Source organism: Erinaceus europaeus, chromosome 4 (assembly GCF_950295315.1).
Source record: "Erinaceus europaeus chromosome 4, mEriEur2.1, whole genome shotgun sequence".
NCBI lineage: Eukaryota > Metazoa > Chordata > Mammalia > Eulipotyphla > Erinaceidae > Erinaceus > Erinaceus europaeus.
In genome coordinates, this window is record NC_080165.1 from 123,997,235 (window position 1) to 124,257,647 (window position 260,413).

The 260,413-nt window shown below is 37.1% G+C and overlaps 1 protein-coding gene and 1 pseudogene across 1 annotated transcript; both read left to right on the forward strand.

The window, feature by feature from the left end:
* The first annotated feature begins 24,870 nt into the window (after positions 1-24,870).
* THEMIS (thymocyte selection associated) lies at positions 24,871-208,014 on the forward strand. Its single transcript, XM_007524998.2, has 6 exons — positions 24,871-24,961; positions 74,231-74,389; positions 113,556-114,014; positions 134,203-135,251; positions 207,627-207,780; positions 207,959-208,014. The coding sequence occupies exons 1-6, from the start codon at positions 24,871-24,873 to the stop codon at positions 208,012-208,014; spliced, it is 1,968 nt and encodes a 655-aa protein (XP_007525060.2).
* A 33,615-nt stretch (positions 208,015-241,629) lies between these two features.
* Positions 241,630-241,711, forward strand: LOC132538381 (small nucleolar RNA U3; annotated as a pseudogene).
* The last annotated feature ends 18,702 nt before the right edge of the window (positions 241,712-260,413 follow it).

The following is a 260,413-nucleotide window of genomic DNA, read 5'->3' on the forward strand; positions in this document are numbered from 1 at the left end:
TGAATACACATTTCAGTCATTAAAATGAAACATATAAAAATTTTCACAGATTAACTCATGTACAAACTATTGTATTTTACTGTCAAGTATAAACCATTAATCCCCCAAGAAAGAAATTAAAAAAAGAAATTGTTATAGATTGAACTTTATATAAGAATGAAGAAGAAATCATAATTAAATATATCTACCAAGTTTTTAATTTATGAGATAAGATGTAAAATGAAGTTTGTTTCTTGAATCCCTTCTATTTTAGGTGTCAAAGTTGGGGACAAAAATTATGTCCCGTATTCACCCCACTGGAATGCTTTTGGGAATGATATAGATAAGACTGCCCGAGATTACCAGAGAGGGAGCTACAAAGAAGCAAACAGATCTTAAATGTTTTTATAGTGGTCTATTTGGGGTATTCCTTTCTAATAGTCCAGGAGCCAAGATTATGACTTCTCCTTATCATCATATCTAACTGCTGGGATGATAGACATTATCTGGTTATCATGTTTATTTCTGGATATCATTTTGTTTCTATTTTGTTGCTTTTGCTTCACTTCAGCTCTAAGTATCTACCCCAAATCCAATTTCTCTTTGCTCTGTTAGTTGTTTATTTAGATGAGGTATCCTTGTACAGTCATTGACTAAGCCACCTGAGTATATTCCTGTGGTTAGAGTTTGGATTTAATCTTTTGTCTGAGACTTCTTATTTTAGAATTATTGCTAGTTGAAAAGATAATTTTGGCATATTCTTCAAATCCAATTCAAAAACTAAGCAACTAATTTTTTTATTTCCCTCTCTCTTTTATTTTATGATAGACACCTTGAAAAGGCCAGGCAACACTCAACACGACCTGGTAATCTCTTTAGATCACCAAGTACTTAGATACATTTTCCAACTTTCCCTCACCTCAGATGATAAATCGCTCAATTTTTTGTCACTGTATGAAAGATCATCAGCACCTTTCTTTTGCCATCTAGTAATATTTTATTAATCCTCCCACAAGCTTTCACAGAAGCATTTTTGAGATCACTTAAGATTCTGCTACAATTTTCCCCAGGTCCTTTCAACATTCCTAATAGTCTCTTTCAGGCTCTTTTTGTTTCTGTTTGTTCCTAAACCATAGGCACTTAGTTTTTCTTTTAATTATGGTGCCCACTTTTAGGCAGATACTTTTATTATAACTATCCTTTGCTGCATGACAACTTAGGAGTCAAATTGAAAATGATAAGTATATTATCTCTTGTTTTTTTAAAAGTCTGGAAGTTGGGTAAGGAGTTGACTGTGTACTTCTGGCTTCTAGTCTCCTGCTGTCAGAATCAGGGAATGACTGAATCAGGAGTAGTTTAAGGTTGCACTTCTCTCTCCCTATAGTCTTAACATTTCTCCTTTATTTTATCTATGGTGCTGAGTGGACTTTTAATACTTATGTTCTGAAAAGTTAAGGGAGTCAACAGTTAAGTTTGTAGATTAATTGCCTTTTTAAAAAATATTTATTTATTCCCTTTTGTTGCCCTTGCTGTTTTATTGTTGTAGTTATTATTGTTGTTATTGATGTCCTTGTTGGATAGGGCAGAGAGAGATGGAGAGAGGAGGGGAAGACAGAAAGGGGGAGAGAAAGATAGACACCTGCAGACAGGCTTCACCGCTTTTGAGGCGACTTCCCCGAACCGGCATCCTTATGCCGGTCCTTGCGCTTGGTGCCACGTGTGCTTTACCCGCTGTGCTACCTGACTCCGGAAGATTAATTGCCCTCAACCGTGTAGTCTTAGAATTTATATAGCAGGGTATCTGTCACATCCAATTGATTTCAAATGAGTCATGAACACTAAACTAATAAAAAGGGAGATAAATGATGGTTCTTCTTTTCAAGAAAAAGGGGAGAAGAGTTCTATTTTGCATAACTTAAAAAAGTTTTTCCTGCGGAGCCGGGCTATAGCACAGTGGGTTAAACGCAGGTGGCGTCATGCAAAGCACAAGGACCGGTGAAAAGCACAAGGACAGGTGAAAGGATCCCGGTTTGAACCCTGGCTCCCCACCTGCAGGGGAGTCACTTCACCAGTGGTGAAGCAGATCTGCAGGTATCTTTCTCTCACCGTCTTCCCCCTCCTCTCTCCATTTCTCTCTGTTCTATCCAACAACAACGACAACAATAATAACTACAACAGTAAAACAACAAGGGTAATGAAAAGGAATAAATAAATAAAATAAATATTTTTTAAAAAAGTTTTTCCTGGGGTGGAGCCAAGATGGCAACTTTGGAGCACCAGCTACTGTAAGCTGGATAGGGAAGGATACTGGGCTGTCTGTAAGAGGGTGAACACAGGCTGGTCAGAGTGACAGCAAAATACAGTCAGGTAACTCTCTCTTGGGCTGACAAATGGTGGTCAGGAGGACAAAGGAAAATCCTTTGATTATTTCTGAGCTCACTGCTCCCCACCCCCCCAGTACCTGCCCCCAGGGGCAGCTCAGCTGCTCCCAGCATGCTCCTCCCTGAGCTATTTTCTTTACCAAGATTCCTGGCTCACCAGAAGTGTCATTTCAATCCTCTTCTTTTAACTTCTCTCTTTTTTTAAGTGGCTGGAGCTCTATTTGAGTGACAAAATACCTGACCAATCAGAGCCTCATCCATACCTGGGAAAGACTACCCAGAGGGTTTTTTTTTTTTGGATACTTCTCACAATTGGCTGTCTTTTCTCAGGCTGCCTGTAAGCCAATCAAACGAGTCTAAGTTGCATACTGACTGTTAGGGGTTTTCTACTTTATTTTATTTTATTTTGTTTCTACTATTATTATGTACACGTGTCACTTTTCCATCCACCTTCTTCAGGTTGACCAAAATTAACCATTGTTTTTTTTTATTGCTAGGTGACTGGGTGTCCTATCCATTGTGAGAGGAACTTGCTTCTCTCTACCTCTTCTCTCCAGTCTCCTTTCTCCCTCCTCCTAGCTAATTAAAAAAAAAAAAAAAAAACTCTTTCCTTTCACTGCTCTTCCTTTTTTTTTTCTTTCTTTCTTTCTTCATTTTGTTAATTCTTTTCTTCCTTCCTCCTTCTTTTGTTTTCTGAATTCACTGATATTTGCTTGTGAATTATTTTGGGGAAGAAATATGACTCTGAGTGGACTCTATGTGTGTGTGTCTTCTCTACTTCCCTTTCTCCCCTTTATATCCCTAGAATTTAGAGTAGATAGTAGATTTGCATAATTGTCTATCCTTGCTTTCCCTTTTTTCCTTTCTCTTTCTTTTCCTTTTGGATTTGGTTGCTAATTTTTCTTGGACTGGAGGTGTTGTTTGGCTAACTGGTATTGGTTGAACTGCATCAATCCTTGCTTCAGTTACTATTGCTGTAATTTCTGAGGTTGGTGACTGAACTTGTTATAAAGGTCTTTAGTATAGCATGGCTTGTACTCAAAACACAACAACTGAAGAATGACAGAACAGAATAATAAAAACCACATCAATAAAAAAAAAAGGTTAAATAAAGAGCAAATAAAACTGATACCAAAATGAATCTGGACAGGAGCCCAGAAGAAACTCCAAATCAGTGAGATAACCATAGATAAGAAAAGTATGCAAACAATAATAAAACTAATAATCACAGAAATGAAGACAATCACAGAGGAAAGGGCTATCAGAATTAGGGAAACAACAGAGGAGAACCTCAAAGAAAATACAAGATACCTCGAGGTAAATAGAGAAATGAAAGCTGAAATAGCTGAAAGGCCAACTAGCAGAACAAGCTAATACTATAACTAAACTGAAGAAAGAAGCTGAGGGAAGGGAAAGCAGAGTAACAGAAACAGAAAACACAATCAGCCAGTTAGGGGATGAGCTAGAGAAAACTAAGAAAGAGGTAAAAGAGCTCAAAAAGAGATTGAGAGACACTGGAGACAACAACAGAGACATATGGGATAACCTCAAAAGAAGTAACATTCGTATAATTGGCCTATCAGAGGAAGAAAGAGAGGAAGGGGAAGTAAATATTCTAGAATAAATAATGATTATGGGCCCCATATGACAACAAATCAATGGGGTTTACAATCAACAATATTTTTCCCCTTTCCCCATATTTGGAGGCTGCTCTCTTCCCTGAATCAGCTTTCTGGTCCTTTTTCTAGCCATGACATCATCTCTCCAGACAATAACTTGGATCCACCTGCCTATCAGATGTCAGACTCAGGGGGAAAAAAACAAAAGAAAAAAGAAGAAAAAAAAAACTGGTATAGCCATGGGCCCTTTGGATTATAATTAAAATATGCCTACTAGCTATCTACAAAATGGAGGACCCCCCAACTCTTCATAGGCGCTATTCCAGCCTTTAGGTTCATGATTGTCAACAATTTGTTTGACTTTATATGTTAACTCTCTTTTTAGCCACCAGGTTCCAGATGCTGGCATGATGCCCACCAGACTTCCTTGGACAGACAACCCCACCAATGTGTCCTGGAGCTCCGATTCCTCAAAACCCCATCCCACTAGGGAAAGAAAGAGGCAGGCTGGGAGTATAGATCAACCTGTCAAAGCCCATGTTCAGTGGGGAAGCAATTATAGAAGCTAGACCTTCAACTTTCTGCATCCCATAATGACCTTGGGCCCATACGCCCAGACAGTTAAAGAATAGGAAAGCTATCAAGGAAGGGGATGGGATACGGAGTTCTGGTGTTGGAAATTGTGTCCAGTTGTACCCCTCTTATCCTATGGTTTTGTCAGTGTTTCCTTTTTATAAATAAAATTTAAAAAAGAAAGGAAGGAAGAAAGAAAGAAAGGAAGGAAGGAAGGAAGGAAGGAAGGAGGAAAGGAAGAAAGAAAAGAAAAGAAAGTGAAAGCAGGGATGTAGAAGTGAATAAAAGCAGGTTGTATGGTAGCAAAGCAGGTTAAGGGCACAAGGATCATGGCATAAGGATCCTGGTTTGAGCCCCTGGCTCCCCACCTGCAAGGGGTCGCTTCACAAGCGGTGAAGCAGGTCTGCAGGTATCTGTCTTTCTCTCCCCCTCTCTGTCCTCCCCTCCTCTCTCCATTTCTCTCTGCCCTATCCAACAATGACATCAATAACAACAATAATAGCCATAGCAACCATAAAACAACAAGGACTACAAAAGGGGGAAAAAGACTCCAGGAGCAGTGGATTCATGGTGCAGGCACCAAGCCCCAGTAATTTCCCTGGAAGCAAAAAATAAGTGACTAAAAATGGGCAAAAAAGAACATATATACATATATATTAGAAAACAAACAGGCAAACAAGCACCAGTACATACAGGGATGGTAAGTCCCTTGCTATTCAGGAGTACAGTTTGAGAAAATTATTTAGTGATAAAACATAGATATTATAAAATCAATTATTTTTAACCATTTTAATTGCTCAGATTTCAACATTGTGCTTTAAGTACTTACACAGTGTCATATAATCATTACCTTCAACAGAGATTTTTTCTTTTTAAAATTCTTACTCTTTTTTTAAAAAAAATTTTATTAGTGATTTAATAATGACTGACAAAATTATGGTATAAGAGGGGTACAATTCCATACAATTCCCACCACCAGAGTTTCATATCCCTCCCCTCCATTGGAAGTTTCCCTATTCTTTATCCCTCTGGGAGTATGGACCAAAGATCTTTATATGGAGCAGAAGGTGGGAGGTTTGGCTTCTGTAATGGCTTCTCCACTGGACATAGGCATTGGCAAGTCGATTCAGCTTCCCAGCCTGTTTCTACAAAGATCAGGTTCCAGAAGGCCTGAGCTATGTTCAGTGACAAAAGAGAGAACAAAGCTTCTAAAGAGGAACTGTGCTGTGGCTAGAGAGATGACTCAGAAGGTCAAGGGTAGGACTAGAGTGTCAGTGGCCTTGGGTTAAATCCTCAGCACCCAATATACTTGTATGGTGCTCTGGTTCTATCTCTTTGCCACAAAAAATAAATAAATATTAAAAAAAAAAAAAGAGGAGGAGCTACATTAAGATAGAATAGACATCTGGTGATGACACCTAATCTTAGTGCAGACTGGAAAGGGCTTACAGCTGTGTGTACACATTGCTGACTTCCTACTTTAGCAACCACAAGGAATGGTCCTGAACCTTAGAGAAAAATATTTGAGAACTGAGGAGGGAACAGGGGTGCAAACAAGCTCGACAACCCCTGTGTTGTGAAAAAAGCACTGTTCAGACTGCTCCCGAGACCACAGTAGTGAATATTGTGAGCTGATAGTATTTCCCAGTTTGCTCTAGGCACAAAGATTGGCCTATGTTATGCAAAATAAAGTTTTGTTTCTAAGTGGCCTCACGTGAGAAAAACAAGGACTTTTCTCTGATAAGGATATAGGTGATGAAGTGACCCATCAGAAAACCCAAGTAAATATGATCATATTTCACTGTCATGTTTTAAGAATTCATTCTACTCTTAGAAGTATGGATATTCATTTTTCAAAGCTAGAAAAGAGTTAACTTTGAATATAGTTTTCAATTTAATATATTCCTAGCATCTGTGTTTGTACACTGGAGCAGAGGTTATTTCATTTCTGACTCCCAGTTACTCAGGCATTAGAACAGATAAAGAAAGTGACAAACCCATTTTCATTCTTATATTATTATAGCTCTTTGCTGTCAGGAAAGCCAAGTTGTTTTGCTTCCTTTCTGCAAGAAATTGTCAGTTGATAGGCAAAACTTCAAGAATAATTAAAGAAATGGGATACGCACACTCCTTGGGGAAAATCAATCTTTTGCAAATGTATTTAAATGAATTCAGTATTCTCTCTTTTTAATAGTGCTGATCTGGGTAAAACATTTATTTTAGATTTTATCATGATACCCGGAAAACCACGATGCCTTTTAAAAATAAGTTACAGTGTAAAAGTCAGAGAAAGGTGATTGAAAAGTAAAAACGTTCATGAACATTCAATGTGCACCTCCCACTGTTTTATGTACTCTTAAAATGTGCCAGATAAGTCTGAGAACACTTCCAGTAACCTGAGACACTCTTGAGGTGTCCCTGTAAATGTTTAATGCGCCCCTATCTCTTATTCAGCGTACTAGCGGGAGAGAGATTTGTTTTTGGCAGAGGTTAACATTGGCAAATGTCACGGGTTAATTCAGCAGGTGCTATTGCATCTGTGTAAATTAGGGAATTTGGCACCTGTCCAGAAATACTGGCTATTCTTTTCAAGAAGCCAGACCTTGACATATGGATCAGGGCATAAATGAATGGCGATTTATCCATTCATATCACCTCCTCCACACAAAAACTGAAAGACTCTTTTAAGCAACATAAATATTTCAGCTTTGAGAATTCTCACGGTGTATACTTTGTGTTTGCAATTAGAAATGAGAGGGCAGAGCTGTTTGGAGAACTGACATTGTAATAGCTGCAGTATCATTAACAGGCTCATCATACAGTGGTGCACTATGGGTGTTGTGTATATGTAGTGCAATGTCTCTTTTCACTCTTATAGAATACACTGTGAGGGGGCCGGGCAGTAGCACAGCGGGTTAAGTGCACATGGCACGAAGCACAAGGGCCTTGCCGGTTCGAGCCCTCAGCTCTCCTGCAGGGGTCACCTCACAAGTGGTGAAGCAGGTTTGCAAGTGTCTTTCTTTCCCCCATACCATGTCTTCTCCTCCTTTCTACATTTCTCTCTGTCCTATCCTACAAAAATTACAGCAATAACAACAACAATAATAACAGCAACAATGATATACAACAAGGGCAACAAAAGGGGAAAAAATATCCTCCAGGAGCAGTGGATTCATAGTGCAGTCACTGAGCCCAGCAATAACCCTGGAGGCAAAAAAAGGAAAAAAAAAAACCCACCTCACTTTAGAATACACTGTGAGAGATACAACTACTATTTTTCTTTTATTTCTCTTTTTCTTTTTCTTTTCCTTTTTCCTTTTCTTTTTTAAGATGAGAAAGCCCAGACCTGGGGAGTTTAAGTTACTTGCTTAGGGTTTTGTAAAGTTCATGGAACTGGAACTATATGATTTCATGTGCAAGGACTGTAATGATCTCACCACATAGAAGAAGTTTGGGGGAAGAAGGAGCAAAGCGTGTTTTATGAGTCAGCTACTGATCAGCCTCATTTAATATGTAATCACTTGGCATAATTAAGCAATGAGTAAAATATAGAAGGAGTTCAATTTGCATAGCTGATTTTAGTTGATCTCAAGGCAGAGAGTAAACTAAAGTAAAAGTTGCTCAAAACCAGAAGTCATAAGATTTGATCTCAGTACCCCTATCTATAACTAACCAGCTGAGTAAACATGGGAGGGCTACTCAGACTCTTTGATGACACACAGAGAAAACAGAAATGAAAGATGAAGAGAGAACACTTTGAGTTCCAGGTGACTTGTTAATTTGCAGTTCCTGTTTTTACCTGATCCCCAGCTACACGTCTACCTTTAAACAATTCAGAATCCTTACAGTAATTTTTACTCTTCAGATTAATATAACTGGAATTAATTGCTGTTACTTTCAGTTAACACAGCAGGAAATACTGAGTTAAATCCAAACTGGGTTTAACCACTTCAAGATTTAAGGGCTCCATGCCCTTTGCATACAAAGCAGGTTCACAAATAGAACATTCAGAAGAGTTACATTTTGTAATCACACTTACAAGGTTTACATGTACATTGGTCATCTTTGGTAGTGGGTAGAGCGAAAAGTCTTTTATGGCTCCCATCTTTCTTGTAGGAAAGGAGAAAAACTGCTTTGATGTCTTTCAGTAGATAGTAACCATTAGCTTCAAACTCTGTAATTAAACATATAACTATTTATTGGGTAGCAACTTTTGCATGAAAATTCTGAGAACCATAGTATATGTATATATATGGAGAGAGAGAAAGAGAGAGTAGTTTCTTGTTATAGGTAATCAATTACAAAGACTTAGTCTAGATAAGAATTTCTCTAAAAACTATTGCAATTGCCTGCAGAGACAAAATAATAATCCCCTTTCTATAATACACAAATACCATTCATAGGCCATATGTGGAGTATCATGTATCATTCATATCATGAAAATTTTAAACGTATTTTAATGGTGACAGCCTGTTCTCTCAAGTTTTTAACACCAATTTGAGGTTAATTATTAGATACACTTAAGCACTAAGGTCTAAGAAAATAGCTTTTAAAAAGCATGAATTTTTAAGGTGACTCTAGTTGTGCTTGTCTTTTCTTTTACTTGTTTTATTTAAAATTGATTTACAATCATATGAAATCTTGAGGGCAGTTTTACACCTCTGGATATGTAAATGTCTATACCACTATCAATGTTCCAGTTAGCCATGTATGATTCTTAAAAAACAACATTGAATCTTACAATGAGGACTGGACCAGTGTAATAGTTATGTTTTGCTCAGGCATCAATGAGATGAGCTGATTCACATTAACTTCTGCAGAATGGCCAAGTATGCTAGAAATTTGTTTTGATATTTAGGCTAACTAGACAGATGGGAAACACAGAAAAGCTAGGATATATAATGTGAATAATACATGAATATGTATACAGGTATGTCTTTAAAAAAAACCCAGCAATAAAGGTCATGTATATGGAATCCCCTACTTCTCACCCTTTACCCTCTAACTGTATAGTGGTTGGGCTTCTCTCAGACATCAATAAGATAAGCTGACTCATGTTACCTCATGCAGAAAAGGGAAATATATTAGAAATATCTTGTAGGTAGGCAGGCTAGCTATAAAATGAGAAACACAGGAGAGTCATGATACATAATATGAATCATTTTTTGAAACCAGCAGTAAAGGCATGTATATACCTCTTACCCTTCACCCTCAAATTAGCAGGAGTCAGTTGCTGAAAACGAGGTGGGGGTTGGGGAGGAATGGGAGTGGCAGGTAGTAGGTATTAGCAGAGGAGAGCTGATGAAATAATCATGCAGATACATCTAATAAACATCTTGTTTTCCTCTAAACACAGAAATAAAGAAACCACACAAAAACAAACAAGCAAAATCAGTGGAACTAGAAGAACTGATGTAGTGTTTCCTCACTCTATCTTTCTAATAAATTTACTCTTCAAATCAATGGGGTTTACAGTCAACAATATTTATACACCTTTCCTAGATTTGGGAGCTACTCTCTTCCCTGATCCAGCTTTCTAGCCCTTTTTTCAGCCATGACATCATCTCCCCAGACAATAACTTGGGTTCACCTGCATATCAGATGTCAGGCTCTGGCAAAAACCAATAAAGTCACTGTCCCCTTGGAATATACCTAAAATAGACCTACTAGCTATTTCCAAAATGAAGACTCCAAAATCTTCATTTGCAATATTCTTGCCTTTAGGTTCATGATTAGTCAACAATTTGGGGGGAGTAGCACAGTGGGTTAAGCACAGGTGGTACAAAGCACAAGCACCTGTGTAAGGATCCTGGTTGGAGCCCCTGGCTCCCCACCTGCAGGGGAGTGGCTTCACAGTTGGTGAAGCAGGTCTTACACTACCATGATGCCAACCAGACTTCCCTGGGCAGACAACCCCCACCAATGAGTCCTGGAGCTCTGCTTCCCCAGAGCTCCTCCTCACCAGAGAAAGGGAGAGGCAGGCTGGGAGTATGGATCGACCTGCCAATGGCCATGTTTAGCGGGGAAGCAATCACAGAAGCCAGACCTTCTACCTTCTACAACCCACAATGACCCTGGGTCAATACTCCCAGAAGGTTAGAGAATAGGAAAGCTATCAGGGTATGGAATGGGATATGGAGTTCTGGTGGTGGGAATTGTGTGGAATTGTACCCCTCTTATCCTGTGGTCTTATCAGTGTTTCCATTTTATAAATAAAATTTAAATAAATAAATAAACTTCTATAAGAAAGAAAAGACAATTTACTCTTTATAATCTGTACTCTGTCTAGATATTCTTATTGCAATTTCATGGAAATAACTGAACCACACAGTTAAATATCAACAGTATCTCCTGGAACCCAAGGAAATATGGAATCATTACATCTTTAAAACATAGAAACCAGGAAGATCATGTCTCAGAAAAAGAAACTTGTGGTGGGGGCCAGGTGGGGGCTGGGTGGTGGCACACCTGCTTGAGTGCACATGTTACAATGCCCAAGGATCCGGGTTCAAGCCCCTGGTCCCCAAAGGGGAAAGCCTTGCGAGTGGTGAAGCAGTGCTGCAGGTGTCTCTATGATTCTTCCTTTCTATCACCCCCTTCCCTCTTGATTTCTGGCTGTTTCTATTCAAAGAAGGGAAGAAAGGAAGGAAGGAAGGAAGGAAGGAAGGAAGGAAGGAAGGAAGGAAGGAAGGAAGGAAGGAAGAGAAAAAAAGAAAGAAAAGGAGGAAGGGAAGAAGGAAGAAAACTTAAAGAGAAATAAACTTGTGGCTAGTTCTTGAAGTTTCTATTTTAATTGAATCCTGATTCCCAATTTGTTCAAATCTTAAAACATCTGAGAAAGAGAATCTCATTAGCCTAATTTGTCTTGGGTGTTGGCAAATCCTTAATCAAATGTGATCTACAAGTGATCATGTAAGAGAAATATGACTGACAGAGGCCTCAGTACTGATTATGCAAAGAAAAAGGTAATTGTAACAAGTGGCGGCTAGACAAAGAGATCAAAAGGTATTTTACTTCTTTCTCCCACTGTGCTGGTGGGTAGTGAAACTGGAGAAATGCATGTGACTGAAATCAGGTCACTACAGCTTTTGTAGACCTAATTTGCCTCTCACAGTCCTATCAATTCAGTATACGTTGTCTTTTTAATAGATTCTCTCATATTGTTTGAGTAGCTCTTATGTGTGTTGATTGCAACTTAAGGACTAATGGTACATGCGTTGGTACCGGAAGTGGCACTGGGTGATAGTCTCACATTGTAATTGGGGAACTGACACTTTTCTGCTCTCTTGACTCTGATTTCAAGAACACTTCTGAGATAGCTTTGATGAGAATACTACAGCCATCTCACTTTGCCTTCTATAGTTTGTGAGTTTTATAATTTTTTTTATTTCAAATAACCCAGAATTTTGTATTTGCCAAACTTTGCTTTCTTATATATAATATTATTTTTTGTCATTGTTTACTTTTGTCTATGTCTATTCTCTGGATTCTATGAACTTGATTTCAAAACCGTTGATCCTGCAGAATCAAACTCTTTAATTCTTCTCTTGATCTGGGAGTCTCATCTTATTATCAATAAACTTCAGACTAGCTATTCTGACCTGTCCATCAATTTAACAGCCTCAGTCTTGTATGGGCCTCTGAGCAGTCTGAAAGAACTATGTGGTAGCATGGTATTTAAGTTCATTGGCTAAAAGCAATAGGAATTGATTCTGGCTTAAGTAAAAAGGAAATTTATTTCGAGCATATCGAAGAGCGTTCACTGACTCTACTAGAAGGTAGAGGTCTCAGATTTAGAGAGGAAGAGAGACAGAGAGACACATGCAGCCCTGCTTCACTAATCCACTGCAGGTGGGGACTGGAGGCTCGAACCTGGGTCCTTGTGCTTTGTAATGTGTGCACTCAACCAGGTGTGCCACCATCCGGCCCCTGTAAAACATTTCTTAACACAGTGCTTGAAATTACAGAAGCACATGCAGTTGAGATGTACACAGATGGTTCTCTCAAGGAATTTATAAATTGGATACAGATAAAAACATAGGAAAGGCCATATAATAAGATATTCCAGCTATTAGGGCTTCAGTGATGAGTGTAGGAGACATTTTTCCTACCTAATAACTTTTTGTTTTTCTCTGAGGAATCTTTTTTTTTTTGTTTTTTTTTCCTTTGTTTTAAAGAGCCTGAGCCTTGCACATGTGTTCTTTCACTACTCCCAGGACCAAATTCTAAATTCAGATATGTATATTTAGAGAGACATAGATAGAGAAAACCTGGGAGAGACACCACAGTTTCCTGAGGTACAGTAGTATTTCCGTGTAGTACCTGGGCTTGAACCTATCTTGTAAACTTTTCCAGACCCAGAACTTATTATACTTGACACCTAGATGTTCTATGTTCAGTGTCAGAATGTACATGTGACTTAATGTGGTCAATGAGAACATTATATGTATGTCTGGCCACTGAGGTTGTTCGGGGTAAACACACAATACAGTGAGACAGAACCTCTTGTTGGCAAACAACACTAGACTATCAGCTCCATGAAAGAAGACAACACAACTATTTAAGTCCTAACTTAGTACCTGGAACATGATAGGAGTAAGAGAGAGAGAGAGAGAGGAAGAAATTTACTAAATTACTGGATTAATGGCTTTCCTGGAGGAGAGGAGAATAATTTATGTTACTTAGATTACAGTATTCTTGGCAGAATAATTATTAATTTTGGACTTTCAATTTTTTTCCAGTTATATATATTCCAGCACATATAGATTTATTTTATTTAGTAATAATTCATTTTAGAACATAGAACTAGGTCATAGTGCAGATTAAGAAATTTGAGTTTCCTAAAAGTAGATTTGAATTTCCAGGGAGAACTTCTTAAATCAGTTCTGGGCATAAGACATTCCTGACTCAAGTTGTGGTGGTTGTCAACTATAATACCAGATGACTTTTTTTTTTTTCTACAACATGAGTAAAACCGTAGGGAATCATACTGAGTGAAATAATAAGCTAGGAAGAGAAGAACAAATATTAGGTGACTAAATTCACAGATGCGACCTGAGTAACAATGCAAAGGAAAATACAGGGTGAAAATTTAAGAGATGACGTCTACGCAGCTCTGGGTACTCAGGGACGAAGGTGGAGGAGGGGGACTGAAGGGAAACTGGTGTCCTCTGGTGAACTAAGATGACCATTTGGTGGAGCATGAGGTGAATGGGGAAATGTGGAACTGCAACAACCCTGTAAATCAACAGTTCCTTTAAAAAATGATTTGTTACACTGCTCTGTAGGAATACGAATGGGTGCAGCCCCTCTAGAATAGGAAGGGGGAGTCCTTAAACAAATGAAAATGGAATTACCATATGAGTCAGCAATATCACTTTGCCCTCACTATAAAGTAGGAATGGTAAGGACTGTCCCACTCTCCAAAAGGAGGCTGGGACATCCTACACTGACACTGGCGAAAGACTGGTTCTGAAATGAGTGCAGCCTAGATGTTCCCAGCTGTGACCACAGACTTCGAGCTCAGACTGAGAGGGATTTGGAGGTTATACACGCTCCTGTGCTAAGTATGAACATATGTATTCATTATATAAATTGTATTCATATATTTTCTTCAAGTTAGGGAGCTACTCTCTGCTCTAATCCAACTTTCTAGCCCTGTTCTAAACTCTGACTGTATCTTCCCAGGCAGTATTTTTAGCTCACCGCCATGTTATCTATCAAGTTTAGGGGGAAAAAAATCACTAAAGTGGGAGTCAGGTGGTAGCACAGCAGGTTAAGCAGAGGTGGCGAAGAGCAAGGACCAGCATAAGGATCCTGGTTTGAGCCCCCGGTTTGAGCCCCCGGCTCCCCAACAACAGGAGAGTCGCTTCACAGGTGGTGAAGCAGGTCTGCAGGTGTCTTTCCCTCCCAGTAGTTTCTGTCTTCCCCTCCTCTCTCCATTTTTCTTTGTCCTATCTAACAACAATGACATAAATAGCAATAATAACTACAACAACAACAAAAAAGGGCAACACAAGGGAAAATAAATTAAAATAAAGAAGGAAAAATCACTAAAGTCAGAGACATCTAGGAATATACCTAAAATAGACTAAGACTAAGAAGCTTCTTACCACCCTAAACTCTGTACTCACACCTACTCTATTCCTAATTTCTGATTCCTATTTATGAATCATTTTGTCCTGTCTCATAACATACTGCCTTTCAGACATCAAGTTGCAGATGATACTATGATTCCACCCTGAGTTTCTTGGACAGACAACTTCACTAATGTGTCCTAGAATTTCACTTCTCCAGAACCTTACCCCACTAAAGAAAGACAGAGACAGGCTGGGGGATATGAATTGGCCTGCCAATGACCCTGTCCAGCAGAAAAGCAATTACAAAAGTCAGAACACCTTCTGTACCCCCCAAAAGAACTTTGGTCTGTATTCCAAGAGGGGGAGAAATATTAGGGGAAGATTACTAGAGGACTCTGAAACCCAATTCTATGAGGACCAGAGAGAGAAGAGAATAAAAGTAAAGACATTTGGAAGTATTAATAGGGATAAGTGTGACTTAAAAAGGAAGAGAAGGCAGGACCATAGAAAAAGTGGGCAAAATATAGATAGATAGATAGATAGATAGATAGATAGATAGGGAAATAATAGTCAACTCTTATCTGTGACCTTGAACTACTGCCATTTTCAATGGTAGTGGGAATGGTGGGAAACTGTACCAGATATTTAAAAAAATTGTAAATCATTTATCAAGTTAAAAAAATAGGACTAAATTGTTTCTTAAAAGCTCAAGAATTTTATTGCAGTGTGATATAAATAGCATCCTTGATTTTTTTGACAGATATAGAAAATATGTCAAAAAGAGAGTAAATAAAACTGTTGAAGTGGCTATATTCCTTTCTATATGCACATTTCAGTTAAATTTTAAAATAATGCAATATAAACACCAGGTGATAATTTTAGAGTAATATAACAAAACTACGACCTTTGGAAAGAGAAACTGAAATATCTCTTATAGTAAAGGAGTTTTACTTCTGATTGATAACCCTAGGAAAGGGGTTAAATTCTACAACAAGGGGGCCAGGCAGTGGCGCAGCTTGTTGAATGCTCACATCACAGTGCTCAAAGATGTAGATTCAAGTCCCTGGTTCTCACCTGCAAGGGGAAAGCTTCATGACTGGTGTCTCTTTTTCTCTCTCCCACTTTACCTCCTTCTTCCCTCTCAATTTCTCTCTGTCTCTATCCAATAATAAAGAAATAAAATACTAAAAAAAATTCTACAGAAAGGGAAAATACCAGAGCAAAAAATACATGATGATATCAGCATCCCTGTCATTCCTCTTTGTGAGACTCACATTTTAAAATATGCTCTAGTTTTATAGTTTCTAGTAATAGAAAGAGACCTAAGCAAAGAATCATTTTGAGCATCCACAAAGGGGAATAGGTTTATCTACATAACAGCCTATTCACCTTTAACACACACACACACACACACACACACACACACACACACACACACACACACACACACACACACACACATTTTAATAGGCTGGGCCCACCCTCATACAGATGTTAGGCTCAGGCAAAAACTAGTAAAGTCATGGGCCCCTTAAAATATACCTAAAATAAGACCTACTAGCTTTTTCCAAAACAGAGACTTCAAATCTTTATCTGCAATATACTTGCCTTTAGGGCATGATTAGTCAGTGATTTGTTCTGCTTTGTATCTTAACTCATTTTCAGCCACCAGGTTCCAGATAATACCATGATGCCAACCAGACTTTACTGGGCAGAAAACCCCACCATGTGTCTTGGAGCCCTGCCTCCCCAGATCCCTGCCCCACTAGGGAAAGAGGTTTTAAATTAGGAATCCTTTTAATGTTATTCCCAAGTGGACTGTGATAAGGTACACAGCTTGTTTCATGGTATATTTGTTATTTTCTTTCTATGTTATTAAAATAATTATAACAACGTTCTGTAGATTAAGATAGCACATAATCACATCTATCAGAGGAAATGGAAGGCATTATGATAAGGGAACTAAAAAGAAAAAGAGTGTCATTTGTAACACTGAGAATAATTTTAATAGTTATATCATGATTTTGTCCATCAAACACTAAATTCTCCTTTAAAAAATATGATGCATTGATTTTACATTGAGATCATTTTTGCCCCCAATTCTATTTTTGTGATATAGCTGAGGCAACTGTATAATAAGATCTAATGCAGATAGAGCTCTTGAATATGAGCAATTAGCACATTCCATTTTCTCAGTTACAGTGATTGGTTAGAAATGGTCATGTTATAGAATATGACTAAGTCAGAGATTATCCTGGCATTGTTCCTGTTATGAGAAGGTGGTTTCTTTTCAATACATTTTACCAATGACAATGTAAGTATTGCTTTGCCATGAATTCCCACAGCTGTATTATCTCTGGACATGAATCCATGCAAAAGAAAGAACTTGATCCACTTATGATATCTTATGATTACCCAGAACCATTTTATCCTGTAGTTAGAACTGCTTCTTAAACTCATCAGTGACTGGAAATCATAAGTTTTACATAGCAAAGACTCATTTTTTTTTTTTACTAAAAATAATGAGAAAGTTTATGTATTTATTTATTTACTTTGGAGAGAGGCAGAGAGAAATTGAGAAGAAGGAGGGAGACATATAGGGAGAGAGAGAGAGAAACCTGTAGAAGTGTTTTACAGCTTCCTACCTGCAGGTGGGGACCAGAGGACTGAACCAGGATCCTTGCACATTGTCATGTGCTTGTGTTACCACTTAACTCCAATAACAAGAATGTTTAAAAAATTAAAAATGTAGATGACCAGTAAAATTAATATGACTAATATCTAGTCTTCATTAAAATGAATATTGTGTTCAGATAATAAAATATTGGTTTAAATCCCTGCTTTGTAGTTCATCTAGTGAACCTTCTTTAAGGTTCAACTACATCTGTCATTTGTAGACAAGTACCTACAAAGAGAATAGCAAAGAAATGGAAATTTTATTTAAATTATTTTTAGCTTTTATTTTTCTTTTATTTCCAACAATATTTTTTTAAAGCAGAAATTGTTTGTAACAATGACTCTTACTACAAGCCCATCATTGTCTTTGAGATGAGTTAATTGGCAGGTCTGTCTTTGTTTAATAAAAGCACTGAGGAACAAGTTTAGGATTTAAGCATAGGTTATTCTCAACAATAATTTTTAGAGCCTTTTGATTTACTGGAACAAAATTAAAGGCATCTTTTTAAGAAAAATGCCTTTAGACATTACTGAAATTTACCTGAAAACAAAAAAAAATTCCAATAATTATTTACTCCTTTTCTTAAAAGAAAGGACCAAATGTCACACACAGGCTTACAAAGGAATTCATTTTGACCACAGGTCATGTGGAGCACACTACTTTGGGTTCTTGTCACTTTCTTTCTTTTCCTTTTTTATTTTAATTTATTTATTATTAGGGGATTAATTTTGTATAGTCAACAGTAAATACAATAGTTTGTACATGCATAACATTTCCCAGTTTTCCACATAACAATACAATCCCCACTAGTTTCTCTTCTGCCATCCTGTTCCAGGACCTGAACCCCTCAGACCTACCCCAGAGTCTTTTACTTTGGTGCAATACATGAACTCCAATCCAAGTTCAGCTTAGTGTTTTCTCTTCTGATTTTGTTTTTCAACTTCTGCCAGTGAGTGAGATCATCCCACATTCATCCTTCTGTTTCTGACTTATGTCACTTAACATAATTTATTCAAGCTTCATCCAAGATGAGCTGAAAACAGTGAAATCACCGTAAAAAATGGTGATTTCACTTTCTGTTTATTTGTTGTAATAGGTTACAGATAATAGAAATTAAATTATAAATTACAGGATTGACAAAATAACTCACTTGGATAGTGCACTACTTTACCATGTGTACAACCCAGATTGAGCCCCATGACATTGGAAGAAGCTTTGGGAAATTAATATTTCTCTCTCTCTCTCTCTCCTTCTTTATCTTTTCTATATAAAAACTTATCCAGAGCAGTGAAGCCCCAGTGATGACAATAAACCAGCCAACCAACAAACCAACCAACCAAACAACCAACCAACCAACCAACCAACCAACCAACCAAACTGATTGCTGTGATCTGGGCGCTAGAGCAATAGAAAGACTAAGCAGTGGGTAGACTCTCAAGCATGAAATTTTGAGTTTGATCTCCGGTATCACACGTGCCAAATTGATATTAAGATTCTCCCTCTCTCATAAATAAATAAATAAATGAATCTTTAAAAAAAATAAACTATTCAAGACAGAATTCTCATAAGGAGAATAGCCTGGATAATTCATACTTTAGAAAAATCACTCAAGCCTTATGTGAGAGAGGAAGTTTTAAAGTCTGATGGCATAGGGAAATAGCTCAGTTGGTAGAGGTCAGTACTTGCATATCTGGGGTTCCTGGTTTGATCCCTGGTATCACATTTTTCTGAGTAGTGCTGATTTCTTTCTCTCTTTTTTTTTGTGTGAGAGTCTCTATCTCATATAACTTTATTTTTAAAAAGCATCAGGGCTATAACTTAAATGGTAGGGTTCTAGGATTCTATATATCTAAGGCTCTCATTTGATCCTCAGTTCCACATATACTGGAATGATGTTCTGGATTTCCCTTTGTTCTTTCATTTCTTTCTCTTTCTTTCTTTTCTTTTCTTTCTTTCTTTCTTTCTTTCTTTCTTTCTTTCTTTCTTTCTTTCTTTTTCTTTCTCTCTCTCCCTTGATTTCTTCTGTGAAATTCTATCTCAAATATTTAAAATAAATATTTTTAAACAAAGATTTAATAAAATTTGATCATTTAACAACTTTTTCTTTTAAATATTTTATTTATTTATTGGATAGAGAAGGAGAGAAATTGATAGGGAAGGTGAGATAGAGAGGGAGAAGAAGACAGGGAGACACCTGTAGCCCTGGAGCTTCTCTTCTGTAGGTGAAGACTGGGAACTTTAAACCAGGTCCTTCCACTTGGCAACATGCTATGCTCTACCAGGTCTGCCACTACCTGCCTCCTACACATTTTTCTTTAAGGTTTCCAGAAGATGGTCATGGTTTTCATTACAGAAACACAGTAAGCTTGAGGAGAGTTAGACAATGTAAGTAGAAATGTTTTAGCAACTGACTTGGCTTGCTCTAGCAATTTTGCTTCATTATAAATATAAGCAGAGGAAGACAACACTAAGGTTCAGAAGTCTGATAGGAAAGTTGGATGAAGGGGTTGCTATTTACAGAAATGGAGAATATAAGAGGGGAAAAAAAGGTGCAATGTTTGGAATAGGGGAATAAGAAGTATGGAAGTGAGAAAAGCTGTAGGAATTAAACATTCAGTTTGAACTGTTGAACTGAATGTCTGAAAAATAACCAAGAAGTGTTAGCTATATCGGTCTAGCTCTCAGAAAAAAGTTCAAACCAGTGAAACAAACTAAGATATCATGACCATATAGGTACAGGACAGAAGTCAGAATGAGTAGCCCTTTTACTTACATTCTTTCAGAGATCAATATTTTTCTACAAATAAATTGCAAATATTTTATAAATATCAGTTAATGTAACATACACATATTATTTCTCTATATTTTAAAAGCATAAAAAGATAATTCACCAAGAAAAACACATTTTTTATTGTTCCTGAAAAATTTGAAAAGTCAACATTATTGTACTTATATTCTTTCCTGATAAGGACTGATTGTAGATTAATAGATCAACAATCTGCACTCCATGGTGCCCTTTACCCCACAAAGCTTTGCTTAACTGAAAGCCAAGACTCAGTGTTTTATGCTACTTCCCCCTCCCTCCTTTGATCAGAGCATGCTGAGATATGACTGTTGGTGGTGATCAAACCTGAGTTCACTCACATGCAAGTCCTATGTGTTACTGCTGTGATCTTTGCCCTGTCTTATTCTATGTGTTATAGATCACATTTCAGATAGAAGTTTGTATTTGACTACTCAAAACAAATACTTTATGTGAGAGCACAACGCTATCTGAAAGGCAGAGAAGAAACATGTTGTAACTTTGTGCCTAGAAGAGGCACACAGAACAATAGAATGAAAAATTTGGAAAGTCAGTTTTATACTTTTGGGGAAATAGAGTGTATTATAAAAAAAGGAAAAGAAAAAGACTATGACTATGAAGTCAATACATGAAATAAATAAAACATGAACATATATAATAAAGAAAAGAAAACATTACCTGTGTGAGGGATGATTTCTTGGAAGATACCAACAATTTCCACTGCCTCTTGTATTGATATGATGGCCAAGACATATTAAAACTATCTAAAATCAAGGAAAAAAATTATTGAAGGTTGCTAGGGAAATGAAGACGCTGGCACTATGTAGAGTCATAGTCAGGTTTCTAATCATAAATCCTAGAGGCAAAAAGGGAGAGAAATGACATATTCACAGTATTAAAGGAGAAAAATATCAGCCATGAATCCTGCCAAATTATCTTTCAAGTCTGAAGGAGAAACTAAAGTTTTCCCAAACATACTGAAACTAAAGCACTTCACTAGCAACAATCCTGCCTTGTAAGAATTACTGAAAGGAGTTCTACATGAATAGAAGCAAAGGAACTACAACTCTAAATGAGTTGATTAATGCTAAAATAGAGCAAACAACAGCAAAAGAAGAACCCAAATATATAGGGAAATGGGGGACAAAACAGAGCAATATGATCAATGTTTGTCAACCAATGCCAACTATCAAAGACCTAGATGTTATTTCAGAAATTCTAAAATCCCAATCTCTGCCTCACCTGTGATGAAACTTGAAAAATAGCTTGGATGGGCAAAGTCAGGAAGAGAGGAAGGAATCACCTCTACATGACCTCACATGTAGGTGGAACTTGGGACATAACATTGGAAAGGAAGAGCACAGGGTGAATCAAACAATGTACCAGAACAAGGGACTCTAGGTCTCTGGGGAAGGATCGGAAGATGATAGCTTGGGGGTGGGGAGGGGGTGTTGGGGTCCTAATTAGGCCTAGCATGTGGAACTAGAAAATTGTATTCATATATAGACAAACAACTATGCTGTAAACCACTTACCACCCCCATCCCATAAATTAGGGGAAAAAAAACAGAAAGACTGCTAAAAAAATCTATTTGAGTTGTTGGTGTTCATTTGAAGTTAAGGACTTTCAAAGTAGCCAAGGGAAAATAGAATGTGTTTTCTAACATTGAGGAACAAATGGCATGAGTTTTTTTTTTCCCTTAGATTAAGCTACAAAAGGAAATAACAAATAAAATGGTGGATTATGTGTGTAATATTAAAAGGTATATTTGCATTAACATGCACATTAACTTCTATATTTAAGAAAGGACAAAAGTAATCTTAAACTTTGGCTAGCTTCTAATAACAGGTATGTTGTAAACTGATTAAATAATACAAATAGCCATATTTCAATTTATCTACATATAGTCTTTGATTGACTAAAAAGGAACAAATCTTTTCAGCAGTGAAATAAACTGAAAAGGACTTTGACAGTTATTTCAAAGGGAAAAAAAAAACATGTATTGTCTTGGAACTAGTTGGTATGTTGGGAAAAACACAACTTTTAAAGTTAGTAACAAGAAATCAGTATATTTTACACAGATCTAAATGAACTACTAAGAAAATAATTTTAATAACCTGTAGTATAAACATTTTTTCCTTAAATCTGCAGATAGTTTTTTCCCTTTATTTACTTATTGGATCTGGGTCGTGCACATTTTAATATCACCACTCCACTTATCACTTTTCATTTAGATGGTGGAAGACCACAATGCCAGAGCTTTGCTTGTTTTTATGGCATTGCACATGTGTCCTTGAGGTTTGAACCTAGGTCATGTACATGACAAGGCAAGCAACTTATGCAGTGAGCTCTCTTTGTAGCTCAAAACTCCTTCCTTCCTTCCTTCCTTCCTTCCTTCCTTCCTTCCTTCCTTCCTTCCTTCCTTCCTTCCTTCCTTTACTCTGTCCCTCCTTCATGCCTTCTCTTTCTTTTCCTTCTTCCTTCCTTCCTTCCTTCCTTCCTTCCTTCCTTTCTTTCTTTCTTTCTTTCTTTCTTTCTTTCTTCCTTTCTTCCTTTCTTTTAAATATTTATTTGTTCCCTTTTGTTGTCCTTGTTGTTTTATGGTTGTTGTCATTGATGTCATCGTTGTTGGATAGGATAACTAGAAATGGAAGAGGAGGGGAAGACAGAGAGGGGGAGAGAAATACAGACACCGACACCTGCAGTCCTGTTCCACGGGTTGCAGATGAGGAGCTGGTCCTTGCACTTTGTGCAAAGTGCGCTTAACTCCCAACTCTCTTTCTTTCTTTCTTTCTTTCTTTCTTTCTTTCTTTCTTTCTTTCTTTCTTTCTTTCTTTCTCTTTCTTTCCTTCCTTCCTCCCTTCCTCCTTTCCTCCTTCCCTCCCTCCTTCCTTCCTTCTCTCCCTCCCTCCCCCCTCCCTCCCTCTCTCTCTCTCTTTCTTTCTTTCTTTCTTTCTTTCTTTCTTTCTTTCTTTCTTTCTTTCTTTCTTTCTTTCTTTCTTTCTCTCAGATAGTGACAGAGAGAATGAAAGAGAACATAGCCCCAAAGCCTTTTAATGAAGTATGGGCTGTACTCAAATATGGGTTGCACACATGGCAAAGCAACACACTTATCCATGAAGTTATATAACTGGCCCTCAAGACATTATTTGCTGTCTTCTGGTTGGCCATGTGAGAGGGACCTGAGAGAATAAGGCAACATGCAGTAAAACTTAGAGAAAATTAATTAAAATAAACAAGTTAAAGGAAGTCGCTGAGAGAAGAGACTATAGACCATCTGCCTTGAAAAAAGAACCATCTGCCTTGAAAATGAGGCAGAGAGGTCAAGTTGACAAGGAGGAAATCCACTGTCCACTGTTAGGCTAAGAACTCACTGGTTATATATTTTCCAATGATACTGGGATCTGTTGGATAAATAGAAGCAAAAGTTTATTGCTTTCAGGGTGGCACCTTTATGAAGTCTTCCTGTTTTATTTATTCAGTTACTATGTCAGGAGCCTTGTCTATTGATATTCTTATTTGGAATAATTAGCAGTTAGAAGCTTGTCCTTACACTTGCAAATGTCTTACTCTCTTTCTAATGTCTGTTTTTCCCCCTAACTTTGTGACTATCTTATCAGTCTGTCAAAAAGCCATATTTATGATTTTATGCCATAGCAGTACCGATTTTTTTCTTTTACATAAAGTTGACTGATATATTAACTTAGTAGACTGCATGGCAAACGCTAGAAGAAGTAGATTGCATCTTTCTGTAAGTGAAACTAACGTCAAATTTTCTCTTTTACACAATCAGAATATGGAAACTTCAAGTATTCTTGTAAAATTTATTATAATGCCAGCTTTCTCCTAAATTTGGATCACAGGATCAGAACTGTAGTACTTGAGTCTTGGAAAAAAATCACATAACTTCTATTTTTCTGCTCCATTTCATCTGTGAGACAAAAGAGGAACAGCAAAAACAAGACACAATTTACCTAAAACAGATTTAAAACCAGGAAACCCAGGTTTCTTCATGAAGAACTACATACTTCCACCACAGAGAGATTAGAAAATCCAAACTAATTTACCATATCACTTTCTTGGGCTGCCCTACCATCCTTTGAGAATCAGCAAACTTTTAATGTGAAAGAATAAAAAGCTTCTGATCGTCTCTTCAGACTATCAGATTTCTAAAAAGAGCTGACAGAGCATTTTCTTAACCAAATTTAATTTAAAAGCATCAGAAACTATGCAAATAAGATACTATGACATATTTTGGAAATAAACCAAAGAAACAAAGGCACATTAACATGGTGCCATTAAAAGATCAGACTTTAGTCCTGTGCTCCTCTTTTTTTTTTTTTTCTGGGTTAAAAAACCACAAGCAACTCTTGACACAAAGCAGTCTTGCCCTGTTGTTAAGGCACACCTGTACTGGTAACAGTCACAGTTAGCTCCTTGGCTAGCTTGCTTATTTTTTTTTTTCTTTCTTCAAACATGCTTCAGCTCACCCCCATTCTGCTCTACTTCAGTGTCAGAAGGAAATAAAGCCACAATGAGAGCAAAAAGAGCTATGACACCTCTCTCCCCTGCCTCCCCCCCACCCCCACTGCCTTTACCACAGAGATCTACTCCACCCCAGTTGGGCTCCAGTGTGATTTTCCTGCCTGCTTGAGGTGAGCAATGATGATCAAGGACAACAACTGCACACGAGGCAGACCCAGAAGCTCTGAGCATATCTAACTACCTTCTGAAAGTTTGTATAGAAATTGCCAGAACAATGGCATTGTCTTTGGAAGAATATATTCACTCCCTTGACCTTAGGACTCTCCCTCGAGTTCTAGAAATTCAATCAGGCATCTATTTTGAAGGTAAGTACACTGCTATGTCTTGGCTGGCAAAAATATGTCGACAAGGTATATATTCTGAGGGAGATGGAGGAAGTATTTTTTAAAATACTTTTTAAAATATTTATTTCCTTTTTGTTGCTCTTGTTTTTATTGTTGTTGTAGTTATTATTGCTGTTGATGGCGTCGCTGTTGGATAGGACAGAGAGAAATGGAGAGCAGAGGGGAAGACAGAGAGGGGGAAAGAAAGAGAGACACCTGTAGACCTGCTTCACCGCCTGTGAAGCGACTTCCCTGCAGGTGGGGAGCCAAGCCGGGGGATTGAACCCGGATCCTTATGCCAGTTCTTGTGCTTTGTGCCATGTGAGCTTAATCCGCTGCGCTACTGACCGACTCCCGGAGGAAGTATTTTTGATAGAACTGTATGAGTTCTGTTAAAGGTAAGGTAATCATAGGGAAGAGAAATTAACTGCAGAATAATCAAGATCCAACAGTGTAGTAGAAAGAAAAAAACTAGACAAGATTCTAGAGTGGATAGGGACAAGAAATGTAATGAAACTATTTGTATCTTGGGTTGTTTGTAAGCCTCCAAATAATTCAACATGAATAGTTTAATCAAAAGAATTTTTAAAAATTATTAGTCACACTTAGTTTCTAGAGTATAAAGATAAAGCCTAGTTACTCTGTCATGAAAGCTCAACACTTTGGAAGAAGAATTCACTAAAGTTAGTTTCACACTCATCGTGGCCCTGTTCTGGAATCACACCTGATTGACAACAGACAGATAAAGCTACTCTGTCTGTGTTAGTAGGTGTTTTAACTTAAGTGTTGCTTATGTTAGCATTTATCTCACTCTGCAGTGACTTAATTGAAAAAAAAAAAAAGAGGTATAGAACATAGTGTCTACTAAACACAAGTTTTAAGAATCTATTGAAAAGTCAGAAATCAACTAAGATTATTAAATCACAAGATAAATATATTTGTCTAGAGATGTATATTTCTGAGTCACAAGAATGGTAAGATTGAAACAGTGGAATTAGGTCTAGACAAGCCAAGAATATAAATTAAAGAAATGTTGGTAGGCAAATCTTACCCTTCTATGGACAAAATAATGTAGATATTGGATTGAAACAAAGCAAGGATGAACAAATATCAGTTCCAGTTTGTTTTTTTCTTTCTCTCTCTCTTACATATATATATCATCTACAAGTGATGAATTCGCACAGGATACCAGTTTACTATAGTTTTGTTAATTCATCTGTAAACTAACTGTTTTGAGCCAAACAACATTTTTTCATGTATACTATATTGTGCTATTTCTCTCTGTTCCTAAGCCAACCCCAAGTCATATTTTGTCTCATGATTTTTGCTTTTGAGGCTTTGCATTAATATAAGACATATTTCTACATATGATGGTCACAAATACATTTTTTTACATTGTTTTATGTCAAACTTAAGAGTTCGTTATTACACTATTAACTTTTAATTTATTTGTAGAACACTTTGATATGGGGTACACAGGGATAAAATCTCTATTTTTTTTCATATTATAAATTCATCTTTCAGGATCATTATGCTAGTTATCTTCCCCCACTTTTTGTTGTTGCTGCTTTTGAATTCTATTATATGCTAACATCTGTATTGGTCTGGTCTCTGAAATATATCTTGTATTTCAATCATCTACTTTTTCCAAATTGTGTCATAATCATATTATTATTAATACATTGGTTCTGAACTGTGTTGATATATATTTACATGATTTACATGTAGACACATTCATGACTTTTATTCCATTTTTCCTGTTGATGTAGACATCTTGGATCTTTCAAATATGTTTTAAAGATTGAGCACTTAGGAAATTGAAATGAAATTTCTTTTGCATTATATTAATTTTATTGATTAACTCTGGAAGAAATGACGTTTTCATATCATCTTACAAAATTGTACAGACTGTCTGACTTCAAACCATCTTTCATTACTCTATCGCTGTGTTGTATTTCCATCAAGAAAAAAATGAATTATTTAATGAATTTTCATATAGTAAACACATTAATTTAATCATTATCTAACAAGTCAGAAGTCAGGAAGTTAGGTATTTTAGATGTCTCATCTTGTGCCCTTTCTCAGTTACCATCTGCTAGTCTCCCCAAATACAATCATTATGATTTTTACAAACTAATGAACTTTATATAAAAGAAAAATTATATTCATTAGTTTCTGGTCCGCACATACATACATAGATGTGCCAACCAGATACTTTGTAAAATTGATCTATGTTATCCTATATATTTTCAGTGTGCATTATATCCCACTGAATGAATATACTATGATCTATTCACTTATTATTATTTTTTATTGGGGGATTAATGTTTTACACTCGAAAGTAAATACAATAGTTTGTACATGCATTAAATTTCCCAGTATCTATTCACTTATTATACTGTTCTGGACATTTGACTTATTCCCAGTTTGAAGTTGTTACAAGTGGACTGTCAGGAACATTCTAGTATATGCATGATCACATGCGTATAAAATTAGTTAAATGCAGACATTAATGAAATTGGCATGTTATAAGATCAATGTAAGTTAGCCATGGTTAAGTAATGAAAAATGCACTTCTTAAGTAACTATACCAATTTGCATTATCACCAGAGTTTTTATGAGAGTTTCAATTAATTCGTTTCCTTGGCAACAATTGATATTACCAACATTATAGATTTAGGTCTGGTGAGAATTTAATGGTAGCTACAGTTTTAGTTTATAGTCCTTTAGGGACTAATGAGATTGAGTAGCTTTCAGATGTTTGTTGGATATTTGGAGATACCGTTTCATGAGGAGAGTGTTCATTTACCTCATTCATTTTTCTATTCTATATATTTTTAAAATTTGTTTAAATTTAGTCCCTTTTGTTGCCCTTGTTGTTCTATTGTTGTAGTTATTATTGTTGATGTCATCACTGTTGGATAGGACAGAAAGAAATGGAGAGAGGAGGGGAAGACAGAGAGGGGGAGAGAAAAATAGACACCTGCAGTCCTGCTTCACCGCTTATGACTCCCCTGCAGGTAGGGAGCCAGGGCTCCAACCTGGATCCTTATGCCAGTCCTTGCGCTTTGCACCACGTACGCTTAACCGGCTGCGCTACGACTGGACTCCCAATTCTTATTTTTTCTGATTGGCTAGATGAAATGTGTAATGGTAGATATATACATGATGCAGTGCTATTTTGTCCATTATCGATGCTACAGATATTCTTTAAGCATTTCATTTTATTAAATTTCTTTTTTTAGTTATATTTTCTTTTTTTCCAATTTTTTTATTAGCTTTATTTATTGGATAGAGACAGCCAGAAATTGAGAGGGAAGGGGGTTATAGCGAGGGAGAGAGACAGAGAGACACCTGCAGCACAGCTTCAGCACTTGCAAAGCTTTCCCCCTGCAGGTGGGGACCTGGGGCTCGAACCCACGTCCTTGTGCATTGTAACATGTGCACTCAACCAGGTGTGCCACCAGTCAGCCCCAGTTATATGTTCTGATGGATGGGGGTTTTAAAATTTTTAATATTTATGTAGTCAATTTTTAATTATTTTCCTTTCTGTATGATATAGAAAATTTTCTCTACCTTAAATTCACTAAGATATTCTACAGTATTATCCATACCTTTTGTATATCTACTTGTTTACTTCTTTCAGATCTACAATCTGCTTCTGTGTGTGTATAGGATATATGTTGAGATCAATTTATTTGGGTGTTTGTTTTTACTAAAGCACTGTTTAACTCTGGCTTATGGTTGTGTTAGGAATTGAACTTGAGGGGACGGGCAGTGGCACAGTGGGTTAAGTGCACATAGTAGGAATTGAAGTTTGTATCTCAGAGTGTCAGGCATGAGAGTTATTTGCATAAATATTATGCTATCTACCTACCCCAAATGTTTATTTATTACTTATTTATTATTTTTAAAATTGATAAGACAGAGAAATTAAGAGGGAAAAGGGGAGTGCGGAGGCGAGAGGAAGGAAGGGGCTGGAGGAGAGAGAGAGAGAATGAGACTTGCACCTCTGCTTTACAACTTGTAAAACTTCCTACACTGCAGGTGAAACTAGAACCTGGGTCCTTTCCACATGGTTAATGACTTTGCTCAGTCAGATGCATTACTCCCTAGCCCCCTTGTAAGACTTTTGAGTAACCATAATATGTGAGTCACAAGTCCCAATGATTATTTTTCCTTATGTAGCTCAGTGGTATAATAATATTTATTGAAACTTTGCTTTTTTCCTACTGTTTTATTGAGTTGTATTAGTCATGAATAGTGCTCATACATTTCTGGGTTTGTTTATGTAGCTTCTATTTTGTTACATTAATCTTACTGTTATCCTTCAATCTGATCTTGTTTTAATGCACATTTGCAACAGTGTTTAAGATATATTATATTATACATAATGATATACCACAATGCTGTAGTTCTCACACTTGGTTGCACATAATAATATTTAGGAAGTATTAAAAATACAGATACCTGGACCTATTGGACAAATAGGGGTATTATAAGTGATAACACATCAACATTGGACTTTAAAAACCCTACCTGATTTATGACTTGTGAAATTTGAGAATTACTATTATAGAATATCTTCTCCTAATTTATTATTTTCATATGTTTGGATATTTTAATTTTCATATACACTTAACAATTCATATGGACAAATACCCCTGTAGCATTTTAAATAGTAAGGCACTGGTTTGGAACAAAATGGCATCACTTTAAATTAAGTTTTCAGATCCATGGACCTGGTCTAGCTGTGTATTTGTTAAGATATCTTTTCACTTCTGCCGATAACATTTTATCTTTGTGTGTGTGTGTGTGTGTGTGTGTGTGTGTGTGTGTGTGTGTGGTGTTCCTACCCTTTTTTCCCCCCATATTTATTCTCAACTGTGAGATGTTATCCCCTCCGTTATCAGTCATATCTTTTGAATTTTTTTGTTTTATTTCTTGCATTCTAAGAATATACCTTTATAGCATGTTATGTACACATTCATGTTTTTTGAGAATATTTTTAACTTTAAAAATCATGTTTATAAACACACACATTCTAAAATTATGTAAAATTAAGACTATCTGATAAAGACTTATATTTTAGGAAATAGAAAATGGGAGAGCAGAGAGAGAGGATGAGAGCATTGCCTGACTCTGGCATAAAGTTGTGTCAGGGCCTGAACCTGCAGTATCTGAAGTCTCAGGTACACGATCTGTGAATGTTAATGGATTTTATTTCTTCTTTCCAATGACTGTACTTTCTTTTTCTCTAGTCAAAGGACTGGCTAGCAGTTCTAGTGTAATGTCAAATAGTGAACTTCCTTGTTAGAAATCTTATAATTAATATTAGCTTGTATTACTATTATATTTACTTATAATGCTGATTTATTATGAGTCAAATCGATAAACTATTTCAAAAAAGCATAACATGCATTTGAATTTCACTACTGCTTTATACACCAATGTAAATTAAATAGGGAAATATATAAATAAATATTAAAATATTAGTAATAAAACCATTCAAAGAAGCCATAGAAGAATATTAAATCTGTCTTTATCTAAAATTTTTTTCACACTATTTCTCATTAATGACTTAACATTATTTTAAAATTTTATCAGGGAGTTAATTATTTACTGAATAGTCTTTAAAGCATAGACAAAATCTCTCATCTCTCCTTGACTGGTCTCTAGGAGAAACAATAGGAATCTAATGTCCTTTCATGTTGTCCCATTCCCTCTTTCCCCAGAGTATTTTATTTTGGTGCAATATGCCACAGCCAGTCCAATTTTCACCTTATGTTTTTTGTCCTTAAATTCCACCTATAAGTGAGATCATTTGGTATTGATCTTTCTTTTTCTGGCTTGTCTCACTCAATGTTATTTTATAAAATTGTCAGCTCTCAGGAATATTTTCATGCCCAAACATGATATATGAAAGTTAACATACCCTCCATCAAGGTCCTGTGACCCATAGTCACCCCATTACCTGAAAACATCTCAGATCTCACTTTGTGCAAGAGATAATCTGGTTATACTACCCTCTTCACCATTATTTTTTTTTAAATTTATTTATTCCCTTTTGTTGCCCTTATTGTTTTATTGTTGTAGTTATTATTGTCGTTATTGATGTCATTGTTGTTGCATAGGACAGAAAGAAATCGAAAGAGGAAAGGAAGACAGAGAGGGGGAGAGAAAGATAGACACTTGCAAACCTGCTTCACTGCTTGTGAAACAACTCCCCTGCAGGTGAGGAGCCGGGGGCTCCAACCAGGATCCTTACACCGGTCACATGCGCTTAACCCTCTGAGCTACCACCTAACTCCCCTCACCATTTTTTAAAACACAACTTCTTTTTAAAATTTTTTTAAAAATTATCTTTATCTATTGGATATAGACAGGCAGAAGTTGAGAATGAAGGTCATAGAGGGAGAGAGAGAGATAGCCACAGTCCTGCTTCCCTAGACCCAAAGCTTTCCCTCCTGCAGGTAGGGACTGGGGGCTTGAACCCAGTCCTTGCACATTGTGCTCAACCAGGTGTGCCACCACCTGACCCCTCCTCACCAGTTTCTTAAATGAACCAGGGACTTTAAAAGATAAAAAACATAGATAGGAAGTTTCCATAATCAAAAGAAACAAAGTACATAGAAGTAGATGAACGATAGATTACAACCCGGGAACATATTCACAATATGTTCACAAAATTTATATTCAGAATGTAAATAAAATTTTTGATATTTTTAAATAACTATAGACATATATAAAAGTTAAATCTGGGAAAAAGAAATTTAGGACAATTCACCTGCCAGAATTATTAAGAAAGAATTTCAGATTAGGAATAGGATGCAAGTAGGGCAATTAGTCATCATTTAACTTTTAGGATACAACTATGAAAATATCCACAAAGCCCACTTTCATCATTAATGTGCAGAAGAGAGACAAGGCACAATTGGTGGGGTTGTAAACTGTCGAGATTTTCAAGTAGCAGTTGGTAAAATGCATCGTCAACATATAAAGTTTGCATAAACATCTGAACTCTAGGAATAAACTTAAAATAAAATTTCAGAAGCAGCTATAATGATTAGAGAATCACATTTCATAAATAAATAACAAATAAATGTCAGCATAGAATAGCTCAAAATATTAAAACGATATGTTATTATATATTGTTTAAAGGACTACAATTGTAGTTGGGAAGTAGAAAAAACCCCTACCTATTTTCCAGGATCTTATATTCCAAGTAATGGAAAAAATGACAAGCATTTAAAATATATACAAGTGTCACAAAGAACTACATAGATACACATTGAGAGGAGATGTGATTTGTTGTTAGGGTAAACTAGGCAGATATCTCTGCTGAGATAAAATTTAAGCAGAGATCTGAATTTACTATAGTATACTTTAGCCTTGCACTTATCTGAAAGAACTTTCCGAATGTGGACAGAGCAAGTGGAAATTACATAAGATAACTTTTCATCTAATTAAGAAAATGGGGAGGTTAATGGAGATAAAAACAGAGAAGGGAGGTGTGTGGTGATGCACCCAGTTAAGCGCAAGCGGTAGTTAACATAAGGATAGAGATCTGACCTGGTTCCCAGCCTCAGCCAGGGCAAAGTAGGTCTGCATGTGAATATCTTTCTCCCTCCCTATCTCCAACTCCTCCTCTCTCAATTTCTGTCTTACCTATTTAAAAAAAAAACAAAAACAAAACAAAAAAATGGCTACCAAAAGCAGTGGATTCATAGTGTCAGCAGAGACCCAATGACCTCCTTGGAGGCAAAAATAAATAAATAAATAAATAAATAAATAAATAAATAAATAAAACAGAGCAACTGAGGGAAATGATGTTGGTAGATGTGGCTGTGGGTATGGAGTGGCACAGATTTTATTGGTCTCAAGGTCACATAATTTGGTAATGACTGGAACTGTTGAATCATTTGGGGACTTGAGAAGGAAAGTGGTTAGGAATGCAACTTGCAGGAGCTGATTTAGGGCCTTTGAGACAGCTCCCCTGATGAAGCACCTCCCCCGCCATGTGCAAAGTGCAGGTTTCAGCCCCCAGAATCCCACCTAGTAGTGGTAGGGCACTTGACTCTTGGGGAAACTTTTGTGTAATGACGTTTCTTTTAGTGTGCAAATCTCAGCTCTGAGTGGTGAGATTGTGCACGTGCAAGAAGAATTCAAGTTAAAAAAGAGGGGGAGGGGAGAAAGAAAAGTTGACTTAGGATCAATGATTTGAATGTTGAGAAGGTATCAGGCAGGACAATTCTGGGGAAAGTACATTACAAACAGTAACCCAGTGCAAACATCTTGGGACCAAGATGGGCTTTGTCTTTCAGAGGAAGAAAACTAGCCCTGTGTTTTGAACATAAAGAGAACAGACAAAAGAATCTTATGAGAGGAGGTTTAAGGACTAGGCAAGTGTATTTAAAGGAATTTAGATTTGATAAGGAATACCTATGACCAGTTTGAGACAGATAATTGAAAGGAACTGATTGGTACTTTAGGAGAAGCCTAGAGAATAGGTGATAGGAATCTCACAGTGGAATGAAGAGACACACTAGAAGACTGTGAAATTAATTCAGAAGATAAAAGTATTGTGTCTTGCTTTAGTAGATGTCCTTGTTTACTGTCATATTTATACTAGACCAGATGTGCCACCACTCAGCTCCCCTGGAGTGAGTCCTCTTAAATCTTGCTGCTGCCTTATAGACTAAAAGCATGCAATATTTCACCTCTTCTTTTGTCATTTAAGCCAGTGTTCACAGCATCTTCACCTGTAGCTTAGATTTTAAGGAACTGCTTTGCTTGCTTATCCACAAGAAATACCTCAGTTCTCTCATTAAAGCTTTATCCTGAGATTACAGCAATTCAGTCATATCTTCTGGCTCTAATTCTAACTCCACTTCCACTTCTCTTGCTATTTCTAACACACCAACAGTTATTTTCTCCATGGAAATACTGAACCCATCAGAGTCATCCATGAATATTGGAATGCACTCATTCCAACTCCCTGTTTATAATGCTATTTTAATCTACTTCCACATATCACAGATACCGTAATAACATTTGCAGTGGTGAATCCTTTCCAGAAGGCTGTCAATCAACTCTGCCCAGTTCCATCAGAAAAATTATTGTCTATGTCAGTGATGGTCTTATGAATGTATTTCTTAATTAGTAGGACTTGCAAATCAATGTTGCTCCCTTTTTAAAAAAAGATTTACTTATTAATGAAAAAGAGAGAAAATTCCCAATGATTGAACTCAGGACCTCATGATTGTGGGTTCAACACCTTACCCACTTAATTACTTCCAAGGTTATGAAATTATCCCTTGAATCCATATAGTGTTGTGTTAGCAGCATGAGAACAACATTCAGTGACATGTACATTTCTGTCATATCTCTTAGGTGAGCAGGTGCATCGTTAATGAGTAGTAAATTTTTGAAAAGGATCTTTTATTCTTTCCAATTGGTTTCAACATTGTGTTAAAATAAACTACATTGTAAACAGTATTCTGACCTTCAGGAAATTTTGTCCCATTTGTGAAGGCTAGGAGGAATAGAATTAGCATTAATTCTTTAAGGCCTTAGGACTTGACAATTGGAAATGGACATTGGTTTCAACTTAAGACCACCAGCTTTGGATGTGAGGGCAATCTGGCTGCGACATTTGTCACCCCATTGATTGCCAGAGTTGATTCGGATGATCTGACTGGCTAGGTGGGTGTCCCTTTCCTCCCTCACCACTTCATGTTTGTCCCTCCGCTCCATGTTTATCCCTCCAGAAGCTGCGTGCTCCCTTGAAGAGGACAAACATAGAGACAGACCAGTCTTCAGTCAAGGGTATAGGAGTAGCTGCACTCCTATACCCTTGTTGGAGGTTCTAGCAGGAGCTAGAACTTCCAAACAAGCTCTCAAGACCAGAGCATTACTAGCCCCCCCTCCTTTCTTTTTATCACCCAAGGTTATCTTTGCGGCTCAGTGCCTTCAGGACTCTACTATTTCTGGTGGTAATTTAATTTTCTTCTTTTCCTTTTAAAAATATTTATTTATTTATAGAGCATATAGAAATTGTGAGGAGAGGGGGAATAGAGAGCATAGGAGACAGAGAGATACCAGTAGCCCTGCTTTACCACTAATGAATCTGTCCCCTTGTAGGTGAGGATTAGGGGCTTGAACCTGGGTCCTTGTGCACTGTAATGTGTGCACTTACCCAGATGTATCACTATGTGGCTCCTCTTTTTTTTTCTTTATTTTTCTTGCAAAGTCGGAGACGAGGCGGGAGAAGAAGCTGCGCTGCTCCACAGCTCATCAAGTCCCCCCTCTTGCTCCCCCGCAGGTGGGGGCTGAGGACTCCCTGAGCATGGTAACATATGTGCTCTACCAGATACAATACCTTTCATCCTTTGTTTTATTAGCTCTGCCCAAGAGGTTAAATCTATCTTTAAATCATTGAAGTGACACATGGCTTCTTCTACCTAGTTATGTGTGTCTTAGATGTCAACTTTTTTGCATTAAAAGACTTTACCATTAAAAGCTCTTGTTTTGGGCTGATAAAATAGCTCACCTGCGAAGGTGCCTCTTTATCATGTACACAACCAAGATTCGAGTCCATCATCTGCCACACTGAGGGCAGTATCGTTGTCATGGTGTATTTCCCTCTTCCTTCATCTGTCTGTCTCTTTTGGTCTGAAATAGTTATCCCAGAGTGGTAAAGCATTAGTGAACACACACACACACATACATACAAGTACACACACACACATCTCTTGGTTTATGTAGACACTCACCAAGATCTTCTAGATAACTTGCTGCAGATTCTATATTAACTGCTGCTTGGTATTACACTTAAGATTTGATTTCTTTCCTAAAATCTCAAGAACCAACCTCTACTAGATTAAAAATTTACTTCTATAGTTTCTTCATTGGTTTCACTATAGAACTGAGGAGAATAAGAGTTGTTGTGAATTGGGCTTTGTCTTAGAGTTACACTGTGACTGATTTGATCTTCTGTCTAGACCAGTTACACTTCTTCCACAATTATACAATAGGGCTATTTCACTTTATCATTGTGTGTATGTGTGTGCTTACTGGAGTAACACTTTTAATAATATTATTTAAACTTTTTACTTAGCAAGAGAGAGCACTAATTTTTCATATGTGGTGCTAAGTAGTAGTCTTAGTCCCTTACGTATGCAAGGCCTGTGCTTTATCTGCTCCTACGAGAAGTTTGATTTCACAACTTGACTAACTGTTTGAGTCAAAAGACTGGCTTTGGGCTCATCTTTGCTTTATAGTTGTTTAATTACTACTCACTTTTGATTGAAAATGAGAGACATGAAACTCTTAAACACTTAAGAGATCATTGTGGGGTTATGAATTGGTCTAGTTTCAACATTATTGTGTCTTCTTCTTCTTCTTCTTCTTGTTCTTGTTCTTCTTGTTCTTGTTCTTGTTCTTCTTCTTCTTCTTCTTCTTCTTCTTCTTCTTCTTGTTCTTCTTCTTGTTCTTCTTCTTCTTGTTCTTCTTCTTGTTCTTCTTCTTGTTCTTCTTCTTCTTCTTCTCCTTCTTCTTCTTCTTCTTCTTCTTCTTCTTCTTCTTCTTCTTCTTCTTCTTCTTCTTCTCCTTCTCCTTCTCCTTCTCCTTCTCCTTCTCCTTCTCCTTCTCCTTCTCCTTCTCCTTCTCCTTCTCCTTCTCCTTCTCCTTCTCCTTCTCCTTCTCCTTCTCCTTCTCCTTCTTCTTCTTCTTCTTCTTCTTCTTCTTCTTCTTCTAGCGTTTGCCCTTCTTCCATAGCCAGTCAACAGCGTCAGGTTGAGCCTGATGTAAAGTTTCGAGACCTCCTTTGAATCTGGAGAGGTGGTAGTCATTGACTATGTGGGTCATAGTCTGTCTGTAGCCGCAGGGGCAGTTCGGGTCGTCTCTGGCTCCCCAGCGATGGAACACAGCGGCGCACCGGCCATGGCCTGTTCGATAGCGATTGAGGAGGGCCCAATCATAACGTGCTAGGTCAAAGCCGGGTTGACGCTTGCAGGGGTCTGTGATGAGGTGTTTGTTCTTGACCTCAGCTGACTGCCAACTCTGCTTCCAAGAGTCTGGAACAGAGAAGTTCAGTGTAGGCATAGGGGACCAGATTGGATGACGAGACGTCAAGCGTTGGACAGGGTGGGCGAAGATATCCGCGTATATTGGCAGGTCCGGTCGAGCGCAGACATGGGAAATGAACTTAGATGATGCCGCATCCCGACGAATATCTGGCGGGGCGATGTTGCTAAGAACTGGCAGCCATGGAACCGGGGTGGAACGGATGGTTCCAGAAATTATCCTCATGGAGGAATATAATTTAGAATCGACCAAGTGGACATGGGGGCTATGGAACCATACTGGGGCACAGTATTCTGCAGTGGAATAGCATAATGCCAGAGATGATGATCGTAGTGTGTCTGAGGGAATAAGAAGACTTGAAAAAAGGGAGAGAAAATAGGAGGATGGCTGTTGTCAAACTGTTAGAACACATGCAACATTTATTAATTTAGTTTGCCAGCTTCTATAGGCATAATTTGCGGTGTCCTCCCAATAACAACTATGTCAATAATCACTGTTCATCATAGCATATCATAATTATGAAAAGCTTGAATTGTTGTAAGAATTACCAAAAGGTGACACAAAGACATGATGTGGGTACATGCTATTGGATAGATGGAACTGATAGTTCCTGCTAGCAAATGGTTGTCACAGACAGTCAAATTGTTATACTGTACTATCAGCAAATCAGAACACAATAAGACAAGGTATGTCCATGTTTATCTATGTAGAGATTTATGCAGAAAATTGGAAAGCCATTTTTGGCCAGTATGAACTGATGATTGCTAGTTTCCATCAAGAACTGATCAGGAGTTTATTTATTTATTAGTTTTATCACAAACCTTCCCAGTTAAATGAAAATGTACGCTTAACATATATTTTATAGATATTTGTGACCAAATAACAGTACATAACTATGATTATAAAAGGGTACAGTGAAAATAAAAGGCACTTTGAATACTGTCAATTTCTGTTAAACTTACTTTCAGAAAAATTTTAATATTGTTATATTATGCAGGTTATTAATACATTTTAGTGAAAGCTCCATAACTGAAAATTATTATTCATGTTAAACATTTTTATCTATGAATACTTCAATATTTATGAAAATGTTGATACCATGTGATAGAATTATTCAAATACATGGTTCATATTTATTTCAGAACCTGTGTTTAATGATAACTTTAAAGGTATCTCATGGGGTGGGGTGGTCGGTTGGTAGCGCAGTGGGTTAAGCACACATGGCGTAAAGCGCAAGGATCAGCTCAAGGATCCCGGTTCCAGCCCCTGGCTTCCCACCTGCTGGGGGTTGGCTTCACAGGCAGTGAAGCAGGTCTGCAGGTGTCTATCTTTCTCTCCCCTTCTCTTCCTCCCCTCTCGATTTCTCTTTGTCCTATCCAACAGCAACAGCAACAACAACAATAACAACAACGATGATAAACAAGGACAACAAAGGGGAAAAATAGCCTTCAGGAACAGTGGATTTGTAGTGCAGGCGCCGAGCCCCAGCAATAATGCTGGAGGTAAAATAATAATAATAATAAATTTTTAAAAATTAAGAAAAAGATATCTCATGAAAGTCCAGTCTACACATTATATAATACTTTGAACAAGTTTTTCATTAATATTTTTGGTATGTGAAATAATCTCGTTAGGTTTGACAATTCCTTCAGATAGCATTTGTATGCAGTTGATGATGTTTGTACTAGGAATAGAAGTGTCACTGGCATTTTCTTCTCGATAGTTTCTGCAATCTTCAATTTTCAACTGCCTTTATATGAAAGTTATGTTTTTTTCTGTGAAAGTATAGTTAAAATTAGACTACATAAAATCCCAACTTTATTTGGTACATATGAATTCTGCTATATGGGAGTATGTTGCAAGTGAATGAATGAATTAGATAAACAGTGTAGCTTGCTTTTAAAAATTCCAAACCTATCTTATTTTATTGTGGATCATATATACCATGTGATAATTTGATTAATTAGAACATTTTATAGGATTAAGCCTAAAATTTTAATACTAGAAACTAGAAAAGTTTAAATCACTAGAAAGCAATTATAGTAAATACCAGTATAGTTTGGTTTAATTTGTTTTTATATAAAAATAAATATGAATTGAAGGGTACTATTTTCTCCTCTAACTTCACATGTTGCAATACCATTTGCAATATGTAAACTGCTTTAGAGATATCTACTAGGGAAAAAATAAAATTGGCATTATCAAATCTAGATGAAAGCCATGGGGAAACTAGCTCATTAGTAATTATGAGACATTGACCTGCATCATTATATAATCTTCAGTTATTTGATGGAGCAGCTTACAACAAAGAAATAAATCTGAAGAAAGAAAACAAGTTGTTTATTCCACTTTTTTTCCTTTTATAAATTCATCATTGAATTGTACCCTCTCTGGTTCATTTTTTGTCTTGCATTGGTCAGTCTAACAAGAGCAGGATAAATGTACATCAGTTAAGGGAGGAATATGTCAAAAGGTTGTTTACAGTTGAGCATATCTCATCTTAATATGCTGTGTCAAGTTGACATCACTGATAATTTGAAGCTCGTATTAGAGACTTTTCACTCTCCCACCTCTGTTGGGCTATGTAGTGAAATGTGAGCATCAACCTTGTCCCTAGGGGTGTTTACAGAGACTGGGACATGAGGCTCCAAGATCTTTTGCTGGTACTCACTCACATGGGGTGACTCTCAGCCAGAAAGGTAAGCTACCGAGGCTCTATCACTAGCTCAAGAAACTAAATGATAAAGAAAGAGACTCGGGGAGCATTCGGATGCGAACACATTCATTTATTGGGAGGTGGGTTTGAGTATATATAGAGAAAGTTAAACAAAGAACATTTTTCAAATATGTCAGAAATTACAGGTTTCTTAAAGGTCAGCTTGCCCCTATGCTAGGGGCCTGGTATGACAAGAATTGATGCAGATACATAAAGGTCAAGATAATTGGTCTCCTGATGCATTTAATTACCCAAAGGCATTTGAGAGAAGAATAGGGGTTAAACCTGTTAAGGTGAGATAGAGAGAAGATAAGCAGGGTTTGATGTAAATTAAGGACATCAAGGAACACTGTTAGGAGTGTGTGATAAGGTGTGTTCTCCTTTGTGATCAGAAGGTGAGGTGAACTTAGAGTAAATGAACCTTAAAGAAAGCAGCCATGTGGCCTGCTGCTAGCAGGGAGAAACTGTGAGATCTCTGTGGGCTTGAGAGTCTAATAAGGGGAAACTTAGTCTGGGAGACTTTTTTCCCCTTTGCTCATCTCTGTGAGAGAGGCTAACAAGGGAGTGTCTTTTCCAGACCTCCATCCAGGCATGGGGGGAGTTCCAATAAGCTCTACCAAGCTTTAACATAGTCCCACAGTCTTTCAATCCTCAAACCTATTGCATATGACTAGCGGCAATGGCTGTTGGCAGGCACTGAGTTTTTAGACATATGTCTGCTCACTCTTTGCTTCATTGACCACATCTGCAAGTTCATCTTTCTTTAGAGGGTGCTGTATTTTACAGGTGAGTCTAGGTATGCTCTGCTGAAGTTTTTCTGTCCCTTATTTTTCTTTGCATAGTTGATTTTTTAAAAATATTTATTTTATTTATTCCCTTTTCTTGCCCTGGTTGTTTTATTGTTATAGTTATTGTTGTTGTCGTTGTTGGATAGGACAGAGAGAAATGGAGAGAGGAGGGGAAGACAGAGAGGAGGAGAGAAAGACACCTGCAAACCTGCTTCACCGCCTGTGAAGTGACTCCACTGCAGGTGGGGAGCCGGGGGCTCGAACCGGGATCCTTCTGCCGGTCCTTGTGCTTTGCGCAACCTGTGCTTAACCCGCTGCGCTACAGCCCGACTCCCTTGCATAGTTGTTTTAAGGGAGCATGGTTTGCTAATGATTATTCCTGCATGGCTCTGCTTTGAGAAGTCCTGCTTTTTATCTATAAATTTACTTTTCAGAGACATTTCATATGATCCAAATCATATATAGTCTTTTGCATCTGACTTCTTTCTCTTAGCATAATGTTTGTATTTTTCTATATTTTCTAACATAAATGAGAGTATGTGTCTGGAACAGGAAAATTCATGCATTCAGTCAGGTGCCCCTCTGTATAACATTCAATTGCAGTAAAGCTAGAATGACTGAATATTTAAAGTGTTAAAATACTTAGCTAAGTGACAAATAACCAGAAGTGTGTACTTAAAATAATATTGTATATAAGAAGTGTGAACTTAGAATAATATTTGTGTGCCTAGGAGTGAGAAGCATTTGTGATGAAATGTGTGAAAAATACTTATGAAACTACTGGTAAATATTTGTGAGAAATCAGTGGTAAATATTTGTGTAAAAATATTTGTCAAAATATTTTTGAGAAAGAGAAAAATATTTTCCTCACAAACAGCAACCAGAGGTTCAAACCTGAGATAACATATGCACCTATTTAGGTCAATAAGTTTAGTTTGATGTGTTAGACAAGCCCCGGACCTAATTGGCTGGGAGGTGGTGTAACCCCACACCCCCAACCGTGGAAGCATAGGATAAAAAGTCAGTGAAATGAACACTGAAGGACTGACTGAAAGGGAGCAATCCATGATGTCATGTCCGTTGCGTCTGGGGAGAGAGAAGAGACTAGGAATTTGTGGCAGAGTGGGAATGCAAATCTTTATTCACGCAGGCTCCCCAGACTTCGGTGTGAAGTGGGCACAGGGGTTTAAGCCACGTGGAGCTAGCAAAAATGGCCGCCTCCCACTATGCCCAACAGCCCTTCTCCAGGTTGCTGGAAGAGAGAAGAGCAAAGAGATCTAAAGCAGAAGCAGGAGGGACTTTTATGGGAGGATTCTGGAAGTGGCAAGTCTGGACAGGATTGGTTAGGAAAGGGGGTGGAGAGAGGCAAAGGGCATGTTGGGAAGGTGGAAGCTTCCTTAGCAACTATTGCAATGGTTTTAACTGAATTATCAATACCCTGAGGGGATAACGTGGTGGATATCTGTAAATAATACTTTCATGGAAATATAGTGGTTTGTGGGCCCTGCCAATGTTGGATCACATCTGCATAATTTCCCAACAATGCCACTCTCCTGTGCCCATCTGCTTGTGGCACAACCACTTCAACTCAACCCTTGGGTGGTCGTGGTTTCCTAAGCTGGACCCAAGGCGACAGTTCTTCAGGCTGACCACATCCAGACCTGCTCTCCAGGCCAGGATGACCACATCCGGACCTGTTAGAGAGACCAAACTGCCTGCTGACCATAGACTGCTGGACCTGTCCTAGGCTAACCACAGACTACCGGACCTGCTATAGGACGACCACCAGCTTCCAGACCTGCCGGAGAGACCAGACTGACCAGCCTGTTTAAGAGGACATCACTGACAAGACCTTACCTGTGCCGTTATAGTTCATAGGAGAGGTACCGGGGAATTGGGATTTATATGTATTGAATAAAGTGTTGTGACAGCATCATAAACAGCCTCAGTCTCATTAAAAGAGGGGGGAAGTCCTCTCCCCCTGTCCACTGACCTAATTTAACTCTCCTAACCTTTAATGCTCTTGTCAGTATGTCTCTTACTTTATTTATTAAATATTTTACATATTTTATTTTAATGAGACATATGCAGACAGAAAACTACAGAGATAGAGATAGATAAATAGATAGAAATAGATAGAGATAGACAGATAGATAGACAGATACCAGCCCACTTTCAGTTCTCGCTTATGGTGGTGGTGAGAATTGAACCTGGGACCACAGAGCCTCAGTTATGAAAGTCTTTTGCAGAACCATTGTGTTATTGCCCCAACCTAATTTTTTACTTTAGTTACATAATATTTTGTTGTCTAAGTATACCACATTTTTTGTGTATCCAACATCAGATGAAAGATACTTTCATTTTTTTCATTTGGAGATATTAAGAATAATATATAACTGCATATATCCATTATTATATATTAAGATTCCTTATCATATATAAGCAATATTTTATATATGTTGTATATACACATTTAGCACTTATATGTTTAACGTATATTTTAATATTATTATTATTTTTTTAACTATATTTATTTATTTATTTATTTTCCCTTTTGTTGCCCTTGTTGTTTTTCATTGTTGTAGTTATTGATGTCGTCGTTGTTGGATAGAACAGAGAGAAATGGAGAGAGGAGGGGAAGACAGAGAGGGGGAGAGAAAGACAGACACCTGCAGACCTGTTTCATCACTTGTGAAGCGACTCCCCTGCAGGTGGGGAGCCGGGGGCTCGAACTGGGATCCTTAGACTGGTCCTTGAGCTTTGCGCCACCAGCACTTAAGCTGCTGCGCTAACGCCCGACTCCCTTTAATATTATTTTTTAAGGATTTTTTATTCCTTGCAAATATCTTGTGGTTATTATTATTTGTTCCATAGGGGTACTATGTAATTGACTATATCACTTATTTCTGTTCTCAAAATAAGGTTTAAAGTATAATTTATACTTGCTGTACTCCTCTGAAAAGTTCAAGAAACCCTATAGTTGAAGTGTGAAGAAAGAGGATGGAGAGGGTTTTGAGATTCTGGTGCATGGGGCAATGAGAATTGATATCCATTGTCCAGCAACTGTACTGTAAACCACTAAGACCCATAAAATTACTAAAAAAAAAAAAAAATCCTATAATCAAGTCTATCACTATGTAACTACTAGTACTGAAAAGAAATTTTGTATTAATTTACTAACGGAAGCTTAACTACAAATCAGGAGAGGGGAATAAGTATGCACAGAAAATGACTAGTATTGACTGTGTATTTGTTTTGTCTTTTTAAAGCTTATTGAAAATGTGCTTTGATAAGTACGTACGACACTGAAGAATTAACTAAAGGTTGAATGAGTACATTGAGTGAACGTACTTAATAAATATACTGGCACTTAGTGAGTTATGTAGTACATGGGTATAACTTTTATGGATCTGATGCATGTGAGAGTTCCTATGGCATAAAAAGTATGCTTATTTTAATGCCCAAATAGTTACTTCATGGTTAATTAAATTTAATTTTCTTCAGGATTAATTCAATCAGCTGTGAACATGGTATTAAAATCAGAGAAAATTTGAAAATGACAGCACTGTGTTCAATTTGTGCTCACCAGTAGTTTACAGATGATTTCTCAAATAGAAACTTTTTACTTGACAAGACAGAGAGAAACTGAGAGGGCAGTGAGAGACAGATGCAGAGAAAGAAAGAGAGGCACTTGCAGCATTGCTTCATTACTGAAGGGTCCACCCTGTAGGTTGGAACTGGGGCCTTGAACCTGAGCCTTTGCACATGGTAACGTGTGCTCTCAACCTGATGCTCCACTGCCCTGCTACATAGTTTACAACTTTTAAATATTCAGCTAAAACACACACTTGTTTCAAATTTTATGTTTATAGAAGTCTAATGAAATGTGTTCTCTCATTTTTCAAAAAGACTTCAGAGAACTTAATGCAAAGTACCAGTATTTTATTTCCACATGAGTCTAAATTATAAATGCTCATTCGTGGTCTGGGTGGTGGCACATCAGCAGAGTTTAGGACTACAAGCATGAAATCCTGAGTCTGATTCCTAGCACTGCTCATAAGTTAGTGAAAAGTTGGAGTGTATATTTGTGTTCCTGAGTGATTTACTCTTTTCCCTATCTTTTTTTTTTCTTTTTCTTTTTTTTGCCTCCAGGGCTTTTGCTGGGGCTCAGTGCCAGCACTACAAATCCACTACTCCAGGAAGCTATTTTTTCCCTCTTTTTTGCCCTTGTTGTTGCCTTTGTTGTTGTTGCCATTGCTGCTGTTGTTGTTAGGACAGAGAGAAACAGAGGAGGGCAGGACAGAGAGGGGGAGAGAAAGACACCTGCAGACCTGCTTCACCACTGATGAAGCAACTCCCCTGCAGGTGTGGAGGCAGGAGCTAGAAGCCAGATTCTGAATGCCAGTCCTTGCACTTTGTGCCATGTGCGCTTAACTCGCTGCACCATTGCTTGGCCCCCTTTTCCCTAAATTTTACCTCAAATAGACTTCATTTTAGGAAAGTCTCAAAACAGGTACATTACAGAAAAATCAAGCAAGCACAGATATATGGAGACTCTCCCAAATTTTGGACTTTTTTTTGGTACAATGGAGTACATATTCACATTCATAGTAGAGTGTTCACAGTCAAAAATTTCTAACTTCTTATTGGTTACTCATCATGACAATGCAATATGAAGTTAAAAATGAAGTGCTAGCATATATTTTGTATATACTTATGTAAATATAATGATTCACGTTTCTTTCATTTTATAAATGTAAACAAATTACTGAGCAGCAAATTTTAATAAAAATCATTTGTTTTTCTTGGCTGTTAGATTTTCAAATGATGAGATATGGACATGATTATTTGGGCTACTAATTACCTAAATGCATTTTAATAGGTGTAAGTATTAGTCAGTTATTCAAGATTATACATCTCCTAAGAAATACAAATAAAAAAATTGCCTTAAGCATTGTTTATATTTTTGTACATTATGAAATTGACTAATGTTTTTAGGCACTGTTAAATAAGTAGGAGTAAGAACTCAAAATGAGAATATAGACTCAGATAATGTATAAGAATTTCAAAAAATATTTTCAGAAATTTATTTGATGCAGTGTTCAAGATATTAAATTTTATATTTTAATTTGGACACAGATTTGTTTTACTACTACACAATATTTGGGATTATTGCTACTTTTAAAAGTCAAAATTTTATCAATATTCAAAACAAAATTTACTTAAGTGAAAACATATTGATCATGTGTAATATTATTTTTGCCTTATTAACACTATTTGAAAAAATTTCATTATTTTAAAAATAGGTGACATTACAATACTACAAGATTTTTTCTTTTTTTAAAAAATATTGTTTTAATATTTATTTATTCCCTTTTTATTGCCTTGTTTTATTGTTGCAGTTACTATTGTTGTTATTGAAGTCGTTGTATAGGACAACGAGAAATGGAGAGAGGAGGAGAAGACAGAGAGAGGGAGAGAAAGATAGATACCTGCAGACCTGCTTCACCGCCTGTGAAGCGAACCCCCTGCAAGTGGGGAGTCGGGGCCTCGAACCTGGATCCTCATGCTGGTCCTTGGGCTCCGTGCCATATGAGTTTAATCTGCTGCGCTCCCACGGACTCCCCCTACAAGACTTTTTAAAACTAATCTATGTAGCTTAGGTATCCAATGTCCTGACTTTTAAAAAATATTCTATTTATTTACTTTAATAGAGAGATAGATACACACAGGAAGACAGAAACACCAGAGCACTGCTCAGCTGTACCTATCATGGTGCTGGCAATTGACCTGGGACCTCAAAGCCTCAGGCAAGAATGTTATTTGCATAACCATTATGCTGTCTCCTCAGACCTTTTGACTCTTTTTTTTTTTTTAGAATAATAAGAGCTAAGTGTTTTATTTTAGGTTGAAGGGTTGGTTTCATTGGTTCAGCATTTGAGTCCTTAAGGAAAGAACACCTGCCCCATAAAGGACGTGTAAATTCTAACCACAGATAAGAAAAATCTTTTTTCTTTTTACTTTTCTACTGACATCAGGAAAACCTTAAAATATTTCCCCCATGACTCTTGAATAAATGACATTAGCAAAGACTACTCTGATCTTTAATGTTGTATGTGATTTACTTTAGTTATTAAAAAAAAAAACAGCAACATGTTCAAAGAGTTCATAAAATTGCTCTTCCTTTTTCTCTCTCCTCTTTCATTCTCTTTCTTTTGTCAAGTAAATGAACATGTATAGCCAGTCTTTGACCCTAGTGCTCTTTTAACTGCTGTTAGGTGTTGTAGGTAAACATCAAACTGGACATAGGAAGGGGTGAGGTGATATTAAAAAAAATAAGAAAACCCACTGCCATCAAATATTTCATTGAAAGAAAGGACAAATGGTTAGGAGCAATTTCAACTCACATATAAGCACATCACATGCTTTACAAAGTCAGAGTAGGTGCCTGTGACCTGGGCAACTAAGCTAGACCAAGCAGCAAAGTTGAGGCAGGTGCAGGCCATCAGGCCAAATGTAAATCAGATTTGTTAAATGAGGGTTAATTGGATGCACTTCCTGTCTGCAGGTTAGAAAATACTAAAGGTGAAACTGGCCCAGAGATGGTAGGTTGTAAATACTGGAAGACCGATTCAGGTTTTAAGTTCTTAATTAGCTTTCAAAAAACCAGCAGCCAAGTAAGTCACTGTGGATGTTGCAACTCACACTTGCTCCACAGAAGTTCTAAACTACTTGCCTTCTTCAAATAAATCAAGACATTAGAGACAACTTATCCTTATTTTGAACAGTCCAAGGACTGACCCTTTCTTCCCTTATTTCCTTCCTTATTTCCTTCTTTCCTTTCTCTTTCTTTCTTTTCTTTCTCTTTCTTTCTTTTCTTTCTCTTTCTTCCTTCCTTCTTTCCTTCCTTCCTTCCTTCCTCCCTCCCTCCCTCTCTCTTTCTTTCTTTCTACAGTAATTTACAAAGTTAAAGCTCCAAAATATATCCACTAAAGTTCTATGCCCTCACACTAGCATTGATAACCACCATAATTCTCATAAAATCTTAGACACAGGTTGACTCTTTTTTTTCTTCTTTTCAAGTTCTTGTGTGAAATCAGTGCCTGCCTTTGAAAAATTAATATGTGGAACTTGTGGACAAATTCTTAATGGAAAAAAATCCCATTTTCAGCAAAGATTTAAGTGCGAGTCAAACAAAGCATCATCTATAATGCTAAATAAACAAAACTGGCACATCTGCACAACTTACCCTGTAAGGCCACAACTAAATGCATCCTAATTCGGGCAAATGATGGAATAATTTGAAATTGTTAGACATCATATTTTCATCACTCTGACTGCTGTCTACTGCATACTCATTCTGCACACAAATACTGTAGCAAAATTCATGTCTTAGAAAACATTTGAAATGTACCATATATCTTCATTTCAAAGATATCAACAAGAAGCTTCAGAGGCTTCATAAAGGTCTTTTAGGAAAAACAACTGCACACTAACATACATCAACTATAAAAGACATTCCAATTTAAAAGATGAAAGGTGAGAAATAATATGTCTTAGTATAGAAGAAATATGGGGAGAGGAGCAGTCATTGGCTCACTGTGGTGAGCACATGTTAGCATGGGTGAGGAGCCAGGTTTTAGCTCTTCTGTACCCTGGACACTATATGAGCAGTGAAGGTAGTGGTGGTTGTGCTGTAGTGTTTCTCTTTCTCTGTCTTTCCTTGTCCCTCTCATTCTTTAATTAAAAGTTGTTGTTTTGCGCCTCAGAGAAGAGAGAGAGAAGGTCCAGAGCGAAGAGGGAACACAAATCTTTATTTGCGCTGGCACCTCAGAGTTGGGTGCTAGAGAAGAGGTAGCGAAAATGGCCGCCTCACGCAGTAACCTTTCCTGCGTCTGAACACCGAAGTGAAGTGCTGGCAAGAGAACGAGGTGCGGAAGAAGAAGGGCTTTTATATGAGCAGCTTTCACGATAATGGGAAGGGGGAGGAGTAACCATAGCACTCCAGGATAGGATAATAAATCTCGTGAGAATGGGAAGGGGGAGGAGTGACCAAAGCACTCCAAATATCTCCAGGAAATAGACAATGGCCTGAGGGCACAACATGGTGAAACAGGCACTCCGAGAATGTCCCAACTCTTGCGGGAACTAGCAGTAGCCTGAGGGGACAACATGGCAGATGTGACTGCATCTACACAATTTCCCAGCAAAAAGTGTTTAAGAAATGTGGCATATCTTTAATATTAATACTGATTTTATTTATGTATTATTAGAGCAGTGCTCAGCTCTAGTTTACGGTTGTATGGGGAATTAAATCTGGTACTTTGGACCTCAGGCATGAAATTTTTTGTATAACCATTATCCTCTTTCCCCCACTCACCGATTTTTTTGTTGTTGTTCTTTATGCTTCTGACAAGTTGCTTTGACTCAGTCACTGAACAAGAACCTTAAAGTTCATTTTGCAACCACTAGATTCTTAGAAGCTCTTGTAAGAACTGGAGTGTCCTGTGTTGCACTTGAAAGTAGTCAGTCCCTTTTGAACAGAGCTCATCTCACAATAAAACAATCTAACAGATATCTATTATTCTAATCACGAGACCTGTGAAAGAGTAGATAAGCAGAGACAACACTTGTGGTTGGTTTGGGAGGATGAACGTATTAATTTTTTAAATGCTAACTAGCCACCTTGGGTTTTATTTCTTAGTATTGTTCTTCATATATTAATACCTTTTTCATCTCTTCCCCAGAGTTTCAGGGTCAAACTATTCGTCTATGAGAGTAGTTCAAGAAAATATGCACATTATAATATACTAAATACATATCATCACAGATGTCCCTGGTGTTCTGTTTTTTTCACTGTCAGTGAAGCAGGCTTATCTACACTGCTCTTACTCTGAGTTTTAACTAATTCTTGAATTTGTATCATTTCCCAAGTTGACTAATTAATGTAGTCTTGACTTCTCTTTCCTTGTTTAGTGATTTGTAGTATCAGTATTTTTCATGCATCAGTAAACTTTGGAATCTCCTAGGGAACTTTATAAACATGATGTATTCTTAGGTTCTACCATAGATAGCCTAATTTGATATTTCTGTTCTTTCAATTTGTTGAGCTTTACTTTATGGCATAGTTTATTTCAATGCATGTTTAGATACGCACTTCAAAACATTGTGTTTGTTCTTAGGTATAGGATTCTATAATGTATATTAGATGTGCTGTTTTATGATGATGTTGTCTCTATCCTTTCTGATATCTTGTATAGTGTTTCTTTTAATTGTTGAGAGGTGGATGGTAGTCTTCAACTAACTATAATTATGCATTTGTCTATTTCTATTTTCAGTTACATTGCGTTTTTACATTGTTATTTATATATTCATATTTGTAACTGTTGTATCTTCTTGGTAGAGTGACCCTCTTGTTATGTAATCATCCTCTCTGACCCTAGTAATTCCTTTTACTCTGATGTTTTTTCTTTATCTGATGCTAATGTAGACACCTCTGTTTTCTGTGAACATTTCATTCTATTTCCTTCTCACTTCCTTTCCCATTTGTTTTTGTGTGCCGCGGAGAAGAGAGAGAGGAGGTCCGGAGCGAAGAGGGAACACAAATCTTTATTTGCGCTGGCACCTCAGAGTTGGGTGCTACAGAAGCAGGTTGGGCCACGTGGAGGTAGCGAAAATGGCCGCCTCACACAGTAACCTTTCCTGCGTCTGAACACCGAAGTGAAGTGCTGGCAAGAGAGCGAGGTGTGGAATAAGAAGGGATTTTATAGGAGCAGCTTTCACGATAATGGGAAGGGGGAGGAGTAACCATAGCACTCCAGGATAGGATAATAAATCTCGTGAGAATGGGAAGGGGGAGGAGTAACCAAAGCACTCCAAATATCTCCAGGAAATAGACAATGGCCTGAGGGCACAACATGGTGAAACAGGCACTCTGAGAATGTCCCAACTCTCACGGAAACTAGCAGTAGCCTGAGGGGACAACATGGCAGATGTGACTGCATCTGCACAATTTCCCAGCACCCATTTTTTTCAACTTATTTATATTATTATAGTTGAAGAAACTCTCTTATAAATAGATATATTTGGGCCATGTTTTATAATTTATATCAATCTTTTTATTGATAGTCTAGGTCATTTACATTTAATGCAACTATTGGTATATTAGAACTGGAGTCTGCCATTATAGTTTCAGTTCTTTATTTGTTGTCTTCTCTCTCTCTTTCTGTTTCTCTCTCTTCTTCAGCATGGGCTGGAGAGGGCACACTGTTTTGTGAAGAGCAGGGGATGAACTTTATTCAGAATGGGAGTATGGACACTTCATTAGGTCTTCAGTTACAGTATCCTTGTTGTGAGGGACTAAATTACATCACAGATGTTTCATTCATAGACACTGTTTGCACCTTATGGTGGGGAGTTGCCTTGTGAAAGTCCTAATTTTCTAGTAAACTCTTTTTTGCCTCCAGGTTTATTGTTGGGGCTCAGCACCTGCACTACTAATCCACTGCTCCTGGTGGCCATTTTTTCCTTTTTTTTTTCTTTCTAACTTTTATTAGATAAGACAGAGAAAAACTGAGAGAGAGGACAGGGAGATAGCAAGGGAGAGATAGACACCTGCAGGGGTGGGTGGTGGTGTTGCACCTGGTTGAAGGCACACGTTACAATGTGCAAGGACCTGGGTTCAAGTTCTTGTTCCCCACCGTCAGGGGAAAAGCTTCACAACTGGTGAAGCTGGTCTTGAGGTGTCTCTCCATCTCTCTTCCTTTATATCTCCCCTTTTTCTTCTTGATTTCTGGCTACCTCTAGTCAATAAAGAAATAAAATAAAAATAGGGGGTCAGGCGGTAGCGCAGCGCGTTGAGCGCAAGTGGCACAAAGCGCAAGGACTGGCGTAAGGATCCCAGTTCGAGCCCCAGCTCCCCACCTGCAGGGGAGTCACTTCACAGGTGGTGAAGCAGGTTTGTAGGTGTCTCTCTTTCTCTATCCCTCTCTGTTTTCCCCTCCTCTCTCCATATCTATCTGTCTTAACCAACAGCAATGATATCATCAACAACAATAATAATTACAACAATAAAAAACAAGGGCAACAAAAGGGAAAATAAATAAATAATAAAAAAATTCTAAAAATAATAATAAAATTAAAATAAAAAAGAACCAACAGTTAAAAAAAAACCAACAGGTAAAAAAAAAAAAGACTTCTGCAAATCTGCTTCATAGCTTGCATGAAGTGGACCCTCTGCAGGTTGGGAGTGGGGCTCAAACCCAGGTCTTCTCCCTTGGTAATATGTGCTCTTAATCAGATGCACCAGTACCAGGCCATGTCAACTGTTGATTTCACGTTGAAAAAAGTCACCTCAGTTCTTCTGTGTGAATATAGAAATCCACATTCCTACTGAATTTCTCTTATAGAAGCTAGAAACTCTTTTATTATAGTCCAGGCTACCAGTCCCATCTTCCAACTCTTCTTTCTGGAAGCCTGTAAGTGGCTCACCTAACAGTGCATTTTACCATATGCCAGGGCCCATGTTTGAACTTTAGGAACCTCATGATACCCTTGCAGTGGAGAAGCTTCATGAGCCGTGGAACAATGTATCTCCTTTTCTCTCTCCCTCTCTGTTTTACACCCTCTGTCTAGAGCTAAGGAAGGAAAATGGCCACCACAGGTACTGAGTCACAGTAGCAACCTTGATGGCAGCAAACAAACACATACATAAGCATACCTGAAGGCCAGGGAGATGTTTCAAGTCTTGGGTGCCTGATGTCTCAAGTTTTCTCCCTGACATATGCCAGAGCTGAGTGAAATGGTGATCTAGTCCCTCTCTCTCTCTCTGTCCCCTCTGTCTCTCACACACAAAATACTAACTAATATTAGAACTAAGTAGATTCCAGGTGCTAGGTTATGAATTTAACAGCTATCAACCAGGGCTGAGCAGTGCTCTGGCAAGAAAAAAAACACTAACTAAAATTGAGAAAAAAAATTATCTTCTTTAATGTCCTAAACAATTATCTGAGATAATGTTACCACCCATGTCTTAAAGATTATACCTATTGAGTCAGTCTCCTCATTTTATAGATGAGGATATTGCTTCTGGTCGTACATTTATTAAACAAAGATACTGTATTGGAACATGACTGTGAAAAAGTTTTTTTTTCATCAATTTTATTCTTTTTAAATATATATGCAATGAAAAACGGCAGAGGAATAGGTAATTAAAGAGACCATAACACTAAACTTTCCTTCAGTGTAGTGAGGGCTGCATTGATGAATCTTAACATCAGCAGAGGGGAAAGATGTTGGTCATTAAAAATCATGTACTTCCTGGCTATGTAATTCTACTCTAGATCCATGGGGATGGAAAAAGCCTGGTTACCAGGGCCATGACTGCAAATGAGTACAGGATTTCTTTCAGGGTCAGCAATTCTGTTTAGAAAAAGTGTACTTGGGGGCTCCTGGTTCATGATGGTGGAAAAAGATCTAAATTGGGGGTGAGAGTGTTTGGAAGATACCTATCACAAGAGATTAGGATTTGTGCTCATTTGTCAGCTACTGTACTGTAAACAATTAAAATAATTAGAATCTTTTAAAAAGTATACTTATCTGTGACTTTTACTGAGTTAAAAGTCTAGGAATGAATAGTGTGTGTGTGTGTGTGTGTGTGTGTGTGTGTGTACATAACAGCTATATCATTTTAGCAAAGATAATGTTCTACATTGAAATTCCATCCAGCAGTTTCAAATTCATTAACAGACTTCTTTTCTTTGGTGTTTGAAATAAAAATATATATTATTTTCCATTACACAACATAGGATTTATAGGTTCAGTGTGACCTAGTTTATGTTTGGTTTTTAAGAACATATATATTTCCATCACCTTTTAGAAAATCATATTCACTTCTCTTAATAATCATATGTTTTTCTATTGTATTAGAGGCCTCAGCTGTGAATAGTATTGCTGAGCTGAAATTATTCAATAATAAGTCAGCTTATTGAGCTTAATATGATAATTTGATTAAATTTTGACCTATGATAATCAAAGTATTTGATATGTGCAAATTCTACTGCTTGTCACAAAAGTTCATTTTCCTTTTCCTCTTTCTCACTAGCTGAAATTCATATATGATGGCAGGAGTTGTATAGCCTCTCTTAGAACTGAAGATGGAAATCTTTGGGCTCAGATATAGCTCACTAGCTAGAGTGCACACTTTACAATGCAAAGAACCTGGATTCTAACTCTTACCACCACATGTAAACATCATGTGAAGTGGAAGTTTCATGAGTGATGGAGTGATTCAATAGTGTATTTTCTTGATTTCCCTCTGTGTCTCTGAAAAAAAAAAATTATAGCAATGGAATTGTGTAGTTGAGAATCCCTGCGGAGTGCAGATGAAAACTCTGGGTGGGAGAGAGGGGGGAGGGAGAGAGAGAGAGAGAGAGAGATAAAGTGAAGGAGAAGAAGAAGGGGAAGAGGAATAGGAAGAGGAATAGGAAGAAGGAGAATGAGAATGAGAAAGATAAGGAGAAGGAGAAGAAGGAGAAAAAGAGATAGAAATATTTTGTTGGGGAGGTCAGAAAAGAAACACAGAAGTTAAATCCTGTTGTTTTTGGAATTTGTTACTGAAACTGAATTAGCAGTTTTAGAGTTGGTTCAAAGACATTTCTTTTTCTTAAAATAGAGGAAAAGTTTTGACTCAAGGTATCAATTAATACAAAGAGAAATTACATGGGTCACCACAGGGTACTCATGCTAATGGTAGCCTCAAATTTTCCCTGACAGTTAATGGTTTATATAACTATAAGGAATACTCCACATTCCCCTAACTTCTAGAGTAAAGGGTACTCTTAGAAAGGAGTAGAGTTCTCCGTTTCTATAGCACAGGAAACCATTTTCTTGACTACTATCTGTTCTATCAAAGATAAAAAGCATTTCAGAGGGAGTCGGGCTGTAGCGCAGCGGGTTAAGCGCAGGTGGCGCAAAGCACAAGGACCGGCATAAGGATCCCAGTTCGAACCCCGGCTCCCCACCTGCAGGGGAGTCGCTTCACAGGCGGTGAAGCAGGTCTGCAGGTGTCTATCTTTCTCTCCTCCTCTCTGTCTTCCCCTCCTCTCTCCATTTCTCTCTGTCCTATCCAACAACGACAACAACAATAATAACTACAACAATAAAACAACAAGGGCAACAAAAGGGAATAAATAAATGAAATAAAAAAAAAAAGCATTTCAGTAGTCTTACCCATAACTCCTTGTGCCTCAAAGTAGTGCCTACTTATTTTCTTGTTTTTGTTCTTTACCATGGATATGTGACTTGTATTTTAAGTCACCTGAAATGTAAAACTTCTCAAAATAAATAAATAAAGAACCTTTTGCTTTTGTCTAATTAATTGGTTGGGTTTTCTTTTTTTTCCCTCCTCCTCCTGTTTCTTCTTAGCTTTAGTTGTTGGCCTTGTGTTCTAAATTGTGAAGTCTCTCAGTAGATGATAGTAACTGATTAAAAAGAATGAGTTCTAGAAACCTTTTAAGTACTGTACCTGCCAGCTTAGTTTGTTATGAAAATTTCTTCATTGTTTTCCAAGTTTTATAGAAATTTGAAGATAGTAAACTTTTTAATAAAAGTGAAATTTAATATTTAGCATGCATTTTCCAGTTTTATCGTACTTAAAATTTCTCAACCTGACTCTTTGAACTTAAAATAAAAAATAATCTTTTTTAGTTATTGTGCCAGGATTATTTCTGGGACTGATGCCTGCACAATAAATCCACTATTCCTAGCATCCAATTTTTTCCTCCCCCCCTTTATTTGATAGTACAGAGAGAAACTAAAATTGAGCAGGAAGGAAGAGATAGAGAGGGAAAGAGAGAGAGAGAGATAGAGAAGAGATAGAGAGGGAAAGAGAGAAAGAGAGGAAGAGATAAAGAGGGAAAGAGAGAGAGAAGGAAGAGATAGAGAGGGAAAGAGAGAGAGAGAGAGAGACTGAGACATGTAGTCTCATTGCTTCACTGCTCATGAAACTTTCCCCTGGAGGTGGGGAGCTAGGGCTCAAACCTGGATCTTTGCACATGGTAATGTGTGTTTTTATTCAGATGTGGCACCACCTAGCCCCCAAAATATCATTTAAAAGGATAAATGATATTGAAATGTGATCTTCCACAGACTTGTTCTGATGATAGTAACCGTTCAAGAAAGAAACAAGTATGTTTTATAAAAATAATCAAGTTGTTAGGTAACATACCTATAGCATGATGTTTATCAGTGCTTATGCTTGATAAAACTGTAGACAGTTTGGGAGTAAGGAGGTAGCACGCAAAGTGCAAGGATTGGTGTGAGGAACCTGGTTGGAGCCCCAGGCTCCCCACCTGCTGCAAGGGGGGTGGCTTCACAAGCAGTGAAGCAGGTCTGCAGGTGTCTATCTTTCTCTCACCTGCTTTGTCTTCCCCTCCTCTCTCCATTTCTCTCTGTCCTACCTAACAACGGTGACATCAACAACAACAATGACAACAACAATAATAACTACAAGGGCAACAAAAGGGAATAAATAAATAAATATTTTTTAAAAACTATAGATAGGGTTGCTGGGTCATAACCTTCATGGAGCTCCCATCTGAAACTGGATCCAGTCATGGGGGGGAGAGACCTATGAGAAATGCTAGATTACTTGCTGACAATTTAAATTAGCAGGAGAATTTATGAGGAATATCTTGAGTGATCACAAAACAAAGTGTCTCCACACCTGCCTGCCAAGTCTCAAGAGATTATATAGAAGTCTTAATGGAGTTCAGTCATGTGCACTATCTATATGGTTTCAGCACAACATCACTATGTCAAAGCTATGCTTCAGAATGGCAAATAGAATAGAGGAAGGCTTAGGAACGAACCTCCAATTAAGAACCCAGAGCTAGCTCAGAATTCAACTGGGGATCAGATCCTCTTCATAACACCTTACAATGTGGGTAGATAACTAATAGTGAATACTGTACTTGAAAAGGACTTGAAAGTACTTGAAAAAATTTTGGAAACATGCTAACTTGCAATATTTTCAGTTAGTAATTTGAAAAATTTTAATAAATCAAAAAAGAAGAGAAAGCAAAAAAAATCATGGCATATGTAAGATGTAATATTTTTACCAACATTTGGCATATGGAAAAGATATGGAAAATACTACTGAATTAATAATTAAGTAAAAAATTTCAGAGTTAAAAACACCACTCAAAGCTGACTACATTAAAAAGAGTACTTAATTAATTGGTAGAATCAATGATATATCAAAAATAGTACTGTACGGGCAGTGGTAGAGAGCATAATGGTTATGCAAAGAGACTCTCATGCCAGATGTTCCAAAGTCCCAGACTCAGTCCCTTTCACCACCATAAACCAGAGATGAACAGTGCTCTGGTAAAAAAAAAAAAAGTACTGTACATGACTAGGTTCATTCATGTATAGTATTCAAATGTAAAATCATATATACACCTGCATGCAAAATAGTAATTAGAAATATTAAAATTTCAATAGTTATATCTGATTATCATCCTCAAATTTATAATGTTTAGCATTGTTCTTTTCTTTTTTATTTTTAATGTTTTTTTATATTTTATTTTCTCTTTTTTGTTGGCCCTTTTTATTGTTGTTTTTATTGATGTCATCTTTGTTAGATAGGACAGAGAGAAATGGAGAGAGAAGGGGAAGACAGAGAGGGGGAGAGAAAGATAGACACCTGCAGACCTGCTTCACCACCTGTGAAGCAACTCCCCTGCAGGTGGGGAGACAGGGGCTGGAACTGGGATCCTTACACCAGTCCTTCCGGTTTGTGCCATGTGTGCTTAACCCACTGTGCTACCATCCGACTCCCAGCATTGTTCTTTTCTACAAGGTATAAGAAAAGAACAATATTGAACATTATAAATCCCATCCAAAATGAGGTGAAGGTGACCTTATCATCCTTAATGTGGAGTAGTATTCCATTATATATATATCATAACTTTCTTAGCCACTCATCTTTTGAGCATCTAGGTTGCTTCAAAGTTTGGGCTGTTACAAATAGTGCTACTATGAATATAGCTATACATCAATACTCTTTGGAAGTTACATTTAATTCTTTTGGATGTAGCCCCAGCAAAGGAATTGCTGAGTAGTAGGGTAGGAAGAATATCAAACATCAGAAAGGACAGTAACAACAAATGCTGGACTGGAGAGGTTGTAAGGACAAAGAAACACTCCTGCACTGTTATTGATGTCCTTGTTGGAAAGATATTTCTATTCAGAGGAAAGTAGTCATTTTCATTTTTATAACTTAAAGTTATTTTTACTTCTATCTGCTTTAATTCAGTTTAATACCATTCAAGACTGTGTACATCTACAGAATCAAATAATTTCTCAAATGTTTGATAAATATTATTCAGTTCTCAGTTGACAGGATACCTGCTAATCTTTTTCATTCTTTTCAAGTCTTTGTACAGCTTTTTACCTACTGTAGCTACATCTTGAGATAATGTGTATAGTAAAGAGGAAATCCAGCAGGTTTGAATGTTTACCTCTACATACATGAAACAAGGTATTCTAAGGGGCCCCTTAAAATACCTTATCTGATGACAACCTTTGTATAGTTAAGAATTGAGCTGCTTTAGATAACTTACCTTAACAATGTGACTTATAGTGAATGCTAGTTCTTGTTTGCTTGAGATCCTGTATTATATTACGTTAAACGGATTCTTGATGGAGGTTGTTGAATATTAAGCAGCTAAGTTCAGGACATTGCATTTAGTCTACATTCTAGGTTGCTATGTGAGCCTGAACTGCATTCAAAATGTCCTTCACACTCTACAGCTCTTTTGTAGGTTTTTTTGTTTTGTTTTGTTTTTTGGTTTTTTTTTTGCCTATAACTCTTTGGTTAAATAATTTCTGAGTTCTTGGATTTGTGTCTTAATGTTAAGTTCAGTCTCTTGAATTATCTTCATAATGAGTTTTCTGAGCTACATCTCAGTCATTTTGACCAGATATGTATCTGTCCAGCCACTTTTAGTAGCTGGCATCACTGTGTGTTATTTCTTTTTCTTTTTCTTTCACAATTCTGTTTTCCTCCTTTATGTCTCTTCATTTATATTGGGGGAAATTAATGATTTATAGCAAGTAAAGTTGTTGACTCATGGGTAAAATTTCACAGGTGTCTGCAAAACACTTGCAGTCCCAGCCTGGGTCTACTCTATGATTATTTATCATGACATGAAAATCCACTCACACCCCCACCCTCCTAGAGTCTTTTGCTTTGGTACACTATGCCAAAACCAGTACAGTTTCTACTTTGTGTTTCCCCATTCTGTTCTTGATTCTCAACTTCTGACCGTATGTGTGATCAGCTTATATTTTCCCTTCTTTTTTTGGCTTATTTCACTTAACATTATTTCTTCAAGCTCCATCCAAGATGAGGTGAAGAAGGTGAAGTAGTATTCCATGATATATATATATATATATATATATATATATATATATATATATATATATATATATCATAACTTTCTTAGCCACTCATCTCTTGAACATCTAAACTGCTTCAAAGCTTGGGCTATTACAAACAGTGCTACTATGAACATAGCTGTACATCAATACTCTTTGGATAGTCTATTTAATTCCTTTTAAAAAATATTTATTCATTTATTTATTCCCTTTTGTTGCCCTAGTTATTTTATTGTTGTAGTTATTATTATTGTTGTTATTGATGGCATTGTTGTTGGATAGGACAGAGAGAAATGGAGAAAGGAAGGGAAGACAGAGGGGGAGAGAAAGATAGGCACCTGCAGACTTGCTTCACTGTTTGTGAAGTGACTTCCCTGCAGGTGGAGAGCTGGGGGCTTGAACCATATTTAATTCCTTTGGATATAACCCCAGCAAAGGAATTGCTGAGTCATAGGGTTGGGACATTTTTAGCTTTCTGGGAGATCTCCAGACTGCTCTCCAGGGGTTTGGGCCAATTTACATACCCACCAGCAGTGCAGGAGTGTTTCTTTGTCCCTACAACCTCTCTAGTCCAGCATTTGTTGTTACTGTCCTTTTTGATGTATAACATTCTCAGAGGGTTGAAGTGGCATCTCATTGTTGTCTTTATTTTCATTTCTCTGACAATCAATGACTTGGAGCATGTTTTTATAAGTCTTATAAGTTTTATAAGTCTTATAAGTCTACAGTTGGCCTTTTGGATCTCTTTGATGACTGTTCTGTTCATATAGTCTCCCCACTTTTAAATGGTATTTGTTTTCTTTCTGAGTTTGGTGATCTATTTATATAGTTTTGTCTTTTGTCTCATTTATGGCATATATATATATATATATATATCTTTTCCCATGATGTAAGGAGTCTCTTTGATAGTAGTTTCTTTTGCTGTTAAAAAAACCTTTCAGTTTGGTGTAGCCCCATTGGTTTATTTTTAATTTTCTTGAGATTGGACTTGAGTCATTGAAGATGCCTTTATAACTTAGATGAAAAAGAGTTCTTTTGATATTTTCCTCTAAATATTTGATGGTTTCTGGTCTAACATCCAAGTCCTTGATCTATTTGAAGTTTACTTTTGTGTGTGGTGAAATGTAATGGTTCAGCCCATCTTCTTCATGTTTCAACCCAATTTTCCCAGCACCATTTGTTGAAGAGACTCTCTTTCTCCATTTAATATTTTGGGCCCCATTGTCAAGAATTAGATGTCCATAGCCATGGGGGTTGTATGGAGATTTAAACTTCCATATTTAACATGGCTTCTGTTGTGCCAGCAGGTGGCACTGCTGCTACAGTGCTGAATTTGCCTGTTTCTTGATTTTTGTGGGGGAAGGGAGATTCTATAATGTGTCACTGGGCTGGTTTAGTGCCTGTGATGTTAATATAGTGCCTCTTACTGCTGTGTTTCCAGGCTGGTGTGGTGTAACAGCACAGTAGAATTGCTTTCTCGTGAGTACTGAGAGAACAAGTAGGATTTATTTCCCTAGCCAGTTTCTAGCACCCACATAGGTTTAGTTCTTAGGCAAGTTTTCTCTTAAGTCCTGATTTTCCTTGTGAATTGTTAAGTACCTTGGAGCCTCTGAGTTAATATGCCCAGGAATTCTCCATCTCCCTCCCTCTGACAACAGCTGCTATTAAGCATGGCTTCATAAGCTCTGAGAACCTCCCTCACCCCTTTACTACCCATTGATCATGTGTACCTACACCCACTTGTGGCTAAATGAGCTTCTTAAAAAGTCACAGTTGTAATTTAGAAAGTTTTTTTTTTTGAGTTGTTACTTTAATTAGCTGATCAGGAAAGTGGGGAGCAAAGTACCACAGCTGCTTATTTCTGACCACACTTCTAGAAGCTGGTTGGGGTTTATTTTCCTAGCCCACTGTGTGAGTTTGAGCCAAAGACAGGGCTTTAGTTCTCATGTTTATTCCTTAAACCCTGTGGGTAATTCAATATCCTGTTGCCCCTGAGTTCACAGATTAAACTCCCTGTAATTAAATGCCTTCCTGCCACTGATCCTGCATCCACTGTGTAGCTACTAAGCTACCACTAAGCATGGCTTGTTAAGCCATTGCCCATTGTAAAAATAAAAAATAACAGTCAGCAACAAATGAATGGATTTTTTTCTTTTCTTTTCTTTTTTTTTAATGTGGGGTTTATAAATGTGGGAGGTTTATTAAGTACTTAAAAACCTTTATAGGACAATAGGCAAGAGAGAAAAGCCTAGCCAGCCAGGTGGCAGGAGCCATGAGACTTTAAATTTTAATAGCATTCATCTTCTTATTATATGGGTTCCAGTAGAAATAGCAGCAGCACTGGTGGGGTAATCAGTCCAGGGAAGTCTGGTCAGCATCATGCTGGCATCTGGAACCTGGTGACTGAAAAGAGAGTTTACATACAAAGCCAAACAAGTTGTTGAACAATCATAGACCTAAAGGCTGGAATATTGCAGACGAAGTGTTGGGGGGTACTCACTGCAGACTCTTGTGTACTTCTGCTTTCAGGTACATGGTACATATTTTGCCCTAGTTTATGGATACGTGTGAACAAATGCTGTATCTCAGGGGACCTGGTCTAGATCTAGGTTTGGGGACTTTATTAGGAAGTGAACCACCTGGAATGGAATTAGAGAATACTATGAAAGGAAAGGTCTCACCCAAGTGATGAAGCTGAAGGGTTGTCATTCCACACCTGAAGTCTCCTGGAGCCCAGCTTCCAGAGACCCACCCTACTAGGGAAAGAGAGAGGCAGACTGGGAGTATGGATCGACCCGTCAACGACCATGTTCAGTGGGGAAGCAATTACAGAAGCCAGACCTTCCACCTTCTGCAACCCACAAAGACCTTGGGTCCATACTCCCAGAGGGATAGAGAATGGGAAAGCTATCAGGGGAGGGGATGGGATATGGAGATCGGGTGGTGGGAACTGTGTGGAGTTGTACCCCTCCTATCCTACAGTTTTGTTAATGTTTCCTTTCTTAAATAAATAAAAAATAATAATAAAAAAAGCTTAGGGAAAAAAGATAGGGAAAAAAAAAAAGAAATAGCAGCAGCCAGGCTAAGGACAAACAGGAGGGAGTGAAAAAGGCCTGTACTTCTTCCAGACCCTCCCTTCATGTGGAAACTAACTTTTAGTTTCCATAATTCTTTGAGAGTCTACATCCTATGCTACATGTCTGCTGTATGATGATGATGATGTAAGTCATGTGTTAATTATGTACATGGACCACTATTCCTTTTTTCAGTCAAAATACATAGCATCCCCAATAATTTTTCATCCACTGAACATGCATACCTGCACCCACCTGTGATGTAGTGAGTTTCTTAAAATATTCCAGTTGTAATTTGGCAAATTTTCAGGTTTTTTGTTTTGTTTTGTTGTTGTTGTTGTTTTGCTTTAACTAGTTGGCCAGGGGAGTCAAATGAAGCAGCTGCTACTTTATGGACATGCCTCCAGAAGTCAGCTTACAGTCTACTTTTAAACATATTTTGATTGATATATTATAAAAGACTTATCACGATAAATATCTGAAAGCATTTTAAGATACAGTTTTTCTTTATTTCCTTTTTGTTGCCCTTGTTTCCATTGTTGTTGTAGTTGTTGTTGTTGATGTCGTCGTTGTTGGATAGGACAGAGAGAAATGGAGAGAGGAGAGGAAGACAGAGAGGGGGAGAGAAAGATAGACACCTGCAGACCTGCTTCACCGCCTGTGAAGCGAATCCCCTGCAGGTGGGGAGCCGGGGGCTTAAACTAGTAAGCAGGTCTTTGCACATTGCGCCATGTGCGCTTAACCCGCTGCGCTACCGCCCCAATCCCAAGATAACATTTTTCTTCTGTATCGTTCCAAGAGCTGAAAATAGTTCTAATGTATATATTCTGTAAAAATGCATATTACATTTAACAAAGCACAAAGCGTTTAACAGTGGCAACTGACCATAGCTAGAGAAGATGATCTAAAATAACTGAACTTATGTCATTGATGAAACTATTCAAATATAGTCTGGACAGTCACTTGACATTGATGTTTTAGAAACACTTTATTACCATGCCTTAGAAGAATGATGCAATATTTAAACTTCCCTGTGATGCTGAAATTAAGTGGTTAAATATATTATTAGAATTAATGCTACTTTGTTTAGACATGTAAATGAAATTAAGTCTAATCCTATAGCTACCATTGGGCTATATTAAGTTGTGATTACTTTGAAGTTAGATGCTTGTGCCTTAATTCAGACAGTTGCTATAGGGAAACATAAAGATGGATTAAAGAAGCCTGTATTTATCACTGCTATATATTTTTTGACTAAGCCATTGAGACTAAATTAGTAAGCTAAAGGTTAATTAAAAAAAAATACATGTTACCCAAGGGGTTCAAAGGGAGTAAAGCAAGTCACAATGCAGAAATGGGCAAGAAGTAATTTATACCTTTCATGGTTACCTGGGACTTTATGTTTAAAAAAGTTATTAACCCCCATCCAGATTCTGTTGGAAATATGTCATGAGAGTGACGGGACGGTAAATGATAAGATGCAGTCTGGATATTTGCTACCTCCCACCTGGAGAATACTTGACATGCCGGCTAGACAGAACGCATGGAATTTACATCCCAGTAGACTTTTAGCTGCTTGTGGCTTTAGACTTTGGCTCTATCAGTCTGGTCCTAGAGTTGAAGGCACCTGGATCTATTAGGCTCAAGCACTGCCTCAAACAATTAGAAAAGTGATATATAGAAATCATTATGCCAATGTAATACTTTTTAATTGGAGCTATAACTATCAAGTCAATAAATATCCATGTGTCTTGTTGTCAGGACACCCAGGTTGCTGTTGACATTGAGGCAGATGACTTAATAATACCAATTAAGACTTTTTGTATTACATTATAAATTTAGTTTTTTCCTCAGTATTTTCAAATGTTATTCCAGTTCTCTAACTTCTGAGGCTATAACCTGGTTTCCTGCACTGATTGTAGTCATATTTTCATACTTAAGTTTTAAAGTGCTTGTCAAACTGTTGAAGGTCCGATTTATTTCCTTTCCTAATCCATCATGGACTGATATTGTTAGAGGGGATATTTCAGGTCCTGGTACATGAAAGAAAAAAAATGACATAGGTGAGGCAGGCAGGTCGTTGTGTGAAAGGCAAACTAAGTCTGAGTTTAAAAACAGAGACATTACAAATTTTATTCAATAAATACAACCAATAATTTAAAAAAATTAAAAAAAAAGAAAATGGTTGGGGGTGAGAGTATTTTGCAGGTACTTATGATAAGGAAATGAATAATTGTGCCCATGAGTCAATAATTATACTGTAATCCATTGACTCCTCAACAAAGTGAAAAATAATATAAACTATTATCTTTATTTATTTATTGGAGAGAGACAGCCAGAACTCAAAAGATAGAGAGGAGGAGAGATGCCTGTACCGCTGCTTTACCACTTGCAAAGATTTCTCCCTGAAAATGGGGAGCAAGGGCTTGAACCTGGGTCCTTGAACATTGTAACATGTGCACTCAACCAGATGCACCACCACCCGAACCCTGGATACATTACTATGAGAGGAATTGTAAGATCCCATGGCAATCCAGTTCCAATATTCTGTATAATCACCAGACTGTTTTTCAAAGAGGCTAACCAGTTTACTTATATTCTTACCAGCAGTGTATAAGGGCAGCTTTCCCCTTACATCCTTGCTAGCACTCTGTTTCTTCCCTTTTAGATGTATGACATTTTCACAGGTGTGAAGTGATATCCCATTTTGTATCTTTACATTTCTCTGGTAGTGATTTTGAATATTTTTTCATGTCTGTTGACCATCTGAGTCTGTTCTCTGGTCCTGTTCATGTCCCATCCTTACTTTTTATTTATTTTACTTTATATTTTCATTTTATTAATTAATTTAGGATAGAGACAGGGAGAAATTGAAAGAGAAGGAGAAATAGACACTTGTAGCACTGTTTCGCCATATTTACTTCCTCTCTTCTGCAGGTGGGACCTAGGTTGAACCCAGTTCCTTATACACTGTAATGTGTATGCTCTACCAGGTGTGCAGCTGTCTAACCCATCTCTCTCTCTCTCTTTCTCTCTCCCCCTCCCTCCCTCCCTCCCTCCTTCCCTCTCACTCTCTCTCTGTCTTTGGTATTTGTTGCTGAGTTTAGTGAATTCTTTATATATTTTAGTTATTAATCCTTTGTCTGATGTGTGACACATAAAGATATTCTCCCTTTCAATAAGGTGTCTGTTTTAGGACAGTTCCTTTTGCTGTGAAGGTTTTCAGTTTGATGTAGCCCCCATTAGTTTATTTTTGCCTTTGTTTCTTTGCTGTTGAACTTGAGCCCTTAAAGACATTTTCAAAGTAAATAGTAAATAGTTTGAAGCATCCTGCCAATGTTTTTAAAAATATTTTATTTTGGCGGTCAGGGAGGTGGCTTAGTGGATAAAGCACTGGACTCTCAAGCATGAGGTCCTGAGTTCAGTCCCCGGCAGCCATGTACCAGAGTGCTGTCTGGCTCTTTCTCTCTCCTCTTATGTTTCTCATTAATAAATAAATAAAATCTTAAAAAAAATACTTTATATTAGTGAGAAGGAGAGGGAGAGAAACCAGCACATTGCTCAGCTCTGGCTTATAGTGGTGCTGGGGATTGAACTTGGGGACTCTGATGCATCAGAGTCTTTTGCATAACCATTGTGCTATCTCCCCAGCCTATTTTCTTCTATGAATTTTAATAGTGTCTGTTCTAACATTTAGGTGAATGATCCATCTGGAGTTTTGTACATTGTGTATGCTGGTCTTGTTTCAATCTTCTGCATGTTTCCAGCAACATTTATTCAAAAGCCTCTCCTTTCTGTTAATGTTCTGGGGCGGGGGCTGCCTTCTGTTCTGGGGCCCCCTGCAACTTTGATTACTATCTTTCTGGATATCAGGAACAATATGCCTTAATTTTTGTTGATTTTTCTTGGAAGTGTTTTGGTGATTCTGGGCATCTTCTGGTTCCAGGTAAACTTCTGTAATTTCTGTTCTATTAACTTAAAGAAACCGATACTTTTATAGAAAATACTTCGAGGGATGATTTCTGTAGTTTGTAATTTACCCTGTTAAACTGATTCTTCCATTTACCAAATATCAAGTTTTTAGTTTGCTATAAAACTGAACCTTTCCCACCTTGAATACTAAATCTTAGTACTTTAAATGCTACATATTTCACTAAGTAGTTTAAAGTTGGGCATTTTTCTTTTTTTTAAAAAAAATTATTTATTAATGAGAAAGATAGGAGGAGAGAGAGGAAGAACCAGACATTACTCTGGTACATGTTCTGCCAGGGACTGAACTCGGAACCTCACACTTAAGAGTCCAGTGTTTTATCCACTGCGCTATCTTCAGGGCCACCATTTGGGCATTTTCTAGCTTCTGGTCTTACTATTTTAATTATCTGTATCTAAGGTATTACTCATTCCAATCTGTGACTTTAATTATTTCATCACGTTAAAATAAAAAAAATAGAGGTTGGGTTTTTTTTGTTTGTTTGCTTATATATTTGCTTATTTATTTATATGAGCAGGAGAGAGATCAGTGATCAGTTCTGAGATATGTGGTGCCAAGAATTGAACTTGGGATTTCATGCATATGCAAGTCCAGTATTCCACCTGGTGAATCATCTTCACACTCCATGTTCAAAATTAAAACAAACAGACAACAACAACAACAACAAAAATGCAACATTGTTCACTACAGTCCCTAGCATATTTCTATCCTTACTATTTTTAAAAACATTTTTCCTTTATTGGGGGATTAATATTTTACAGTCATTAGTAAATACAAAAGTCTATACATGCATAACATTTCTATCTTTAAACATGACTTCCTGAACAATACTTAAATTTCCAGTTCACAAGAAAAATCCTCTTTCCTTAGAAGTAAGAGAAGGGATATCTTAGTTCTTAGTGTGATTGCATTTTTTTTCTTGTTACCTAGTGCCTTTTTTTGTCCTCCTTATTTTGTTATTTTGGTGGGAACAGCATTCTCTACAGTCTTAAATGATACTTTTCTAACTATGTTCAATATGTCTCACAGTGGTATGTGTAATTATTAACTAGTACAATTCACCCCTAGTGGAGCTGCAAGTTTGCTGTCTCATTCTTATTTATTTGCACACTTTATTAAAATATCATACTTACCCACTTCTGATAAAATTTTTACAGAGTGGGAATAACTGGTCTTCCTTGATTGGTACTGAGACAGTGGAAAACTGGTCATATAAAGCTTTATGCCTAAGGTGAGCTATCTAGACATTAATTTCGAATATGGAATTTATCACTATAGTGATTTTTAGTGTCTTACCAACTACTAAATCTAGGGGCACCATTGTCAAACATTAATTTCATATTTACGTGTTTCCTTTGGTAATTTGCATTAACCTTACACAAAGAATAATCACTTCTATTTATGCAGAACGGAGATCCAGTTCCACTGCCAATCACAACCTGATTTGATTCTATATGTCCTTTTGTAAATATAGATAATATTTTATATAGGCAGTTTCTTAACTCTTCCTAACCAGCCCATATGTCTCATGGGCTCGACTTCAGTCTAGCAATGTCAAAATAGAATGGTGGTCATCTAGTGAATTTAACAAGATTTAAAAATCTACTTTTAAATAAATTTCATTTTATTAAAAGTGAATGAATGTAAGTAAATTTACAGAATTATTCAACATTATTATTTTTTTCAATTTTTAAAATATTTTTATTTTCCCTTTTTTGTTGCCTTTTTTCATTGTTGTTGTGGTTATTATTGTTGTTGTTGTTGTTGTTAGACAGGATAGAGAGAAATGGAGAGAGGAGGGGAAGACAGGGAGGGGAAGAGAAAGACACCTGCAGACCTGCTTCACTGCCTGTGAAGCAACTCCCCTGCAGGTGGGGAGCCTGGGGTTCCAACCCGATTCCTTAAACCCGTCCTTGTGCTTTGAGCCACGTGTGCTTAACCCACTGCGCTACTGCCGACTTCCATTGAACATTATTTTTACTTGTCTAGTGAAATTGCATGATGTCAACTAGTCTAATGTATAAACATATCAAACGAAGATACAATCCAAGCCAAAGTCTGAAGTTGGTCATGCTTCAAACTGCTGATGTGAATGACTAAGTCATTACTTCACAATAGTTTATTGTCATTTCATAGGAAAACTAAGCTATAACTCAACCTTCAGTGAGGAACTAAATGATGCAAATTGTTACTCATTGTAAATGTGAAGGAACAGGTAGAAATATAATTCAGATATTACCTCTTCTGTAGGAAATCAATAACCATATATATTTAAAAGGGAAATATTATCTTGGTAGCAGGCTTGCTGATAATCACATTGTAACTGTAATGGAGAGACAGGTAAAATGCTATTACAATACAGGAGAAGAGAATTCATTCTTGCTTAGGTATGCAGATAAAGGAAGGCTTTGAAGAAGAAGGTGATGAATATGAGCTGGATCTTTAGAACTGGCTGAACTTTGACCAGTTAATGAAGAAGTAAGAAAATAAGTGGCCTGTTATGGCAAGGAGAAAGGATAGGAAATTAAGGGAATGGGTGCATTATGAACAAAGGGGTAAAAACCCAAACACTGTTCAGTTTCATCTTTCTTGACTGCACACATTTTTAACTTTGTAGGAGAGATGGAAGAAAGTCCATTGAAACAATTGTTTGGGCTGTTCTGATGTGATCACAGCAGTGCTTATATGGATTGTCAAATAAGGGATGAGTTCATAAAAGGATATTAATGTGTAGTCTTTATTGAGCAAAGTAGCTTTACAGAAAGGTGATTTCAAAGGCCCATGGCTCTTTCATTTAGTCTTCAGGGGCAATGTTTGATCACTAAAAACAGGCTGCTTTGTTCCAGCTTTCTCTGATGTTTGGCATTATTTGAATACATATGCCCTGACTTGGAAAGAATCAGTCTGTCAAGATTTAGTTGATTTGAGATTTGCATATTAAATAGATGTTTTGTGGTTAAACTGAAATGAAAACTATTTTAATGCAAATCTATATATACAAGCACATAGTTAAAGTGTATCTTTAAAATTATACAAGCATACTCACACACATTTTATGTGTTCTTAATCACTCATTAAGAATTAAGAAATAAGACTTTATTTAAAATTAGTTATATATATATATTTTTTCCTGAGGAAAACTGTATTTAAGAAACTGATGACATATTGATGATAACATAGTATAAGAACCTTCAAGGTTCAGGGAATTGCTATCTGTTGTTAAGTTTATTATCTGCTATGGAGATAATGTTTGTTGTACTGGGCATCAACAAACACTGTTAAACGTGAAACGATAGTTTTCTTGCTTAAAGAAATTCATGAAGAGTTGAAAAGAAATGCTGAGACCAGGTGGAGGTGAACCTGGCAGAATGCACATATTATAATGTACGAATACCTAGGTTCAAGCTTCTGTTCCCCACATGCAAGGGGGGAATTTCACAGGAGGTGAAGCAGTATCTCTCTTTCCATCTTCTATCTCCCCCTTGTCTCTCAATTTCCCTATCCAAAATAAATAGATGAATAAATAAATACATCAGAAATAATCTTTAAAGACTAGTTCCTACTTAAAATTCCTTTACTTGTATGTCAAAAACAATTAAAAATGATTTCCATTTTTTCATGAAATAAATTCTTTGAAGAGTTAAAGATATTTTAGATAATGACAAAAATTCACACCGTTTTCTCCTCTCAGAATTCTTTGGCTTCTATACCATTTGAATATATATATATATAATGTAACATCAAATAAATTAATCTTTTTTTGAATTCTAAATAAAAACATCCTCCAAGTCAGGTAATTTGATGTGCATTACACCTATAACATACATTGAAATTAAGCAAAATAAAACAACCTAAGTGTTCAAAGACATATTATTGGCTATGAATGATGTAGTATACAGACAATGAAATACTACTTAGCTGTAATTAAAAATGTAATCTTCTCTTTTGCTATAATATAGATAAGGCTACATTAAGGAAATAATTTTAAATGAGATAAGCCAGAAGGATAAATTTAGGGTGACTTCACTCTTAGCTGGGTCTTAAGAAATATAACAAGGAAAAAATAGTAGATAAAAACCTCAATATACAGTGGTCAATTTCAGCACATTCAATGGCTCAAAAGCAGAATATGGAAGAATGTTGCAAGGGACTTGGGGACTCAGCTTTCTGTGATGGAGGTATATGACAATTTGGTGAGAGGGACTGTACCTCTGAGGAGTAAGGTGGTAGTGCCCCTGGTTGAGCGCACATATTACAGTGCATAATGACCCACTTTCGAGCCCCTGGTCCCCACCTGCCCGGGAAAAGCTTTGTGTGGTGAAGCAAGGTTGTAGGTGTTTCTCTTTCTCCCTCTCTATCTCTTCCTTCCCGCTCAATTTCTGTCTCTATCCAATACATAAAGATTAAGAAAAAGAAACTAACTTTATAATAGACTTATAAATGAATATGGCATGTCAAATAAAATAATTTTAAAAATTATGTCAAACATTTAGTTGAAATCCAATGAAATAAGTTGAATTAAGTTATATTTCAAGAGACAAAGAAAAGTTATACTATATAACAGTCTTCCTTAAAATTCTTCCCTTTCTATCCTCTATCTGCATGGTAAATCCTTTCCTTTTTGGTTAGACTTGAGACAGTCCTAGATCAGGCACTATTTTATACGTTTGTTATCTAGACCAGTGATTTCCAAACTTTAATATCTGTAGGAATCTGGTGATCTTGTTAATAATGTGATTGGTATTCAGGAGACCTAGATACTGGCCAAGATTCTAACAAGCTCCTAGATACATGTGATCACTCATTAAACTGGTATTAGTTGGGGGCAGGCGGAGGCACACTTGTTTAAGTACACACACTACAGCGTTCAAGTGTGTGGTCCCTACATGCAGGAGGAAAGCTTCATCAGTGGTGAAGCAGTGCTGCAGGTGTCTCTCTGTCTCTCTTACTCTCTATCTGCCCTCCCTTCTCAAATTCTCTATGTCTCTATTCAATAATAAATAAATAAAAATAACTTAAAAACAAAAATAAATTGGTATTAGTTACTGAATCTTGATAATTGGAAAATGTTCACTTTATGGTTGCTTTAGACTCCAATTGTTTTTTAATTTATTGGCAATTTCATAAAAATGGCTGCATGATCTGAACTTCCTCTGTTTTCTTAGTCTCATTTTTTTACAGTTTAACTTTTCTTACTTTCATTTGAAACATGAAGTATTACTTTGAATTTCTAGATTGAATCAAACTCATATAAGTGGCTTTTAAATCACTTTTTAAAATTTTTATTTTGTTTTATTTTATCTTAATGAAAGAGAGAGAGAGAGAGAGACAGGAGTGAGTGAGGGACAGAGAGGAAGGATATAAGGGAGGGAGAGAGAGGAAGGATATAAGGGAGGGAGAGAGACCAGAGCACTGCTCAGCTCTGGGGTATTGTGGTGCTAGGTATTGAACCTGGGACAGAGTCTCAGGCATGAAAAGTCTTTCACACAACCACAGTGCAATCTCCCCTGCTCCACCTTTTCAAATTCTGTTTTCTCCGACTTGTTTCCTCTAAAATTCTACTGTCATATCCATGAAGAATCTTTCCCTAAACTCATTATTATATGTTCTTTATTAAATATTTTAATATGCTTCTACGATGCATACATTATACATACACATAGACATACACAGACATTCTCCTTCCTTCCTCCCTCCCTCCCTCCCTTCCTTCCTCCCTCCCTCCCTCCCTTCCTTCCTTCCTTCCTTCCTTCCTTCCTTCCTTCCTCCTTCCTTCCTCCTTCCTTCCTTCCTTCCTTCCTTCCTCCCTCCCTTCATCCCTTCCTTCCTTCTTTTCTTCCTTCCTTCCTCTTTCCCTCCCTTACTTCCTTCCTCCCTTCCTCTTTCCCTTCCTCCCTCCCTCCCTCCCTCCCTTCCTTCCTTCCTTCCTTCCTTCCTTCCTTCCTTCCTTCTTCCCTCCCTCCCTCCCTTCCTCCCTTCCCTCCCTCCCTTCCTCCCTTCCTTCCTTCCTTCTTCCCTCCCTCCCTCCCTTCCTCCCTTCCCTCTCTCCTTTCCTTCCTCCCTTCCCTCCCTCCTTTCCTCCCTTCCTTCCTTCCTCCCTTCCTCCCTTCCTTCCTTCCTTCCTCCCTTCCTCCCTCCCTTCCTTCCTTCCTTCCTTCCTTCCTTCCTTCCTTCCTTCCACCCTTCCTTCCTCCCTCCCTCCCTTCCTCCCTTCCATCCATCCCTTCCTTCCTTCCTTCCTTCCTTCCTTCCTTCCTTCCTTCCTTCTTTCCTTCCTTCGCTCTTTTCAATCTGTGCCTTTGTCTCCTTGTTTGTATCCCTTCAATAGTGTTTCTTGGTGGAGGTGGGAGAGATTCTATCTCTGAGAAAGCACAGGGCAGAACACATAGTGAGTTTTACTTATGCAAAAATATAATGCAATATTGATTTTAATGAAAATTTAGAGTTGAATTGGAATAAAACTAAAGTCATATAAAGCTAAGTACTAGATGAAATAATACTGAAGATATAAAATGTTAGTATGTGATTACTTGCCAGGTGAAGATCATAGAAGATAACTAATTTGAATTCGCTGGAGAACAAGGTCATTGTTGATGTATTATTGTATTTTAAAATCTTAATTTGTTCTACAAAGAATTTGAGACAATTGGCAACACTATGTGTTAAGGTTAATAAAAAGCATGAACACACATGTAACTAAAGGGAGAGTAGGAGAAAGAGAGGGGATAGTTAAAGTACATACTCAAATGTTGAGGAGGCACATGGCATGGCAGCATTCACTAATTTTATTAGGATAATATGCTGAATTTTCACTTCCACTCTGCCTGGGGCCTGACTCTGTGCACTTCAACAGTTCCCCTGATCACTGGAATTTGGTTAAATCTGGCCAGTGCCCTGGAGGAAGAGGTAGAAAGGGCAGGAGGAGAGTGAGGTCAGAACATTCTTGTATTGCCTAGAAATGGCTGTGCTCCTGAATAAATTTCCTGTACTAAAACACTTTTTTCTAGTTTGTGAATGTCCTGTGCTCTCTGTTAATGCACCACTTCAGATGTAGATCGGAGGGGCTGCAGGGGGCTAGGTCGTGTACCTAGTTTAACTACTTTTATAGGACCTATTAATGCTATAAAATGGTTTGGATTTACTTATGTCAGATAAGATTCAAGGTAGAGACAAATTCAACAGAGAAAACTCAGAAAACAGAACAAGACAACAAAATAAAGTATTAATCCCCACATTGTTCACATTTTATTGTTGTAAAGAGAACATGAGACAAAGTGGAACTAAGGACAAAAAGATGATAGACTTCAAACCCCACAGTTTTGTAGTGTTTATTTAGACTGATCTTTAGTTTACTATTTAATTATAAAGTAACGACATCTCAGGTAGCTTTTTGTGTTGTACCTTTTGTATTAGTGATAGACTAAATTTTTTACCTCTCCTTTCTCTTGGTGCTCATTTATTCCTATTTCACTGCCCACTCTTCTACTATCAACAATTACAGAAAATATTCGATTTTAGCATCTATGATAAAAGACTTCTAAAACAAACTGAAACCTTGAACCAAAATGAAGTTTTCCATTTTTATCTGGACTCGTCTGTCTACAATTGTCATAAAGTAATTGAGGATTGTTTCCAGCTTGCCAAAAATGATATGAAATGGGAAAGAAAAGTCTCATATTCACAATAAGAAACTAGATTTAATAAATAGACCTTTAATGTAAAGGTCTGGTGTGCAGAACCTCTGTATTTGGATCTTGGATTGTATTACTATCTTATTTGCAGTACTTACTTAGATCATTGTTCACTTCTATGAGCCTAATTCTGTGACCCAGCAGTAACAGATCATAAATTTCAGCAGGGAAGACATGCTTGTAGTTTGACCTTGGAAAGATGAGCTAAAGGTGCTGAGGAAGCCATAAATTCAATTTACAATAATAACAGAAAAAGATTGTTTATACTTTGCCCAGTGGATGAAAAAGAAATCTAATATTTTTCTTGGTACATGCTGTACATTTTGCCAAGCTTGATTAGATTCCTGTTTAGAAGTAGGCAAGAGAAAAACTGAATAAAAGCACTTTTTCTGACCTTTTTGATTCTTACTTTGTTCTTTCTAATTTGATTCATTTTAAAAGTTTTTTTTTTCACTACTTTTAGGTCCTCTTTGTGAAATGCATGGAAATGAATGCTGTTTGTCGACAGGAGAGGTGATTAAAATTACTGATCTAAAAATTAAGAAAATCATGGCTGAAATTTGTGAGCGTATTGAAGGTTGTGAGTCGCTACAACCATTTGAACTGCCTATGAATTTTCCAGGTACAGTATATTGCAATCATCCTCACTGGCAAAACTCTGTTGTTAAGAGTCATATACATATGTATAACTAAAACAATAATTGCTTTGTTATTTAATAGTGAGTGAAAAAAAGTAAGAATCTTATAATAATTGATTTTTTTTCTCCATCATGACTTTGCTGGGAATGGGACTCTCACCCAGTAAGCTCCGACCTTTTGTTTTTTAACTCCAGAAGGAGGGTGAGACACACACACACACAGAGAGAGAGAGAGAGAGAGAGAGAGAGAGGGAGAGAGAGAAAGAGATGCCATAACACAGTTCCACTGCCCTAAAGCTTTCCCTATGCATGTGTTCCCACTTGCTGAATAGGAGCTTAAACCCGGATCCTTACGCATGGCAAAGCATGCATTATATTGGTCAACTACTCCTTTTTTTTCAATGATTTTAAATAGTGATAGAAGGTAAAAAATTTTTTTTCCCTATCTTTAAATTAAAAAATGTACTGAAGTAGCACTGCACTTTGAAACTGAGTGTTTTATGTATCCATCACTACAAATCAATGTCTATAGACTTTTTTTATGCTCACTGGTACAAGTTCAATTTGATACACTGCACTGCAGTATTGACATATTTTACCTAATTGAGGCATAACCTCAGTTACCTCAATAACCTCAATTACCTCCATTTTCCTTATAGTAATCACAAATTGGGTCTCTTAGTTTAGTAGTCTATTTTTATTTTATTTATTTTATTTGTTTATTTTCTTTAACTACAATATGTGAATATAGTCACGTGGTGTCTGTCTTCTCCATCTGACTTATTTCTCTAAACATAATTTGCATATCTTATGAAAGCATAACTTGATTTCTTCATCTTCATTATCTAGCATAGTTTGTGTTAGTAGTTTTCTGGGTAGTGATTAATGATTTTCTTTAATGTTAACACTAGAGATATCCAAGCTTGTTTGACAAAAGGCCAGTTAACAAAATATTTTTGAATTTGCTGTAACATTGCCTCCATCATGACATTCCCATTCTGAAGTCATAACATGAAAATAATTATAGATGAAACATAAGTCAATGAGCATGGATGCAGTTCAATAAACATCTATTTATAAAAATAATCGCTGGTAAATTTTGACCTGTGAGTTTCAGTTTGCTGACCTCTACTCTAGACTAAGATTTCTTGACAGATAAAACATAAGTGATTCTGTATTTCTAGCACCAAACATTTTATGGTACAAAGAATGTGCTAGATGGTGTTGAATATATAAATTGATGCATGACTGTAAATGAGAAAAGGTAGTAAGTGCATACAGTATGATATGTATTTATTTATCTATGATGATAACAGCAGTGGCAGAGTAGTCTATGATCAGGTAGACTACCTACAGTATGAAGGGGGTCATGGGATCTTTGAGGTAGAGGGCTCAGGTGACATTGACTCAGCAAGATGGCCTCCAGGAATGAACATAGACAAGTTCACAGGGACAGGTGGTACTAACCCACACCTGAAGTTCTGAAGCAGCTATTCTTACTGTACTCCGTGTTACCATTATTATTTTGTGCCCTTCAAATTGTTGATCACTACAGGTTTGCTCTATTGAATTATGTAATTGCAACTGTACCTTTGGTTCCCATTAAAAGCCATTATTTTCATAAAAAATAAAAACTTTAAATGCTAGGGCTGGGTGGTAGCACAGCAGGTTAAGCACATATGGCACAAAGCACAGGGACTGGCATAAAGATACTGGTTCCAACCCCCAGCTTCCCACCTGCAGGGGAGTCTCTTCACAAGCGGTGAAGCAGGCCTGCAGATGTCTATCTTTCTCTCCCCTTCTCTGTCTTCCTCTCTTCTCTTGATTTCTCTCTGTCCTATCCAAAAGCAACAACAGTTATGACAACAATAACAGCTACAACAAGGGCAACAAAATGGGAAAAATGGCCTTCAGGAGCAGTGGATTCATAGTGCAGGTACTGAGCCCAGGCAATAACCCTGGAAGCAAAAATAAAATAAAATAAAACAAAAAATAAATGCTTAGAATAATACTTGTCCTATACCAAGATGTGTAAAGAATTGCAACTTACTATTACTGTAATTATCAGTGGCTTAGGGAAAGCTTCTAGAGGATGCTACATTTGATTTAAAATTTATGTAACGAAAACAAAGTAGCTGTATGATGAGAGAACTAAAAAAAACTTTTTCTTTGCTATATTTATTTATTGGATAAATAGTCAGAAATCGAGAGGGAAGGAGAGATAGAGAGGAAGAGAGAAAAAGACAGCTGCAACATTGCTTCACCACTTGCAAACTTTTCCTCCTGCAGATGGGGATGCAGGGCTCGAACCTGGGTCCTTGTACATTGTAACATGTGTACTCAACCAGGTGTACCACCACCCAGTCCCTGATGAGAGGACTTTTCAAATACTTTGGTATCCTACCTTCTCAACTGAAAGCTTATCTATTGTTCGATCAAAGGTGCTCTCTCTTTACCTCAATTCTCTCTCTTTTTTTTTTTTTTACTGTTGATTTAATAATGATTGACAAGACTGTAGGATAAGAGGGTACAAGTCCACAAAAATTCCTGCTACCAGAGTTCTGCATCCCATCCCCTCCATTGGAAGCTTTCCTATTCTTTATCACGCTGGGAGCATGGACCGATGATTGTTATGGGGTACAGATGGTGGAAGGTTTGGCTTCTGTAATTGCTTCTCCATTGAACATGGGCATTGGCAGGTTGATCCAAACTCCCATCCTGTTTCTGTCTTTCCCTACTGGGGCAGAGCTGTGGAGAGGTGGTGCTACAGGACACATTAGTGAGGTCATTTGTCCAGGGAAGTCAGGTTGGTATCATGGGAGCTTCTGCAACTTGGTGGCTGAGAAGCATTAAGATATAAAGCAGCATGACTTGTTTAATAATCAGGAACTTAAAGGCAAGAATATAGCAGATGAGATTTGGGGTCTCCATTTTGGAAAAAGCTAGGAAGTCTATTTTAGGAATATTCCAAGGAACCCATGACTTTGCTAATTTTTGCCTAAGCCAGACAGCTAACATGCATGTGGGCTAAAGATATTGTCTGAGGAGATGGTTTCTGAGATGGGAAAAGGACTAAAAAGCTGGATTGGAGAAGGAAGTAGCTCTCAAATATGGAGAGAGTACATAAATACAGTTAAGTGTAAACCTCATTGCTCCAAGTCACTATTTGTCGGAGAAATGCAAATAAAGGCAACAATGAGATACCACCTCAACCCTGTGAGAATGCCATACATCAGAAATGACAGCCACAACAAATATTGGTGTTGTAGAAGCGGGGGATCCCTCCTGCTCTACTGGTGGGAATGTAAATTGGTCTAACCCTTGTGGAGAGCAGTCTTATAAGACTAGAAATAGACTTTCCTTATGACCCAATAATTCCTCTTCTAGGGATATATCCTAAGGAGTCAAGCACACACATTCAAAACGATGTATGTACACATATGTTCTTAACAGCACAGTTAATAATAGTCAAAACCTGTAAACAACTATAGTGCCCCCAAAACAGAGGAATGATTGAGAAAGTTGTGGTATACATACACAATGGAATACTACTCAGCTATTAAGAATAAAGAACTCTGGGTGGGGGTATGGAAGGGGGTCGGGTGGTAGAGCAGTGGGTTAAACGCACGTGGTGAGAAGCTCAAGGACCGAGAAGCTCAAGCACTGGCATAAGGATCCAGGTTCAAGTCCCTGGCTCCCCACCTGCACGGGAGTTGCTTCACAGGCGGTGAAGTAGTTCTACAGATGTCTTTCTCTCCCCTCTGTCTTCCTCTCCCTTCTCTATTTCTCTCTGTCCTATCCAACAATGATTACATCAATAATAACAACAATAATAACTACAGCAACAATAAAAACAACTAGAGCAATGAAAGGGAAAAACAAAAAACAAAAAAAAGAAAAAAAGAAGAAAAATAAAGAACTCTGTAATAGATTCCTCTCTCCACTGTCACTGGTCATCTACATCAAGAACAACATTTTGGACCCCTTTGTGGGCCCCTGTAGGACCTTGCCCTCAATATGGATCAACAATGGTAGGAACTGCCCCATTCTTTGAAGGGAGTCTGGGCCAACATACTCTACCACTCAAGGAAGATCGTTCCCACAATGAGTGCAGCCTAAAATGTTCCTAGCTATGAGCAGAGTATGCAAGCTCAGACCTACAGGGATGCGGAGGTTACACAGGTTTCTGTGCTGAATATGGGCCCCAGATCAAATAGATGGGATTTACAGTTAACAGTATTTATATACTTCCTCTATATTTGGGAGCTACTTTCTTTCCTGCAACAGTTTTCTAGTCCTTTTTTCCAACATTGACACCACCTCCCCAGACAGTATCTTTATATATATAGTTTTTATTTATCTTTATATATATAGTTTTTATTTAATTTTTTTTTAATTACTGGATAGAGACAGAGAGAAATTGAGAGGGAAGGGGTAGATAGAAAGGGAGAGAGACAGAGAGATACCTGCATGAGCACCACTATGAAGCTTTTCCCCTGCAGGTGGGGACCAGGGCCTTGAACCTGGGACCCTGTGCACTGTAATGTGAGCACTTAACCAGGTGTGCTACCACCTGACCCATCCCCAGACAATACCCACATGCATGTTAGCTGTCTGGCTTAGGCAAAAATTAGTAAAGTCATGGGTAGAAATGATAGAAACAGGCTGGGGGTATGGATAAACCTGCCAATGCCCATCTTCAGTGGAGAAGCAATTACAAAAGCCAGACCTTCCACCTTCTGCACCGTATAATAATCATGGGTCTGTGTTCCCAGAGGGATTAAGAATAAGAAAGCTTTCAAGGGAGGCAATGGGATACTGAACTGTGGTAGTGGGAATTTGTGCAGAATTGTACCCCTTTTATCCTGTGATCTTGTTGAGATATATATATTTAATTTTTTTTTACCAGAGCAGTGCTCAGATCTAGTTTATGGTAGTATGGGGGACTGAACCTGGGACTTTGGAGCCTCAGGCATGAGACCATTATGCTGTCTACCCACACAATATTTTATATTTTATTATTATTATTATTATTTATTTAAGAAAAGAAACATTAACAAAACTGTAGGATAGGAGGGGTACAACTCCACACAATTCCCACCACCCGATCTCCATATCCCATCTCCTCCCCTGATAGATTTCCCATTCTCTATCCCTCTGGGAGTATGGACCCAGGGTCCTTGTGGGTTGCAGAAGGTAGAAGGTCTGGCTTCTGTAATTGCTTCCCCGCTGAACATGGGCATTGACTGGTCTATCCACACTCCCAGTCTGCCTCTCTCTTTCCCTAGTAGGGTGGGTCTCTGGGGAAGCAGAGCTCCAGGACGCATTGGTGTGGTTGTCTGTCCAGGGAAGTCTGGTCGGCATCGTGCTGCCATCTGGAACCTGGTAGCTGAAAAGAGAGTTAATATACAAAGCAAAACAAATTGTTGAACGACCGTGGACCTAAAGACTGGAATAGTGCAGATGAGGTGTTGGGAGGTATTCCCTGCAGGCTCTTTTGTACTTCTGCTTTCAGGTATATATTTTCCCCTAGCTTATGGGCACGTGTAAACATATGCTCTATCTCAGAGGACCTGGACTATATCTAGGTTTGGGGACTTTATTGGGGAGTGGACCACCTGGAATGGAATTAGAGAATACTATGAAAGGAAAGGTCTCACCCGAGTGATGAAGCTGAAGGGTTGTTATTCCACACCTGAAGTCTCTGGTCACAGTCTGAAGTGAAGCATGCTGGGGTGGCACTCCTTGTGTTGATTGGGTTGCGATCCATGGATGCAATATTATTTGATTTGGATTGAGAGCAGCATGCAGGAAAGTGGGCCCCACCCTAAGGTTCCAGGACTGGGGGAAATATAGGCTCTATAGTGGAAATGTGAGGTTCCTGCTGTCTTGGGGTTCAAGAAGACAATGGATAGTTACTGTTATCATCACATTATTTCGTGATTGGGTTAACTTTGAAAAGTCCCTTTGTTAGGGTTTGGGGTGTAATACCCAGCATCTTGTATATAGCTGTGCTACCAGTTGCTTCTGTTCTCCCTGGTCTAGGCTTTTGAGAGAGTCAACATATCAAAGACAGCCTATGTATTAAAAAGACTCAGTCTGTGTTTTAAGAAGTTCTAGATATATGATCAATTTTTCCCCTCTCATATTAATTAAATAGTGGTTTATATGTCTACAATTTAATGGGAGTGTACATAAACACCATTCCCACCACCAAAAGACTGTGTCTCATCCTAACCACCCACCCCTGCCCCACATCCCCTCTGCTGCCCCAGGAAGCCAAATGGCCACCCTCCCCTTCACCACAGGGTTTTTACTTTGGTGCCCAGCTCTTATAAATAATTTTTTTTAAAAGAGAGAAACAAAAGCTATGAGAGAGAGATAGAGAGATAATAGTGAACTCACCCTCTCTGACCCATCTTGGATGGAGCTAGAAGGAATTATGTTAAGTGAGATAAGTCAGAAAGACAAAGATAAATATGGGATGATCCCATTCATAAACAGAAGTTGAGAAAGAAGAACAGAAAGGGAAACACAAAGCAGAAATTGACCAAATTTGGAGTATAGCATCAAAGTAAAAATTTGGGGGGTGGGGAGGCTAGATTTTCAGCTTCACTATAAGGATGTGGGGGAGGGACAAAGATATTTGGTGGTGACAATGGTGTTAATATACACTTCTATTAACTTAAAGTCTTATACACCTCTATTTAATCAATTTGAGAGGGGAAAAGTAGATTGCATATATGGCACTTTTTGATGCATATATCCATCCCAGTTCTGAGTATATATTTCTTCAACCTAAGCACTTAAGGCTTCAAATTGGTAACCTGATTGAATTTTAACAGTAGGCTTAAATTGTTAATACATTTCTAATAATGACATATTTTTTGAGATATTAAATGACTTCAATTCTTTATAATATGGTTCTCAAACTTGGCATCATGTTAGAATCATCCAGGGAGCTTTTAAACTGTCTAACTTTCAGACCATTTGCCTGAAATATCTTGATATTTGTTTTGGAATGAAGTCTGACTATCAAGGCTTCTTAATGCTCCCAGAATGATAGTAGTGAACAACTTTGTTTGCTGTATAAGAATTATTTTCTAGATACTCTAGCTGGATGTAGTAACTCCCTTTTAAAAAAATATTTATTTATTCCCTTTTGTTGCCCTTGTTGTTTTATTGTTGTAGTTATTATTGTTGTCATCATTGTTGGGTAAGACAGAGAGAAATGGAGAGAGGAGGGGAAGACAGAGGGGGAGAGCAAGACACCTGCAGATCTACTTCACCACCTGTGAAGCGACTCCCATGCAGGAGGCGGTTCGGGGGCTCAAACCGGGATTCTTAATCGGGTCCTTGCGCTTCGCGCCACTTGCTCTTAACCGCTGCGTTACCGCCCTACATCCTGACTCCCTAGTAACTCCCTTTTTTAAACCTGTGTTCTTCTACGCCTTAATCAGTACACTGACACATTTTGCATGCAATTGAAATTATTTGTGTTCTTGTCCTTTGTGTACTATCTGCCTGATAGATTTCAAGGTTGTTAAGGACAGAATCTGAATTTCATTTATTCAGTCCCTGGATAACTTAGGAGAAGATGTATATATTAAATATTTTAAATTAAAATGACTAGAGTAATATAATGGAAGTACTTACTATTAAAACAGTTGAAACATTGTGATTATCGGTTAAATTTGAGGATTTGCTGTTTAAACTCCTTTGGGCTTTCAGATATTATGATATTCTTGCATCAACTGAGCAGTAATTCAAAAAGTATACTTAAATCTGTTTTAGTGTACAGATCAGAGTTAAAATGATTGGTGATGATTAGGAAATATATATACATTTTCTAGGGTGTTTGTGTATTTGTGTGTGTGTGTTTTGTATAGTCAAGGTCTTGTGCATTGTGCAGTTTTATATATTCTATTTGGGGATTTCACTGAAATTATTCAGTAGATTTTAAACAAACAAACAAACAAAAAAACATTACACTCTTTTCAAATTAAGACTTTTTTAAGAGCAGTTTTAGGCTAACAGCAATACCGAGCAGAAGGTATAGACATTTCACATCTACTAGTTGCCCCAAATATGCATATTTTTTCCAATGTCAAATCTCACCATGTCTTTTCATGGTTTGATAGTTCATTTCTTTCTAGCACTGAATAATAGTTTACTGTCTGGATGTGCCACCATTTATTTTAAGAAATTAACCATAGAATTTTTTTTGTCCATCTCAAGTTTTGATAATCATGAAAAAGTTGCTATAAAAATTCATGGACGGTGTATATATGGATATAAGTTTTCAACTTGTTTTGGATGAATACCAAGACATATGATTGCTGAGCCATATGGTAAGAATATGCTTAGTTAAAAAAAAAAAGTCAAACTGTCTTCTAAATTGGCTATAACTTTTTACATTCCTACTATCAATGAAGAAATTCCCTTGTGTTCCACAGCCTCACCAGCATTTTGTGTTGTCAGTATTTTGAATTTTGGTCTTTCTAATACATATGCTATTTCACTTTTGTCTTAAGCTTCAGTGAAGCCTATTTGCTATCTGTATATCTCATTGGGTGAAGTATCTGGACCATGTCTACCCACTTGTTAATATATTTATCAGCTATGTGTTTATCAAATATTTTCTTCCAATCTGTGGCTTGACTTGTTATTCTCTTAGCAATAACATTCACAGAATACAGTTAACAAAATGGAATCCAACCTACCAATTGCATTGACTGTGACTTTGTTGTAATGTAAGGTCATCACCAAATTTAAAACTATAGCTTCTTCTTTTCATTTAATTTTGTAGATTTATACTTTACATTTATATCTATGATGAATTTTGAGTTGTTTTTTAATGAAAGATAGATGTTCCGTGTTTATATCCACTTCTTTCTTTTGTCTCTTATTTTTTTCCAGCTCAGTATCATTGTATTGAGGAAGTGTTGATTTATAGGATAGTTGTTATTAGTAGATTTCCTCCTTTACATGAAGATATCCTACTATTTTAGCAAATTTTTTCAAAAGATTCTCTTAATACTTTGTGAAAGATTGGTTGACCTTATTTTTATGACTCTTTCTGACACTCTGTTCTACCATTTATCTATATTTTTATTTTTCACCAATAACACAATCTTGATTACAATAGTCTCATGGTAGATTGAAATCAGATTTAAATTTGCAATCACTAGTTTTATAACACTAGTTGCTCCCTATAGTAATATTATGCTTTTAAATACTTCTATTTTGTCTCCTTAAAATGTTCAGTGTACTAAGAAAAAGATCTTGGGTATCGCACCAAAGTAAAAGACTCTGGGGTGGCGGGGGTGGGGGTGTTCAGGTCCTGGAACATGATGGCAGAAGAGGACCTAGTGGGGGATGAATTCTTATGTGGAAAACTGAGGAATGTTACACGTGTACCAATTATTATATTTTACTGTGGACTATAAACCATTAATCCACAAATAAAGAAAAAAAGTGCCATCATTTCAGTTTCTATGAAAATAAGTATATTGCTTTAGAAGTTCAATGTTATCTTTTAGAAAACAGACCTCTTGGCTAAGTCTTTTTATCATAAAAAATATATGGCATTCTGTCTAAACATAACAGAAGCGTACTTTGATATTTGGTAGTTCATTGAATTATTCCCAAAGATTGGTAAATCATGTAATGTTTGGGTTGTAGTGAAGTTCCAAATTTCTGGATTGCTTCCTGGTAAGATCTATTCCTACTCTGTAGTGTTATGAAGCATGAATAATAAATGCCTTTTCTTTAGACATGAGAAATATCCTAAGAGAAACTGTTTCAATACATTTTTATGATGAACAGTTTTCCCCCCCAAAGAACATTTATATAAGTGTCTCTAAACCATATGTTCAAAGAAGACTGTGATTGCATCTATAAAACTACAGTTAAAGTTACAAGACTAGATTGAAGATTTTTTTCCTATTTGAAATTTTAGATCATATTCTATGAATTTTATTACTGTATAGAAATTATGTTGCTAGAGGTAAAAGGCATATAAGAAATGTGATGGTAATGCTGAGGGATGAGATCTTTTCTGCTACCTTATGTTCTCCTGCTTGTATAACACACTCAGATACTCAGATGGGAGTTTTGATGACATAGCAGAACACAGCTGAAAATATATTAGCATACACAACTGTTCAAATTACTTTAAGTACATATATATTAATAACTGAAGTATTATTTTTTATATAAAGTTACTAATCATTAAATCACTTGCTCAAGATCACATAAGTTGGTGAATGTATATTAGTATTCTCTGTTAGAAATATTAGATTACATATTCAAACTCAAAGCACTTACATAGCTTTACTTGAGGTACTATTTCTTTCTTTTTTTCTTCCTTTTTTCTTTATCTTTTCTTCTTTCTTTCTTCCTTTTTTTTTTTTTTTGACTTCAGGGCTATCGCTAGACCTGCAATACCTCTCCTGGGGATATATCCTAAAGAAGCCAACACACCCTTCCAAAAAGATCTGTGTTCACATATTCTTAGCAGCAATTCTTATTACAATTTGTAATAGTTTCTCACCATTGAGTATAATATTGGCTATAGGTTTGCTGTATATGTAGATGATCACGTGATTTTTTGTTATTTTATTGATATGCTCCCCACCTGCAGGGGAGTCGCTTCAGAGGCGGTGAAACAGGTCTGCAGGTGTCTATCTTTCTCTCCCCGTCTCTGTCTCCCCCTCCTCTCTCCATTTCTCTCTGTCCTATCTAACAATGATGCCATCAATAACAACAACAATAATAACTATAAGAACAATAAAAAACAAGGGGGATATGGTGGATCACATTGATTGATTCATATATATTGAAACATCCTTACAATCTTTTAAATATACTGCTGTATCTAGTTGACTAGCATTTTGTTCAGTATTTTAGCACCTATGCACATCAGGATATTGGTTTGTAGTTTTCTTTTTCTTTGTTATGTCCCTTCAATGACCATTCTTAAAATGCAAATACCCAAAGAAAGGATATACAAGTTATTATTATAGCTAATATGAAAGAATATCTCCTTTTGGTATCAAGGTAATGTTAGCTTTATAGAAAGTAGAAAGGAGTATTCCTCTGTATTCAATCTTTTGGAAGAGCTTAAAAAAAGAGGTATTGGGGGCTGGGCAGTAGTGCAGCAGGTTAAGTGCACATGGTGTGAAGTGTAAGGCCTACAAGGATCCGGGTGCAAGCTCCTGCTTCCGCACCTGCAGGTGGTCACTTCGCAAGCAGTGAAGCAGGTCTGCAGGTGTCTATCTTTCTCTCCTTCTCTCTGTTTTCCCCTCCTCTCTCCATTTCTCTCTGTCCTATCCAACAACAACAACAATAATAGTAACTATAACAAGGGCAACAACAAGGGCAACTAAATGGGAAAAATGGCCTCCAGAAGCAGTGGATTCATAGTGCAGGCACTGAGCCCCAGCGATAACCCTGGAGGCAAATAAATAAATAAATAGAGGTATTAATTCTTCCTTGAAGCCTTTATAGGATTCATTTGTAAAATCATCAGGTCCGGAACTTTTGTTCTTGGGAAAGATCTTGATAACTGTTTCAATTTTTTGACTGTGGTTGGCCTGTTCATGTTTTCTAGTTGCTTCAGTTTTGGAAGGTAATATGTTTCTGGGAACATTTCCATTTCTTCCAGGTTCTCTAGCTTGGTGGCATAGAGTTCTTGATAGAAGCCTCACATTATACTTTAGGTTTCTGTAGTGTCTGTTGTGATTTCTCTTTTTTTCATTTATAATCAGATTTCTTTGAGTCTTCCCCCCTCCCTTTTTTTCTGAGGCTGACCAAGGATTCATCAATTTTATTTACCCTTTCAAAGAAAAAACATTTAGCTTCACTGAATATATAGCAAAACAATGAGTTTTCAAAGTCCTTTATGTGAAAGATTGTGCTGCTGGCAACCTGCACATTTACCCATGATTAAAACATTGTTTATATTACCTTGGAAAACATTATTTGTATTACCTTAGAAAGTAAAAAAAAATCTCCCTGGTGGAGAGGAGAGAGACATTACTAACTTGGAAAAAGACCTATCATTATTAAAGTTGGACGTGCTAAGATCGACCCAGTCTGGAAAAGAGAAATTTCCCATGAGTGGTCATCCCACTTCCGGTTATCTTGTCCATCTCCAAAAATCTCTCCCTTTACACTGTCTGAACTGGAAGATGCTTTGAAGAGGGTTAAACCGGGAACGGCTGCTGGCTATGATAACATCACCCCAGAACTCATTCTTAACCTGGACCCCACGGCAAAGAAGTGGCTCACTTCATTCCTGTCCCACATCTTGGAATCTGAGTCTATGCCCAAAGTTTGGCGTTGTGCGAAGATTATAGCGGTTTTGAAACCAAAGAAAGACCCAACACTGGCTGCCAGCTATAGACCAATTTCTCTCCTCTCCGTGTGTTACAAACTCCTTGAGAGGCTGCTTCTGTCACGTATTTCTCATCTTACAGAGAAATTCCTATCACCCGCTCAAGCTGGTTTCCGCCCAGGAAGATCTACCTGCAAACAAGCCCTGGCCCTCTCAACTTACATTGAAAATGGATTCCAGAAGAATTTAAAGACGGGTGCTGTCTTTGTTGATCTCACAGCAGCCTATGACACGGTCTGGCACTGTGGTCTCCTAGTCAAGATCTCAAGATACCTGCCTCCATGGGTGGCCAACACTATATCGTTTCTTCTCCAAAACAGAAGATTCCGGGTACATCTGGGTGACAAGTCTAGCAGATGGAGACTTGTCTCAAGTGGCCTCCCCCAGGGCTCTGTTCTGGCTCCTATGCTATTTAATATTTACATCAATGACCTCCCAGAAACTTCTTCAAGGAAGTTCATCTACGCTGATGACATCTGCTGTGCAACTCAGGCATCCAAGTTTGACATCCTCGAGGAAACACTCACGAAAGACATGTCTCTGATATCTGATTACTGTAAAAAATGGCGACTAATCCCTAGCACTGCAAAAACGGTATCATCTGTTTTCCATCTATACCATGCCTTGGCCTCGAATGAGCTTAATGTGCAGCTTGGCGATACGAGAATCCGACATGAAGCCCAGCCAGTCTATCTTGGCGTTACTCTCGATCGCACTCTGTCATTTCACAAACATCTCATAAAAACTGCAGCAAAGATGGGTGTGAGGAATAACATCATTGCAAGACTGGCCAGCTCCTCATGGGGCACGAGTGCTTCCACACTACGATCATCATCTCTGGCATTATGCTATTCCACTGCAGAATACTGTGCCCCAGTATGGTTCCGTAGCCCCCATGTCTGTTGTATGCTTTACATTGGGTAGTTCTCCCCCGCCAAGAGAATTAGATCAGCCCAGTTAGTTTCGCGGGCCTGCTTGGCCCCGCCCCGAAGGAACCCTGCCAGAGTTCGAGAGTTCGAGAGTTCAAGAGTTACAGAGTTGAAGAGTTCCAGAGTTCCAGGGTTGAAGAGTTGCAGAGTTCCAGGGTTCCTGAGTTCCAGAATAGGAGAGAGTGCTTGCAACGCCGCAAAGAGACAGCAGAGTTCTGTTTGGTGATTAGTTTGTCTTAGTTTATAAATCGTTGTTCCTGAATAAAGAAATACAGCTTCCCTGCCCAGCCATTGTCTCTGCGTCTCTGTTACCTGCCCGTGAAGCTACCCGGCTGGCAAGAGCCGCCGAGAATTTTTTTTCTTTTAATTTTTTATTTAAGAAAGGATTAGTGAACAAAAACATAAGGTAGGAGGGGTACAACTCCACACAAATCCCACCACCCAATCCCCATAACCCACCCCCTCCCATGATAGCTTTTCCATTCTCTAGCCCTCTGGGAGCATGGACCCAGGGTCGTTGAGGGTTGCAGAAGGTAGAAGGTCTGGCTTCTGTACTTGCTTCCCCGCTGAACATGGGCGTTGACTGGTCAGTCCATACTCCCAGTCTGCCTCTCTCTTTCCCTAGTAAGGTGTGTCTCTGGGGAAGCTGAGCTCCAGGACACATTGGTGGGGTCTTCAATCCAGGGAAGCCTAGCCAGCATCCTGGTGGCATCTGGAACCTGGTGATTGAAAAGAGAGTTAACATATGAAGCCAAACAATTTGTTGAGCAATCATGGATCCCAAGCTTGGAATAGTGGAGAGGAAGTGTTAGGGAGGTACTCACTGCAAACTCTAGTGTACTTCTGCTTTCAGGTATATATTTTGCAGTAGTTTATGGATACGTGTGCATATAAGCTCTCTCTCACAGAAACTGGTGTATATCTAGATTATGGGACTTTGTTTAGAAAGTGAACTACCTGAGATGAAATTAGAGTGTACTATAAAAGGAAAGGTCTCACCTGAGTAAAGAAGTTGAAGGGTTGTCATTCCACACGTGAAGTCTCTGGATACAGTCTGAGGTGAAGCATGTTGAGGTGGCAATCGTTGCTTTGGTTAGGTTGTGATCGGTGGATGCAATATTATTTGGTTTGGATTGGGAGATGCATACGGGAAAGTGGGCCCTATCCAAGGGTTCCAGGACTGGGGGAAGTAGGAGCTCTATAGTGAAGATGTGAGGTTCCTGCTGTCTTAGGGTTCAAAAAGACAATCAATAGTTAATATTATAATCACATTATTTGTTAATTGGGTTAACTTTGAAAAGTCCCTTTGTTATGGTTTGCTGTACAGTACCCAGTATCTTGTATATAGCTGTGCTATTGGATGCTTCTAATCTACATGGTCTAGGCTTTTGAGAGAGTCCGCATATCAAATACATAGCCTATGTATTAAAAAGATTCAGTTTGTCTTTGAGAAACTTTGAGACATACAATTGATTTCCTCCTCTCATATTAATTAACTACTGATTTATATGTCTACATTTTGCTAGGAGTGTACATAAACACCATTCCCACCACCAAAGGACGGTGACCCATCCCTCCCGCCCACTCCCACCCCCCACTGGCCCAGGAAGCTACATGTCTACCCCTCACCACTGGGTTTTTACTTTGGTGCCCTACTTACAATTTGATCAGGTCCTGCTCTTAGTTTCCCTTTCAGATCTTCTTAGTCAACTTCTGTTGATGAGTGGGATCATCCCATACTCATCTTTATCTTTCTGACTTAGTTCACTTAACATAATTCCTTCTAGCTCTGTCCAAGATGGGTCAGAGAAGGTGGGTGTATTGTTCTTGATAGCTGCATAGTATTCCATTGTGTATATATACCACAGCTTTCTCAGCCACTCATCTGTTGTTGGGCACCTGGGTTGCTTCCAGGTTTTAGCTATTATGAATTGTGCTGCTATGAACATAGGAGTACACACCTCTTTTTGGTTGGGTGTTATGGAGTCCTTGGGGTATAACCCCAGGAGAGGAATTACTGGGTCATATGGAAGGTCCATGTCTAGCCTGCTGAGAGTTTTCCAGACTGCTCTCCACAGAGGCTGTACCAATTTACATTCCCACCAGCAATGTAAAAGGGTTCCTCTGTCCCCACATCCTCTCCAGCATTTGTTGCTGCTGTCCTTTTTGATGTATGCCATTCTTACAGGAGTGAGGTGGTATCTTAGTGTTGTCTTAATTTGCATTTCTCTGACAATCAGTGACCTAGAGCAGTTTTTCATATGTTTGTTAGCCTTTTGGATCTCCTCTTTGGTGAATGTTTTGTTCATTTCCTCTGCCCATTTTTGGATGGGGTCATTTGCTTTTTTGGTGCTAAGTTTGCTGAGCTCTTTATATATTTTGGTGATTAGTTTCTTGTCTGATGTATGGCATGTGAAGATCTTCTCCCATTCTGTGAGGGGTCTCTTTGTTTAATAGTTTCTTTGGATGTGCAGAAGCTTTTCAATTTGATGTAGTCCCATTGGTTTGTTTCTGCTTTAGTCTTCCTTGCAATTGGGTTTGATTCATCAAAGATGTCCTTGAGGTGTATGTGGGAAAGTGTTTTACCAATATTTTCCTCTAAGTATTTGATTGTTTCTGGTCTGACATCTAGGTCTTTGATCCATTTGGAGTTGATTTTTGTTTCTGGTGAGATAAAGTGGTTCAATTTCATTCTTCTGCATGTTTCAACCCAGTTTTCCCAGCACCATTTATTGAAGAGAGCCTCCTTTTTCCATTTAATCCTTTGGGCCCCCTTATCAAAGATTAGATGCCCATAGGTGTTGGGATTTACTCCTGGGCTTTCAATTCTGTTCCACTGGTCTGTGTGCCTATTTTTGTTCCAGTACCATGCTGTTTTGATGATGATGACTTTATAATATTGTTTAAGGTCTGGGAGTATGATGCCTCCATTTCTGTTTCTTTTCCTTAAGATGGTTTTGGCAATTCTAGGTGTTTTCAGGTTCCAGATAAATGATTGTAGTGTTTGTTCTATTCTCTTAAAGAAGCTTGGTGGAACTTTGATGGGTATTGCATTAAATTTGTATATGGCTCTGGGGAGAATATTCATTTTGATGATATTTATTCTTCCAATCCATGAGCATGGGATATCTTTCCATTTCTTGGTATCAGTTTCTGTTTCCTTGAGTAGCGACTCATAGTTTTCAGCATACAAGTCTTTCACTTCTTTGGTCAACTTTATTCCTAGGTATTTGATTGATTTTGCTGAAACAGTAGATGGGAGTGATTTCTGGATGTCTTCTTCTTCAGATTTAGTGTTTGCATAAAGAAATGCCACTGATTTTTGTACATTGATTTTGTAGCCTGATACCTTGCTATTTTGCCTAATAACTTCCAGTAATTTTCTACTGGATTCTTTAGGTCTTTCTATGTATACTATCATATCATCTCCAAATAGTGAGAGCTTGACTTCTTCCCTTCCAATCTGTATTCCTTTGATTTCTTTCTCTTGCCTGATTGCTATGGCAAGAACTTCCAATACTATGTTGAAGAGTAATGGTGACAGTAGACAGCCCTGTCTATTCCCCGATCTGAAGGGGAATGCTTTCAGCTTCTGTCCATTGAGTATGATGTTGGCTGTAGGTTTCCTATATAGAGACTCCACTATCTTGAGGAATTTCCCATCTATTCCCATTTTTTGTAGAGTTTTGAGCATGAATGGGTGTTGGATTTTGTCAAAGGCTTTCTCTGCATCTATTGAGATAATCATGTGGTTTTTGGCTTTGCTTTTATTGATGTCGTGAATGACATTGATTGACTTATGGATGTTGAACCAGCCTTGCGTTCCTGGGATGAATCCCACTTGATCATGATGAACAATCTTTTTGATATGTTGCTGTATCCGGTTGGCCAAGATCTCGTTTAATATTTTGGCATCTATGTTCATCAGAGATATTGGTCTGTAGTTTTCCTTTTTTGTTCTGTCCCTATCAGCTTTTGCTATCAGGATGATGTTGGCTTCATAGAAGGTGGAAGGGAGTATTCCTGTTTCTTCAATCTTATGGAATAGCTTAAGAAGTATGGGTACTAACTGTTTCCTGAAAGTTTTGTAGATTTCGTTTGTGAAGCCATCTGGTCCAGGACTTTTGTTGTTGGGGAGATTCTTAATAATGGTTTCAATTTCTTTGTCTGTGATTGGTGCATTTAGATTTTGTAGTTCTTCTTGGTTCAGTTTTGGAAGTGCATAGGTTTCTAGGAATTGTTCCATTTCTTACAGATTCTCTAGCTTGGTGGCATATAGTTCTTTATAGAAGTTTCGCAGGATTCTCTGGATTTCTGTGGTGTCATTTGTGATATCTCCTCCATCGTTTACAATTCTATTAATTTGAGTCTTCTCTCTTTTTTGTTTGGTGAGTCTGGCTAAGGGTTTGTCAATTTTGTTTAATCTTTCAAAGAACCAACATTTGGCTTCATTGATCTTTTGTATGGTTCTTTTATTTTCGATGTTGTTTATTTCTGCTCTAACTTTAGTGATTTCTGTCCTTCTGGTTGTTTTAGGGTTCCTTTGTTCCTCTTCCTCTAAGTCCTTCAGGTGTGCAGTAAGGTCGTTCATTTGGGCTTCTTCTTGGTGTTTAATATGTGATTGTATGGCTATAAGTTTCCCTCTCAGTACTGCTTTCGCTGTGTCCCAAATATTTTGATAGGTTGTGTCTTCATTTTCATTAGTTTCCAGGAACATTTGAATTTCCTGTTTGAGTGAGTCTCTGACCCAGTGGTTGTTAAGGAGCATGTTGTTTAGTTTCCAAATTCTATGTCTTTTAATAATTTTCCGTTTGTTGTTAAATGTTAGTTTTACTCCACTGTGGTCTGAGAAGATACTTGGGATGATTTCAATGCTCTTGAATTTATTGATGCTGTCTTTGTGGCCTAACATGTGGTGTATCCTTGAGTATGTGTTATGTGGATTTGAAAAGAAGGTGTATTCCAGTTGTTTGGGGTGGAGGAGTCTGAAAATGTCCAAGAGGTCTAGTCTGTCAATCTCTTCATTCAATTCTCTTGTATCTTTATTGGTTCTCTGCTTTGTTGATCTGTCTAAGTGTAAGAGTGGGGTATTGAAGTCTCCCACTATTATTGTATTACTATTGATATATTTTTGAAATTCTTTCAGTAAGTGCTTAATGTATTTAGATGGTCCCTCGTTGGGTGAATAGATGTTAATAATTGTTAAGTCTTCTTGGCTGATTGATCCTCTAATCATTATGTAATGTCCTTGCCTATCTTTTATTACTTTATTTAATTTAAAATCATGGCCGATGCTCCGCTATGTTCCATCGCTGGGGAGCCAGAGACGACCCGAACTGCCCCTGCGGCTACAGACCGACTATGACCCACATAGTCAATGACTGCCACCTCTCCAGATTCAAAGGAAGTCTCGAAACTTTACATCAGGCTCAACCTGATGCTGTTGACTGGCTATGGAAGAAGGGCAAACGCTAGAAGAAGATTCCATTGGTCAGGAACCAAATCTATTACCTCCAGTTTCTGATACATGTAGAAATGTCATGGGAAAATTATGTCAATATATCTATAACCACTCACAGTAAAACTTTTTAAAAAATCATTTACATTATAAATATGAAAAAGATAGAAAACTAATAACTAATGAAAATGAGATTAACTGTAACATTCTTACTTTAAGAAATTGATCAAGTTTAAATAGCTACCATTTATGAAACCTATCACTTTCTCCCTGGTTATCAAAATACCTATTACACTAATATTTTTCAAAAGTAATTTACTCATTGTTCTATTTGCAAAACTAAATATCAATGGATAGAGATGACACAGAATTGCAGTCAGTGGCCACTATTTTTATATTCATTATCTACTACTCAAATGACTACATTATTCATGTTTGGTGATTTTATGATCATAGCTATTTTTCCTTTTTTTATATTGTAACTACTTCTTTGACCAACACAATAGTTTTTAAAAGGCCTGATAAGAAAACTATTATGCAAAAATGCTTAAAATATATTTAATATCTTTGTAGTGAAAAACATCTTGCTTTTTCAAGGGCTTATTTTCAAAGGACATAGATGTAAGGTAGAATTTGCTCCTGTTTTTCCATCTGGATGTTACTATGACAGATGATTCAGTGAAGCCCTAAATAGGGCTCCCTACCTTTTGGATAATTTGATGTTCAAGGAATCATAAGGTATTTTTTCAAATTTTCTGGGTCAACATCTCTTAAGGCATCTCTTCCCCACTGTGCTCGCTTAAGCAAAATAAATTCAGCCATTATATTGTATGGTTTCTACACAATGTATTTCCTAGAAAAACATGACAACCTGAACACAATATACAAGAAAATATGAAATAATCAAACCACACAGGAAATTGACTTCAATGCTAACTTTTAATTCTAATTCTAGCATAAATTTCTTTTTATTCTTTATTACATGATCTGGTTCTCTAAGTCTCTAATAATGACAACTAAAATGCATGTTATCTACAAGTCAAATAGAGTTTCTTCATTTCCTTTTTAACAGTAGATCACAATTTTGTCAGATAATTTAAAGTAGGGTTTTCCACAACGAATACTCAATTCTTTAAGTTTTATGCTATTAATAAATTGTGCATTTCTTCTAAAACTCAATCTCATTATTCTTTGTTGTTCTTACTATCCTTTTTTCCTACATGCACAATTTCTCTAAAGATTTGTATTTCACTTTTTTTTTTTAATTTTGCTGCCAGAGTTGTTGCTGAGCCTTGAAACCTGCAGACTCTACCATTCCCAGTAACCATTTCTTATTTTTTCTTTAAAATTTTTTTTTTAATTTTTATTTATTGGATGGAGACAGCCAGAAATCTAGATGGAAGGGGGAGATAGAAGGGTAGAGAAACAGAGAGAGACCTGCAGTATAACTTCACCACTTGCAAAGCTTTCCTCCTGCAGGTGGGGACCGGGGGCTTGAACCCACCCAGGTCTTTGCACATTGTATCGTGCACTCAACCAGGTGTGCCACAACCCTGACCTTCCTTCCTTTCTTCCTTCTGTTATTTCTCTTCTTTCTTTCTTTCTTTCTTTCTTTCTTTCTTTCTTTCTTTCTTTCTTCCTTTATTTCTCCCTTTGTTTTGTAAAGGGTGAGAGACAGAGAAATAGAAATATAAAAACCACCACTTGTGAAACTTCCTCCCTGCAGGTGGGGATGGAGGCTCGAACCTAGATCTTCATGCAATAGCAGTGTGTGTGCTCTACCTGAGGTGTCACCCCCCCCCCACCTCCAACTATCCTCTTAAGATTTTTATGTTGTTACTTCAACAGTACTACCATGGAGAGAGTCTTATGAGAGGAACCAAATTGTTCTAAAAAAAAAAAAGTCAACTGCTCAGTTCCTTGACTCTCTTAATTGGACATTGTTTAAAATAAAACATATTACTGTACTTATGCAAAATTGCACATCAGCTATTTAGATGTTCTGCCATTGGGAAAAAATATTTTTCACTTAATTATCCATACTTGTGTCTGTAGAAATACCTTGGCTTGGAGAGTTCAGGATTTGAGCCTGAGGCTCTCAATTTGATTCCCAGCGTCTATTGTACTAGAGTGGTATTCGGGCTTCTCTTTCTGTATCTCCTGTGGACCTCACTCTATAAATGTCTAATAAAATAATGAAAACCTTTCAAAAATAGACATTTTAAATCTCTTTTACGTCCCAAGTAATATTGATTAGAAATTACAGAGATGGGGGTTGGACGGTAGTGCAGCAGATTAAGTGCACATGGTGCAAAGCACAAGAACTGCTATAACGATCCCAGTTCGAGCTCTCAGTTCCCCACACGCGGTGGGCGGGGGGGGGGGGGGGGGGGGGGGGGGGGGGATTGCTTCACAAGTGGTGAAGCAGGTCTGCAGGTTTCTGTCTTCCTCTCCTCTCTCTGTCTTCCCCTACCCTCTTGATTTCTGTCTTATCCAACAACAATAGCTAACAACAATAACAATAACAACCACAACAAGAACAACAAAATGGGAAAAATAGCTTCCAGGAGCAGTGGATTCGTAGTAGTGCAGGCACTGAGCCCCAGCGATAACCCTGGAGGCAAACAAACAAACAAACAAACACAGAAAAGAAAAAGAAATCACAGAGACGTCTCATGTCCCTTCTGCCCCCATGCATTTATAGCTTGTTTCATTATAGCATCCCTCATCAGAGTGGTGCACTTACTGGAATCAATGTTCCTACTACCTTGGTACATCACAATTAGGTGAAGTTCATGGTTTACATTACTTTCTAAGCTTAGTGGTCTGCATGTGCCCGGTGTTAACTACATAATAATATACATGCATTACTTCGACATCATATGGGGAATGTGTGGTATTCGAAAAAACTCTCTGTGCTCTGCTCAATAATCCTTTCTCCCTTAAGAACTGGCCACCATTGATTTTATATTTTCTTTCTTTCTCTTCTTTTTTCTCCTCCAGGGTTATTTCTGGGGCTCGGTGCCTGCACTACGAATCCACTGCTCCTGGATGCCATCCCCCGCCCCCCATTGCCCTTGTTGCGCGTCTTGTTGTTATTGTTGTCATAGCTGTTGTTTCTGTTGGGTTGGGTAGAGAGAAATCGAGAGAGGAGGGGGATAAAGAGAGGAGGAGACAGAGATAGACACCTGCAGACCTACTTAACCACTTGTGAAGCGACTCCCCCTGCAGGTGGGGAGCTAGGCTTCCAATATGGATCCTCATGCCGGCCCTAGGGCTTTGCGCCATTTGCCCTTAGCCCACTGCGCTACTGCCTAGTCCCCTTGATTCCGTATTTTCTACATTGTTTTATCTTTTCCAAAGTTTCATTTAGCCAGACTCACAGAGTATGCAGCTTTTTCATACTGACTTCTTTTGCTTGGTAATATGCACCTACAGTTTCTCATTTTTTATGACTAGATTTGTGCAGTTATCTAGATATATCCCAGCTTATCCGTTCACTTACTGAAGGACATCTTGCTTATTTTTAAACTTTGCTAAACTGCATTAAACGTCCATGTGCATGATTTTTTAAAAGAATTTTTTAAATATTTATTTATTCCCTTTTGTTGTCCTTGTTTTTATTGTTGTAGTTATTATTGTTGTAGTTGTTGATGTCATTGTTGTTGGATAGGACAGAGAGAAATGGAGAAAGGAGGGGAAGATAGAGGGGGAGAGAAAGATAGGCACCTGCAGACCTGCTTCACAGCCTGTGAAGCGATGCCCCTGCAGGTGGGGAGCCGCAGGCACAAACCGGGATCCTCACGCAGGTCCTTGCGCTTTGCGCCACTGTGTGCTTAACCTGCTGCTCTACCGCCGGATTCCTCATGTGCATGATTTTAAAGACGTAAAATTAAAACAAAAAAACTTAAAGCACACAATTATTTAAACTTATAGAGTGCATTCATTTTTCCAGTTTTATAAGTGGCACACATATCTAACACAGAAGCTTAAAATGGAAAAAAAATCATAAGAATTCCTTGTAATTTAATCAGTGAGCACTGATATTTGGAATATTTTACTTTTTTCCATTACATTGTAGATCCACATGTATATAGCATAGACATATTTGTGCTACACTGCTAGGCTAGTGGGCTATCAGCCCAGAGCACACCTTGTCCATTTTTTTCCCATTATAGCTCTGCCTCCTCCTCCTCCTCCTCCTCCTCCTCCTCCTTCTTCTTCTTCTTCTTCTTCCTCTTCTTCTTCTTCTCCTTCTCCTTCCTCTTCTTCTTCTTCTCCTTCTCCTTCTCCTCCTTCTCCTTTCTTCCTCCTCCTCTTCTTCCTCTCCTCCTCCTCCTTCATCTTCTTCTTCTTACTCCTTCTCCTCCTCCTCCTCCTCCTCCTCCTCCTCCTCCTCCTCCTCCTCCTCCTCCTCCTTCTCCTTCTCCTCCTTCATCCTCCCTCTCCTCTTCTTCTTCTCCTTCTTCTCCTTCTCCTCCTCCTCCTTCTTCTTCTTTGCTACCAGGGTTACTTCTGGGTCTCAGTGTCTGCATGACTCAACCACTCTGGGAAGTCTTTTTATTTTCTTCTTTCAATTTGATAGAGGGAGAGAGAGAAAGAGACAAAACACTGCTTCACCACTTGTGAAGCTTCTTGTGAGGACAGAGGACTTGAACTCCTGTCTTCCCTGATGGTAATATGTGAAATTAACAGACACATGTTTTAAATAAATGATAAAAAGTTTATTTCTGAAGACTAGTTTATGTCATTAAATTTTTTCAAAATACATATGCAAAATACATATGATATATGCAAAATGCGTTGAAGAACCCTACACACTGAGCCACAGCCCTATCCACTAATTTTAAAAAGGGTTTTCCTTCATATGCATATATCACAATTAATTAAATCCATCAAGAATTTAGCCTTTTATGTTATTTATGTGATAACCAGGAGACTCTTAACTAAAGTTTATCTGCACTTGTGATTATCATAATAATTCCATGTACGTGAAATTAGAACTTCAGAAGCAAAAAGTTTTTTTAAGCTTTTGGTGTATATTCATATTGCCAAATCCCATTTTATAAAAAAACTACCAATTTATATTTCTACCAGAAACAAATAAGAAAACTGAGTTAAGTGAGTTTTAATATTAAAATTGTATTTTTGTGTAATTGTTCATTCTTCTCCTCCTTTTCCTCCTCCACCTTCTCCTCCTCCTTCTTCATCTCTCCTTCAAATCGATTTTGGAGACATATACTTTACATAGCATAACATTCAGATGTTTAAAGCATTAATTCAACTTAGTGGCTAAGGAGGTCGCTCAGTGGGTAGGGTTTTTCCTTGCATGTGAGAGACCCTGGATTGGATACCCAGCAACAAAATTAGCAGTGTTGCTCTGGTTTCTCTTTTCTCTCTCTCACTTTCTCTCTCTTATAAAATAAACCTTAGGGAGTCGGGCAGTAGAGCAGCAGAATAAGCGCACATGGCAGCAAAGTGCAAGGACAGGCATAAGGATCCTGGTTCAAGCCCCCCAGCTCCCCACCTGCAGGGTAGTTGCTTCACAAGTGGTGAAGCAGGTCTGAAGGTGTCTATCTTTCTCTCCCTCTCTCTGTCTTCCCCTCCTCTCTCCATTTCTCTCTGTCCTATCCAGCAACAACAACATCAATAACAACAACAATAATAACTACAACAACAATTAAAAAACCAAGGGCAACAAAAGAGAAAATAAATAAATGTAAAAAATGCATTATAAAAATAAATAAATAAACCTTTAAAATACAAAAACAAATTGTTATAAAATAAAGTGCACAATGTTAATATTTTTTACTAGTCTTATGACAACATTTTTAGCAACATCAATTTGAACACCTTCAGGATCCAAGAGATTATACAGAAAAATTAACAAGGCAAATTAAAGAAAGATTTTCAATTGGTTAGAAATTAATAAGCAAGTTTAGTGGGATAGCAAGATTAAAAACATAAAAATCTGATCTCACTCTTAGACAGAAGATTAGAAATAAGAACAGATAAGGGAAACACAAAGTAGAATGTTGACTAGATATTGTACCAAGATAAAAGCCTGGGGGTGGGGAGAGGGAGAGGAAGGGTGCTTTCAGATCCTGGTGCATGATAAAGGATGATGACTCAGGGTGGGGACTAAAGAACTTTGTAGAAAACTGAAAAATCTTACACATATACAACAACTGTATTTACTATAAACCATTAATCCCCCAATTAAAAAATAGATCAAATATATTTGGAACACAATAAATGAAATATTGAATAGGGAAATGTATTTACATCTAGGAATATGAGTACATTCATAATGTTCTAGGTATAACTAGAACATGAAGGTTTATTTTAATTAGTTTGAAAAGCATACAATCATTATGCTTACAGTTTTATACCTACTATAAGGAATATCATGAAACTTTAATTCACTACTCAATACTTCAAAAATATTACTAAGCCTTATTTATTAAAAATTAAACAAAAAAGAGTGCCAGAAGGTAGCTCAAGCCATAGCGTGAATACTTCACCATACTGAAGGACCCATTTCAAGTCTCCAGCCACCATGTGGAACAATGTGCAAAAGGGAAGCTCATGGTTGATAAAGGAATACTATTATGTTTCTCCTTCTCTTCTCTCTCTTTATTTCTCACCCTCTATCTATAAGAAAAGAAGAAGAAGAAGAGGAAGAAGAAGAAGAAAAAGAAAAGAAGAAGTCAGAGTCTTTTACTTTGATGAAATACACCAAATCCAGTTCATGTTCTACTTGTGCGTTCTCTTTTGATCTTGTTTTTCAACTTCTGTCTGTGAGAGAGATCATCCAATATTCATCCTTTAGTTTCTGACTTAGTTCACTTAACATGATTTCTTCAAGGTCCATCCATGATCAGCTGAAAATGGTGAAGTCACTATTTTTAATAGCTGCGTAGTACTCCATTGTGTGTGAATATACCACAAATTTCTCAGCCACTCATCTTTTGTTGGACACCTGTGTTACTACTCCCAGGTTTTGGATATTACAAATTGTGCTGCTAAGAACATAGGAATACACAAATCTTTTTGGATGGGTGTGTTGGGTTCCTTAGGATATATCCCCAGGAGAGGAATTGCAGGATCATAGGGTAGGTCCATTTCTAGCCTTCTGAGAGTTCTCCAGACTGTTCTCCACAGAGGTTGGACCAATTTATATTCCAACTAGCAGTACAGGAGTGTTTCTTTGTTCCCACAACTTCTCCAGCATTTGTTGATGCTATCTTTTCTGGTGTATGAAATTCTCATAGGGGTGAAGTGGTATCTCATTTTCTTTATTTGTATTTCTCTAACAATCAGTGATGGAGCATTTTTTTCTTTTTTTTAAAAAGAAACTTTTTCCCCTTTTTTGCCCTTGTTGTTTATCATTGTTGTTATTATTGCTGTCACTGTTGTTGGATAAGACAGAGAGAAATCAAGAGAGGAGGGGAAGACAAAGAAGGGAGAGAAAGATAAACACCTACAGATGTGCTTCACCGCCTGTGAAGTTATCCCCCCTGCAGGTAGGGAGCCTGGTGCTCTAACTGGGTCCTTGCACTTCCAGCCATTTGTGCTTAACTTGCTGCACCACCACCCAGCTCCAGGAGCAGTTTTTCATATGTTTCTCGACCTTCTTATCTCTTCTGTGGTGAATATTCTGTTCATGTTCTCTCCCTATTTATTTTCTTGTTGTTGAGTTTGGCAAACACTTTATATATTTTGGTTATTAGCCTCTTGTCTGATGTATGGCATGTAAAGATCTCACATTCTGTGAGGGGGTCTCTTTGTTTAGGTATTGGTTTCTTTTGCTGTGCAGAAGCTTTTTCATTTGATGTAGTCCCATTTATTTATTTTTGTTTTAGTCTTTTTTGTAATTGGATTTGTTTCAATGAGGATGTCTTTAAAATTTAGACAGAAAAGAGTTCTGCCAATATTTTCCACTAAGTGTTTAATAGTTTCTGCTCTAACATCCAAGTTGTTGATCCACTTAGAATTTACTTTTGTATTAGGTGAAATATAGTGGTTCAGTTTCATCCTTCTGCATGTTTCAACCCATTTTTTCCCATCACTGTTGGTTGTAGAGACTCCCTATTCCCAATTTAATGGTCTGGGCACCTTTGTCAAAGATTAGATGTCCATAGGTTCTTCTGTGCTCTAAATTCCATTCCACTGGTCAGTGTGTCTATTCATGCTCCAGTACCAAGCAGTTTTGATTACAATGGCCCTATATTAAAATTTGAGATGGAAGTGTAATGCCTCCAATTTTGTTCTTGCTTCTTAAGATTGTTTTGGCAATTCTAGGTCTTTTCTGTTTCAGATAAATATTTGTAACATTTGTTCTATTCTCCTAAAAAATGTGCTTGGGATCTTGATAGGAATAGCATTAAATTTATAGATGGCTCTGGGTAGTATATTAATTTTGATGATATTAATTCTTCCAACCCATGAATATGGAATACCTTTCCACTTCTTTGTGTCTTTTTCTATTTCCTTGAGTAGTGACTCATAAATTTTGGTATACAAGTCTTCCACCTCTTTGGTTAGGTTTATTCCTAGATATATTATTGTTTCTGTTGCTATAGTAAAAGGAATTGATTTCTGGATTTCTCCTTCTCCTTTAGTGTTGCATAAAGGAATGCCATTGACTTTTGTATGTTAATTTTATAGCCTGACACCTTATTAATTTCCAAAATCTTCCTGCTGGATTCTTTACGTTATTCTATGTATACTATCATGTCATCTGCAAATAGGGAGAGTTTAACTTCTCCTCTTCTAATCTGTACCCCTTTAATTCCTTGCTCCTGCCTGATTGCTATGGCAAGAATTTTTAACACTATGTTGAATAGTAATGGTGATAGTGGGCAGTCCTGTTTAGTACTTGATCTGAAGGGAAATGCTTCCAGGTTTTCACCATTGAGTATGATGTTGGCTGTAGGTTTACTATATATGAACTTCACTATCTTGAGCAATTTTCCATTTATTCCCATTTTTGTAGTGTTTTGATCATAAAGGGATGTTTTATTTTGTCAAAGGCTTTCTCTACATCTATTGATATAACTATGCGGTTTTTAGTTCTGCATTTATTGGATCACATTGATTGATTTACATATATTAAATCAACCATGCATCCCTGGGATACACCCCACTTGTTCATGATGATCAATCTTTTAAATATACTGCTGTATCTGGTTGGCTAGAATTTTGTTCAATATTTTAGCATTTATGTTTATCAGAGATATTGGTCTGAAGTTTTGTTTTTTGGTTGTATCACTATCTGCTTTTGGTATCAGAGTGATATTGGCTTCATAGAAGCTAGAAGGGAGTATTACTGTATCTTCAATCATTTGGAAGAGAGTTAAAGATTGAGGGATTAACTCTTCCTTAAAGGTTTTCTAGAATTCATTTGTAAAATCATCTGATCCAGGACTTTTATTCTTGGGAAGGTTTTTGATAACTATTTCAATTTCATTGGCTGTGATCGGTCTTTTCACATTTTCTACTTCCTTTTTTTTTCAATTTTGGAATTTTGTAGGCATCTAGGAACTCAACCGTTTTTTCCAGGTATTCTAGCTTGGTGGCATATAGTTAGTTATTCATAGAAGTCTTGCAGGATATGTTGAATTTTTGTGGTGTCTGTTGTGATATCTCCTCTTTCACTTACAATCGTATTTACTTGGGTCTTTTCCCTTTTTCATTTTATGAGTCTGGCTAAAAGTTTGTTCCTTTTTGTCTATTCTTCAAAGAACCAACATTTATCTTCATTGATCTTTTCTATGTTTTTTTTTTTAATTTTAAATGTTATTTATTTCTTCCCTAACTTTAGTTATTTCAGCCCTTCTGGTTGCTTTAAGGTTCCTTTTTCTTCTTCTAAGTATTTAAGGTGTTCAATCAGATTGTTTATTTGAACTTTTCCTTTTTTCCTAATGTGTGCTTGTATGGCTATGAATTTCCCTCTTAGTACTGCCTTAGCTGTGTCCCAAATATTTTGATAAATTGTGTTTTAATTTTCATAGAACTCTGAAAACATTTTTATTTCTTCCTTTATTTCCTCTTTGACCCAGTAGTTGTTAAGTGGTGTACTATTGAGTTTCCATATTTTGAAACTTTTACTAATTTTTTGTTTATTTTTAATTCCACTGTGGTCTGAGAAGATGTTTGGGATGATTTCAATGCTCTTGAATTTGCTGACACTGTCTTTGTGGCCTAACGTATGGTCTATCTTGAGAATGACCTATGTGGACTTGAATAGAATGTGTATTCCAATTTCTTGGTGTGAATGGCTCTGAAAATGTCCAGTAGTTATAGTTTATCTATCTGTTCTATTAGCTCCTTTATTTCTGTATTGATTTTCTTCCTGGACTATCTGTCAAGTTGAGAGAGTGGAGGGTTGAAGTCCCCTACTGTTACCATGTTGCCGTCAACATTGCTGTAGCTCTTTCAGTAGATGTTTGATATATTTAGATGGCTTCTCCCTGGGTGTATAGATGTTGATAATCAGTAAGTCCTCTTGATTGACTGATCCTCTGAGCACTAAGTAGTGTCTACTCCTATCTTATCTTATTTTACTTATTTTAAGGTCTATGTGTCAGATATAGCTGTTCCTGCCCTTTTTTGTGTTCCATTGGCTTGTATGATAGTTTTCCATCCTTTCACTTTTAGTCTGTGTTTGTCTTGTTGAGTTAGGTGGGTTTCCTGTGAACACCATATGCTTAAGTTGTGTTCTCTGATCCATCTTCCTACTCTGTGCCTTTTCATAGGTGAACTCAGGCCATTGTCATTTATTGATATTACAGAATGAAGATATTTTAATGCCATTATTGTAGATTTTTAGAGTGTTCTGATATATGGCATTTATGGTGATTTGATAGTTTATAGTAGAACTTCCAGTACTACTTGCAAGGCAGGCTTAGTGATAGTTGATTCCTTAAACTCTTACTTGTCTGAGAAGGTTTTTATGTTTCCATCTAGTCTGAATGACAGTCTAGCAGGATACATAAGTCTTGGTTGAAAGACTTTCTCATTGAGAACTCAATATATATCTTGCTATTCTCTTCTGGACTCTAATGTTTGTGGGGAGAAATCTGTTGCTAATCTTATGGGTTTTCCTCTGTAGTGACTCTTTGTTTTTCTCTTGTAGCCTTCAAGATCCTTTCTTTATCCTTATTCCTTTTTGTTCTAAATATGATGTGTCTTGGTGTCTTCAGGTTTGGGTTAATTCTGTTTGGGACCTTCTTGGCTTCTTAAACCTTTATGTCTTTTATGTTGTTTAGGCTAGGGAAGTTCTCTGGAAAATTGTGTGATGTGTAATCTTCTTTCAGTTTCTTGGTTGACTTACTTCCAGGTTGTTTTGACGAGTGTGTCTGACCCCATGCTTTGATAAATTGCTTAGAATTTATCCACCATAATTTTATCCCCATAATGAGCATGTTACAGGGAGAAGTAAGCACATTTTAAATGCAAATATTTTGCTGCTTGTAGTTATTCACAGGGTATACATTATGCACAGTTTCTAAAGCTGCCTTGAACAAAAAAAACAGCTGAATGCGAAGGCATTTTTGAAAATGTATTTTATTCACAGCTCTGAAAAGCAGTTGAAATCAACTGAGGGAGGATCATACATTCCTTCTACTTCAGCGACATTTTCTAAAAAAATTAATGGAGTTTTAATTTGTTTTTTAATAATGGTTTACAAGATTATAAAATTATAGTCATATAGATCTACACCACATTTACCACCAAAATTCTGTGCATATCCTCCCCCTGAAAATTACCATTATTCTCACAGAGAGGTAGGAGCTTATTTTTTTTTAATCAACTGTAGTCTCATTTATTTCATCTTCCCTTAGTTTCTCTTGCCCATGGAGTTGAGTATCTAAATGTATCTTTGATGTTAAGGTTCTGATGCACTTCATCTATGTTTCCTATGTATTGTATAGTTTCAGGTATATCTTTAAGTAGTGCTAATCTTAATTTCCTTTTTCTCCTTTTATTTGATATAGGCATAGAGATATTGAGAGGGATGGGGAGGGAGAGAAAAAGAGACAGCTGCAGACCTGCTTAACTCATGAATCTTCTCCCTACAGGTAGGGACTGGAGGCTTGAACCCTGGTCCTTGCAAATGATAACATGTGCATTCAACTGGGTGCATCAGTGCTCCTTCTTCCCATTTATTTATTTTTTAAGAATAGGAATATTTTCAATTTTATTTATTTATTTATTTACTTATTTATTATTGGATAGAGACAGAGAGAAATTGAGCAGGGTGGGTGAGACAGAGAGGGAGACACCTGTAGCCCTACTTTACCACTCATGAAGCTTCCCTCCTGCAGGTGGGGACCAGGGGCTTGAACCTGGGTCCTTGCACACTGTAATGTGTACACTTAACCAGGTGCAGGCCTTTCCCCATTTATTTATATTAAAGTGCAACTTGGTCAGCAATAGCAAGTTCAATTTCTTTCTTTCTTCTTTTTTTCTTAAAAATTACTGCCTTGTTCAATATTTGATTATTTTGAGACTGTTCCACAGGTCAAATTGTTTTCCTAGAGCTTTCTGACTAGGTATCAGAGCAGCCCTGTATGGGTTTCAACTAAATGCCTTTGGATGAAATGGAGCAGGAATAGTGGTGAGTTAGTTAATTGTATAACCCATTGTTGACTTTAGGTAGAGCTTTCAGATTCATGTCACTCAAGTTAGTTTTTATTGTCTAGTCATATGGAATTAAAAGGCTGTGTCTTGGAAGAAATCATTCTATTTTATGTAGTTGGGGATTTAGGAAAAAAATTCTGATTTCCATTATCTTGAAAATCATTTAAATCATAAGCTCTGAAATCAATTTACAATGTACAGTTACATTGGAAAATTGTACTTTCTTAATTTGAATTTAATGTAAACTGATTTTTAATTGTTTTTTATAGCCATAGGTAACAGATTTTTTTTTGGAACACTGGATGTTAAAAAGCAGCAAATATGTCAGATAAAGTACAACATAAAGGAATTACTGCAGCATATGTTGACAGTTATAAAAGAATTGCTGCTGTTTTCACCCTTCACAGGAGAATAATTTTTTTCAATATTTACCTCCCATGTGTAGTGAGGGAAACATATGGGCCTTTACATAATCATAAGCATAAACAGGTGGCTACTTGGGTACATTTAATGTGCAGGCAACATCAATACTGAACAAGGCAATCAGTGCCACATGGCTCTCAAACTCCACTAACATCCATTAGCAAAACCAAGATCATTAAAATAGAGCGAGGGTATGCTCCTCCCTCAACTGATTTCAACTACTTTTCAGAGCTGTGAATAAAACGCATTTTCAAAAATGCCTTGGCATTCGGCTGTTTCTTTTGTTCAAAGCAACTTCAGAAATCGTGTATAATGTATACCCTGTGAATAACTACAAGCAGCAAAATATTTGCATTTAAAATGTGCTTACTTCTCCCTGTAACATGCTCATTATGGGGATAAAATTATGGTGGATAAATTCTAAGCAATTTATCAAAGCATGGGGTCAGACACTCATCAAAGCAACCTGAAAGTAAGTCCCTGAAAGTTATTCAACTAAAGAGGTACCCCTGCAATTCAGTCCTATATTCAAACACTCTATTGAAGTCTGTGCCAGTTATTGTTGCGGTGACTTTTTCTCCCCCCAGTGTATGTCAACTGCTTCTTCTTTCTCTTTCTTTTTATGGAACAGGCCATTGTGAATGTGCAATTGCACTGCTTTTCACCACTGTTTTTTTTTTTTATTTCAAATAAAGAAACAAAGAGATGGGGGGCAGACTGCAATGCTGATGTTTCCTCTGCTGCCATAGCATGATCCATGAGGTACCAGAGCTGGAAACTTGGTCATTGGTATGGCAATGCAAGTCTCCTACCCTGTGAAATATCTTCCCAGCCCTCAGGTGCTGAACTGTTGATTTTACATATTTTATGTTATTTAATTTAATCAAGACTATTATAATATCTAGTTAACAATATATAATACTTCTAGATAACAATACTTCTTTTGTAATAATTCTGCAATTATGTACGGAATGAGAGAAAAAGAGAAGAAAAGTAATGTCTTTTTTCCCTTTTTTTGTTTTGTTTTGTATTTGTGCTTTTCTATGTGTCAAGGGATGTTTATTTTTGGAATAATATGAAAAATTAATTCAATGCTACATAATAGAAAATATTTTGTTACAATTTTGTTTCACTAGCCATAAGATATACATTCACACAATGGAAAACACTATGTATATATTATAACAGCTGAGAGTATGTGTAAGCACGCTCTCTGTATTAACTCAATGACATATAGATAGATGATATAACTTTCTTCATTTTATAGTAAGGAAAATTTTAATGTTTTACATTCTCAAAATTACAAAGCAAAGAGAAGACTAAGGCTAGAACTTTATAAACCTAGGTAGTCTGAATCAACAATCCATACTTTCAGCTATTCTATTTGGGATAGTTGTATGTCCATTTTCTTTGAAAATTCCTACTGCACAAAGTCACCAGGGACTAGCTAAAGTAAATGGGTAATATTTTAATGATCCTCCTATAAATCCAGTTAAAGATTTAGGGCAGGGGCCATGTGATAGCACACATTAGCATTCTCAAGGTTCAAGTCCCCTGTGTCCTCACCTGTAGGGGGCAAGCTTCATGAGCAGTGCTGCAGGTCTCTCTCTCTCTCCTTATCTCCCTCCCCTCCATTTCTCCCTGTTTTTAATAAAAAAAAATTTTTTTAAAAAGAAAGGAAAAGGAGAAGAAAGAGACAAGAAACTAAGGAAAAAAACAAAAGCTGCCAAGGGCAGTGGTATCATTGTGCAGACACTAGCCCCAGCAATGACCTTCATGGCAATAAAGAAAAAAAAAATTATCTCCATCACCTATAGCCATACCTATATAGGGAGAGTGCTAGATTTGCAGAACTTAAGACCCATGGCCGGTCTTTCCAGTTAAAGCCCATGGAGGTTCTTTACAGTTTGGAAACAAAGTTTGCTCACTGTTAAGTGAATATAAATGATCCTTATGTTTTAATATCACCTCATCTATAATAGAATCAAATTGTCTATAGTAGCCATGAGTGGTCATTTGTTGATGTTATTGTCAGGGCTGTACAACTCTAGGAGGACTCTTTCAAATAGGAAGAGAGAGACAGAAAAAGAGTCAGACCATAGTACATGAAAATTTCCTATTGGCTTGATCAATATTATGATCATTTAGCTCCTAAAATATAGTTTTTCTGAAAGATAAGTAAAAATATTTCCCCAGATAGAATTATCATAATTTTTGTAAAAATAAAAAAGCAGATAAAAATAGTAATAAACATAAAAACTGATCAGTCTTATATTTTAGTTTATCCTGAAATTAAAGTTTAATTTGCATATGTAATATATGTTAGTTTATTGCATAAAGTTATATTATATATACTTAAAATGTATTATACATACATTATATAATATTTACATATATCCCAGTATTTATGCATATGTGTGTACATATAATATATGATTTTCTCTGGCTTAAATGCTATATTCAGTGACTGCTTATTAGAAGAGTTTTTGAATTGCAATTTTATATGGAGAAATATTAATCAAATGCTTTTTTTCCTGTATTGTGTCATTTAGTATGCTAAACTGTGTACTTCATCTTTCTCTAAGGAAAACACACAGAGATTCATAGATAAATTTTTCTGGCAATAGAGACATTTTACAAGACAGCTCTGGTGTGTGTGATTAACTTGAAATAATGGCAGCCCTTAGGGCTTCCGGCTTTTCCTACTTCATAACATTTCAGATCTGTTATTACCTTAGGTGAACCCAATTCCCCCCAAAAAGAAGATGCTGAATTAATTCTCCAGTGACTTATGTCATTAATACAGCTAGGATAGAAATAAAACTGTATGTCTTTGCCATTTATGAGATTTAGGTATGTTTTTTTCCTTATTTCACAAAACTGCTGAGTTTTCTACAATCTGATAATGATTGTGAAGTCGAGTCTTAGAAATAAATCATCTTCACAGAGAGAAAAATGAGATTAAATGTAAATGCACTGTCCCCTCCCCAAATTCATTTACTGTGGAAAATTTAAGAATACCATTTTATTGGATTCCCCCTGATACAAAGGAGAATAAAATAAGAAGTTCCTCCAAAGTGAATGTTTCTTTTTTTTTTTTAATTTTTATTTATACAAAGGAAACACTGACAAAACCATAGGACAAGAAGGGTACAACTCCACACAATACCTACTACCAAAACTCAGTATCCCCTCCCCTCCCTTGATAGTTTTCCTATTCTTTAACCCTCTGGGAGTATGGACCCAGGGTCATTATGGGATGCAGAAGGTGGAAGGTCTGTCTGGCTTCTCTAATTGCTTCCCTGCTGAACATGGAGGTTGACAGGTCGATCCCTACTCCCAGCCTGCCTCCCTCTTTCCCTAGTGGGGCGGGGCTCTAGGGAAACAGGGGCTCCAGGACACAATGGTGGGGTCCTCTACCCAGGGAGGTCCGTTTGCCATCATGGTAGCATCTGGAACCTGGTGGCTTAAAAAAACAGTTAACATATAGAACCAAACAAACTGTTGACCAAAGTGAATGTTTCTTTGCCCACTGCCTTCGAGCACACCATACATGAGCATCATTCAATTTCTAAAGCTTTCTAAGACAGACTGCACATGTTCTCTCACTTATTTATTTTTTTTGCCAGGGTTAGATCATTTCCCATTTTTATAGGAAGTCCTAATCTAAACATAACTGAAAACTTATATTTATTTTGCTTGATCGAGGATTAATAACTGAACGATATTGAGGGGTTGTTAATTTACAGGATTGTTGTTCTTTCCACACTTACCCAAGAGAGACGTTAGCATCTCTCATCTTCCACCAAGTCATAATCCTGTTTGGCCATCAGGACTTAGATCCTCAGCCTCCCCTTAGTCCCACAACCCCATCTTTTTTTTTTTTTTTTGCAAACATTTTATTAAAAATAATAATAATAATGGTTTACAGAGCAATTGCTGACACATGGGTACAGTGCCTCTTATCTCCCAGTTGTATGTGTCTTTGCACCACCTACTCAAGTTTTTTCTCCATAATTATGCACTCAGTACCAGATGCTAGCTCCTCCTTACCTCCCCTAGAGTCTTTATGTTGCCACAATAAACCATACCCACTTCAGGTTTCATTAATATTTTCCTTTTCTTTTGTTTCTTGGTTTCTACATAAGAGTGAGACCATCTACTCTGTATTTTTCTCCTTCTGACTGATATCACTTCACATGATTCCTTCAAGTTCCATCCAAACTATTAGACAAAGGAAATGATTTCATTATTTTCTACTGCTGATCAGTATTCCATTGGGTTCTATGACTTTCTTAGCCACTGGTCTGTTGTTGGGCATTGGGTTTGTTGCCATGTCTCAGTTATTAGTAATTGTGCTATTAACATGGATGGTATATAGATCTTTTTGGACCAACATGTTTATGTTTTTTTGGAAAGAATCATAGAAGAATAATTGCTGGGTCATAGGGTAGGTATACTTTTAATTTTCTGAGTAATTTCCAGAGTGTTTTCACAGGGGTTGGATGAACCTATATCCCCACCAGTGTAGAAGTATTCCTTTACACCACACTTGTCACAGCATGTTGTTTGTTTCATTTCTAGTGTATGACATTCTCATAGAACTGAAGTGGTATCTCACTGGTGTCTTGATTTGCATCTTTCTAATAATCAGTGACTTTGACTATTTTTTTCATAAATTTATGTTAAAAATTTGCCAACTCACCTGCATGGGGAAACTTCACAAGTGGTGAAGCAGTGCTGCAGGTCTCTCTCAATTTCTCTCTGTCTCTATCCAAAGTAAATAAAAATATCACACACACACACACACACACACACACACACACACACACACACACACACACATATATATATTTACCTCCAGGGTCATCACTGAGTTTCAGTGCCAGCACTATGAATCCATTGCTCCTGGAGGCCACTCACCTCCCCCCCCCCCTGATTTTATTGGATAGGACAGAGAGAAATTGAGAGAGGAGATTGGAGAAAGACAACTGCAGACCTGCTTCACTGTTTGTGAAGCCCCTCCTCCTGTCCCCCCTCCCCCCAGGTGGAGAGCTAGGGGCTCCAATCCAGATTCTTGCAATGGTCTTTGAGCAATGTATTATGTGCATTTAACCAGGTGAGCTACCACTCAGCCCCATAGACATTTTTACCAAGAAAAATTATGTGAAGCACTAACTTATACTGTGATTTATTAAGATTACTTCTCTGAGAATCATAGACAAAGAAATTTGGAGATTTTTTTCATTATATTTCTGTTTTATGATCACAATGGAGTTAAAACTTCTGGAACATTCTAAATTAGTTGGAAATGTATATATGTTTTTAATTGTGGCAAAATATGCATAACATAAAGCTTGTCATTTAGAAGTGCAAAACTAGTGTCCTTAACAACATTTACAATGTTATGCAACCATTGTCACTACCTTCTTCCATGTACGTAGTTACATAATAATTAGCCACAAAACAATATTCTTCTGGAATCTTTTAATTTTTGTGTGTCCAGATAGTACATGTACGTAAAATAATGATAAAATACATTTTTTCTTATTTTGAAATTTAAAATAAGATCTTGAGAGATTAAATTCTTCAAGCTCACATATGTAGTCTTTCATCTGTACTGTAAATCAAATTCCATGTTCTATTTCTTGTTTTCCTCTTTTGTAAATAAAATATTAATTTACATACTTTTGGTTAGAGACAAAAAGTGAGGCGGAAAAGGGGCGCAGAGGCGGAGAGAAAGAGAGATACCTGCAGTACTGCATAACCTTTCTTTTGTTTTTTTAATTTATTTTATTTTTGACCTCTGCCTAAGGTGAGTCAGGCATTCTACTGTCTGAAAGCATGACACAGGTGAAAGGAAATGGTGATTTGATGCTCACTAGATCTTTGCCAGACAGACTTTGTTACTAATGCTGCTATGTCTCTGGGCAAGATGATGAACTCCCCACCATTTTACAAAGTCAGAATTTATTTCAGGACTGGTAAAATAGCTCTCACTATGCAAGTGAGCTTACTTTGTCAGGGAGCACTACCCAGTGTTAAATGTAGCCCCCTTTGTGCTAAGGGCAGCTCTGGTACTGTGTTATCTCTATCACTGCCTCTCTTTCTATTTGGAAAAATAAAACAGTCAGCTTGTAGTGGTGAAACCCCAGGGATGACAAGAAGTAAAACAGCAACAAAACAGAAAACAAACCATAATTTATTTCTATTTAAAAATGCTCAAGAAGTAGTATGCATGTTCAAAGGTGTCCAGGTTTAGTATAAGATGTAAATCATTATTTGTGGGTTCTGCTGTGGCTAATATTTCTAGCTGATATAGTCCATACAATTCTATTTCTATGGAGCACATATGTAGTAAAAAGATTTCAACTATAAGTTGAGGAAGATCTGATTTTTGATATTTGCCTGGTCCCCTCTTACTTGGATAATTTGGTTAGTTATTTAATCCTTTTAAGCCTCAATGTTCACATCTGGAAGCAGGAGTCACAGAATTTATATAGGGGAAGACAGCATAATGGTTATGCAAAGAGACTTTCTTGCCTGAGGCTTCGAAGTCCCAGGTTCAATCCCCAATACCACCATAAGTCAGGGCTAAACAGTACTGTAGTTAAAAAAAAAAAAGGAAAAGAAAGAAAAGATAAAATTTATATAAAGTGTTCTACTTATGACATGAACGTATGAGTACAAAACCCATTACCAGGGAGTCGGGTGGTAGTGCAGCGGGTTAAGTGCAAGTGGCATAAAGCTCTAGGACCGGCTTGAGGATCCCGTTCGAGCCCCCGACTCCCCACCTGCAGGGGAGTCGCTTTACAGGTGGTGACGCAGGTCTGCAGGTGTCTGTCCTTCTCTCCCCATCTCTGTCTTCCCGTCCTTTCTCCATTTCTCTCTGTCCTAACAACGACGACATCAATAACAACAATAGTAGCTACAACAATAAAACAACAAGGGTAACAAAAGGGAATAAATAAATAAATATTATAAAAAGAATGATAACAAATGCACTCTCTAGGGTGCACCACCACCCGGCCTCTTCATGTTCTATTTCAAGGTATTTTCATGTGGTTTCCTGGATCTTATGCTATGGTTATATGCAGACAATATACAAAAATTTTACAATGCAGAGTTTCAGCAATCAAGCTGACATCTCTGATGTCTTTTTTCTTCTCTCAAATTTGGTCATTACTTCTAAAGGCTCCACTTGCTTGCTTTACAACTCTCCTAGTCTCTGATATTTTTGTGAGAATGTTCATTTTAAGAAATCTGTTTAATTCATACAAATCTATTTCCAGGTCTTTTTAAGATTGTGGCTGATAAAACTCCTTATCTTACTATGGAAGAAATTACAAGGACCATCCATATAGGACCAAGTAGACTAGGGCACCCTTGTTTTCATCATGAGAAGGATATAAAAGTAGAGAATCTCATCGTGGAGCAGGGTGAGGAAATTATGGTCAACTCAGTTGAAGAGATCAATGGTGAGAAAATGGTGAACTGTGGCGTGATAAGGAATCATCAAAACCATTCATTTACTTTGCCTCTGTCACAAAAAGGAGAATTCTATGAGTGTGAAGATGAACATATTTATACCCTAAAAGAGATTGTTGAATGGAAGATTCCCAAGAACAGAACACGAACTGTACAACTTACAGATTTTTCAGCTAAGTGGGACTCAGCAAATCCATTCCCAAAAAGCTTTAATGGTGCTCTTATTCTCAAGCCTATTTATGAAATTCATGGCGTACTAAAACGTAAGTATCCATGGGAAATGATACACGATGGGTACAAGCATTGGGTGGCTATGGAGAAAGAAAGTTTTAGTTTTAAGAATTCATGTTATTGGGGTTAGGTGGTGGTGCACCTGGTTTTTTTTTTCCAGTTTTATGGGGGGGTTGTTCATGGTTTGCAGTGCAGCCATTGATACATGGGTAAAATTTCTCATCTCCATGTGAAATGTCTCTGCAGAACACTCTCAGCCACACCTAGATCATTTCACATCATCATACACCAGCACTCTAAGGCTACATTCAGCCTCTTCCTCTCTCTCTCTCCTTCCCCAGAGTCCTTTGCTTGTTGCAACGCACCATGCCCAATTAATGTTTCACTTTGTGTTCTTCTTTGTTCCTATTTATTAATACCTGCCTATAATATAATATCATTAGGTATTTGTCCTTCTCTTTTTGACTTATCTCACTTAACATGATGGATGTCTTCAAGTTTCACCCAAGATGATGCAAAGGAGATGAGTCCATCATTTTTAACAACTGGTGATGGGAATGGTGTTTATGTACATGCCTATTAATTTGTAATCATATAAGTCACTATTTAATTAATGTGAGAGGGGAAAAGTTGATTGAATGTCTCAAACTTTTTAATGCACAGACCATAGGCTGAGTCTTTGATATGTTGACTCTCTTAAAAGTTTAGACCAGGGAGAACAGAAGCAACTGGTGGCACAGCTATATGCAAACAATGTCAACAACTGAGTAGTATTCCATTACACACACACACACACACACACAAACACACACACACACTTTTTTTTTAGCCACTCATCTGTAGTTGGGCATCTTGGTTGGTTCCAAGTTTTGACTATTACAAATTGTGTTTCTATGTATACAGAGATCTTTATTACAGGTATTTTTGGTGCCTTTTGGATAATCTCCAGAAAAAAAATTACTGGATAATAGGATAGGTTCATTTTTTGTTTTCTGAGAAATTTTCAAACTGTTTTTTTCACAAGAGTTGGTCCAATTGATACTCCAATTAGTGAATAAGTGTCCCTTTTACCCCATACCCTCTCCAAGATTTGTTGTTGTCCTTTCTATTTTATGATATTCTTGTGGGTAGAAAGTGAAATTATAGATTTGAGATGTTTCAGTGCTATTGTTTTATGGGGGTCTTGCATGTTCTTATATGTGTATTTTTGCTTTTATGGGTCCCTTTAGAACTTCCTGTAGAGCTGGTGTGGTTGTAGTTGATTCCTTCAGTTATTCCTGTTCTGAGAATGTCTTTATTTCTCCATCCAATTTGAATGACAGTCTGGTGGGACCGAGCAATCTTGAGTGAAAACCTTTCTCCTATAGCACTCTATAGATACCTGCCATTGTCTTCTGGCAAAGCACACACGTTATCATGCTGGATAACCAGGGCTCAAGCCCCTGAGCTCTACTAGTAGGATAAAAGATTCATGAGCATTCAGCCTGCATGTGTCTCTTCTTTCCTCTGTCTCACTTTCTCTAATCCCTTCATTCTCTCTGAACAACAGAAATAAAAATAAAAATGCCGAACGGCCACCAGGAAAAGTGGAGCTGTCCAGGCACTTAGCCTCAGCAATAATGCTAGTGGTTAAAAAAAAAATCTGTTCTTAATTTGTTCACTGAGACTTCTGAGGGTTTAATATGATTCTATAAATAAGGAAACCACACATCTGCTGCAACAACATTGAATCACAACACGTAAAAGTTATGTATTGGGGGCCAGGTGGTGGTGCATTTGGTTGAGAGCACGTTACAGTGAGCAAGGACCTGTTTTTGAGCCCCTGGCCCCCACCTGCAGGGGGAAAGCTTCACAAACGGTGAAGCCGGGCTGCAGGTGTCTCTCTGTCTCTTTCCCTCTTTATCACCCCCTTCGCTCTCGATTTCTGTATGTCTCTATCTACATAAATAAAGACAATTAAAAAGAAAGTTATGTGTTGCTGCCTAAATTTAAAGTCCTACAGCTATTAGATATAAACAGATTAAAATGCTAATTCACTTTTATCACTACCAGTAAAACATGATAAAAAAGAGCTACATTTTTAATAGAGCATGCCTGCTTAAAAAGGCTTTCTTATATGGAGATAGACAATAAAGGATGTAAATTTTTCACAATGTGTCCCTTACTCCTATTTAGCCTCTTCTTTACTATTTTATTTAGCTGTATATCAGTAGTTATAAATCTTGTTTATTAACTAGAAAGTGACTTAAGGGAAAACAATATGGCAAATTAGCTAATTGGTTATGCATAACTTGTGTTTTAGTGGGCAGTCTTTATAAAATTACTTATATTCTAAAACTGTAACAATCAGAGAAAGTTTTGTTATTCTATGGGAATTAATACCTAGCCTTTTAAGTTAGGAGAAATAAGAGGAGCAAGTATGGAGCAAAGAGCTTTGAGACTGTAGTCAAATGTCTTGGATTATCACTCTGGGTCAATATATTATTCAGTGGTGGTGTTATGTGAATGACATAGAGTCTTTCTGAAAAGGGCATGATAATATCTCTTTTACTTACCTTTCTGAATTTGTTTTAAGAAATAAGATACTATGAGGAACTACAAATAATATCATTGAGAACTTAAAGCAGTACATAAAAATACTAAATTCAAGGGTTCCCTCTGGGAATTTTAAATTCTATTTATCTCTACTCCTAATAAACTTACTGGTTTATGAAATTATAAGACAATTGATGTGAAGCACTGGGTTGATTTTTAAGTGCACGCCACATTTTGTTATACACTATTATTTAACCAGAAATTTATCAGTTCTTCTGAACTAGCTGTATAGGTGAGGTATTGTCATTAAACAGTGATTTACAATACTACAAAACTGAGGTCACAACTGGATTTATTTTTAGTTTGGCTAAAAAAAAGTGAGGTCAATGTAACAACTCTGTGGTAAATCATTATTTCCCCAAACATGAAGTGAATTAAAGAATTTTTTCACATTAGTATTTTATTAGTTATCACAATATGTGAAATCAAAGTTGATAATTATTTTAGCAAATAGTGGATAACATTTATTTACTTATTTTAATATTTTTATTTTATTTAATATTGTTGGATAGAGACAGAGAGGAATTGAGAGGAGAGAGGAGATAAAAAGGGAAAGAGACAGAGAAATACCTGTAGCCCTGCTTCACCACTTGTGAAGCTTTCCACCTTCAAGTGGGGTCCAGAGGCTTGAATCTGGGTCTTTGCACACTGTAATGTGTGTGTTAAACCAGGTGCACCACCGCCTAGCCTTATTTATTTTTTAAATTGTGTTAATTTTCTAATATTCGTGATACCCCATTCTTACACAGTTGCTAAAGATCAGTCCAGGAATAAAAGGCTTCAAGATTAAGAAAAACTGTGGCCAGGTGGTGGCGCACCTGGTTGAGTGCACATATTACAATGCACAAGGACCAAGGTTCAAGCCCCTGGTCCCCACCTGCAGGGGGAAAGCTCTGCTAGTGGTGAAACAGGGCTGCAGGTGTCTTTCTGTCTCTCTTACACACTATCTCCACCTCCCTCTCAATTTCTGGCTGCTTCTGCCAAATAAATAAATAAATTAATTAATTAATTAAATTAAAAATAAAACGATTAAGAAAAACTGCTTTCAGGAAAATATTTGAAGAAGGGGGTTGGGCGGTGGTGCACTTGGTTAAACGTACATAGTGCAAAGTGCAAGGATCCTCCACACAAGGATCTGGGTTCAAACTCCTAGCTCTCCACCTGCAGGGAGGGGGGGGGCATCTCTTCATAAGTGGTGAAGCAGGTCTGCAGGTGCCTCTCCCTCTCCCCATCTCCTCTTCCCTCTCAATTTCTCTCTGTACTATCCACTAAAATGAAATATATATATATATATATATATATATATATATATATATATATATATATATATATATATATATCCTCCAGGAGCAGTGGATTTGTAGTGCAGGCATTGAGCCCCAGCAATGACTTTGGGGAACAAAGAAAAAAAAAGAAAAAGATGAAAGAATAAATAGGACAGATTCAGGCAAAGAAGGAGAGAAAGCAACACTGAAGGGAATGGAAAAAGCAGGTAAGAAATATATCAGAGATTCAGAGAAGCTGATCTGAGAAAAGAGTGCAAACAGGTTCAGACAAAAAATAGAACATAATAAATGTTAGAAATGGATTCTGATGTGTAAGCACTTGAAATATGCTAAGGGGTTAATACTGGTCCAGATGACAGAAACAGAAAATTTTATAAGGAGAGCTATAGTTAGAGAAGTGCTGTGAGGTCACAATATACTAAGGTTTTGTGCAATATTAATATCAGAAGGACAGACAGAGCAAAATAGTTGGTTTTAATAGGTATTTGGAAAGCGTAGTCAGGAGCTGGGTGGTGACTCATCTGGTTGAGTGCACATGTTACAACGCCCAAAGACCAAAGTTCAAGCCCCTTGGTCCCCACCTGCAGGGGGAAAACTTTGCTAGTGGTGAAACAAGGCTGCCGGTGTCTCTCTGCTTCTCTCTCACACTGTCTTCCCCTTCCTCTCAATTTCTGTCTGTCTCTACCCAATAAATAGATAAATAAATAAATAAAGATGATAAGAAATTTAAAAAAGGAAGAAAGTACAATCAGATAGGATTTGGAGTTCTACTGAAAGAGAAAAGTCAACCCGACTCCCAGGCATCCAATTTGAGCTGCTGGTTGTATGGTGGTGCTATTAATTCAATATGGATATTGACAAATTAGTGGGGGACTTTTACAGAATTATTTAGCTGAGGTTAAAATAATGGTTTCCTGCTAACCAAAATGCCAGATGAAGTTTTTACTTGAAATAAAACCCTTTGTGAAAAGATTTTAAAAATCCACATGAACGTGGACAAAACGTAATTTTCATCTAAGACAAAACAAAATTTTTAAAACTGAATCAAGCGTTGAGGATAGTTAGTATAATGATTATGCAAAGATATTCTCATGCCTGAGGCTTTAAGATCCCTGATTTAATTTCCCTGTACCACCATAAAGCAGAGTTGATCGATGTTCTGGTAAATAAATAAACAACAACAACAAATAAAAAAACCCGAGGTAGTTATTTCCAGTTTCTTCAAAGAACTAGAAGTATTTTTATCTAAACATGTATTTATTCAGCATTAGTTTACAGTATTATAAGATTTATAACTTACATGTATATACAACTTACTGTACCCATTTCCAAAGTTCTTATAAAATTGCCTCCTTGTTACACATCTTGAGAGGCTGAATGATTTGATAAATGAATAAATGTGTACATTTATTCTTTTTTCCCCTCTCTTTTACTTTATGTTCAAGTGAAAACGTTAGAGTACTTACTATAATTACTTATATTTTAAGGAAAAGAAATACCTGCTTGGAATTCACACATTAACTATTCAAGATTCTGCTTTTAGTTAGCCCAAGACATGTTGGGTGTTTCTTCATTGTTTTGCAATTCATGACTTCTCTGATATGAAATGGTATGATGTATGCTGCATACAGGAATACCTACAATGAATCCTTGCAATTTGGCAATAGTTGTCACATTCAGATCCTCAAGTCTATGCTATCATTCAAAAGGAAATTCCTTTACTGATGACAAGAGTAATATAAAAAGTAAGAGTAAGCTATAATTTAAAAACATATGTAAAGAAGAAAAGTAAAGCAAATAAATAATGTTTTTTTAATTATTTATTTTTATTTTTTATTTAAGAAAGGATTAATTAACAAAACCATAGGGTAGGAGGGGTACAATTCCATACAATTCCCACCACCCAATCTCCATTTTCCACCCCCTCCCCTGATAGCTTTCCCATTCTCTAGCCCTCTGGGAGCATGGACCCAGGGTCATTGTGGGTTGCAGAAGGTAGAAGGTCTGGCTTCTGTAATTGCTTCCCCGCTGAACATGGGCATTGACTGGTCGGTCCATACTCCCAGTCTGCCTCTCTCTTTCCCTAGTAGGGTGGGTCTCTGGGGAAGCTGAGATCCAGGACACATTGGTGAGGTCTTCAGTCTAGGGAAGCCTGGCCGGCATCCTGATGACATCTGGAACCTGGTGACTGAAAAGAGAGTTAACATACGAAGCCAAACAAATTGTTGAGCAATCATGGACCCAAAGCTTGGAGTAGTGGAGATGAAACCTTAGGGGGGTACTCACTGCAAATTCTAGTGCACTTCTGCTTTCAGGCATATATTTTGCACTAGTTTACGGATACATGTGAACATATGCTCTCTCTCACAGAAACTGGTGTATATCTAGGTTTGGGGACTTTGTTAGAGAGTGAACCACCTGAGATGGAATTAGAGTATACTAGGAAAGGAAAGGTCTCACCCGAGTAATGAAGTTGAAGGGTTGTCATTCCACACGTGAAGTCTCTGGACACAGTCTGAAGTGAAGCATGTTGAGGTGACAATCGTTGTGTTGGTTAAGTTGTGATCAGCTGATGCAATATTATTTGATATGGATTGGGAGAGGCATACGGGAAAGTGGGGCCTATCCAAGGGTTCCAGGACTGGGGGAATTAGAAGCTCTACAGTGGAGATGTGAGGTTCCTGCTGTCTTAGGGTTCAAAAAGACAATAGATAGTTAATGTTATCATCACATTGTTTGGTAATTGGGTTAACTTTGAAAAGTCCTTTTGTTAGGGTTTTCTGTACAGTACCCAGTATCTTGTATATAGCTGTGCTATTGCTTGCTTTTGATCTACTTGGTCTAGTCTTTTGAGAGAGTCTGCATATCAATTACACAGCCTATATATTCAAAAGATTCAGTTTGTGTTTTGAAAAACTTCGAGACATACAATTAATTTTCCCTCTCTCGTATTAATTAACTAGTGATGTATATGACTACATTTTACTAGCAGTGTACATAAACACAATTCCCACCACCAAAAGACTGTGACCCATCCCTCCCACGCACTCCCACCCCCCACTGGCCCAGGAAGCTGCATGTCTACCCCTCATTTCAGGGTTATTACTTTGGTGCCCTACTTACAATTTGGTCAGGTCCTGCTTTTAGTTTCATTTCAGATCTTCTTAGTCAACTTCTGTTGATGAGTGGGATCATCCCATACTCATCTTTATCTTTCTGACTTAGCTCACTTAACATAATTCCTTCTAGCTCTGTCCAAGATGGGTCAGCGAAGGTGGGTTCATTATTCTTGATAGCTGCATAGTATTCCATGTGTATATATACCACAGCTTTGTCAGCCATACATCTTGTGTTAGGCACCTGGGTTGCTTCTAGGTTTTAGCTATTATGAATTGTGCTGCTATGAACATAGGAGTACACACCTCTTTTTGGTTGGGTGTTATGGAGTCTTTGGGGTATAACCCCAGGAGAGGAATTACTGGATCATATGGAAAGTCCATGTTTAGCCTTCTGAGAGTTTTCCAGACTGCTCTCCACAGAGGCTGTACCAATTTACATTCCCACTAGCAATGTAAAAGGGTTCCTCTGTCCCCACAACCTCTCCAGCATTTGTTGCTGCTGTCCTTTTTGATGTATGCCATTCTTACAGGAGTGAGGTGGTATCTTAGTGTTGTCTTAATTTGCATTTCTCTGACAATCAGTGACCTAGAGCAGTTTTTCATATGTTTGTTAGCCTTTTGGATCTCCTCTCTAGTGAATGTTTTGTTCATATCCTCTGCCCATTTTTGGATGGGGTCATTTGCTTTTTTGGTGCTAAGTTTGCTGAGCTCTTTATATATTTTGGTGATTAGTTTCTTGTCTGATGTATGGCATGTGAAGATCTTCTCCCATTCTGTGAGGGGTCTCTTTGTTTGTTTAATAGTTTCTTTGGCTGTGCAGAAGCTTTTCAATTTGATGTAGTCCCTTTGGTTTGTTTCTGCTTTAGTCTTCCTTGCAATTGGATTTGATTCATCAAAGATGTCCTTGAGGTGTAGGTGGGAATCTGTTTTACCAATGTTTTCCTCTAAGTATTTGTTTCTGGTCTGACATCTAGGTCTTTGATCCATTTGGAGTTGATTTTTGTTTCTGGTGAGATAAAGTGTTTCAATTTCATTCTTCTGCATGTTACAACCCAGTTTTCCCAGCACCATTTATTGAAGAGAGCCTCCTTCTTCCATTTAATTCTTTGGGCCCCCTTATCAAAGATTAGATGTCCGTAGGTGTGGGGATTTATTTCTGGGCTTTCAATTCTGTTCCACTGGTCTGTGTACCTATTTTTGTTCCAGTACCATGCTGTTTTGATGATGATGGCTTTATAATATAGTTTAAGGTCTGGGAGTGTGATGCCTCCATTTCTGTTTCTTTTCCTTAAGATGGTCTTGGCAATTCTAGGTGTTTTCATGTTCCAGATAAATGATTGTAGTTTTTGTTCTATTCTCTTAAAGAAGCTTGGTGGAACTTTGATGGGTATTGCATTAAATTTGTATATGGCTCTGGGGAGAATATTCATTTTGATGATATTTATTCTTCCAATCCATGAGCATGGGATATCTTTCCATTTCTTGGTATCAGTTTCTATTTCCTTCAGTAGCGATTCATAGTTTTCAGTATATAAGTCTTTCACTTCTTTGGTCAACTTTATTCCTAGGTATTTGATTGATTTTGCTGAAACAGTAAATGGGAGTGATATCTAGACGTCTTCTTCTTCAGATTTAGTGTTTGCATAAAGAAATGCCACTGATTTTTGTACATTGATTTTGTAGCCTGATACCTTGCTATATTGCCTAATAATTTCCAGTAGTTTTCTGCTGGATTCTTTAGGTTTTTCTATGTATACTACCATATCATCTGCAAATAGTGAGAGCTTGACTACTTCCCTTCCAATCTGTATTCCTTTGATTTCTTTCTCTTGCCTGATTGCTATGGCAAGAACTTCCAATACTATGTTGAAGAGTAACGGTGACAGTGGACAGCCCTGTCTAGTCCCCGATCTGAAGGGGAATGCTTTCAGCTTCTGTCCATTGAGTATGATGTTGGCTGTAGGTTTGCTATATATAGACTCCACTATCTTGAGGAATTTCCCATCTATTCCCATTTTTTGTAGAGTTTTGAGCATGAATGGGTATTGGATCTTGTCAAAGGCTTTCTCTGCATCTATTGAGATAATCATGTGGTTTTTGGCTTTGCTTTTATTGATGTCGTGAATGACATTGATTGACTTATGGATGTTGAACCAGCCTTGCATTCCTGGGATGAATCCCACTTGGTCGTGATAAACAATCTTTTTGATATGTTGCTGTATCTGGTTGGCCAAGATCTCGTTTAATATTTTGGCATCTATGTTCATCAGAGATATTGGTCTGTAGTTTTCCTTTTTTGTTCTGTCCCTATCAGCTTTTGATATCAGGGTGATGTTGGCTTCATAGAAGGTGGAAGGGAGTATTCCTGTTTCTTCAATCTTATGGAAAAGCTTAAGAAGTATGGGTACTAACTGTTTCCTGAAAGTTTTGTAGAATACATTTGTGAAACCATCTGGTCCACGACTTTTGTTGTTGGGAAGGATCTTAACAACGGTTTCAATCTCTTTGTCTGTGATTGGTGCATTTAGATTTTGTAGTTCTTCTTGGTTCAGTTTTGGAAGGGTATATGCTTCTAGGAATTGTTCCATTTCTTCCAGATTCTCTAGCTTGGTGGCGTATAGTTATTTATAGAAGTTTCGCAGGATTCTCTGGATCTCTGTGGTGTCAGTTGTGATATCTCCTGCATCGTTTACAATTCTATTAATTTGAGTCTTCCCTCTTTTTTGTTTGGTGAGTCTGGCTAGGGGTATGTCAATTTTGTTTAATCTTTCAAAGAACAAACATTTGGCTTGATTGATCTTTTGTATGGTTCTTTTATTTTCGATGTTGTTTATTTCTGCTCTAACTTTAGTGATTTCTGTCCTTCTGGATGCTTTAGGGTTCCTTTGTTCCTCTTCCTCTAAGTCTTTGAGGTGTGCAGTAAGGTCGTTCATTTGAGCTTCTTCTTGGTGTTTAATATGTGACTGTATGGCTATAAGTTTCCCTCTCAGTACTGCTTTAGCTGTGTCCCAAATATTTTGATAGGTTGTGTTTTCATTTTCATTTGTTTCCAGGAACATTTGAATTTCCTGCTTGAGTGAATCTCTGACCCAGTGGTTCTTAAGGAGTATGTTGTTTAGTTTCCAAATTCTGTGACTTTTAATAATTGTCTGTCTGTTGTTAAATGTTAGTTTTACTCCACTGTGGTCTGAGAAGACACTTGGGATGATTTCAATGCTCTTGAATTTATTGATGCTGTCTTTGTGGCCTAACATGTGGTCTATTCTTGAGTATGTGTAATGTGGATTCGAAAAGAAGGTGTATTCCAGTTTTTTGGGGTGAAGGACTCGAAAATGTCCAAGAGGTCTAGTCTGTCAATCTCTTTATTCAATTCTCTTGTATCTTTGTTGGTTCTCTGCTTTGTTGATCTGTCTAAGTGTGAGAGTGGGGTATTGAAGTCTCCCACTATTATTGTATTACTATTGATGTATTTTTGAAATTCTTTCAGTAAGTGCTTGACGTATTTAGATGGTCCCTCATTGCATACATAGATGTTAATGATTGTTAAGTCTTCTTGGCTTATTGATTCTCTAATCACTATGTAGTGTCCTTGCCTATCTTTTATTACTTTATTTAATTTAAAATCTATCTTGTCTGAGATGAGAATGGCTGTTCCTGCCCTTTTTTGTGGTCTGTTAGCCTGTATGATAGTTTTCCATCCTTTCACTTTAAGTTTATCTTGTTGTGACAGATGGGATTCTTGCAAGCAGCATATGGTTGGGTTATGTTTTCAGATCCATCCCCCCACCCTGTGCCTTTTGATGGGTGAGTTTAAGCCATTGACGTTTGTTGATATTATGGATTTAATGTATTGTAGTTCAAAAAAAATTTTTTTGTTTGCTCTGATATATTGCCAGTATTATAGTGATGTTCTTGTTTATAAGAGGTCTTTTAGAACCTCTTTCAGGGACGGCTTGGTGATGGTTGCCTCCTTTAACTGTTGTTTATCTAAGAAGGTTTTGATCCCTCCATCTAGTTTGAATGAAAGTCTAGCAGGATATATTATCCTTGGTTGAAACCCTTTTTCATTCGGGGCTTGATAGATATCTTGCCATTCCCTTCTGGCTTCTAGAGTTTGAGTGGAGAAGTCTGCAGATGATCTTATGGGTTTTCCCTTGTATGTGACTTTATGTTTCTCTCTTGCAGCCTTTAGGATCCTTTCTTTATCCTTACTTCTTCTCATTGTGACTATGATGTGTCTTGGTGTCTTCAGGTCTGGGTTGATTCTGTTTGGTACTCTCTGGGCCTCTTGAATCTTGATGTCCTTTCTGTTATTCAGGTCTGGGAAGTTTTCTTCTATTATTTCCTCTACAATGTTTGCTTCCCCTTCCTCTCTTTCTTCCTCTGGCAGGCCAATTATACAAATGTTACTTCTTTTGAGATCATCCCATATGTCTCTGTTGTTGTTTTCAGTGTCTCTCAATCTCTTTTTAAGCTCTTTCACCTCTTTCTTCATTTTCTCTAACTCATCCTCTGTCTGACTAATTCTGTTTTCTGCTTCTGTTAGTCTGCTTTCCCTTGCCTCAGCTTCTTTCTTCATTACAGCTATTTCAGCTTTCAGTTTTCTAATTGCCTCAAGATAATCAATATTTTCCTTGGGGGTCTCAACTGTTGTTTCTCTAATACTGCCATTCCTTTCCTCCAATGTTTTTTTTTTTTCATTTCTGTGATTAATAACTTTATTATTGCTTGCATACTTTTCTTATCTATGGTTACTTCTGGCTGATTTGTAGTTTCTTCTGGGCTCTTGTCTTCATTCATTGGGGTAGCAGTTTTATTTGTTTTTGATCTACCCATTTTTTTGATTTATGTTTTTCTTTTTTATTATGCTCTGTTGTTCCTCAGTTGTTGTGTTTTGAGCACAAGCAACTCTGTACTAAATACCTTTATGACAACTGTACTCACCAACCTCAGGAATTACAGTAGCAACTGAAGCAAGTATTGAAGCAGTTTAATCATTACCAGTTAGCCAAACAATTTCTCCAGTCCGTGAAAGAATAGTAACCAAATCCCAGTGTAGAAGAAAAGAAAGAAGGGACAGCAAGAATAGACAGTTATGAAAATCTACTATCCACTGTATATTTTAGGGGTAACAAGAGGGGAAAGGGAACTAGAGCAGAGATACACACATAGAGAGTCCACTCTGAGTCAGATTTCTGCCCCAAAATAATTCACAAATTCAGAAAGGCAAAGAAGAAGGAAGAAGTGTATGAAAAGATAAAAAAGAAGGAAGAAGAGACAAGAGAGAGAAAAGGGAAAAGGTAAGAAAAAGAGCTGTAATTAAAGAGCAGTGAAAGGATAGGTGTTTTTTTATTACTTTATTTTTAATTTAATTTAATTTTTTTGATTAGCTAGGAGGGGGAGGGAGGGGAGAATCTGTAGAGGAGGTAGGATTAAGGGGACAACTTCCTCCCACAATAGATAAGATGCCCACTACCCTAGCACTGAAATATATGCTACGAGTTAATTCTGATCAACTTAAAGGGGAGGAAGATATATGCCTTTATATAATATTAATAGTAAAATAGGGCAGGGTAAAAAAAAATAAAATAAAAACCCTGTCCCAGATTACCTCAAACCTCGTGATCAGAGGCAGCTGATTGTTAAGAATGAGAGAAAAAAAAACAACCTCAGGACTAGACAAGGATAGCTGAAATAGACAGTTATGCAAATCTACTATCCACTGTATATTCTAGGGGTGGCTAAAGGAGGAAGGAAGTTTAGCAGAGACCCTCGCAGTTAGAGTCCACACTGAGTCATAATTCTTCCCCAAAATAATTCCCAAATGTGTATCAGTGAATTCAAAAAAGCACACTGTTTGGTGGTGTGGGGGCTGGGGCCTGTGGCTTTGGAAGCTGTAGGATTAAGGAAGAAAGGATGACAAGAATGAGAAAAAGAAAAAAAAGAAAGAAAGAGAAAAAAGTAAAAGATAAGAAAATAGTCATAAAAGAGCAGTGAAAGGAACTTTTTAAAATGTATTTATTTTTAATTATTTTATTAGCTATGCAGGGTGACGTGGGAGGGTTTGGCTACTTAGAAAGAAAAAAGGCCAGAGGTTTCCGAAGGGTATAGACTTACAATGAATGATACTCCCTGGTGGTATAGGAATTTGGTAAAGAAAAGAAGCTCCTAGCAGGGGAGCCTGCTAGGAGCTGGTCCCCAGGGACTGGTTATGGGGGGGGGGGGGAAGAGGTATGCTTAAGAATTAAAAGGAAAAAAATTTTTTCCCCTTTTTTCCTACTCTAATTCTTAACCCAAATTAAGTTATAGTCACCTCCTTGGTGTTACCGCTAGGACCCCTTATTGACTGGCCTACTAAGGGCAGAAAATCCTACCATTTCCAGGAGATATGGTCAGAGCTCAAGCCACTAGAAGCTTCTCAGTCTGCCATCTCCCGGGAACTCTGTCTTCCTCTTTCATGGCAAGCAAATATATGACTTCATCTCCTTAAGGTTTTGCATTTGGACCTGAGAATTAAACTAACATTAGGTATATTAAGAGGAGACAAGCACATACATTTAGATATGTATTGTGAAGCATGGGAGTCTTGATTCAACGTGAGATGAAGATTCAAGAAAATCACAGTCAGATGGTTTTATATTGAGTTGAACAAGAAATAATTTGTGAACAGCAGGTAAACTATGAGGGCTGGTTAAAGAAATAAAATAATTTTTAAGTGTCTTTATGAATTTTTCTTGTCAAAGATCATTTTTGTTCTGCTGGTTCTGGCATCACTCACATGGGCATTTTTAGTTTCCTAACTCCAAGAAGAAATAGAGAGAAATAGAGAGGTTAGAATGTTTTATATACAGTTAAAAAAGATTATGCCCATTATAGTTAGGGGATGGCACATCCTGAAATTCTTGATTTTTGAAAAAAATTTTTACTGGTCACAAAATTCTGGGTTAGTGGACATTCTCTTCAGAATTTCAAATTTACCACTGTTGTTGGATTCATTATATCTGTTTTTCTTTTTTCTTTTTGCATTCATTATTTCTGATGGGAAGTCCAATATAATTTTTAATGTTTTTCCATTGAAGGTTAGAGGTTTTCCTTCTGCTTTCTCTAATTTTTTTTCTTATTTTATGCTCTCTGGAAAATACATCTAAATTTTTAATTTTTTATATTTATCTAGATTGCTAGCCTTTAAGTTTCATTAATTTTTTTTCAATTTTCAGTTATTATGTTACCAACATTACTTTTGATCCTTCCTTTCCTTCTGTTATTCTTATAGAAAATATAAATTAAACCATTTGTAATTGTTCCTTAGTTTTCGGATAGTCTGTTCCTTTCTTTTATTTTTTTCATTCTTTTGATCTTGCTCTTAAGTTTGCAGTGTTTCTGTCATTATGTCTGTAAGTTCATAAATTCTTTCCTTTGCTCTGTTCATCCTGCTGCAGAATCTACAAAGGTCATAATACAATTTTGTTGTAGTTATTTTTTTCTTTAACTTGTAAGATTGCTGGGCTAGCTTTGTGGGTGGGAGACAGATCACCAGAGACTCATGGAAGTCCTTTCTAGTATGATTTCAAGGTTGTTTAAACAGTTTAAACTCAATAAAATGTGGAAAGGTAAATAGAAGAACCATGGTTAGAAGCCTCAGGCATGAGAATCATTAACATAATCATTGCACTATCTGCCCCGCCCATAATGCATACAGTTTTCAGGATTAAACTTTTCAGACTTATGCTAAGATGTAAACAAAAATCAAAGGAGGAAAAAACAATTTTTTGGATTGTTTCTGGATGTCTCTAGAAATCATGGCTGTGTCCAGCATTTTTTTAAGTCAATGTCATACAAAAATTCATTCATTCAAATCATTCTTACGAAACGCAACTGAAAGCAGACAGAAAACTTAAGATATGGGAGTCGGGCTGTAGCGCAGTGGGTTTAGCACAGGTGGCTCAAAGCACAAGGACCGGCATAAGGATCCTGGTTCGAACCCCGGCTCCCCACCTGCAGGGGAGTCGCTTCACAGGCGGTGAAGCAGGTCTGAAGGTGTCTATCTTTCTCTCCTCCTCTCTGTCTTCCCCTCCTCTCTCCATTTCTCTCTGTCCTATCCAGCAACAACAACAATAAAACAACAAGGGCAACAAAAGGGAATAAATAAATAAAATAAATATTAAAAAAAAAGAAAACAAGATATTCAGAGAGAACAACAAGGGGGAAATTGAGAGAAAAGAGGTAGGCAGTTTTTGCTTCTTTCACCTTGAGCCAGATTATCCAAATCTCACCATGTAGCATCATGAGTCCCCAGAGGGTGTCCTAGTCCAAAAAGCTCCTTGAAATTCCATTTAGGGTGTTTCTGACTGTTCCTGCAGGATTGCAGGCATCTATTTTCAAAAGCGTCTTCCCATCGAAGAAAGAATCCAATCAGGAGAGTAAAACTAACCATGTGCCTCCACTCTTCGGGACTGCCAGGGTACTGGAGAATGCTCCTCAAATTAGAGTAGTCCTTCTCAGTGGGAAACATGTGAGAAGAAGACCAGAAAGTCTTAGGGGAAATCTCTGTGCATATCCCAAGCTCTACAATCACGGTCATAAAGAACCAAATTGTGGCCCGGAGCAAAATGTAGTCCTTCTCCTCGGGAAACATGGGAGAGGGAATACTTTCAGAAAGTCCAAGGAGAAATCTCCATGCATCTTCCAAGCTCTATGATCACGGTCATAAGAAACCAAAGTTCCCAGTCAGGGAACCAAAGTGTGGCCCAGAGCAAAATGTTCCAGAGACAGAGAAACTGTCTCATGATGAAACATGATAATGGCTTTGGCAAACCTCTTCATAAGTAGAAAGGCAACCCATGGCGGATGGGTAGCCAAGTTTACTTATCTGGGGCATGGGCGGGTTAGGTCCCATGTCGGTGCTAGTCCCTGTTTCAGGCGCCATTATGTCGGGCTGGCTTCATGGGTGGGAGACAGACAACCAGAGACTCATGGCTGAGCTCTGCACAGTATCTCTTTATTCATGTGGAACACAGCACAATCTAAACCATCCTATCTAAAACTAACTAACATCACAATCCTGTCCTTATATATACATACTTGCCAAGTAGGGTATAAACAGGATGTGACATAGAGAGGGTGGAGTGAAAAGAGACTGGTGAAAATCAGGGTGTGACAAGGAGAGGGGGCAGAGCAAAAAGACACCATGAACCAGTGGGGATTAAACCAATGCCTTTCAGGCAGGGTAGTGCTCAGTTAACAGTGGTTATGTCAATAGAATACAGTGTTAAGCAGGGGGGATTAAACCAATGAAACAGAAGGGATCTTAGAAGCATACCAACATAAGATTGCCTCTTTTTTAAAATTATAATTTTCACTTCTCTGTTTAAAAAATTTTAATTTTTAAAATTTATTTATTCCCTTTTGTTGCCCTTGTTGTTTTATTGTTGTAGTTATTATTGTTGTTTTTATTGATGTTGTTCTTGGATAGGACAGACAGAAATGGTGAGAGAAGGGAAAGACAGAGAGGGTGAGAGAAAGAGAGATACCTGCAGACCTGCTCCACTGCCTGTGAAGCTTTGCACCACATGCACTTAACCCGCTGCACTACTGCCCGACTCCCTAAAAATTTTTATAATACCTCTGTCTTTTTTTTGTACTAGAGTTCTCAGTACAAGTTGTATTTTAAATTCCTAACCTTGTAACTTCAAAATCTCTTTCATTTTTGATTTAGGTGTTTATTTTATCTTCTCATACTTTTTTTTTCTGTATAACATACCTTGGAATATTTAATTATCAGATAAATATATATAAATAATTAGGCTTTTGGTGTGAAGTTTTGTGTTTATCTAGCTAGAAGCTAAGCTGTCTTCACTCTAGTTACTAATATCAGGTTAAAATTATATCTAGAGGAATTATCTTTCATCTCTCCTATAGTCTTTCTCTAGCAGTTGCATCTTATATATTTATTTTTTGTTTGATGCTAGTAATTATCATGCTGCACCGCGGAGAAGAGAGAGAGGAGATCCGGAGCAAAGAGGGAACACAAATCTTTATTGTTGGGTCAGACGGGTGGTTCAGGCCACGTGGAGTCAGCCGTCCCTACCTCACCACCAGGCAAAAGAGAGAGAGTGTGGAAGTGGGAGGGCTTTATAGGGCAACAACCAGGAGTGACGTGTCGGGACAGGATTGGTTGAAAAGGGCACTGTGAGGATATCACAGGAAGTGGCAAAACTTGAGGGCAAAGACTGCATCTGTATAATTCCCCAACAAGTAATTTAACAGTTATTTACAAGACTATACTAGGAGTATAGTTCCATACCATTTGCAACACAAAACTTCTGTGCCCTCAACTCCCCAACAATAACCACCATAGTTCTCCCAGGTCTTAGAGATGGGTTTTATTAATTGTTTTTTTTATGTGTTTCAGTGCTCTATATTCCACATATGAGTGAATCCATCTGGTAGTTAGCTTTCATTTCTTTACTTACTTTATAAAGTACAATCATCCCCAGTTTCATCAACTGTATTCTAAAGGACACAAAATTGTCTTTTTAAATGGCTGAGTAGTTCTCCATAGAGTATACATCCTATAATTTTATTTTTTATTTCTTTATTATTGGATAGAGACAGAGAGAAATCAGGGGGTGGGAGATAGAGAGGAAAAGAGACAGAAAAATACCTGTAGTTCTGTTTCAAAATTCATGAAGCTTTTCCTCCTGCAGGTAGGAACCAGGGACTTGAACCTGGGTCCTTGTGCACTATAGTGTGTACACTTAACCAGATGCACCACCATCTGGCCCCTTGTCCCATAACTTCTTTATCCAGTATTCTGTTGCTTCTATATTTGGGCTATTGTGAATAATGCAGCTATTAACATGAGGCTTCATATACCCCTTTCAAATTAATGTCTTCATGTCTTTTAGATAAATACCTAGAGATGGTATTGCTGCACCATAAGGTGTTTCCATTTTTTATTTGTTTAAGGATACTTTGTATTGTTTTCCATAATTGCTCCCTATGGGTCTCTTCATAAACATGGTCATAAATGCCAGTTCATTTACAATCACGTTATTACACAGAAGCCATATTGATACTGTTTGCTAAGATACTCTCCTGGGCTATAGACTTGACAAGTGCTTCTCTATGTTCTTGTCCAAGACTCATTAGGTAATACAAAATGACTAGCAGGAACTAAAATTGGGCATTTTCTTTCATCCATGCAGAAGGATAGAGGAAGTTAGAACTGGGTATTTCCTCTATCCCACACGGAAGATGAATTGTGGCTGGGGTTGGGTAATTCCTTTCCCCATATAGTGTAGAAGAGTCTGATAAAATCCCAACTGGTAATGCTGTGCTAAAACAGTTTTCCTTCAGGACTGGACTTTTTAAAAAGCAGAACCAATTGTCATGGGTATATTTAAAAATGATTTCTTTCACCTTCACTTTGCTAAAAGGATGACATAAATCATCCCTAAATTTAACCTGGTGTGGCTCTTGGAAGTAAACTCTGGAATGCGTGGTTAGAAAAAAATTCCCTTAACCTTACCCCTAGTTTATCTTTCAAGTTTACTCATGCTCTGTTTATAGCAATAAACCAGCTTATTTTTAAAATTTCTTACCAGTTTTTTATTCCAGTGGCTTCTACTTCCAGTAGACTGTAACTAGTCATTTTCTTCTATCTTTCTAGTCTTTCTTTCTTTTTTAATTTTTTAAAGATTATTTATTTATCAGAAAGGTAGGAGGGGAGAGAGAGAGATAAAGAGAGAGAGAGAAAGAGAGTGAATGAATCACACATCACTCTGGTACATGTGCTGCCAGGAATCAAACTCAGGACCTCATACTTGAGAGTCTAATATTATATTCACTGCGCCTCCTCCCAGACCACTCTTTCTACTCTTTCAAATGACTATAAACCTTGTGTTCTCTAGATATCTGAAGATCTAAAAGGAACTGTTGATTTTTCACTGCATGTTCTATTTTTCTCTATCAAAATCTAGTTTAAGTCATGGCTGTTATAATTATTTTTGAACCCTGAAATACTTAGATTACTACTGTGCACGAATTAAGGTAACTGCTTATTGCAAGAGATACTTCTTCAAATAAGAGAAACTATAACTTAAGAGACATGCTTTAAATGAAATAAAATAGGCCTTCTGTAATTTACAGTAGGAATTGTAGCAGTAGAAACTTTCATTCATTGAAATAGTGCATGCAGTTCCTCTTGCTTATTGAATCATATCCACTAACGTTCAGACAAGGACATTGTCCTAGCATTTGTTTTTTTGCTTTTGTTTTCTTTTAGGAAGAAGTAAATGAGAGGCCTCACACTCAAAGACTAAGTAAGAAAGATATATATTGAGAGAGAGAGAGAGAGAGAGAGAGAGCACAGCACTGGAGATTTCTCTGGCCCTGTAAGGCCTCCTATATGGTACATAACTTAAATCAAGGCCTCACATATGACAAAGCACGCACCTTACCTGGCGAGACATCTTTCCAATTTCTGGCATTTGTTTTTCATTTAATTAATTACTCAGTATTTACTAAATCATATAAATAGTTTGTAAATAGTGAACACATGTGCACATATATTCATGTATGTTGTGTGTGATACTTGTGTAAAAACATGAGAATGGGGAGTTGAGTGGTAGAGCAGTGGGTTAAGCGTACATGGTGCGAAGCTCAAGAAATGGCAGAAGGATTCTGGTTCAAGCCTCCGGCTCCCTACCTTCAGGGGAGTCGCTTCACAGGTGATGAAGCAGGTTTGCAGATGTCTCTCTTTCTCTCCCCCTCTCTGTCTTCCCCTCCTCTCCATTTCTTTCTGTCTTATCTAACAACGACGATATCAATAACCACAACAATAATAACTACAACAATAAAAAACAAGGGCAACAAAAGGGAAAATAAATATAAAAAAACAAACATGAGAATGATTAACTGAATTATGAGAAAGATTATCCTTAGGTTGTAATGACTTTGGTAAGACTCTTAGGACTCTACAATATTGATTGATGTCTAATTTTATAGTTACATTGATGGATGGCGGTTTTACATATAATAAATTTCATCTCAAAATTTGAAGAAAAGACAAGCAAAATAAGGAATGTTATGGTCATTAGAGGTTTTTTTTCTAAAAAACTGAAAGTTAGATGTATGTTATCAATAATTATTCTAATACCACCTCACAGTAGCATTTTGATACACAAAATATCATGGTCTCTTTTTCATTTTTTTCCTAGATGGGAAGGATATAGTTCGCATTCTACCTAGTTTAGATGTTGAAGTCAAAGACATTACTGACTCTTGTGATGCTAACTGGTTTTTTCAACTGTTATCTACAAAAGATCTTTTTGACAAGACCAGTAAAGAGTTTCCTATAGTAGCTGAAGTTATAGAAGTCCCCCAAAGAAACCATCTGTCCAGAAGCATTTTACAACCTGGACAAACCATTGTGATCCACCAAAAGTACCAAGCAGCAAGGATTTTAGCTTCAGAAATTAGAAGCAATTTTCCTAAAAGACACTTCTTGATCCCCACTAGTTATAAAGGCAAGTTCAAGAGGCGACCTCGGGAGTTTCCAACTGCTTATGACCTTGAGATTGCTAAAAGTGAAAAGGAGTCTCTTCATGTGGTGGCCACCAAAGCCTTTGATTCTCCTCATAATGAGCTGTCATCTGTATCTGTTGGGGACCAGTTTGTAGTGCATCACTCACAGACGACTGAAGTTCTCTGTAACAGATTGAAAAAAGTTGTGAATGTTCTGGCCTGTGAAAATATCCTCAAACAGTCTCATCAGGTAGCACTACTTCCTTTGTACATGGAAGGAGGTTTCGTAGAGGTGATTCATGATACAAAACAATACCAACTTTCTGAGCTCTGTGCAGAATTTCACTTACCTTTCAATGTGAAGGTATCTGTCAGAGATCTTTCCATTGAAGAAGACATTTTGGCTGCAACACCAGGACTGCAATTGGAGGAAGCTATCACAGACTCTTATCTACTTATTAGTGACTTTGCCAACCCAAAGGAGTGCTGGGAAATTCCTGTTGGCCGTTGGAATATGACTGTCCGTCAAGTAAGTGATTTGCCACTAGATTCAGGATCACTTCTAGTCAAGACTTTAGTGGAAGAGATCACTGAAGAGCAATATTACATGATGCGGAGATACGAGAGCTCTTTCTTGCACCCCCCACCTCGCCCTCCTAAACACCCCTCTGCAGAAGAAACAAAGCCAGCCCAGTTATCCTTGCCGAAGGAAAGAACAGTGGTTCTGCCCAAATCCCCCAAGGTAAGACTATGATTTGGAGGAGGTATCCTCTGGAGTAATTTTTTCTTGGAGCAAATTATTTCAAATCTCTTCTGGGTTTATTATTACTATTTTAGTACTAATTTTCTCTTTGAAATGAGCTTTCTGATACACAGTGGATGCATGAACAGCAACAAAGTATAAGCTGTTGGAGTATTTTGTATTTCGACGTTTAACCCATAAACATGACATGAATCTTATATTAAATTAGAAAAAGCAGGAATGCCATGTGGATTTGATGACCCAAACTGCCATTTCAGTGGGTTTTGGTAATTAAGAATAAGGTGTCTCAAAAAGTGAATATCTTACTTTGGAAGCGATGTTCTTTTTTTTTTTTTCCTAGGTAGAGTTACTTTAATACTTCATCCAGGAAATGAGTATATAATGAACTTCTTTCTTCTGGGGGGGGGGTGCCAGTAGCATGCATCCATAACACATGTCTTCATTTTGTTTTATGTGCAGAGAAATGTAAAAATATCTTGGCAGAACTGTGTGTGAGAATATGAGCATCTGCCCACATTCTGCCTATCTGAGAATTGCAATCTTTTAACAGTTCTATTGAAAAATAAAATCAATAAAATTGCAGACAGTATGAGATCATTACAGAAGCAACAACCCCATAACCACTCTAAAGATTTGGGGAATTCAACTTCATTTCTGCTTGAAGTTTGTGCCTCTTGAAAATTGCCTGCTGAGCGCCTGGAAAGCACTTGCCCTTAGCCCATGAAGTGTAGGTTGTTTATCGGGCTGGCAGTGGTTCTATGGTGTGTGGAAGGAGTACATTCTGGCCTGGCAGATGTTGCGTTAACAGCTTGGGGAAACAAAGCAATTAGTAAAACAAAGAGAGATGCTGTGTTTACTTTCTGTACTCAGGAATGATAGAAGCCTCAGGCTCCAAGTATGTGGGAATGGAACTACTTTTAATTCCACATTTCAGAGACTGCATTCCGATTGTATGCTGGGAATCCAGTAAGGATTTCCAAATTCATATTCAGAAAAAAATAAAACCAGCAGAAATTTCTGGTCCAGAAACAAAATTATAAAACAAAGCAGTTGTTCCTAAAGAATACTGACAGGCAGCCGGTAATGGGAAGGAGGTCCACTTATACATTTTTATTACTGATTTGACTGATATGGTAATTTGTTTTCATTTTTAATGGCAGGTGCAATAATTCTTGTCTTTTTCTCAAGATGTATATGTCTAGCCCCTCCAAAACCTGTGACTATGTTACATTTCATAGGGAAAAAAAAAGACCTTAAGGGAGTCAGGCGGTAGTGCAGTGGATTAAGCACAAGGACTGGCATAAGGGTCCCAGTTCGAGCCCCTGGCTCCTCACCTGCAGGGGAGTGTCTTCACAGGCGGTGAAGCAGGTCTGCAGGTGTCTCTTTTTCTCTCCCCCTCTCTGATTTCCCCTCCTCTCTCCATTTCTCTCTGTCCTATCCAACAACGATGACATCAATAACAACAATAACTACAACAACAATAAAAAACAAGAGCAACAAAAAGGAAAATAAAGTAATAATAATAATAAAAGACCTTGGTCAGGTGCTTATACCTCAGAAGCTTTGAATAAGGTTATTAACATGAATTGCCTATGTAGGCCCAATTTAATTATGAGTGCTTAAAAACTTTTTTTCGGGAGTCAGGCGGTAGCACAGCGGGTTAAGCGCACATGGCGCAAAGCCGAAGGACAGGCTTGAGGATCCCGGTTGGAGCCCCCGGCAGGGGAGTTGCTTCACAGGCGGTGAAGCAGGTCTGCAGGTGTCAGTCTTTCTCTCCCCCACTCTGTCTTCCCCTCCTCTCTCCATTTCTCTCTGTCCTATCTAAAACAACAACATCAATGACAACAATAATAACTACAACAATAAAAAGCAAGGGCAACAAAAGGGAAAATAAATAAATATTTAAAGAAAAAACCTTTTTTTTTTCTCTAGAAGTTAGTATCAGAGGCGTGTCTACATGAAAAATTGTCAGAGACCCAATATCAATATCTTGGAAGGGAACACTCTGTTGGGAAAGCAGATGGTCTCTAAGAATTGAAAAGGCACTTTATAGGTTCCAGAAAGGATGGCAGATTTGCTAATACCTTGATTTAACCAGTGAAATCTACGTCAAACTTCTGACGAATAAACTCTAAGAGGACAAATATACATTGTTAAAAGTACCAACTTCAGGTGATAACAACAATAGCAAATATAGGACATCAAGTAGGGAATGTAAAATAATGAGACATCAAGTTGAAAGTTGAGAAGGGAGGATTAGTAAAGTCTTCTGAGAGCTTTATGCTACAAATTGTGTTACTCTAAGTAAACTATCAAGTATAAACTTGTTTTATTGATAAAGCCACTTGCCCTCCTTTTTTCTTCTGATGCACTTGTACTCACAGGAAATTAAGGGTAGAACTAAGTTCCAAGGGAGAGTTGGAAGAAGATCTTGAACACAAGTGGAATGAGTCCTAAACTTCATTACACACTACTTTTTTTTTTTCCTTTGTATAGGGTGGTTTAATCACAAGAGACTCAGTACTGTCACTTGATCTGTATTTCACAGATCATAGTATTATTAATTCTAGAAGAATACTCTGGTTACACTTTTAAAATCATGTTTGATGGCATCACAGAACCATCTGGTTCAATCAACTCATTGGCTGATATTAATGAGAAAGTAGATGAGGACTGGTTGCCTAAAGTAATAAAGATATTTAAACAGTAGATGGGAATCTGAAGTTCAAGAGTAGATGTCTACTAAAAACAGAAAGAAGTCAAACATCTTAAAATACTAAAAAGACATTAATAGAAAAACCCAGCTCAAAATATGCTTATCTTTCTTTTTATTTTTAGAGGCACAGACATATATGCACAGAGAGAGAAAGAGAAAGAGAGAACCACAGTACTAAAGCTTTATTCAATGTGATTGGCAAAGGATATGATAAAAAATAAATATGTCCAACAACAGATGAATGGCAGAGAAAGTTGTGATATATACACAATGGATTACTACTTAGCTAATAAAAATGATAAATTCACCTTCTTCATTTCATCTTGGGTGAAATCATGCTAAGTGAGATAATCCAGAAAGAGGATAAATATGAGATGATGTTACTCATAGACAGAAGTTGAGAAACAGGAACAGAATGGGAAACACAAAGCAGAACTTGGACTGGGTTTGGTACATTGCACCAAAGTAAAGGACTCTGAGAGGGGAGGGGGGAGCTTTCAGGTCTTAGCGCACAATGGTGGAGGGTGACCTAGGTTAGGGGTGAGAGTGTTTTGCAGAAAGCATGAATTTTACCCAAGTATCAACAACCATTAATCCCACCTCCCAAAATGATACAGATGACAGCTAAATGAAAAGATACATAGGGTAAGGTCTGAAAAGGATTAGATCCCTGGTTTTGGAGTTTATTGTGCTCTAGTTCTTAGATATGTTCACCAACCTGAAAACATCCTGAACTCAGGTCTTTTGGTGTGTTTGTGAAGATTTATTTACTCTTATAGGCACGGTGAATATTTATTCCATTTTTAGTCCTTCTCTCTGGAGAATGAGGGTTACTACAAATTCGAAAGTTCTAATTATGCTCTAGCTTTTCTGTTAAGTAACCCCCATCTGAGGACCTTCTGAGTTAACCCATTAGAACAAAAGATACCTCACTCCCCTCCAGAATCTAAGCATTAAGAATCTTAAAAGCCAGAATAATAGGCCAGGTGTTGAATAAAATATGTTTCTAGTGCTCTAGTTACTCAGAAATTTGCAAGGATTTCAGAAACTGTATCAACAAACTGGAACATATCAGAGAGATAGATGACAGATCTATAGTGACTCATAGATGATAGCACTATGATTTCACAGTTACTAAAATGGAACTAGTACATTCTTTAACTAAATTTGTACATGTAGATCATTTGTACTTTGTAGATCAGCATAGTAACTACTACCTGTGTATGTGTGGTATTCAGATATTACTTATAGTCCTGTGTGTAATTCTGAGTTTTACTTTTACAGAATATCTATTAAGTGAAATGGAGGATGGTTCTAATGAAATTTGTTGGAACAGATTTCTCCTCAAAAAAGGACAGCAAAAGTTAGGAAACCTTAGGTCAGTGTTTTTATCAAGATATACTTGCTCAGGTTATCCGTCAATTAAAAAGGATCTATTTTTTCATTTTTTTTCCTTTATTGGGGGATTAATGTTTTACATTCAACAGTAAATACAATAGTTTGTACATGAATAACACTTCTCAGTTTTCCATATAACAATACATATGATTTGTTGTTTATGGTTAATTTCATTAATTCTACTGTGGTGGATAAAGTACTATATACTTCATTTGAAATCACTTCAAATGTCAGACGATGTTATAATTTGAGTGTGTTCAGATACACAGACCCCATTTTCAATATGTTTTTCTCACTAGGAAAATAGAAAATTGCCTAGTGGAGCATTTTTGGAATCCAAACAGCATTTCTATCACTTTATACATAATCTACTCAAAAAAAGTCTTGCAACTATTTTTTATTATCACAGTGATGTCCTTTCATATATTTCTTTTATGTCTCCTGAAATCTACATTAAAGCTCTTCTGTCTTCATATGTCTTTGAAGTGAATGGCTAGAGCTTTTTTTTTTTCTTCTTATACTCTGTAGGCAGAAGCAGTTATTGAAGACAAATCTTAGGATTTTAAGTTGTATGTAGAATATTGCTTTAGACTCAGAGGACAATCTGCAAGGGTTATTCAGAGTTAACATTTTCAAACTAACTTAGCTTATTAAAATACCTTGTTACAGATGTTCAGAACAGTATTAGATGCTTTATTATCTAAGTTTACTTTTACCTCCCCAGTGGGTCATTAACTTCAATAGGCCATTTCTTGAATTGCTAAATAATAGGGCAGTTGCTTCACAATGGAAGAATAAGATTATAAATGAACTTGATATTAGACACATTCACCTGTAGCAGTTGCCCATTGCCAGTGATGAAAGTTTTATTTACTAAGTTCATACTTTAAGAATATGAGGATAAACTGTAGGAACTAGGATGAATAAAATTTCCTTCCAAGATTAGACTGTCATATGTTCATTAACAGTAGTACTATTTGAATAAGAAAAAAAAACTATTAAAGAATAAATTTGAGAATTCTAATGTGGATATCTGTAGGTAGGAGATATATGGGAAATGATTGTCAACCAAAATAACAGCAAACACTGGGCTTCGAAGTTTTACATTGAAGGATTTGATTATTGTTTTTAAAACATGATGGTTATTTGGGAACATGTATATGATCTAAACAATGGGGTAGGAATATATGGAGGAAACCTCTCAAAATTCCTTTTAGGCTTATGGTGGTTATAGAAATGACATGTTTAAGAGAACATCTTTAGGATTTTGTTATTAGCCAGATGAAAACAATGCTGAAGTGATTAAGTGAGAGTGGATCTACAGTTATGTTCTAAATAATAATATTTTTGGGTAGATTCTGTTTCCCCAAGAGTTAGTTTCTATGTCAGAAATAGTTTCAGATAGTTTGAAAGAACATACTCACTGGGATTTTTGCCTGCCATGGATATATATGACTATGACTTCTTGGTGCCACAAAGGAGAAATGTAACTCCTGTATTCTGATGAAAAGGCCTATAACCAGATAGAAAAGCAAACCTTTGGTTGAAAGATGAGATATCCCACTCCTTCAGAGACTCCAACTGGGACCAGAAATCTTGCATTCTACTAACTCTGTTTGGTCATTTAATGCCCAGGTGTCCACTTTGCTACCAGAATTTCTAGATTTCCATTGGACAAGAACACCCAAAGGAGACTTTAAGGCAGAGAGCTAGGGAGGTAGTAACAGTAAAGTACTGCGAACTGAGCAGAAAACAAACCCAGCACCAGAATTAGAGTGAAGACTGAAAAAGGCAGAAAGGAAGCAATAGTTCCTATGAGGTACAGAGAGAACACAACAGCTGCTTCTGGGTATGAAGTCTCATTCTGAGCCTGTGACAGTTAGAGTTACTGAAAAGTGTTAAATAGCCTGTGTTCCTGATATAAATCTAGATTTTTAGGGAATAGCATTCTATACTAGTTTCTAGTCTTCTGGGTGGTCTCTGATGGTGTGATTTACTTTTGTTTCTGCTAACCTGGTGTGTGAAGCCTTGCATTATTTGGATTTGTAGGTGATTCTGTGCTTTGAAGATTGTTATCTATCTACTCTAGGTGCTTCACCATGGTCAAACATAGCAGTTATAAGCATGTTTCCTTATGTATAGTAAAACTTGTTTCAGCAGTTTTTAAAACAATAAAGGTAGATCATTTACATACTTTAAAATGGTAGCTTAAAATTCAAATAAAAAGAAAACTGAAGAGAAGTATGATCTTGCCTCAACGGGTTAAGAAACTTCCACTGAACGTTTGAACTTCAGTACTTTTAGCTGATATTTAAGTAGCTTTTATGGAAAAGCATACATATTAAACCTCAGTTTTTATTTGCATAAGAGTTATATAATCTGGTAAGTGGAATAAGCTGGCAAACATTTATATCATGAGGGTTAAGAAGGACTTGAGGGGATGGTGGACTTGGCTGCATGCACGTTATAATGCACAAGACTTTTTTTTTTTTAAAAAAGAAAATCAGACAAATTTGATTTCCAACAAGTAAAAAATTGTGCCCAATAGGAAGTGAAGAATGTTTATAATTTCATTTTGTGACTATGTAAGTAGGAAAGTGATCAGAACTTTTAAAGTTGTACTATAAGCAGACCATATACTAAATGCTCATTAGCCAATATGTAATTTAAATGAGTGCAAAGTAGGAAAAAATGGTTAAAAACACCAGGGAACATTACCTGATTTAAAGGGAATTTCAACAAAAAAACCAAACAAGCTATTCAAGTGATGAAAAATACTATTTCTTTTTTTCCTGTTGAGTTTATTTTTGAAGAACATTGTTTCCATTCTGGATTATTGAAGTACACTCCTAATGGAAATGTTTGAATGAACCAAAATTCTGGACCACTTTGAGCTTTCTGGCAACTGAAAATATCTCACTGGAGGAGTGAAGTAGGGTTAATGCAAAACACTGTTCCCTGCCTTTCTGTTCTATCTGTGGAATCAAGAACCAAAATACCACAAACATGTGATTATCATATGTTGAGTGCTAAGTTTATTTTTTAACTATGTAAGAATGGGAACTAAAGAAATATTCTCAGTAGGTCTGCAAAATGATTCAATGAAATTTTGAGTAAATTGCTTTTATATTAGAATTCTGATTTTTATGAAGGTAGATTGGTTTTCATTTTCGTTAATTGCATTGAATTGGGAATGTTTATTGATTGATATGATTTAGTTTTATCATTTTTTTATTGGAGAGGATAATAGTTGACAGTGCCATCACTGGCACATGGGTACAAGTTCTCTTATTCTGTGCAAGTTCTCTGCAGAAGATTCTTACCCATAGCCAAAGCTTTTTACATGGTTGTGCACCAGGACCACAAGTTTCTCTCCAACCTCTGTCTCTACTTACCCTGCAACCTGCCATAGTCCTTCTCTTTGATGCAGTAAACTACATCCAAAGTTTCACTATGGATTCTTTGTTCCTGTCCCTATTTCTTAAATCCTGTAAATAAGTGAGATCATTCAGTACTTTTTAACCTTTTATCTTAATATTTCTCTGTATTTCTGACATTCCTTGAGATTCTCTTCCAAATCTGTTTCTGCCACCCAGATCTCTTCCAGATCTATTTCATATTGCCACCGCAGGGACCCATGCTTGTGTGTAACTCACCTCTGATTCTATGCATTGTATAGTCTACACCTTCCTAAAGCCAAAACGTGCTTTTCAAACAAATAAAATAAAATTCTCTTCCCTGTCTTGTGGGTCTTACATTTGTGACTCGATTTGGCATTGAGAGACCAAATGTAAGATACTAAGAGGTTGTGAGTGGAAGATAGAAATAGTTTTTTCTTGCAAATGAAAAGAAATGAACCCTCATTTAGCCAAAGGCACAAGCCCTCTAATCAAACATTTGACACCATAACTACACTGGGAAAAGGTATACTTGCTCAATTATAATTGATTCTGCTCACAAAAAGTGAATTTCTCATTGTCTGTGAAGCTAAAGGTCATGTGATTAATAAAAGCACATGTCATCCTGATGAAGCTGTTTTTTAAAGCCCTGCCAGACCACTCTGAGAAGCTGTTATCTCCTTAAAAACTAAGTCTCAAATCAGAGTTAAAAGCTAATCAGTCTTTAAGGGATTTTTCTGTAGATGCAAGCACAATTTAAATGTTACTGGCAATATGGATTTTCCAGGGAATAATTCAAAATGAGAAACATTTAATGGGAACCATAAAAACATGGTAAATGATAATTTCAAAAATTTTCCCATTATTGAGTGATTGATAAATATATTACAAAATTTTAGAAGTTATGTTTCTTAGCAAATATTCAAAGTAATATACTGGGGTTTTGTTTACTTCATTTCATTTTATGTTCTCCTGTATGACTGAGCTGAGGTCCTCATCATTTTGTGGTAAAGGAAACTTGACCATGGTTCCCACTTTTCAGCCAATATCAGGGCAGGTCTTGTTCCTTGCTTTCTTGTCAGCAGAGTCCAGGATCATCTTATGATTCCTGATGCTTCTTGGAAAGGTAATAATATCTCTATGATTTGTCTACTTATTTATTTTTACTGTATCACTGCACAGCTTTGGAATAGATTATGGCAGTGCTGTAGATTGACTTCAGCTTCAGGCATGAAAGTCTTCTGCACAACCACCCTGCTATTTCCTCAGCTTTAATAACTTCACTAATTTGCTGTTCACTGCATTCAGATTTGCTGTTTCTATTCTTGACAAAACAGAATAATGTCTTTAGCAAGAGATGGGTTGTTAAGACAAAATAAAAAAATGTCTAAAAATAACACATTGTAAAGAAATTGATATGTCCTCGCTTAAAATAGAACCCAATCTTAGTCTTTTTTTCTTTTACATAAATGGCATGCTTGAAATGAAACAGTGTCCTCTAGGACTGGTCAGATAGCTTACTTGGATAATACACTTCAGTGCTGTGGCTTATTTCTGTCTCTCTGCCTTTCTGTCTCCATATAAAACAAAATTTCCTCTATGGGAATGATATTGTGACTGGATATATATATATATATATATATATATATATATATATATATATATATATATATATATAGCAGTATTTTGAATTTGTAGCCTGTTATCATAATATATTGTGTAATGATTTCCAGGAATTTTATACTGATTTTTTTGTCTTTCTTTTATTTACTAGGACAAAGAGAAACTGAGAGGAGGTGGGGAGGTAGACAGGGATAAAGAGACACTCACAGCACTGTTTTACAGTTAATGAAGCTCTCACCCTGCAGGTTGGGACTGAGGCTTTAAGCTGGATCCTTTGAGTGGTAACAGGTGCATTCAACTAGATGAATCACTGTCCAGTTCTCTTTTGGATTTTCTATGTATACTATTATATCACCTGAAAACAGTGGCAGTTTTACTTCTTTTTCAAACAGTATTGGTTTAATTCTTTTCCTTTGTCTAATTGCTGTGGCTAAGACTTCCAAGACTATTTTGAATAATAATGATGAAATTGGGCAGCTCTATCTTATACCTAACTAATGAAAGCTTGTACACCAAAAGTTATGAAATAGAAATAAATACAAATAAAATAAAAGATATACTCATGAATTGGAAAAAATCATCAAAATGACCATTTTATCCTATCAAGGTCTCATTTCAAAAGAATAGAAGAATGTCTGACAAAGTTTATCTGAAACTAGAAAATATTTAGGATTATCAAAGCATTCTTTAGAAAACAAAATAATGAGACTGGATGCACCAGACTTCCTGACTTTAAGTTATACTACAGAGCTATGGTAATCAAAACTGCCTGATATTTAAACAGAAGTAGATATGCAGATCAGTGAAGACAACTGAGAATCCAAAAATAAGCTCCCACACCTACAGATTACTGAATTTTGAGAAGGGGGTCCCAGAACTTTATATAAAGAGAGGCAATTCTCTTCAACCAACGGTGTAGGGAAAGTTGGGTTGAAATTCCAGATGAATGAATGCCTAAAAGTCAACTCCAGATATATTAAAGGCTTTAGGCATTAAGTCAGAAACCATAATATATGTAGAGGAAAACAATGTCAGAACACTTCAAGATCTATGCTTCAAAAATGTCTTAAAATTTAAGTTCAACAGCAAGGTAAACAAAACAGTAGAATCACATCAATGCACTTAATTCAGGAGAAACAACAATTCTAAAAATGGGAAGATCATACAAAGAATTTTTACCAAAGTAATTATCCAATGACCAAGATATATAAAATGCTTAAAGTTACTTATTATCAGAGAAATACGACAAATATGAAATACCACTTTACATCTGTGAGAATGTCACAAATTAGAAAAGACTGAAATAACAGATATTGGAGAGGATATGGGAGAAAAGAAACATTTTTACATTGTTAGTGAGAATGTAAATCGGTCCAATCCTGTGAAAAACAGACTGGAAGTTCCTCAGAACACTAGAAATGAACCTACCCCATGACCCAGCAGTTTCTCTCCTGAGGATTTATTCAGTGGAAACAAAAACATCTATTTGACGAGATCTATGTACATCCGTGTTTACAGCAGTATAACTTACAATATCCCAAATTTGAAAACAATCCAAATGCTGAATGAGCGGCAAAATATAAAGTGAGATAAACCAAAAAGCGAATATAAATACTGGATGATCTCACTCATTGGTAGAACATAAGTAAGAAGAGCAGAGGGCTGGGGAGACAGCATACTGGTTATGCGAAAGTCTTTCAAGGCTGAAGCCCTGAGGCCCCATGTTTAATCCCCAGCACCATCATAAACCAAAGCTAACTATGGTGCCTATCTGTGTATCTTTCTCTGTGGTACACACACACAGATATATATATATATATATATATATATGAAAGAAAGATGGAGATAATGGGAAAACATCAAGTTAGACTGGATGTGGTATATTGCACCAAAACAAAGAACTCTGGGAAAGAGAGAAACTGAAGGAACTGAAGGAAACTTTAGTGTCTTGCTACATGATGGTGGTAAAAGACTTAAGTTTGGGCTAGGAGTGTTTTACAGACAGCTACCAAAGGAAGATAAGAAATTGTACCAATGTGTTAACAACTATACTTTAACTTGGGTTTGGAAGTCATTAACTTCCAAACCCAAATAAAATTGTTATTAAAAAAGAAGTGGCATAGATAATAATAATAAATGTAATGTAAACATAGAAGACAACCTTCATAGTTGGAAAAAACAAAGGTCTTTTTTAAATAGGGCACAATATAACCATATGAATTCTTCACAAAACAAGTCATGCATAAATCCACCATAAAACCTTATATCTATATGAAGGCATTCACGAACTATGTATAGATACTTTAGTTACTGTGACTCCATGTTGAAAATCTAGTGTTCTTTGACAGATTATGGATAAACTCATGAATGCATGGTCCAGATGGCACTACATATAACTTAGTCTAATTAATTCATAGAATAGTAGAGATAAATAAAATTGTGTTACTTTGCACCACTATATTACAGGTTGGTCTGTTAAATAATAGATACCTAAGGCACTCATACAAGCCAATAAATGTAAAGCTTTATAAACTATTATGAAAAACTGGATAATTGTAATTTTGTCACTTTGAACTTGAGCTAATCGTAATTCTTGTGCTCTGTTCATAATTAAATCATTACCATTCTTTAGTCTTTGCTCCTTTTTTTTTTTTTTTTTTTTAGTTTTAGAAGGTTCCATATTTTTATCCTTCTGGGAGTATGGACCAAAGTTCCTTATGGGGTGCAGAAGGTGGAAGGTCTGGCTTCTGTAATTGCTTCTTCGCAGGACATTGGCAGGTTGATACATATTCCCAGCCTATTTATAGCTTTCCCTAGTGGGGCAGGGCTCTGGAGAGGTAAAGTTCCAAGTAAGGTTAGATTTTGTTATTTCTTAAGACTGTTCTTTTACAAAGTTAAATGATAGTTTTAGTCATTCATAGCTCTTGGCAGGAAGAAGATACCAGATGTCACGTATGTGATGAAAATATCCAGAATATTCCTGTCAGTAAAAAATAATTAAAACAATTTAGTGGAAGTTTAGATTTATAGCTGCTTGTCAGTCTTAGAGAAACAGATATGTATTTTTAATACATAAAGTACTTTTTATGAGACTGCTGATATTTTTAAGTGGTTTCATTTTAATGATGGAAATGGGATAAAGAGACTCAGGCATGCTCTCAAAATGGAAACTCTTTTGCAAGAATTAGAACTTGGTTTACTCCAAAGTCTCCAACAAGTGAATACTCAAAAAATCTCTCCTATAGGTCTCAATACATGCACCTTGCTTAACTGTATGAGACCATCATGAAACATTGTTATCCTTATTCCTCCAGGAAGAGTTTCAAGTCAGATTTCTGTTTTCCTGTCAATATAATCTTGAGATTACTTCTAGCTTCTTGGTTTTTTTTTTCTGTCCTCAAAATCTTGTCCTCCCCCCAAAAAAGAAGCAAGTTAGAGATTTGGGTATTTAGTTTGAATCAGCATATCTTTGTATCTATACATTAAAATCTGGAATTTATACAAAACTCATCAACTTGATCTAGCATTACTTTATGTTAAATACATCACCACTGGCAGAGCAATGAGCAGTCTAATAAATAAAATTTCTTTTTGGGAGTAGGGCGGTAGTGCAACGGGTTAAGCGCACGTGGCTCAAAGCTCAAGGACAGACATAAGGATCCCAGTTCGAGGTCCAGCTCTCCACCTGCAGGGTAGTCATTTCACAGGCGGTGAAGCAGGTCTGCCCATGTCTGTCTTTCTTTTCCCCCTCTGTCTTACCCTCCTCTCTCCATTTCTCTCTGTCCTACCCAACAACAACGACATCAACAATAATAACTACAACAACAATAAAAACAACAATGGCAACAAAATGAAATTAATTAATTGATTTTTAAAAAGAAAATTTATTTTTATTGAATAAGAATTCCTTGAGGACTGACTGGATCTTCCCCTCCTCTTAGTAGTGAGCTACCTAAATAGAAAGAATCACTCTAAATTATTTAATAAAACTCTTATTTTTAGATTTCTCTGCAAATATAAATATCATCATGGCATTGTATTTGAATGATTTTGCAATTATTTCCAGTAAAAAAGCCAAAGGCAAGTATACTTACTAAAGACGAATATAGTTTATAAAAAAAGACAATTATTTTGCTTGATTTCAAACAATAAGCATATGGAATCAATATAAATGCTTAATATGAGAACAAAAGTACATAATTAACAAAGAAAACAGAATACAAAGTGTTTTCCATTTTTAAAAACAATAATAACAGCAAATCATACATTTATGTATATATGTATTCTCATATACAAATGTGCTATAATAAACACATGTCATTCTAAGAGCAGATTCTGGGGAGGAAGGAGTGAGAAATAGTGACATAATGACTATTTACATATTAACTTTGCAATTATGCAGCTATAAAGAAAATGGGGAAAGGGCAGGATAGATAGCATAATGATTATGCTAAAAAACTGTCATGACTGAGGCCTCACATTGCCATAAACCAGAGCTGAAAAGTGCTCTGGTGAAGAGGAAGAAGAAGAGGAAGAAGGAGGAGGAGGAGAAGAGGGAGAAGGAGGAGAAGGAGGAGAAAGAGGAGGAGGAGGAGAGGAAGAAGGAGGAGGAGGAGGTGGAGGAGGAGGAGGAGGAGGAAGAAGGAGGAGGAGGAGGAGGAGGAGGAGGAGGAGAGAAGGAGGAGGAGGAAGAGGAGGAGGAGGAGGAGGAGGAGAGAAGGAGGAGGAGGAAGAGGAGGAGAATGGAAGGAATACAAGGCACAGCATAGCCCCATCTTTGGTTTCAAATTATACTTAGATAAACCATCAATAATAATTTTAAGTGTATCTTTCAGTATTATGGCTGACTATGGAATATGAAGATAATTTTATATCAAGTGGAGTAAAGAATAATGTATGAATAAACAGGATCAGAAATACTGATTTATCTTGCTTCTCTTTCAGCACTTGTAAAATGAAATAGTATCTGTCAAGGGAAGAATTGTAGAAAATTCTTCATCCACTTCCAAACATGTAGGTCTCAAAAACTGATCCTTTAAATTTCTTCCAAATGAATATGACCATATTATAAGTTCAAAGTAATTTCTCCAATCACTGATCAGAAGAAATCGAGGAAGTTCAGGGAGTGCTAAACTAACATAATTTATGAAATTTGATGGGCCATTTAAAATGTTAGTTGGGACTGGTTCAAGGTTAGAGCACAGGTTTATGTGCCTGAGACCACAGAGGTCTTATACAACCAATGTTTAATCATTGACACCACCATATGCCACAGCTGAGCAGTGTCCTGGTCCTCTCACTAAACCAGTCTATTTCCAGTCTATTTCTTTTCTTACTAAACCTTTCATTTGAAAGTCTAGAACTAAAGAATCAAACAGGTCTTCCAAATACAATTAGTGTTTCCATTTTCCTTCAGGACCACAAATTAATCAGAATTCCAAAAACTTTTTTTTTAATCTGTAAAATACTTGGAAATAACCAGAAGACCTTCAGCCTTATGCATCCCACCATGATCTTGGGTCAATACACCCAGAGGAGTAAAGAATAGGAAAGCTATCAGGGATATGGAGGTCTGATGGTGGGAATTGTGCGAAGTTGTACGCCTCTTATCCTATGGTTTTTGTCAAAGTTTCCTTTTTATAAATTAAAAAAAATATTAAAAAAATGACTTGGAAATGAATGCTGTCTTACCCTGTTTGAAACATTGTAATATTTGCATTTTATTTTTCCACTTTATTGTACAATTGTTGACACCTGTGTACCGTGTACTTTATTTTTACTACAGGTGCGCCACCTGATAATATTGTTTCAGGTGTTCATCATTATGACATTAATATCTACATACAAAATATATTAAATTCACTACTAGAAACCTAGTTGCATCTTCCACCACACTCTTCAAAGTTAAAAGTTTCCTTATCATAAACCATATGGCAAGAAAGAAAAAATTATTTGTGTTCTATAGGAACTAACATCATGACTACTAAAGGACTAGAACCTCTTAGTAAAAACAAAGCAAATCTTGTGGATACAAAGTGATACTTTGGAGTGTATTATTGATTTATCCTGGTAACATCATGGAAATGATGAATAACAAATAACAAAATAAGAAATGATAGATAATTTGGTAACTTTTTTATGATCATCTAATGTTCTTTGGAACTGATAAATTTCTACAATGAGTAATTGTCCACATACATGAATAGTTCAGTTGATTGCTGTGATTTCACTATCCTGCTATTAAAAACATAATAATATTTGAAGATATCTTTTCATACTTGACTTTTATTTGTCACTAAAGAAAATTTCTTGTCTTTTGTTTGTTTTGAAGACATATATTATTTAAAAGGAATTTGTGATCAGCACCCTCAGTCTATTGTTTTTAGTTTAAAGAATGGTTTCTCTCTAGGTAAGTCAGTTCTCCCTTCAGACTACAAAACTGATGATGAAGCAGAAATATTCACACTTTGAAGTCAGAAGTAACAGCTTGCTGGGTTGACAGAGGCAAGTGGAAGAAAATGTGCCTGGCTTTGTTAACGAATCCAGAAACAGCATGGCTTTTAAGATAGAAAGGATGGAAGAGGCATCCTAGGAATACAAATAATGTTAGTTAACATTTACTTTGTTCTGAATGCATACATCTTTAATTAAATGAAAGAAGCACTGTCTTCCTTGAACAATTTATAATCTGGATGAACTGAAAGTCATTAAATAGTGACACTCACAACTAAATACATTGTATTTGCACACATATGTATAGCTCAGAAGAAGAGTTTATAAAAGATAAAGTAGGGATATATTTATGATGATTTAGGAGATTCTGTTATAAACATTAATCAACACTCACCAGTAGCAACTGGTGCAGTTGGACCAGTTGAAAATTTTATCTGAGGGAGAAATTTTATTTCTGAAATAGAGTACAAAATAAAAAGGCCAACTCTGTCTAATAGCCAGCTATTTACCAAATTCAACATCAATTAAATTTTTAAAAAAGATATTTTCAAATGTTTCTCAGTCAAATAGTTCATGTGATATTCAATAAAACTCTTTGTTACTTTTTCAACAACAAAAACCAAACAAAACAAAAGAAAAAAACACTAGGTTGAATGTATAAAATTCACTTTGAGGATTTTTGGTAAGCATCACTGAGGTATAAAAAAATAGTCACGGGAGTCGGGCGGTAGCGCAGCGGGTCAAGCACAAGTGATGCAAAGCGAAAGTACAGGCATAATGATCCTGCTTGGAGCCCCAGGCTCCCCACCTGCAGGGAAGTCGCTTCACAAGCGGTGAAGCAGGTCTACAGGTGTCTGTTTTTCTCTCCCCCTCTCTGTCTTCCCCTCCTCTCTCCATTTCTCTTTGTCCTATCAACAACGACGACATCAATAACAATAATAACTATAACAATAAAACAACAAGGGCAACAAAAGGGAATAAATAAAATATAAAAAAATTAAATAAAAAATAGTCATGGAGCCAAGTGGTAGCACACCTGTTTAAGCACACACATTACAGTGTTCAAAGACCTGGCTTCAAGCCCCTGGTCTCCACTTACAGGGAAAAGCTTCACAAGAGTTAAAGCAGTTCTACAGGTATCTCTCTCTCCCTCCGTTTCCCTCGCCCCTGTAAATTTCTCTCTGGCCTATCAAATAAAATAAAGTTTTAAAAAGGTCTCTAAAAGAGCTAGGACCATAGTGCAATAAGGCATCAATAATAATTTAAAGTTAGAATTTGTATATTCACGGGAGTCGGACGGTAGAGCAACGGGTTAAGCGCAGGTGGCGCAAAGTGCAAAGGGTCGGTGTAAGGATCCCGGTTCAATCCCCTGGCTCCCCAGCTACAGGGGAGTCGCTTCACAGGCGGTGAAGCAGGTCTGCAGGTATCTGTCTTTCTTTCCCTCTCTCTGTCTTCCCCTCCTCTCTCCATTTCTCTCTGTCCTATCCAACAACAACGACATCAATAACTACAACAATAAAACAACAAGGGCAACAAAAGGGAATAAATAAATAAATATTTTTAAAAAGAATTTGTATATTCCCATTCCACAAATGCAATATTAAATAGTGATTTCAAATGTATTACACAAATTGAAAGTCATGAGGGCAAGTGTCCCAAAACATCTAAGCTAAATTTTAACCTAATTTGCCTCCACTGTAACTCTCAATAAATTCTTACTCTAAATTACCAGTAAATTTTATTTAATAATAACAAAATTTCCTTAGGAATACAGTAACAGCCAGCATTAAAATATACTCAATACAATTCAAATCTTATCAATTAATTTCTTGTTTTTCCTCAAAATGCTTTAATTAACTATGAAAAGAATAACAAATTAATTCAATTGCAAACTTATAAAACTTGAAAACTTTATAAACAAACTATTTTTAAATAACAGTTCAAAAGTTTCTATATGCTTATAACACTCTTTGCAAAACATCTTGTGAATAGTAATTTAATGTTATAATATGTGAAATAATTTCATGAGAAATTGTTGAAATTAAATAATCACTAACTTATAATCATTTTATAAACAGAGAAACCAAGTCTTAGAAGGTGGAAAATTTTACCTCAAACCATACAGTGTTAGATGTTGACCTAAATTTTTTATATCTTGCCTTTGATTAGTACCCTATAACGTAGTGTGAGCAAAGATAGTAAATATTATCCATTCTCCAGTAAAGTCAATTTTTTTTCTTTTAAGTTTTTTTCAGTAAAGTAAATTTTTATTATTTCATTTACTCACCCAGAAATAGACATATATGGAGAGGATTTAGAGAAAGTAACTTCCACTAGTACTTCTCTGTTACATACTATCTCACTATTACATATTTTATATAATTTTCAAATCTTCACAATTAACCTAGGAAATAACAGGAGCAGTTGTCACAGTAATTACTCTATCCTTTTTTCCTTTTTATTTAATTAATTATAATTTAAAAATTATTTATTAGTGTATTAATGGTCTACAGTTGACAATAAAATACAATAGTTTGTACATGTGTAGCATTTCTGTTTTCCACATAACACAACTCAGTCCCCTCCCAGGTCCTCCTCTGGCATCATGTTCTAGGACCTGAACCCTCCTCTCCACGCCAGTCTTTTCCTTTGGTGCAGTACGCCAACTCCAGTCCAAGTTCTGCTTAGTGTTTTCCCTTCTGAACTTGTTTTTCAACTTCTATGAGTGAGATCATCCTATATTCATCCTTTCTTTTCTGACTTATCTCACTTAACATGATATCTCCAAGCTCCATCCAAATTGGGGTTACTCTGTCTTTTCATTGTGTGTTTAATATGTGCTATTATTATTGCTTTGGGTAACTTAACCCTCCAAATAACTCTTAGGCCTTTCCAGATAATATAGTTATACCAGACACATGAAGCAGGACTTCCAGACACCAATATAAAATATCATAAATTCTTAATATGATACATTTTACATTACAAAATTCTGTTTGTGCTGTATAGTTACTAGGCATCATAAGATGTGATAAGTTGTAATATGTATAATATTATATATGTGTGTGTAAATATACACACGTTTGTCTTATAAAAGAAATTTAACTTAGCTGTTATATATTAAGTGACTTTTATGTGTTGTTTCTACTGCAAACTAACATTCTCTCTCTTTTTTTATATTCTGTCTCTTTATTTTGATCTGGAAAATATCTGCTGAGACTACTAGGCATTAAAGATATTTATAATAATATATTTTATTTGGGGGTAATGATTTAAGAATTTTTTATTTATCACATAGTAATTTTGTAGATTGTTATGTTCATAAAATCTGTGTCTCCTTAAGGAATTTTTATCTTATGAATATAAGTGTAAGAAGTTCATGTTGATGGCAGAGGACCTAGTGGGAGTTGTATTGTTATGTAGAAAACTGGGAAATGTTATACATGTGTAAACTATTGTATTTACTGTCTACTGTAAACATTAATCCCCCAAAAAGAAAAAAGAAGTTCATGTTTTACAATTCACATCTTAAAAAGCCATTGAAAGGGGCTTATTTTCTTGTATTTGTATACTCCCTAAATTTTTACTATCTTATTTCCACTGTAGCCTACATAATTGCTAACTAACTCAAATATTTTTTCTAATAAAGTTCTGTAAGTATATGTATGGATGTATATGCATATTCATGTCCATGGTGTTTTATCGACTATACCAATAGTAGAACTATATGTATATGCACAAAACTATAGATAATATATTATTATCAGAATATTTCTTGATCTTCACTGTCTGACTTTTCTGTCTAAATTAGTTAATTAATTAATTCTTAAAAAGAAAGAACGGTTGGGTCACTTCACAGAAAAGATGGTTCTTTACTGGGGAAGGCAGTTAGAATCATAGTGGAATTTCACAAGAGTTTTTAATCCTTTCTGATTTTAAGATTTATTATTCTGCCACTTATCTCTACTTCTGTCAAGACAAAAAGTTCATCATCTCTAGTTTTGATATTTTCTGTTCTCTCTGCTTTGGCATTTCTAGAAATAGGCATTTCAGACTTAAGTTGTTACGTTTTGAACAGTAACCACTCTTTCATCTTGGTCTCATAGTCTAGTTATAGTTAAACCCTGAATAAAAGAAGTAAGAAAAATAAATAAATGTATTTTGTTGTAATATAATAAATACTAGTGGATTTTTATGCCAAAAGCTAATTCATATTTATCTGTATCTATGTAAATAAATGAGTGTATGCACATTTATAAGATTGTCTTTTAATCAGTCTAATTTATCCGTGTTAATGAGTGGGTTGATTGCCTTTAGTGCTTTAGAGATTATCACATTATCAGAACATCTCTGTTTATTCCAGTGTAAGCAAGCATTATCCAAACCCTGGTTACACCATCAGTAATTTGAATAACAATAGTGGAAATCAGGAACGTATTAGCCAGGCATGATGTCAAATATAGCCACTATTCATGTAGGACTATTTAAAGTATCTAATATTAGAAATATAACTCATTATACTTGTCATATTTCAAATGTTCATTAACTGTATGTAACTAATGACTACTATTATAATGAATAACAGAGATACAAAATATTTCTTTTATATCAGAGTACTATATAGCTCTATCTATCATGGTGCTGGGAATTGAAACTTGGCCTTTGTATTCAAATCCCATGCACTATCTCAAGAACATTTCTATCATCAAAGATTCTTCTGTAGGGGAAGTTTTGGTATAAGATTAAAAAAAAATTCTGTTAATTTGTAGTACAGATTTTTTTTTTTTTTTTTTTTAGTTTCCTGCTTTTCTGAACCCACTACTACAAAGGAAATAAATGTTGGTGCTGTGATCTCTTTCACTGTCTCTCTGCTTCTCTGCCTCTATTAAAATAAAAAAAAAACACCTTATTTTCATTTCTGTAATCAGATGTTAGCAATTTTTTTGGTTATGGTATATTTTATTATCATTTTAGTCATGAAAATCACACATTAGCAGAAGCATTCCAATGAGAAAATAGTTTAATTGAAATGCCTTTGTTATTCATTTAGAAACCTAAAGATAACTGTAGAAGGCTAGGAGGTGGCACACCTGGTTGAGTACACAAGTACCAAGGTTCAAGCCCCTCAACCCCCAGCTGCAGGGAGGAAGCTTCATAATTTCTCTATGTCACATCAAAATAAATACTTAAAAAAGATAATTGCAATATTTCTTGTTAGAATACAAATAATTGAACTACAGAGCTAGTTGTTTTGAAGTCCAAATTGACATTACTATTCTCTCACAAAAGCTAAATAAGAACCACTCTGATGAAACCCACTTTTGTAATTTATTTGAACAGAAAATGCTCAATAATACTCAGTCACTCCATATTTTATTTCTTCTGCTAAATGAAGTAGTTGTCACATTAGCTAATAGTTAATAATGAGTGGAAAATACCTAAGAAAGAAGTAGAGTGACAGAGATGTAGGGGATAAAGCTGAAAGCTTTATGCTAAAGTGCCAGAGTGATTTTTGAAATATTCTCTATACTGTTCATTTTTATCTAACTTAATCATCATCTTGTCCAAAGAAGCCATTAGAGGCAATGAGTATACAGGAATCTTGAATAAAATTGAACTTTTTTTTGTTAGAGGATGTCATACAACAGTTTTCATCCTTTGTGTTAATGATAAAAGCAAAATTGATTAGTAATAGTCATACATAGCATGGTAAATTTTCCTATTATTTTATAGTTGCATTTTTGGCATTGATTGGCCAACATGTTAATGAGATGTGTGTTTGATAGCCTTTCTAATTTGACAGCAACTCTGTATAATTGTTTTTGCAAAGTCATGCAAATAAGTACCTGCTAGTATATTGATATGTTTACATGTGGATTTTAGAAAGTTAAATTGAACAAAGTTACAATTAAATATTAATTTTTTAAATATGGTGAAAAGACTTTTTTTAAATTTTTTTTATTTAAGAAAAGATTAATTAACAAAACCATAGGGTAGGAGGGGTACCACTCCACACAATTCCCACCACCCAATCTCCATAGCCCATCCACTCCCCTGATAGTTTTCCCATTCTCTATCCCTTTGGGAGCATGGACCCAGGGTCATGCAACCCAGGGTTGCAGAAGGTAGAAGGTCTGGCTTCTGTAATTGCTTCCCCGCTGAACATGGGCGTTGACTGGTCGGTCCATACTCCCAGTCTGCCTCTCTCTTTCCCTAGTAGGGTGGGTCTCTGGGGAAGCTGAGCTCCAGGACACATTGGTGGGGTCTTCAATCCAGGGAAGCCTGGCTAGCATCCTGATGGCATCTGGAACCTGGTGATTGAAAAGAGAGTTAACATACAAAGCCAAACAAATTGTTGAGCAATCATGGACCCAAAGCCTGGAATAGTGGAGAGGAAGTGTTAGGGAGGTACTCACTGCAAACTCTAGTGTACTTCTGCTTTCAGGTATATATTTTGCAGTAGTTTATGGATACGTATGAACATAAGCTCTCTCTTACAGAAACTGGTGTATATCTAGGTTTTGGGACTTTGTTAGAAAGTGAACCACCGGAGATGAAATTAGAAGACTTTTAAGGGAGAATTATTTAATGGCATCTGTTTACTACATATCATATATTCTTTCAGCAGTTGGATGAGTTAGTGTTTAATATCGATTAGTATATCACAGCATATATGATGACAATGTCGTTGATTTAAAAGAAAGAGACACAGCTGTAGAAAACTGTATCTTAATATGTCAGATCATGTCCTCTGGCATTCTGTAGTGTGATGGAAAAATGCATTTTTCAATTAAAATGTATGTTAAACACTTTTTTTCCCCTTTTGTTGCCCTTGTTGTTTTATTGTTGTAGTTATTATTGTTGTTGTCGTCGTTGTTGGATAGGACAGAAAGAAATGGAGAGAGGAGGGGAAGACAGAGAGGAGGAGAGAAAGATAGACACCCGCAGACCTGCTTCACCGCCTGTGAAGCGACTCCCCTGCAGGTGGGGAGCCGGGGTTCGAACCGGGATCCTTATGCCGGTCCTTGTGCTTTGCGCCACCTGTGCTTAACCCGCTGCGCTACAGCCCGACTCCCTGTTAAACACTTTTTATTGAAAAAATTAATCTTTTTGTCACTGACATCTCTCCATTGCTATCTCTTTCTTGTTAGTTTATTTTACTTTGTTAGATACAGAAGAGAGGGAGAGAGAGAGAGAAAGAGAGAGAGAGAGAGAGAGAGAGAAATAGAAACCCCATAGCAGCAAAACTTTCAATGTAGTAGGGGCTGAGCTAAAGGCTGGGTTGTGAACATGGCAAAGCAATGAACTATTCAAGTGAGCTATTTGTCAACCCTGCATTGCATTCTTGATGGAAACACAAACTTGCTTATACTAGGAAACCAAACTAACTATTTCCTTAAAGTTTGAAAAGTATTTAGGTATTTTTATTATTTTAAAGAAAGTCAATGCTTATCACGAGCTATAACCTCCAAGAGTGTTGCTGAGTTTAATTAGTAATACTAATGCTAATGCAGATATACTTTGGGATATTATATATGCCTGCAAGAGCTGTGTTTTGTTGATGTTGGTAGATTTAGAGGAAGGTTTCATCAGCAAGTTAATGAAATGTGTGTTTGATAACCTTTATAATCTGACAGCAATCTGGATAATTGCTCGTGCAAAGTTACGCAAATAAGGATCAACTAGCACATTGATATTTTTTATATGTAGATTTCTAGAAACTTAAACTGGATGAAGCAGAAATTAAATTTAGAATTTTCTTGAACTTATTACCAAAAAAAATTAAGCTCTTACATAATTAGGTTCTTTTGAAAAGATTGAATATGATGGAAGGTTTTTCTTTTTTGAGTGTGAACAATACATTTAACAAGAAAACAAGAGTTTTCATAACAGATGAGCCAAGAAATATTCAGTAATCTCTACTATTTTAATAAAATGAAGATCTTGAATTAATATTATAGAGTAATAGATCCTGTGTAAAGTTCTTAGTACACTGAACACTTACTGTTGCTCAGTATGTGCTCTCTCCTCTACTATTAGGATACTTCTGATTTGAACTTTGATGGTATACTATAGCAGAAACCAAAAAAAAAAAAAATACTCACATGTTCTCAGTTCTGATAGCCATAGAAGAGTAAATAAAAGGCCTCCACCAAGAACTTGAATATACTACCCGAGACATAAAGAGAAGACAAGAGAGGAGGAGCGCCCTGTGATAATGCTACATGGATGACAGCATAGCACCTAACTTGTGGGGGAAACAGAAGCAATGATATCTCCAGAAAACGCATCAGAAGTTGTTGTGACTTATTGTCAGGCTACCTGGCCATATTTCAGTTCCACAATGCATTTAGTTTCTGTATTTTTGAAAGATATCTACTTCTGATTAAATATGCCAGAGTTTGTCCTTATTTCTTGAAGCCAATTGTTTTAGTTTGCTCAAGCTGCTATAGCTGAATACCATAGACTAGGTGGTTGTAATAACAGAAATTAATTTCTTCAGTTTGGAGATTGGAAATTCCAGCATTAAGGTGTTGGCAGAGGGTAGGAGACCACTTTCTGGTTTACTGTTGAGCATGTGCTTGCTATTACCTCAGGGAAGAAGGGTAAGGGATAGAATGAAGGGATAGTAGGGTCAGGGTCCTAGTGTACAATACAGGAGAGTGGGCTAGGTTAAGGGAGTGAGTGTCTCCTAGACACCTGTCAAGGGGAGATGAGAGGTTGTGCCTATGTGTTAAACACAACACTGTAGACCTTTACCCCCCCCCCCCGCATAAAAATAAATAAGAAGCAGGGAAACTCTTTGGGATACAAAGAAGAGAAGGATTTAAAAGGATACAAAATATTTTCATGGGAGTGCATTCTCTCCTTCCTAATCGTTTTCTAAAGCTCTAAACTTTTGTAATATTAGCCCATTGGTGTGTAGAAATTAAACATATGATGGACATACTATTGATTCTATATCACCCAAAAGGAACCTGGTGATGAAAACAGAGTTAACATATGAAGCCAAACAATTTGTTGAGCAATCATGGATCCCAAGCTTGGAATAGTGGAGAGGAAGTGTTAGGGAGGTATTCACTGCAAACTCTAGTGTAGTCCTGCTTTCAGGTATATATTTTGCAGTAGTTTATGGATACGTGTGCACATAAGCTCTCTCTCACAGAAACTGGTGTATATCTAGGTTATGGGACTTTGTTAGAAAGTGAACTACCTGAGATGAAATTAGAGTGTACTATTAAAGGAAAGGTCTCACCCGAGTAATGAAGCTGAAGGGTTGTCATTCCACACGTGAAGTCTCTGGATACATTCTGAGGTGAAGCATTATATATATATTATATATTTTATATATTTTTAATTATATATATATATATATAATTCCTTGAGTATCTCTCTCAATTACTTGTCAGAAAATCTAGGTAAGTTGGAATATATTAAAAAACCTAAATTACTACTGATTATTAGTTAATTAAATAGTGTGATGAATAGCTATACAGGAATCTTTTCAGGCAAGTGTTATTGTAATTTTTTTAATTTGGATTTTTAAAATTTTTATTTATAGAAAGGAAACACTGACAAAACCATAGGATAAGAGGGGTACAATTCTACACAGTTCCCACCAGCAGAACTCCGTATCCCATCCCCTCCCCTGATAGCTTTCTTATTCTTTATCCCTCTGGGAGTATGGATACAGGGTCATTATGAGGTGCAGAAGGTATAAGGTCTGGCTTCTGTAATTGCTTCACTGCTGAACATGGGCCTTGGCAGGTCAATCCATACACCTAGCCTGTGTCTCTCCCTAATGGGGCAGGGTTCTGGGGAAGCGGGGCTCAAGGACATATTGGTGGGGTCGTCTGTCCAGGGAAGTCCGGTTGGCATCATGGTAGCATCTGGAACTTGGTGGCTTAAAAAAGAGCTAACATATAAAGCCAAAACAAATTGTTGACTAATCATGAGCCTAAAGGCTAGAATATTGCAGATGAAGATTTGGGGTCTCTGTTTTAGAGATAGTAGGATTGTACTTTATGGATATATATACAGAAGAGGAATTGCCAGATCATATGATAGGTCTATTTTTAATATTTTGAAGAATCTACAGATTGTTTTTCTATCTACAGTGTAAAAGGCTTCCTTTTTTTTTAACCATATCCTCACCAGCACTTGTCATGTCTGTTCTTTTAATGTAATATATTCCCACAGACATGAAGTGGAAGTGGTATGTCTTTGTGGTATTGATTTACATTTCTCAGATAAGTGAAATTTAGCATTTTTTATATGCCAATTGGTCATTTGTATATCTCCTCTGATGAAGAGTCTCTTCAGAGCTTCTCTCTATCTTTGATGAGGTTGCTTGATTTTGTTGTTGTTGCCATGTTCCTGTGAGTTCTTTATGCATCTCAGTTATTAGCTTTTGGTCTAATGAGTTGCACACAGTTATCTTCTCCCATTCAATAGGATGTCTTTTTACTTCGACAATGGTTTCTTTCGTTATGCAGAAGTTTTTTAGTTTAATGCAATCACGTTGTTTATGTTTATTTTTGTTGTCCTATTTTGTAGCCGGTGGACTTGAGTCTTCAAAGACAGTTCTAAAGCTGTTGTTTAGGAGCACTCTGCTTATGCTTTATTCTGCGCATGTTATAGTTTTTTTTTTTATTTTTAAATTTTTTATTTAAGAAAGGATTAGTGAACAAAAGCATAAGGTAGGAGGGGTACAACTCCACACAATTCCCACCACCCAATCCCCATAACCCACCCTCTCCCATGATAGCCTTCCCATTCTCTAGCCCTCTGGGAGCATGGACCCAGGGTCGTTGAGGGTTGCAGAAGGTAGAGGGTCTGGCTTCTGTAATTGCTTCCCCGCTGAACATGGGCGTTGACTGGTCGGTCCATACTCCCAGTCTGCCTCTCTCTTTCCCTAGTAAGGTGTGTCTCTGGGGAAGCTGAGCTCCAGGACACATTGGTGGGGTCTTCAATCCAGGGAAGCCTAGCCAGCATCCTGGTGGCATCTGGAACCTGGTGATTGAAAAGAGAGTTAACATACAAAGCCAAACAATTTGTTGAGTAATCATGGATCCCAAGTTTGGAATAGTGGAGAGGAAGTGTTAGGGAGGTACTCACTGCAAACTCTAGTGTAATCCTGCTTTCAGGTATATATTTTGCAGTAGTTTATGGATACGTGTGCACATACGCTCTCTCTCACAGAAACTGGTGTATGTCTAGGTTATGGGACTTTGTTAGAAAGTGAACTACCTGAGATGAAATTAGAGTGTACTATAAAAGGAAAGGTCTCACCCGAGTAATGAAGCTGAAGGGTTGTCATTCCACACGTGAAGTCTCTGGATACACTCTGAGGTGAAGCATGTTGAGATGGCAATCGTTGCTTTGGTTAGGTTGTGATCGGCGGATGCAATATTATTTGGTATGGATTGGGAGATGCATACGGGAAAGTGAGCCCTATCCAAGGGTGCCAGGACTGGGGGAAGTAGGGGCTCTATAGTGAAGATGTGAGGTTCCTGCTGTCTTAGGGTTCAAAAAGACAATCAATAGTTAATATTATCATCACATTATTTGTTAATTGGGTTAACTTTGAAAAGTCCCTTTGTTATGGTTTGCTGTACAGTACCCAGTATCTTGTATATAGCTGTGCTATTGGAAGCTTCTAATCTACTTGGTCTAGGCTTTTGAGAGAGTCCGCATATCAAATACGTAGCCTATCTATTAAAAAGATTCAGTTTGTCTTTTGAGAACCTTTGAGACATACAATTGATTTCCCCCTCTCATATTAATTAACTACTGATTTATATGTCTACATTTTGCTAGGAGTGTACATAAACACCATTCCCATCACCAAAGGACCGTGACCCATCCCTCCCGCCCATTCCCACCCCCCACTGGCCCAGGAAGCTACATGTCTACCCCTCACCACTGGGTTTTTACTTTGGTGCCCTACTTACAATTTGATCAGGTCCTGCTTTTAGTTTCCCTTTCAGATCTTCTAAGTCAGCTTCTGTTGATGAGTGGGATCATCCCATACTCATCTTTAACTTTCTGACTTAGTTCACTTAACATAATTCCTTCTAGCTCTGTCCAAGATGGGTCAGAGAAGGTGGGTTCATTGTTCTTGATAGCTGCATAGTATTCCATTGTGTATATATACCACAGCTTTCTCAGCCACTCATCTGTTGTTGGGCACCTGGGTTGCTTCCAGGTTTTAGCTATTATGAATTGTGCTGCTATGAACATAGGAGTACACACCTCTTTTTGGTTGGGTGTTATGGAGTCCTTGGGGTATAACCCCAGGAGAGGAATTATTGGGTCATATGGAAGGTCCATGTCTAGCCTTCTGAGAGTTTTCCAGACTGCTCTCCACAGAGGCTGTACCAATTTACATTCCCACCAGCAATGTAAAAGGGTTCCTCTGTCCCCACATCCTCTCCAGCATTTGTTGCTGCTGTCCTTTTTGATGTATGCCATTCTTACAGGAGTGAGGTGGTATCTTAGTGTTGTCTTAATTTGCATTTCTCTGACAATCAGTGACCTAGAGCAGTTTTTCATATGTTCGTTAGCCTTTTGGATCTCCTCTGTGGTGAATGTTTTGTTCATTTCCTCTGCCCATTTTTGGATGGGGTCATTTGCTTTTTTGCAGCTAAGTTTGCTGAGCTCTTTATATATTTTGGTGATTAGTTTCTTGTCTGATGTCTGGCATGTGAAGATATTCTCCCATTCTGTGAGGGGTCTCTCTGTTTGTTTAATAGTTTCTTTGGATGTGCAGAAGCTTTTCAATTTGATGTAGTCCCATTGGTTTGTTTCTGCTTTGGTCTTCCTTGCAATTGGGTTTGATTCATCAAATGTTATAGTTTTTGATCTAACATCTAAGTCTTAATCTTATCTTGTCATGCTGAAATATAGTGATATTTTTCAAGTTTTTTCCATGCAACCATTGTATTTTCCCAACATCACTTATTCAAGATATTTGCATTTCATGCTCTTGGATACTTTGACATACCAACAGACTAGCACTTGTAGTCTGATACAGTATTAATATTAATACACTGTATAACGTAAGCTGTATATAGTATAAATTTTGTCTTGTAGATCAGCATTTTTTATATTTCTTTATTGGGGAATTAATGTTTTACATTCATCAGTAAATACAATAGTTTGTATATGTATAACATTTCTCAGTTTCCCATATAACAATACAACCCCCACTAGGTCCTCTGTCATCCTTCTTGGACCTGTATTCTCCCTCCCAACCCACCCCAGAGTCTTTTACTTTGGCGCAATACGCCAATTCCAGTTCAGGTTCTACTTGTGTTTTCTCTCTTCTGAGTAGATCAGCATTTTAAATGGTTTAAATTTTATCGTATGGACTCGAAACCATTATTCTGGTTATTCAGTATTCTTAGGATTTTTGACTGTCATTTGTTATGGTGATTTTTATCTTTAAATTTTTATGTTTGAGATTAGTTACTTAGGGATATTTCCCATAAGTAGAATTATTAGCTAAGGACATGGTAATTTATGAAGGTCTTGACATATACTTTCAAATTGCTTTTCATTATGATTATGGAATAATTGAAGTTCTCCTTAGTTAGATATGTGCTGTTTTAGCCTTCTTTCCTGGAAACTTTGGAAAGTTAAAGAGATCATTTTATTTCTAGAGCTCATGAGTAGTTTGACTGAAGTTCTGCTGTGTTCAATTTCCTTATGCTAGTCTTGTCCCTCTGTTACTTTTTAGTTGTACATTTGATACAGTATGATGGGCCTGAGATAACATAAAGATGCTAAGGGAGGTTGGGGAAATAAAGAAAAGAGAAGGAGCAAGAAGGGACTACTAAAGGCAGATTTTATTTCCACTGAATAGTTTCAAAGGCTCAACACCATCTTAACTGCCTGAGCTGAGTGACCAGCTGATTCAAGCAAACACAATAAAGGCATTTGCAGTTTTTGTAGCTCACAAGAGACTGACTACCTAGCACAATGAACAGACTGTTTTAGGGCAAACTCTAATCATTGTAGCTGAGATCAGATACTGGAAAGTTCTTCAATTTCAGAGATTAAATAGAAATTTTATTTTCATATCTCAGCCATTTGTCTTTAATCGAGCTAGCTTGTCTTTGTGTTTGTTTGTTTTCTGAGCCCAAAGCTATATTTATAGATTAACATGTTACATTGTTAAAAGTAAAAGGCTGAAAAATATTTCACTTGATTTATTAAGCATGTGACTTGGGCCTAGACCCTGTCTCCACTTGATTGAAGGAAGCTTTGGTGCTGTTGCTTGCTCTCCCTCTCTGTCTCTATATAAAAAGTGAAGTGAAACCTAATGAACTATTGTCCTTTAATCTAAGGAAACATATGGAAGAATCATACAAAAAAAAGTGACTAGAATAATACTGAAAAAAATATTACTTTAGCAGGTCAGGTGGTAGCTCAGCGGGTTGAGCTCAGATGGCACAAAGAGCAAGGACCAGCGTAAGGATCCCAGTTTGAGCCCCTGACTCCCTACTTGCAGGGTAGTTGCTTCACAAGCGGTGAAGCAGGTCTGCAGGTGTCTATCTCTCCTCCTCTCTGTTTCTCCTCCTCTTTCAATTTCTCTCTGTCCTACCCAACAACAACAACATCAGTGGCAACAATAACAATAACGACAACAAGGGAAACAAAATGGGAAAAAATGCCCTCCAAGAGCAGTGGATTCATAGTGCAGACACCAGGCTCCAGCAATGACCCTGGAGGCAATATATAATTTTGGGTATTGATACATTGCTTTTTAACAGAACTTATTCTAAACAAAATTTCTTCTTTTATGATGCATTGTGTACCAGAGAACTTTGGGTTAAAATTTCTGGGAGAAATTTTTTACCATCATCTTCATCATACATACATACATCAAGCAATCTGGAGTATAATAAGACTTCTTTAGTTTTAGCTTAACCATAAAACAAAAACTAAAACGATACCATCTAATAAACACTTGCATAGCCTTAAGATTCTGTACCATGAAAAACTTTTTATGGGTCTGGGAAACATCATAATGGTTAATCAAAAGACTTTCATGCCTGAAGCTCTGAGGTCCCAGTTCAATTCCTAGCACCACCATGAGCCAGAGTTGAGTAGTGCTCTGATCTTTCTCTGTATCTTACTCGCTGTATCTTATTTAAAAGGTAAATAAAATATTAAAAGAAGAAACTTTTTATGTACTTAATCCTAATTATATTTGTGAACTGAATAACATTTCTCCTGAACATTATAATCCTGTCTTACTCTTCTAGCCGATATCTCATTCTTTAACTCTTGAAAACCTAGAATATTTATTTATTTATTTATTTATTTATTGCCACCAGAGATGCTGTGGCTCAGTGTCCACAGTGTCCGAGAATCCGGCATGAAGCTCAGCCAGTCTATCTTGGCTTTACTCTCGATCGCACCCTGTCATTTAACAAACATCTCATAAAAACTGCAGCAAAGGTGGGCTCGAGGAATAACATCATTGCAAGACTGGCCAGCTCCTCATGGGGCGCGAGCGCTTCCACACTACGATCATCCTCTCTGGCATTATGCTATTCCACTGCAGAATACTGTGCCCCAGTATGGTTCCGTAGCCCCCATGCCCACTTGGTCGATTCCAAATTATATTCCTCCAAGAGGATAATTTCTGGAACCATCCGTTCCACCCCGGTTCCATGGCTGCCAGTTCTTAGCAACATCGCCCTGCCAGATATTCATCGGGATGTGGCATCATCTAAGTTCATTTCCCACGTCTACGCTTGACTGGACCTGCCAATATACGCGGATATCTTCGCCCACCCTGTCCAACGCTTGACGTCTCGTCACCCAATCTGGTCCCCTATGCCTACACTGAACTTCTCTGTTCCAGACTCTTGGAAACAGAGTTGGCAGTCAGCTGAGGTAAAGAACAAACACCTCATCACAGACCCCTGCAAGCGTCAACCCGGCTTTGACCTAGCACGTTATGATTGGGCCCTCCTCAATCGCTATCGAACAGGCCATGGCTGGTGCACCGCTATGTTCCATCGCTGGGGAGCCAGAGACGACCCGAACTGCCCCTGCGGCTACAGACTATGACCCACATAGTCAACGACTGCCACCTCTCCAGATTCAAAGGAGGTCTCGAAACTTTACATCAGGCTCAACCTGACGCTGTTGACTGGCTACGGAAGAAGGGCAAATGCTAGAAGAAGAAGTGTCCATAGGATGGATCCATGGCTTCTGGTGCCATTTATATTTTCTTACTATTGTAATTGATAAGACAGAGAAATTGAGATGGGACAGGATGAGGGGAAATTAGAAAGGAGGAAAGACAGAGAGACACCTGTAGTACATGCTTCACTGCTCATGAAGCTTCCTTCCTGAAGGTGGTAAGTAGAGGCTTGAAGTCTGGTTCTTGCACGTATTAATGTGTGTACACAAAGAGGTATGCCACTATCTGGCATATTGATATGCTCCCAAACTAACATATTTATAACAAACTTTTTTCCTTTCCATTCACATTCATGAATTTCTAAATGTTAGGCAGGCTTCTTTAAGGTGGCTTTGTGTGACGACATTTTCTCGGACTTAGATATCTTATCTGGAGTAGTTAGAATTTAGAATATTTTATATATTATCTATTTATTTATTTTGGATAAAGTCAGAAGTTGAGAAGAAAGGGGGAGATAAGGAGGAAGAGAGAAAGATACATATATGTATACATACACGTACACATACGGAGAAAAAGAGACCTGTAGTACTATTTCATCAATCTTGAACTTCTCCAATGCAGGTGGGGACTTGGAGTGAGGAACCCAGGTCCCTCTGCATTGTAAGATGTGCACTCAACCAGGTGAACTACCACAGGATACTCCTTTGTTTTGCTTCATAGTTTCATCTGTGAGTCAGATCATCTAGTATTTATCCTTTTTTTTTCTTTCTTTTTTGCCTCCAGTGTTATTGCTAGGGCTCAGTGCCTGCACCATGAATCCACTGCTCCTGGAGGCCATTTTTCCCCCTTTTGTTGCCCTTGTTGTTATTATTGTTGTTGATATTGCTCATTGTTGGTTAGGACAGAGAGAAATGGAGAGAGGAGGGGAAGACAGAGGGGGGAGAGAAAGAGAGACACCTGCAGACCCAGAGGCTCAAACCAGGATCCTTACTGCCTGACTCCCTATTTATCCTTTTTCTTTTGGCTTATCTCTCCCTCTCCCTCTCCCTCTCCCTCTCCCTCTCCCTCTCCCTCTCCCTCTCCCTCTCCCTCTCCCTCTCCCTCTCCCTCTCCCTCTCTGTCTCCCTCTCCCTTCCCCCCTCTCTCTATGAGAGTACTGCTCATCTCTGGCCTATGGTGGTGTGGGGGTGGGCACATGACTGAACCTGTCTTTGGAGCCTCAGGCATGAGAGTCTCTTTGCAAAACCATATGCTATCTACCCCCACCACCCTTGGTTTATCTTTCTCAGAATGATTCACTCTAGTTTCATTCATATTATATACAAAAAGAATATGTTATTTCTTACATCTATGTAGCATTCTATTATGTGTATATGCCACAACTTCTTTAACCATTCATATGTTATTGCAAATGAGTTATTTCCAAATGTTGGTTATTACAAATAGTGCTGTCACAAACATGAGAATGTATAGATCTTTTCAAATAAGTGTTTTTGTGTTATTTAGACAGCTGTCTAGAACATTTGCTGTGTCATGTGGTGATTTTAACTTACTTATTTTCCCCCACAGTTTGTTCAGTCTTTGTTTTTTCTCTCTGATCTGTGTCTGAGTTTTCCAGATGTCCACAGTACTTTTCTATTCAGTATGTAGCTCTTGAATGCATAGAGAAAATCCTGAGGCACTTTTTTTTTTTTTTTTAAATAATCACTGGTGCTTTACCCCTTTGAGTTGACCTTTTTCAATACAAAGAAAGAGAGAGAAACAAAATGTATGAGAGAAAGACACCTTAACACTGATGCTTGCCACAGTGTAGTGAGAGTCAATCTTGAACTTGGGTCATATGCATGGCAAAGAAGGCACCCTTCCAGGTTAGATATTCCACTACCCCTCTCAACTATATATATATATATATATTATCTTCATGTTTTCTCCTGCCACATCTTATTCTTAAGGAGGTGTTGGTATATGAGTAGCTCAGTTTGAAATAGCAATCATCCCGGGCACTATATACAAAAGTTCCATTTAAGAGCTACAAATATGTATAAATTTGGTGCTAACAAAAAGTGTTAGGGTTAGGCCTGAACTTACTTTGAACTTTTCTTTTTAGGTAGTTAAGTATTTTTGTTTTATTTGTAGTTGGCTGTATATGGCCACTAAAAAGATTTATTTAACTAGGGGCTAGGTGGTGGTACACCTGATTGAATGCACATATTACAATGTGCGAGGACCCAGGTTCAAGCCCCTGGTCCCCACCTACAGAGGAAAAGTTTCACAAAAAGTTTCACTTTTCTCCTTCTATATCTTCCTCTTTCTCTTAACTTCTGGCTGTCTCTATCCAACAAATATGATAATGAAAAAGATTTATATAACTTAATCATCTGAACAGTTGAATTTCATTTATGGAAAAAGAATGGTTGTTTCTGGGGCTGGGTGGTGGTGCACCTGTTTGAGCATACATGTTACAATGCTCAAGGACCCGTGTTCAAACTCCTGTCCCCACCTGCAGTGGGAAGGTTTTGCGAGTGGTAAAGCAGCATTGCAGGTTTCTCTCTGTCTCTTTGTCTTTCTATCACCCCTTCCCCTCTTGATTTCTAGTTGGCTCTATCCAATAAATAAGTAAAGATAACTTTTAAAAAAGAATGGTCATTCCTTTCCATAGCAATGAAGTGATCAAATTAAGCATTTTGAGAGGAGACATTCATTTATTCAATTTGATGTAATTACATCTTTTCCAACTTGTGTATACTTTATTGAAGAAATGTTGATTTACATGATTGTTGTTATCACAGGAGTACATTTCTACATTTCCTTAACATAGGCATCAGTACACTTTACCCTCAACCAAACTGTCATATTATGCAGATTTTCCTATACTACCCAAGGAAAAATTAATAGGCACATATTCCCCTAGGCCCTTTGGAACTTTACAGAAACAGCCTATTAAGAAAACACTAAGAAAAAAACATTGAATTTCTTAATTAAATGATTGATTCATCACATACATACTGAGGACTCACTGGGAATAAGCAGGAAGACTTATAAGCATAGCAGAATGTACTTGAAAATAAGCCATCTAGTTCTGTTAGGAAATTGCAAAGCACAGCATAGAAGAAGAAGTATGAATTAAGGCTGTGAAATTAAAGGCCCAGATAGTAGTCTGAAATTTATACTTCAGACTGTAAGATAGCAATTCTATCCAACCCTAGGTAATAAATGGGGAAGTTAAAATGCAAATGGGTAGAACTTTCTCTACTTTCAATTAGTTTGACAATACTGCATATATCTTCTTTTGGATTTTTTCCTTTTACATTATTTAACTCCCCCCTTCCTCTCAATTTTTCTGTCTTTATACAGTAAGTAAATAAATATAATTAAAATTAAGTTTCTCTGAAAGTCTAACTGTGCTATGAATGTATTCTGAAACTTCTACTTTTTCTTAGCATTTTTTGGGGGTCTTAATATGTATTACAAGGTAAATCTTTTAAAGCTTAAGTAGTCTTGGTGATACATTCTTACATGCCATGGAAACTGAATTTTCTGGCAAATGAAAATCAGAAAACTAAAATATAATTTTATTATATTCTGATACTTTGTTGTTGTTTGTAGCTTAATTATCAGGTACTGTTTGTTGCTCAACTACTCTGGCATATAGTTCAATTAAAGCAGTTGATTATTCAACTACCTTGTCTTTTGACTCTTTAATTTCATCCTGACTTACATTCTAACTGAATATCTTATCTTACAGATTTTAAAAAAAGAAGATGGAAGAAGTGAAATAGTAAAAAAAAAAAAAAAAAAAAAACTAGAGCAGAAATAAATGATATTGGAAACAAGCAAATAAAAAATTGCACAAGATTAATGATTCTAGAAGCTACTTTTTAAAGGGGTTAACAAAATCAATAAACCATTGGCCAGACTTAAAGAGAAAAGGAGAAAAAGGAAGGTGGGGGAGACAGGATTCTCATTAATTAAATAACAAATGTAAAAGGAGAGATCACAAACATGGAAATCCAGGTTATCATACAAGGTTTTTACAAACCACTATATTTAGCAAACTAGAGTGCATGAAAGAAATAGAAAAGTTTCTTGAAACATACAACCTCCTAAGAGTGAGCCAGGAAAACCTAGAAAATACGAATAGTCCAATTATGACCAAAGAAATTGAAGCAGCCATCAAAAGCCAGTCCAATAGCAAAAGTTGAGGCCCAGGCTGCTTCAGAAATGAACTCTGCAAAACCTTCAAGGAAGGGCTAAAACCTCTACATACAAGTGTTTCCAACATATTAATAACATAGGAACACTTGCTTCTATCTACAGGACAGAACGAAAGGACATTGGGTCCTAGACACCAAACAAGGGGAGATAAGAGACTGTGCCTATGTGTCAAAGACTATACCGTAAACCATTATCCTCTCTATACAGTTAAGAAAAAAAAATCAAAAAAGAGAACGTGGGTTGAAAATATACAATCTTAGTAGATAAAGGAGAGAGGATAATGATCCTTTTATGGGCGAGTGAGAGATTTGTAAAAAAGATGAATGTGTACATAGACAAAGAAGTGGAAATTTGAGAATTTGGGACAAAATTTATCTGAGTGTCATTCTAATTTCTAGTCTCCTGTGATATAAGTCAATCACTAACAGAAGGGTTTATGATGACTGGATTATTCTTTGAGGATCTGTTTTTGGCAGATGAAGTGAGTTCTGAGGAAAAGAGAAAAAAGAAACTCTCCTTGGGTTTGTTGTTTTTCCAGTACGTATGATTCAAATTTATAAATAAACTGAAGTGGCATGTTTTAGGGTTGCATGTTCTGAACCTCTATAGTCATATTTAAGAGAGCACTGTATTTCTTGAGCATCGATAAGTCAAGGTAACAAAGATAAAGAGGCTCACCTCACATGTGCCTCCCTCAGTCAGCAGCTTGCCTTTACCTGAGAGATCTCTTTTCCCCAATGCCATACCATTTACTTTGCAGAGGCAATCTGGGGGAATCTTCCTAGTCTCTTCCCTACATAGCCTGTCATAGACAGTCTAAAATTGTATAGATTCCTATACTGAAACACTAGCCCCTTAATACTATTTAATATCATAGATATGGGTATCTTAGAAGTGCAAGTTGAGGGGGCAGGGTAATGGGGCACCAAGTTGAGTGCACATGCTACTATGTGCAAGGACCAAGGTTCAAGTCCCTGACTACTTAACTACCTGTGGAAGGGAAGTTTCATGAATAGTGAAGCTGTGTTGCAGGTATCTGTCTTTCTCCTCTATCTTCCATTTCCCTCTTGATTTCTCTATTTCTTGTCCACTAAATAAAAATAATATTTAAAAATATGGGCAAATTGAAAATAAATTAAGGCTCTCTCTCAGGTAATAAATAAAGTGAAGTGATTCTGAGTTGTATAATTCCTGAAGGCAAGCCTCATTGATTTTAGTTTATGATGTATCCCTGCATATGTAGTTAGCGTAAAATTCTCAAAACTAACACATTAGTCAAGATGTCTTAAGGAAATGTGTATAAAGGTAAAACTGAATGTATTTGCACAGCTTCTTGCCAAGAAAACGAAAATGTTTTAAGTAAATATTCTTAGAGCTGAGATTAGATGAGGACTTGAGATATGGGTGGCATTTGAATACTTCTTACTTGGCTCTGCTTTAAGAAATACAATACTCTGAAACATTTACTAGAATATTTACCAGTTGCTTCAAGTCCTGAACATCAAGAAAAGATGCCAACTGAGATCTACATAAGCGTGGCATTTATGTAAATAGCCTTTGTTTTGAAGATATATATATGACTTGAAAAAAAAAAAGAAAATTTCTGCTCCCAGAAGTGTCTTTTCAAATGAGAGATATTTAATCCAAGAGCCACAGAGTCCTGGCAGATTTCCCATATTCAAACTGAGCTCACAGATAAGAGTATCAGAACTTTGCCAGCAGTGATCAGCTGGACTCTGGAAGGAAATTGCAAACATCCAGGGAAGACTGCCATCTGGTGGAAATTTAAAATTACTATTTACTATAAGACAACTTTCATTTCTTTGAAGCATCTACAGTTTTTCTTCATTCAGTGCTCTGGGTTTAATATATATATATATATATATATATATATATATATATATATATATATATATATATATCAATAGTTAACTAAAATTTGAATGTAATAAAGTTTTAGTTAGCTAGACGGTTGTCGGATATCAACATTCATGCACAAAGTCAAACTTTTTACAGTATATACATATTTTATGAGTAACCTTTAAAGCAAAAGTAAAATATTTAAAATCAAATGTTGCATCTTAATACTCTGAAGTACTTTCATATCCGTGCCATTTTTAATCAGATTTTTTATAATCCCTTTGAAAATTCCTTCCTGTCTTTCCTTCGATTATTGTATCTTTTATCTGAAATGTGAAAAAGAATATTCTGGTAGATATTTTTCTTTCCTACTTCATAATTAATTATTCTCTATTGATCGTTATCTAGTTTTCCAAATTTTGAATAAACCCTTTAGTGACAAAAAGTAATGAAATAGACAACTCAGACTGTATCAAAAGTTCAATACCAACATAAAAAATGAATAAATAACAAGAAATAAAAATGTGTGCGCGATGCCTAATATCTCAGAGTTCCCATGGTCAATTTCTGGCAACATAATAAGCCTCATCTAAAAACAATAAAGTTTTTAAGAGGAAATACAAGAAAGAGAGAAACAGAAAAAAAAGAAGAGGGAGGAAAGGAAGGAAGGAAAGGATGGCAAGATAACTAGACTGGATTCTATGCCTGCACTGTCGTGTGTACAACCCTGGGCTGAGTCAGTCTGCCAGAGTGGTGGGGCAAGTTTCATTGCTGTGTTACTTTTTCCTTTTTCCAAGTCTCTCTCTTTCTATCTGAAAAAAGTTAGCCTTGAGTAGAGAAGAACCCAAAGTGGCAATGTATCCAACTGGGCTCCAAAAATGTTGATTCTTAGGTAGGGGTAGTACCATAATAGCTATGCAAAGAGACTCTCATGCCTCAGGCTCCAAAGGCCCAAATTCAATCTCCTGTACCACCATAAGTTAAGTAAGAGTTTAGCAGTGCAATAGTAAAAACAAAACAAAACAAAACAAAACAGGGCAAGGGTAGATAGCATAACAGTTATGCAAAGAGACTTTCATGCCTTAGGCTCCAAAGTCCCAAATTCAATTCCTAACACCACCATAAAACTAGAACTGAGCAGTGCTCTAGTGAAAAAAAAAAAAAAAAAAAGGTTGAGTCCTGAGTATCTGGCTTGCATATTAGGTTATAGTTTAATCTTTTTGTGCTTGAGTTTCATTTATCAGCTTTAGTACTTATAGTTTCCCAGTTTCCCGGTGAACTGAGTATCAACTGGGCACATGACAATGACAGATCATATAGTTGTGTAGAGATTTTAATGTATTTAAAGAGCTTCTAAGATCCTTGGTGTTGTAAAGATTATGTCAATAAATACTCAGCTGTTAAATATCCCTTAGCATTGATGTTATTCTCTATCATACTGAGGTTATGTGTCCAAAGCAAATGTGTAAGTTGAAGAAATTTCTGTAGAATTTCAAGCAGTGTATGTTGACTATGCTTGCATATTCAGTGTTTTCTCAGTATGAATTTATGATCTCGCCAGTCAATGTACAAATTACTTTGTAATACAATTAAAAATTCACCCTCAGTAAAATCCTTTAGTCATAACGCTCATGTCCAGCAGAGAAGCAATTACAGAAGCCAGACCTTTTACCTTCTATAACTCATAATGATCCTGGGTCCATACTCCCAGAGAAATAAAGAAGAAGAAAGCTGACAGTGGAGGTGGTGGGAAATACATGGAATGTTACCCCTCTTATCCTACAGTTTTGTTGATATTTTCTAATTTTTATTTTATAAGTAAATTAAATAAATAAAAAACACTTAAAATTTCTTTAGGCATGTATTACTAAACTATCAAAATAAATGGCATGTTTTAAATATATGCTTCTTTAAAAAATATTTATTGATTTATCCCCTTTTGTTGCCCTTGTTGTTTTATTGTTGTAGTTAATTAAATATTTGCTTTTTTATTAACTAAGAATTTCAGATATAATGGGGGAAAACACTAGAATTTAAACATTCTCTTCTTTAGTTATTCTTTTTCAAATTATTTTTATTAGATATTCAATTTTGATTTCCAGAATTACATATCAACATGGGTATCATTCCACACCATTTCCACCAACAGAGTTCTGAATCCCAAGTCCCTCCATTGTAAACCACCACGATTCTCCCAAGGTTGTAGAGATGAGTTAACTGTCATCTCTATAACTATCTGTCTACATTTGTACATATTTACCCCCCCCCCTTTCTATTTCAGGTCCATTCCTCTCTTCCCCTCCAAGCTACACAAAACCCTATTACTAATCCAAATCTCTCTCTCCTTTTCATCCCCTCTTTGGGACCTGATGGAGCTGGAGTTCAGAGCCCTCTTATCCTCTTTCTCCTATCACTTTGCCCCCACTGAGAGTATGGATCAAAGTTGTTTTGGGGATGCAGAAGGTAAGATTTCTGGCTTCTGTAATTGCTTCTCCCCTGTAATTGGGCATTGGCAGGTTGATCCATACCCCCAGCCTGTTTCTGTCTTTCCCTAGTAGGGTAGGGCTCTGGAGAGGTAGGGTTCCTGGACACATGGGTAAGGACATCTATCCAGAGAAGTCAGGGTAGAATCATGGTTGCATCTCCAATCATGGTGTCTGGAAGGTGGCAGGACTTAAAGTAAGACAAAATGGTTAGTGAACAGGAACCAAATCATAGGAACAGAGCAGATGAGGTTAGGGACTTTGGGGTAGAAGAAAGTTCAGAAATCCATTTTTAGGCATGTTTCTAGAGGCCCATGACTATGGTAGTTTTTGCTTGAATTTGATAGTGAGCATGAAGTTGGATAAGACCATTGTCTGAGAAAATGGTGTCAGAGTAGAGAGAAGAACCAGAGAATTGGACTAAATCAGAGAGAATCTCTCATTTTTAAAAAACTTCCATAGATATAATTAACTATTTACCTCCCTCCACCCAACCCAGGGTCCATATATATTTTTATATTAAGCACCAGAGCCTGTGCAACCTCTAAGCCCCTGTTGGTCTGAGCTCACAGCTTATGGTCATACCTGGGAACATTCAGGCTGCACCCATTTCAGTACCCGTCTTCCTCGATTGGCAGGGCAGGATACTTCCTTCAGAGACTGAGGTAGTCCTCACCATAGCTGCTCTATGGTGAGGGCTAGGTCCTGAGAGGACCCATAAGAGGACTTGTGGTGATTTTCCTTATAGAAGTGACCAGTGGTGATGCAGAGAGGGATCCATTAGAAGTCTAGACCCATCATATTTGTGTGGGAATCCAAGGATTCTCTTACTAGGGCCCAAGATGGTGAGGTGGTATGATATTGACCAAAAAGGCCATTACTAAGTGAGCCTGTTACCTGTCTTGCCCTTATCATACTTGATTAGATAATTTATGATGCTTTCTTTAAGCACTGCAACTAGGATTCCAGGTTTATTAGGTCTAAGGACTATTGAATACTATTAATTTTAGTTCTACATTGCCCCTAGCTTATGGCTACATGTATACCTGTATGCAGTACCCTAAATGCTACCCCACACCTAGTATCTATAACTGTTAGATGGTGTGCCATTGAAAGTGGATGTAGGTAGTCCCATGTGTTAGGAAAGATCTCACCAGATTTGAAGTATTGTGAGTTGACATCTCAGGTTTGTATCTCTGGTTGCAGTCCACCTTATGGTATTCAGTAGTGGCATAATGTGGGATGGCAGGACTGGTAGAGATTTGGTTGAGGTCACCATAGGTAGTATTGTATAATGTTAAGGAATCAGAGAGAAGAAACATCAAGAAGTATGGGCATAGTCCTAGAGATTGCAGGACTAGGAGAAATGAGGATCTTAAAGAGAATGCAAGGGGTTTCTTGCAGTCTTAGAATAGTGGTAATTATTATTAAAACCAGATTAGCTGGGGGGTTGTTTTCTATGCTAATCCAATGGTTAGCATCTATATTAATATACTAGACTTCACTTTGCTTTGTGTGCTTTAGTGGTATCTGAACATCTTCATATTTTAGATACTGACAGGGCCAAATGGTCTTGATCTGTCTGGCCTAAAGTTGTAGTTGTCTTAGATGTTTAAAAAGCTATATATGCACGTATATTTTTAGAGCTCCTTGAACAGTTTAAGTCCAGTTTCAGAGTTTGATCATCTTACAAATCTGAGGTATTTATTACTTACGCTAAAGAAAATGTTTGTACTTAGAGCTATGAGGTAGGCAGTTAGAAAACTTGAAGTCTTACATCTATTTCCCCCCTCTTATATGTCACATTAATAATGATTTATTAGGATATAGGGAGTTGGGCAGTAGAGCAGCGGGTTAAACGCACATGGCGCAAAGTGTAAGGACTGACGTAAGGATCCTGGTTCGAGCCCCTGGCTCCCCATCTGCAGGGGAGTTTCTTCACAGGTGGTGAAGTAGGTCTGCAGGTGTCTCTCTTTCTCTCCCCTTCTCTGTCTTCCCCTCCTCTCTCCATTTCTCTTTGTCCTATCCAACAACAATGACATCAATAGCAACAACAATAACTACAACAACAATAAAATACAACAAGGGCAACAAAAGGGAAACTAAATAAATAAATATGTAACGAATATAAATCAATAAAATTAAAATTTCACACTTTTCTCGCCACTGAAAGCCTGTACCTGGTCCCCACACCCCCCGGTAACCACTATAGTTTTCCACTGTTTAAAAATCTCTGTTCCCTGCTTTGTTCTGTGGTTGTCATAAGTGTAATAAGTAGCATTGTGTATCTAGAAAAGTGTTTTTTAAGTTGATCTTGATTAACAAAAATTTCATAGAGCTGCTTTGTCCTTTAATTCCTGCCCCTATTTGCTTGGTCTTTCCCATTTTTATTATATTCTTAGTTCTAGTCTACTTCTGTTCACCCCACTTGGAACATGTATTCCTTTACTTCCTCCTTTCTTGTGGGACTTGGTTCAGTAGTTCTTGTAAGGTGGGGTTTATTGTGGCAAATTCTTTTAGTTTTTGAATATTTGGGAAAACCATTATTTCTGCCTTATATTAGAAGGATAATTTTTCAGGATGCAAAATTAGTGGCTGGAATTCCCTCTCCTTTAGTACTTTGAATATGTCATTCCACTTTATTCTTGCCTCTAGGGTTTGAGAAGAGAAATCCGATGGAAGTCTAATAGCTCCACCTTTGTATGTAACTTTTTTCCTTTCCTTAGCAACCTGCAATTTTTTTCCTTGTCATTGAGTTTTAATAGTTTTACAATAATGTGCCTTGACGTTGGTCTTTTTGTATTTATAAACCTAGGTGAGTATTCTGCCTCTTGAATGAGAATGTTCTGAGAGTTTACTGAGTGAGGGAAATTCTCAGCTAAAATTGCTCTGAAAATGGTTTCTGGGCTTTGGCCTTGTCTTCCTCCTCAGATATACCTATCACTTTTATATTCGACCCTTTTATGGAGTCTGCAATTTCACAGAGAGTCACTTCAGTCTCTATGAACCATTCCTCTGTCTTACTTTTAAATTGAAAGAGTGGACTAGTTGTATCTTCTAGATTGGAAATTCTTTCTTCTGCATGTATGAGTCTGCTTTCTAAGCCTTCTCTCTGAGTGTGAATTGTTGGTTAGAGTGTCTTTTACTCCCTGGAGTTCTGTTTGAAATTTTTTCTTTTATGCTTCCTAATTGCTTAGTGAATTCTGATAGAAGGCCTTGATGATTCTTAGTGAACTCTGTGCTGAGTTCCTCTCTTGTGTGTTTTAATTCCTTAGTAAAATATTCTTTCAAGTCTTGCTTATACTCTTGGAGAGTTCTCATAATGAGTTTTCTGTAGTCTGTCTCTGAGAGTCTCTCTAAATCTGTAAATCCTTGGGTATCCTGTTTAATTTCTTTTTAATTTGTTGTAAATTTTTATGTGTTGTTGTTGAACATAAGAAATGCCCTGGCACTGTATTTTTTTTAAATTTATGAACCAGTGCTATGGTGTCCTTCTCTCTGTCTCCCTCTCCCCCCTTCTCTCTCTCTCTCTCTCTCTCTCTCTCTCTCTCATTCTCTCTCTTTTTAGACTCTTTTTATTTATTTAAGAAAGGAGACATTAACAAAATCATAGGATAGGGGAGTACAATGCCACACAATTTCCATCACCCAATCTCCATATCCCATCCCCTTCCCAATAGCTTTTCCATTCTCTATCCATCTGGGAGCATGGACCCAGGGTCCTTGTGGGTTGCAGAAGGTAGAAGGTCTGGCTTCTGTAATTGCTTCCCCGCTGAACATGGGCGTTGACTGGTCAATCCATACTCCCAGTCTGCCTCTCTCTTTCCCTAGTAGGGTAGGTCTCTGGGGAAATGGAGCTCCAGGACACATTGGTGGGGTCTTCAGTCCAGGGAAGCCTGGCCGACATCCTGATGGCATCTGGAACCTGGTGGCTGAAAAGAGTTAACCTACAAAGCCAAATAAATTGTTGAAGAATCATTGACCCAAAGGTTGGAATAGTGGAGATGAAGTGTTGGGGGGTACCCACTACAAACTACTACTACTTTCAGGTATATATTTTGCAACCTAATCAACACAATGAGTGCCACCTCAACATGCTTCAGCTCAGACTTCATCCAGAGACTTCAGGTGTGGAATGACAACCCTTTAGCTTCATGACACGGGTGAGACCTTTCCTTTCATAGTATTCTCTAATTCCATCCCAGGTGGTTCACTTCCTAACAAAGTTCCAAAACCTAGATGTAGACCAGGTTCCATGAAATAGAGCATATGTTCACACGTATCCATAAACTAGGGCAAAGTATTTTCCTGTTTTATTTCTATCTGACTGATATAGCATGGTTAGCTGTTTAGTTCTGTTTCTTTGTTTGCACATTTATTGTGCTGGTTATTGCTGGCCAGCAGGTAGTGCTATTGTAATCTCTAGGCTTCTCTCGTTTGTATGATCCCCAGTGGGTAGGGTGGGGGGAGGGTGGTTTCTTTGTGTTGTCTTGTGGTCACAAATGCTCTCTGTTTTCTGTTGTGTCTTTGCCTTAAATTCAGAAGGCTAAAAGTCCCCCTAAGTCAAATACTGAGAGGTTTTAAGTCCCATTTTCTTCCAGCACTAGGAACAACTTTCATTTCTTTCTCCACCTAAAGAGAAGTCACAGAATGATGCAGCTCAGTGCCATGCTGCCTGGAGCTCTGGTTTGACTGTGTTGTTCTTTCAACCTGAGCCCCTTTTTGCCCCAACCACATGCAAGCACCCACCTGAGGCTGCAGATCTTTCAGTTGTAGATTATGAGTTCAACTGGGTCTCTTGTATTTATTTATTGTTTTGGGGGAAGAGATGATTCGATCCCGTTTATTCCATGGCCATACCTCTTAGAAGTCCCTTTTAGCTATTTTCAATGCTTACTCAGGAACAAATGCTACAATGGATTGTCATATCTTGATCACATTGGATAATATGTCTGCTGCTGTCCGCTAACAACTCCTTTTAGATATGTCAGATCTATATGGTTGGATTCAGTGATGATTATATTAACCAAGTATGGGTATAGCTTGATTCTTCTAGAATCAGTATATAAAATATCTTTAAGGGAGCATATACTAGCTGATTTTCCTGGGAGAATTATTGATCATTAAATAAATAAGTCTCCATGTTCCATATCCTATAGCAAGCAACAGAGTTGCTCAAGTGAGAAAACAGTTTAATTGCCTTAAATGTCTACAATTCAGAAAATTGCCTTAAAAACTGTCATGTAGGGCTTTCTAGGTTTCTCACTGTATGAAGCAGTCTGAGTATAGTGTCTGTTGATTCAGAAATTCTTGGGTTTGTTCTTTGAGTTACCTCTCAGAGTCCCAATGTTTATTTAGGAAATACCATGCAGCTTATGTTTATTCATTTGCTCAACTGTGTTGTCAGACTGGAGTCTTCTTATCTGACTGCCTCTATCATTCTAACTTATTCAAACTGAAACTTCATTTTTTTTTAGTTATTGGCAAGATTATGAGTTAAGAGGGGTACAATTCCAGAGTTCCATATCCCTTCCCCTCCATAGGAAGTTTTCCAATATTTTATCCCTTTAGGAGTATGAACCAAAAACCTTTATGGGGAGCAAAAAGTGGGAATATCTGGCTTCTGTAATTGCTTCTCCACTGGACATAGGCAGTGACAGGTCTCAAATCATAACTTCTAATGTAGCTTCTCAAGATCCAGAGTCAAGACTGAAATTTCTTTTCTTTGGAACCATAGAAGACCTAGCTACTTGATCCTAATTTAGTAGTAACCAATAACCTCAATTTTAAGCACATGGAACAATTTTTACAACGTAGAACCTATTTTCTTAAATCTATTATTGTTAACTTTTTTTGCTTTCTCTTATTTACATAAAGCTGCTATTATCTTCATCTTAAGTTAGGATAAATAATTTTTTAAAATTCTTTTTCCTCCAGCATTATTGCCTGTGCTGGCACTACAAATCCACTTCTCTTAGTGGCCATTTTTTTTCTTTTCTTTTCTTTTTTTCTTTTTTTGATAGGACAAAAAAAAATGTGAGGGGAGGGGCAGTAGGGAGGGAGAGAAAAATATATATACCTGCAGACTTGTTTCAACATTCAGCATGGGGAGTGGAGTCTCAAGCCTAGATCCTTATTCAGGTCCTTGGGTTTCATGCTATGTACACTTAACTGGGCACACCACCTCCCTCCATGCTGTACTTTTTCTATTTTCAAGTAGAGAGCACAGCACAATAAACTTCCAGATACCAATCACTAGCTTTATTAAATGCTAACTCAAGACTGATTTGTTTTACCTACACCTCTCAGCCTTTCAATTCACTAGATACTTTGAAGGGAAAAATGAGATATAAGCTTACTTAATTTCATTAGAAATATTTAAGTAGTTACCCTAATCTAGGGATTCTTAAAATGAGCAATGCTATTCTCATACCTGGAAACATTAGCAATAAATATTTAGCAAATCTCAAATTAGAGTTCAGATTTAAACCTGGTTGTTTCATAAATGTTTTCTTACACATGGGTTAGGATCCAAATAAGGTGTACATACTACAATTGAATGGCATTTAAAAGTTTTCTAAGCTATAGCTTTTTGCATTATTTCCTCAATACTTTTGATTTGTAAGTGAATTTGATTCTGTGAATAAACATTATTCCCGGCAAACGCTAGAAGAAGAAGAAACATTATTCCATAAATTACTGTGCATTTTCTGCCAGGAGGTGCACAATGCCTAGTTATCTGTGTGTGTTTTCTTTTTTTTTATATTTATTTATCTATTTTCCTTTTTATTGCCCTTGTTGTTTTATTGTTGTAGTTATTGATGTCGTTGTTGGATAAGACAGAGAGAAATGAAAGGAAGACAGAGAAGAGGAGAAAAAGACCTGTTGACCTGCTTCACCACCTGTGGAATGACTCCCCTGCAGGTGGGGAGCTGGGGGCTCAAACCGGGATCCTTAGGCCAGTACTTGCGCTTGGTACCACGTGTGCTTGACCCACTGTGTTACCAACTGCCTCTTTAACTGTGTGTTTTTTACACAATATTCATTGTCATTGCAAACCCAAATTATAGGCCACATTGGCCACCAGCTCTTATTTCTGTTTCTAGATACTGAATATCTCTAAGAGTGGGATCCTACTTATGTTTTCTATCAAAAGTATTTTGTACCATCCTTCATTTCAAGTAACTGCCCTATCTTGTAGACTCAATGATCCTGATCAAGTATTTGAAAATTGTATTTTCAGGCAGAGGTAGATAGCATAATGATCATGCAAAGAAACTCTTGTGCCTGAGGCTCCAAAGTCCTTAGGTGCAATACACGGCACCACCATAAACCAGAGCTAAGCAGTGCTCTGGTAAGAAAAAGAAAAATATTGTATTTTCTAGTTTAAACAAAACAGTCTCTCAAAATTAACAAATATTTAGAAATATTATTAAGAAAGAAAAATATCCTGTTTACTAAAGATTGTACTATGCAAAACACTATTAAGAGAGTGGAAAAAAAGTATGTAGTGGGGATGTACAAACAAATAAAGGACAAAAAGTGTTTATATTCAGAATAAATAAAGAACTTTTACAATATGTAAAAAAAACCAAAAAATATGAACAGCATAATAGAGAAAATGAAGACAGGAGAGTTACTTCACAAAATAGATACACCATAATGACCTATGTAACAATGATAAAACTATGTAAACTCTTCCATTCCTTGGGAAATGTACATTAAAATCATAGTGATGTAACACTATGAAAATCACAGAATGGTTAAAAAATACTATAGATGACCCTACCACCCAAAAAATAACACGAAGCACCTGGAACATCAGATGCTCCTAGTGAGTGTGTGTGTTCTGAGAAACTGTTTTGCAGGTTCTTCTAAAACTGGGCACATATATATGCTCTGTAACATAATAGCGCTTCTACAGAAATAAATATATGTACATGTATACATAATAAGATGTGCATACATATGCACAAAAATGTGCACAGGCATATATACTCATGACAGCATTATTTGCAAGGGCTGAAAATGGGAACAACTCAAAGCTTCTCAATAGTGGAACAGATAAATAAATTCAGAGAGTGTCATACCATGAGATACTTTATGAAATTTAAAAGAAAGAAACGAGGAACAAAATATTGTCTATGCTATGATTCAATGCCTATAAATTTCCCAAAAAAGTAATAAAACTAATCTCTGATACTAGCAGTCAGCATAGTAGTCAGCTTTGGGGAAAAGGAATAGGAAATGTGACTAGGGTGAAACATGAGGTGACTGCTGGAAGCTATAAAATTCTATTTTCAGTTCTAGATGGTAGTTACATAGACGCATTTATCTTATATCAAGTGATTTATTTGTCCTTATTACATGTGCATTTTCCTGAAAGCATTATGTACTCCAGTAAATAAGTTTATTAAAAATGTTGTACTTATAATAAAAATGGAACTGACAGTTTCACACTTGCAATATTTCTCACATTCAGAGAAAAGACAACTAAACATAAACACCAAGATGTCAACAATTTGAAATTATCAAAATTGAAATGAAGAGTTAAAACACTCTGACAACAAATCTCACCATATTTTGCACTGTACTATGTGTTATTAGCAACTGAAAAAAAATAAGGTATTGTGATTAAAATATATCTTCAGGTTTAAGTAATAAGAACACTAAGATAATCCTCAATAGTTTTCAGTGCTGTTTATAATTGTTACACTAATTTAGTGTCTTATTTATTATTGAATTTACTAAATTTTAATTATTTTGAATGTTTATAATATGGGAAAGAAAAATCTACAGGGGCCTAGTGGTGGTGCACCCGGTTGAGTACACATGTTAACAATGCACAAAGATCCATGTTTGAGTCCCTAGTCCCCATCTTCACTGGAAAGCTTTTTGAGTGGTGAAGTAGTGTTACAGATGTTTCTCTGTCTCTCTGTCTCTGTCTCTGTCTCTCTATCCTCCTTCCGTCTCTATTTCTGGCTGTATATATCCGATAAATAAATAAAGATAATACAAAAACATTTTTTAATCTTGACTTAAAAAAGAAAGATCTACATAATATTAGGCTATGTGTTTCTGAAAATAGTTAAAGTAGTACAAAGAAGCAATATAATTACAAATTAAGGTCATTTATTATATCTTATTAGTGTTTTAATAGTGATTTACAAAATTATAAGACAATAGGGGTATAATTTCACACCATTCCCACCACCAGAGTTATGTGCACCCATCCCCCTCCAGCTGAAATTGCAATAGTTCTCCTAAGGTCACAGAAATAGATTGACTTTATCTCTAGATTTTTTTTGCCCATTTTTCCTACAGTCCTGCTTTCATTTCCTTTCTGAGTCACACCTACACTTATTCCTATTTCTGAGTGTCCTTCCTTTTTCCTCTTCTCTCTCAGATAAGTGAAATAGTGCCTGACTTCCTCTGGTATTTTCCAGATTTGCTTCATTTTCAGTGATAGTATAAAAACAAAGATACCTGGTGACAAACATTTCAGGTCCTGATGGAACTGATCTTGCTCCATTTTTCTTCCCTCTGGGGGTATGGACCCAAATCCTTATTGGGGTGCAGAGGGAAGGAATTCTGGCTTCTGTAACTGACTCTCCACTGGACATGGACACTGGCAGGTTGATCCATATCCCCAGTCTCTATCTTTCCCTAGTGGGGTAGGGCTCTGATGAGGTGAGATTCTGGGGTATAACAAGGTCATCTTCTTAGGGAGGTCAGGATGGAATCATAGTAACATCTGGAACTTGGTAACTGAAAGACAATAATATATAAAGCAGGAGAAAATATTGAATAAACAAGAACCAAAAAGTAAGAGTAGAGCAAATGGGAATAGAGACTCTGCAGTGGAAAGAAACTAGGATGTCTATTTTAGGCATGTTCCTAGGCGTCTATGAGATTAATAGCTAACATGAAGTTGTACTAGAAATATTGTCTGAAAGGATGGTGTCAGAGTTGAGACTAGAACTTGAAAGCTAGATTAGGGCGGAGACTACCTCCAAAACTTGAATATATATATATATATATATATATTTAACTGTTAACCACATTGATCTGACCAGGGGCCCCATATGTACCCATATTTTGCACAGGAGTTTGTAAAACCTTTGATTCCCTGTCAGCCTGAGCTCATAGTCCTTAGTTACAGCTGGGAACCTGCTAGGCTGCACTCATTATAGGACCAGCCTTCCTGGTGTGGCATAGTAGGGTGACCTAGCTTCCCTTCAGAGAGTGTGGCAGTCCTTACCATTGCTCATTTTAGTGAGGGTAAGGTCCTGGAGAAGCCTATAAAAGGGTCTATGAAAGTCTTTGGTTGTCAGAGAAATGCAAATAAAGACAACAATGAGATACCACTTCACTCCTGTAAAAATGTCATATATCAGAAAAGATAACAGTAGCAAATGCTGGAGAGGTTGTGAGGTCAAAGGAACCCTCCTGCACTGCTGGTGGGAATGTAAATTGGTCCAACCTCTGTGGAGAACAGTCTGGAGAACTCTCAGAAGGCTAGAAATGGACCTACCCTATGACCCTGCAATTTATCTTCTGGGGATATATCCTAAGGAACCCAACATAGCTATCCAAAAAGATCTGTGTATACATATGTTCTTGGCATCACAATTTGTAATAGCCAAAACCTGGAAGCAACAACAGATGAGTGGCTGAGCAAGTTGTGGTATATATACACAATGGAATACTACTCAGCTGTAAAAAATGGTGACTTCACTGTTTTCAGTGGATCTTGGATGGACCTTGAAAAATTCATGTTAATTGAAATGTCAGAAACAGAAGGATGAATATGGGCTGATCGCACTCTCAGGCAGAAGTTGAAAAACAAGATCAGAAGACAAGACACAAGTAGAACCTGAACTGGAATTGGCATATTGCACCAAAGTAAAAGACTCCGGGGTGGGTCGGGGGTTGGGGGGAGAATACAGGTCCAAGAAGGATGACAGAGGACCTATTGGTTGTATTGTTGTATTGTTATATGGAAAACTGAGAAATGTTATGCATGTACAAACTACTGTATTTACTGTCAAATGTAAAACATTAATTCTCCAATAAAGAAATTAGAGAAAAATGATAAGTGAAATATCTTTTAAAAGAAAATGTCTAGAAAAAAATCTAAGTGTGGATAATGTACTACTTTTGCCAACAGCATTGGAAGAAATTGATGCTGAGATGTCTTCCTCTGCCTCTCTGAAAAAGTCACCTGGAGTGGTAAGGCCCGGATGATAATAATTAAAAAAGAAAAAAAGCTAGCTCATTATAAGGAAGCTACTGAAGCAAAGAGATTATAGTCAAACATTTACAGAACACTGATGGATGTTCTACAAAAGGCAAATTAATAGAAGCGAAGTATAGGCTATAATATCATCATCACAACATTGTAAGATGAAAATGACAAATGAGGGTTTTCTGGAAGATGGCGGACTGAGAAGCTGCTAGTGGCTGAGTTCTGACCACATCTCCTGGAAATGGTAGGATTTTCTGCCTTTAGTAGGCCAGCCAATAAGGGGTCCTAGCGGTAACACCAAGGAGGTGACTATAACTTAATTTGGGTTAAGAATTAGAGTAGGGAAAAAAGGGGGAAAATTTTTTTTTTCTTCCTTTTAATTTTCAAGCATACCTCCTTCCCGCCCCCCCCCCCCATAACGAGTCCCTGGGGACCAGCTCCAAGCAGGATCCCCTGCTAGGAGCTCCATTTCTTTACCAAATTCCTGTCCCACCAGGGAGTATCATTAATTCTAAGTCTATACCCTTCGGAAACCTCTGGCGTTTTTTCTTTCTAAGTAGCCAACCCCCTCCCCACCTGACCCCGCATAGCTAATTATTTAATTAAATAATTAAAAATAAATACATTAAAAAAAAACCCTTTCCTTTCACTGCCCTTTTATGACTGTTCTTTTTCTTATCTTTTTCTTTTTACTCTCTCTCTCTTTTTTTTCTTCTTCTCATTCTTGTCATCCCTTCTTACTTAATCCTACAGCTTCCAAAGTCACAGCCCCCAGCCCCCACACCAACAAACAGTGTGCTTTTTTGAATTCACTGATACACATTTGGGAATTTCCTTTTACTGCTCTTTAATTACAGCTCTTTTTCTTATCTTTTCCCTTTTCTCTCTCTTGTCTCTCTCTCTCTCTCTCTCTCTTTTTTAATCTTGTCATACACTTCTTCCTTATTCTTTGCCTTTCTGAATTTGTGAATTATTTTGGGGAAGAAATCTGACTCAGAGTGGACTCTCTATGTGTGTATCTCTGCTCTACTTCCCTTTCCCCTCTTGTTACCCCTAAAATATACAGTGGATAGTAGATTTTCATAACTGTCTATTCTTGCTATCCTTTCTTTCTTTTCTCTTTCTTCACTGGGATTTGGTTACTATTTTTTCATGGGCTGGAGAAATTGTTTGGCTAACTGGTAACGATTAAACTACTTCAATACTTGCTTCAGTTGCTACTGTAATTCCTGAGGTTGGTGAGTGCAATTGTCATAAAGGTATTTAGTACAGTGTTACTTGTACTCAAGACACAACAACTGAGGAACAACAGAGCATAAAAAAAAGAAACACATAAGTCATAAAATTGGGTAGATCAAAAACAAATAAAACTGCTACTCCAATGAATGAAGACAAGAGCCCAGAAGAAACTACAAATCAGCCAGAAGTAACCATAGATAAGAAAGTATGCAAGCAATAATAAATTATTAATCACAGAAATGAAAACAACATTGGAGGAAAGGAATGGCAGTATTAAGGAAACAACAGTTGAGACCCCCAAGGAAAATATTGATTATCTTGAGGCAATTAGAAAACTGAAAGCTTAAATAGCTGTAATGAAGAAAGAAGCTGACGCAAGGGAAAGCAGACTAACAGAAGCAGAAAACAGAATTAGTCAGACAGAGGATGAGCTAGAGAAAACGAAGAAAGAGGTGAAAGAGCTTAAAAAGAGATTGAGAGACACTGAAAACAACAACAGAGACATATGGGATGATCTCAAAAGAAGTAACATTTGTATAATTGGCCTGCCAGAGGAAGAAAGAGAGGAAGGGGAAGCAAACACTGTAGAGGAAATAATAGAAGAAAACTTCCCAGACCTGAATAACAGAAAGGACATCAAGATTCAAGAGGCCCAGAGAGTACCAAACAGAATCAACCCAGACCTGAAGACACCAAGACACATCATAGTCACAATGAGAAGAAGTAAGGATAAAGAAAGGATCCTAAAGGCTGCAAGAGAGAGAAACAAAAAGTCACATACAAGGGAAAACCCATAAGATTATCTGCAGACTTCTCCACTCAAACTCTAAAAGCCAGAAGGGAATGGCAAGATATCTATCAAGCCCCGAATGAAAAAGGGTTTCAACCAAGGATAATATATCCTGCTAGACTTTAATTCAAACTAGATGGAGGGATCAAAACCTTCTTAGATAAACAACAGTTAAAGGAGGCAACCATCAACAAGCCGGCCCTGAAAGAGGTTCTAAAAGACCTCTTATAGACAAGAACATCACTACAACACTGGCAATATATCAGAGCAAACAAAAATTTTTTTTGAACTACAATACATTAATCCATAATATCAATAAATGTCAATGGCTTAAACTCACCCATCAAAAGGCACAGGGTGGGGGGGATGGATCAGAAAACATAACCCAACCATATGCTGCTTGCAAGAATCCCATCTGTCACAACAAGATAAACACAGACTTAAAGTGAAAGGATGGAAAACTATCATACAGGCTAACGGACCACAAAAAAGGGCAGGAACAGCCATTCTCATCTCAGACAAGATAGATTTTAAATTAAATAAAGTAATAAAAGATAGGCAAGGACATTACATAATGATTAGAGGATCAATCAGCCAAGAAGACTTAACAATTATTAACATCTATGCACCCAATGAGGGACCATCTAAATACGTCAAGCACTTATGAAAGAATTTCAAAAATACATCAATAGTAATACAATAATAGTGGGAGACTTCAATACCCCACTCTCACACTTAGACAGATCAACAATTAGAGAACCAATAAAGATACAAGAGAATTGAATGAAGAGATTGATAGACTAGACCTCTTGGACATTTTCGAGTCCTCCACCCCAAAAAACTGGAATACACCTTCTTTTCAAATCCACATAACACATACTCAAGGATAGACCACATGTTAGGCTACAAAGACAGCATCAATAAATTCAAGAGCATTGAAATCATCCCAAGTGTCTTCTCAGACCACAGTGGAGTAAAACTAACATTTAACAACAAACAGACAATTATTAAAAGTCACAGAATTTGGAAACTAAACAACATACTCCTTAAGAACCACTGGGTCAGAGACTCACTCAAGCAGGAAATTCAAATGTTCCTGGAAACTAATAAAAAGGAAGACACAACCTATCAAAATATTTGGGACACAGCTAAAGCAGTACTGAGAGGGAAACTTATAGCCGTACAATCACATATTAAACACCAAGAAGAAGCTCAAATGAACGACCTTACTGCACACCTCAAGGACTTAGAGGAAGAGGAACAAAGGAACCTTAAAGCAACCAGTAGGACAGAAATCACTAAAGTTAGAGCAGAAATAAACAACATGGAAAATAAAAGAACCATACAAAAGATCAATGAAGCCAAATGTTGGTTCTTTGAAAGATTAAACAAAATTGACAAACCCCTAGCCAGACTCACCAAACAAAAAAGAGAGAAGGCTCAAATTAATAGAATTGTAAACAGTGGAGGAGATATCACAACTGACACCACAGAAATCCAGAGAATCCTGCGAAACTTCTATAAAGAACTATATGCCACCAAGCTAGAGAATCTGGAAGAAACAGAACAATTCCTAGAAACATATGCCCTTCCAAAACTGAACCAAGAAGAACTACAAAATCTACATGCACCAATCACAGACAGAGAAATTGAAACCGTTGTTAAGAACCTCCCCAACAACAAAAGTCCTGGACCAGATGGCTTCACAAACGAATTCTACAAAACTTTCAGGAAACAGTTAATACCCATACTTCTTAAGCTATTCCATAAGATTGAAGAAACAGGAATACTCTCTTCCACCTTCTATGAAGCCAACATCACCTGATACCAAAAGCTGATAGGGACAGAACAAAAAAGGAAAACTACAGACCAATATCTCTGATGAACATAGATGCCAAAATATTAAACGAGATCTTGGCCAACCGGATACAGCAATATATCAAAAAGATTGTTCATCACGACCAAGTGGGATTCATCCCAGGAATGCAAGGCTGGTTCAAGTTCCATAAGTCAATCAATGTCATTCACCACATCAATAAAAGCAAAGCCAAAAACCACATGATTATCTCAATAGATGCAGAGAAAGCCTTTGACAAGATCCAATACCCATTCATGCTCAAAACTCTACAAAAAATGGGAATAGATGGGAAATTCCTCAAGATAGTGGAGTCTATATATAGCAAACCTATAGCCAACATCATACTCAATGGACAGAAGCTGAAAGCATTCCCCCTCAGGTCGGGGACTAGACAGGGCTGTCCATTGTCACCGTTACTCTTCAACATAGTATTGGAAGTTCTTGACATAGCAATGAGGCAAGAGAAAGAAATAAAAGGAATACAGATTGGAAGGGAAGAAGTCAAGCTCTCACTACTTGCAGATGATATGATAGTATACATAGAAAGACCTAAAGAATCCAGCAGAAAATTACTGGAAGTTATTAGGCAATATAGCAAGGTATCAGGCTACAAAATCAATGTACAAAAATCAGTGGCATTTCTTTATGCAAACACTAAATCTGAAGAAGACATCCAGATATCACTCCCATTTACTGTTTCAGCAAAATCAATCAAATACCTAGGAATAAAGTTGACCAAATAAGTGAAAGGCTTGTATGCTGAAAACTATGAGTCGCTACTCAAGGAAATAGAAACTGATACCAAGAAATGGAAAGATATCCCATGCTCATGGATTGAAAGAATGAATATCATCAAAATAAACAAAAAATTAAAAAAAAAAGAAAATGACAAATGACTATGACATATTTTTGTAGCATGTAAAGATTTATTAGCTATATTATGACAAAACATTTCATAAAATCAAAGTACTTATATTTTGAGTTTTTAATTTTTTTATTTAAGAAAGGATAAATTAACAAAATCATAGGGTAAGAGGGGTACAACTCCACACAATTCCCACCACCCAATCTCCATAGCCCATCCACTCCCCTGATAGCTTTCCCATTCTTTATCCCTCTGCGAGCATGGACCCAGGGTCATGCAACCCAGGGTTGCAGAAGGTAGAAGGTCTGGCTTCTGTAATTGCTTCCCAGCTGAACATGGGCGTTGACTGGTCAATCCATACTCCCAGTCTGCCTCTCTCTTTCCCTAGTAGGGTAGGTCTCTGGGGAAGTGGAGCTCCAGGACACATTGGTGGGGTCTTCAGTCCAGGGAAGCCTGGCCGACATCCTGATGGCATCTGGAACCTGGTGGCTGAAAAGAAAGTTAGCATACAAAGCCAAACAAATTGTTGAGCAATCATGGACCCAAAGGTTGGAATAGTGGTTAGGAAGTGTTGGGGGGGGGGGGTACTCACTGCAAACTCTAGTGTACTTCTGCTTTCAGGTATATATTTTGCACTTGTTTATGGATATGTGTGAACATATGCTCTCTCTCACAGAAACTGGTATATATCTAGGTTTTGGGACTTTGTTAGAAAGTGAACCACCTGGGATGGAATTAGAGAATGCTATGAAAGGAAAGATCTCACCCAAGTAATGAAGCTGAAGGGTTGTCATTCCACACCTGAAGTCTCTGGACATAGACTGAGCTGAAGCATGTTGAGGTGGCAATCGTTGCATTGATTAGGTTGTGATTGGCTGATGCAATATTATTTGATATGGATTGGGAGAGGCAAGCGGGAAAGTGGGCCCTATCCAAAGGTTCCAGAACTGAGGGAAGTAGAGGCTCTATAGTGGAGATGTGAGGTTCCTGCTGTCTTAGGGTTCAAAAAGACAATGGATAATTAATGTTATCATCACATTATTTGGTAATTGGGTTAACTTTGAAAAGTCCTTTTGTTAGGGTTTGCTGTATAGTACCCAGCTGTGCCACTGGTTGCCTCTGATCTACTTGGTCTAGGCTTTTGAGAGAGTCCGCATATCAAATACACAGCCTATATATTAAGAAAACTCAGTCTGTGTTTTAAAAACTTCGAGACATACAATTAATTTCCCCCCTCATACTAATTAACTAGTGATTTATATGACTACACTTTACTAGGAGTGTACATAGACACCATTGCCACCACCAAAGACTGTGTCCCATCCCACCCACCCATCCCCACCCCCACCAACCCAATAAGCCATATGTCTACCCCTCACCACAGGGTTTTTACTTTGGTGTCCTACTTCCGATTTAGATCCTGCTTTTAGTTTGCCTTTCAGATCTTCTTTCTCAACTTCTGTTGATTAGTGGGATCATGCCATACTCATCTTTATCTTTCTGACTTAGCTCACTTAACATAATTCCTTCTAGCTCTGACCAAGATGGGTCAGAGAAGTTGAGTTCATTGTTCTTAGTAGCTGCATAGTATTCCATTGTGTGTATATACCAAAGCTTTCTCAGACACTCATCTGTTTTTGGGCACCTGGGTTGCTTCCAGGTTGTAGCTATTATGAATTGTGCTGCTATGAACATAGGAGTACACACATCTTTTTGGTTGGGTGTTATGGAGTCCTTGGGGTATATCCCTAGGAGAGGAATTACTGGATCATATGGAAGGTCCATGTGTAGCCTTGTGAGAGTTCTCCAGACAGCTCTCCATAGTGGCTGGACCAATTTACATTCCCACCAGCAATGCAAAAGGGTTTCTCTGTCCCCACAGCCTCTCCAGCATTTGTTGCTGCTGTCCTTTTTGATGTATGCCATTCTCACAGGGGTGAGGTGGTATCTCAATATTGTCTTTATTTGCATTTCTCTGACAATCAGTGACCTGGAGCAGTTTTTCATATGTCTGTTAGCCTTTTGGATCTCCTCTGGAGTGAATGTTCTGTTCATATCCTCTGCCCATTTATGGATGGGGTCATTTGCTTTTTTGGTGCTAAGTTTGCTGAGCTCTTTATATATTTTGGTGATTAGTCTCTTGTCTGATGTATGGCATGTGAAGATCTTATATTATGAGTTTTTATCTTACAAATAACAAGAGTTCATATTTACCTGTTAAGACATGACATTGTTACCAAAAAAACATACAATGTACTCTAAAGGTGACCTTTGCAATTGAAAATGAAAACAAAAAAGTACTAAATAGCCTATATAACATTTGAAAAATGGATTTTTTAAATATTTATGTATTTTGATTGATGAGAACAACATACTACTTTTAAAAGCTTGTCATTTTGTACATCTTAATATCTTGGAAACAGCATTTATAGCCAATCACAAACTCTTACAAAGAATTTCAGGGAGCTATAAACCCCATAGTTAGCAATAATAATAAACCTACTACCAACTTAACCTGTTACTATTTCTATTTAACTGTTTTCAGAATAGTGTGATACTAATTTCACAATCCTTTTTTTTTTTTCTTTCCTCCAGGGTTACTGCTGGGCTCGGTGCCTGCACCATGAATCCACTGCTCCTGGAGGCCATTTTTTCCCCCTTTTGTTGCCCTTGTGGTTGTAGCCTCGTTGTGGTTATTATTATTGCCATTGTTGATGCTGTTCGTTGTTGGGTAGGACAGAGTGAAATGAAGAGAGGAGGGGAAGACAGAGAGGGGGAGAGAAAGATAGACACCTGCATGCCTGCTTCGCTGCCTGTGAAGCTACTCCCCTGCAGGTGGGGAGCCGCGAGCTCGAACCGGGATCCTTAAGCTGGTCCTTGCGCTTTGCACCACATGTGCTTAACCCACTGCGCCACCACCTGACCCCCTCACAATGCCTTTTTAAAATTAGATGCTGTTGAAAAATGTGTGCTATATTTTGGAGCACTAGAAATGTACCTTCTCCATTTATATCCATGAATTGATTATAAAGTATCAATCCAGTACTAAAGAATAGTAAGATATTTAACTATTTTCTCCTGTTTTAATACTGAAAATAAAGTTTTGCTTAAATTGTTAACTCCAATTTTAATTTAAAATAGCAACTTTGTTTTTTATTGTTATATTAGTAGAGAAAATGTAACAATACATAATTAGTAAAGTCCGTATCTGTATCATTTTGTGTTAGTAAATATGTATCACATTTATATTTCAGGCTTAAGATGTTTTTGGTTAGTGGTCTGGGAAGTGGCACAGTGGATAAAGTATTGACTCTCAGCTATGAGGTCCTGAGTTCAATCCCTTTTGGATCTCTTCTGTAGTGAATATTGTATTCATATCCTCTGCCCATTTTTGGATGGGATAATTTGCTTTTTTGTTGCTGAGTTTGCTGAGCTCTTTGTATATTTTGATTATTAGTCTCTTGTCTGATGTATGGCATGTGAAGATCTTCTCCCGCTGTGTGAGGGGTCTCTTTGAGTGATGGTTTCTTTTGCTGTGCAGAAGTTCAACATATCAAATCGATGGAGTTTACAATATTTGTACTCTTTTCCTATATTTGGGAGCTATTCTCTTCCCTGACCCAGCTTTCTAGCCCTTTTTCCAGCCATGAAATCATCTCCACAGACAATAACCTGGATCCACCTGCATATCAGATGTCAGGCTCAGGCAAAAACTGAAAGTCATGGGCCCTTTGGAATATACCTAAAATAGACCTACTAGCTATTTCCAAAATGGAGACTCCAAATCTTCATCTGCAATATTCCAGATTTTAGGTTCATGATTAATCAAAAATTTGTATGGCTTTGTATGTTAACTCTTTTTCAGCAATCAGGTTCCAGATGCTACCATGATGCAAACCGGACTTCCTTGGACAGATGAGACTATCAATGTGTCCTGGAGCTCCACTTCCTCAGTGCCCTGCCCCATTATAGAAAGAGAGACACAGGCTGAGAATATGGATTGACCTGTCAATGCCCATGTTCAGTGGGGAAGCAATTACAGAAGCCAGACCTTCTACTTTCTGCACCTCATGGTGACCCTGGGTCCATACCCCCACGGGGTTAAAGAATAGGAAAGCTGGATGTGAGGGCAATCTGGCTGCAACATCTGTCACCCCATTGATCACCAGGGTTGATTCGGCTGATCTGGCTGGCTAGGTGGCTGTCCCCTTCTTCCCTCACCGCTCCATGTGCATCCCTCCCGAAGCTGTGCGCTTGGTCGAAGAGGATGCCCTTCCCCTAATAGAGATGGACTAGTCTTTGGTTGAGGGTATACAAGTAGCTGTGCTCCCCTGCCAGAACCTCCAAACAAGCTCTCAAGAATAGGAAAGCTTCAGTAATTGCTTCACCGCTGAACATGGGCATTGACTGGTTGATCCATACTCCCAGTCTGCCTCTCTCTTTCCCTAGCAGGGTGAGTCTCTGGGGAAGCAGAGCTCCAGGACACATTGGTGGGGTCTTCAGTCCAGGGAAGCCTGGCCAGCATCCTGGTGGCATCTGGAACCTGGTGGCTGAGAAGAAAGTTAACATATAAAGCCAAACAAATTGTTGAAGAATCATGGACACAAAGGTTGGAATAGTGGAGAGGAAGTGTTGGGGGGGGGGGTACTCCTGCAAACTCTAGTGTACTATTGCTTTCAAGTATATATTTGCCCTGTGAACATATGCTCTATCTCCTGGAACCTGGTCTATATCTAGGTTTTGGGACTTTGTTAGGAAGTGAACCACCTGGGATGGAATTAGAGAATATAATGAAAGGAAAGATCTTACCCTAGTGATGAAGCTGAAGGGTTGTCGTTCCACACCTGAAGTCTCTGGACACAGTCTGAGGTGAAGCATGCTGGGGTGGCACTCATTGCATTGATTAGGTTGCAATCAGCGGATGCAATATTATTTGATAAGAATTGGGAGAAGCATACGGGAAAGTGGGCCCTACCCTAGTGTCCCAGGACTGGGGGAAGTTTAGGCTCTATTGTGGAAATGTGAGGTTCCTGCTGTCTTAGGGTTCAAGAAGACAATGGATAGTTAATGTTATCATTACATTATTTGGTAATTGGGTTAACTTTGAAAAGTCCCTTTGTTAGACATTTTCCCCCTCTCATATTAATTAAATAGTGATTTATATGACTAAATTTAATAGGTGTGTACATAAACACCATTCACATCACCAAAAGATTGTGTCCCATCCCACCCACCCACACCCCGCCAGCCCAGGAAACCACATGTCCACCCTCCCACTCACCACAGGGTTTTAACTTTGGTGCCCTACTTTCAGTTTAGTCCAATCCTGCCTTTAGTTTCCATTTCTGATCTTCTTTCTCAACTTCTGTTGATGAGTGGGATCATGCCATACTCATCTTTATCTTTCTGACTTAGCTCACTTAACATAATTCCTTCTAGCTCTGACCAAGATGGGTCAGAGAAGTTGAGTTCATTGTTCTTAGTAGCTGCATAGTATTCCATTGTGTGTATATACCAAAGCTTTCTCAGACACTCATCTGTTTTTGGGCACCTGGGTTGCTTCCAGGTTGTAGCTGTTATGAATTGTGCTGCTATGAACATAGGAGTACACACATCTTTTTGGTTGGGTGTTATGGAGTCCTTGGGGTATATCCCTAGGAGAGGAATTACTGGATCATATGGAAGGTCCATGTCTAGCCTTGTGAGAGTTCTCCAGACAGCTCTCCATAGAGGCTGGACCAATTTACATTCCCACTAGCAATGCAAAAGGGTTCCTCTGTCCCCACAGCCTCTCCAGCATTTGTTGCTGCTGTCCTTTTTGATGTATGCCATTCTCACAGGGGTGAGGTGGTATCTCAATATTGTCTTTATTTGCATTTCTCTGACAATCAGTGACCTGGAGCAGTTTTTCATATGTCTGTTAGCCTTTTGGATCTCCTCTGGAGTGAATGTTCTGTTCATATCCTCTGCCCATTTATGGATGGGGTCATTTGCTTTTTTGGTGCTAAGTTTGCTGAGCTTTTTGTATATTTTGGTGATTAGTCTATTGTCTGATGTATGGCATGTAAAGATCTTGTCCCATTCTGTGAGGGGTCTCTTTGTTTTTGTGATAGTTTCTTTAGCTGTGCAGAAGCTTTTCCATTTGATATAGTCCCATTGGTTTGTTTCTGCTTTAGTCTTTCTTGCAGTTGGGTTTGTTTTATCAAAGATGTCCTTGAGGTTTAGGTGGGAAAGTGTTTTATCAATATTTTCCTCTAAGTATTTGATTGTTTCTGGTCTAACATCCAGGTCTTTGATCCATTTGGAGTTGTGTTTTGTTTCTGGTCAAATAAAATGGTTCAGTTTTATTCTTCTGCATGTTACAGCCCAGTTTTCCTAGCACCATTTATTGAAGAGAGCCTCCTTCTTCCATTTAATACTTTGCCCCCCCCCCCTTATCAAAGATTAGATGTCAATAGGTGTGGGAGTTTAGTTCTGGGCTTTCAATTCTGTTCCACTGGTCTGTGTGCCTATTTTTGTTCCAGTACCATGCTTTTTTGATTATGATGTCTTTATAATATAGTTTGAGGTCTGGGAGTCTGATGCCTCCATTTCTGATTCTTTTCCTCAGTATGGTTTTGGCAATTCTAGGTGTTTTCTAGTTCCAGATAAATGATTGTAGTTTTTGTTCTATTCTCTTAAAGAAGTTTGGTGGAACTTTGATAGGTATTGCATTAAATTTGTATATTGCTCTGGGGAGAATATTCATTTTGATGATATTTATTCTTCTGATCCATGAGCATGGGATGTCTTTCCATTTCTTGGTATCAGTTTCTATTTCCTTGAACAGTGACTCATAGTTTTCAGTATACAAGTCTTTCACTTCATTCTTTAGCTTTACTCCTAGGTATTTTATTGATTTTACTGCAACAGTGAATGGGAGTGAGCCAGACCTCCCACCTTCTGCAACCCACAATGACCCTGGGTCCATGCTCCCAGAGGGATAGAGAATGGGAAAGATATTGGGGAGGGTATGGGATATGGAGATTGGGTGGTGGGAATTGTATGGAGTTGTACTCCCCCATCCTATGATTTTGTTAATGTCTCCTTTCTTAAATAAATAAATTAAAAAAAAATAATAAAAATCACCTAAAGATGACATCTAAGTAAACTCCTAGACCAACTAAGTCAAAATACTCAAATGAAGAAAGTGCCATAAATAAAGTTAAAGCTTCCCCCGGGGTGACTCCACTGTAAGGCAATGGTTACAATCCAGTAAATAAATAATAAAATAAAATAAACTGTTAAACACACACACACACACACACACACACACACACACACACACACACACACACACACAAAGAATAGGAAAGCTATCAGGGGATGGGATGGGATGGGATATGGAGCTCTGGTAGTGGAAATTATACCCCTCTTATCCTATGGTCTGTCAGTGTCTCCATTTTATAAATAAATTAATTTAAAAAAGAAATTTTAATGAAAGTATTTTTAGTCCAGTGATGTGGACAGAAACCAGATTCCACTCAGCTCACACTCAGATAATAAGTGAGTAAAGGCAAATAAACAATGAGGACAAAAAAGGGAAAGGGAACAATAAAATTGTTTTTACTAAAATTTGGCAGAATATGAATATACAATAAAAAAGAGGTAGAGACAGATAGTTTCACAGAATTACCCAAAATGATTGATAAAGTCAAGAGAGCTCTGGAAGAGAAACTATCACAGTTAAAAGAGAATGCTCTAACTTTAAGAAGGACAGAACAATTTATAAGAAAGATAAGAGATTGAGTGCAAAAAAAGGAAAAGAAAGTTGTGGGGAATTGATTTTATTTAGATAGTTCCACACATCTCAATGGATTAAGTGACAAGATATCTTTCTAAGTTGGAAGACTTATTTAAGACAGAGAAATACCGGGATGAACTTGATGAAAAAAGAAAAAAAATTGATATATCTATGAACCCTTAATACAGAATTAAAGCACAAATTCTTATATTACTGAGCAACACTGAAGATCTCTAAGCCATCAGGCAACATGAATTTATGTCAGACATAAATATGAAAGTTATTTTATTTAAACTAGCAGTGGAACTGACTTTGGAGCATAAGCAGAGAGTAAACTGGAAAGTGAGTATATTGCAACTACAATAAGAAAATTATTCACATTTGGTGTTAAGGACTCTGGGTTGGAAAATAAGTGAAGTCATAGATGAGACTGGTCAACAGGAATGGATTCAAGGTTGAGAGGCAACAGTGAGAAACAAGTGTGATCACTGAGGAGAGTGCTAGAACCCTGTATTTTGGTGATGAAGAAATTCTGAGAGAAAATAAAGTCAAAGTTCCTATTATATTTATAGGAGTTTAAAAGAAAATATAAAAAAATATGGTATGTGTGAACATAACAGTATACTTTTTTTTTTAATTTATAAAATGGAAATATTGACAAGATTGACAAGACCACAGGATAAGGGGGGTACAATTCCACAGGATTCACACCACCAGAGTTCCATATCCTATCCCTCCCTTGAAAGATTTTCTACTTTTTATCCCTCTGGGAGTATGATCATTATGGGGTGCAGAAGGTGGAAGGTCTGGCTTCTGTAATTGCTTCTTTGCTGAATATGGGCATTGGCAGGTTTTCTAATCCAATGTGGGCAAGGGGATAGCAAGGAGGACTTGAGCTGAATGGGAAGCAAGGAGCAATATGGAGTAGAAGCCTGGAGAGAAATAAGAGGTCATGTCTGGTATCTATAGAAATTAAGAGAAGGTACTGGATGGTGATGGCCACTAATGCTTTATAAAGAAGATGAAGAATACACTGTGTACAGTGGCAGAGATAATAAGGATAGTCTTCATGGAGAAGGGTTTCAAAGAAATGCTGCCAGGCTTATGCTGAGAAGAGGAGATGGGAAGCAATCCTCATAAACTATATACTCTGGTGAGTACTTGTTCAGAACAGCACCAGCTTTTATTTTTTAATGACACACTGGTGACAAAAAAAAGTCATTTAACATTTCATATAATGGGAATGTTTCAAGAAAGTGAGATGAATCTACTCATCAAAATTGTTTCTAGCTTAAACAATAACCTAGTAATATTTTAAATCGAGCTGCCAGAATGGATATCTTTCAACAAATACTGTGAAAGCCTGTGTTTTAATACCAGAAGGTTAAAATGATTTCAAATGTAATTTTCAAGAAATGAATTTAGAATAGTTTCTCTAGGCACAAAACTATTAAATGGTACACTGCAGTTCCCATCTGCCATCTGTAGCGAATGTTGCTCTGCTGAACACTTTTCAGATGTTATTTATATGTCCACTGATTCAAAATTAATTTTCACCATAAAGTAATCTAAACAAATAGTGTGCTATATAGCTTATTTTATTCTGATTTATGTTCATAAAATTCAAACTAATATTAATTTTCTGTTCTTTGGCAATGGATTGCTTTCAAAGAATCCAACAGTTATGATTTTCTAACTAAAGTAAGAACTATGAAAACTATAGTAAAAACCATGAGAATTAATAATTATAAATGCTAAAGGAAAGCAAAAGAAGCAGAAAGAAGAAAAATATGGGGTTTGAAGGGTGAGGGCACATGTGATTGAGTACACATATTACAGTGTATAAGGACCAGGTTCAAACTCTCAGTCCCCACCTACAGAGGGTCTCTTCACCAGGTAGTTAAGAAGTGCTGCAAGTCTCTCTCTCTCTCTCCTCTCTCTCTATCTCTCTCTCTCATTCTCTCTTTTTCTCTCTCTCATACCTATCCCCTCCCATTTTCTCTCTGTCTCTATCCAAAATAAATAAATACAAAAATACATACTTAAATAACAGTTTATGTATACTGGTGATCTATCCCACTAGCAAATATTGTGCATGCTTTTCCATTATCTGGTTGGCAAGACTAGTATCTTTGAGGGCAGTTAGACTTCTCACTTATCTCCTTAAGAATAACAGTTGTACAGATTAGATCTTTATTTTCATTGCATTTAATAATAAACATATGTTGGTTGAGCACTGTCTCAAGTGTCTTTTTATCTTTGACTAAATCTATATAAGACTGGAATTTCAGGAAGTAGGTTGAGTTGTGCTTGCCAAAAAGGTATTAGTAGATTCTCTCCTCAAATACTGTGGGGAAAATTCTTTATACTCATTTTCATTAAAGCAGTGATTACATTTAGTTCTCGAGGTAAGTAAGGCGTTAAGGTAATTTTTTTTCCAGGAAAATGGTTTAATTAGCATCAAGTCAGAATGGTATGACTTCTAATTTAAAAGTATATAGCTCTCAGTTTTCAGTAGTAGACAAAAGGAAGATTCAGCTGAAATATGTGATAGTTTCCTTTAATGCATAATACATTTTAAAAGTGTGTCTTTGAAAATAAAAGTTTAAATCAGCCTTAATACAAAGTGAAGGCATTCTTTCCCATACAGTATGGTAAGCTGTTTAATCATAGTTCTTTCATGTATGGTTTTACTTGAATCTGTTTCTGGTGATGCCAGCAAATGGAGGAGATCCTTGGAGAACCAACATGGCTGACTGTCATCTTATTTTGGTAGCTAGCTTAACCAGATACAAGCAAATTAGTCTTCCATAGATCTATGGCCTCTTCTCTGACCAAAGAAAAAGAGTAGGGCAAATTAAAAAAAAATTAATTGTTTTAAAAAATCAGACTTTCTAGTGGTACTTGGAGTCCAAAGAGGAGAAAGAATTATCACTGGAGTAGCTCTTTTTGTGCCAAGAAGATTGCATAATGTTTATGCAAAATACTTTCATACCTGAGGCTCTGAGGTCCCAGACTCAATCACTGGCATCATAACAAACTAAAGTTGAGTACTGCTCTGGTGTCTGTCTTTGTCTCTGTTTCTCTCATTAAAGTAAAATATTAAAGTAGAAGAAGAGAACATCATAATTCTTTGACTCAATGAAAGTAGCCTATGACCAATAAAAATATTGTAACTGTCAAACAGAAATGAGCTCAAGAATATCATGCACTCATTAAAATAGTTATATATACTTTAAAGTAAATAAATGAGTGACTGATGCTGAGACTTCTAATCAGCTTTCAACCAGAACCTATTTAGCATAACACTATTGCAGAACAAGGTGTCAATGATGAAGCTAAGTGATGCCAGTAAAGAGTCTTACATGGGAGCCCTACAACCTGAAGCAGGAGAATGTAAATAGACTTCTAAAGGAATGCCATCCATAGATATGGGCAACACTCCAGCAAACAATGTAATGGTTCAAGGACAGGGTAAAGCTTCAAAGGTAGCTTGTTTTTGCTTCTGTATGGACTAAGTACAAAAAAGGGTAAATAATCTAGAAGACTGTATAGATATAAAGTCGAGGATCAGTGAATATCATGTCTCAGTTTGTGGAACTATGTGAAAGCTTAGGGGAGCTCTCCCATCCTTGGATGGAGGTCTGGAAAGACACCCCACTTGTTAGCCTCTCTCCTTATAGAGATGAGCCAAGAGGGAAACATCTCCCAGACTCAGTTTCTTCTTGTTAGTCTCTCAAGCTCACAGAAAGCCTACAGGCCTCTCGCACTTAGTTTCCCCTGCTAGTAGCAGGCCAGATGGTTGCCTGCTTTAGGGTTGATTCAAACTTCACAAATCCACGTCACCTTTTGATCATGAAGGAGAACACACTCTATCATATACCTCCCCAACATCAGACAGTGAAAACCCCAAATCCTATTTGCTTGTGTCCTTTGATATCTGTGATTTACATCAATTTTTGTTTTTCTTCTTCTCTACCTCACCTTACTGGTTTAACCCCTATGCTTCTCTCAAATACCTTTGGATGATTAACTTGCCTGCTTCATGGAGACTAATTGTCTTGACCTTTATATATCACATCAATTCTTGTCATACCAGCCCCCTACCATAGGGACAAGCTGACCTTTAAGAAACCTGTAATTTCTGACATATGTGAAGAATGTTCTTTGTTTAACTCTTTATGTAAGCCTGTACCCATCTCCAAATAAAGGAGTGTTTGTACCGGAATACTCCCCGAGGCCTCCTTTCTGAATTGCGCAGTTCCCTAGAGCTGGCAAGGGAGGGTCATAGCTAACCACCTGGTTGGAGTCACTCCACATGAGCTCTGGCATCAGTTAAGTCCAAAAACAGTACAGGTGGAAAAAATTTATCTTGGAGGTGTGACTGGGAGGGAAAGTTTCAATAGGGAAAAAAATCACTTATAATAAGGAGATATGCTGAATGGGAAGGTTATGAAAATGTGACCATCATCCAGGATCATGTTGCCAGAGGGGAAACAATATTCCAATTGTCGTATAAAGGATGGGTTTTGACTGAGTATTTGTAGATAGATGATGCCAATAAAATGAGAGATGGTGCACAATTAGCTGTCTGAAATATCAACACATCAGTGATACTTGTTTTTGCAAGGAGACAAGGACACAGTGGATAGCATTATGCACAAGAGTTTCCTCAAGCGATCAAGGATATGGATAGGAATATTCTTTACCTGCAGAACTGTTGTCCTTGGGAAGAATGAAAGTTTCTCAAGGTAGGTAAATGTGTTTCTGAAAAAAAAAATTGAGTATGTAGTGAAACTTCAAACTGCAGAGCAACATTCTAAGTGGACAATGGGAATTATTGAGAGAAAGGAAAGAAGACACAGAGAGAGAGACATAGAAAATTAGACATAAAGAAATATCGGGGTTTATGTAGGGCAATTGGTTACTGAAGAAAGGAACATTATGGAAATTTTACTGTAGGATAAATTTTAAAAGTGGTATCTGGGGATGGCTTAGAGACATGGAAAACTGAAAGAAGGAACTAAGAAAAGAAGGTTGAGAAAATGTGGCAGGGTCAGCAGTTTAGAGACATTTACTTTAGGACCAGAGAATTGGAGACTAGCTGAAATAGGAAGACTAAAAGAGGGATTGGAGAAATTTAGTAGCACTTTATGTAACATTCTCAATGTGGAAACTGCCTAGAGCTAAGTGTAGTCCTTAACTATTAAAATGGGAGGGGGTGGGTTATGGAGATTGGGTGGTGGGAATTGTGTGGAGTTGTACCCCTCCTACCTTATGTTTTTGTTCATTAATCCTCTCTTAAATAAAAAATTTAAAAAATAAAAAATTAAAAAAATTTTAAAAAATATTGATATCTTTATAAGATCCTATCTGCCAAAAAATTACACCAAAATGTACCAGGCCTTTATACTTTTTGACTTGTTCTGCTGATTTTCTCTCTTCAGACTTTCATGGTAAGGGGTATAGGCTTTAGAGCTTTATTTAAATTCTGATTTTCTTTTTTGAAATCTAAGATATATTATAAATACACATAATTCACATGGATTGCCTTTATTCTCCCTAATGGTTTAATACTATTAATTGAATTTAGTATGTAAAGTCAATAATCTCTGTTTCTTCTTTGATTTAATTTAAAAAATATTTCTGTTAATGAAATGTTTTACTAGTTTGTTGTGTCTCAGGGTAAGGTTTTACACCTCCCAAAAATATATGTTAGCACACATCGCTCAAAGTGTTATCTCACATCATCCATTGTCAACTCCACCTCCTCCCCCAATTTAGTGACCTTAAGATCTGCAGACACAAGCCAAGGGTTTCTATATGCATCACTTCAAAAAACATTTATTGGGGGGCCAGGTGGTAGTGCAGCGGATTAAGCACAGGTGGCACAAAGTGCAAGGACCAGCTTAAGGATCCCGGTTCAAGCCCCCGGCTCCCCACTTGCAGGGTAGTCGCTTCACAGGTGGTGAAGCGGGTCTGCAGGTGTCTGTCTTTCTCTCCCCCTTGCCGTCTTCCCCTCCTCTCTCTCCATTTCTCTCTGTCCTATCCAACAACAATGATAGCAATGACAACAACAACAATAATACAACAACAGCAACGATAAACAAGGGCAACAAAAGGGGAAAAAAATTTATTAGGGATTTAATATTGTTTTACAGAATGATTAGATTCCAGGTATATTTTCTTTTTTTTTTATATAATTATTTGTTATTGGAGAAAGAACAGAGAAACTGAGAGGGGAGAGGGAGATAGAGAGGAAGAGAGACAGAGAGACACCTACTGCTCTATGTCATTTGAAACAATGGTTTTATAAAGTTTATTCAACACCAGAAGGGTGTTTAGATGCTGGTTATATCTATGCCTTTCCAAAGCCTATGGGATAATACGTACCTTACAATATGTTTAAAAATTCATACTGAATGATGGAATTATATTTTTGTGTTCTGTGTGTGAGTCAAACCTAAACAGGTATACTAGTTTAGTTCTACTTAGCACCAACTTTCCAATTCTGGTCTTTTGAATTTTCAATATAAAATCTACCAAAATTACATCCTGTCTCAGTAGAAAAGGAAATGAAGAATTATATATAGATGGTTTGCCCCACTCTATTTTAATTATTTCCTTAAGCAACTTTATACACTTTTTAAAAAAATTGTTATCTTTACTTATTATTTGATAGAGACAGCCAGAAATCAAGAGGGTAGTGGGAGATAGAGAAGTAAAGAGACAGAGAGATACCTGCAGCTCTACATCACCACTCGCAAAGCTTTTCCCCTGCAGGTGGAAGCCAGGGGCTTGAACCAGGGTTGAACCAGGTCACACAATGCTACATACACACCAGAAAAAACTTAGTAAACAATCCCAAGCACATTTATTTAGTTCATGAGTCTATGGAGCACAGTTGACAGGAGCCATTTCCAATCATTGTAGGTTGAGTACACCCAAATGTCTGAGATACTTTTAATTTATGGTTTTCCCAGCTCTGATGACTGGGCAATCTGATTCAATGTTCTGTCCTCCTCAGGCAACAGGCTACTCTGAGCATTCTGTCACAACATGGTGGAAGAAGAAGAAGAAGAAGAAAAAGCAGCTTTTTTTCTATCCTCTTTCAAGTGTATATGTTAAATATGCCAGCACCTTCTTAGTTCAGAAGTGACACAGACAAATCAAAAGTTAGAGTAGATGGTCACTGAAAAATTATTTGGGAAGGACATGGGCACAGGAAAGTATGAATACTTGGGGTAATCAGAAAAAAATTCAGCAGAATGAATAAAAAAAATGGATCATTGAAAGGCATGAACACTGGATGAAGAGTTGGAAGACATCTTCTGTTCATTAGTTAACTTAAGTGAATTATTTAGTCACACTGAACCCTAATTTTTAGATGGGATCTTTCCAACCTTTAAAAAGATTTTAACTCAAGTCATTTGAAGAATTTAATAAAAAGTTTCTATTAGTCTACCCTCTAGTAAGTCAAGATGGCTTGCATGAATGGTCAATGGATTGGTTGATTTTGACTCTAGAAATCTTTAAGTATTTTATAACCCATTCAAATTGAATAACTTGTAGAAGGAATTTAACTGTCAAATAAAGTGCTCAAGGTTCAATTTACTATTTAAGTCTTCATTTTTTGCTTCTATCTGATGATTCTTTTGAATAACACAATATGTCAGTATAACATCAAACACTATGACATCTCTTAGTGTAGGGCTCATTGATGTCAAGCCTTAATAATTTATTGTTATGATGAATTATTCTTCAATCAAACCAGAGAAGCTTTGTTGAGTTTGCATAATTCTGACTTAAATATGGGTTATTTAAAAATAGATGTGATGATATGCTTTACATAAAGTATATAGATAATACAGAAATGAAGCTTTACAATGTATAATTTTCTCATATATGATAAAAACTATAATAAAGCTGAGTGAAAATATTATAAATAAAAATTATGTAACAAATTTCAGAAGAAGAAAATATTATTATACACAAATGGTCTTTGAGGATGATTTTCTGTGTTTATGATGACTTCTGTTTCTCTTCACACAGGTAGCTTCAAGAACTTCACATCTACATTAACAAACGACAATTGAACATATGTAATTTGTAGATCTCTTTGACATTGAGAGTGCTATGTTTCCACTATACAGAAATAACTTCCCATATGAAAAATGTTTACCTTTCAAATATATTTTAAAATAATTATTTTAATATAGCAATCTATTTTTGAATTCAATCACTCTGCTCTGTGTAATTTCAGAGTCTCCATATAAACATATTGAAGAAATTACATCCAAATAAAACTGGGCTGGATCCTAAAGTACCAGAAAGCTGCCAAAATGATTTAGTCAATCTGGAGAAAAAGAGAAGCAAGAGAGGAGAAACTGCAGTAGAAGATTCCAATGCAAACACAGGTTTGTTAATCCCTTTGATATTAGTTTTATAGCCTACATGAGAGATATACAAAAGGATTTCTATTTTTTGGTTGTTTGTGCTATCAAAACTATATTATTTTGAAAAATTTGCTGGAATTAATGATAATTAGTGACTTGAGAAGAGTTTAAAATAACTGAAGTATTTCCTTATTCAAAGAAGTATCAGACAAGAGATATAATGCAGATTTGAATTATGATGGCTTATGGAAATAGTGATCTGATACTTTTAATCTCTACTTAAAACAAAACAAGAACAAATGGACTTGTGTTGAAGTTGATAGTGCCCTACTAAGCTAATTAGACTAAGTTCCATATTGTGAAAAATCTGTGATGAGTTAGCAAAATAAATGAGAATTTTCTTGACAATAGTTGAGATACACCAAAGTAGTTCAATTTCTATTACACTTTAGCTTTGGAACTTCAAATTTCATTTGTAATAAAATTGAAACTGTATTCTTTATTCCTTTTTTTCTTTGCCTTTTTTTTACTGTTGTAGTTATTGTTGTTGTTATTGATGTTGCCGTTGTTGGATAGGACAGAGAGAAATGGAGAGAGGAGGGGAAGACAGAGAGGGGGAGAGAAAGATAGACACCTGCAGACCTGCTTCACCGCTTGTGAAGCGACTTCCCTGCAGGTGGGGAGCCCGGGGCTCTAACAGGGATCCTTATGCTGGTCCCGCTGCGCTACCACCAGACTCCCTAAACTGTAATAATTCTTAAGCATATGGTTTCTCCTACTTACTTGATTTTGTAGTTATCACTTTTTTCCCTCCAAGAGCATGTGAAAGTCAAAATAACATATATAAAGTCTCTGAAGTATTTCATCTGAAATACTGTACAGTCTGATTTCTTTCATGTAGTTAGCTTACTGGATTCTGACACTCCTATAAAAATATCCCATAGACCTTTTCTTATTACCTTTTTTCATTGACTCTCTCCAGTGATAAAAATGAAATTCTGTAAAGGGCTTTGAAAACCACGCATATTGCAATTCATTCAAATTTCAAATACTAAAATCAAGTGTGACTATAAAAGAAACAACTACTACAATGAAAATTGCTATATTTCTTGAGTCTCTAGTCATTATTAATTCACTAGATAGAATCTATTTTCCTCAAGATTACGGATCCAAAATAGTAACAGATAACACAATCCCTTAGATCAAAGTTTTTGTTTTAATCATAGAAAAACTCATTATTTGATCTTCTCCTGTGTGTGCCTCTTCTTGGGGTAGCATGTAACAGTTCCAGCTTTGTGCTCTGAACAAATGGTGCAGAGAGTGTTACAAAACAGGGCAGTAACTTCTTTGAACATAATGTTTTTAAATGATGATTTAATGTTAAAGGATGACCTGGAATTAATTCAGTAACTAAAGGCAGTAAGACTTTGTAACTTTATTCAAATGAGTAAAGTGAAATATCCCTTCTTACTTTAAATGTATGCTTATTTAGCAATCGCTTAGTATAAACATTTAAGCAATACCTTTATTTGCCTTTCTGTTTGGAACTAAAATAAATTATAGTTTTTATTGATTATGAAGTATAAGCATATGACAATTCATACACAAAATATATAGAATAAAATTAAGTTGAAATATTATCTTTTCAAACTTTATTGTGCTCTTAGGCTTTTTAAGGAAAAAAAATAGAACTATTGGATTCATACTTACCATTCTATAATTTGGTATGGATATTTTATTGTTGAATACTCAGTAGCTATGCTGAAGCCTAGGATAGGTAAATGATACCCTTTACTAATTGTTTTCTCTCTATTTTTTAAATTTCTTTACTGGGAGATTAATAGTATATAGTCAACAATAAAATACAATAGTTTGTATATACATAACATTTCCACATAATAATACAACCTCCACTGGGTCCTCCTCTGCAATCCTGTTTCAGAACCTGAACCCTCCCCTTAACTCCAGAGTTTTTACTTTGGTGCAATACACCAACTCTAGTCCAAGTTCTGCTTAGTGTTTTCCCTTCTGATCTTGTTTTTCAGTTTCTATGAGTGAGGTCATTCCATTTCATCATTTTCTTTCTGACTTTTCTCACTTAACATGGTATCTTCAAGCTCCATCCAAGATGGGGTAAAGAAGGGGAATTAACTGTGAACTTGAGACTTTGGAGCCTCAGGTATAAGAGTCTCTTTACATAACTATTATGCATTTACCCTGTTCACATTTCTCAGTTTTTCCACATAGCAATTCAACCCCTCTCTAGATTCTCCTCTGCCATTATGTTCCAGGACCCGAACCCTCCCCCCACCCCACCCCAAAATTCTTTACTTTGGTGCAATACATGTTCTCCCTTTTTTAAAGGTTTTGATACACCTCAACAATTTTATAATTTTCTTTTGGTGTAAAGGCATTTTTAGAGTTTTTGTAGCACACCACAAATATGGTAAGCAAAACAAAATTCTTATTAAAATGAGGAAACTACTACTCTACTTCTGGTTCTTCTAAAAACTGAGATGTTATTCTCTGAGTTAGACACAATAGAAACATTTCAAATATGTATACAATTATATTAATGAGTTCAGGAGTCCAGCTCCACAAGGGTTCAGCAAGGGGGAAGGAAATCAAACACACTTAGGTAAGAAAACTTGGAACCATTCAGGAAATGGAACAGAACAACAAACACATTTACTGGGGGGCATTTTATACAGCAATCTTTGGCAAACTTCCTCATGAATTTGAAACCTTTACCCAATTATGTAATTATTTGTCTTTTTGGTTTGAGGTAGTCTCTCACTCTAAGCTAGTCTGGGACAAGGTCAGGAGCAGCTAGTGGTGGCCTTTACAGTACATAATTTCAGAGAGGTATGCTTCTTGGCACATTTTCAGCATGTAGGAACAACCTGAAGAAGGAGGGAGAAAAGGGAGAGGTGTATATATAATAATAATAACAACAACAATAATAATAAATACAATAGAGTAGAGTAAACAACCCCAGCAGTAAGTCTACAGCTGAACGATCAATTGAATGTGGACTCAAACCCACATCTTTGCTCATGAAAAATTGGACCACTGCCTCACACCTACAAGCTTTCAGCTTTTAGTCAGATTTCTAGCCCATAGTTTCCCCACCTGCAAGTTTACTTATTTATTTATTTATTTATTTATTTTTATTGCCTCCAGGGTTATCATCATGGCTCTGTGCTGGCAGTACAAATCCACTATTCACGGTGGCCATTTTTTTTCCTTTTTATTTCATTTGATAGATAATTGAGAAATTCAGAGGGATGCTAGATAGAGAGGAAGAAAGGTAAGACATCTGCTGACCTGCTTCACTACTCATGATGCAGCCCCCCTTTAGTTGGGGGCAGAGGCTTGAACCCAGATCCTTGGGCATGGTAATGTGTGCATTCAACTAAGTGAACCACTGCCTGGACCCTACAAGTAATTTATTATTGCCACTCTTGTTCCATGTAAAAATTGGATACTCATAGTGCTCTACCATAATACCTTTTGAGACTACACTAGATAAAATAGGTTAAAGAGAGTGTAGTATATAATAAAATCCAGTTGAATCATTCCTATCATAATTTACTTCTGCATCTTCATGAGTAGATTGATGTGTAAAACTTGCTTCATTATAGCATATTCTGCAGAGAGTTCTGTGATCACCTGATGCATCTGTTGCAAATTTCTGGATTTCTCTGCATTTTTTCCCCTTTGAATCCTCTTGGGACTTTCCAGGCATCTATAAGGCCCACTGTCACGTGAATTGACTACAAAACATTGGAGAGGAGTCACTGACTTCTCTGTTAAAGGACAAAAGAGACAAACAACACCACACTTATGCAATAGTGGAAGCCCCCACATTCCCTAATGTACTCTTTCCTTCTTTCCCCCTCAACAGCTCTGGAAGAGTAAAAGGTTTCAGTATTTAATGAGTTTCAGCACTATGTGGTTGATGACATGTGCTCTGGGTGAATGTCTGCTTTAAGCTATTTGTGTATGGAATTCCCTAGGTTGGCTTATATGTTAAGCTTGCACTATCATTGGTCAAGACCATTTCAAGCCTTGGCTCCTCACCTACAGCAGGCTCTTGAGCAGTTAAGTAAATACTGCAGGTGTCTCTCTGGCTCTTTTCCTCCATTACTCATCCACCCCTCTCAAAAATGTTCTGTTTTTATCAAATAAAGAAAAAAATAAAGGAAAGTTGTTGCCAGGAGAAGAGATAGATAGATAGATTGATTGATTGATAGATTGATAGATAGAAAATGGAAAACACTAAACTGATTCCTGAGACTAAGTGTGTGTGTGTGGGGGGAGTCTCCAGAGTTTTTCTGTAGTAAGGTAAATGGCTTAGGCCTGCCTTCTGTCACTGAAAGCAGCTACCCCTAAGAACAAGACACTACTGGAAAAGGTAGCTTCCTTAAGTCTAGAGCAAAGTTATCCAGTCCCAGAGGATTTTCACTTTGTTGTAAAAATGTGGTTATAGTGTAGGTCACTGATTAATAGTATCAATTATCTCTGGTACTCTGACTAATTAAGGAAGGATCCATCTTCTTTATATGTCTCTTTATATGTCTCTCTAGAAAGTACAATCTTTGCCAGAAAGGACAACTTTTCAAAAATATAAGTATTTGTGCTGGACAGAGTTTCTTGCATAGGAAGCTTGCCTTATGTGCCCAAGTCCTAGGAGTCCTAGGTCCAAACCACTCCGCAACATGACAGGTGTTACTGCGTTAGAAGCTTCAGTGCTTTTTGTGTCTCTCCTATCTCTACTTTTTTTCTTCCTTTCTTTCTTTCTTTCTTTTCTTTTTTTTTGCCTCCAGGGTTATCACTGGGGCTCGGTGCCTGCACTACTAATCCATTGCTCCTGGAGGTCATTTTTCCCATTTTTGTTGGCCTCGTTGTTGTCGTTATTTTTATTGTTACCATTGATGTTCTTGTTGGATAGGACAGAAAGAAATTGTGAGAGGAGGGGAGACGAGGTGGGGGGAAAAAGACAAACACATGCAGACCTGCTTCACCGCCTGTGAAGCCACCCCCCTGAAGGTAGGGTGCCAGGGGCTCCAACCCAGATCCTTATGCCTGTCCTTATGCTTCGCGCCATGTGCACTTAACCTTCTGCACTACCACTCGACCCCCTCTATCTCTACTTCTATCTCTATCTATTCAGTGAGAAACAGCCAGGAATAGAAAAATAGCACATGCAAAAACCCCGGTGAAAGGGAAAAAATTGAATGAATGAATAAATAAATAAAAGTAAAACATGTTTATTTATTTTACCAGAGCATTGCTCAGCTCAGGCTTATGGTGGTGCAAAGGATTGAACCTGGGGCTTTGTAGCCTCAGGCATGAGAATCTCTTTGCATAGCCATTATACTGTTAACCCTCCCCCCAAATATGCTTATTTGTTCTGCTTTAGATAAATATCCTCTACTGAGAAAATTTTATAATCTTGACAAATAGCCTTTAACAGCATATTCTTTTCTGAAACTTCAACTATATTCTTCTAATTATCCCTACATATTATTTATTCCTACATATTATTCTTCTAATGATTCCTTCTAATTATTACACTACAACTCATACTCCAAAAATTAGTCTGGTCACATAGTGAAAAGATGTCTGGGTCATAAAACAGAATGCAAATGCCATTAGATTCAACCTCAATCTTGCCACCACATGGATGTGTAGATTCATAATCCATTACATTTTAAAGAGGAGAAACAGGTAATAGTTATTTGTTTCAATTCCAAAAGATATTCAATAGTCTATTATGATACTACAGAACTGTACAAATATTGTTTATCTCTAAATAACACTTAGAAGTGAACCACTACATGTAGAAACCTACTTTTACACTTATTTAAACAGATTAAAGGAAACAAATCCACAGAAAAATAGTCCACTGATATCAAAGTGGAATGAAGAAATGGCACTGAATTTATGGAAAGTAAAGAAGCCTTTATATTGATGTATATTTTAACATTAATATTTGATCTAAGTGTCAGACTTTACTTGTACAATGGGAAATAAAAATAAGGTAGTTTCCTTTGAGAGTTATTTTGAGAACTGGGACTTAGATTTCATACTAAAGAACTTGATGGATTGACTAAATATATACTATCAAGAGGAGGACACTTTAGATAATATAAAGTACGTTCTTGTTTCTTATTTCAAAATAAAGGAGCACTTTAGTAATTCAATGATATTCTAAGGAGTGTGCAAGTACAATTAATGTTTCGATTACAAAGATTAGAAAACATGTAATTTATGATATTGGATTATTTCAAACTGGCTAGGTATATCTTTCATCTTTCTTATTTAATATCAGTGCAAATAAATTATTCATAATATAAACAAAATAATGACACTGGTAAAATTTATTTTATATTTCCCAGGAATTTCTCTTAGTTCAGATATACTGACAGCCTAAGGTGAAATGTTATAAAAATTGCTTTTCAGTTTAAAGTAACCTGTTTCCCTCTTTCCAGAAGTTAAATGTTTAAGAATATGCTGGAAGGCTATCCTACAGTCATTTCATTCTTTGAACAGCTCTAAAATATCATTTCCTATTAGGCAGTTTTGTGAGTACTGACAGCCTTGCCCCTCTTTTTCCCTAGAGATTAATTTGTTTCCTGCAGTGCTTGCTCTTCATGGAAAAATTTGACTGTCAGCCTTCACGAATGGGAGGTCTCATCAGCAGACTGTTAATTATAAAATCAAAACTATATACCATATTGACAAGGAAAAATGGTTCTTTAGGCAAAGAGAAAGACTCTCTTTTTTTTTTCTCCACCTTTCATGTCACTTTCTCCTTAATTTGTGACCAGATTGGAACATTAAGTACTTGAGTAACATTCTAAGAGATGGCAGGTGATCACAGAGCAAAATGTACAGGGTATGCATCCATATGCTACCAGACCAACCCAAAGCAGAACTCAAATTTGAGGACTATCACATTTGTTTGTGGTCTTCTTTCCTTATCTACAAAATGAAGATAAAATAACTCCTTTGTAGGAAAGTATAATTAAATTGGGGCTGAGTAGACACTATAAAATGACCATCATTTTAAGTTCACATTGTGGGAAGTGCAGGGACCTGCTCAAGCATCCCAATTTGAGTCCCTGGATCTCCAGGAGGATTGCTTCACAAGCGGAAAGCAGATCTGCAGGTGTCTATCTTTCTCTCCCCCCTCTGTCTTTCCCTCCTCTCTCAGTTTCTTTCTGTTCTATCCAACAACATAGCAACAACATCAATAACAACAAATGATAATGGCAACAACAATGGGGGGGATGGCTTCCAGGAGCAGTAGATTCATAGTAGACCCACCGATAACCCTGGATGCAAAAAAAAAAAAAAGAAAATGATCATTATTTTGTAGAATTCAATGAGTATCCTTTGTGTAACCCGTATTGCATGTTGAGTGTTGCATCTTAATAAATATATCTCACGTTGGCTTACAAAGGATCTATTAGAGGATCAGGTGGTGGTATGCCTGGTAGAGTGTACATGCTATGGTGCTAGAGCCTCTGGCCCCCACCTGCAGGTGGGAAAGCTTTACGAGTGGGAAAACAGTACTTCAGGTGTTTCTTTTCTTCCCCCCTCTATTCCTTCCCCTTCCCTCTCAGTTTCTCTATAATAATAATAATAATAATATCCAAATATTTATTAGAGACTGAAGGAAGTATATATTTTAGCTCTTAGGAGTTAGGAGTGTGGCAACAAGAAAGATCATAAAGTGCCGGGCTAGCTTTGTGGGAGGGAGAGAGGATCCAGGAACTCTCGGCAGTGTGGTAATACAATTCTTTATTGATGTGGATGCTCCAGAGTCTGACGTGAGCATAGCAGGTTAGGCCAAATGGAGCCGAACTGCAATGGCTGCCTCCTGCTCTGCACGCCAGCACATCTTCAGGTCGGGATGCAGGAGAGAAAAGAGAGCAAGGAAGAGAGAGAAACCAGAAACAGAAGTGGCTTTATAGGGTAAAACCAGAAGTAGCAAGTCGGGAATGGAAATGGCTAGGAAAGGGGGTGGAGAGAGGCAACAGGCATGCTGGGAAGGTGGATAGCAACTGTTGCAATGGTTTTAACTGACAGGAATTAGCAATATCCTGAGGGGATAATGTGGTGGGGAGACCTTTAGTCATTTCTAAGACAAAGCAGAAGATTGGTATGTAAATAATAATACTTGTGGTTTGTGGGCCCTGCCAATGTTCAACCACATCTGCACAATTTCCCAACAATAAAGAAAATCTTTTGAAGTCCCTTTAAATCTATTTAGTGAAGTAAGTGTTTTATAAGACTAGTTTCATCAGGGGTACAATTTCAAGTTTCCATGATATGTGTTAGTATACCTGTGTCACCACCAAAGTGCCATCTCTTTCCCTATATGTCATTGGTCCCTTGCCTTGTTTTACTTTCCATTTCCTTTTCCTTCTCAATATCACTCTCACGTCTTCATAGTGCTTTCTAGAAACTTATGGATTTATTATTCTTTTTCACAAATAACTTTTAATAAAAGCAAAAATGATTTCCTAATATTTTTAGGTTTCTCTGCTAGAACTTAAAATTATATCTGAGTTAGCAAACTCAAATTTACTTATATATTTATTTATGTATCTATGCTTTATAACATTTTTTTTCCTGAAATAAAAGTTATCCGTTCCTATCTGACTGTTTCAGAAAACTCTATTGAGTTAGATCTTGAGCAAAGAGGGCAATGACATGGTAGTAAAATAGATTTAAAGTTGAGGTATACTAGTAAGGAAGTGAAAAATAGACAGGAAGGAAGGAAGATGTAAAGAGAGGGGGAGAGAGGGGGGAAAGAGAGAGAGAGGGATGGGAGACAGAAAGAGAGGGAAGGGAAGATGAAAGAAAAGAAATAAGGGGGTGGGCAGAAGTCATAGGCCAGTGAGTACTCAGGGGCAAGAGCCTCCTAGAGAAAGTGCTCCTATTTAGTCCACATGGATACTTAATAGATTGCTAGCACAATGGGTATAAGCATTAGGAAGGATGAATATAATGGAAATTATATACAGTGGAAGATGGCTGGTTTCTGTTTTTCTTAGCCATTATAATGTATGCTATTGGGATTTTTTTTTTAACCATTCATTCCTCATGCTGCACTAAATCCTAGTGGAAATGAATACAGTGTCTTATTTGAATTCAAACATAATTCCTCTTTGCAAAGTATTTTATTTTGCTTGAGAGTTTGATGTGATGTATTAATGTCAAATTGGTGTGTATGTTAATAGAAGTTTTGGATACTATAGCTTATTCATTTTTTTTCAGCTTATTCTTGATGCCTGCTATTTAACATTTATAATTATTCTTTTTCCTCATAGGTTCCACTAGTATGGGATTTTATTTTGCAGGCAGAGTATTATGATAGCCAGAGTACTGAGACTGCAGCCTAGCTTGTTTTTAGAACCCAATCACTAGGTAAATTGAAATTTCAATGGGGGTTCAGTGTTTTGTTTTCTATCATCTCTATAAGAGAGATTTTATAGAGATAGAGAAAAGTGAAAAGAAACTTCACAAGTTTTAGGTGTTATCTTCTACCTCAAGCTAAACATCAACTAAACAAGAGCTTACATTTCTTCTTTTTCTTTTAATCTTAATTATTTCTCAAAAAGCACATAGACTATGATTCTTCTGTATATCTTGGCTGATGGTTTCCTCTTATTTTTCCTATAGAAAACTCCAAAAATGAAAAGCATCAAAAATAACAAGATCTAACTGAAGCCTCTGTAGCAGTGGACATAAATGTTGCAATGGAATAGGAAGTCTAGTCATCTAATAAAAAACAGCCATTCCTCAATGGGTCCTAGAAGCAACTTGACTGGACATTGCAAGAGGGAACAACCTTAAAATTTTTAATAGAGAGAAAAAAGTTTTAATAGATAAAATTTAAAAAGGTACTAATAGTATAGAATATATATGTCTATTCTACTGTGCCCATATTTGTATGTATTGTCTTGTTACTTCATAGGACATAATTATTTAATGTGATTGTTTCTCATAATTTTCTTTCCTACCCATGATAAGAGATCATAACTTCACTATAGCCAGAGATTTGATAATATATCTTATCTTTTTAGACTATATAGTATATATCTGAATATGATTTTAATGAATGTTTGCTAGGATTATAAGAAAATCATGTGTGAATCATGTATTAGATATACAGAAGCAGTATTAGTTTTGTGTTTTTAATATTTAATTTTTTAAATTTTATTGGTTTATTTTGGATAGAGACAGAGAGAAATTGAAATGTAATAGGGGAGATAGTAAGGGGGTTGAGAAGAGAAACACCTGCAGCAATGCTTCACCATTCACAAAGACTCCCACCTCCTGGTGAGAGCCTGGAGGCTTGAACTGGAATCCTTGTGCATTGTGACATGTACTCAACCAGATATGCCACCATCAGGCCCTTATTTTTGCTTCTACAAAATGAAGAGACAAATTTAACATTAAATTTGGGGCTTTGTTCAGAGGTCATATTTCAAGAAGTTTTTAGAAATCTCATATTATTTTAAAACACATACATAAATTATTTACAAGTTTAGTGCTAACGAATTTCTGAAAACCAAAAACTTTCAGATTAACTTTCAACAGAAAAAAAATGTGAGGCAACTTCCAAACAATGTTTATTTTCTGAGTAAGCATTGTACACTTTGACTTTTTTCTTTTGAAGTGGAAATTAAATTTCAATACTTCAGAGATTTCTTTGTGATTTAATATTAAATATTCGTTGCAATGTACAATTCTCCAAAATTTTCTCAGATGTTTTTATATTATTTATTTTGCTTTTTTATACCTAGAAAAATTTTATTTTTACATTTTATTCCTTTACATTTGATTATTAAAGTTCCCAAATAATCCTTTTTCAACCGAACAAACTAGGCAAACTAGTATTTTTAAGCTTCTCGAACATATAGACCAATTTTTCATTATTAAATAATAACAGATACTTATTATTTTGTATTTGGTGTATGAAAACAATTAAACATATATGTCTAGTAAAAATGAAGCAGAACATAGCTTATTTACTGCCCAATGCTATAGAAAGCCAAGCTCCTTCACACCAGACATTTATAAGAAAATTAATGTGAGAAAATTCTGCTCTGCTGCCCAGTCTAAGCTGCAGTGTTAATTTAACTTAAATGAGGCCTCTCTCCTCCAAAGAATAGCCACCATTTTATACTAATGGAAATGGGGGAAGGCAAGAAGACCAGGACCCAGATCCACCCTTACCTCTTAGGCTTCCTGTCATAGGATTTTGAATTCACCTTTAGAACTAAGTAATGCTTCTTGACTACTTCTCATTGTCACAAGGGGTAAGTCCATCAGGAAGAATGTGGAGAATTGAGTTTTGGGGGCTGTTTTCTATTTCCAGACTTACATACCAAACTGAGTTAAGTTCAAACCAAATTTATCAGTCTCTGGCTATCTACTCCCCTAAGTCCAAATCCATTGTTTTAAAGGCTTAATTGGAAAATAATAATAATAATAATAAAAACCAATGTGAAGAAATCAAGAGAATGAATGTCAAAGTTCGGTTGTAAATCAAATGTTTTAAGGAAAATTTAAATAATCTGTCTAATATAAATCAATTTATGTTCTGTACTTTCAAATCTCTTGATGTTCAACAGTATAATAAACTTGGTGAAATAAATTATGGCAGATGTTGAGAGGCTAAAAACAAATGATTTATTTCTTTTATTTTGCCACCAGGGTTGTCACTGGGTCTTGATGCTTCCAGTGAAATGTCTTTTCTTTCTATTTTATTTTATAAAACAGAAAGAAATTGAGAGGGGAGGGGAAAAAGAGAGAGAGAGGGAGGGAGGGAGGGAGGAAGAGAGAGAAAGGGAAAAAAAAAACCTATAGACCTGTTTCACTGTCTATAAAGCATCATGGGGATTGGGGACTCAAACCTGGTTCTTGTGCTTGGTTAAGTATACAGTCAACCGAGTGTACCACCACACAGCCCCTGAAAATAAATTTCCTAATTTTCATTTGAATGTGTGTATTCTGTCATTTTTATCTGTGGAATAATAATCTTCCCATAACAGCTATATTGAAATGTTCTTTAAAGTTGGTGGGGGGTGGGGGGGAGTATTTCATGGAGAAAGAAGAAACTGTCTGTAAAAGTAGCAAATGGGAAAGACATACCCAAAAATCGATTCTATTAGTCACCAGTATAAGTTCTGGATGCAATGACTAAGTTTTACAAAAGGAACAGAAGACTGCCAAAACTAGTCTACCAATTACTAATGATTATTACTAATTGTATCAAGTAGTCAGTTGATTTTAGGAAGGGAGATGAAGTGAGAAATGAAGAAAATATCATTCTTTGCTTTGGGTTCAGTTTGTATATTAAAACACTGCTTTAAGATCACAGTCAACACCATTGCCACTTTTGGGTGTACATTCAATGACTTTAGATTAAAAATTCCGGAGTTGGTGGTAGCGCAGTGGTTTAAGCGCAGGTGACACACAGCAAGGACCGGCTTAAGGATCCCGGTTTGAGCCCCCAAACCCCCACCTGCATGGGAGTCGCTTCACAGGTGGTGAAGTAGATCTGCAGGTGTCTATCTTTCTCTCCCCGTCTCTGTCTTCCCCTCCTCTCTCCATTTTTTCTTTCTTATCCAGCAATGACAACATCAGTAATAACTACAATAAAACAAGGGCAACAAAAGGGAATAAATAAATACATCTTTAAAAAAATAAAAAATAAATAAAAATTCGTTTTGAAAGGTAGGAAGTGTTTAATATTTGTGGGAACAATGAAAATTGTGAACTAGGGAACTGGGCGGTAGCGCAGCGGGATAAGCGCACCTGGGGCAAACGCTAGAAGAAGAAGCGCACCTGGCACAAAGCGCAAGAACCGGAGTAAGGATCCCGGTTCGAGCCCTGGCTCCTCACCTGCAGGGGAGTCGCTTCACAGGCAGTGAAGCAAGTCTGCAGGTGTCTATCTTTCCTCCCCCTCTCTGTCTTCCCCCTCCTCTCTCCATTTCCGTCTGTCCTGTCCAACAATGATGACATCGGTAACAACCACAATAATAACTACAACAATAAAACAAGGTCAACAAAAGGGAATAAATAAATAAATATTAATAAAAAATAAATCTTAAAAAAAGAAAATTATGAACTAAATATCCTGATAGGTTAGAATACTAAAAATCCAGTCTAATGGAATCAAAATAATATTTTGTACCATCAAAATAGTTTCACTATTTTAGCATTTCTTTCTTTCTTTTATGTTTGTTTGTTTGTTTTGCTACAGTTTCCTTTTACTGTGTAAACTTTAAGAAAATTTTATATTTTAAATAACATATTTGTACATTTAAAATAAGATGAAACAGAACGAAAAGTACCTATTTCTCATCACCCCTCCCTGCCATAATTTCCAGTGACAGGAGGCATCCCATATTAAAGCTACAGTCAGTATAATGACTCCAGGCATGTGCAGTACAGAGCTCACAGCAAAGGTCCAAGCCTCAGTACGATATGGGAAGTGTCACAGCACCTAAGGAAGCTTGGTGCTCTGTGGAATCTGTCCTCTCCCTGTCACTCTTTGTCTCTTTCTATAATAAAATGGAGCAACAACTAATATTTCTCAATGCAGCAGAAATATAACACTATTTTATATTTATGTTATTGGCCAAGAGTTAAGTGAAGGGGGTTTCTCTCTCTTTCTCTCTTTCTCTCTCTCCCTCTCTCTCTCCCTCTCTCTCTTATTGTTGTTGCAGTTATTGTTGCTATTGATGTCGTCATTGTTGGATAGGACAGAGAGAAATGGAGAGAGGAGGGGAAGACAGAGAGGGGGAGAGAAAGAAAGACACCTGCAAACCTGCTTCGCCACTTTTGAAGTGACTCCCCTGCAGGTGGGGAGCCGGGGGCTTGAACCCGGATGATTATGGGTCTTTGAGCTTTGTGCCACGTGCGCTTAACCTGCTGCGCTACCGCCTGACTCCCTCTCTCTCTTTTTCTTAACAGTGCTCTTTTTCATGGACCAATGAGCCATTGTATGGTGTCAAGAGTCATTATATATTTGTGTTTTGACTATCACTTGAAAAATGAAGTGGTCACTAGTAGGATCACTGGCTCAGAAGACTTTATTATTTAACATACTCCAAGAGAAACTACATTATTTATGAAAGTATATATTTAAGTGCTTCATACATAGGGACACAATTATTTATTAGATATGAAGCAGTTAATATACTTTATCTATAGATAAAGTATATTACTATAGAGTGAGTACTAGATGTGAGCCCTTCTATATGACTATAGAGTGAGTACTAGATGTGAGCCCTTCTATATGACTAACAAGCTACTTTAACTGAGGTGGGGAGGCCTTGTCCCTGTGGTTTTCCATTGTTGATGTGGCAAGATGTTTTAAAATTATTTAATAATGATTAACAACAGGATTATAACAGGATACAATTCCATACAGTTCCCATTACCAAAGTTCTGTGTCCTATTCCCTTCATTGGAAGCTTCCCAGTTCTTTATCCCTCTGGGAGTATGGATCAAAATTCTTTATGGGATACAGAAAGTGGAAGGTCTGACTTCTGTAATTCCTTCTCTACTGGCATGGATGTTGGCAGATCGATCCACCACCCCCGCCGCCCAAGCTTGTTTCTGTCTTTCCTTAGTGGGAAAGGATTCTGGAGAGGTGAGGTTCCAGGACACATTGGTGAGGTCTTCTGCCTAGGGAAGTCAGGATGTCATCACAGTAGTGTCTGTACCTTGTTGGCTGAAAGGTAATAAGATATAAATTGGACAAATTGTTTAATAAATAAGAACCTAAAGGTAGGAATAGAGCAGACAAAATTAGGGGTCTTCATGTGGGAAGAAACTATGAAGTTTTTTAAGTATGTTCCAAGGGGCCCATGACTTTAATAATTTTTGCTTGAGCCTGACAGTTAACTTGCAAGTGGACTAGAAATATCTGGGAATATAGTGTCAAAGTTGAGAATGGGGTTAGAAAGCTAAATTAAGGAAGAGAGTAGCTCCCTAACATGAGGAAAATATACAAATACCACTAAGTGTTTACCTTATTGATCTGAGTTAGGACCCATCTATATTCCTATTTAGCACAGGAGTCTATGTGACCTCTGAGCCTCCCTTCAGAGAGCAAGACAGTCCCTACCATTGCTACTCTTCAGTGAGGGCAAGACCATAGAGAGGCCTACAAGAGGGCTTATGATGATGTTCCTAATGGAAGTGACAAGTAGGCATGGAGAGAGGGATCTATGAAAGGACTAGGCCTGTCATATCTATGTGGAAATCCAAGACAATGGGGTGGCCTGGTATTGACCAAAAAGGCCATCAATAAAACAAAATTTAAAAATACCTTAAGACAAAACAAGAACTCAATAATCTTTTTCCCTATCAAGACACTGCTCAGCTTTGGTTCATGATGATGTCAGACATTGAACCTGGGCCCTCAGAGCCTCAGGCATGAGACTTTTTTGTATAACCACTGAACTATTCTTCAGCACCTCAATAATGAATTTAAAACTCAAGTTAAGCATGACAGAAGGCAAAACTGATGAAAAGGTATGTTTTAAGTTATCCCTTGGAATGGTGCAAAATAATAATAATAATAATAATAATAATAATAATAATAATAATAAGGCTAAACATAATAGAGATGCTAAAAGACATTGAGACTGTGGGGAAGAGAGGCCCAAGATCACAGGATAGGGAGTATCTGAATTTACCTCCTTCTATAGTCATTAAAAAAAAAAATCTACAACTTCTAGATTGATATAGATAGTTGTAAACCTGAAGCCTAAGACTGGGTGTATAGCATTTCTACAGTAAAGAACAAATGGTTTGCCCAGTGAAGGGAAATGGTATTTTGGTGATGGGTAAGGTATGCTAACATATTTACTAAGAAGATGTGAAATTGTACTCCTGATACAAGTCCTATAAAGTAAACTTTTCCCAATAAAAATTAATGAAGAAAAGTATAAAGCAGCAGCAGCTGCGGGAGTAGATAGCATAATGATTATGCAAAGTGACTGTCATGCCTGAGGCTCCAAAGTCCCAGGTTCAATCCCCTGTGCCACCATAAACCAGAGCTGAGCAGTGCTCTTATTTTAAAAAAAGAGCAGCAGCTGAGTGGATAGGACAGACAGAGAGACTCATTAAAGAGCAAACTTGACGGTGGGTGCAAGGCGTCACAGGAAAGAGATCTTTAAGATCTTTAAGATAAAAAAAAATTGGGGGGGTAGCACAGTGGGTTAAGGGCACATGGCACAAAGTGCAAAGACCAGTGTAAGGATCCCAGTTAGAGTCCCCAGCTCCTCCTCTGCTTCACAAGCGGTGAAGCAGGTCTGCAGGTGTACCTCTTTCTCTCCCCCTCTCTGTTTTCCTCTCCTCTCTCCATTTCTCTCTGTTCTGTCCAACAATGACATCAGTAACAACAATAGTAATAACCACAACAATGATAAAACAACAAGGGCAACAAAAGGAGGGGGAAAAAAAGCCTCTGGGAGATGGCGGAGCCAAGATGGCAACTTTGGAACTGCATCTGCCCTGAGCTCCAAGAGGCAGCACCTTGCAAACCAGGATCCATTGAATGGGGTAGGATACTGGGCTGTCTGTAGGAGGGTGAACATGCGCTGGTCAGAGTGACACCAAAATACAGTCCCATGACTCTCTTGGGCTGACAAAGGAAGGTTAGGGGAACAAAGGAAAATCCTTTGATTATTTCTGAGCTCACCAACCCCCACACCATTACCAGCCCGCAGGGGCAGCACAGCCTCTCCTAGCAGGCTCCTTGCTGAGCTATTTTCTTTACCAAGATTCCTGGTTTTCCAGGGGTGTCATTCCAGGCCTCTTCCTTTAACTTTTCTTTTCTTTTTTCTTTTTTTTTTTTTTATTTTTAAGTGGCTGGAGCTCTATTTGAGTGACAAAATACTCGACAAATCAGAGCCTCATCCCTGCCTGGCAAAGACTACCTGGAGGGTTTATTTATTTATTCATTGGATACTTGTTTTTTTTTTATATATAGAGTTAACCTTTTTTTAATATTTATTTATTCTCTTTTGTTGCCCTTATTGTTTTACTGTTGTAGTTATTATTGTTGTTGTTATTGTTGTTGGATAGGACAGACAGAAATCGAGAGAGGAGGGGAAGACAGAGAGGGGGAGAGAAAGACAGACACTTGCAGACCTGCGTCAACTCTTGTGAAGCAACTCCCCTGCAGGTGGGGAGCCAGGGGCTCGAACCAGGATCCTTAGGCCAGTCCTTGTGCTTTGCGCCATGAGCACTTAACCCACTGCTCTACCGCCCAACTCCCCATCAACAAATTCAAGGGCACTGAAATCATCCCAAGTATCTTCTCAGACCACAGTAGAGTAAAGCTAACATTCAACAACAAACAGAAAATTACTAAAAGTCACAGAATTTGGAAATTCAACAACATACTGCTTAAAAAGGGCTGGGTCAGAGAGGCACTCAAACAAGAAATTCATATGTTCCTGGAAACAAATGAAAACAAAGACACAAGTTATCAAAATATTTGGGACAGAGCTAAAGCAGTATTGAGAGGAAAACTCATAGCCATACAATCACATATTAGAGGACAAGAAAAAGCTCAAATAAACAACCTTATTGCATGCCTTAAGGACTTAGAGGAAGAAGAACAAAGGGACCTTAAAGCAACCAGAAGGACAGAAATCACTAAAATTAGAGCAGAAATAAACAACATCGAAAATAAGAGAACCATACAAAAGATCAAAGAAGCCAAATGTTGGTTCTGTGAATAATTAAACAAGATTGACAAACCTCTAGCCAGACTCACTAAAAAAAGGGGGGGGGGGGAGAAGACCCAAATAAATAGAATTGTAAATGATAAAGGAGGAGATATCACAACTGACACTACCAAAATCCAGAAAACCATGCGAGACTTCTATGAAGAACTATATGCCACCAAGCTAGAGAATCTGGAAGAAATGGGAGAATTCCTAGAAACATATGCCCTTCCAATACTGAACTAAGAAGAACTACAAAATCAAAATGCACCAATCACAGACAAAGAAACTGAAACACTTATTAAGAATCTTCCCAACAACAAAAGTCCTGGACCAGATGGCACAAATGAATTCTAAAAAATTTTCAGGAAACAGCTATTACCTATACTTCTAAAGCTCTTCCACAAGATCAAAGAAACAGGAACACTCCCTTCCACCTTCTATGAAGCCAACATCACCCTGATACCAAAAGCAGATAAGGACACAACAAAAAGGAAAACCACAGACCAATATCTCTGATGAACATAGATGCCAAAATATTAAACAAGATCCTGGTCAACCGGATAAAGTAATATATCCAAAAGATTGTTCATCATTACCAAGTGGGATTTATCACAGGAATGCAAGTCTGGTTCAACATATGAAAGTCAATCAATGTCATTCACCACATCAATAAAAGCAAAACCAAACACCACATGATCATCTCAATAGATGCAGAGAAAGCCTTTGACAGAATCCCACACCCATTCATGCTCAAAACACTACAAAAAAAAAAAAAAGGGACTAGATTGGAAATTCCTCAAGATAGTGGAGTCCATATATAGCAAACCTATGACCAACATCATACTCAATGGACAGAAGCTGAAACCATTCCCCCTCAGATCAGGGAATGTCCATTATCACCATTACTCTTCAACGTAGAATTAGGAGTTCTTGCCATAGCAATCAGGCAAGAGAAAGAAATCAAAGGAATACAGATTGGAAGGGAAGAAGTCAAGCCCTCATTATTTGCAGATGATATGATAGTAAAAAAAATGATTATTTTACATAGAAAAACCTAAAGAATCCAGCAGAAAACTACTGGAAGTTATTAGGCAATATAGAAAGGTGTCAGGCTACAAAAATCAATGTACATAAATCAGTGCCATTTCTTTATGCAAACACTAAATCTGAAGAAGAAGTTATCCAGAAATCACTCCCATTCACTGTTGCAGCAAAATCAATAAAGTACCTAGGAATAAAGCTGACCAAAGAAGTAAAAGACTTGTATACTGAAAACTATAAGTCACTATTCAAGGAAATAGATAATGATACCAAGAAATGGAAAGACATCCCATGCTCATGGATTGGAAGAATAAATATCATCAAAATGAATATTCTCCCCAGAGCCATATACAAATTTAACACAATACCCATCAAAGTTCCACCAAGCTTCTTTAAGAGAAAAGAACATAAACTGCAGTCATTTATCTGGAACCAGAAAAAAACCAGAATTGCCAACACAATCTTGAGGAAAAGAAACAGAAATGGAGGCACACTCCCAGACCTCAAACTATATTATAAGGCCAGCATCATCAAAACAGCCTGGTACAGGTACAAAAATAGGCACACAGACCAGTGGAACAGAATTGAAATCCCAGAACTAAACCCCACACCTATGGATCTAATCTTTGATAAGGGGGCCCATACTAATAAATGGAGAAAGGAGGCTCTCTTCAATAAATGGTGCTAGGAGAACTGGGTTGTAACATGCAGAAGAAAGAAACTGAACTACCTTATCTCACCAGAAAAAAAAACAAACAAAACAACTCCAAATGGGTCAAGAACATGAATCTTAGACCAGAAACTATCAAATACTTAGAGGAAAACATTGGTGGATCACTTTCCCACCTAAACCTCAAGGACCTATTTGATGAAACAAACCCAATTGCAAGGAAGACTAAAGCAGAAACAAACAAATGGGAGCTACATCAAATTGAAAAGCTTCTGCATAGCCAAAGAAACTATCACACAAAGAGATCCCTCACAGAATGGGACAAGATCTTCATATGCTATACATCAGACAAGAGACTAAACACCAAAATATACAAAGAGCTCAGCAAACTTAGCAACAACAACAAAAATGACCCCATCCAAAAATGGGCAGAGGATATGAACAGAACATTCACTACAGAAGAGATCTAAAAGGCTAACAAACACATGAAAAATTACTCCAGGTCGCTGATTGCCAGAGAAACGCAAATAAAGACAACATTGAGATACCACCTCACCCCTGTGAGAATGGCATACATCAAAAAGGATAGCAGCAACAAATTCTGGAGAGGCTGTGGGGACAGAGGAACCAATCTGCACTACTGGTGGTAATGTAAACTGGTCCAGCCTCCGTGGAGAACAGTCTGAAGAATGCTCACAAGGCTAGACATGGACCTTCCATATGACCCAGTAATACCTCTCTTGGGGATATACCCCAAGGACTCCATAACACCCAACCAAAAAGATATTTGTACACCTATGTTCATAGCAGCAGAATTAAAAATAATAAGAAAAAAAGAAAACACTGACAAAACTATAGGATAAGAGGGGTACAACTCCATACAATTCCCACCACCAGCTCTCAGCATCCCCTCCCCTGATAGCCTTCCTATTCTTTATCCCTCTGGGAGTATGGACCCAAGGTCATTATGGATGCAGAAGGTGGAAGGTCTGGCTTCTGTAATTGCTTCCCCACTAAACATGGGCGTTGGCAGGCTGATCCATACTCCCAGCCTGTCTCTTTCCATAAATACATATTTTTTTAAAGAATTAAGCAGTTCAGAAACTAGTACTTAAAGTCAAGAATTAAATTCTGGAAACCAATTATGTTAAAAAAAATTCACAGAATGAGAATATATTTGCAATATATAAATCTAACAAACAAATTGTAAATAAAATCCCACCTGCAAGAGGAAATTTTCACAAGTGATGAAACAGGGCTGCAAGTATCTCTCTGTCTCTCTCCCTTTCTATTTCCTTCTCCCTTCTCAATTTTTCCTCTGTCTCTATCCAGTAATAAATAAATAAAGTAAAAATATTTAAAGGGATTTTATATAAAATAACTTCTAAAATTAATTAAGCAAAATGCAGATAGCCTAATCTTAAAACAGTATAAATCACTAACACAGGAATTTCAGAAATAAGGATGTCCAAATGGATTGTGAACTTATGTAAATATGCTCCAAATCACAGCAGTCTTTAGGAAAATGCAAATTAAAGTCATAATAATATATACTATTATAAATCCACCAGATGGTTAATTTTTTTTTAATGAGAACAAGTTTTGAAAAAAGTTGTTTAATGGAATTTAAAATCATGTATCTACTTTGGGAAACTGGCAATAACTTCTGAAGCTAACCATGTATGTATCCTAGGACCAAGAGTTTCCACTTTAGGTTGAAAACTCAACTAGTAAGATCTGTAAAAAGATGTTTGTGGCAGCCTCTTTCATTGTTGTTCCAAACTGCAAGAAACTCCCACTTAGTAGATATAAAATATACCAATTGTGGAAATGTTAGCAACGACATAAATTTTATGATGCAAATAAAGGTGTAAGGAATATTTAAAAAAAACATCATGTGCATAATAACGTAACACAAAATTTTATTTTCTATATGATTTCATTAAGATAAATTTTAAGAACAGGCCACACTGCTTTCTGCTAATAGAAGGGACTATACTGTTTGCATTGAATTTTAGTAATTGGGAGAGGATGGAGTTTTCAGGGATTCAGACAAAACTGTGTTTTTTTATTGTTTATTTTAATTTTATTTATCATTTAAAAAATTGGTTTTGCTTCCAGGGTTATTATCGCTGGGGCTCGGTGAATCTGCTGCTCCTGGAGGCCATTTTTGCCATTTTTGTTGCCTTTGTTGTTATTGTTGTTATTATTTTTGTTGGGTAGGATAGAGAGAAATCGAGAGAGGAAGGAAAGACAGAAAGGAGAGAAAGACAGACACATGCAGATCTGCTTCACCGCTTGCGAAGCGACCCCCCCTCCCCGCAGGTGTAGAAAGAGTGGGGAGCTTGAACCAGGATGCTTGTGCTTCTCCTAATGCTTCCTAAGTGCACCATAGAGCACTTAATCTTTCCCGCTACCACCCGACCCTCTATCATTTTTATTGAAAGGGTCAGTGGCTTACAGTGCAATGCTTCACACACAAACACAATTTCTTGTCTCTCTCAGTTGACGTCTCTGCAGAACCTCTCACCCAGACTTATGCCCTTTTTAATCGTTATGCGCACGCGCTAGGACTCCAAGATTATCTTTAGCTCCTCCTTCCCCTTTCTTTCCCAGAATGCTTTGATGCAATACCCCATGCCTAGTCCAAGTTTCACTTTGTGTTCTCCCTCCTTGTCCCTATTGACTAAATCCCACCTATAAGTCAGATAATTTGGTTTTGTTTGTTTGTTGTTTGTTTGGGGCTTATCTCACTTAGCATCATGTCAGGTTTCATCCAAGATGAGGCCAAGTAGATGACTTCATCATTTTTGGAGGCTCAGGTATGAGTTTCTTTGCATAACTACTATCCTATCTACCCTCTCCCTGCTTTTTTTTTTTTTTAACCAAAGCCCTGCTCAAGTCTGGTTTATGGTGGTGCAGGGGGTTTAACCTGGGACTTTGGAGCCTCAGACAGACCATCATTTTTAACAGTTGAGTAGAATTAACATATATAACTTTTAACAGTTGAGTAGAGAACACACACACATATATATATCCACTCAATTTTCCTTAGACAACTATTACAAATTGTGTTGCTATGAAAACAGGTATACACAGATCTCTTTGGACAGGTGTTTTTGTTTCTAATAATAGTGTATTTCTTAATCCGTGTTCTGAACTGTGGAAGCATAAATAGATATAAAACAATGGAGCTTTTCACTGAGAATTATACATTGCTGCATGCTGGGAGGTTATGCAGGAATTAGCATGTGGGAGGTCCTGAGTTTGATTCCTCAAACTGCAATTGTGAATGCTATAATGATCCTCTGGTTCTCTCCCCTTCCACCTCTTTCATAAATGCATAAATCTTCTTAAAAAGAGAATTCTTCACCACATATATTATAATAAAGCAAGGGAACAATAACCACAAGTTTCAGAATATTATCCTTTGGATAAAGATTGAGTAGAGATGGGGGGTGGAAGCCAAAGAATTGTCAAGTATAGTGGTAATACTGTATTATATTTTTTATGCTCGATAATGGATATTATTATTTTTTATATTGTGTGTACTTTCTGTATATATGAATCATTTTATAATAAAGGAAATAAGGACATAAGGAAAACACTACTATTTTTATTCAGCCAATAGAGTATTAGCTATTCAGCAATCCTCCTTCAAACTATGCATTAAAATCCTTTGCATGTTCTTTATGTCTAATGTTATTAAGCATATATTTTTGCTTTGTTATCTTGTTTAACTATGTTTTTCCACTGGGCTAATCTCATAAATATTTCCCTATATTTCCCATATGCTAAGAAAGATAAGAAATGCAGTTTCTTCAACATGTTTCTTAAAATGCCCCCAAATCCTTTTGTTGAAAATAAATGCTTTTTGCACTGCATGTTGAATTCTCTTTCAGTATGTAAAGGTAAAATTTAATCTCCTTAACCAGTATTATCAATTGTCTGACATATATGGCTATTAAAAACCCATACCCTTTTAGACATAACTCTGACATTTTATTATTTTCTTTTTGCTTTTGTACATTCTAGAAAAACTTTGAGCTTGAAATGAATAATTACAATACATGAGAAGATAAAAAATTCTTTCTTAGAGATTAGTGATGAAATAATGGCAAAAAAATATTTGTAAGTGCTCAAATCCCTGATTAGACTAATACTATGAATTGATCTGTTATTTTTTGTCCTCCTATAATATGGGAATAGTTGCATAATAATAACTGTCTGAATTACTGAGTTAAAAACTAAAGCACACAAAAGATATCCTTACAGATATTTCTCATTTTCATTTTGGAAATCTAAAGTGTAAATAAATTTTTATCAGAGTGGTATAAATAGGCTTACTTTGTGAGGTGTAGAGCATATATTTACTTTGTAGTAGTAGTTTTGTATTTCTGCCCCTGTGGGTAATATCTGAGTAGTTTATTATATATATATATATATATATATATATATTCTACTAAAAATAGCATTTCCATCCATCCTTACAACAAAATGATAGAAAAGTGATATTTTGGACTTAGGTTTAAAAAACTCTTGAGCTAAATTTAAATGACAAATTCTAGGGGTTGGGAAGTAGTGCAGTGGTTAAGCGCACATGGCAGGAAGTGCAAGGATCTGCATAAGGAACCCGGTTGTAGACACCCCCCCTCCTCACCTACAGGGGTGGGGTTCGCTTCCAGTGGTGAACCATGTCTGCAGGTATCTTTCTCTTCCCCCTCTCTGTCTCCCCTCCTCTCTCCATTTCTCTCTGTCCTATCCAACAATGACAACATCAATGGCAGCAATAATAATGTCAAGGGCAACAAAATGGGGCGGTATGGGGGTGGGGGGAATGGCCTTCAGAAACAGTGGATTCCTGGTCATCTATCTCCTGTGTCACTGAGTGAGCAGCAGCCCAGGCTGAGTCCGGTGGAGTTCTCTCCAACCCAGAGAGCACGCACTGGGGAAGAGGCACCCTCACGCTAGCCCAGCATCTCCTGACAGAAATTTTATCTGTATTCAGCTCTTACATTTATATAGCTCAGTTGTGAAAAAAACATAACATTCTAAATTATCTTTCTTTTGTCAGTTAGTAAATGTAGTTATTTTTAAATTTCTTTACATGTGTAAAAGCCCTCTTTAACAGATTATGTACAGTTAAGACTTGAAAACTGCTGTTCATCCTACCTTCTACTCCTTATAAACAACCTTGATCCATACTCCCTCTGCACTCCAGTTCCATCATCCCCCAGAGAGGGAGAAGGAAAAGGAGAAGGAGATATGGAGGTAGCTTCCATGTTATGAGTGGCTTAGAGGGGAAGAGAGGATTGAATCAGGAAAAGAAGGGGCAACTATGTATAAATATGGACAGAGAGTTGTAGAGAAGATGGTTGGTCCACGTCTACAACTTTAGGGGAACTGTGGTGGATTGCAGTGGGGAGAATGAAGATCCAAAACTCTGGTGGTGAGAATGGTGTGGATTCAAACACCTGTCGAAATGTTATTCTGTAATATAAAAAATAATAAATAAATAAATAAATATATATATAACTGCTGTTCAGATACTCTGTTTTCCAACAGTTGTGTAAAATAAATAATCTCATCTGTTAAAATTATGAGAAATTATCACAAGAGCAGTCTTAAGATATTAAACTAGTACATCAGCTTATGCAATACATTCCTGTCTGAGACTTGCTGGTCCTAGATTAAATCCCTGGCACACCAGAAAACAGAGATAAACTTAATTTTTAGAAAAGATAGTGATAAAATTTAAAACTGTATCTTCTGTATAGAAAATTTGTAACTTTAGAAAAAACTAATTTAATTATTTATTTTGGCTAGAGACAAATTGAGAGGAAAGGGAAGATAGGAAGAGAAAGAGAAATATGAGAGGCCTACAATATTACTTCACCACCTGTGAAGCTTCCCCCCCACTCACACAGCTGTGGGCTGGGGGCTTGAACCCAGGAGGTCCTTGTGTACTGCAATATATATAGAGATATATGTATATATCTATATATATAATAATATATATCCATGTATATATTATTATATATTATATATACATAGATATATTATATATTATTATATAATATATAATATATATACATATATATTATTAATTGCTTTTTTTTTTTTTACAAATGTGTCCCTCTGTTCTGGCTTTGGTAGTACAAGGGTAACTGCTATGCTATCTCCCCAGGCCACCTTATACACTGCAATATATAATTTATCTTATGGCAAATAAAGCAGCTGAACACTTTTAGGACTCAGTGCATTAAATTTTAATGTTCATATACTAAATAAGAATAACTACAAATAATATTGTATATAGCATATTTATATCAGACACATGGAAAATAATGCTTAAGTTTAAGCTTATGGCTTTATGCTTTATTCATTAATAGCATTTTACTGAATTCAAAATACCCAGTGAAATTTTGTTGTTCTGAATACATAACAGCAATGAAAGTAGAGGTAGATGATGAGAATGACCACTAGATGCTGCTAGTTGTCTAGTTTATTTATGCCAGCACATGTATTTCATAAAAAAAATTTTTGCTTCTTACTTTTCTTTGTGAATCTTTTCCAAATGATCCATTGCTAATTGTTAGTAAAACTGGATTATTATTAAAATATAAAATTTATAGCATTACAATTTTAAACATTTAACTCTACATGCAATCTCTTAATTTACAATCTAAAGTATAAATTTATACACAGTCTTTAATATTTTTGATAGCTAAAAAATTCACTTCCTTTTTTTTAAGTTTTCCCCCATTTTGTTGCTCTTGTTGTTTTATTGTTGTTGCAATTATTATTGTTATTGTTATTAATGCCTTCATTGTTGGATAGAACAGAAAGAGAATTGGAGAGAGGAGAAGACATAAAAGGGGAGAGAAAGATAAACACCTGCAGACTTGCTCCACCACTTGGTGAAGCTATCCTGCTTCACGCCACATGTGCTTAACCCTCTGAGCTACCACTCGACCCCCAAAAATAACTTCTTTTTTAATGTCACCAAGGTTAGTGCTGGACCTCAGGGCCTTCATTATGAATCCAACACTCCCAGTTACCATGTTTTCCTTTTCCTTTCCTTTCCTTTTTCTCTCCTTTCTTTCCCTCTCCTTTCTTCTTTTCTCTCCTCTCTTTCTTTCCTTCTTTTTTTCTCTTTTTTGAGAAAGACAGAAAGAAATTGAGGGGAAAGGGGGAGCAAGAGAAAGAGAGACATTTACAGCACCAAGTGGAGCAACACTGCTCATGAAACTTGCCCCCCCCACACACAAAGATCTGAGAATCTTTGTTGAAGAGTTTGTTCAGACCCTTTTCTTATCTTTAATTGGATTATTTGAGTTTATTTTTGTTATGGCTAAGATTTGTGAACTCTTTACCTATTTTGGTGATTATCACTTTGTCTAATTTTTATGTCAAGTTCCTTTGTCTCCCTCTCCTCTTCTCTCCCTTTGCCTATCCCCTTGTTCCCTGCCTGTTTCTGCTGCTTTCCCCTTTCTCCTTCCCCCTCTTCTCTCTCCTTTCCTAGGCTGGCAGTCATAAACCCAGACTTGAACCAATCCTTGAATTAGAGAAATGCTAACCCAATGGTATAGCACTGATCTGTGACTGTGGAGCCGCTGGTGTTTCTTCTCTTCTTTTAGTAGTTTCTGATAGATGAGAAAAAGCTATGAAAGTGATGCTTCCTTACAACATGCTTAACCAAAGCTTAAAGGAAAGCTAGGTTTAAGTCATTATCAAAACAGTGTATCTGTAACTCAGTGCTCTAAACAGACTCAAAACATAGTGGCCAATTTGGTTTCATAACTTACTCAACACACTCAAGTACTTTTGTTGATATTTTCCCTTTTAAATTAATGTGTCTGGGCTTTTACTGTGAAAAAAAAAAGTTCTTCAAATTACTCTCAGTGCAATAGACTATAGAGAATGCTTGAAAATTTCAACATAAAAATGGGGAGACTTTTAGGGAATGTGGCTTGAAATATGTACAACATGGTTATGAATTTGTTTTTTAGAAGTTTACTGTACAATGTATACATGTGTTTAACACATTTGTAATGACAAGAGCCATCCTCTTCTTAGTATTTCATCCTGGGGCCTCAGGCTTAATAACATGAAAAAACTATAATTGTGCTATCACCTTGATCCTATTGGTCAGTGCTTCTTATCTTCCCACTAATGCTCTCTGACAGATGAGTGAAATCTGTATACCTGGTGCTTCCCTTCTTTGAAGTTAAGGGAAGACTCAATGAAAGCTAGTTCTAAACAACTTGCCAGTCCCTGCTACTGTAATCAAACACTATTTCACTCAGTGATGCCAGACTTATTCTTTTTTTTTTAAATTTTTTATTTAAGAAAGGATTAGTGAACAAAAGCATAAGGTAGGAGGGGTACAACTCCACACAATTCCCAACACCCAATCCCCATAACCCACCCCCTCCCATGGTAGCTTTCCCATTCTCTATCCCTCTGGGAGCATGGACCCAGGGTCGTTGAGGGTTGCAGAAGGTAGAAGGTCTGGCTTCTGTAATTGCTTCCCCGCTGAACATGGGCGTTGACTGGTCAGTCCATACCCCCAGTCTGCCTCTCTCTTTCACTAGTAGGGTGTGACTCTGGGGAAGCTGAGCTCCAGGACACATTGGTGGGGTCTTCAATCCAGGGTAGCCTAGCCAGCATCCTGGTGACATCTGGAACCTGGTGATTGAAAAGAGAGTTAACATATGAAGCCAAACAATTTGTTGAGCAATCATGGATCCCAAGCTTGGAATAGTGGAGAGGAAGTGTTAGGGAGGTACTCACTGCAAACTCCAGTGTAGTCCTGCTTTCAGGTATATATTTTGCAGTAGTTTATGGATACGTGTGCACATAAGCTCTCTCTCATAGAAACTGGTGTATATCTAGGTTATGGGACTTTGTTAGAAAGTGAACTACCTGAGATGAAATTAGAGTGTACTATTAAAGGAAAGGTCTCACCCGAGTAATGAAGCTGAAGGGTTGTCATTCCACACGTGAAGTCTCTGGATACATTCTGAGGTGAAGCATGTTGAGGTAGCAATCGTTGCTTTCGTTAGGTTGTGATCGGCAGATGCAATGTTATTTGGTTTGGATTGGGAGATGCATATGGGAAAGTGGGCCCTATCCAAGGGTTCCAGGACTGGGGGAAGTAGGGGCTCTATAGTGAAGATGTGAGGTTCCTGCTGTCTTAGGGTTCAAAAAGACACTCAATAGTTAATATTATCATCACATTATTTGTTAATTGGGTTAACTTTGAAAAGTCCCTTTGTTATGGTTTGCTGGACAGTACCCAGTATCTTGTATATAGCTGTGCTATTGGAAGCTTCTAATCTACTTGGTCTAGGCTTTTTTTTTTTTTTAATTATTATTTTTTATTTAAGAAAGGATTAATTAACAAAACCATAGGGTAGGAGGGGTACAACTCCACACAATTCCCACCACCCAATCTCCATATCCCACCCCCTCCCCCGATAGCTTTCCCACTCTCTATCCCTCTGGGAGCAAGGACCCAGGGTCATTGTGAGTTGCAGAAGGTAGAAGGTCTGGCTTCTGTAATTGCTTCCCCGCTGAACATGGGCGTTGACTGGTCGGTCCATACTCCCAGCCTGTCTCTCTCTCTCCCTAGTAGGGTGGGTCTCTGGGGAAGCTGAGCTCCAGGACACATTGGTGGGGTCTTCAATCCAGGGAAGTCTGGCTGGCATCCTGATGACACCTGGAACCTGGTGACTGAAAAGAGAGTTAACATACAAAGCCAAACAAATTGTTGAGCAATCATGGACCCAAAGCTTGGAAAAGTGGAGAGGAAGTATTAGGGAGGTACTCACTGCAAACTCTAGTGTACTTCTGCTTTCTTACTTTGGTGCCATACTCCAAACTCAGTCAATTTCTGCTTTGCGTTTCTACTTCTTTTTTTTTTTTTTTACATGCATAACATTCCCCAGATTCCCATTTAACAATACAACCCCCACTATTTCATTCATCCATTCTGGGTGGGCAGAATACAGATCCATGAAAAATGATGAATGAAATAGTGGGGGTCTAGGCTTTTGAGAGAGTCCGCATATCAAATACATAGCCTATATATTTAAAAGATTCAGTTTGTCTTTTGAGAAACTTTGAGACATACAATTGATTTCCCCCTCTCATATTAATTAGCTACTGATTTATATGTCTACATTTTGCTAGGAGTGTACATAAACACCATTCCCACCACCAAAGGACTGTGACCCATCCCTCCCGCCCACTCCCACCCCCCACTGGCCCAGGAAGCTACATGTCTACCCCTCACCACTGGGTTTTTACTTTGGTGCCCTACTTACAATTTGATCAGGTCCTGCTTTTAGTTTCCCTTTCAGATCTTCTTAGTCAGCTTCTGTTGATGAGTGGGATCATCCCATACTCATCTTTATCTTTCTGACTTAGTTCACTTAACATAATTCCTTCTAGCTCTGTCCAAGATGGGTCAGAGAAGGTGGGTTCATTGTTCTTGATAGCTGCATAGTATTCCATTGTGTATATATACCACAGCTTTCTCAGCCACTCATCTGGTGTTGGGCACCTGGGTTGCTTCCAGGTTTTAGCTATTATGAATTGTGCTGCTATGAACATAGGAGTACAGACCTCTTTTTGGTTGGGTGTTATGGAGTCCTTGGGGTATAACCCAAAATATATAAAGAGCTCAGCAAACTTAGCCGCAAAAAAGCAAATGACCCCATCCAAAAATGGGCAGAAGAAATGAACAAAACATTCACCACAGAGGAGATCCAAAAGGCTAAGAAACATATGAAAAACTGCTCCAGGTCACTGATTATCAGAGAAATGCAAATCAAGACAACACTAAGATACCACCTCACTCCTGTAAGAATGGCATACATCAAAAAGGACAGCAGCAACAAATGCTGGAGAGGATGTGGGGACAGAGGAACCCTTTTACATTGCTGGTGGGAATGTAAATTGGTGATGCCAGACTTATTCTAAAGATTGTGCAGTTTGTTTTTACAACTTTCACAGCACAGTCATGTACTTTGGAATATATATTCAATTTAACTTAAAGGACTCTGAAATTTTCAAGTAAAATAATCCTTCACATTTACTCTCAACACTATCATCTAGAGAGTGTGCTTGATGGCTGGGAATAACAGCATATGGTTATGTAAAATGACTTTTCATGCCTGAGGCTCTTAGTTCCAGGTTCCATCTGCAGTGCTACCACAAACCGGAGCTGAGAAGTGTTCTGGTAGAGGGAGGAAGGGAGGAAGGAAGAAAGGAAAGATGACTATTCTCTATAACCAAAGATTGAAAGTTAGATCTAAGTCCCTGTCAAGAGAATTGTCCACTCCATTCCTCACACCCCACTTAAACACAATAACTATACATTAATGCTAGACCATGAGCAACCTGCTTGTATACTTTGAACAACACAGTCAAGAACATTTGGATAATTCCAATTTAACTGAATTGGCTCTGGAATTTTATTTGGAGCATATTCCTTCACATTTCCTCTAAATCTAACAAACTTTAGGAAGGGATTGAGTGTTTCTGCCTCAAATATTGAGATTATTGCAATGTATGTAGTCATTGTGATTCAAAATTCACAGATATAAGGGGAAAAAAACCAAGAGAACTTTTCTCATCTACAAATTTCAAGAATGTGTTTTGTATACAGGGTCTAGTTGATAGTGTTAGGAGCTGGGGTTGGGGCACACATTGTATCAATCACCTTGGTAAAATGATTTATTTTATTTATTTTTAAAATTATCTTTATTTATTTATTGGATAGAGACAGTCATAAATTGAGAGGGAAGGGGGAGATAGAGAGGGAGAGAGATACCTGCAGACCCACTTCACCACTTGTGAAGCTTTCCTCCTGCAGGTGGGGACCAGGGACTTGAACCTGAGTCCTTGTGCATTGTAACATGTGCTCTCAACCAAGTGCACCACCTAGACCTAGCCCCTGCTCAAAATCTTTTTAATATTTTCACTTTAACTTGGTTCTATCTAGACTTTCACTGAGAAGAGTCCTTTAAATTTACTTTCACTGAAATAATTATTTAAAAAAAAAAGTGCTTCAAATTTCAGCACTGAATTTGGGGAGGGTTGAAATGAATTTGGTTTCAAAATATGGACAGCAAGGTTGTAAATTGACTTTTAAAATATCACTATATTCTTTATACATTTGTAATACAAAAAGTTTGTCTCCCCTCCCACTCACCCCCTGCCACCCCAGAAAGTTTTGACATGAGGCCTTCCAGTTTGCTGAGCAAAATTACTACCTGTCAGTCAAAGTTCAGGGCGCCAGTATGCCAGGCTAGCTTCTCGGTGGGAGACAGACGATCAGGGACACATGGCTGAGTGGAGAAGCAGTATTTCTTTATTCACCAACAAACTGTTCAAAAAACTAATCTAATCTAATCACCACACAATTCTGTCCTGCATCCTTCTCCTCCGGTGGCAGTGTCAGGAACCCAGGAAGTATCCAGGATAGAGGGCGGGGCAAAGCAAGAAGCCCAAAAAGGCAAAGACTAAACCAAAATCTCCCAGAGGCAGGGGGAGTGACCAAACCAATGTAACAGAATGACAATGTAAATAGAACACAACATCAAGCAATGTAACAGAAGGGATCCCAGAAGCAGAACTAGAAGCATACCAACAATTACCTGTGGGCTACCACCCTGACTCTGCTGTCTGGGGCTTCTTCTCTTGCCCTACTGTCCTCTCACACAGGAGAGAAATTTGTGAAGGTGATGCTCAATTCACTACCTTTAATCACTGTTGGAAATAATTAGCTTTGTAGAAGTTGTACTCAAAGCAGTAAGACAACATCTCTTAAAACTCTTAACATATACTGACTAATATGTTTTCACACCTTGTTCAACACACTCAAGAACTTTTGGATGGTATTTCCACTTCATTCCTGCTTTTTCTTAATTTTACCAGGAAAATAATCCTTCAGATGTACTCTCAATGCAACAGACCACAGAACTTGCATGAATGTTACAATGCCATATACAGAAAGGCTTGCGCTCCATTTGGTTAAAACAGGGGCAGTATGGCTATGAATCTGTTTTTTTTTTAAGTTCACTATGTAATTTATGCATGAGTTTAAAATTTGTGTAGCATTTTGAAGAAGTGACATGGTATTATAGCACCTGAAATCAGAGTCCTAGTCCAGGAGTAAGGATGGGGAGAAAATCCCAGACTCCTCCTCCCAGATTGTTTCCTGAGAGTGGGTGCTCTTCTATGAGGTCACAGTCACTTTCCTGACTGACAACAGTATGACCCATTTAACCAGGATCTCTAATGGCAGCTGGGATACCTTAGAGTTTTCTTGATTTCCCTGTTACAGAAAGGGAAAAAAAAATGTTCAGTTTCCTGGCGTTTGTTTAAGAGCCTGTAGCTTCTACAGCTCTAAAGAGCAACTCCTAGTGCCTTTGTTTTATGCCACTTAATTTCAGAGCAGCTTCACAGGGGCCCTTTTAGTATGTTGCATAGATCTGAAACAATTGCAAATATGCTGCCCACTGACAATGAAGTGTTGTTTCTGCTTGATTCTTTCCCTCCTGTTCTTACTGTCCAGGACACAATCACCAGCCTTCAGAGAGTGTTGGTTTTTGCTTTACTGGAAATCCTGGCAGCGCTCTAGAGCTACCAATCTTTAAAAAAAAAAAAAATGGGACAGTTTTTACATCTTGAAACTACCAGTCAACAATAATGCAAAAAACTCTATCAGTGGCATCCATCTAAATCATTCTTTTGAATGGCTCTATGTCAATCCATGATCCCCTATACTGAGAATTTACTTTATTTACAGACATTTTTTATTGTAAAACAGCTTACAAAGTACATTTATAATTGCATGTATGCATGATGTCAAGTTTACTTCTAAGAGTCACGTGAGGTGTTTTATTTTGTTTTGTTTGTTTCAAGGATTGACTAACATTCATACTTCATTCATATTCCCATATTTACAATCAGAACTTCCTGGTACTGGAACCAAAATAGATACACAGTCCAATGGAATAAAACTGAAAGCCCAGAAATAAGTCCCTACACCTGTGGATATCTTATTTTTGATAAGAGCGCTCAAAATATCAAAAAGAAAAGGGAAAGTCTACTCAACAGTCAGTACTGGGAAATTGGATTGAAACATGAAGAAGTATGAAACTGGACCATCACATTTCACAACATACAGAAGCAAGCTCCAAGATGGCTCAAAGATCCAGACGTTAGACCAGAAAATAGCAAATCTTAATGGAAAACATTGGTGACTATAAATAAGTTTTAAAAATCTCTTCAGTGACTTAGACCCAAGTGCAAGGGAAACAGAAACAACAATAAAGCCATGGAACAATATCAAATTAGAAAGCTAAGACTGTACTTTCAGGGATAATTTCTATAGTATGTTACTAGAAAGTTTCTGAAGAGCAAAAGGAAACACTATCAAAACAGAGTAATTCCCCACAATGAAGGAAAAAAATATTTACATTCCACACATCAGACTAAAAGCTAATAACCAAAATACACAAAGAATTAACCAAGGTGACCAACTGTTCTTGGGAACAGTTATGGGAAGAAGAAATGCTCCTATATTGCTGGTGGGAATGAGAATTGACCTAGCCCCTGTGGAAAAGTCTGCAGACTAACTAGAATGCTGGAAATAGCCTGATGATTCCTTTCTTGGGGATATTCCAAAGGAAATAAAGATGCCTATCTGAAAACTGCTATGCACATCTTTAATAGATACTTCTATCCCTAGAAGGACATCATCATCATTAATATTATCTTTATTTATTTGATAGAGATAGCCAGAAATTGAGGGGGGGATAGAGAAGGAGTGAGATAGAGAGACACCTGCAGCACTACTTCACCACTTGTGAAGCTTCTCCCTTGCAGGTGGAGATGAGGTTTGAACCTGGACCCTTCAACATTTTAACATGTGTGCTCAACCAAGTACACCACCACCCAGCCCCTGCAGAGCAATTTGTTATAGCCCAAACTTATAAGCAACACAGATGCACAACAAGAAATGAGTGACTAAGAAAGTTAGCGTGCATATACATAATGGAATACTACTGGGCAGCTGTCAAAAATTATGAAGTCATCTTCTTTGTCATATCTTGGACAGACCTTGAAGGAATCGTGTTGAATGAAATGTCAGAAAAAAAGAAGGATAAATATAGGATGACCTCATTTATTAGTTAAACAGCAGAGACAGAAAGGGAAAACAAAGTGAAACTTGAGCTGGGTATGGTGCATAGGACAAAAGTAAAGGACTCTAGAGAAGGAGGAAAAGACATGGGACAGAGCGGTATTGGGGTCCTGGGACATGGTGGTGAAAAGGGACATAGTTGGAAGAGACATTGTCTTCTTGCAAATGAAGAAATGGGGAGATGAGAGGTTGTACCTATGTGTCAACAAGTGTATTGTAAACAATTAATGCCCCATTAAAGGAGAAAAATATTTCTTCAATTGTAAACTGGTATATTAACTAAAGTTTTTCAGACATAATAAGGTATTAATTAGCATGCACACTTTTTTTTTTCAGATTTCTCATTTCTATCTATTGTTCTTATTCTGTTCCAAGAAGATCCTAATTTTTGGTTTGTATCTTGTCTTGGTTTGTTTTTGACCAGAACACAGCTCAGTTCTGGCTATTGGTGCTTAGACTTCTCACTTAAATTTCCCATGTTCTATCATTCAGTTATCTCAGAGTCTTAAAAGTTAAATAACAATAATGATAATATTTTTGAGGCAATCTTCATAAACAAAATATCTTAAGAATAAAATTTTAACTACATCCTCAGTTCATCTCCCTCTCTAACCTTCTTCTTTCTCCAAATAGAGAATGCTACTGCACCTTAGACAATGCCTTTGGTGCCCTTCATATAACCCCATGAAGCCATTAAATCATCTAGTGTGGACTGGTTTACCAGAGGAATTTTTTTAAGTAATCTTCTCTTTATTCATCCTTAGTTGTCCCTTGTATATATCTTATATTTATAGATGTCCTTTGCAGCTTTCCTAGTACTCCTTCAAAGTTAGTTTTATTCAGTTCTTAATAACATAGCATTATGCTCATATTATCTGATTAAACCTTATTGTAAGGCATATACTGTGTCAGGATTTAGGCCCTCACAAGGTAATTTATCCTTATTCATTGAAATTTCTAGGTCCGATATACATTCTTCCCTTTATGTACAGGTGGAATTGTGCTTTTACAAACACAAGTAGAACCTGAACCTGAACTGGACTTGGTGTAAAGTAAAGGACTCTGGTGTGGGTGGGGGAGAGAGTGCAGGTCCTGGAAAAGGATAATGGAGGTCCTAGAGGGGATTGTATTGTTATGTGGAAATGAGAAATGTTATGCCTGTACAAACTATTATATTTACTGTTGACTGTAAAACATTAATCCTGCAATAAATAAATTAAAAAAAATTTCTCTTACTTTCCCCAGTTTTATAGAGCTTTCATTTATCCCCTAAAATTGACATTATTTTTACCTTATTAAGCCCCACAGATGAAATCAGGTTTCATTGAGCTTTGTTCCGTAGTGGAAATAGGTGATAAATGATCTTCATGGAGTTTTGTGCCCATTTTCCAGAGGCTGCTTCCCTGCCCTATCAGCATTGTAGGGAAATTATTCTCAGGAGTTTTTACAGTCTTTCCTGTTGAAGTATATGTGAGGTAGAAGAATGAAGAAACTGAAAGGTGACTTCTGGGAATTCAGTTTGGCTTGAGATGCACATTGGTTCTATTTAATCCCTAGTTGTTACAAGGTACTCACTGTCAAAAGAAAATATAATTCTCTTGACCTGTCTTTAAATAGCATTTACCAGGTGGGGCTATGGAGCAGCAGTAGCTGTGTTTCTCTCCTCTCCTCTCGAAAGTCAACTAGCAATACCAAAGGAGACAAGCTGGGACTACAACAAGACAGGACAAGAATGACTTCAGGAACCCAACAAATCACTAGTGACTGCAAACACGTGTGGCTCCTGGACAGAGAAGAGCCTAGGGAGAGATTAAGTGGCTACTAACAGATCAGCAGTTTACTAGTTGAGACACCACCTCTGGCCTGTGTCACCAACAAAAAGACAGCTGAAGGAAGGAGAGGATTCCCCTAAGATTCACCAAATGCAACTGTGAGTCTCCATTGATACAACCCTCAGAATCTGGAGCAGTGGGAGGAGGCCCTGTGCTGACACCAAGGGACAGAGAACTAACCAGGAAACTCAGGAGAAGATCTACACCTCTGTGGCCTAGTGGTGGGGCTGTGAGAGTCTCTTTGCATAACCACTGGATTATCTCTGCCCCACCCTGCTTTATCTCTTAGTCGGGAGTCAGTGATCAAACTAAGAAGCCTACTTATAGTTTAAAGGCCTTCAGGCTCCCATAGCCTACAGGGAAGAAAAAGAACAAAAGAGGCTTTTAAGCCACTGTGCTCCAATTCAGCGTTTAAAATAATATTGAAACAACTGTCAATTTCCACAATTATGAACCCTTTAATTACCTTACTTAGACACAGTCAATTCAGGCAAGAGTAACCAGTAATTTGAAAAGTACTGAGAGAGGGACCTCATAGCATATTATATAAAATGGTGAAACCAACAAGAAGAAATATTGGAGAAATGAACCAAGAAAAGAGTCCACCTAAAATCCCCCAAAGGTTGAAGCACAAAATAATGAGGTCAACATCCAAACATTATTTAAGGAAATGATCACAGGAGTGAATAAAGAGTTTGAAAGAATTGTCATCAGAAATGTAAAAACAACAAATGAGACTCTGGAAGAAAACACTAATTATCTCAAGGTTATTAGAGAGCTGAAAGCTGAAATAGCTGAGCTAAGAACATAACTAGCTGAACAAGGTAAAATAGTATCAGTACAGGGTAACAAAATATATGAACTCCAGAAAACAGTAGAGGGGAGAAATAGAATAAATGAGGCTGAAGACAGAATTAGGAAGATCTAGCAAGATTGAGGGCGAATTAGAGACAACTAAAAAAGAAGTAAATGATCTCAAAGGAGATTAAGAGATACTTAAAACAACAACAGAGACCTATGGGATGTCCTCAGAAGAAATAATATACACATTATTGGCTTGCCAGTGGAAGAAAGAGAGGGAAGGGAAGGAACATTCTTCAGAACATAATAGCTGAGAACTTCTCTTGTCTAGACAACATCAAAGACATAAAGGTTCAAGAAGCCCAGAGGGTCCCAAGCAGAATTAACTCATACTTAAAGACACCAAGACACATCATATTTAAAATGGAAAGGAATAACGATAAAGAAAGAATCCTGAAGGCTGCAAGAGAAAAACAAAAAGTCACCTACAGAAGAAAACCCATAAGACTAGCAGCAGACTTCTCCACACACACACTACAGGCCAGAAGAGAATGGAAAGATATCTATCCAGTGCTCAATGAGAAAGGCTTTCAACCAAGACTACTGTATTCTGCTAGACTATCATTTAAACTAGATGTAGTTATAAAAACCTTCTAAGACAAGCAATAGTTGAAAGAATCACCTATCACCAAGCCTGTCCTGAAAGAAATTCTGAAAGGTTTCTTGTAATCAGTGAGACCACCATAAATATGTCATCTATCAGAACACTCTAAAAATCTACAAGAATGAAGTTAAAATAGCTTCAATCTTTGATATAAATAAATGTCAATGGCCTGAATATACCTATTAGAAGGAAGAGAGTAGGAATATGGATCAGAAAACACAACCCAACAATATGCTGTCTACAGGAAACCCACTGAACTCAACAAGATAAGCACAAACTCAAAGTGAAAGGATGGAAAACTATCATACAAGCCAATTGCCCACAAGTAAGGGCAGGAATAGCTATTCTCATATCTGACGCAATAGACTTTAAGACAGATAAGATTAAAAAAGATATGAATGGACAATAAATGATAAGAGTATCAGTCAATCAAGAGGACTTAACAATTATTAACATCTATGCACCCAATGAGAAGCCATCTAAACACAACAAACATCTACTGAAAGAGCTACAGGAATATATTAACAGCAACACAGTCATAGTGGGGGACTTCAACACCCCACTCTCTCAACTTGACACATCATCCAGGCAGAAAATCAAGAAAGACATGAGGGATCTAAATGAGGAGAGGGATAAACTAGAACTACTGGACATTTTCAGAGTCATTCATCCCAAGAAACTGGAATACACATTTTACTCAAGTACACATGGGTCATTATCAAGGATAGACCATATGTTAGGCCACAAAGACAGCATCAGCAAATTCAGAAGCACTGACATCATCCCAAGCATATTCTCAGACCACAGTGGAATTAAACTAACACTTAACAATCAACAAAAGATTAGTAAGAGTCTCAAAATGTGGAAGCTCAACAGTACATTACTTAACAACTACTGAGTCAAAGAGGAAATAAAGGAAGAAATCAAAATGTTTTGAGAGTTCAATGAAAATGAAGACACAAGCTATCAAAAAAATTGGGAGACAACTAAGGCAGTACAGAGAGGGAAGTTCATAGTTATACAAGCACACATTAGGAAACAAGAAACAACACAAATAAACAGTCTGATTGAACATCTTAAAGACCTACAAGAAGAACACAGGAACCCTAAAGCAAACAGAATGATAGAAATATCTAAAACTAGGGCAAAAATAAATAACATTGAAAATAATGAAACCATACAAAAGGTCAACAAAAGTAAATGTTGGTTCTCCGAAAGAGTAAACAAAATCGACAAACCTTTAGCCAGACTCACAAAACAAAAAAGGGAGAAGCCCCCAATAAATCAGATCATAAATGAAAGAGGAGATATCACAACAGATACCCCATAAATTCACAGTATCATGTGAGGCTTCTATGAGCAACAATATGCCACCAAGCTAGAGAACCTGGAAGAAATGGATGGTTTGCTAGATATCTACAAAATTCAATAATTAAGTAAAGAGGAACTAGATAACATGAACAGGCTCATCATAACTAATGAAATTGAAACAGTTATCAAAAACCTTCCCAAGAATAAAATCCCTGGACCAGATGGCTTTACAAATGAATTCTAAAAAGCCTTCACAGAAGAACTATTACCTCTACTTTGAAAAGTCTTCCCGAAGATTGAAGACACTGGAATACTCCTTTCCAGCTTCTATGAAGTCAACATCACTTTAATACAAAAAGCAGACATGGACACAACCAAAAAAGAAAACTACAGGTCAATATATCTGATAAATATAGATGCTAAAATTTGAACAAAATTCTAGCCAACCAGATACAGCAGTATATTAAAAAGATTATTAATCATGACCAATTGGGGTTTATTCCAGGCATGCAAGGTTGGTAAATATACATAAATCAATCAACATGACCCACCACAACAAAAAAAGCAAGACCAAAAACCACATGATCATATCAATAGATGCAGAGAAAGCCTTTGTGATCAAAACACTATAAAAATGGGAATAAATGGAAAATTCCTGAAGATAGTAGAGTCTATATATAGCAAACCTACAGCCAACATCATCCTCAATGGTAAAAAACTGGAAGCATTTCCTCTCAGATCAGGGACTAGACAGGTCTACCCACTATCACCATTACTATTCAACATAGTGTTGGAAGTTCTTGCTATAGCAATCAGGCAGGAGCAAGGAATTAAAGGGATAAATATTGGAAGAAAGAAGTCCAACTCTCCCTATTTGCAGATGACATGATAGTATGCATAGAAAAACCTAAGGAATACAGCAAGAAGCTTTTGGAAATCATCAGGCAATACAGTAAGGTGTCAGGCTACAAAATTAACATGCAAAAGTCAATGGCATGCCTCTATGCAAACACTAAGTTAGAAGAACATGAAATCCAGAAATCAATTCCTTTTACTATAGCAACAAAAATAATAAAATATCTAGGAATAAACATAACCAAAGAAGTGAAAGAGTTAGATACTGAAAATTATGAGTCACTACTCAAGAAAATTGAAAAAGACACAAAGAAGTGGAAAGATATTCCATGTTCATGGGTTGGAAGAATTAACATCATCAAAATGAATATACTACCCAGAGCCATCTACAGATTTAATGCTATCCCCATCAAGATCCCAAGCACATTTTTAGGAGAATAGAACAAATGCTACAAATGTTTATCTGGAACCAGAAAAGACCTAGAATTGCCAAAACAACCTTGAGAAGAAAGAACAGAACTGGAGGCATCACACTCTCAGATCTCAAATTGTATTATATGGTCATTGTAATCAAAACTGCTTGGTACTGAAACATGAATAGATACGCTGACCAGTGGAATAGAATTGAGAGGCCAGAGTAAGCTCCCAAACCTATAGACATCTAACCTTTGACAAAGTTGCCCAGACTATTAAATGGGGAAAGCAGAGCCTCTCCAGCAAATGGTGGTCCAAAAATGGGTTGAAACCTGCAGAAGAATGAAACTGAACCACTATATTTCACCAAATACAAAAGTAAATTCCAAGTGGATCAAGGACTTGAATGATGTACCAGAAACTATCAAATACTTAGTGGAAAATATTGGCAGAACTCTTTTCCACATAAAATTTAAAGACATCTTCAATAAATGAATCCAATTACAAAGATACTAAGGCAAGCATAAACCTATGGAACTACATAAAATTGAAAAGCTTCTGCACATCAAAATAAACCACTACCCAAACCAAAAGACCCCTCACAGAATTGGAGAAGATCTTTACATGCCAGACATCAAACAAGAGTTTAAAAACCAAAATATATAAAGAACTTATCAAACTAAACCACAAGAAAACAAATAATCCCATCCAAAAATGGGGACAGGACATGGACAGAATATTCAACATAGAAGAAATCCAAAAGGCTGAGAAACAGAAAAAATGCTTCAAGTCTTTGATTGTCAGAGAAATGCAAGTAAAGACAACAATGAGATACCACTTCACTCCTGTGAGAATGCCATACATCAGAAAAGGTAACAGCAGAAAATGCTGGAGAGGTTGTGGGGTCAAAGGAACCCTCCTGCACTGCTGGTGGGAATGTCAATCGTTTCAACCTCTGTGGAGAACAGTCTGGAGAACTTTCAGAAGGCTAGAAATGGACCTTCCTATGATCCTGCAATTCCTCTCCTGAGGATGTATCCTAATGAACCCAATATACCCATCCAAAAAGAGCTGTGTACACCAATGTTCTTAGCAGCACAATTTGTAATAGCCAAAACCTGGAAGCAACCCAGGTGTCCAACAACAGATGAGTGGCTGAGCAAGTTGTGGTATATATACACACAATGGAATACTACTCATTAATAATGGTGACTTCACCATTTTCAGCCGATCTTGGATAGACCTTGAAATATTCATGTTAAGTGAAATAAGTCAGAAACAGAAGGATGAATTTGGGCTGATCTCACTCTCAGGCAGAAGTTGAAAAACAAAATCAGAAGAGAAAACACAAGTAGAACCTCAACTGGAATTGGCGTATCACTCCAAAGTAAAAGACTCTGGGGTGGGTGGGTGGGAGAATACAGGTCCAAAGGATGCCAGAGGGCCTAGTGGGGGTTGTATTGTTATATGGAAAACTGGGAAATTTTTACACATGTACAAACTCTTGTCTTTACTGTCCAATGTAAAACATTAATTCCCCAATAAAGAAATTTTTAAAAATGTCGTTTACCTCCCCCTTTTTACTTGAACTTATGTTTTTTTTTTTTCTAGTTTCCATGTGCCCTTATCTTGATATTGTCTAAGCCTCAGTAGAACAGAAATCACAGCTGGAACTTATACAAAGATAAATCAATATTTATTTTCCTTCCCGATATATTGACAGTTCTTTGTTGCTAGTTCCTTAAATTCACTTCATCAAGATAAGCAGGCAATGATACTTACTGACCTTTTTCTCATCCAAATTTTTCTTCTGTAATCTTCATGTTCTTTTTCTGGACCATGAACAATTGGTAATTATTCTAGCAAGAAAGTAAGATTGATTCTATTAGACAGTGACTCTAAAGAGGTGACTGCAATAAAAGGATAGCCTAGGTCAGTCCTTAATCCAATTTGGCTGGTGTCCAAAAAAGAGATATCAGAAAACAGAAAGTCAGATGAGGATATAGAAAACTTACTTGTGACAATCTCTGAGCCATAGTGGTCAGGTCAGGTCTTGATCTTGAATTTATAGTCTGTATAATTCCAAGAAAATCAGTATCTGTTGTATAAAATAGAGATTTTTTTCTTAATGATGATATCAAATATTTCTAAGAACAAACTGTTTCCTTCAGAAGACCTAAACTTAGTCTTCCTTAGGCTCCCCTTTCTTTTCCAGTGTAGGAACCCTTTCAATTTTCTCCACTATAGTCTGTTCTATTCTAAATCCTGCTTAAATATGTCTCATTCTCTTTACAGATTGTGTGTGTGTGTGTGTGTGTGTGTGTGTGTGTGTGTGTGTGTGTGTGTGTGTGTACTTTACCTGATACCTTTCTTCTGCTTAACACACAATTTTATCAGTGTATATTCTTGGATGCCCTTATTCATATGCAGTTTATATAAAGCAAATAAAGCAAGCTAGAAGTTACACCCTTATGGAACACTCTAGTCACACTGTCCTGTAAACTTATTGTTCTGTCAACTTTCTTTGGTATAACAAACTATGAAGATATTAACTATTCATGACAATAGAAGCTCCAAAAATTTATCATCAGATGACAAATAAGGAATAATTATCTACTAATTCCAGACAAAATGCTAGTTTGTAAGAAGAGCATAGTAGACAAGGCACTCATATACTTACTCTTCCCTAGCTGTGCTCACTTGGTGACAATTTAATTTACAAAAAATGAATACATGACCTGGGGAGACCCTTCTTTCTTTCACAGCTGACATTTATTAATTTTGAATTTTTAAAAGATTTTATTTGTTGATTAATGAGCAAGATAGGAGAGAAAGAGAAAGAATCAGACATCACTCTTGTACATGTGCTGCTAGGGATCGAACTCAGGACCTCATGATTGAAAGTACAATGCTTTCTCCATTACACTACCTCCTGGACCACTACATTTGACATTTATTTAATGTTTATTTGTAATAAAAAAGTAAGATTAATCTAAGAACTTTAATTACAAAATGTATCCTTTTTTGGTTCCCTGGGTCTCAAAAGTCTGGGTGTTTTGTTTTGTTTTGTTTTTTTCAGAGACAAGGAGAGAAAGAAAGATACTACAGTACTGGAACTTTCTTCAGTGCAGTGTGAACCAGGATCCCAACCTGAGCTGGTCCATGGCAAAATAGGTTTTCTATCAGGTGAATTGTCTTGCTAGCCCACTAAGTGAATTTTTAAGACAGTAAGTCATAAGATAAGAATATGTTTAATTGTATAAACCACTTCTAGTACTGAGTTTTTATGATGAAGTTTATTTACTTTGTGTAAATATATTTTTTACCTTAAGCATTCTAAAATGTATAATTTTCCTTCTTGAAAACTATTCATTAGATATTATTTTCTTCTATGACAGAGTTTCAATAAGAAGACATCACAGAACACACTAGAACTCTTGGAATGGAGGTTTCTTTAAGCCATGAGTGTGAATATATTGAATTAGCATTGAGAGGCAGTGTGCTAATATTGCCACCAGGTGGTAACAGAAAGGAGTAGGTACCAGCTAAATTGGAGGGAGAAACAGGAAGCGACTTAATTATAAGTAGTGAGGGTTTTTTTCTTATATATTTATTTTTGAGCTAATATCAGCTTTTGGTTGTCTTCATTTCTTTAATGTAGCATTAGCATTTCATGTGAGTTTATTCTGCCATGGACAATTCAACTTCTGATTTATCACAATTTCTGTGTAAATTATATTCTTTTTAAATTCAGTCTCCTCCTGTAACTTATCAAACCTCTAATTTTTATTCCATCCTGGTTTTTTAAAATTTCATCTGTGCTTATAAAACTACACCTTACTATCCAAATTTAGATTTCATATACTCAAAGCTTTGATTTTAATTATTTTTATTTAGATTATAGACCTATAGTTTTCTTCTATTTCATGATTATTTCCATGAGGGAAACTTTTATTCAATTGAACTATGTGATATTTTATTTTTTTGCAATATTCATTGTTGATATTATTTTTTCCCTTCTTCTGGCAAAACAAACAAACAAACAAACAAACAAAACCTGCAATATGTTGGAAAAACCAACCTAGAAAAGAATTTGGAGTTCAGATAAACTACAACAGAGAAAAGTCTGGAATTCAGGTGATGATGACATAGAGACTCACAACTAGTATAAAATTTCACCTCTAGGATATACCTGTTTCAGCCATCTGCCTCACTAGGCTCTCATCACTGCTAGATCCAGTCGATTTAGCTCTGGCACAGCTTCTGTGGCCACTCACTGAGCCACAGCTACATGTGTTGATGCATACACAATTAAATGCAAATGTTATATGTTATGTGCAAGGACTATCTCTATCTGCTCTCAAAAATCATTGCTGTACTATAAAATTAAGAAGAAGATGAAGAAGGGTAAAAATATGTATATAGTCACCAGGAGTGGTGAATTTATTGTGCACGAACCCACTCCCAGTAATAACCCTGGCAGAAATTAGATAATTAACAAGGAGGCCAGCAGTTATGCACCTGGTTAAGCACTCATATTACAGTGCTCAAGGACTCAAATTCAAGCCCCCTGGTTCCTACCTGCAGGGGGAAAGCTTCATGAGTAGTGAAGCAAGGCTACAGGTGTCTATCTCTTTCCCTCTCTATCTCCTTCTCCCCTTTCAATTTCTATTTCTCCCTATCTCTATCCAGTAATAAATAAATATATAAATAAATATAATAATTAACAAAAGAATGGAGTGAAAGGAGTCCTTAAGTTTAAGAAATGTTTTGCTGTTCTAAAATATAACACATGGCTTTGCTCTCTAGCAAAATTATTGTTACAATTGTTGCCTACAATTCATCTGGAAGACTCCTCAAAGAAGTATCTTTACATTCATGCTTTTATTGACCCCAAAAGCAGCTTGGCAAGTATGCAGTATAATGTCTGTTTTCACTAGATTTAAACTGAGAATAAGGGAGGGGCTAAAAATTCTGGCTGACAACTGAGTTCAGATTTAGACTTGACTTTTTTTTTAACAACAATGTCCCTATTATGCATGCCAAATGATCTTTTTCTTTTCCTCACAGTTAGCAGGTAGATTTGGTGATAGATGAAGACCTAAGGAAATCACTGAAAGTGTCTTGTCAGCACTGGAAGTTACTATATTCTGGACAGTGCATCCTTTCTCCTAAAAGAGAGCAACATTCACAAGCTTGACATCCTAACATTTACTATCCAGTGCGGATTAAAGAAAGTGAAACATTATGTAATTGTTATAAACTTGTGGTCAGTTAAAATAAATACAGGGACTGGTTGGTGATGCACCTGGTAGGTTATCATATCTGATTATGAAAAAAAAAACCCAGATTCAAGTCCTAGATCCCCACCTGAATAGTATAAGGGAAGCTTCACAACTGGTGAAGCAGTGCTATAGGCTCCCCCACCTCTCTTTCTCTCTCTCTGAAGAAGGGGAAAAAAATAGCTAACAGGAGTGATGGAATGATTATGCAGGCAATTTTGTGTGGTCATCTCTAGGATTTTTATTACTTTGGGTAGTTTTTTTTTTTTTCAAAGAATGAGGCCAAGAAGTTGAAACAGAAGCCACTGCACTGAAGTTTGCTTCAATACATTGAGAATGGGGCTCAAACCTGAGTCAAAGATATCAGAAAATAGTCCACCATACAAATGAGCTATTTTGGTGGTGAAGCCAAGATGATGACTTAGAGGCAGCTGTTGGTGTGAGCTCCAACAAGCAGCAGCTTGTGACCTAGGATTCTCTGGTTAGGGTAGGATACTGGGCCGGCAGAAGGACAGTGAATATGGGGTCCTATGTATGACACCAAGGAAAGGTCCTATAGCTCACTCTTGGGTTAGAAAACAGAGGAAAAGAAAGGAAATCTTTTGATTATTTCTGAAGCTCACCCTGCCCCCCCACCCCAGAACCAAAACCTAGGGGCTGGACAGCCACTCCTAGCAGGCTTCCCACTGAGCTATTTTCTTTACCAAGATCCCTGGCTTATGAAGGTTGTCATTCCAATCCTTTTCCTGTTTGATTTTTTTTTTCTCTAAGTGTCTGGAGCTCTACTTGAGAGACAAATATCTGACAAATTAGAGCCTCACAAAAGACTACCTGGGTTTTTTTTTTTTTTTGGATAATTCTTAAAATTGGCCGTCTTTGCTCAGGCTGCCATCCAAGCTGCAGACTGAATGCTAGGGGTTTTTACTCTATTCTATTCTATTATTACTATTATATATACACCTGTCCCTTTTCCCCTCCTTCTTCAGGTTGACCAAAATTAACTGTTATTGTTTTTGCCATTGCTAGGTGACTGGGTGTCCTATCCATTGTGAGAGGAATTTGTTTCACTCTACCTCTTCCCTCCACTCTCCTCTCCTTTTTTCTTCCTTCTAGCTAATTAAAAAAAAAAAACACTCTTTCCTTTCACTGCTCTTCTTTTCTTTTTTCTTGTTCTTGTCTTCTTTTCTTCCTTCCCCCTTCTTTTGCTTTCTGAATTGACTGGTACTCATTTGTGAATTATTCTGGGGACAAAAACTGAGTCAGAATGGACTCTGTGTGTGTGTCTCTTCTCTACTTCCCTGTCTCCTCTTGTTATCCCTAGAATATTCAGTGGACACTAGATTTGCATAATTGTCTATTCTTGCTTTCCTTTTTTCCTATCTCTTTCTTTTTCTTTCGGATTTGGTTGCTATTTTTTCTTGGACTGGAAGTGTTGTTTGGCTAACTGGTATTGGTTGAACTATATCAATCCTTGCTTCAGTTATTATTGTTGTGATTTATGAGGTTGGGAAATGCATTTGTCATAAAGGTATTTAGTGTGGCTTGTACTCAAAACACAACAACTGAAAAAAGACAGAACAGAAAAATAAAAAAACAAGTTAATAAAAAGAAATGGTTAAATCAAGAGCAAATAAAACTGATACCACAATGAATCAAGACAGGAGCCCAGGAGAAAATCCAAATCAGTCAAAAGTAACCATAGATAAGAAAAGTATGCAAACAATTGTAAACCTAATAATCACAGACATGAAGACAACTATGGAGGAAAGAAAGGGCTATTAGAATTAGGGAAACAACAGATGAGACCTTCAAGGAAATTAGCTACATCTCTAGCTACATCAAGGTAATTAGAGAACTGAAAGCTGAAATAGCTGAACTAAAAGGTCAATTAGCAGAATAAGGTAATACTATAGTAGAACTGAAGAAAGAAGCTGAGGGAAGGGAAAGTAGTCTAACAGAAGTAGGAGACAGAACAAGCCAGGGAGAGGATGAGCAAGAGAAAATTAAGAAAGAGGTAAAAGAGCTCAAAAAGAGACTGAGAGACACTGAAAACAAAAACAGAGACATATGGGATGATCTCAAAAGAAGTAACATTCATATAATTGGCCTACCAAAGGAAGAAAGAGAGGAAGGAGAAGTAAGTATTCTAGATGAAGTAATGGAAGAAAACTTCCCAGACGTAAACAACAGAAAGGACATTAAGATTCAAGAGGCCCAGAGAGTCCCAAACAGAATCAACCCAGACCTGAAGACACCAAGACACACGATAGTTACAATGAAAAGAATTAAGGATAAAGAAAGGATCCTAAAGGCTGCAAAAGAAAAACAAGAAGTTACATACAGGGGAAAACCCATAAGACTATCAGCAGATTTCTCCACTCAAACTCTAAAAGCCAGAAGAGAATGGCAAGATATCTATTGAGCACTGAATGAAATAGGGTACCAAGGATACTATATTCTGCTAGACCTTCATTCAAACTAAATGGAGGGATCAAAACCTTCTCAGACAGACAACAGTTAAAGGAGGCAACCATCACCAAGCAAGCCCTGAAAGAGACCTCTTATAAACAATAACATCACCGTAATACCTGCCATATATCAGATCAAATAAGAATAATGTTGAATAATGGAACTACAATACATTAAATCCATAATATCAATAAATATCAATGGCTTAAACTCACCCATTGAAAGGCACAGAGTGGGAGGATGGATCAGAAAACACAACACAACCATATGTTGCTTGCAAGAATCCCACCTGACCCAACAAGACAAACACAGACTTAAATTGAAAGGATGGAAAACTATCATACAGGTTAATAATGGACCACAAAAAAGGCAGGAACAGCCATACTCATGTCTGATACCATAGACTTTAAATTAAATAAAGTTATAAAAGATAGGCAAAGCCATTACATAATGATTAGAGGGTCAATCAACCAAGGAGATTTAACAATTATTAACAACTATGCATCCAATGAGGGCCCATCTAAATACATCAAACACCTACTGAAAGAACTACAAAAATACATCAGTAGTAAAACAATAATAGTGGGAGACTTTAACACCCCACTCTCACACTTAGATCAACAAAGCATAAAATCAACAAAGAAACAAGAGTATTAAATGAAGAGATGGACAGACTAGATCTCCGTGACATTTTTAGAGTTCTTCACCCCCCAAAAACTGGAATACACATTTTTTTCAAATCCACACAACACATACTCAAGAATAGACCACATGTTAGGCCACAAAGACAGCATCAACAAATTCAAGAGCTTTGAAATCATCCCAAGTATCTTCTCAGACCACAGTGGAGTAAAGCTAACATTTAACAACAAACAGAAAATAACGAAAAGTCACAGAATTCGGAAACTCAACAACATACTGCTTAAAAAGGGATGGGTCAGAGAAACACTCCAGCAAGAAATTCAAATGTTCCTGGAAACAAATGAAAATGACACAAGTTATCAAAGTATTTGAGACACAGCTAAAGCAGTACTGAGAGGGAAACTCATAGACATACAATCACATATTAAAGAACTAGAAAAAGCTCAACCTTAGTGCACACCTTAAGGACTTAGAGGAAAAGGAACAAAGGAACCTTAAAGCAACCAGAAGGACAGAAATCACTAAAATTAGGGCAGAAATAAACAACATCAAAAATAAGAGAACCATACAAAAGATCAATGAAGCCAAATATTGGTTCTTTGAAAAATTAAACAAGATTGACAAACATCTAGCCAGAATTGTAAAAGATAGAGGAGATATCACAACTGACACCACCAAAATCCAGAAAATCATGCGAAACTTCTATGAACAACTATATGCCACCAAGCTAGAGAATCTGGAAGAAATGGGAGAATTCCTAGAAACATATGCCCTTCCAAAACTGAACCAAGAACTACAAAACCCAAATGGACCAATCACAGACAAAGAAATTGAAACAGTCATTAACAGTCTTCCCAACAACAAAAGTCCTGGACCAGATGGCTTCACAAACGAATTCTAAAAAACTTTCAAGAAACAGCTAATACCTATACTTCTAAAGCCCTTACACAAAATAGAAGAAACAGAAACACTCTCTTCCACCTTCTATGAAGCCAACATCACCCTGATACCAAAAGCAGATAGGGACACAACAAAAAGGAAAACTACAAACCAATATCTCTGATGAACATAGATGCCAAAATATTAAACAAGATTCTGGCCAACCAGATAAAGCAATATATGCAAAAGATTGTTCATCATTACCAAATGGGATTTATCACAGGAATGCAAGGCTGGTTCAACATATGCAAGTCAATCAATGTCATTCACCACATCAATAAAAGCAAAATCAAACACCACATGATTATCTCAATAGATGCAGAGAAAGCCTTTGACAGAATCCCAACCCATTCATGCTCAAAACACTACAAAAAGTGGGACTAGATTGGAAATTCCTCAAGATAGTGGAGTACATGTATAGCAAACCTACAGCCAACATCATACTCAATGGACAGAAGCTGAAAGCATTCCCCCTATGATCAGGGAATGTCCATTATCACCATTACTCTTCAATGTAGAATTGGAAGTTCTTGCCATAGCAATCAGGCAAGAAAAAGAAATGAAAGGAATACAGATTGGAAGGGAAGAAGTCAAGCCCTCACTATTTGCAGATGATATGATAGTAAAAAAAATGATCATTATTATTTTACATAGAAAAACCTAAAGAATCCAGCAGAAAACTACTGGAAGTTATTAGGCAATATAGAAAGGTGTCAGGCTACAAAATCAATGTACAAAAAACAGTGGCATTTCTTTATGCAAACACTAAATCTGAAGAAGAAGATATCCAGAAATCATTCCCATTCACTGTTGTAGCAAAATCAATAAAGTACCTAGGAATAAAGCTGACCAAAGAAGCAAAAGACTTGTATACTGAAAACTATGAGTCACTGTTCAAGGAAATAGACAATGATACCAAGAAATGGAAAAACATCCCATGCTCATGGATAGGAAGAATTAATATAATCAAAATTAATATTCTCCCCAGAGCCATATACAAATTTAATGCAATACCCATCAAAGTTCCACCAAACTTCTTTAAAAGAATAGAACATAAACTGCAATAATTTATCTGGAACCAGAAAACACCCAGAATTGCCAACACAATCTTGAGGAAAAGAAACAGAAATGGAGGCATCACACTCCCAGACCTCAAACTATATTATAAGGCCATCATCATCAAAACAGCCTAGTATTAGAACAAAAGTAGGCACACAGACCAGTGGAACAGAATTGAAAGCCCAGAGCTAATCCCCCACACCTATGGACATCTAATCTTTGATAAGGGGGCTCAAAGTATTAAGTGGAGAAAGGAGACTCTCTTCAATAAATGGTGCTGGGAAAACTGGGTAGAAACATGCAGAAGAATGGAACTGAACCACATTATCTCACCAGAAACAAAAATCAACTCCAAATGGATCAAGGACATGGATGTTAGACCAGAAACTATCAAATGTTAGACCAGAAACTACCAGAGGAAAACATTGGAGGAACACTTTCCCACCTAAACCTCAAGGACCTGTTTGATGAAACAAACCCAATTACAAGGAAGGCTAAAGCAAAAACAAACCAATGGGACTACATCAAATTGAAAAGTTTCTGCACAGTCAAAGAAACTATCACACAAACAAAGAGACCCTCATGGAATGGGAGGAGATCTTCACATGCCATATGTCAGACAAGGGAGTAATAACCAAAATATGCAAAGAGCTCAGCAAACTGACCTCATCCAAAAATGGGTCAAGGATATGAACAAAACATACACTACAAAGGAGATCCAAAAGGCTAACAAACATATGAAAACTTGCTCCAGGTCACTGATTGCCAGAGAAATGCAAATAAAGATAACACTGAGATACCACCTCACCCCTGTGAGAATGGCATGTATCAAAAAGGACAGCAGTAACAAATGATGGAGAGGCTGTGGGGAAAGAGAAACCCTTCTGCACTGCTGGTGGGAATGTAAATTGGTCCAGCCTCCATGAAGAGCAGTCTAGAGATCTCTCACAAGGCCAGATATTGACCTTCCATATGACCCAGTAATTCCTCTCTTGGGGATATACCCCAAGGAATCCATAACACCTAACCAAAAAGATATGTGTACACATATGTTCATAGCTAAAACCTGGAAGCAATCCAGGTGCCCAACAACAGATGAGTGGTTGAGATATCTTTGGTATATATCCACATTGGAACTAAGCACCTATTAAGTACAATGAACCCACCTTCACTGACCCATCTTGGTTGGAGCCAGAAGGAATTATGTTAAGTGAGCTAAGTCAGAAAGATAAAGATGAGTATGGGATGATCCCGCTCATAAACAGAAGTTAAGAAAGAAGAACAGAAAGGGAAACTAAAAGCAGGATCTGACTAAATTTTAGTCGGGATCAAAGTAAAAACCCTGGGTTGAGGATGAGGGTGGATGTTCAGCTTCTTGGAGTGGGTGGGAGGGGGGAAGTAAGGGGGGATGGGATAGGACACAGTCTTTTGGTGGTGGGAATGGTGTTTATGTACACTCCTATTAATTTGTACTCATATAAATCACTGTTTAAGTAATATGAGAAGGGAAAAACTGATTGAATGTCTCAAACATTTTTAAGCACAGACTAAGTCTTTTTAATACATAGACTGAGTCTTTGATATGTTGCCTCTCTTAAAAGCTTAGTCCAGGGAGAACAGAAGCAACCAGTGGTATAGCTATATACAAATAATGTCAAAGGACATAAAATTTGGT

Coding starts and splice junctions, on each gene's coding strand:
- THEMIS (XM_007524998.2), top strand. CDS start 24,871: ATGGCATTGTCTTTGGAAGAATATATTCACTCCCTTGACCTTAGGACT. Junction 74,390..113,555: donor ACTGCCTATGAATTTTCCAG/GTACAGTATATT, acceptor ATCTATTTCCAG/GTCTTTTTAAGATTGTGGCT. Junction 207,781..207,958: donor AGATTCCAATGCAAACACAG/GTTTGTTAATCC, acceptor CCTTATTCAAAG/AAGTATCAGACAAGAGATAT.